This window comes from Aquarana catesbeiana, linkage group LG06, assembly GCF_042186555.1.
Source record: "Aquarana catesbeiana isolate 2022-GZ linkage group LG06, ASM4218655v1, whole genome shotgun sequence".
Lineage (NCBI taxonomy): Eukaryota > Metazoa > Chordata > Amphibia > Anura > Ranidae > Aquarana > Aquarana catesbeiana.
The window spans coordinates 408,748,512-408,979,017 of NC_133329.1; the positions used below are offsets into that span (position 1 = coordinate 408,748,512).

The 230,506-nt window shown below is 45.7% G+C and overlaps 4 protein-coding genes across 4 annotated transcripts in view; 1 reads left to right on the plus strand and 3 right to left on the minus strand.

Annotated features, from left to right (window-relative positions):
* Positions 1-31,123: 31,123 nt before the first annotated feature.
* Positions 31,124-41,809, minus strand: NIFK (nucleolar protein interacting with the FHA domain of MKI67). The gene is made up of 6 exons (XM_073634472.1): positions 41,579-41,809; positions 37,286-37,414; positions 36,990-37,098; positions 35,487-35,698; positions 34,580-34,642; positions 31,124-32,289 (listed from the first exon to the last, which is right to left on the minus strand). Exons 1-6 carry the CDS (start codon positions 41,771-41,773, stop codon positions 31,501-31,503), a joined length of 1,497 nt encoding a protein of 498 aa, XP_073490573.1. The 5' UTR covers positions 41,774-41,809; the 3' UTR covers positions 31,124-31,500.
* A 2,067-nt stretch (positions 41,810-43,876) lies between these two features.
* TSN (translin) lies at positions 43,877-56,860 on the plus strand. Its single transcript, XM_073634473.1, has 6 exons — positions 43,877-44,044; positions 45,152-45,245; positions 45,625-45,721; positions 50,758-50,873; positions 53,429-53,508; positions 55,809-56,860. The coding sequence occupies exons 1-6, from the start codon at positions 43,979-43,981 to the stop codon at positions 56,064-56,066; spliced, it is 711 nt and encodes a 236-aa protein (XP_073490574.1). The 5' UTR covers positions 43,877-43,978; the 3' UTR covers positions 56,067-56,860.
* Positions 56,861-70,734: 13,874 nt separating this feature from the next.
* On the minus strand, positions 70,735-207,973 carry LOC141147268 (uncharacterized). Its single transcript, XM_073634474.1, has 7 exons — positions 205,499-207,973; positions 107,373-109,114; positions 104,111-104,279; positions 99,801-100,005; positions 92,908-93,524; positions 88,921-89,066; positions 70,735-78,674 (listed from the first exon to the last, which is right to left on the minus strand). Exons 2-7 carry the CDS (start codon positions 108,995-108,997, stop codon positions 77,870-77,872), a joined length of 3,567 nt encoding a protein of 1,188 aa, XP_073490575.1. The 5' UTR covers positions 108,998-109,114; positions 205,499-207,973; the 3' UTR covers positions 70,735-77,869.
* A 21,150-nt stretch (positions 207,974-229,123) lies between these two features.
* IQCB1 (IQ motif containing B1) overlaps positions 229,124-230,506 on the minus strand; it is a gene marked incomplete in the record, with an annotated part of 40,351 nt that continues 38,968 nt past the window's right edge. The window contains 1 exon segment of the mRNA XM_073634475.1: positions 229,124-230,506.

The window sequence follows — 230,506 nt, forward strand, 5'->3', positions numbered from 1 at the left end:
AGATTTCTCTCATACTGGTCCTATGGATGAGATTACAAGTAGGCGCCCCGACACTAAGGTCTCATGTGCACTGACATTAAACAAATACCAGTAGCATTGCCACATTAAAATTGTGAGTTTTGTTGTGTTTTGCCATGTTAGCGTTTTTTTAGCAAGAAAACACATCTCTGCTATTTTTAACTCCCACTTTCCCACAATGCATCTCAAAAATGCTCAAACGCTGGATATCCACATTTCTCAGCGTTAGAGCGTTTTTACAGCTGAAAAACTCCTCTTCAAACACAGTAGTTATGAGGGTTTTTTTTTCCCCAGCCTGAAAACACCCCTGCCAAAAAACGCTGATAAAAGCCTGTGTGCATGGACACATAGGATAACATGCTGGGGAATTTACTGGCCGCAGAAAAAAAATGCCCCACGCCAAAAACAGCCGCCGTAAAAAAACGTCCAGTGTGCACGATGCCTAAGTCGAAGGAAAATACAGGGAGATTACAAGATAGGTGCCCCTCACACTGGTTCTATGGAAGAGATTACAGGTAGGTTCACCAGAATGGCTATAGACTGTAAGTAGCCATTTCTTAATCACGCGGTCACGGGGGGATGGGGTGCACAGCAGAGGACCTTTCATTGACGCTCAAAAAATAAATGCATATTATTTTCTTGCAGGTAAAAAATGTGCATTTATTTATTTTTGGAGCTTGTAAAAGCATTGCAAGTCTCCAGCAGATCTGCCGGTATACCTGCTTGCCCGTACATCCCGTCTGGTTAAACAGATACAATCTGACAGGAAGCATGAATTATGAAGTACTCATTGAAAACTACAAGACAGCCGCAAAGGCTGCCAGACCTTGTAGTTTTCTATTCACAGTGTGACGTGGCCCGGAAGGCGGAGCTCCGAGCTGCGCTCGCCCACGTTTTTATTCAAATTGTGATAGCTAGCGGGGAGGTTTGGCAGGGGAGAAGAGCCCTGCTAGCTGTCACAGCAGGGGGTCGGGCAAGTGCAGGGGGCGGTCTGTTCGTAACATGTTACACCCTGAATATGGGTGTAGTATATTACTAAAGGTGAACTTATCCTTTAATGTACCACCATCTCATGCCTACGCCCGGGCGCCGCCCCCTCTCCTGTAGTCACCAAAAAAAAAAAAACAACATTTTTTTAAAACGGCCCCTTTAAAAAAAAAAAAAAAAAGTCCTTTAAGTGCACTATGGGAAGCGCATTGTGAGAACAAAAGTCACTTCCGGCAGGGCTACAAAAAGATGGCCGCCGTGAGGACTAAACCCTTGTGTTCAGTGGAGAGGGGAGGCCCCTCCCCTCTCCACTGAACACAAAGAAAGCCAGGAATGGACAGGCCGCCACTGCCCCCCGACTGGCTGATCCATCATCCACCATTAACAGTAAGTTGTAGTGCCATTATTCCAATTTACAGGAACAAGCTCCAGTAAGGACGGACACCTTTGCAGATCTGACAGTCACAGTTCTGCTATCAGCCGATCACAAATCAGCTGATATCAGAACTGTGACTGTTAGATATGGAAAGGTGGTCGCCTTTACTGGAGCTTGTACTCAGAGTCTGTATGTCACGCTGCTGCTCTTCTCCCCCCTTCAGGCAGACTGCTTCGGCTGTCTCTTCTGCACATGCAGTAACTCATGGCATGGCAGCTGCCAGCTACTGTGTGGGACTCTGTGATAAGAAGATGGGCGAGTTACACAGCAACAGGTTGTTTTAAAATGTGTCAAACTCAAAACGGGCATTCAGGCTGGGAAGAAGTGTACACTGTGTGCTCTGTGTACACTGTGTGCCCTGTGTACGTACTGTGTGCCCTGTGTGCACTGTGTATGTATTGTGTGTTCTGTGTATGTACTGTGTGCTCAGGTATTGGGAGCCGTGACAGCGGAGGATGGGCGGGTAAGGACCTGGAGGGGTTTGCACCCCCCCCCCCAAATATTTTATCACCAGCCGCCACTGCCTACAGATGCCCAGCCTGCTATCCCTAAAGGTGCCCACATCAATATACTGTCCCTGCAGGTGCCCACACCACTGTCCCATCCCAAGAGTACACACCACCATCTCATCCTATTCCTATAGGCGCTCACACCACCATCTCATCCTATTCCTATAGGCGCTCACACCACCATCTCACCCATACAGCAAAGTCATTCAAAGATGGCATAAAGGGGTTGACTCAGAGGACATTGTTCATTGGGCTGCCTCCGGATGATGCTTGGCACGTCACTTTTATGAGGGCTCCTCTCTATATGCAAGTGGCACTCTCTGCACATTGCATCTCCATATATTTATATGGGGATTATTCTTGAAAAATGTTATGCTGCATTTTTCATCTGATCAAAAAAAATGTGATGTTTTACTCCTTTTCCTTTTGTAGAGGGTCTCTGTCTATAGTCAAAGAAATAAGGTCCCGAGGAAGTAAAAAGTGAAACGCGTCGACCTCTGACCTAGTAGCAATAAAGATCCTTATGATATCAAATAAGTGATCAATTGATTAGAGCTCTATTATTCGTGTTGTTTTTATAGAATGTGTAAACATTTTTTCATAATCATTTTTTTGTAATAAAGAGATTTAGTAATATTATAAAGCGATTGTCCTCCTCTACCAGTAAAGTCCGCTCAATCTGTCCAATTTTCTTTAAACAAAATTTCATATGGATGAGGTACTTCCATAAAAAAAAACAACTTCTATATAAATAAAACCGGTTTCTATGCTAGAGCTGCACCAGATTTTGCACTCTCCAGTTTTAGTAACTCAGTCCCCATAGCGTCTTCCCTTTTCTACACAAGGAAGGGAACAAATACCGGTTCTGATGGAAATTTCTGCATATCATAATAATCAATCAGAAGCTCTGGTATTACCTGACAGACTATGCTCCAATTTGTTTAGCGTAACAGAATCCTACATGATAAAACAGTCTTCAAATATGACTGTCCTACTAATTTACCCAGATCAACCGAAACAGTATGACCACCACCCATAACATGACCACCCACCTAATAATGAGTGGGTCACAGTAACAGCCACATGAATGGGAGGAGGCAAGGTTTAGCAGCAGAACATTGCCTCCACCGGCTTGTCTTCTTCCCATACTGCATCCTGGTGCCATCTCTTCCCCAGGTAAGAGACACACCCGACCATCCACATGATGGAAAAGGAAACATTCATCAGACCAGGCCACCTTCTTCCATTGCTCCGTGGTCCATTTCTGAGGGTCATGTGCCTTTTTGTACTCGCTTTTGGCTGTGGACACAGGTCACCATGAGCACCCTGATCGGTCTGCGACTACACAGCCCCCCCATACACAACAAACTGCGATGTTCTGTGTGTTCTGACACCTTTCTAATAGAACCAGCATTCCCTTTTTCTTTTGCAATCTGAGCTCCAGTAGCTCTTCTATTGGATTGGACTACACAGACCAGCCTCCACTCAATGAGCCTTGGCCGTCCATGACCCTCTGTTGCCGGTTTTCCTTCCTTGAACCACTTTTGGTCGGTCCTGACCACTGCAGACCGGGAACATCCCACAAGAGCTGCAGTCTTGGAGTTGCTCTGACCCAGTCATCCAGCCACTACAATTTGGCCGTTGTCAAAGTTCTTCAAATCCTTACGCTTGCACATTTTTTCTGCTTTCAATAGGGTTGCACCGATACCACTCTGAGACCGAGTACAAGTACTGATACTTTTTTCAAGTACTTGCCGATACCGATACTTTTTTTATGTTGTGTGACAGTGCCACTAACATGCAGCACTAATGGGCAGTGATGAGGTGTGGACTGTGTCAGTAGATTGTTTTTTTCCTTCTTATTTTTAATTTTTTTACAACTTTTTTTTTTATTATTTTTACACTTAAATTATTTGTATGTTATTTTTTATAATGCTTTCTTTTTTTTGGGGGGGGGGGGGGGTGGACGGTATCAGTGGGTTTTTTTTAAATTATTATTATTTTTACCTTTATTACAATTCTTTTTTTTTTATTTTTTTCTATTTCATCAGCCCTGTTGGGGGGCTTTGGTGAGAGATCAGGGGTCTAAAAAGACCCCTGACACGTCCCCTTTGAGACAGAGAAAGGGAGTGAGGACACAGATTCCCCACTCCCTTTCTCTGCAGCCTCAGCTGCACTGAAAATGAACGGATAAGACAGCGGCTCCTCTCCATTCATAAACCGAAACATTGTAAACACAGATTACGATAATTCAGTTATGAATGCACAGAGTCAGTGCATTCAGAAGAGGAAGGAGCCGGTAAATGACAGATTTACCATCTCCGCTCTCCTCCTTCTCTCCTTCCTCCGCTCTCCATCCTGACAGGTCTGGGACGAGGGAAGGGGAAGGACGGCACCGGAGAGAGAGGGGGAGGACGGCACCGGAGAGAGAGGGGGAGGACGGCACCGGAGAGAGAGGGGGAGGACGGCACCGGAGAGAGAGGGGGAGGACGGCACCGGAGAGAGAGGGGGAGGACGGCACCGGAGAGAGAGGGGGAGGACGGCACCGGAGAGAGAGGGGGAGGACGGCACCGGAGAGAGAGGGGGAGGACGGCACCGGAGAGAGAGGGGGAGGACGACACCGGAGAGAGAGGGGGAGGACGGCACCGGAGAGAGAGGGGGAGGACGGCACCGGAGAGAGAGGGGGAGGACGACACCGGAGAGGGAGGACGACAACGGAGAGGGAGGACGACAACGGGGAGGGAGGACGACAACGGGGAGGGAGGACGACAACGGAGAGGGAGGACGACAACGGAGAGGGAGGACGACAACGGAGAGGGAGGACGACAACGGAGAGGGAGGACGACAACGGAGAGGGAGGACGACAACGGAGAGGGAGGACGACAACGGAGAGGGAGGACGACAACGGAGAGGGAGGACGACAACGGAGAGGGAGGACGACAACGGAGAGGGAGGACGACAACGGAGAGGGAGGACGACAACGGAGAGGGAGGACGACAACGGAGAGGGAGGACGACAACGGAGAGGGAGGACGACAACGGAGAGGGAGGACGACAACGGAGAGGGAGGACGACAACGGAGAGGGAGGACGACAACGGAGAGGGAGGACGACAACGGAGAGGGAGGACGACAACGGAGAGGGAGGACGACACCGGAGAGGGAGGACGACACCGGAGAGGGAGGACGACACCGGAGAGGGAGGACGACACCGGAGAGGGAGGACGACACCGGAGAGGGAGGACGACACCGGAGAGGGAGGACGACACCGGAGAGGGAGGACGACACCGGAGAGGGAGGACGACACCGGAGAGGGAGGACGACACCGGAGAGGGAGGACGACACCGGAGAGGGAGGACGACACCGGAGAGGGAGGACGACACCGGAGAGGGAGGACGACACCGGAGAGGGAGGACGACACCGGAGAGGGAGAGGGAGGACGACACCGGAGAAGGAGGAGGACACCGGAGAGAGGGTGGAGGAGCCAGGGACCCGGAGAGAGGGAGAAGTACCCGGGGGACACAGGGGGACAGTTGGGGTGATCGGTGAGGCAGTGGGGTCAGTTATAAGCATCAATCTCCCTGTATAGCTTTCAAAAAAGCACCTGACAGCCGCAGGAGGGAGAGGAGAAGCGGCTGTCAGAAAAGCTATACAAGGAGATCGGTGCTTGTAACTGCCCCTATCGATTACCTGTGAGGCTGCCCTTTTCCCCAATGAGCTTGAGGACGCCTGGTCCAATACAACAGGTATCAGATAAAGCATCAGTGCATTTGCACGAGTACCGATGCTCGTGCAAATGCTTGATATCGGCGCAACTCTAGCTTTCAACTCACCAACTTCAGGCACAACACGTTCCTTTGCTGCCCAATATATCCCACCCACTTATAGATGCCTTTGTAATGAGACATAGAATGTTTTGCCCTTTACCAGTCAATGGTCATAATGATACGGCTGATCGGTGTGTGTATCAAAAGAGCAGCATATTCCGCAGTGCTGCCCAGATAGGAAGTAATAAATATATATCTCTGCTCCAGCTACGCCTTCTATTCTATGGTTTCCGAAGACTGCAGCTTTAATGAGAGGAGGTATGACATCATCTCAGCTAATCAATAGGCTTCTTGGCAGACTACAGTAATATTCCTTTTAGTTTATAAAAGACAGAGATAGACCTTCAGGGCTCCTGCTGCAAAAGACTAAGACTCCTTAATTCCCTTCATCATCCTAGCGAGGCCTCTACAGAAGGCCGGGCAGATCCTGTGCCACACTCAGCCTAAGTCCTGTCCAAATATTAACAAAACCAACAAGCAAAAAAATGCAAACTCCCAGCATGGGACAAAACAGAACACATCTACACCACGCTCTCCTCACTGGTCGCACCTTTCTTGTTTTTTTTGCAGAACGACAGGCCAAACCCACTTATAAACAGCGGCCTTAATCCCCAATGATGGAGTCGGCTTTGATCGCAATCTTCCAGCTTTAAGCATTAATGTGCTATTAAAGAACATATAAGTCATGAAAGTGCTCCATAAACAATCCAGGAATTCTCCACATCTATAGTGTCAAGTCATTAATATCTACACATGGCGAGATCACTCCGAAAAACATCTGACAGGTGGGTTCGTTCGGCCGGATTTAATGACCGGTAATAAATGTTTGCTACAAAGTGTCTTCCATTGTGTGTTCTTCTTGTAGAACACTGACAACCTCAGGGATGGGTTCATCCTGACTGTGACAACCCAGAGATAGACAACAAGCTCTAATCTCCACACAATCCAAGGACACCCCATGATGGGTCAGGAGAGGAGAGGCTGGGGCCTCCAATACGATACACACACTGACAGCACCGAGGTGTTACCTGAAAGACATCGGCCTGCAGGATGTGACAGGAATAAGGACATATAGCATGGGACGCCTGAGACCCGGAGCAGTGAGGAGCTCGGCCACATGCTAAACATAGAGATTTCCTCGTGTCCTTGCAGGGCTGTCAGCATTGTTACTATACATAGAGGAGACGCTACTGACCAATACTGCAGAGGACTATACAGAGGTGGCCACAGATAGACGGTGCATGGAGAAGGATGCAGATGGCATGCTGTGCTGACAAAAACATGGCACCATCACCAAATCATCCTGCCCCTAGAGGTGCCCAAACCGGCATCCCGTCCCTTTATGTGAACTACAGGTGCCCCAGGCTGAGCTGCCCTGTCCCCACAATATACAGCACCGTGACCAGCTGCCCTGTTCTGTCCAATCATCTCCATCCAAAGTAGAAGCGCCCAGGCCAAGCCACCCAAGACACCCGTCCAGAGATGATAACCAAGTGGCTTAGTGGTTAGCAATGTTGTCTTGCAGTTCTCTGTCCTGTTTAAGTAACACCGGGGTGCCATCTGTATTTCTGCCCACATAGGCTGGCAAATGACTTAGATGGCGAGCCCTTAGGGCACATCCCTAGAGATGCCCACATCACTATTCCTACATGGGCCCACAGACACATACTGCCCCTGTTAGGTGCCCACACTGCCATCCCCAGAGTACACACCACCATCTTGTCCCATCCCTACAGGTGCCCAGACTGCCAACACGGAGGTGCCCACACCGCCACCCCTAGAGGTGCCCACACTATCATCTCTAACCTCCAATCGCCCACAACACCGTCCCATCCATAGGAGGTGCCCTCGCCATCCTCCCATCCATAGGAGGTACCCTCACCATCCTCAGGAGGTGCCTTCACCACCATACTCCATAGAAGGTGCCCTCGCCATCCTCCCCTCCACAGGAGGTGCCTTCACTATCAGAATCTATAGAAGGCGCCCTCGCCATCCTCCCACCCATAGGATGTGCCCTCGCCATCCTCCCACCCATAGGAGGTGCCCTCGCCATCCTCCCACCCATAGGAGGTGCCCTCGCCATCCTCCCACCCATAGGAGGTGCCCTCGCCATCCTCCCACCCATAGGAGGTGCCCTCGCCATCCTCCCACCCATAGGAGGTGCCCTCGCCATCCTCCCACCCATAGGAGGTGCCCTCGCCATCCTCCCACCCATAGGAGGTGCCCTCGCCATCCTCCCACCCATAGGAGGTGCCCTCGCCATCCTCCCACCCATAGGAGGTGCCCTCGCCATCCTCCCACCCATAGGGGGTGCCCTCGCCATCCTCCCACCCATAGGGGTGCCTTCACTACCAGAATCTATAGAAGGCGCCCTCGCCATCCTCAATCATTGGGGGTGCCCTCGCCATCCTCAATCATAGGGGGTGAACTCGCCATCCTCCCATCCAAAGGGGTGAACTCGCCATCCTCCCATCCATACAGGGGGCCCTCGCCATCCTCCCATCCATACAGGGGGCCCTCGCCATCCTCCCACCCATAGGAGGGTGCCCTCGCCATCCTCCCACCCATAGGAGGGTGCCCTCGCCATCCTCCCACCCATAGGAGGTGCCCTCGCCATCCTCCCACCCATACGAGGTGCCCTCGCCATCCTCCCACCCATACGAGGTGCCCTCGCCATCCTCCCACCCATACGAGGTGCCCTCGCCATCCTCACATCCATAGGGGGTGCCCTCGCCATCCTCCCACCCATAGGAGGTGCCCTCGCCATCCTCCCACCCATACGAGGTGCCCTCGCCATCCTCACATCCATAGGGGGTGCCCTCGCCATCCTCCCATCCATAGGAGGTGCCCTCGCCATCCTCCCACCCATAGGAGGTGCCCTCGCCATCCTCCCACCCATACGAGGTGCCCTCATCATCCTCCCATCCATACGAGGTGCCCTCACCATCCTCCCACCCCCACCCACAGACATAACAGAGGTGTTCTGGATTGTGGCCCCTCAATCCACCACTCACAGTCCTCTATGCAGTCACCCATAGCAACCAGAGCCCAGGATGGGGCTGTCTTGTAGAGTGAGCTGTGATTGGCTGCCCTGGGCCCCCGCCCTCCCATCCTGCAGAGGTCTGTCAGAGGGCTCCGGGGCCTGGTACCAGTCCGGGGGTGAGGCGCCCTGTGCTCGGGGCCTCCCTCATTGTACACACTGCACACTCAATGAGGTGCGGCCTTCTCACACAGGCCCGGCTCTTACCTGTCAGGAGAGTCCGGGGAGGCCGCTGGACTTGTCTATGGCCGCCGGCTATCCCGCCGCTCCTCGCCCCGCCGCATCGCTCCACTCTCTGCTCTGCGCCCGACTCCCCGCCCCGGCCGCTGAAAGGAACCGCCAGTGCGCAGGCGCGGTCCTGACACACCATAGACAGCAGCCCGGGCTAGAGCGGCCGTCACCGCGGCGACCAGCGCCATCTTGTGCGTGACTCCCGCGGCCGCCATGTTTAGTGAGGGCAAACGGGAAGACAATGGTCCTATTGTGTGGGGAATATTTCCAGTGTAATGTATAATGGGTGCACTGTAATCACCACAGGGGTCGTCGTCATTTACTCCTCCACTGGAAATTACACAGTGATAGGAAATTCAATATACATTCCATATTATTTCAATTATATCATTTGTCCCAAAACACAATCTGTGTTTACCCCTTTTATTAAATCCTTTTATATGTCTAAGTGCTGCTGATCTCCTGCAGCCTCGTTGCAACCGCTTCCTGTCTACAATGATTCCAGCAATGGATTTTTGGCCCTTCCCATTGGTTAAGGCCTCGTGCAGGTTTCCGCTCCCTCCTGTAGGTGGCGCTGTTCCTGTGTGTGTGACTTTGATAGGAGAATTGTCCAATCAGGGACTCTGTTAGTCTTTCAGAGTGATCAGCTGTCCGATTGGATGCTGTGATCTCTTGAGTGCTCTGGCAGCCATGTTGGAGTTGGAACTTATAAAATAGGGTGTCCCATGCTATTCGGGGGCGCCTGGAGCCAATGATAGGTCAGGGATAGAGACCCCGCAATCTGCCGTTGCCATCTGTCCAGGATTCACATCATATGTCTGGGGTTCAGTGGGCCAGAACCCCAGATGCATTATTCAGACTGGACTGAGGAATCCTGTATTATGGGGCCTCTGTGGTGGGGGTTCCCCAGTATTATGGGGTCTCTGTGGTGAGGGTTCCCCAGTATTATGGGGGTCTCTGTGGTGTTGGTTCCCCAGTGTTTTGAGGTTTCTGTGGTGGGGGGTTCCCAAGTATTATGGGGTCTCTGTGGTGAGGGCTCCCCAGTTCGAAGTTGGAGTCGGTTCCGGTTCCTGTGATTCCTCCTGATCATATTTTAGGTATGGTTCGCACCAGTCTCACTTCTCCTTTGGGTGACAAAATTCTTGCTGCTCAGGTCCATGCTCCTCCTGAGAAACCTTGTGACTGCTGCTTTGTCTCAGAGAGCCTCCGTACTGCCGTGCTCCAGACTTACCATTCTCCCAAAGCTGCTGGCCACCCTGGGAAGAATCAACTCGTTTGGGCCATTTCCCAACAAATCTGGTGGCCTAGTCTACGTGCTGATGTAACCGCCTTCGTAGCTGCCTATTCCGTTTGTGCTCAGATTAAGACTCCACAACACATTCCAGTGGACCTCCTACAACCTATACCCAATGGAGAGAGGCCCTGGACCCACCTGTCTATGGATTTCATTGTGGAGTTACCCAACTCCCAGGGCAACAGTTATCTGACCGGTTCTCAAAGATGTGTCATTGTATTCCACTAAAGAAGTTGCCCACTTCTAAGGAACTGGCTTCCATTTTGGCTCGGGAGATCTTTCGCTTACATGGGCTACCCAAGCTGATTGTCTCGGACAGGGGTAATCAGTTTGTGTCCCGGTTTTGGCTAGCCTTTTGTGCACAGTTGGGGATTCAGCTTACTTTCTCCTCTGCGTATCACCGGCAGTCTAATGGGGCCACAGAACGAGACAATCAGTCCTTGGAGCAATTCCTATGTTGCTATATTTCTGAACAACTGGTCAGACCTCTTACCATGGGCAGAGTTTGCTCACAACTGTGCCTTGAAATCTACTTCCCGATTGTCCCCGTTTATGGAGAATTATGGTTTCCAACCTTCCAAGTTGCCTGACTCGTTCGTTCTGCAGAGTATTCCTGCTTTAGAGGAGCATCTTCGTGGTCTTCGTTCCACTTGGGCACAAGTCCAGGAGGCTTTGGGACATGCTAATGATAGGTACAGACTCCATGCTGACCGCAGACGCCTGCCTGCGCCTTTCTACCAGGTTGGGGACAGAGTCTGGCTGTCATCTCGCAACCTCCGACTTCGTGTTCCCTCACTGAAGTTCGCACCTCGGTTTATTGGGCCTTTCCGTATTCTTCGCAGGATTAACCCAGTGGCTTACGCATTAGACCTTCCTTCTAATATGTGTATTTTCGAATGTATTTCAAATGTATTTCATGTCTCCTTTGGTTTGCAACTGCTTTACCACCTCGGTGTCACGTACTCACCCTGTACAGGTTGAGAACCATGAGGAGTATGAAGTACAGTCCATTGATGACTCCCGTAGGTTCCGTGGGCGCATACAGTACCTGGTGCATTGGAAAGGGTACGGTCCGGAGGAACGCTCTTGGGTCTTGGATGTACATGCCCTTGCCCTCCTCTGTGATTTCCTTAGACATTTTCCCCTCAAGCCTTGTGGTCTTCCGAGGGGGAGGGGTCAATGAGGAGGGGGTGCTGTCAGGGCTGGGCTCAGCCCTTCCTTCTCTGAGCTGGCCGCTCAGCTGTTGGCTAATTGCCAGCTCCTATCTCTCCACAGTTACTCAGCTGTTGATGATATCCTGCTCGTCAGTCCTGCCTACTTAAGCCGTCCAGCCCAGAGGATCTCTGCCTTCGCCTTGGTCAACATCACAGAGACTATCTCCTGCATTCCTGTTAAAGACTTGCTTGGCTGACATCCCTTCTGGCTCCAGATCCTCCTTGCTGTTTTACTACGCTCATCTCCGGCTCCCTAACGTTTGGCTTGTCTGACTATCCATTCCGGTTACCGAACTTTGGCTATGTTTTGACTATGTTTGCTGTATTTACTTTTATTATTAAACAAGTGTGATTTAAGGCCCCTTTCACACGATCGGACCGTTCAGGTCCGCCTGTCCGTTTTGACGGCGGACCTGAACGGGCACTCCATGTTAGCCTATGGAGCGACGGATGTCAGCGGAGACATGTCCGCTGACATCCGACCCGGTCCGATCCGCTAAAAGCAGACGGATTGCCCTACGTCCAGGTCCGTCGCTATCGGATCGGGTGAGATCTGATGAAAACGGACATGCTGTCTGTTTTCATCCGATCCCTCCATAGGCGGCAGCGGCACCTGACAAGCCCCTCCCCGCTCAGTGAGTAGAAAGGGACCTGTCATCCGCCGGCTTAGCGGAGATCAACGGACTGATCTCCCGCTGAGCCGGCGGACCGAGGCGGGCTCCGTGGAAACGGAGTCCGCCTCGTGTGAAAGGGGTCTAACTGTTCTTCTGTCTTGGTCTGATTTCATGGTTTCTGACACTTTTGATATTTACAAATGCAGCAATTTAGAAATTTGAAAGGTTTAGCACTGGGAAAAACTTTTTGAAAGATAAATAGTGCATTTTATATACAACTATATAGATCAGACCAAAATGAGGGACAAATAAGGAGGAAAGCGGGACAGAGGGACTTTGTTCCAAATCAGGGACGGTCCCTCCAAATCCGGGACAGTTAGGAGCTATGTAATTGTATTGCCTGCCATGTCGGTAAAGATGGTGTCAGCATGGATTGTATAGCGCTTATGGTTTTTCAACCATTTGAGGCTCGAATATTCCCCAATCGGAACTTACCTACCTCTAAGAACTGACAAACTTTGGGATCAGTCAACCCTGGCGGAAAGTCTTGGTTTCCTATTACTGGCATCAAAAGTGATAATGTTAGAGGACTTATCCCCTTAGATTTTAATGAGCGGACTACTTTAAACGTAGTACCTAGGACAGGATGCTCCCTCATGTGACCCGAACACAGACACATCAGTCCATAGGATTGCCTTGAGTGTAATAGAGCAGTGGTCCTCAACCTCAGTCCTCAAGTACCCCCAACAGGCCATGTTCGCAGGTTTTCCTTTATCTTGCACAGGAGCTTTAAATCAGAGCCAATAGCTTGGTATTTTGGACAGCTATTTTATCTAAGAGAAATTCTCAAACATGGCCTGTTGGGGGTACTTGAGGACTGAGGTTGAGAACCACTGGAATAGAGGATATACAGCATCTCACAAAAGTGAGTACACCCCTCACACTTTTGTAAATATTTTATTATATCTTTTTTATGTGACAACACTGAAGAAATGACACTTTGCCACAATGTAAAGTAGTGAGTGTACAGCTTGTATAACAGTGTAAATTTGCTGTCCCTTCAAAATAATTCAACACACAGCCATTAGTGTCTAAACTGCTGGCAACAAAAGTGAGTACACCCCTAAGTGAAAATGCCCAAAGTGTCAATATTTTGTGTGGCCACCATTATTTTCCAGCACTGCCTTAACCCTCTTGGGCATGGAGGTCACCAGAGCTTCACAAGTTGTCACTGGAGTCCTCTTCCCCTCCTCCATGATGACATCACGGAGCTGGTAGATGTTAGAGACCTTGCGCTCTTTCACCTTCCGTTTGAGGATGCCCCACAGATGCTCAATAGGGTTTAGGTCTGGAGACATGCTTGACCAGTCCATCACCTTTACCCTCAGCTTCTTTAGCAAGGCAGTGGTCGTCTTGGAGGTGTGTTTGGGGTCGTTATCATTTTAGAATACTGCCCTACGACCCAGTCTCCGAAGGGAGGGGATCATGCTCTGCTTCAGTATGTCACAGTACATGTTGGCATTCATGGTTCCCTCAATGATCTGTAGCCCCCCAGTGCCGGCAGCACTCATGCAGCCCCAGACCATGACACTCCCACCACCATGCTTGACTGTAGACAGGACACACTTGTCTTTGTATTCCTTACCTAGTTGCCGCTACACACGCTTAACACCATCTGAACCAAATAGGTTTATCTTGGTCTCATCAGACCACAGGACATGGTTCCAGTAATCCATGTCCTTAGTCTGATTGTCTTCAGCAAACTGTTTGCGGACTTTCTTGTTCATCATCTTTAGAAGAGGCTTCCTTCTGGGATGACAGCCATGCAGACCAATTTGATGCAGTGTGTGGCGTATGGTCTGAGCACTGACAGGCTGACCCCCCACACCTACAACCTCTGCAGCAATGCTGGCAGCACTCATACATCTATTTCCCAAGACATGGATATGATGCTGAGCACGTGCACTCAACTTCTTTGGTGGACCATGGCGAGGCCTGTTCTGAGTGGAACCTGTCCTGTTATACCGCTGTATGGTCTTGGCCACCGTGCTGCAGCTCAGTTTCAGGGTCTTGGCAATCTTCTTATAGCCTAGGCCATCTTTATGTAGAGCAACAATTCTTTTTTTCAGATTCTCAGAGAGTTCTTTGCCATGAGGTTCCATGTTGAACTTCCAGTGACCAGTATGAGAGAGTGAGAGCGATAACACCAAATTTAACTGACCTGCTCCCCGTTAACACCTGAAACCTTGTAACACTAACGAGTCACATGACACCAGGGAGGGAAAATAGCTAATTGGGCCCAATTTGGACATTTTCACTTAGGGGTGTACTCACTTTTGTTGCCAGCGGTTTAGACATTAATGGCTATGTGTTGAGTTATTTTGAGGGGACAGCAAATTTACACTGTTATACAAGCTGTACACTCACTACTTTACATTGTAGCAAAGTGTAATTTCTTCAGTGTTGTCACATGAAAAGATAGAAGAAAAGATTTACAAAAATGTGAAGGATGTACTCGCTTTTGTGGGATACTGTATGTTGCTCCAGAGATCCCTCAATGTACATCCATCCTCAATCACACGCCCGCCGGACCAAAAAATAGAAAGAAATAAAAACGCTCCGCCTCCTGAGAGGCTACCCACTGTCTGCCTGCTCTGGGCTTTGACAGTTCTTTTATAGGCAAGGGGCGGGCCCACTCATTTACATCACCCAGTAGCCCCGCCCCCTTCTGGCATCACGTGCCGTCAGAAGGGGGTGGGGCCACTGAGTGACGTAGGCGGTGGCCCCGGCCCTTGCCTATATAAGACCTGTCAAAGCGCAGAGCGGGCATACGGCAGGTAGCCTGTTAGGAGGCGGACTTTTTTTTTTTTTCTTATATTTTTCAGGTCAGGCGTCATAAATGACAATGGATGTACATTGAGGGATACTATTTTTTTTTTAATAAAAAACTTGTCAAAAACTATTTCTTGTGTTTTTATTATTTTTTGACACTTTTTTGGTGAATAGGTAGGGGGCTACCAGATTCCGATAAGCCCCCCGCCCGCAGACCCCAACATCCACAGCCCAGGGTTGTCAGGAAAAGACAGAGCCCACCCCAAATTACCCCCCCCCCCATGTTGAGGGCATGTGGCCTGCTATGGTTCGGGGGGGGGTCGCTCGCTCGCCTTTGACCTGCCAGGCTGCATGCTCGGATAAGGGTCCTATATAGATTTTGAGGGGACCCTACGCTGTTTTAAAAAAATATAAAAAAATTGGCGTGGGCTTCCCCTTAAAGTCCATACCAGACCTGAAGGGCTTAGTATGGACTGGGGGGGGGGGGAAACAGAAACACTACTCCATTTTTTTAAACATTTTTCTATTGCCGGGAAATGCCGGCATTTTTTATCTCTATATTTATAGAGAAGGTAAATTTATTAAATACATTTTTCACTTCTGTGTATACAAAGGAGCATGGGGGAGCTCAAGTCCATAATGGGGGTGGTACTGACACAGCCCCAAATGATCCACAATGGCTCAAAAGGTATATGGTCCAGAAATATTTAGACAGAATAAAGGTGGATAAAGCACCTGGACCAGATAGCATCCACCCACGGATCCTAAAAGAATTAAGCTTCGGCCACCGAAGCGTGCCCACGGGTCCCGCAAACTCGATGTTCGCCGGCAGCCGGCAATTGCGGCGAGGAGAGGCAGAACAGGGAAAACATGTAAACCATGCATTTCCCTGTTCTGCTTAGTGACATGACAAGGATCTACTGCTCCATGTCATCGGGAGCAGTGATCTTTGTTATGTTGTAGTGAGCCCATCCCCCCTACAGTTAGAACACATCCAGGGAACACAATGAACCCCTTGATCGCCCCCTAGTGTTTAACCCCTTCCCTGCCAGTGTCATTTATACAGTAATCAGTGGCTATTTGTAGCTCTAATCACTGTATAAATGTCAATGGTCACAAAATAGTGTCAAAAGTGTTCGATCTGTCCGTCATAATGTTGCAGTCCCGATAAAAAATGCAGATCGCCGCCATTACTAGTAAAAAAAAAAACATAATAATAAAAATGCCATAAATCTATCCTCTATTTTGTAGACACTATAACTTTCGCGCAAACCAATTAATATACACTTATTGGGATTTTTTACCAAAAATATGTAGAAGAATACGTATCGGCCTAAACTGTGGAAGAAATTTGGGGATATTTATTATAGCAAAAAGTGACAAATATTGCTTTTGCAGAGGTGATCAAATACCACCAAAAGAAAGCTCTATCTGTGGGAAAAAAAGGGTGTTAATTTTGTTTGGGTACAACGTCGCACGACCGCGCAATTGTCAGCTAAAGCGATGCAGTGTCATATCGCAAAAAATGCTCTGGTCAGGAAGGGGGTAAATCCTTCCGAGGCTGAAGTGGTTAAGCAACAGATAGCATGGATTTGTGAAAGACAGAAGTTGTCAAACAAATCTGATTTCTTTTTATGAGGAGGTAAGTAAACCCTTGGGCAGAGGGGTTGCTGTGGACGTGGTATACTTGGACTGAGGCGTGGCTGTGGACGTGGTATACTTGGACAGAGGGGTTGCTGTGGACGTGGTATACTTGCATAGAGGGGTGGCTGTGGACGTGGTATATTTGGACAGAGGGGTGGCTGTGAACATGGTATATTTGGACAGAGGGATGGCTGTGAACATGGTATATTTGGACAGAGGGATGGCTGTGGACGTGGTATACTTGGACAGAGGGGTGGCTGTGAACATGGTATATTTGGACAGAGGGGTGGCTGTGGACGTGGTATACTCGGACAGAGGGTGGCTGTGGATGTGGTATACTTGTATTTTGCAAAAGCGTTTGACACATTTCCCCACACACGGCTCATGTGTAAGGTAAAGTCTACAGGCTTGGAAAGATCAATTTGTAAATGGATAGAAAACTGGCTAAAAGACAGAATTCAGAGAGTAGTGGTTAATGATTGTTACTCTGAATGGTCTGAGGTTATCAGTGGTGTACCCCAAGGTTCAGTGTTGGGACCCTGACTTTTTAATATCTTTACAAATGATATTGGGTCTGGGATTAAAAGTACCATTTCAGTCTTTGCAGATGACACCAAACTATGCAGTGGAATAGCGTCCTTACAGGATGTCTCCAACTTACAAGCCGACCTCAATGCTCTGTCTATTTGGGTGACTATGTGGCAAATGAGGTTTAAGGTTGATAAATGTAAAGTTATGCACTTGGGGGCTAAGAATATGCATCATACATACTAGGGGGAGTACAACTGGGGGGATCCATAGTGGAGAAGGATCTGGGGGGATCCATAGTGGAGAAGGATCTGGGGGGATCCATAGTGGAGAAGGATCTGGGGGATCCATAGTGGAGAAGGATCTGGGGGGATCCATAGTGGAGAAGGATCTGGGAGAATCCATAGTGGAGAAGGATCTGGGGGGATCCATAGTGGAGAAGGATCTGGGGGGATCCATAGTGGAGAAGGATCTGGGGGACCCATAGTGGAGAAGGATCTGGGGGACCCATAGTGGAGAAGGATCTGGGGGGATCCATAGTGGAGAAGGATCTGGGGGAATCCATAGTGGAGAATGATCTGGGGGGATCCATAGTGGAGAAGGATCTGGGGGGATCCATAGTGGAGAAGTATCTGGGGGGGATCCATGGTGGAGAAGGATCTGGGGGGATCCATAGTGGAGAAGGATCTGGGGGGATCCATAGTGGAGAAGGATCTGGGGGGATCCATGGTGGAGAAGGATCTGGGGGTTTTGGTAGATCATAAGCTCAATAATAACATGCAATGCCAAGCTGCAGTTTCCAAAGCGAGCAAAGTCCTTTCTTCTATTAGGAGAGGTATGGACTCCAGAGAGAGAACTATCATCTGTACAAATCATTAGTAGGACCTCATCTGGAATATGCAGTTCAGTTTTGGGCTCCGGTTCTCAAAAAGGATATCGGGGAAGTGGAGAAAGTGCAGAGAAGGGCAACCAAACCGATAAGAGGCATGGAGGAGCTCAGCTATGAGGAAAGATTAGAGGAACTGAATTTATTCTCTCTTGAGAAGAGGAGATTAAGGGGGGATATGATCTCCATGTACAAATATATAAGGGGGTCCATATAGTGAACTTGGTGTTGAGTTATGCACTTTAAGGTCATCACAGAGGACAAGGGAGCATGCTTTAGGTCTACAGGAATAGAGATTTCATCTCCAAATACGGAAAGGTTTCTTCAAAGTAAGAGCTGTGAAAATGTGGAAAAAACTCCCTCCAGAGGTGATTCTGGCCAGCTCAGTAGATTGCGTTAAGAAAGGTCTGGATTATTTTCTAAATGTACAGAATATAACTGGGTACTGACATTTATAGGTAAAGTTGATCCAGGGAAAATCCGATTGCCTCTCTGGGATCAGGAAGGAATTTTTTCCCCTGCTGTAGCAAATTGGATCATGCTCTGCTGGGGTTTTTTGCCTTCCTCTGGATCAACTGTGTGTAAGGGATTGGGTATATAGGATTACAGGCGGTCCCCTAGTTACAAACATCCTACTTACAAACGGAGGGAGATAACAGGAAATGAGAGGAAATCTACCCCTTGGAAGGGAAATTCCCTCCCGTAGGACTTATTATGGGAAAAAGGTGTCTCCACCGATGCTTTATCACAAACGCTTGTTTCCACAACCCAAAATTTTCAAAATCCAATTGTCATTGGGACAGAAAGTGAGGTAAAATCTACTGAACAGGGGTACAGACAGCAAAACAAACGTGGGTTGAGACAAAAAATTACCACTGACAGGGGTGCTTACAATGATCAGCTTTTATTTATTTATGTAAATCTTTTATCCCAAAAGGAAAAGAAAACTGCTGTAATGGATTATAAAGTGTAAGCTGGAGTTTGGCTTCATTTTTTTAGTGTTTTTAAATCTGTTAGTCCATCTAACACCCCCCCCCCCACACACACACACACACACTTAAAATGCTGCTTTCCAAAGGCGCACCCTGTGCTCCTCCATCCAGAGTGCAGGTGCAGATACAGGAGGTGTGTTACTGGCCAGATCACCAGGTGAAAACAGGGGCGCGGGGGGGGGGGGGGGGGAACTAATGCAGCCACCACATCTAATGATTGGTAGACTGTAATATGTGAACAGTTTTGCTTTGGGGTTTAATACCCCTTTAAAGTTGAGTACATAACACACAGAGTGCGGGAGTCAGGAGTAAGTAAAAACATGGTGCAGTGTGTAATGTGCAGAGTGTAGGGGCCACAAGAGTGCAGGGGGGGGGGTATAATACACAGCCCACTGTGCAGAACAAATTCTCCTCCCCCGGAAAAATATTATTTATTTATTGGTATGCGTGAAAAAATAACACAACGTGACAGGACAATGTGTGTGGGAACAAATAGAATTTCTTTTTTATAAGCAAAAAATGTCCCATCCCAATAAGAATATACCCCCTACCAAGCAAAATCTTCCCAATTTCCTCCTTTATACTCTGGGTTAGTGTAATTCCGAGAGTGGCCGGCAGGTGTCGCAGTTTATACCTGGCCCAAAATGGATGTAATTCCTTGGAGAAGCCGACAGATGTCGCTGTTTAGACTGCTGTAATTCAGCTAAGCGGCCATCAGGTGTCGCTGTGTAGCCTAGTTTAGAATGGATATAATTACGTAGAATGGCCGGCAGGTGTCGCTGTTTATACTCAGTCAATATAGATATAGATCTCTATTCATCTAATTAGATCCACCTGGCGGCTAGTTAGCAGCATTACATCACTTCTAAATAATTATGGGCCCCTGGTGGCCAATACGCAGAATTACATTCATTCCAGAGCCAGGCTAATCAGCGCCACCTGGCTGCCAGCTCGCAGAATTACACAATACCCAAACTTCGTGTATTATGCGCCACCTGGCGATCGATTAACAAAATTACATCAAGTCCATTCATAGCGCCACCTGTCGTTTATTCAACTGTGTCACACCCTGGACAAACAGTATAAACAGCGCCACCTGGCATCCAAGCCGCAGAATTACATCCATCTGCAAAACATCATTTAGAACTCCCATGCAGCTACATGTGGTGGTCAAATACCGGTAACAAACTTTATATATTATATTATATTATATTATATTATATTATATTATATTATATTATATTATATTATATTATATTATATATTATATTATATTATATTATACCCAAAAGCAAACATTTATTATATTGCAGCTTACCAATTCTTAGATATGACGGCTGCATTTGTTTTCTTTTTTTAGGCTTTCTTTCTTCTTTTTTATCTGGTGATACAGCCAGTAAGTCTTTTTTTTATTCAAGTAGAACAAGCTCATCTGCTGATGTAGCAGTTAGAGGGTTGAAACAAACCATTTACCACAGAGAGGGGTGCTTACAACTATTAGCTTTTATTTATTTATGTAAAACCTTTTATCCCAAAAGGAACAAAACTGTTTGCTGTAACTGATTACAAAGTGTGAGCTGGAGTTTTCCTTTGACTTAATAGTGTAGCTGAATCAGCTTTTTTCTTTTGAAAGCCTATGGCGTGCATAACACACCCAAAAAACTTCACCCGGTGCCAAAAAAATGTGCAGACACATAAAGAGTGAAACACAAAAAAGAGCAGACGGGTACACTAAAGTGCCTTTCCCTGAATCCCCCGGGGTGTTAGGCTCCAGACGGGGACAAGGGTACCTAACAATTGGTCCATTTGGCCGAAAACCAGACGGACCCCGTTCTCTGGAGGGCCTGCCGAAACAGACCCACCCAAGTACTAGGTGAGGCTCCCCCGAAGGGAGACCCCATGGGAGAGGGCGAACCAAGCCAAAAGGCCATGTCCACACCTTCCCAAGACTTTCAGGGCTGGCCCGAGGACCCGCATCCTTACTCATCACACAGTGCAACAAACCATGTACAAACATAGAAATACAAAAAGTGACAAACATAGGCTGAAATAAATAAAATAAAGTGGGGAAGGGATAGTGAAGAGGAGAGTGAAAAAGGTGGCCATTGTGCAAAACAATGACCAGGAATAAAAAATTCCTCTGGTCCCAGCCAAAAAGGCCCGGCCCAAGAGGCAGGTGCAAACAAAGCGTGTTCTATGGTGCAATGACCGTGGTGCCTCAAATCAAAGTGACTCCCACTCACAGTGATTTTTTGGCACCCCTGGACTGCCACTCCAGGGGCACATACTCTATAGGCTTTCAGGACCAACCCTGACCAACAGCCCAGACCGATGCAGCCCCGCCCCAGCCAGGAAGGTATCAGAACATCATGAGAGCCAATTGGCAAAATCTCCCCATGGTTGCCAGTGCTCCCACCTAATTATATTCGTCAGTACCGGCCAATTCCCCTCAATAACACCGAAAAGGGGCAGGCTGCCAACCGACAGCAATAACAACCCAACAAGCGTTCTAATCCCTCTCCGCTCTATCCAAAACTAAAATGGGTTTTGCCTTTAAAGCAGTAAACCTGAAGTAAATCTGGAGTAAACCACACCTTTAAAAAAAAAACGAAAAAAAAAAAAAACCTGCAAGACAATGGCATAATGTGCTAGTATACCTTAGAACGATGCCCTGCAGCGGCACACTGTCACTGCTGACAGGGCTTCCATCTTCACCAGGTCTTCCTTCTGGGTTTGAATGTTCTGGCCGTCTGATAGGCCAAGCCGTAATGACGTCACGGCCGCGGCACAGAGCTCTGAAGGCATGGGTATGCCATCCCTTGGGAGAGCATGTGCCAATGATGTCACCGGCTGCATGCAGTGTGAATATCTCATTATCTCATAAACAGTGCAAGTTTAGGAGATATTCAATGTACCTACAGGTAAGCTTTCTTATAGGTACAAGTAAAAAAAAAAAAGACTTTAGTACCACTTTAATTATACTTTAAGCTCTTTGCGCCCGTGCTATAGTGGAAAGACGGCTACAGGGCGGGGGTTTAATTAATAACGGTCAAAGTGGAGTAGTTATCCCTTCTAATGAACCAAAGGCGCATACTTACCAGCATCTGGTGAGTGGTTAATACAGGTGGTGGTGGTGGAATTGTCACTTTTATTGGTGGAAATGTCACAAGGAGAAGCAGAAGATAAAATCACTTATTTGTAAAGGACAGTTCATAGAGCACTTCTGTCAATATTGGCACATGACATAAATTGAACACCGTAGCACCTTTTAATTATATAAAGATTGAAATTTGTACAAGGTTTGATGATAACTTTGGTGTTTGGCACGTTGCACTTATAGATTGTAGATTTGATATAGCATTGAAGTATAGAAATTTTGGGCACATATAAGTAAATTTGAATTAGTGGTGTATTCAATTTAAAATAGTAAGGTGGTGCAGACGGCAATACATATATATATATATATATATATATATATATATATATATATATATATATATATATATATATATATATATATATATATATATATATATATATATATATATATGTGTGTGTATGTGTTTGTATTTTTTGTTGTTTGCATCACTTATATTGCGTTTTTTGATTGGAGTATTTCATTTTTAATAACAAGGTGGAGCAGAAAACTGTTTTTTTTTTTTTCTGTCTTTTTTTGTTTGTTTAGCAAAAAATAAAAAAATGCCAGTGGTGATTAAATACCACCAAAAGAAAGCTCTATCTGTGTGAAATAAATGATAAAAATGTCATTTGGGTACCGTGCTGCATGACGGCGCAATTGTCATTCAAAGTGCGACAGCGCTGAAAGCTGAAAATTGGCCTGGGCAGGAAGGGGATTTAAGTGCCCCGTAGGCAAGTGGTTAAAGTCACACCAAGTGCCCCCTGGTGGTGTAGTACTTGTCATGCAGTGCACATAAGCTGGCACTTGGTGACCAAACTTAGAAATGACACTCTTCAGGTTCCACACATCTGATGGCCACCATGTGGAAATCCTTTTCATCTGCCCTCAAGTGGAAAAGTTGGAATATCACAATTTTCTCCAGGTTTTACTGAAATAAAAGTGCCCGATATCCATAGACTCTCTGCTTCTGGAGAGGAAAATCTCATTTGAAATGGTGCCGCAGCAAAGAACTGCTAATGTACAGCTGATATTAGTAGCGCATTATCGCAAAAAGTGGGCATGATTAAATTGTGCTGAATATTGGGTGTGTTTAATATATTCTGAGCCTACTCACAGTATACACTACATTCCTTGCACCTACAATATACTTCCTAACCATCTCTGTACTGACATGTTTCACCCCCCTTCATGACCAGGCCATTTCTCAGTTTTCAATGCTGCGATAATTTGACTGACAATTACTCCATCATGCAAAACTGTACCCAAAAATATAGTCAGCCACCATGCAAACAGTTTCTGTTATGTAGACCTGTACATCTAGGGAAGGCACAGCCGTGTGGGATGGTATGGACGCCTGTAGGGACAGGATGGTGGTGTGAGCACCCCTGAGGGTGGCAGTCTGGGTACCTATAGGGACAGAGTGGCAGTGTGGGCTTCTCTGGGGACATCGCTGTGTGTGCGTTCACCATCTAGAACACCGGCCAGCCTGCATAGGGTAGAAATGCCGATGGTGCCCCTGCAAAGCAACAATGCTAACCACTAAGCCACCTTATTATTCGATGACTCATTTTAGCAACCTTTAGTTTTAAAGTGGAACTAAACCCAACAATTTATTGGTTTATTCCCAGCATGCCAGGGTTGCTAACTGTCACATTTGCTTGTGCTCTCAGCCAAACTGTCAAACCATCAAATGACTGGAGTCATAACTGATCACATGTGCAGTACCGTGGCAGTTGCAGATCAAACAGAGGCCAAGACGGCAGCTTCCTTGGCTGAAAAGGATAGGAGGGTTTAGTTCCAAGTAGATATGCAGAGATCTTGGCACCACTATTCATTTATATCTCTAGTACTGACCTAGAAACAATTAATATTACTCCCCATCCCCCGAACTGATCACCACCTAACATGTTGGCCAGTCAACCTACAAGGGAGGGGGAAGTACAAACCCATGCAGAGGGTGTTCCTGCTGCGATTCCAACCCAACACACAGAGATGCAAGGCAACGTTGCCAACCACTAAGCCACCTTATCGTTAGTTCTAGACCAGATGACAGTCAGGGCATCTCTAGTTTGGAGTGAACGTGATGGGTCAGGGTGGCATGGCCTGTGTGCTTCTACTCTGGGATGGACATGACTGGACAAAACAGGGCAGTTGGTGACGGTGCTGTATATTCTGGGGCCAGAGCAGTTGGTTGGTGATAGTGCTGTATATTCTGGGGCCAGGGCAGTTGGTTGGTGATGGTGCTATATATTCTGGGGCCAGGGCAGTTGGTTGGTGATGGTGCTGTATATTCCGGGGCCAGGGCAGTTCGTTGGTGATAGTGCTGTATATTCTGGGGCCAGGGCAGTTGGTTGGTGATGGTGCTGTATATTCTGGGGCCAGGGCAGTTGGTTGGTGATGGTGCTATATATTCTGGGGCCAGGGCAGTTGGTTGGTGATGGTGCTATATATTCCAGGGCCAGGGCAGTTGGTTGGTGATGGTGCTGTATATTCCGGGGCCAGGGCAGTTGGTTGGTGATGGTGCTGTATATTCTGGGGCCAGGGCAGTTGGTTGGTGATGGTGCTGTATATTCTGGGGCCAGGGCTGTTGGCTGGTGATGGTATTCTGGGGACAAGGCAGTTGGTTGGTGACAGTGCTGTATGTTCCGGGAACAGGGCAGTTGCTTGCTGATCGTACTGTATATTCTGGGGACAGGCCAGTTGTTCGCTGATGATGTTGTATATTATAGTGACAGCTCGGCCTGGGCTCCTGTAGTCTGAGGTAGACATGAAGGGATGGGAATGGAGGGCAGTTTGGGTACCTTTAGGACAATTTGGTGATGGTGCCATATTTTGTCAGCACAGGACATAGACTCTGGGCACAGCATGTCCTCTGCATTGTTCACTGTCCATCTGTGGCCACCTCTGTATAGTCCTCTGCAGTATTGGTCAGTAGCGTCTCCTCTATGTATAGTAAGAATGCTGACAGCCCTGCAAGGACACGAGGAAATCTCTATGTTTAGCATGTGGCCGAGCTCCTCACTGCTTCCAGGTCTCAGGCGTCCCATGCTATATGTCCTTATTCCTGTCACATCCTGCAGGCCGATGTCTTTCAGGTAACACCTCGGTGCTGTCAGTGTGTGTATCGTATTGGAGGCCCCAGCCTCCCCTCTCCTGACCCATCATGGGGTGTCCTTGGATTGTGTGGAGATCAGAGCTTGTTGTCTATCTCTGGGTTGTCACAGTCAGGATGAACCCATCCCTGAGGTTGTCAATGTTCTACAAGAAGAACACACAATGGAAGACACTTTGTAACAAAACTTTTTTGGGCACTTTGTAGCAAACATTTATTACCAGTCATAAAATCCGGCCAGACAAACCCACCTGTCAGATGTTTGGGAGTGATCTCGCCGTGTGTAGATATTAATGACTTGTCACTATAGATGTGGAGAATTCCTGAAATGAAAGCCGGATTGTTTATGGAGCACTTTAATGACTTATATGTTCTATAATGGCACATTAATGCTCAAAACTGGAAGGTTGCGATCAAAGCCGACTCCATCATTGGGGATTAAGGCCGCTGTTTATAAGTGGGTTTGGCCGGTCGTTTTGCAAAGAAACTGCGATCAGTGAGGAGAGTGTGGTGTGTTCTGTTTTGTTCAATGCTGGGGTTTTGCATTTTGCTTGTTGATTTGTTAATATTTGGACAGGACTTACTTTGCCTTGCAAAAGTATTCACCCCCCCTGGCATTTTTCGTGTTTTGTTGGCTCACAACCTGGAATTAACATGGATTGTTTGAGGATTTGCATCATTTAATTTACAGAACATGCCCACAACTTTGAAGATTTTTTTTTTTTTATTGTGAAGCAAACAACAAATAGGACAACATAATAGAAAAAGTGCATAACTATTCACCCCCCTAAAGTCAATACTTTGTAGAGCCACCTTTTGCGGCTATCACAGCTCCAAGTCGCCTTGGATAAGTCTCTATGAGGTGCCACATCTTACCACTGGGATTTTTGCCCATTCCTCCTTGCAAAACTGCTCCAGCTCCTTCAAGTTGGATGGTTTGCGCTTGTGAACAGCAATCTAAGTCTGACCACAGATATTCTATTGGATTGAGGTCTGGGCTTTGACTAAGCCATTCCAACACATTCACATATTTCCCCTTAAACCACTCAAGTGTTGCTTTAGCAGTGTGTTTGGGGTCATTGTCCTGCTGGAAGGTGAACCTCCATCCTAGCCTCAAATCACACACAGAGTGGTACAGGTTTTGCTCAAGAATATCCCTGTATTTAGCACCATCCATCTTTCCCTCAACTCTGACAAGTTTACCAGTCCCAACTGCTGAAAAACATCCCCACAGCATGATGCTGCCACCACCATGTTTCACAGTGGGGATGGTGTTCTTTGGGTGATGTGATGTGTTGGGTTTGCTCCAGACATAGCGTTTTCTTTGATGGCCAAAAAGTTCAGTTTTAATCTCATCAGACCAGAGCACCTTCCTCCTTATATTTTGGGAGTCTCCCACATGCCTTTTCGCAAACTCAAAACGTGCCATTTTGTTTTTTGCTGAAAGTAATGACTTTCTTGTGGCCACTCTGCCATAAAGCCCAACTCTATGGAGCGTACGGCTTATTGTCGTCCTATGTGCAGATACTCCAGTCTCTGCTGTGGAACTCTGCAGCTCCTCCAGGGTTACCTTAGGTCTCTGTGCTCCTCTCTGATTAATGCCCTCCTTGCCCGGTCTGTGAGTTTTGGTGTGCGGCCATCACTTGGCAGGTTTGCTGTTGTGCCATGTTCTTTCCATTTGGTTAGGATTGATTTGATGGAGCTCCTAGGGATCATCAAAGATTTGGATATTTTTTATAACCTAACCCTGACTTGTACTTCTCAACAACATTGTCCCTTACTTGTTTGGAGAGTTCCTTGGTCTTTATCCCAGTGTTTGGTTAGTGGTGCCTCTTGCTTAGGTGTTGCAGCCTCTGGGGCCTTTCAAAAAGGTGTGTCTATGTAATGACAGATCATGTCACACTTAGATTGCACAGAGGTGGACATCATTTCACTAATTATGTGACTTCTGAAGGTAATTGGTGTCACCAGAGCTTTTTATGGGCTTCATAACAAAGGGGGTGAATACATACACACATGCCAGTTATTTTTTTTATTTCTGAAAAATAGTTTTATATATACATTTTTCTAGTTTTACTTCACCAACTTAGACTATTGTGTTCTGATCCATCACATATAATTCAGATTAAAAAAAACATTGAACTAAAGGCTGTAATGTAACAAGGTAAAAAGCCACGGGGGTGAATACTTTTGCAAGGCACTGTACACAAACTCTCGGGATGATAGACCACCACATAACAACATTTCATGTATACCAGTTCTTCCCCTCATACCTAGGTGGTCTTGTAGACTGTGGCTGGTCTGGTGACACTGGTCTGGTATGGCGGTATCAGGGACAGTGTTGCCAGCTGCACTGTACTGTGGTGGCCAGGGATCACTGGTGCTGCAGAAAAACACAGTTGGGGAGATTTACTAAAACTGGAGCACCCCGATACCGATGCAGCTAAGCATAGTAATCAATCAGCCTCTAACTTCAGCTTGTTCAATTAAGCTTTGACAATAAAAACTGGAAAGCTGATTGGTTACTATGCAGAGCTGCACCAAATTCTGTGTGCACAGGTTTTAGTAAATATCTCCCCAAGAGTCGCATACAGGTTGTCTCACAGCAAATATCTGCACCACCCCGTCCACCACACTTCTAATATATCCTCTCCCTTACCTTCCAAGAGCATTCCTGTCTTCCCTTTTCTGGTCTCTCCCTATCCTTGCCCCTTACTTTTCCATCTCTCCATATACTTCCCTCTCCCATATCTTTTTTTTTTTCCCCAAACCTTTTCCTGTCTCTCCTAATCTTTTCATTTGTGTTTCAATTTCCTTTCCTGATCCTTTCGTTTCCCTTTCCCATCTCTTCATATCCTCCACTTTCTTGTTCTCTCTCTTCCTATCATTTATTTCCCCTTCCTCTTCATTTTTCAGTCTCTCCCAATCATTTCCTGTCCCTCCATAACAAAAAACAGCAGAAAATATTTAGGCGTCTTGCATTCGGCTGTAAAGTGCTGCCTATGGGCATACGGTGTAAAATACAATTGTTGTTGGGGCATTCGGGAGCCGCAGCTGCAGATTTCTGCCCATAGGACTGCATTACAGAAAACTCTGTGCATCTTTTGATCAATGCGCTCGTGCACGCGCCGGTAATAACGAGCAAACATTTTCTATCATGCAGTCCCATGGGCAAAAATAAGCTGCAGCTCTGGCTACAGGGCACAACAGATGTATTTATACTATAGGGGTTGATTTACTAAAGGCAAAATAGACTGCACTTTGCAAAGTGCAGTTGCTCCAGTGCTTAGTAAACAAGGGGGAGCTCTGCTGACTTCCATCATCCAATCACGTGCAAGCAAAAATGTTTTTTTTTTGTTTTCCCTTGGATGTGATTGGGTATTCTCTGCAAAGTGAAGCTTTACCTTATTTACTAAGCTCTGGAGCAACTGCACTTTGCAAAGTGCACAGTCTATTTGCTTTTATTATTATTATTATACAGGATTTATATAGCGAAAACAGTTTGCGCAGAGCTTTACAACATGAGCGCGGACAGTACAGATACAATACAAGAGGGATCAGAGGGCCCTGCTTCTTAGAGCTTACAATCTATAAAATCTACCCCAATATGTCCTTAAACTGTACTTTGCAGCCGTGTGCAAGAGGCCTAAAACAATAAAAAAGTAAACCCAATCATAAATAGTCTCAAGTAAGCTCAAACTGTGACAAAATAAATAAAATAAAAAATATATATACACACCTCTTCAGATTTTACATCATAAATGATCCATCATGAATGAATCTCTGAAGTGTGCAACCTGATAAGGTACTCCACCACCTACATACAGTATCTCACAAAAGTAAGTACACCCCTCACATTTATGTACACATTTTCTTCTATCTTTTCATGTGACAACACTGAAGAAATGACACTTTGCTACAATGTAAAGTAGTGAGTGTACAGCTTGTATAACAGTGTAAATTTGCTGTCCCCTCAAAATAACTCAACACACAGCCATTAATGTCTAAACCGCTGGCAACAAAAGTCAGTACACCCCTAAGTGAAAATCTCCCAATTGGGCCCAAAGTGTCAATATTTTTGTATGGCCACCATTATTTTCCAGCACTGCCTTAACCCTCTTGGACATGGAGGTCACCAGAGCTTCACAGGTTGTCACTGGAGTCCTCTTCCCCTCCTCCATGATGACATCACAGAGCTGGTGGATGTTAGAGACCTTGCGCTCCTCCACCTTCCGTTTGAGGATGTCCCACAGATGATCAATAGGGTTTAGGTCTGGAGACATGCTTGGCCAGTCCATCACCTTTACCCTCAGCTTCTTTAGCAAGGCAGTGGTGGTCTTGGAGGTGTGTTTGGGGTGGTTATCATGTTGGAATACTGCCCTGCGGCCCAGTCTCTGAAGGGAGGGGATCATGCTCTGCTTCAGTATGTCACAGTACATGTTGGCATTCATGGTTCCCTCAATGATCTGTATCTCCCCAGTGCCGGCAGCACTCATGCAGCCCCAGACCATGACACTCCCACCACCATGCTTGACTGTAGACAAGACACACTTGTCTTTGTCCTCCTCACCTGGTTGCCGCCACAAACGCTTGTCACCATCTGAACCAAATAAGTTTATCTTGGTCTCATCAGACCACAGGACATGGTTCCAGTAATCCATGTCCTTAGTCTACTTGTCTTCAGCTTCTGTGAGATACTGTATATACAGGGAATCAGCCTGAATAGGACACCCCCTTTCCTCCCCCAGGAAAACATAAATAAAATCTATTATGGCTTATTACTGTCTGTCAAAAATACAGCCATTGGGTACACGGGTCCAATATTTCAGAACCCCGGTATCTCTGCTTATACAACACACTTATAGTGTGTATTTCATGTACAGAAGTCCTCTCTTTTCCCACTTATGTTTCACATGTTGGGCTCTACAAATCTCAGCACTAAACCTGTACTGAGAGATACTGTTCTGTAGTCGTGTCTTACGGTGACAACACTTCTCCACCATAGACAAAGTACAGTGAGTGAGCGTTGTCATCCTTCGGCCAAGGAAGTCTTACTGGCTGGATCACAAAGTGAAAAATAAAGGAAAAAAAGAAAAGAAAACAAATGCAGTCACCACATCTAAGGACTGGTAAGCAGCAATATATTACAATTTTCTTCTATGGCTTAGATACTCATACCCCTTACTACTGACTCCTAACGTATAATTAAAGGCAAAACTTGTTTTTACAGTTTTGTATGGAGTGGAGCGGGATTAGAACCCGTCAGTTTATATTGCTTTCTGTGCCCCCGTTAGGGAGATTCCCCCTCTCTATTTGTCCCGTTTACCATTATCAAAGTAAAAGAAAACCCTAAGTTTTGGGTTGTCCCCAGAAAAGTAATAGATGGAAAAATCTTCCAATGGGGACACTAGTTCTGGTGACCTAGGGATGTCCTCTCACTTCCTGTTTGGCTGCGAGACAGGAAGTGAAGGGAAATCTCTGCAACGAGACACAGATGGCGAAAAAAGAAAAATCTGACAGGGGTTATAACCCTTGCTCTAGCCAAAATGATTTTTTTTTTGCCTAGTTCTAGATGATTTATTCATGGGCTTCCTGATCATGTAATCACTGCAAATGGCTGATCATGTAATCTGTAGTCCGGCTGTCCCTGTTTGACCCGGGAGCTGTAGGTGACAGCGCAGTCAGTGTGCCATTGAGCACGGAAATAGGGCCCACCTCTGTGCTGCACATGCATACAGGCAGGACAGAAATGGGTTAAGAGCGCATGCACATGATGGGGGTCACAATAAAGGAATAAAAAAAAAAAAACATTTTCTAAACGAGTCAAAGGATTCTGGTTTATTAAAAATATCTCACATATCTGATTATCTATACACCTTACAGACTCCATGCTAAGCAAAGTCCAGTGTGACAGGTGGAATGACAGAGAGGAGTCTGGGTAATCCGCTGTCTCACAGATATTACAGCTTTTTTTTCTCTTTAGGAAACATTCTTTAGGTCCTGAATGGCAAATGGCGAAGCGACCTATCAGCACTGACAGATGACATGACACTGGTTGCTGTGGTCCTGTACATAGGACTACAAAACAGGAGCAGAGTCCAAAGCAGCCATTAAGTTACCGGAAGCCGATTGGCTCCCCGGGTGCCCCCGAACCGCTCTCCACAATCGTCTCTGCAGTTCTCGCAGTCCTGTTCTCACATCTAATTGGTCTGCAATTTCAGTCTTTTGATCTTCATTCTCTGTTCTGATTTGCTGGGCTTTGGTTTCTTCTTTGACGTCGTTTTCACTTCCGGTAAATTCACAACGATCTCCTCATCGCTGTCTTTGGGAGTTTCTGGAGGGACGGGTTTGCTGAGCTTGGATTTCTTCTTTGCCGATGATTTTGGTAAATTCACGGCGATCTCGTCATCGCCGTTCTTGGGGGTTTTAAGAGGGGTGGACTTGCTGGGCTTTGATTTCCTCTTTGGTGTCGTTTTATCTTGCGGTAAATTCAGGACGATCTCGTCATCATCGCTGTCCTCGATGGTTTCCGGAGGGGAGGACTTGCTGGGCTTTGATATCTTCTTTGCAGACGTTTTCACTTCCGGTAACTTCACAACTTTCTCCTCCTCGCTGTCTTTGGGGGTTTCCGGAGGGGCGGACTGGCTGGGCTTTGATTTCCTCTTTGCTGACGTCTTCACTTCTGGTAACTTTGCGGGAATCTCGTCATCATCCTTCTTGGGGGTTTTAAGAGGGGTGGACTTGGTGGGCTTTGATCTCCTCTTGGGTGGCGTTTTATCTTCTGGTAAGTTGATGACGAGAGCGTCATCATCGCTGTCCTCTGGGGTTTTTGGAGGGGCGGACTTGCTGGTCTTTGACTTCTTCTTTGACGGTGTTTTATCTTCTGGTAAGTTCAGAACGATCTCGTCATCATCGCTCTCCTCGGGGACATCCAGACGGGCGGACCTCCTTCTTTCCAAGATGTTGGGTGTACACACTGGGGTGGGGTCCTGAATACAGAAAGGATTAATGTTTACTTCACCAGGGAAAAAGAAAAATTCAGGAAGTTAAGACAAAATCAACATGCTTGTTCAAGGGTGCCAGAATAAGGAGAACTTATAATAAATATTATTAATTATATAATAAAATAACAATAATAATAACAACAAATAGAATAGTGAATGACAAGCCCTCAAAACTTCCACTCGCCTGCTCACATAAGGCAAAAGGAAATAAGCTGAGGACGAGTGTGGAGCTGCATGGGGGGGGGGGGGGGGGGAGGCAGGGTTGTACGGGAGCCGATTCTGCTCCCAGCCCCCGCCCCAGCCTCTGATGCCCCTGTAAAAAGGCCACACCGCTTCTGCCAGGAAACTGTGGGGAAGGGAGAGGAAGAGGAGAGTCAGCCGGATCACACAGAGGGGACCTCACTAGTGGACATCAGTGCCGCCTCACCAGTGCCCATCAGCGCAGCCTCACCAGTGCTGCCTCACCAGTGCCGCCTCACCAGTGCCCATCAGCGCAGCCTCACCAGTGCTGCCTCACCAGTGCCCATCAGCGCAGCCTCACCAGTGCTGCCTCACCAGTGCCCATCAGCGCCGCCTATCACCGCACGGGGATCACAGGGAGGAATCGGGAAAAGAGCTGGCCGTATTAGACAGAGAGAGGATCTCCCGCCGTGACACAGCTTGAATCTGAAACGCCGGGCGCTGTCAAAGTCCCGCCTCCTGGACCGGCTCCTATGATAGACAGCGCACACTGGTCCAATGCCAGGAAATTGAAAGTAGTGTGACGTCTATCATAGGAGTTGGTCCAGGAGGCGGGACTTTGACAGCGGCCAGTGTTTCAGATCCAACCTGTGTCACAGCGGGAGATCCTCTCTGTGTGATCTGGCCGGCTCTCTTCCCGATTCCTCCCAGTGGAGTGATAGGCCACTGGTGTGCTGCAACAATATTTCTTGAGATAATTTATGAGGGTGTGTTTAGGGGCGGGGCAGAGCAGGGGTTGGGTGAGGCAACTGGTGGCGAGTAACTCTTAAAGCAGAACTCCGGGCAAAAACTTTTTTCCATGTTCTCGTTGCTGATCTCCTAACTTCACCAACTTTGTCAGCCATGTTCTTCTGAGCTCTGTATCTCCTCAGCAATAGCGCGCTGAACTTGCTGAAAAACCGTTATTGCCCAGCGATTTCCTGTTTGTAAGACCGCTGGCTGCTATCCCACCAGTAACCTCGGCCAGCGGTCTGACACGCCCCCTGGAAGTCTTCTGAAAGCGAGCAGGGACTTGTACTTTTGCCTGGCTCGCTGTAGTGGGCGGAGGGTGTCTCACAGCGCCCGGTCTCTGCCGCCCATAGAGGTGGTGTCGTCTTCCCTGCCAGCACCGCCCTCACCTGCCATGACGGGTCTGTATGTGAGCACATGGCTCGTGGTTCAGCCCCGCCTCTCTGCACATTAGAACAGTGCGCTCTGCGATGTCTATCACGATTCCGGTGCAGGGAGGCGGGGCTGAACCACGAGCGATGTTCTTACATACAGACCTGTCAGCCCGAGATGCGCTCTGCCATCCGGAGGATCTGTAACTATCCCCGTTCTGCACTGATGAGAACCGATAAGCTGCACTGGTGACACCGGCACCAATAAGCTGCACTGATAAGGCTACACGTATGGGCACTGATGAGAACCGATAAGCTGCATTGGTGACACCGGCACTGATAAGGCTACACGTATGGGCACTGATGAGGCTGCACCGATAAGCAGTGGACACCATCCACTGCCAAATATCTGTAGGAGAGGATTCCACCATCCCTGCAAATTTTGCAGTCGTTTTTTATGTCTTATTTTCAGCGTGAAGTGTATTATTTGTGACATTACATAGACCAGGGATCCTCAAACTACGGTCCTCCAGCTGTTACGGAACTACACATCCAATGAGGCATTGTTAAACACTGACATTCACAGACATGACTAGGCATGATGGGAATTGTAGTTCCTGAACAACTGGAGGGCCGTAGTTTGAAGACCCCTGACATAGACATTACATCACAGAGACCGGTATTGTGGCGATATTGCAGAGGTGATCAAACACTACCAAAAGAAAGTTCTATTTGTGGGGAAAAAGAAAAAAAAAAAAAAGTATCAATTTTGTTTGGGTACAACGTCGCACGACCGCGCAATTGTCAATTAAAGCGACGCAGTGCTGTATCGTAAAAAAAATGGCCCGGTCATTGAAGGGGGCAAATCCTTCCAGGGCTGAAGTGGTTAACATCTGACTCAATTCATGTTTCAGCCTCTCCATGTTCTCCCTCACCTCACTGTTGACTGTATCATCGGCGTCCTCGGAGGGCGTCTTGTTTTTCTTCATCTCAGCGGCCTGGAGAATAGGAGGGAAAAAACTTTGTTATCCAAAACTTGGCTGGACAGAGAAGGATCTGATGAGCCAATTATCTACAGATCCTAATATCTGAACGCTGCTATATACCCGCATGGTGCCCCTCATAATCAATACAGGGTCAGCCAAAGGGAACCTGTCATTATATCTCACTTTATTAGGATTAAAGCGGGGGTTCACCGACACCGCCAAAAAAAAAAAAAAAATATTAAAAAGCCAGCAGCTACAAATACTGCAGCTGCTGACTTTTAATACATGGCCACTTACCTGTCCCAGGGTCCAGCGATGTCGGCAGGGGACGCCGAGAACCCGCTTGGTTCTCGGCAGCTGCCGCCGCCATCCTAGGTGAGGGAATCAGGAAGTGAAGCGTTGCGGCTTCACTTCCCGGTTCCCTACTGCGCATGCGCGAGTTGCGCTGCGTGTCCCTAGTGGTCCCCGCTCTCTCCTGGGAGCTGTGTGTTCCCAGCAGACAGCGTGGTGGGGACGGGAAGAGGCGTAGACTCCCATGGGAGTCTATGCCAGAAGTGGGTGCAAATACCTGTCTTAGACAGGTATCTGCACCCCCCTCCCCCCTGAAAGGTGCCAAATGTGACACCGGAGGGGGGGGAGGGTTCCGAAAAGCGGAAGTTCCATTTTTGTGTGGAACTCCGCTTTAATAGGTGAATGTATCAGAATAGAAATTCAAGTGATATCATTGCTGACATATACATGCAGGGCCCAGGGCGGTCATCCTTACCCCCCCCCCCATTTCTGCGCTCAGCTGCTCAGCCGGCAAAGTCATCATAAAGTGGAACTCCGACACTCCCCAAGATCCTGGAACACTTACAAATCCCGGGAAGTCATAGTCTATTCCTTTCTCTGCCAGCCGCTTCCTCAGTTTCCTCTCCTTTTCCAGCATGCCTTTTATCATCTTCCGCTGCTGCTTCTCGGTGCGTTCCATGTTGTAGCGTCCCACCGCCGGCAGACACGGTTTCTTGAACTTGGAGTTGCATCCAATAAAGAGTTTTGGGTGAACTTTGTCCAGGGGTATAAATTCACCTGCCAAGAGAAAGGGGGAGGAGGGGCTTATTTACTAATAGTGGAGGGTAATATCACACCCAGCACCCCCAAATCATTACAGCAAAAGACAAACTGAATAGATACTCCCTACCCCGCGCCTTCCCCTCCTCCAACGCATCCCTACTGTCTACCCGTGTCCCCATCCCATTTGTTATGGTAGAACTACACTTGGAAACACCTCCCTCTATGTCACACTATTTTCTTTTAATGTTTCTCAATTGTCTCTCCAGGAACAGACTGGGACAAAAAAAATAAAAGTCACGGGGGCGATTAGTGACGGAATATTCACAAAGTCGGTCCTCCGCATTGTAATGTAAAGGGTCACTGTGATCTCTTTATATTACAGTGCCCCTTGCAGTCATGAACCCCCCTCTCTCTCCGATCACAGTGCCCCCCCCCCCCCTGTACTCTCTGCCTCCCCTGCACAGCCCTACCTTCGACAAGGCAGGATTCAGCCTCCCCCGGCTACCCGGTTATGCCAACAATGTCATCCTATCAGCACGGCAGGAGGAGCTGATAGATCTCCAGCTCCTCCCACCCCCCGCTCTGCCAATAGGATGATATCGTTGCCGGGAGAGGCGACACGTGCACGGCTGAGCAGCAGGAGGTGAGCGGCAACTGCGGTCTGTGTTAGCCCTGTCTGGACCACAATCGCCGCTTACCTCTTGCTGTGCGGCCCCCCGGATATCAACAGGCCACGGACCAGGACCAGTCAGAGGCCCAAGGGTTGGGGAATCCTGCATTAGCCAGTCCGGGCTTACATCTCTCCATGTTACCGCTTATCCCAATCCCGAATGAGCGGGGCCGGGCAAGTTGAGTGGGTGTGGCTGGTGATCAGGACACGGGTTCTAGCTGACACAGATACAGGGTGATGCTTGTACTGGCGGGCAATCGGCACACCGGTTCCCGGGTCAACTCCGCCACTTGCGGGCCGAACTTCTGAGGGACCTCCCTCCCCCTTTCCCCCCCAGAAAGGTGCCAAATGTGTCAAAGGAAAGGGGGGGAGGGGGAGTAAACAAGTGGAAATCTGCTTTAAAGAAAGGTTATTAGTATGGAGGGGGAAGGTATTTTCCTGCACATCTGATGAGGACCGCATGCATTGGAACCATTGAATCTATTGTGGTATAGTAGAACACTCCCCCCTCCCGGCTGTCCTCCAATCCGCACCACTTTCTTGCTGGCTGCCCCTCCCCCGCACACCTCTTAGCGCTTGTGCCGCTCTGTGCGGGAAACATTCAGATTCTGACACACAGAGGAGCCGCGGACTTACATTTCAGGAGCCGCTCACAGAAGAGATAATTGTTCATGGTATCCGCCACAATCTTGGCCACCTCCTCACATTCAAACTCGATGTAGGCGTATCCTTTATGGTTCCCGGTCTGCCAATCACAATGACACACGTTACCCCCCCAAAAAATGTCATTTTATAATATTATAGTTCTACATTTATTAAAGTGTCCCCACAAATGCTTTAATAAGATTGTCGGTGGGACATTCTTCTACAAGGCGCCAGTCTTTCGGGGGATGGCAGTAACAGATAAACACGCTCTATGCCGAGTATCTCACCTTCTTACTCCTGGAGAGGCGGAGCCGAGTGACCGTCCCGAACTGGCTGAAATATTCCTTCAGCTGCGGCTCAAACAGCAGGCGGGGAATGTGTCCGATGTAGATAATGCCGGGGGTGAGCGCCTCAGTCTGGGGGGGAGAAAAATAAATGTCATCATCACATAGAGGGCCACAAACCCAACACAGCCCAGCGCCAGGAGAGCCCAGACAAGGAGCGTCTGTAGGACAAAAAACCCCGCCCACATTCACCACGACCCCCTGAAATTCCCAGGTGTGTCAGCTGACCCCAACCCATCCTAAATGGTCATGTGACCTGTCCAGCCATCTCTGTGGCTGAGCCTGGAATTTAAATTTTTTTTTTTTAACCCCTTTAATACCAGGCACTTAGACACCTTCCTGCCAATTTTCAGCTTTCAGCGCTGTCACAATTCGAATTACGCGGTCATACATCACTGTACCCAAACAAATTTGTTATCATTTTGTTCCCACAAATAGAGCTTTCTTTTGGTGGTATTTGATCACCTCTGTGGTTTTTATTTTTTGCGCAACAAATAAAAAAAGACCGAAAGTTTTGAAAAAGAAAAGTTTTTCTTTGTTTCTGTTAAAATTTTTTGTAAATAAGTACATTTTCTTCTTCAATGACGGGCACTGATAGGCAGCACTGATGGGTACTTATGAGTGGCACTGATAGGTGGCACCGATGGGCACTGATGGGTGGCATTTCTGGGCATCACTTATATACAATGGTGCCAGTCAGTGCGGCACTGATTGGCACAGATCAGGCATATTTGCACATGTGGATGGCCATGGGGTACATACCTGGCCATCCACATGTTGCCCCCTTCCGTGGTGGTCCTGGCGGCTTTCCTGGTGGTCTAGTGCGGGCATCCGAGGGGGGGCTGTTCCTACTAAACAATCAGCGCAGACCCCCCCCCCCCCCCCCGTCAGGAGAGCCGCCGATCGGCTCTCCTCTACTCGCATCTGTCAGACACGAGTGAGAAAAGCCAACCAACGGCTTTTCCTGTTGACATCGTGATCAGCCGTGATTGGACACGGCTGATCGCGTGGTAAAGAGCCTCCCCCCACCGCAGACTGACACACCGCTCCACCGATGCGCGTCCCCACGGGCGCGCGGTGGCTGTTATCCTGCAGGACGTCATATAATACGAATAATGGCATCAATCAGCAACTTATATAGGAGGGACTGAGATACTGCGGCAGACAGACACTAACTGACACTTTGTGGGAACCAGTGACACTAATACAATGATCGGTGCTAAAAAATATGCACTGTCACTGTACTAATGACACTGGCTGGGAAGAGGTTATCAAAGGGTTAACTGTGTGCCTAACCAGTGTTTGTGTGTACCGCATGGTGCTTTTACTAAGGGAAGCAATGGATTCTATTCCCTGCTTTGCAGGGAAACAAAATCCATGACGTCCTCACTGACAGGACATGCCTTGTATACAATGTCCTGTGCGTCTTCCTGATGATTGGCGGGGTGCCGGCGGTCATCCATTGGCTGGCGCCCGCTGATCGGCATCTGCCGTGTCTAATCAGCACAGCCGGGACGCCGTCGGCACGTGCGCTCCCTACCCGGGAGCGCCAGATCACGTACCTACTACACGATCCAGTGCAGCAGAGGTGCCATACATGTAAGTAATACGGTTGTCAAGCAGTAAAAAAGGGCGAAGGTCCATCTATATGACATACACACTGATCAACCATAAAATTATAACCACCCACCTAATACTGAGCAGGTCCCCCTTTTACCACCAAAACAGCCCTGACCCTCAAGGCATGGACTCCACCAGACCCCCCCAATGTATGCGGTAGTGTCCGGCACCAAGCTCTCAGTAGCAGATCCTTTAAGTCCTGTAAGTTGTGAGTCCTCCGTGGATCGGACTTGTATTTCCAGCACATTCTACAGACGCTCATTTGGAATGAGATCTGGAGGTCAACTCAACACCTTTGTGTCCCACAAACCATTCTTCAACCATGTTTGCAGTGTTGGGGGGGCATTATTCTGCTGAAAGAGGTCAACACCATCAGGGAATAAACCTTTTATCCCATGAAGGGGTGGACTTGGTCACAGACAATGTTTAGGTAGGTGGTACGTGTCCAGTAACATCCACATGAATGGGAGGAGGCAAGGTTTCCCAGCAGAGCATTGCCCAAACCATGAGATTGCCTCCACCGGCTTGTCTTCTTCCCATACTACATCCTGGTGCCAATCTCTTCCCCAGGTGACCCACCCGACCATCCACATCATGGAAAGAAAACGTCATTCATCAGACCAGGCCACCTTCTTCCATTGCTCCGTGGTCCAGTTCTCACACTCATTGAGGACACTTTTGGCTGTGGACACGGGTCAGCATGGACATCCCGACCGGTCTGCAGCTACACAACCCCCATACAGTGCCTTCAAAAAGTATTCATACCCTTTAAATTCCCACATTTTGTCATGTTACAACCAAAAACATAAATGTATTTTATTGGGATTTTATGTGATAGACCAACACAAAGTGGCTCATAATTGTGAAGTGGAAGGAAAATGATAAATGATACAAATAAATATGTGAAAAGTGTGGGGGGGGGGGGGGGTACATTTGTATGGCGCCCCCCGGAGTCAATACTTTGTAGAACCCCCTTTCTCTACAAGTCTTTTTGGGATGTCTCTACCAGCTTTGCACATCTAGAGAGGACATTTCTGCCCATTCTTCTTTGTAAAATATCTCAAGCTCTGTCAGATTGGATGGAGAACGTCTGTGAACAGCAATTTTCAAGTCTTGCCACAGATTCTCAATGGATTTAGGTCTGGACTGTGACTGGGCCATTCTAATACATGAATATGCTTTGATCTAAACCATTCCATTGTAGCTCTGGCTGGATGTTTCGGGTCGTTGTCCTGCTGGAAGGTGAACCTCCTCCCCAGTCTCAAGTCTTTTGCAGGTTTCCTTCTAAGATTGTCCTGTATTTGGCTCCATCCATCTTCCCATCAACTCTGACCAGCTTCCCTGTCCCTGCTGAAGAAAAGCATCCCACAACATGATGCTGCCACCACCATGTTTCACGGTGGGGATGGTGAGTTCAGGGTGATGTGCAGTGTTAGTTTTCCCCACACGTAGCGTTTTACTTTTAGGCCAAAAGGTTGAATTTCGATCTCATCTGACCAGATCACTTTCTTCCACATGTTTGCTGTGTCCTCCACATGGCTTCTCACAAACTACAAACAGGACTTCTTATGACTTTCTTTCACCAATGTCTTTCTTCTTGTCACTCTTCCATAAAGGGCAGATTTGTGGAGAACACGACTAATAGTTGTCCTGTGGACAGATTCTCCCACCTGAGCTGTGGATCTCTGCAGCTCCTCCAGAGTTACCATGGACCTCTTGGCTCTTCTCTGATGAATGCTCTCCTTGCCCGGCCGGTCAGTTTAGGTGGACGGCCATGTCTTGGTAGGTTTGCAGTTGTGCCATACTCTTTCCATTTTCCGATGATGGATTGAACAGAGCTCCGTGAGATGTTCAAAGCTTGGGAGATTTTTTTTTATAACCTAACCCTGCTTTATACTTCTCCACAACTTTATCCCTGACCTGTCTGGTGTGTTCCTTGGCCTTCATGATGCTGTTTGTTCACTAAGGTTCTCTAACAAACCTCTGAGGGCTCTGATGGGGACACAAATATGCAGGCGGGGTGGGCTCTAATGAGGACATAGAAATGAATGTGTGTGTGTGTGTGTGTGGGGGGGGGGGGGTCTGCGGGAGACTCTAAAGGGGACACAGATTTGATTCTCCAGCTTTTTAGGTGCCAGCAAAAAAAAATACAGGAGCTCCATCCAATCCCCACTGTCAGCAGTCAAATTATTTTCTATTCTACTGCGGATTTATTTATAAATTAATTTTCCGGCCTGGGGAAACGTATAAAATATACGATGTGGGCCTTGAACTAAAAAGTTTGGAGACCCCGAGTCTATCACACAAAGTACATCCACATTCTTGGCTGTAAAATGACAAAATGTGAAGCATTTCAAGGGGTATGAATACTTTTTCAAGGCACTGTAGTCAAAATAACTGCATCAACTTCAGGGACAACATGTTCACTCGCTGCCTAATATATCCCACATTGTGATGTCATTGTACGGAGATGATGATTATTATTATTAGTCAGTGGTCATAATGTTATGGTCGATCAATAAGATATCAATATAGAGATCTGTATATATTATATATATATACACGTGTAGTTCCCCCTCCCCCCCCCTATACACGGACCGATCCCTCCCCGGGTACCTGTCGGTTCTTCTTCCGGATATTCCTCACTCTCTCCTGGAACTCTCCCTGTAATTTGGGGTTCAGGGACAGGAGGGGCCCCACCGATTCCTTCTCCTCCGACATCTTCACCACCCAACACGTGTGATCACCCGGAACTGTCCGCACAGCGACCCCTGCCGGCACCAACGAGACAGGACATCCGAGACAGGACATCCGCCTCACACACGAAACACCAGCGTATCATCAGCGACACCTGCCGGCCACTCCGAGGAATTACATGCCCATAGACTAGTCTACATGAAGAGTGACACCTGCCGGCCACTCCGAGGAATTACATCTCCCATAGACTCTACATGAAGAGCGACACCTGCCGGACACTCCGAGGAATTACATCCCCCATAGACTCTATACGAAGAGCGACACCTGCCGGCCACTCCGAGGAATTACATCTCCCATAGACTCTATATGAAGATTGCCACCTGCCGGCCACGTCGAAGAATTACATCCCCCATAGACTCTATATGATGAGCGACACCTACCGGGCACTCTGAGGATCTACATCCCCCATAGACTCTACATGAAGATCGCCACCTGCCGGCCACTCCGAGGAATTACATCTCCCACAGACTCTATATGAAGAGCGACACCTGCCGGCCACTCCGAGAAATTACATCCCCCATAGACTCTATATGAAGAGCGACACCCGCCGGCCACGTCGAGGAATTACATCCTCCATAGACTCTATATGAAGAGCGACACCTGCCGGCCACTCCGAGGAATTACATCTCCCATAGACTCTATATGAAGATTGCCACCTGCCGGCCGCTCCTAGGAATTACATCTCCCATAGTTTATATATGAAGTTCGACACCTGCCGGCCACTCCGAGGAATTACATCCCCCATAGACTCTATATGAAGAGCGACGCCTGCCGGCCACTCTAAGGAATTACACCCCCCATAGACTCTATATGAAGAGCGACACCTGCCGACCACTCCGAGGAATTACATCTCTCATAGACTCTATATAAAGAGCGACACCTGCCGGCCACTCCGAGGAATTACATTCCCCATAGACTCTATATGAAGATTGCCACCTACCGGCCACTCCGAGGAATTACATCCCCCATAGACTCTACATGAAGAGCGACACCTGCCGGTCACTCCGAGGAATTACATCTCCCATAGACTCTATATGAAGATCGCCACCTGCCGGCCACTCCGAGGAATTACATCCCCCATAGACTCTACATGAAGAGCGACACCTGCCGGTCACTCCGAGGAATTACATCCATTCTAGTTTACATGAGTGGAGTTTTAAAACAGGAATAAATATCATTACTGATAATAAAACAGACTTCAAATACTACTATATACTATATTATTTGGTATTATTATATTATTTTTATTTGTTATTATTTTATTATATATTTGTTATTAACAATTATTTTTACGATTACTACGATTACCATTGTACTATTATTGTTTAGAATTTAATGAAGCTGAAGTTGTCTTCTTATTCGGCCAGCTTCTTATTCAGGTTGGATCTTTATTCACAAAGGGGACTATTTACTAAACAATCATCTGCAAAGTTTATAATAAAATCGTGACCTATTACAACAATTCTGTCTCCCCCTGACATGTATGTAAAGGGGTCATTCTGAATAAATAACTTTCTTTATATGAGAACCATCTTGGCTCACCCAGATGTGATTTGGCCCAAGTGATCTAAATCATAAAATATGGCACCCTGACAGCCATACATTTCACTGGGAAATTCAGAATCTATTCCTATATGAAAAGCATCTTGGCTCACCCAGATTCCACTTGTTTTACACTCATTGGGCATTGGGCTATGCATTCGGTGCCATATTTCATGGTTTATATAACTTGGCTCGGGCCAAATTGAACTTTTCTAAATTGTAGGATGCCCAATGTGTATAAAACAAGTGGAATTTGGGTGAGCCAAGATGGTTTTCATATAGGAATAGCTTGGCGTCTTATTCAAAATTTCCCATTGAGATGCATGGCTGTCATGGTGCCACGTTTTGGTGCCATATTTTAATATTTGTATCACTTGACTCGGGCCAAATTGAACTTAACCTAATAGAAGCATGCCAAGTTATATGAAAACAAGTCACATCTGGGTGAGCCAAGATGGTTCTCATATAGAAAAAGTTATTTATTCAGAATTACCCCTTTATATACATGGCAGGGGGAGACAGAATTGTTGTTAAAGGTCACGATTTTATTATTATTATTATTACAAATGTTGTGTATTATCCCTTCCGGCCCGGGCTGATGACGTCACCGGAAGTGCCGCTCTGTCTCTCCCGCTCTCGCTGGTAGAGGCCGATCAGCCAACTCCCCGCCCCTACGAGTGACGTCACCCCCTGAGTCTCCGGTGAAGCGTCTGCACGATGTCGGTAATAGAGATGTTCACCCAACTACAGTGCGGCCTGAGCGCCGACCAGGACATCCGGGAGGTGAGAGGAGGAGGAGGGGGTACCATGGGGGGAGATATCGGTTTGTTCCCCCATCCGATGTATAAAAGCTGTGTGTTCTCTGCTGGACATGTGGGAGGAGGAGAGGGTACCATGGGGGGGGGTTGAAGGGGGGTATGGGTTGGTTATCAGGGGGGTTGGAGGAGGGATGGGGTAGGTTATGGTAGGGTTATTGGGGGGGGTAGGAGAGGGGATGGGGTAAGTAATGGGGGGGGGGGGTTGGAGGGGGGATGGGGTAGGTTATCGGGGGGTTAGAGGGGGGATGGGGTAGGTTATTGGGTGTTGGAGGGGGGGATGGGGTAGGTTATCGGGGGGTTGGAGGCGGATGGGGTAGGTTATTTGAGGTGGGGGAGATATCGGTGTGTTCCCCCATCTGATGTATAAAGCTGTGTGTTGTTCTCTGCAGGACATCCGGGAGGAGGAGGGGGTACCATGGAGGGATATGGGGGGGTAGGTTATCGGGGGGTTGGAGGGGGGGATGGGGTAGGTTGTTGGAGGGGGGGGTAGGTTATCGGGGGGATGGGGTAGGTTGTTGGAGGGGGGGTGGGGTAGGTTATCGGGGGGGTTGGAGGGGGGATGGGGTAGGTTGTTGGAGGGGGGGGATGGGGTAGGTTATCGGGGGTTGGAGGGGGGATGGGGTAGGTTATCAGGGGGTTGGAGGGGGGATGGGGTAGGTTATCAGGGGGTTGGAGGGGGGTGGATGGGGTAGGTTATCAGGGGGTTGGAGGGGGGTGGATGGGGTAGGTTATCAAGGGTTTGGAGGGGGGGATAGGTAGGTTATCGGGGGGGTTGGAGGGGGGGATTGGGTAGGTTGTTGGAGGGGGGGATGGGGTAGGTTATCGGGGGGGTTGGAGGGGGGGATAGGTAGGTTATCGGGGGGGTTGGAGGGGGGGATTGGGTAGGTTGTTGGAGGGGGGGATGGGGTAGGTTATCGGGGGGGTTGGAGGGGGATGGGGTAGGTTGTTGGAGGGGGGGTAGGTTATCGGGGGGGTTGGAGGGGGATGGGGTAGGTTATTTGAGGTGGGGGAGATATCGGTGTGTTCCCCCATCCGATGTATAAAGCTGTGTTGTTGTTGTTGTTCTCTGCAGGAGATCCGGAAGGTGGTGCAGACTTTGGAGCAGACGGCTCGGGAGATTCTCATCCTTCTTCAGGGCGTCCACCAGGAGGCGGGATTCAATAACAGTGAGTGCGCCACTCTGTCTGCTGACTCCGCCCCTCCCCCTCAGTCATCAGAATCCTCCGATAGTGAAGGCAGCCTATCCAACATTGTGTGTCCAGGATGGTTTTGTATTTGTGTGTTTCCCCTCCCCCCACATTGTCGTTCCGATCCTCCCCTCCCCCCTGGTAATTTTATTTTCCTCTCTGGTTACAATTGGACGGATCAGTTCCGGGGGGGGGGGGGGGGGGGGGGGGGGGGCGGAGATGAAATCACCGGAAGATACAAAACTGCAAAAAATAAATCCGCTCGGCCATCTCTGCAGAAAGCAGGAACATTTTGGGCGGAGTCACTGTCATAATTAACGCCCCTCCCCCCTCACCTCTGTGTTTTTTCTTTCCTCAGTTCCTGCGAAGAGCTCGAAAGCTCGAGAACATTTCGGCACCGTCCGGACACAGCTCAAAGAACTGGCCACTAAGTTCCCCTCCGAACAGTATTACCGGTAAGGGCCGATGCAGACAATTCACGTTGGGACATCTCCCACTCTGTATGTTCCGGGGGTCAGTGCTCGGAAGTTTTTTGGGGGGGAGGGTTCTGGCTCTGTTCCAGTGACGACCAAGCAGCTATTTCCCCTCACTTTGAAGTGATTTTCTCTCACTTCCTGTTGTGTCACTGGGACAGGAAGTGCTGTGCTTTGGAAGAAGCGTTGCCGGCACTGCCTACAGGTGGCGCTGCTTCACCTCTGAATACATGAAGAGCTGAACTGACTTAAGGTCCACATTGGGACGTGAATGGTAAGCCCGATGGGACAGACATCCGTTCACATGATCAGTAAATGGCTTGGGCTTCAAGTAGCCACCTGTCTACCAAGGTACGTTTATAAACATCATGGTAGGCAAGTGGTTAACCCCTTCCTGCCTGACCTATTGTAAAGTGATGGCCCGGCGGGTGCCCTGCTATTCTGGAAGGATGTCATATTATGTCCTCCCCAGGATCACGCCTACCGCTCCCCCCCCCCCCCCCCGGGGGCCGTACCCTGGTGGAGACAGTGGATGACAGATCACTGTACTGGCCTGCTTGTCGGTACCATGTGATTGCTGTGACCAATAACAGCAGATCACATGACAACTGTACACAATGAATGGCTTTGATTCATGCCTTTGTGTACTATTGTGTTTGATCACTGTGGTCACATGGTACAGACGGAGCCAATCGCAGCTCATCTGTAGCCAAACACCGCTAATCACAACAATACACACTGACTTTCAAAAGAGCCAACTTCCCTAAACTACAAACCTTGCTAAAAGGCATAAATTGGGATAAAATATTAGGAACAAAGAATACAGAGGAGAGATGGGTTTGCTTTAAGAGCATATTAAATAAGGGCATTAGCCAATGTATCCCATTGGGTAATAAATTTAAAAGAGCGAACAAACATCCTGGATGGCTTAACTCCAATGTAAAAATGCATATAAAAGCAAAGGAGAAGGCCTTCAAAAAATACAAGGTTGAGGGATCATCCACAGCATTCAGACTTTATAAAGAATGCAACAAGAAATGTAAGGGTGCAATTAGGACGGCTAAGATAGAACATGAAAGACACATAGCGGAGGAGAGCAAAAAAAATCCCAAGAAATTCTTTAAGTATGTAAACAGTAAAAAAGGGAGGACAGACCATATTGGCCCCATAAAGAATGAGGAAGGACATCTGGTTACAAAGGATGGGGAGATGGCAAAGGTATTGAATTTATTCTTCTCCTCGGTGTTCACGAGTGAATCGGGGGGCTTCAGTAACCAAAACTGCAGTGTTTATCCTCATGACACAACACAGGAAGCACCTACATGGTTAACAGAGGACGGAATTAAAATTAGACTTGAGAAACTTAACATTAATAAATCACCGGGACCAGATGGCTTGCATCCGAGGGTACTTAGGGAACTCAGTCAGGTGATTGCCAGACCGTTGTTCCTAATTTTTACAGACAGTCTATTGACTGGAATGGTACCAGCTGATTGGAGAAAAGCCAATGTAGGACCAATATTTAAAAAGGGCCAAAAAAACATCCCTGGGAATTACAGACCAGTTAGCCTAACATCAATAGTATGTAAGCTCTTGGAGGGGATGATAAGGGACTATATACAAGATTTTAGTAATAAGAATGATATCATTAGCAGTAATCAGCATGGATTCATGAAGAATCGTTCTTGCCAAACCAATCTATTAACCTTCTATGAGGAGGTGAGTTGCCATCTAGATAAAGGAAGGCCCGTAGACGTGGTGTATCTGGATTTTGCAAAAGCATTTGACACAGTTCCCCATAAACGTTTACTGTACAAAAATAAGGTGCGTTGGCATGGACCATAGGGTGAGTACATGGATTGAAAACTGGCTACAAGGGCGAGTTCAGAGGGTGGTGATAAATGGGGAGTACTCGGAATGGTCAGGGGTGGGTAGTGGGGTCCCCCAGGGTTCTGTGCTGGGACCAATCCTATTTAATTTGTTCATAAACGATCTGGAGGATGGGATAAATAGTTCAATCTCTGTATTTGCAGACGATACTAAGCTAAGCAGGGCAATAACTTCTCCGCAGGATGTGGAAATCTTGCAAAAAGATCTGAACAAATTAATGGGGTGGGCGACTACATGGCAAATGAGGTTCAATGTAGAAAAATGTAAAATAATGCATTTGGGTGGCAAAAATATGAATGCAATCTATAGACTGGGGGGAGAACCTCTGGGGGAATCTAGGATGGAAAAGGACCTGGGGGTCCTAGTAGATGATAGGCTCAGCAATGGCATGCAATGCCAAGCTGCTGCTAATAAGGCAAACAGAATATTGGCATTAAAAGGGGGATCAACTCCAGAGATAAAATGATAATTCTCCCGCTCTACAAGACTCTGGTCCGGCCGCACCTGGAGTATGCTGTCCAGTTCTGGGCACCAGTCCTCAGGAAGGATGTACTGGAAATGGAGCGAGTACAAAGAAGGGCAACAAAGCTAATAAAGGGTCTGGAGGATCTTAGTTATGAGGAAAGGTTGCGAGCACTGAACTTATTCTCTCTGGAGAAGAGACGCTTGAGAGGGGATATGATTTCAATTTACAAATACCGTACTGGTGACCCCACAATAGGGATAAAACTTTTTCGCAGAAGAGAGTTTAATAAGACTCGTGGCCACTCATTACAATTGGAAGAAAAGAGGTTTAACCTTAAACTACGTAGAGGGTTCTTTACTGTAAGAGCGGTAAGGATGTGGAATTCCCTTCCACAGGCGGTGGTCTCAGCGGGGAGCATTGATAGCTTCAAGAAACTATTAGATAATCACCTGAATGACCGCAACATACAGGGATATGTAATGTAATACTGACATATAATCACACACATAGGTTGGACTTGATGGACTTGTGTCTTTTTTCAACCTCACCTACTATGTAACTATGACTTAATCAATTTAATTCAGTAAAAAATGGTTGTTTATACAAATGATATGTGATAATGTGTAAAATAATAATCCTGACCACCTGTGTAGTGTTATTTTGGTAACCCTGTATTGCTCTGGTCACAGTATTGTGTAAAAAGAAAAAAAAAAGTAATAAAAAAGAGAAATAATTAAAAAAAAAAAAAAAATCTTTTTTTTTTTTTTTTTTTTTTAATTTTATTTATTTTTACATACTGTCACCAGTCAGTGTTCCTGATCACCGCCACACCAGTTATGAGGATGCTGTACTGCTCTGGTGACAATATGTAAAAAAATAAAGACTTGTGAAAAAAATATTTGTTAATTTCTTCATTTTGTACAAAAATTGTGACAAAAAAATTACGTCAAAAATCTCGCCATGGTGGCCTCTTACTAAATACCTCGGACTGACTTTCCAAAAAGGGGGTCATTTGGGTGGTATTTGTACTGTCCTGCCATTTTTGGGCCTCAAGAAATGAGGTTTGGCCGTCAGTACATCAGGATTGATCGATTTTCATATATATATATATATATCTATATATATATATATATATATATAGAGTATAATATAAACTGATTTGGATTATTTTCACCAAAGAAATGTAGCAGAATACATTGTGACCTAAATTTTATTAGGAAGATTATTTGCAAAGTGTTTTTAACAGAAACAAAGAAAAAACACTTTTTTTTTCCCTCAAAATCAAAATTTTCGGTCCTTTTTATTTTTGTTTTTTGTTGAAAAAAAAAAAACAGTGGTGATTAAATAGCACCAAAAGAAAGCTCTATTTGTGTGATAAAAAAGGATAATAAATGTCATTTGGGTACAGTGTTGATTGACCGCTCAATTGTCATTCAAAGTGTGACCGCTCTGAAAGCTGAAAATTTAGCCTGGGCAGGAAGGGGGTGAAAGTGTCCGGTATTGAAGGGGTTAAATCAAGGTCATGGCTGCAGCTTGGTACCGGCTTCTGATGAAAGTTGATCGGGCCTCTTTAGATCACTTTTATGGGGCTCTCAAAGTGCAGCCCCCTCACAAGCGGCATCCGGTGCTTTCTGGGCTCTCCCATTCAATAGACAGTGGGGGGGTGGGCGCTGATTGGACAGGGGGGGGAGCCAATCAGCAGGTCCAGCGGACCTGTTTTCTGCCGGCCACCCACGATCGTTCCCGAGCGAGGCAGAACACATGTAAACAAGGCAGATCGCCGTTCTGACGGGAAAAGATAGAGATCTTGTGTTTCTGCTAAGCAGGAACTCTGATCTCTGTGTTCACCCAGTCAGTCCATCCCCCACACACCGTTAGAAAGCACCCCCTAGGGACACATTTAACCATTTAATTGCCCCTGGTGTTAACCCCTTCTCTGCCAGTGTCATTAGTACAGTAACAGTGTATATTTTTAGCACTGATCACTGTAATAATGTCACTGGTCCCCAAAAAAGTGTCACGTAGTGTCAGATTTGTCAGCCGCAATGTCGCAGTCCCGCTAATAATCGCTGATCGACACCATTACTAGAAAAGTATAAAAATATCCCATAGTATATACATTTTTTTTTTTTTTTTTTTTTTCAAAATTGTCGCTCTTCTTTTGTTTATAGCGCAAAAAATTAAAAACCGCAGAGGTGATCAAATACCACCAAAAGAAAGCTCTATTTGTGGGGGGGGAAAAAGGACGTCAATTTTGTTTGAGTACAACGTCGCACGACCGCGCAATTGTCAGTATGCGTAAGTGACGCATTGCCGTATCGCAAAAAAATGGCCTGGTCAGGAATGGGGGTAAATCCTTCCGAGGCTGAAGTGGTTAACATGCGCAAAAAATAGAAAAAAAATTGTCCCGATTAGACGAGGGGTTGAAGGCCGACAGAAAGGGGTGGATTCCGTTTGCATTCAAAGCAGGAAGATTCATTCAAGAGAAATTGGTTAAAATGAAAATTATGTGACAGTTTATATATGAGTAGCTTGCGTTGAATTCTATCTATACCAGTAAATGGTGAGTGTTTTTTTTTTTTTTTCTCCCCAGTGTAGGTTAGTGGGATTAGTGATGTCGGTTTCGTGGTGGTGACGCGGCTTTTTCTTTGTCTTTCCGCAGGTTTCATGATCAGTGGCGGTTTGTCCTGCAGCGTCTCGTGTTCCAGGCCGCGTTCCTGGTCTACCTGGAGAGCGAGCAGCTGGTGACCCGGGAGGCCGTGTGTGAGATACTGGGAAGTAAGTCCCTGCCGTCACACCCTGCGATAGAGCGCTCACCCTCTTTACTCCTCAGTACTTACCTTCCATCAACCTCTCCAGAGCCGCGCTATAACATACAGACTGCTGCGTGCAACACTGCCTGTTAGCTATGCAATGCTTAAAAGGGTACCTTCCCCATTCTTGGCAAAAAATATGGCAACCAAAAAAAAAATAATCTCGCATACACAGCCGTGGCCAAAAGTTTTGAGAATGTGAAAATTTATATTTGTAACAAAGTCGGCTGCTTCAGTGTTTTTAGATATTTCTGTCAGATGTTACTATGGGATACGGAAGTATAATTACAAGCATTTCATAAGTGTCAGAGGCTTTTATTGATAATGACAAGTTTATGCAAAGAGTCAATATTTGCAGTGCTAATCCTTCTTTTTCAAGACCTCCGCAATTTCCCCCCCCCGGCAAGCTGTCACTCAACTTCTGGGCCACATCCTGAGTGATGACCCCCCCCCCCCCCCCCCCCATTGTTGCATAATCAATGCTTGGAGTTTGTCAGGATTTGTAAGGGTTTTTTTGGTTCACCTGCCTCTTGAGGATTGACCACCACCTTAATCGGTCTGGGGAGTTTCCTGGCCTTGGACCCAAAATTTGGATGTTTTGTTCCCCGAGCCACTTAGTTATCATTTTTGCCTTATGGCAAGGTGCTCCATCATGCTGGAGAAGGCTTTGTTCCTCACCAAACTGTTCTTGGATGGTTGGGAGGAGTTTCTCTCGGAGGATGTTTTTGTACCATTCTTTATTCATGGCTGTGTTCTTAGGCAAAATTATAAGTGAGCAACCCCAACCATGAATGGTTCCAGGATGCTTTACTGTTGGCATGACACAGGACTGATGGTAGCCCTCACCTTTTCTTCTCCAGACAAGGTTTTTTCCGGATGCCCCAAACAATCGGAAAGAGGATTCATCAGAGAAAAGCGGAAGTTCCATTTTTGTGTGGAACTCCGCTTTAAGTTCATCTTCATGGCAAAGAGGGACTTTACAATGAATTGCAATTCATCTGATCACTCTTCATAACATTCTGGAATATATGCAAATTGCCATCATAAAAACTGGCAGGCTTTGTGAAAATTTTATATTTGTGTCATTCTTAAAACTTTTGGCTGTAAATTTGCTAAACAAGTCATCTTGTAATTGATTGTTCAAAAATGACCTTTCCTTTTCAATCTGCAGCCGCGGTAATTTTCTGTAAAATGCAATATGGCAGCCTGGAGGCGCTCTGTACACAGATGGTATACAGAACGCCCCCCCCCAGAAATGTCCTGCTTGGCTTCCTCCTGGGACGACAGCCATGCAGACCAATTTGATGCAGTGTGCGGCGTATGGTCTGAGCACTGACAGGCTGACCCACCCCTACAACCTCTGCAGCAATGCTGGCACCACTCATATGTCTATTTCCTAAAGACAACCTCTGGATATGACGCTGAGCACGTGACCTCAACTTCTTTGGTGGACCATGGCGAGGCCTGTTCTGAGTGGAACCTGTCCTGTTATACCGCTGTATGGTCTTGGCCACCGTGCTGCAGCTCAGTTTCAGGGTCTTGGCAATCTTCTTATAGCCTAGACCATCTTTATGTAGAGCAACAATTCTTTTTTTCAGATCCTCAGAGAGTTCTTTGCCATGAGGTGCCATGTTGTACTTCCAGTGACCAGTATGAGAGAGTGAGAGTGATAACACCAAATTTAACACACCTGCTCCCCATTCACACCTGAGACCTTGTAACACTAACCAGTCACATGACACCAGGAAGGGAAAATGGCTAATTTGACCCAATTTGGACATTTTTACTTAGGGGGTGTACTGACTTTTGTTGCCAGCGGTTTAGACATTAATGGCGTGTGTTGAGTTATTTTGAGGGGACAGCAAATTTACACTGTTATACAAGCTGTACACTCACTACTTTACATTGTAGACAAGTGTCATTTCTTCAGTGTTGTCACATGAAAAGATAGAATAAAATATTGACAAAAATGTGACTGAGGGGTGTACTCACTTTTGTGAGATACAGTGTGTGTGTGTGTGTGTATGTGTGTGTGTGTATATATATATATGTTTACATTTTTTGTAATGGGAATAAAAGTGATACAAAAATAAAGAAAGGGACAGTGTAAAAATAAAAAGTAAGGAAAAAAAAGAGGGCACCGTAGCGCGGCGGGAGGGGGGCTCGCCTGCCCCCGATAAAGTGATCTCACGGCGAATCCGCTGCAGAGACCACTTTTATCGGAAAGCGGACCGCCGGCCGAAAAACAATATTCCTCTTCAAAGTTAGGACGTATATCGGTGTGTGGCTGTCCATAAGTGGTTAAGACTAGTAAGGTTTAAGCTGGAATTCTGCTTTTAAAGAGTTGCCCGTGTTGGCTTTTACAACCACCAATTCATCAGATTCTCCAATCTGGTGATTACAGATAATCTCAGGACTGAGCTTCAAATAACAGCAATCTAATAATGACATAGTTGTCTTCATTACAGGGAGACCACATGTAGCATTGCATCCTCTAATGATCTTCTTCTCTTGTTCTAGTTGAGTGTGGGCGGGAGAAAGGTTTCCATCTGGATATTGAAGATTACCTGTCCGGTGTACTGAACCTGGCCAGTGAGCTGGTAAGTATATGAGGCACAGCTGCCATATAGAATCTACAGGGTGTTCTCCATAAGATCTGAAAGGGGGGAGGGGCGGGGGGAGAATTCTGTGTGGTTGGGCTGGTAGTTCTCCAAGGCTGCAGGCTGTGGTGAGGGTGAGGGTGGGAGTGGATGGGATTGTTCTGTGTGTATTGTGAGGAGCGCGGGGGGGGGGGGGGGGGGGGTGTGTATTCTAGAGCTGATCTCTAGCCCCCCCCCAACTGATCACTAGCATTAGAAAGCCCCCTGTGGTACTATGGAACAACTGGTTGTAGAGATGGGTGGGCAGCTTAGGCATTGAATGGGGAGTAAAATGGGTTTCCTGTAGGAAACCCACTTGCGCCCCCCTCCGACTTCTTTAGTTCCCACCATAGTTTGCTACGTTTGCCTGGGGAGCAGAGGCCGCGTACATTATAAGAGATTACCTTAAGTGTAGTCATGGGGATCTGGAGGACGGGTGGTTTGCCAAATGTGCCAGCTCGCCCGATGCAGACGGTGTAATTGCCCGTTTTATTTATCTAAAGCTGCAGCGATGCCCATTCCAGTCCCGAGACTTCATTTCTTTTTCCAGGAGGTGGGGTCCTTCTTTGTGTGCCTGCTCTTTGGCCAAAGATGATGTGACGAACTAGGAGCACAGAGAAGGGCGCACAGAGGCAGATCACATGGAACCCAATGTGCGGACTTTTTTTTTTTTTTTTTTTTTGGGAGACTTGGGGGTACAGGAAGGGTGGTGTTGGGCCACGGCACAGTTCACGGAGTAGCAGTGGGCACAATAAGATAAGCCGGTCAGAGTAGCCGTGGGGACAACGCGACTGAATAGTTCAGGGAGCAGCAAGGGAAAATGACCCTCTGAGGGGAACAGTCCACATGGGCAATTATAAGACAGGAAAAGGGGAAGTGATCCTCTGGGCAGTAGACTGACACAGCAAGGTTGGCTAAGGATTGAGAAAACTCAAATAGGTGGACTTTGGCCACATAATGCCCAAAAAACCTTGGTTAAAAAGTTATATATTTTATTACAAAGCAATTTAAAAAACATAGAAAACACACAAGCAACACCCTATATGGACACGGTCAACAAATACTCAATAATGCAAGTACAAAGGTTGGATCTTATCTATAAAGGTGAGTACTCATAGATTGTAACTATCTAATAGAAAACAAGTTTTATCCAACCACGCCTTTACACTTGCTAGTCGACGTGTTTCGCTAAATGGTAGCTTCCTCAGGACTATACTGGGTAGGTGCTGATATGGTTAAAAACAAGACAAAAAATGTGTATATATATTCCATTTACTTAATGGAATACTAATATATTAGTATTTCATTAAATAAAAGTAGAGACAGCAAGGTTTAAGCGTCCATGGGAAGAAAATCCGGCACAGCAACGGGGGAAACAGTCTACAGAGCATTAATGGGCACGGAAAGGGGCAGGGATCCTCTGGGTGGAAATAGGGGCACAGCAAAGGGAAGAAAGACAGGAAGGTTCAGGTGCTGGATGGTGGGTTCTGAAGGGTCTATGGAGGCGGGTCTCTGGGCAGGCATCCACTGGGTCTGGGGCGAGAGGGAGAGAAGCACTGGGCACCCTGGCCATGGATCAGGAGCATTAGAAAACAGAGGGTGCCGGCAGAGAGGAGGCAAGGCAATGAGAAGCAGAGGCAGCTCCTGGAGGGGCGACCTCAGTCTGGGGATCCTCACAGGCACATGGAGCATACAGAGGGCCATCAGGAGGAAAATATGTACTGTTTTCCCCAGCCCAGGTAGTTGTACCCAAGCCGGGGAACAAACTCGTGACCCAGAAAATCTGATACTTTAGCAATAGTTTATCAATAATAAAAATGGATTTCTACTGCTACACTTAAATGGTGCTGCTCCTCTCTCTATTCGCTTGGCATCAGATTGCCCAGGTAACAGGCACCACCCTCTCTAAAGAGACCGCGCCAGGCGCGTGGCTGGGGGAAAATTCTTTGTTCTCCAGCGGGGCACAGGAAGAACGTGCTGTGCCTGCTTGACTCTGCCGCCTGGAGGGGAGGAGGTCTGCGGCTGGTGTGAAGAAATCAATACACAAGCTGACAACCTGGCGCCTCCCACACAGAAGGTGTGGAGGGACGGGAACTGTATGCGAGGGGCCAGGTGTCGGCTGCATGGCTCCTCAAATGTATGTGGAAGTGGGGGATGTGGAGGGGGGAAGCCATGACAGATGTGCTTTTAATATTACATTTTTGGTCCTGGTCCATGAGTTGTTTCTGACATTAGACTCTCTCTCTTATGTTCATTCCTAGTCCAGGTTGGCGGTGAACAGCGTCACAGCCGGCGACTACGCCAGACCGCTCCGCATCGCCACCTTCATCAACGAGCTGGACTTCGGCTTCCGGCTGCTGAACCTGAAAAACGACTCACTGAGGAAGCGCTACGACGGCCTGAAATACGACGTGAAGAAAATTGAAGAAGTCGTGTACGATTTGTCTATCAGGGGACTCAACAAAACGCAGACAATCTCAGAGAAACCATTGAGCACCACATTGTCTGGTGAAGTCTGACTGTTGTGCGCACTCTGGGGCTGGCTGTTTTCCCGCCCAGGCTGGAGCCAAAACATCACTCGTTCCCGTTCTGGGGATCAAGTCCAGTTTCTTATCTTTTTGTTTTTCTATTTTTCTCATGAAGAATCAGTCCGAAGCTTCTCGCGCTACTGCTGGGTGTCTGTGGATGCATTTCTCATTGAGTCATCATTGTTCTAATTTGTGATCTGCTTTGCTTTGGCTTGATGAGCCTTTAAGGAGGTAGATGATTTATGGGGGAGGGGGGAGGGGCATGATAACTAAACTATATTTTGTTAAAGAGGACCTTCCATCTCTGTGGCAAGGTTTGCTTTTTCACGGTGCTCCCCCTCTCTTAAAACGATGCATAAATGTACCTGTGGGGAGGAAAATAGATGATATACTTGCCTTTCCCCCCTGATATTCATGGTACCGGGGGAGTGACATCATCCTCCTTACATCCTGAGAATGCTAAAGAGCCCAAATCTTGCAAGAATACACTTCAGCAGAGTGCAGGATCATCTTCAGGCTGGTCGGCATTCCCTGAGAGCTGGTCTGGAGGAGGTTGACGGCTCACCTGTGGGCCGCGGGGAGGAAGTTACGTATATTATCTATCCCTCCCCCGCTATAGGCACTTGTATAAGTGGACTTTGGCGCTGAGGTGACTAGTTCACTTTTAAACATTCCCTGTAATAAAAAAAAAAAAAAAAAACAATAAAAAGTTTTATGCGTTATGCGTTTTGCCTGATGGCATCTTATGTTTACTGTTAATAAAGTCATTATGGGGTTTGCAGGTCTTTGTTGTTGTATCTCACTTTTTTCTGCTCTTCTGTGATTGTCGCTTTTTTATTTAAAAACACATGTCTAACACACTCTAGTGCAGCGTAATCCTTTTTACATTCGCTTTTTTATTTAGCTGGTCAGTCTGTACAGTCTGGATTTTTTAACATATAAGGAAGATCTGGACCTGGCAGTTTGCTGATGCTGCTTGTTGTGCAACTGTCTTCACTAAAATTATATTGGTAAGGAAGGGGGGGGGGGGGGGGTGTTTATCGTTATTCGTTGGCCATGTGCAGTCCTAAGAAATTAAACGGAACTTCAGTTCGCCTCCCAGGTGACTTCAACCTCCACCTTCCCCCCCATGGTGCCGCCATAACGGTGCGTGCGCAGTTGAGTCGACGTGCTCTCCCCAACCTTGGGATCCTGGGAGAGCCCACCGGAAACAAATGTACACATGCAGGTGATTTGCCGGGAGACCACGTTCACGTGCAGATGATCAAGGAACCGGCGCATGCACAGTTTCTTGGGGCCTGAAGCCTTGTGGCACATCTGTGTGAGGGGCAGGGTGTTACGCTCTACCCATAACACTGGCTTCTGTGTTCTTTACCTATAGCAGCACCCTTTCCCATAAGGCAAGCAGGCCTACTGTTTACTCTGTTGCCTCCAGGACTTGTACACAATTCACTAGCCTGGCTACCACAGCAAACGGGCACAAAAAGAGGAAAGGAGGGCGCACCAACCTTGTGCATTACCAATGGTAAAAACATTTTACCAAAAAACTGTAACAGCAGTAGTCATACTCACAAACGAGCGTATACAGAAAAGCTTGTCAGTCCGCCAGCAAATTGAACTGCATCTCTGGACACCTGAAACCCGGACCGGATATTGAATCGATTCACTGCTTTGGCTCTGAGGAAGAGGGTCCGCCCTTGGAATTCGTTAGCAGTTTGCAATGCTATCTGGCCCCTCCAGTATTCAGTCCAGGTTGCAGTTCTATTTGCTGTCGGACTGACAAGCTTTTTTTGTATACGCTTGTTTGTGAGTATGACTACTGCTGTTACAGTTTTTTGATAACATTTTTTTTACCATTGGTAATGCACAAGGTCGGTGCGCCCTCCTTTCCTCTTTTTATGTTTCAGTTCTGAGGAGGGCAGCAGGACCGCAGTCATTGTTTTATCCAGAGGGTTGGCTGCACCACTTACATATAACCTAAGCCCCCAAGCGCAGGAGATTGTTTACTTGCAGTTGACAGACAGGCAAAGTGGTTCAATGACAGTCCAGATACAAGGCAGGCAACTGGGGTACAAGTCATAAACTGGGGAATCCAAACAGAGAGCTTGGAACACATGTCACAAACACAATATCACAAGCATGAGACTGCAGGCGTGGCTGGCTTAACCTCTTGACATCCGACTTTCGGGGGTTATATCTGAATGATGCCTGAGGCTATAGACATCATTCAGATACCGGCATTTTCAGCCGGCGATTCCGTACACCATAAGAACGATCATAGCGGCTGTTTCACCGCTTGATCGTTCTTACGGGCGGCGAGAGGGGACCCTCCCCCCTCCCTCCGGTGCTTCTACCGACTCACCTCAGCGATCGGTGAGTCGGAGAGCGGATCCGCCGGCGCCGTATGTAGATCATAGAGATTTCAGGCAGACCAGATGGTCGCCGGAGGCCGGGCGCGATGTTATGACGTCACGCCCGGCCTCTGCATTAAAGAAAACGGCGCCGATTCGGCTGGGAAGCGGTGATCGTTTTTTTTTTTTGTTTTGTTTTTTTTTTTTTTTTTGTTTTTTTTTTTTTTTTGTTTTTTTTTTTTTTTTAGGCTTCCCAGCCTAGAGGTGAGATGTGGGGTCTTATTGACCCCACATCTCACTGTAAAGAAGACCGATCATGTCATATTCCTATTACAAGGGATGTTTACATTCCTTGTAATAGGAATAAAAGTGATCAAAAAAAATAATTTTTTAAAAATTTTTAAGTAAAATTAACAATAAAAAAAAAAAATTTTAAAGCGCCCCTGTCCCCGTGAGCTCGCACGCAGAAGCGAACGCATATGTAAGTCCCGCCCACATATGAAAACGGTGTTCAAACCACACATGTGAGGTATCGCCGCGAACGTTAGAGCGAGAGCAATAATTTTGTCCCTAGACCTCCTCTGTAACTCAAAACATGTAACCAGTAAAAAATTTTAAAGCGTCGCCTATGGGGATTTTTAAGTACCAAAGTTTGGCGCCATTCCACGAGTGTGTGCAATTTTGAAGCGTGACATGTTAGGTATCTATTTACTCAGCGTAACTTCATCTTTCACAAAATGCAAAGAAATTTGGCTAACTTTGCTGTTTTTTTTTTTTTTAAAGCATGAAACTGTTTTTTAAAAAAAAAAAACGCGTTTGAAAAATTGCTGCTCAAATACCGTGCAAGATAAAAAGTTGCAATGACCGCCATTGTATTCTCTAGGGTCTCTGCTAAAAAAAACATATATAATGTTTGGGGGTTCTATGTAATTTTATAGCAAAGAAATGATGATTTTTGACATGTAGGAGCGAAGTGTCAGAATTGGCCTGGATGCGAAGTGGTTAAATCAGGTTACGTCTCCACCCGAAGACTGACCGCATCAATCAGGTGGACAAACAGGCAGGGAGAATGTATCGCAGCCAAAACCAGAATGCTGGAATGAGACCACCAGCTATCAAGGATCAGGAACGCTACGCACTCCTAAGACAGGGAGAACCAAAGATAATTCTCGCCTACTCAATGCGACCCGTAAAAACCTTAATGGAGTGCCACTTTTAAGTGCTGAGGAGAGTTGCCCAGGTGATCCACCGAAAGGGGTGCTGGAGCCTAAATTCTCATATTGGTGTTCCATGTAGACTCGCCGCACACCGACAGCTCAATGTACATCAAATAGTGACGAGCGGTCACAACCTCAGTTCCTCCTGATATGACTCCCACTGATGTGTTTCGCCCCACCCCCAGGGAATAAGCCCCAGGGGTGGAGTGAAATACGTCAGTAGGTGGGTGGTCTCAGGAGGAGCTGAGACTCAGGCTGCTCTTCACTATATGATATACATTGAGCTGTCGGTGTGCAGCGTCTCTACATGGGATAATTCGTGCCTGGCTGGATGAGCGCGGCGTTGCTGCCTTTGGTATAAAGGCTGTTGAGTGAGCGATCGATCAGCCAGCAAGAGAGCTACCCGTGCAAATGGATTAGTATTTTTTTTTTGTCCCCTTACATAGAAATCCCATTGCTGCCCAATTGGCGTTGTGGACAGTTGTGACATGAACAGGCCTTAGTGGTGGTGGGTTAAACTTGGAAAAAAAGTACACTTGTCCTGTTTTGCCATAAATCAGGGCTCTTCAAGCTACGGCCCTCCAGCTGTTGCGGAACTACAAGTCCTATGAGGCATTGTAAAACTCTGACATTCACAGATATGACTAGGCATGATGGGAATTGTAGTTCCTGAACAACTGGAGGGCCATAGTTTGAAGACCCCTGCCATAAATGATCAGTTTGCCTGAGCCTACGTGTTTATGATAGGGATCAGGGGAGGAGGAAGAAGACTCTTGTAGATGCCTTCAGGACTTGTCTGAGGAAACCAAAGCAGCTGGATAGGAAATTTTTTTTTTTTTTTCTTGCCTGACTCCTGTTTTCCCCTGCGAGCTCCCTAGCTGGTATTGTCCATAATGCCAGTAGAAATGACCCCTCTTCTACTGGGCCTTTAATAAAAGTGAAGCCTAGGAGACGTTCCTGGTTGTCACGCTGATCACATGGTTAAGAGCCCATCCTACCGGCTCCTGATCTTTGCTATGTGGCTGGGAGCTCTCAGTGACCATCCAGTCACAGTGCTGGGGGTGTGCACTTGAGCGTGTTCCCAGCACAAAACAGGTACGCCTATAGGTGGCAGCACTGAATATTGCCTACCTCCCATGCTGCTAACAGGAGGTTAAGATCATCTGTTGTGGCCAAAAATCATCCCACGTCGAAGGTTGTCTTTAGACACCATAATATTGTACAATATGGCCGCTCGCCCATAACCAGAAGGGCCGGGTATTTCACTCCTGAGCAGCATTGAAGGGGGAAGTGTGAGCAAAGTAGTTTGCTGCTGGGGAGGCTGAGGTGACCATTTGTACTTTGCATGGATACAGGAAAAGGTCCCTCTAAACCAGGGGTCTCCAAACTTTCTAAACAAAGGTTCCTTCAGACTTTGAGGGGGCCGGACATCAAAGGGAGTAAACAATGCCCACAAATTGGTATTGGTGGGAGAAATGGTGCCCCATCGGTGTCAGTTGGGAGAAATAGTGCCCCAGCATTGGTGTCAGTGAGAGAACAAGTGCCCCATCATTGGTGTCAGTGGAAGGAATAGTGCATCATCATTGTTGTGTCAGTGGGAGAAATGGCGTCTTGTCGCTGGAGTCAGTGGGAGGAAAAGTGCCCCATTGTTGGTATCAGGGGCAGGAATAGTGCCCCAATACTGGTGTCAGTGGAAGGACTAGTGCCCCATCATTGGTGTCAGTGGGAGAAATAGTGCCCCATCATTGGTGTCAGTGGGAGAAATAATGCCCCATCATTGGTGTCAGTGGGAGAAATAGGGCCCTGTCTCTAGTGTCAGTGGGAGAAATAGTGCCCCATAATTGGTGTCACTGGGAGGAATAATGCCCCATCATTTGTATCATTGGGAGAAATGGTGCCCCATCATTGGTGTAAGTTGGGAGGAATGGTGCCCCATCGTTGGTGTCAGCGGGAGGAATTATGCCCCAGTTTTGGTGTCAGAGGAAGGAATAGAGCCCGAGCCGCAGTTTGGGACCACTGCTCAAAACCAGCAGCCAGTCTCCAGCATGTGGTCGGCGTTCTTCTTCATTATGTTTACTGTCTGTTCTTGTTTTATTTAACCGTTTTCATAATACTAGAACACCCCCGAGCTGAGGGTGGGGGAGAATGTGGCATCATGGGGGGTGGCTTGAGGGTGGGGTGAGGGGGAGTGGCATCCTGGGGGATGGCTGGAGGGACCCGTTTCACCATGCTACATGGGTGTAAGGTAACATGGTGTTAAAGATGTGATCTGCTTTGAAGAAAAATAATTAAAGGGCCGAGGCAGAGCTTGACCTTGAAGTGACGACTTCTCCAGGAATAGCACAGCAAGGATTAATGATATGGATTCTCTATCTCCATCGGGGAGATGTAAATTCCTGGAAGTTATTCCCGTAGGCGATGGGGGTGGAAATACATGTGGTTAAGTTATGATTTTGTGAACCATACAGAAACGCGATGGATCCGTACGAATTCTCGTACGACAGAACACAACTTCGGGAGTGATGTCATGTGTTGTATTGTAAGACCTCTTTCACACTGAGGCAGGTTTCTGGCGTTTAGAAATAGCTTCTGAAAACCGCCTCCCATTCATTTCCATGGGTGCTTTCACACCCGGGCGGGTGCACTTGCGAGGTGTTAGAAAAAGTCCTGCAAGCAGCAACTTTGGGACGGGTTTGGAGCGCTGTAAAAAGCACTCCAAAAACACCCCTGCCCATTTAAATGAATAGGCAGCGCTTCCGAAGCGCCTTAAAAGTGTTTCAAAAGCGCCGCAAAACGGGTGGTTTTTGGATTTTTTTTTTTTAAGGTCATGTTGTCACGTCACTTTTAAAAATAAACCGCCACCCGGTCTTACCGATCCGGCTTTTCTATCGCAAAACTCACAGGGACTTCTGAGGGCCTCTCAGCTCTTGCGACCGTCCGGTTGGATATCTTCAGAGACTTTGTTCTCTGGACGAGCCCCTCTTATACTGGATCACTGGAGGACTTTTCAATTATTGCACGTCCTAAGATCGTTGCCTAGCACGGCTCTCTTTACCTGTAAGCTCCACTCTTTCGAGGAGCTTTGTTGGGGAGAGGGCCTGATCCGGAATTCCTTTTCAACGTCATATAAATCCTTGTTGGATCTCTGTGCCACAGAAGACCCTCCGTCCTTGGCAAAATGGGAGAGAGACTTGCAAGTTACCTTTTACTGAACCCCAAAAGGAGAAAATACTTTTTTTTTTTGTGCAGAAATCCTCCCTATGCATGAGGGGAACCAGGAAACCACGTACAAAATTTTGATGCGTTGGTCTAGAGCCCCATCAGTTCTGGCAAAAATATTCCCTCTTCAGACGGATCGTTCCTGGCATTGTGGCCTCCATGCGGGTACCCTTCTACATATTTTTTGGGAGTGTCCTAACCTTGCCACTATTCTGGCAACCAGTGCTTAAGCTCATACGTAAGTTCACAGACATTTCATTACAAGATAACCCAGCTGCGATCCTGCTTAACCTTACCCCCATTGTCAAGGAAACGTTACCACAAATCCCTTCTCAAACACCCCCTAAAGCTGCACAGGCTTGCATTCCGCCTCTGTGGAAGCCACAGTCTGCCCCAACGGTGGCCCAGTGGTTCACAAGAGTGAAGGGCAAAGAGCAGATGGAAGATCTGACCCCGGCTTTGCGGGATAAGTCAGAGGAACTCAAGTCCAGAGGGATTCACTGGGACCTCTTCCGCTTCTCAGATGAATTCCTTCAATATACCTAATTAAGATTCTTCGTCGGTGGTTGCCTTCTCCTGGGAGGTGACCCCTCCATCCCCCTTCCCCCCCTTTTTTTTTCTTCCTCCCTTCTTACCTCTCCCTCACCCTTTCTTCTGCTTCTTTTCTAATTCTTTTAAAACAAATAGCGTATATACTTGAGTATAGGCCGACCCGAATATAAGCCGAGGCACCTAATTTTACCACAAAAAACTGGGAAAACCTATTGACTCGAGTATAAGCCTAGGGTGGGAAATGTAGTAGCTACTGGGTAAACAATGCCCATCTGCAGCCTCACTGTGCCAACCTGTATCATCAGTGCCCATCTGCAGCCTCATTGTGCCCATTTGCAGCCTCATTGTGCCCATCTGCAGCCTCACTGTGCCCATCTGCAGCCTCATTGTGCCCATTTGCAGTTGTACCTTTGATAACTAAAACAGCGGGTGTCTCCCTCACTGGAGACCCTCACTCGAGTATAAGACAAGGGGGGGGGGTTTCAGCCTAAAAAATGTGCTGAAAAACTCGGCTTATACTCGAATATATACGGTAGATGAAAATGTATTTCTTATTGCCTTCAATATTGGTTTCGACCTTTCATAATATAGTACGAAGTATTGGTTGTACCTCACAAGCTTGACATTGATTGTTCTGAGAAGTTGCCTTTTTATTGTACCTGTGACACATCTTTAAATTGAAAAAAAAAAAAAACTCCCCGCTAGCACCCGAAAAGTGCTGCAAAAATGACCTGCTCTTTAGTGTGAAAGGGGTCTTATGTAACTCCTTACCCTTAAAAATAAATGAATTAACCCCTAACTATAACCTTTAACCTCTTGCAAAAAAGAAAAAAACAAGTAAAAAAATGAATAATAAATATTGGATTTAAAGCTGAAAAACTTGGCAACAAATGATGAAACGGATGATATTTTTCTCTATTGGCTAATTAAAAAAAAAAACACAACAGTTCACAAACACTTTTAAAAACGCTGTACAAAAACACTCAAAAAACGTGCATAGAAACGCCTGAAAAAACACCCAAAGAAACTCTCAAAAACGTGACACTCAGGAGTGAATGCCGCCTAAATGATCCAAGTATTGAAATCAACAACGATTACATCCTCTGTGATTGCAAATAGCCATGTGCACTGCTGAAAAATTCATTCGTTTTCGTTTTTTTTTTTTTCTTTTTCGTTTTTCGGGTCATTCGTTATGACTGCAATTCAAATATTCGTTAATTGGGAAAACTCGGAAATTTGAAAATTCAAAAGAAAATCCTGAGAATTCAAAAGAATAACTAAGTAACAAATAATAACTAATTATTAAATGATAGGTATTGGAATTTCCTTTCAAATTTGGCTGTTAGTGAACGTAACGAATACGAATTTATCCGAAGTTATGAATTATCTGTAATAACGAATGCCGTATCTAACCAAATGGAACTTAACAAATTAAAAATAAATAATAATAAAAAAGTTTTTATTATTGGTATATATTATTATTAATTTGTTATGTTCCATTCGTTTAGATACGGCATTCGTTATTTCGGATAATTCGTAACTTCTGATAAATTTGTATTCGTTACGTTTAGTAACAGACAAATTTTAAAGGAAATTCCAATACCTATCATTTAATAATTAGTTATTATTAGATATTATTTCAGATTTTTGAATTTACAAATATTCTGAAAAATTTGTTAAACGGGTTTTTGTTAATTCGGATAATTCCGAATTAATTAATTTGTCAAATATAGTTAGAAAAACGGATTTGAAACAAATTGCACGTGTCTAATTGCAAACATTGTTTAATTAAATTCTTTGATCATTGAGGCTGGGATCACACACTGGACAGCAGCTTTCCGTTCCTGGCTTGTGGTAGGTGGCAGTGTGGTATGCAATTCAGCGCATTTCACATCCTTTTTTTCCCTATATTTGTACAAACTTTATTTAAAGTACAGCAGTACAGTGCCATGCGATTTTGTAAAGTGTGCTGTGATAAAATGCAGCATGTCTGTTTTGTTAGTTTTGCATGCACTACTTTTGATGTGGGCCGGTGTGATTTCAGACCATTCAACTGAATGCTCTTAAATTGCACTGCACCAGAATCGCATGCAAATCGCAAAGCGTGTTCCAATGCGATTCATGGTGTGAACCAGCCCCAGATCTGCGCTTCCCTGTTTTTCTCTTAGATCCAGTGCATTCCCTTGTGCACGGTGCAATGGGGGACCGCTGCAGAAGACTTTGCTTCACTTCTTAGGCTTGGGACTATATTCAGATACTTATCAATCATCAATTGCTCAATTTCTTTTTGTCACCCTGCTGGTGGTCTTGTTTTTATCTGACATGTAGAGTGGACAGTATAACTTTTTTGATTGTTGTTTACCTGCTGATCGCCCTGCGTACACAAGGTGGCCCCATCTACTCACCAACCCACCCACTCTGTTTACCTGCTGATCGCCCTGTGTACACAAGGTGGCTCCACCCACTCACCAACCCACCCACTCTGTTTACCTACTGATGGCCCTGTGTACACAAGGTGGCTCCACCCACTCACCAATGCACCCATGCTGTTTACCTGCTGATCGCCCTGTGTACACAAGGTGGCTCCACCCACTCACCAACCCACCCATGCTGTTTACCTACTGATGGCCCTGTGTACACAAGGTGGCCCCATCCACTCACCAACCCACCCACTCTGTTTACCTACTGATGGCCCTGTGTACACAAGGTGGCTCCACCCACTCACCAATGCACCCATGCTGTTTACCTGCTGATCGCCCTGTGTACACAAGGTGGCTCCACCCACTCACCAATGCACCCATGCTGTTTACCTGCTGATCGCCCTGTGTACACAAGGTGGCTCCACCCACTCAGCAACCCACCCATTCTGTTTACATGCTGATCGTCCTGTGTACACAAGGTGGCTCCACCCACTCACCAACCCACCCATGCTGTTTACCTACTGATGGCCCTGTGTACACAAGGTGGCTCCACCCACTCACCAACGCACCCATGCTGTTTACCTACTGATCGACCTGTGTACACAAGATGGCTCCGTCCACTCACCAACCCAACCATGCTGTTTACCTGCTGATCACTCTGTGTACACAAGGTGGTCCCACCCACTCACCAACCCACCTATTCTGTTTACCTGCTGATCGCCCTGTATATACTTTCTGCTATAAAACATACCCAATAAAAACATTGAAAAAAAATCAAAAATGTCTTCATAAATTTAGGCCAATATGTATTCTGCTACATATTTTTGGTAAAAAAAAATCGCAAAAAGCCTATATTGATTGATTTGTGCAAAAGTTATAGCGTCTACAAACTATGGGATATTTTTATTTATTTATTTACTAGTAATGGCGACAATTAGGGACTTATAGCGGGACTGCGATATTGCGGCGGACATTATGACATTAACTGACACTTTGTGGGAACCAGTGACACCAATACAGTGATCAGTGCTAAAATATATGCACTGTCACTGTACTAATGACATCTAGGGCAATCGAAGGGTTAAATGAGTGCCTAGCCAGTGTTTTACTACAGGATCAATGCCTTCCCTACTATCAGAATGGTGATTTGCCTTGTTTACATAGGCAAACCACTGATCTGTGTCTCTGCAGGATGATCGGTGGGTGCTGGCGGACGTCATGTCTGCGGTACCCGCTGATCGGCTCCCGCTGTGTATAATCGTGTATATACGTCATCCTGCGCACAGCTGCCACCCCGTAACAGTAAAACTGCTATAGGGCAGTCAGATAGGTTGGCTAACCTATTCACTCCCTTACTCACTCATTAAAGTGGATTTCTGCCTCGCCCCCCACGGAAAAATTAAAAGTCAGCAGCTACACATACTGTACACATACCGTAGCTGCTGACTTTTAATATAAGGACACTTACCTGTCCTGGAATCCAGCGATGTCGGCACCGCAGCCGATGTTTTCATCGGCTCTCGGGCATTGCCGCCGCCATTTGTAGTATGGGAACTCGACAGTGAAGCCTTTCGGCTTCACAGCCGCTTTCCTACTGTTCATGCGTGAAGCGCGCTGTGCTTTCTGAATGGCCCGGCGGCGGGGGAGGAGGAGGGGGGCCGGACTTCTGACGTACCTCTGCGCGGCTAGGTCCCACAAAACTGGGGACAGGGTACCTTTCAAAAACAGGTATCCACCCCCCCCCCCCGAAATGTACCAAATATGGCACCAGAGACAGATAAGCGGAGCTTCCACTTTTGGGTGGAACTCCCCTTTAAGTGATGGTTCACACTGATGCGAATCTGAAGCAATTTAGATGCGTTTCCAAAAAAGCCTAGATTTGCATGTCATCTGAAAATAACATTGGGTTCAACGATGGTCGTTCTACATCTATGCATCTATGCGTTGTGATTGTAATGCGGCTTAAAAAAAGGGTCCTGTGCGTATTTACTGCAGTGTGTATTTCATCTCTATAGACATCAATGGAAACCGCAGAGAAATTGCATTGTGTACAGACAGAGATATATAATGGGGTAGTGGCGCTCCCTATATGTAGTTATATTGGGCATGAGCAGGTGTATTATGGGGGGCAAAGGGAGAGATGGGGAGCCGACCTGCTAACCCAACAGTGGGGATGCCCCACTTCGATACAGATTGTATGTGTAGATATATACTACTACACATATAATCCCCCTCCTATAATGATTACCAATATTAAAAATACCTGTTTATAAAAAAAACCTGAAAAATGTGTAGTGTAAGTAGTAAGGTCCCAACTTAATTAGACTCTGTATGTGTTAGAGTATGCCATAGGTAATCTACGCATAAGATGTGCCATAAAATACCTCTCAAAAGTGTTGAATAACCAGTGTAAAATAAAGTGCAATACCCAAAATAACTATGGTGATAATCCTAGTGGTATACCTCCATATACTAGAGATAAACCAATAAGCTACAGCCAACAATAATGATATTAATAATGCCCATAAGTGTACATAGATCAACATTTATAGCTAACTTAAATAAGCCGATTGATAGACCATACTCTGCGGCCAAGTTAGAATTCCATAGGCATTATAAGCAAACAAAAATCATATAATGTTCATATAGCAGTCCATAAATTGTGCGTAAAATTTTCTTCAAAAATTGTGAAAAGGAATTTTTCAAAGAGATGACTTGAGTGCTCTCAGTATTCTTGGTGACTCTGTGCTCCCCCACACGGGTCCCCACTCACCAGATCCAGTCACCCCAAAGGGGCAATGTGCATGTAGGTGTAGCCTCTGCGGTCTCCTCACCAACGTGATCGATAAAGCTCCAGGGGTGGTCCTCAGCTTTCATGAAAATTATTTTAGCCTGATCATGGTAGGTCCCTCATATGGGAAAAGAAGGAATAGTAGGCTCCCATAGTGTAGTATGTTGAATTTATTAAAACGTTAAAAAAACTTTATGATTAAAAACAAAAACCAAACCAGCAAGTCCAGCAGCAAGATAACTACAAGTGTGTACTCCAATCCTGAGTGTAGCTGGATGGAGTAAGATGGAGATCGAGCATATAAGACAACCGGCAATCTATAACGCTGGATGGAGACAGTACCGAATGTCTGCGCTCCACCTGCGTTCCACCAGTCCGTAATCTGGAAATGACGTAGCGTGCGTGGTGCCGTCGTACGCGTTTTATCATAGACGTCCTCAGCGTGGAGCGTCACTGTCGCTGAGGACGTCTATGACGAAACGCGTACGACGGCGCCACGCACGCTACGTCATTTCCTGGAGTAGTTGCAGGTGGAGCGCAGGTGGGACGCAGCGCGGTGCTGCTGTCTCCAATGCTAGTCACCAGCGTTCGCTGCACTACTAGGCTTTACTACTACCTCTAGCCGGCTCTTATTATACAAGTGTGTGGTGATACAAATCAGCCTTCCAGGCCTTTTTGGATTTTTTAAACTTGTTCATATTCTTTTTAATTTTTGTATTCAGTAACTGTCTATATATTAATTTTAAATAAAAGCATTAATTTACTACACTATGGAAGCCCACATTTCTCTCCTTCTATGAGGAACCTACTACAGACACACCTAAAGTACCTGAAGAAAGGAGGGATATCCTAGGCCTCAGAATAACTATGGTGGTGGAGTGACCGCAGTGGTTATAACTACAAGCGCTTTACCCCTGTGGGGGTGAGTGGATTCGGTGAGTAGGGACCCAGGAGGGGGAGCACAAAGTCACGAGAGAATTCGTTGAAAACACCTAAAGTCACCATTTTGTGTGTTACTCACGTTGAGTGAAGATATTATTTTATTATATGGACTAATATTTTGCACATTTATTTATGAACACCTTTTTTTTTCATATAATATTTTTTCAAGCTCCTTTGAAAACACATAAGTCACCATGTGTGTGTCATCCATTTGTGAATGAAATTAGATTATATGGACTATTATTTGTATAATAGTATATTTACTTTTAAGCACTTTTGTATACACTATCTACATTTGTGGAACCACGGTATTGGAGTGGGTCTGCCTATAGGTACCCCACTCACAGCAGACAATTATGTATATGAATGCCTTCTATTTTTATTTTTTATTTGTTTTATCTTAATTTCTTGGTTAAATTTTTGATTTCTTGATTAGGTTACACCTGATCCCCTGAGTGGTATATTGCTTTTAAGCACTGTTTATGCACCAGTAGGTTATTTGGTCATTATATCTGTTTGTGGTGTGATGCACACACATATTATCATTTAGCCACTATTTTCAGGTATACCATACTTTAATAGGAACATACCAATAATTGGCCACTACACACATCTAGGGAGCGCCACCATCCCCTCTTACTACATTCACACCTTTATAGACCCCTTAGGGGCACTATATTCGGGGGTCTGCATACCTAGTGGGTATCCTAAGCGCAGTCACCCATTACTTATTTTTTTCACATTCACCTAATCGCCCACTCCCTCATTCACTAACCTACTCACTGTCTCACTTATTCATCCACTCTCTCATGCATTCATTTTCTCACTCGTTCACCCACTCTCTCATTCATTCACTCACTCACATGCTCACCCACCCAATCTCTCATTCACCCAAACCACTTGCTCATTTATTTATTCATTCACTCATTCAGTCTCGCCCTCACCAACTCATTTACTCCTTCGTATTTACTCCCCCATTCATTTACTCCCTTATTCACCCACCCACTCACTCCCACTCCTTCATTCACTAACCTACTCACTCTTTCATTCATTCACTCTCTCTTATTCACCCACTCTCTCATGCATTAGTTTTCTCACTCATTCACTCACTCATTCATTCACTCTTTCTCTCATGCTCCATTAAAAAGACAATCCTGTGCAATACAATTGTTGCGTATCTTTTATTCAGTGTGATTCCAGCGCTGAGTCTTCAGTTTTGCGTTTACATAATAAGGATATTACTGACCAGCGAGAAGATCGTCAGTGTGAAACCTGAAGAAGGGTCGTTTGGAACGGCAACATCCGGAGCGGAAGGTCTCGGAGCGTCCGGTGACAATGGAATAGTACGCTGGTTTCAGGTCTGAAGAGGTGACTTACCAGCTGTGGTGTAAAGCAGTAAAAGTGAGGTAGGCAAACCTGTGACAGTTCCTATTTCTAACAGAGGGCCCAGCCCAGACTCCTGGGACTTGTAGTTCATCAGTAGCAGAGCTCGGACCCCGATGTGGGGAATCTGTAATGCAATGACCAGCCATGGAGAGGATTTTTACATTAAGGGTGGCGTAATCACAGACTTATGATACTCAATAAAACTTGTGTAAATTATGTTCGGAAATGTGATGTTCCTGGAAGTTTTTACCATTGGAATGTTTGCAGATGGTGGGAGGTCTTCTCCTCAAGTTTTCTTTCTGCCATTCATTAAAATATACATCCTCCACATGGGTAATGTTCCTGTTATTATTATTTTTTTTTTTTTATGGCAGTTTTCATTTTCTGGCAGAAAAAGGCAAAGAAACAATTGGAGAAAGTTTTCAGTTTTTAAGCAACTACAAAAACATTTGTTGGAAACCCACCAGAATGGCCACCCAAAGACATAAGACGATGGTCAGAGGAAACCCCTCGGAATCATTGCTTGTATGAAAGTTTCTTTTGACAAACTACCCAAAAATCTGATCGGAAACTGCTGGAAGTTTTCTTCTATCTTCATACGTCCATTTTTATATCTCAAGATAACTGAATTACCATACATCACCCTCTTGCACTCCCTGTACCTGGAAGCATTGTTGTCATCTTGCTTTCTGTGAACACTTTTTCCAATAATAAAAAAAAAAATAAAAAATTGCAACTGTATATAAATAAATCTCTTGAAAAGTTTTCCCGAGTCTGGTGAGCATGTACATGTATGGCAGCCTACAACTTGTTTAAATCTTGTGTTTAAACGAAAAGGTGGTGGCATCTGTTCATCATTAAAAGCATAGACCACCTTAATATAACTAAAGGCAAAACCTTTTTTTTTTTTTTTTTGAATAGTTTTGGACAGAGTGGAGAGGGATTAGAGCCCCTGTCAGTTTTTATTGCGGTCTGTGCCCCCCCCCATTAAGGAGATTCACCAGCTCTGTTTGTCCTGTTTACCATTAACATTGAAAGTGAAAGTAAAAAGAAAACCCCAGTTTTTGGGTTGTCCCCAGAAAGTAATAGATGGGAAATCTTCCAAATACATTGGTCATTATCTGAGATATCCACACTTTGTATACAATTATTTATATATTATACTTTTAAAATTTGATATGCTAAATGCAGTTTCTCTGCAGCAAACCAATCCCCTGAAGAAGACCCCAACTGCATGGGTCGAAACGCGTCAGACCATTGTTATACACTAGACATTCTGTTATGTAATATTTTGTATAATTTTGTATTTGCACCTTTTGCACTTGGAATAGTTTTACTCTCCCCACCAGAGCTCATAATTTTAAACACCATGAGAATTTTGTATGCCATTTTTTTCAATAAAAAATGCATTTTTTCTAAATCTATTTACTCCTTATAATCTATTCATTTAGCTGCTGAAAATCCCCTCTGGGGGAATTTTTCCCGCATAGATGGGAAATCTTCCAATGGGGACACTAGTTCTGGTGAGCTGGAGGGTCCCCCAAAAATTCCTTTAATTTGCAGGGATTTCCTCTCACTTCCTGTTTGGCTATTGGACAGGAAGTGAAGACTCCGCAATGGGACAGAGATGGCGAAAAAAATAAAAAATCTGACGGGGGTTATAATCCTCCCTTGCTCTATCCGAAATGAAAAAAAAAAAAGTTTTGCCCGTAGTTCTATTTTAATAAAGGGGAACCAAACTCTCCCAACATTAACTATTTTTTAATCCTTATGCTGCTAGCATTAGTAAATAGATAGGAAGTTATGTTTATATTTACTTGTTCTAAAACTTTTTTTTTTTTTTTTACATTTCATCACTAGCTTCCTGGTTTCTGGCCTAGACCAAAATCATGTCATACTACATCACAGGAGTCTTCATGGGCATTTTTGTTTCTTTCATCTGGAAGAGGGGGAGGGGCTTTCTCAGCTAAGCACACCCTCCTGCCTGTATGCCTGAAGCAAAGGAAGATGAATCCCAGGAAGTAAATGCTGCAGGAATCATCGGCCCTTACTCAAGATGGCTGCGGCTAGAAATGTGAGGGGGCGGAGGGGATCTGCCTTTGTAAACAAGGCGATTCCCCGTTCTGCCAGATGACATGACCGAGATTTACTGTTCCCAGTGATCTCTGTCATGTCTAAGTAATCCCATCCCCCCCTACAGTTAGAACACACCCAGGGAACACAGTTAACCCCTTGATCGCCCCCTAGTGTTAACCCCCTTCCCTGCCAGTGTCATTTATACATTGATCAGTGCATTTTTAAAGCACTGATTACTGTAATAATGTCACTGGTCCCCAAAAAGTGTAATTTGGGGTCAGATTCGTCCCCCGCAATGTCGCAGTCCCGCTAAAAATCACAGATCGCCGCCATTACCAGTACAAAAAATAAAAATAAAAGTCCATAAATTTATCCCGTAGTTTGTAGACGCAATAACTTATGCGCAAACCAATCAATATACGCTTATTGTGATTTTTTTTTTTTTTACCAAAAATATGTAGAAGAATATATATTGGCCTAAATTTATGAAGAAATTCATTTTTTTACATTTTTTTTGGATATGAATTATAGCAAAAAGTTAAAAAATTTTTATTTTTCAAAATTTTTGTTTTTTTTGTTTATAGCGCAAAAAATAAAACCCACAGAGGTGATCAAATACCACCAAAAGAAAGCTCTATTTGTGGGAAAAAAAGGACATCAATTTTGTTTGGGTACAGCGTCACAATTGTCAGTTAAAGCGATGCAGTGCCGTATCGCAAAAAATGGCCTGGTCATTAAGGGGGCAAATCCTTCTGGGCTGAAGTGGTTAAAAGCAGGGCTGCTGTTAGAAATCACGGAGCCCCATACAGCCTACGTGACAGGTCCCTCCCCCCCAGCTGAAAGTGAATGAGGACAATAGATTTATTAGTCCCTTTTTCTACAGCCTCAGCTGCACAGATGAATGATTCAGAGATGCTCTGAGGTTTTCTGCTCTCATTCACAAACGGAATCATAGTGAACACAGTTTACTATGCTTCAGTAATGAATGGACACAGGAGTGATTGGTACCGATCGCTTACTGTATTCATTCAGAAGAGGAAAGGGCCAGTAAATGCCATATTTACTGGCCTCTTCGCCTGCTTTCCATCCTGAAACATGCCTCTGTGTGTCCGCAGCAGCTGCCGGCGGGAGAGGAGGGAAGCCGGCAGCACTGCAGGGGAAAGGGACACACAAGGGGGCCCAGGCAGCAGATAGAAGGGATGCATGTGCTAGAACCAATCCCCCTGCAGTGCAGAAGAGGGTCGGTTTCTGTAATAAGACAGTACAGTCAGCCCTCCTGCTCAGTAGGTGCTCCCCTTTTGAACTGATAGGGCCCAGGCCCACTACAGGAGGGCCAACTGTATTGCCTTTTTGGCAGCCCTGGTTAAAAGCAAATGCAATTTTGAAGTACTTTTAATCAACATTTGTATTAATAAGAATTTTCATACAATTTTTTGTTTAAAATTTTACTAGTGTATGGCCAGCTTTATGAGGCTGGAGGAAGTAAGTGATGTTGCTTCAAGTGCAATCTGCTCCCTGCTGGTGGAAGATGGGTCTTGTAGTCTTTCCATGCACAGATTCCCATGAATGGATGACATGGCTGTGTGGGTGGAGCCACCCAAACCTGCACTGAATTCAAATAACAACCTGGAGCAAGAATTCAGGTAAGTGGGTGGGAGGCTGGAGAATGCAACAATGTTTCAGGTTGCACCTTAAATATGGGACTAACGTAAAACGTAGTATCAAAGGTGGACTATGCTTCAATCCTTGTTACTCCATAATTAAAGGAAAATATGGTGGAAATTCCACTGAAATGCCACTTCTACTTTAGCCACCTTTTAGAATAAGGTTGTTAAGGCCGCCCAAAGACAACACTCACCAGACTTCACGATTTTTCATACCAACAATCAATTGCATATAACACAATTGACCCTCTATAGCAGGGGTCTCCAAACTTTCTAAACAAAGGGCCAGGTTACTGTCATTCAGACTTTAGGGGAGCTAGACTGTGCTCAGTGGGAGTAAACAATGTTCCAATGTCTTTGGTGTCAGTGGAAAGAATCGTGCCAAATTGTTGGTGTCAGTGGAAGGAAATATGTCCAATTGTTGGTGTCATTGGAAGGAAATATGTCCAATTGTTGGTGTCAGTGGAAGGAAATATGTCCAATTGTTGGTGTCAGTGGAAGGAAATATGTCCAATTGTTGGTGTCATTGGAAGGAAATATGTCCAATTGTTGGTGTCAGTGGAAGGAAATATGTCCCATTGTTGGTGTCAGTGGGAGGAAATATGTCCAATTGTTGGTGTCAGTGGAAGGAAATATGTCCAATTGTTGGTGTCAGTGGAAGAAAATATATGTCCAATTGTTGGTGTCAGTGGAAGGAAATATGTCCCATTGTTCGTTTCAGTGGGAAGAATAGTGTCCTATTGGTGTCAGTGGCAGGAATTTTCCCCTATTGTTGGTGTCCATGGCAGGAATAATGCCTCAAGGGCCGGATAAAAGCAAGCAAAGGGCCGCATGAGGCCCCTGCTCTATAATAATAATACGATGGCAAACTACGAATATGGCAGTGCCAGATAACAATGCTTCCGTGTACTAAAAAAGTGCATGTGTATTTTATACAATTAAAGCTGAACTCCGACCGGAGATTTACACAACTCCATCACACAACACAGCTAGACGGATCACACTTGGGGAATACATTGTTGGTCTCTCTCCACCCTCATTAATAAATATAAAGTATGGCGCAATATTGAGCCTGAAGGTATAAGACAGGACTGGCGGGTGAGGGGCTTGAATGAAAAAATAAATGGGATTATATATTCATGATTACAGAGCTGTATTCATTTGTAACTTTTATATCAGCCTGGAGTTCAACTTTAAGTGTGAAAATACCAACAGAAAACAATTACAGCTCTGGAGATTTTTCTGGCAGCGTTGGTCTCGATCGCTTTATTGGAAATGACCTGAACCCTCAGGTTTCCACTGACCCCCATTATGTGCCTGTGGGTAGCCTCATGTTTCCAGCACCCAGTGACTGAAAAATGTGACTCGGCGCCTCCCTTGTGTCATGCCGGAGTCCTCGGCTCAGGTTTGGTCCGGCATTAGGAAACACTGAAATTACTCTTTATACTCAGAAACCAACCAGGTTCTCCGTCCTCTCCTCAGAGTTCTGTTGCAAACTTAACACTGTAATCTGTATGGGTCAATTTAATAGCTTAGTCATGTTAAGTGTAGGTAGGTAATGCCCACATGTGATGCTGAGCCTCCATGACTGAAAGGCGGCCCAGGGACAGGCAAGCTAGGGAGGAAAGTCTTAGATGATGCTGGAGGTCCTCCAGCCAGGAAATGAGGCGGGCTTTGACTTACTGCAGCTTCTAATGCACATTGTGAGACACTCACAGTGTGCAGTGAAACCAGAGTAAGCCATTTCAGTCCACGAAAGGAGCCGGTACAACTGTGGATGACTGAAGGGGAGGCCGGAGGTCAGATTTATTCACTACTGCATGCTACGTGTGTAGCTTATACCACGGGGAGCCATTTGTTGTATATGACTGGCTGCTGCTTTATGTGAATAATCACATTTTGACTTCAGGAGCCCAGCCTCTGATTCAGTCTGGAGGAGCTCAGCCTCTGATTCAGTTATGAGGAGCCCAGCCTCTGATTCAGTTTGGAGGAGCCCAGCCTCTGATTTAGTTTGGAGGAGCCCAGCTTCCGATTCAGTCTGGAGGAGCCCAGCCACTGATTCAGTTTGGAAGAGCCCAGCCACTGATTCAGTTTAAAGGAGCCCAGCTTCAGATTCAGTCTTGAGGAGCCCAGCCTCTGATTCAGTCTGGAGGAGCCCAGCCTCTGATTCAGTCTGGAGGAGCCCAGCCTCTGATTCAGTCTGGAGGAGCCCAGCCACTGATTCAGTTTGGAGGAGCCGAGCCACTGATTCAGTTTAAAGGAGCCCAGCTTCAGATTCAGTCTGGAGGAGCCCAGCCTCTGATTCAGTCTGGAGGAGCCCAGCCTCTGATTCAGTCTGGAGGAGCCCAGCCACTGATTCAGTCTGGTGGAGCCCAGCCACTGATTCAGTCTGGAGGTGTCCAGGCTCTGATTCAACCTGGAGGAGCCCGGCCTCTGATTCAGTCTGGAAGAGCCCAGCCTCTGATTCAGTCTGGAGGAGCCCAGCCACTGATTCAATCTGGAGGAGCCCAGCCACTGATTCAGTCTGGAGGTGTCCTGGCTCTGATTCAGCCTGGAGGAGCCCGGCCTCTGATTCAGTCTGGAGGAGCCCAGCCTCTGATTCAGTCTGGAGGAGCCCAGCCTCTGATTCAGTCTGGAGGAGCTGAGCCTCTGATTTGGTCTAGAGAAGCTCAGCCTCTGATTCAGTCTGGGGGATCCCAGTCACTGATTCAGTCTAAAGGAGCCCAGCCTCTGTTTTAGCATGGAGAAGCCAAGCCTCTGTTTTAGCATGGAAGAGCCAAGCCTCTGTTATAGCGTGGAAGAGCCAAGCCTCTGTTTTAGCATGGAGGAGCCAAGCCTCTGTTTTATCATGGAGAAGCCAAGCCTCTGTTTTAGCGTGGAGGAGCCCAGCTTTTGACTCAGTCTGGAGGAGCCCAGCTTTTGACTCAGTCTGGAGGAGCCAAGCCTCTGAATCTAGCCGGAGGAGACCAGTTGTCAGATTGGTTTACCATAACACATTGTTTTAGGATTGGCTGAGAAGAGGACGGACAACCTGAATGTTCTGGAATGTTAACAGCTGAGATCTGCATATATAGAACCTGTGCTTAAATAACAACCCCTTATTTGACCCAAGACAGACATGGTCCAGTGTTGTCTACACTTGTGCAGATGGGTGGGATAGGAGCACCACCCCAATGTCAGTTTGAGGATCGGTTTTGCACTGTGCTTATCATTATATTTGGGAGAGCGTTGCGGCGTCTTTGCCATGACCCAAGTTCCTGGGAAAAGCTTTTAATCTGCCGGAACCAGTGTTGAGTTCGGGAGCTGTCACTGTCCCGAAACACATAACCTTCTTTCCTGATTTCCAAGAGTTCAAATATTTCCTCACAGTCTGGCTCAACGGATGCCACACATTGTCCCAACCTCAGCGGGTCCCTGAGGACTGCAAACTTCCCATTACTTTTGTCCTTTATAAGAACCAAAACAGCGTCTTTGACAGTTTTCTCCAAAGAGGTACCTTCCAACCCGGAGTCAGAGGTCCTCTTTGCATTGACCATCAGCAGTGCATGCACGTTCTGGAACTTCAGAGATTTGCAACCTTTCTTGACCCACTGCCCGTCTGTTGGCTGTGCCAACTGTAAAGGTCCCTCCTTTATAAAGCGGGTCTCCTCTCTTGGCCAACCGACCAGCTTGATGGCCATCTCCCTCATCTCGATGTTGGTCACCTCTCGGTTCTTCCTGCTCTCCCTCCGGAAGGATCGCAGGGTCCACGTGTTGCTCTCCTGTTTGGTTTTCATATTGATGTGTTCTAAGTGCGATTCGATTCGGCTTTTGGCCTCCCACAGGCTGCTGTGGTCCGGGTGGAAATCGGTGGTACTTTTTAGGATCCGGCTCAGAAGGAGGGGGTACTTGGTGACCCTTTGCAGTGGAGCCATTAGGAATGAGCGCAAGTTCATGCGACGAAGAGCGGTGTTGTCATTCTGAGACACGTCTAGGAATATCCTAGAAGAAATAACGCAAAGGTAATTATCACTGCAAAAAACTTTTTATAAACAAGCCATATTACATATTTATGTCCTGTATTTGTGAGTATTAACATACATGCAGCACACAGGACCATGAACATCAATCGATGTCCCTGAAGAAGCTAATAATCAAATGTCCCAACCATGCTCACTCTGGGGCCAGTTTGTTTGGATCTCATTCAACCAGTATGCTAACTACTGCAGCATATAAGTCAGTTTCATTGCAACCCTTACTTTAATTTTCTAAGATACTTTCCTTGATTTTGGGGTATTGAAAAATTTGAGCTTCTCTAGACTGAGTCAGAGGCTGGGCTGCTCTAGACTGAATCAGAGGCTGGGCTCCTCCAGACTGAGTCAGAGGCTGGGCTCCTCCAGACCAAATCAGAGGCTGGGCTCCTCCAGACTGAATCAGTGGCTGGGCTCCTCCAGACTTAATCAGAGGCTGGACTTTTCCAGACTGAATCAGAGGCTAGACTTTTCCAGACTGAATCAGAGGCTGGACTTTTCCAGACTGAATCAGTGGCTGGACTTTTCCAGACTGAATCAGTGGCTGGACTTTTCCAGACTGAATCAGAGACCGGGCTCCTCCAGGCCGAATCAGAGCCTGGACACTTCCAGACTGAATCAGAGGCTGGGCTCCTCCAGACTAAATCAGAGGCTGGGCTCCTCCAGACTGAATCGGAGACTGGGCTCCTCCAGACTGAATCAGAGACTGGGCTCCTCCAGACTGAATCAGAGGCTGGGCTCCTCCAGACTGAATCAGAGGATGAGCTCCTCCAGGCTGAATCAAAAGCTGCGCTCCTCAGAAATTAATCAGAGGCTGGGCTCCTCAGAACTGAATCAGAGCCTGGGCTACTCTTGTCTGAATCAGAAGCTGGGCTCCTCCAGACTAAGTAAGAGGCTGTGCTCCTTCAGACTGAATCAGAGGCTGGGCTCCTTCAGACTGAATCAGAGGCTGGGCTCCTTCAGACTGAATCAGAGGCTGGGCTCCTTCAGACTGAATCAGAGGCTGGGCTCCTTCAGACTGAATCAGAGGCTGGGCTCCTTCAGACTGAATCAGAGGCTGGGCTCCTCCAGACTAAATCAGAGGCTAAGCTCCTCCAGACTGAATCAGAGGCTGGGCTCCTTCAGACTGAATCAGAGGCTGGGCTCCTCCAGACTAAATCAGAGGCTAAGCTCCTCCAGACTGAATCAGAGGCTGGGCTCCTCCAGACTGAATCAGAGGCTGAGCTTCTCCAGACTGAGTCAGAGTCCTCTCCTCAGTTTGTTTGGATCTTATTCAACCAGTATGCTAACTACTGCAGCATCTTGTTCAGTTCCATTGCAACCATTACTTTCATTTTCTATAACATTTGCCTTGGCCTCTGCCTTTTTTCTGCATATTTGTAGATTATAGGAGCATCCGAAAAAAACACAACCTGCTAGACACCACCATACCTCCCAACTTTAGAAATTCAGAAGGAGAGACATGTAAGGGAAATGTGGTCCTGCGGCACACTATAATTGCTGCTGTGAAAAGTGGTATGGCCTAAATTATGCTGAATTTGGGTGAGCCTACTTGATTATACACCACACACATAATGTATGCCACAGTCCTGGTACTCACAAAATACTTTTTAAAGAATAAGTAAACCCTCCCACTCTGATGCTGCTTTTCATTTAGTCCATTATAATAAGTAATGGTCAAACTATAGACACTGTAATCCAGCCCAAATCGCATATTACTTACTTTTTAAAGAAACTTTAAAAAACTTGTTTCCAGGGGTTAGGCAGCACCATCTTAAGTATTGTTTTCTGAGTCCACAGTAGAGCATTTCCGCCCTTACATTGAGCACTTCCTGTACTGTTAACCAAGCCTCCTTCTCAATCCAATGTTTCTATGGCAACCCTGCTTCACTGCTCATAGTGTTTCATAGTATTTACTTGTGCCTATTATCTATTGTTTGCCTGTGTCAGTCTTATCAGCTTCAGCTGATAAGGCTGCAGTAATGCTGTTCAAGTTTACACTCCATGTGATGTCACATGGTCACATGGGGTGTAGTAGGAAGCTCTGAGTGATTATGCAGTCTTGTGGGATATCAGTGTTGTGCTGTAGGAAGATCTGATAATAGACAGACAAGCACACAGAGTGTGCCATAAATCAGAGGAGATCTGAGCATGCTCAGTGAAGTCATTCTAAAGAACAAAAAGAATTACAACAATACTAAGCAAGTAAGGAGATATCTACAAGCAGTGTTCATTAGGGTTTTTATGCTGATTTACATGGGACAAAGTTGTCAGGGAGAGTTTACAACCACTTTAGTTACAGTGGCACAAATACAGACACACATAAACCTCAGCACAAAAGAATATTTTTGTAAATTGAAGTGCAAATTGTGTAATTTGTGCTCACCCATATATTTACTGCAAATTATAATCAACAAAGTCTGCTGATTAAAATATCACATTAGTGTCACTTTTATGTAACGTAGTGGATTGATAAAGCTGAAAGCGAATGTCTGCATTTAACTTTAGGACAGTTTTATTTCCCTTTCAATGCTACATTGTGATGCAAGCAGTAGAAAAAAAAAAACAGTTTGCATAAATTGTTAGTAGAACATTAAGATAAGATTATCTTGGGTTGGTGAAGGCATAAATTACCACGACAGCTAATTTTTTAAAGGGTTGCAATCTCTAAAATGTTAATGATATTGTGTTCACTTGTGTGATATAGTAAATTTTTTTACATGGATTTTACACACTTTTCATTGGGGGAGGGGGGGGGGGGGGGTGGCTGGATATGGTCAGTGGAAACCAGATCTAGACCTCCCATTTGCATGCAGCAGCCAGCCAGTAATAGGTCACTATAGCAGTGATCTATTGCTGTAGGGAGACAGAGCTGGAACAGTTCTGTCTGACCTCTACACATTTACACATAATTCAGAAACGGGGCATTACACGTCAGAAGAAAAGGAATTGAATGCCACCCCCGGCATGCCTGTCAGGGATTGCTAACCCCTAATTTATGTACTCTATAATACTTGATGCAGATGTTTTGATGTATGTGTGGACCTGCATGTCTTGAACCTTTAAAACTAGAAAAAAAAAAATTGAGAAAAAACTGTATCAAGTACGCATTTGTGTTATAGTTTAGTACATAGGATGCACTTCCAAACGTTGCTTAGGAAAAACCTCTTCTGCAGTACCACTAATGGCCAAGAGGTGGAGACAAATCCACATTTATTTATTTTTTTACCCCCATTGCACTGCGGAAATTTGTACATCTGCCCCCGCTGAGTATTAGGATTGTTTTTCATGTAGGTTTACCACTAAAAATATTTATTTAAAAAAAATTCATTTTTTACTTAGGTAAATGTGAAATGTCACATACAAACCTTTCTTAGAGTCAAACTCTAGACAAACAGCTTAAAGAGGAGGGCCAGTCAAAAAAAAAAATTAAAAGTCAGCAGCTACAAATACTGCAGCTGCTGACTTTTAATCGGACACTTACCTGTCCCGGGGTCCAGCAATGCGGGGGATAGAAGCCCCGCTCGTCTCCCCCTCCGTTCAGCGGCGCCGGTATTGCAACTGTGGGCGCCAGGCTGTGGCTTCACAGCCTGGCACCCACCGAGCACCGTGATTGGTCGCTCAGTCACCTGGGACCTGTAATGGGTCCCAGATGATTGACAGGAGGGAGGGAGCAGAGCTGAGCCCTTCCTGTGCCGAGGGGGAAGTGATGTCACCAGCCCAGGCACTGTAAGAGGCAGACTACGAGGGACCCCCTAGCAACAGGCATTTAGAGGTAAGTAAAAAAAAAAAAAAAATATCCAAATTTTTTTTTGTATTTTTTTTTAGGATTTTTCATGTATTTTTTTTTTTTTTTGAGTGGAACCCCACTTTAATTGATGACATACTATAGATATATAGAAGCTCTTGTACCTGTATTTCTGTCCATACAGTCTTGCAATTCTGCTGACCTGACTTTTCTCTGCTGCAGTTAGGCAATACAGCTTGGCCAATGTAAACAGACAGATCTCCGTACTGACAGGGGAGAAGAGAGAGAGATCTGCTGTTCTTAGTGATTAGGAACAGCAGATCTCTCTCCTCCTCCAGTCAGTCCCCTCCCCCCACAGTTAGAAGCACCTCCCAGGGAATACATTTAACCCCTTGATCACCCCCTAGTGTTAAACCCTTCCCTGCCAGGGACATTTACACAGTAATCGGTGCATTTTTATAGCACTGATCGCTGCATAAATGTCACTGGTCCCAAAAAAGTGTCAAAAGTGTCCGATCTGTCCGCCGCAATGTCACAGTCCCGATAAAAATAGCTGATCGCCGGCATTATTAGTAAAAAAAAAAAAAAATAATAAAAACGCCATAAATCTATTTTGTAGACGTGATAATGTTTTCGCAAACCAATCAATATACGCTTATCAAATATGTAGAAGAATACATATTGGCCTAAATTGATAAAGAAATTTTTTTTTTTTTAATTTTTTTGGGGATATTTATTATAGCAAAAAGTAAAAAAATATTGTTTTTTTTTTTTTCAAAATTATCGCTGTTTTTTTGTTTATAGCGCAAAAAAATAAAAACCGCAGAGGTGATCAAATACCACCAAAAGAAAGCTCTATTTGTGGGGAAAAAAAAGGACGTCAATTTTGTTTGGGTACAGCGTCGCAGGACCGCGCAGTTGTCAGTTAAAGCGACGCAGTGCCGTATCGCAAAAAATGGTCTCGTCATTAAGGGGGAAAAATCTTCCGGTCTGTAAGTAGTTAAAAAAAAAAAAATGAGGGACTATTTTGCAGGTTTTCAGACAGAACTGTAATATACCTATATGACATAATCTCTTCCCTGTCCTGATCTTGTCCACCTCTCTCTACAACAGTTCACTCTCATCATCACTGGATGCACTTGCTCCTCTAACCACAATGCAGAATCAGGCCCCGACCGTTACAAGCCTGGCAAACTGACAACACTAGAAATGTCAAGAGACATTGCCGTGCTCTTGAACGACTGTGGCGTAAAACCAAAAGCCTGCAGGACTTTACCCTATATAAATCTGCCCTTCTAAAATACAATTCCTGCCTCCATGCTGCCAAACAAGTCTACTTTGTCTCTCTTATTAATACTTTGTCATCCAGTCCCCGTCGGCTCTTCTCAACCTTTAACTCTCTGCTTCGTCCCCCACCCCCCTCTACCCACTAACTCACTTACTGCCCAAGAGTTTGCCAATCACTTTAAAGACAAGATTGATGCAATTTGTGAGGACAGCTCCACTGTGCGTACGTCTTCCCCACCCAACATACTTGCCTAACAGCACATTCAACGCTCTCCTCTTTTGAATTGGCTACTACTGAAGAGGTTATAAAACTTTTCTCAGATGCCCACCTAACCAATTGTCTCCTTGGATCCTGTTCCCTCACAACTACTACGGTCACACTTTTCTTCTATCCTATTGCTCCCTCACTCACATCTTCAATCTCTCCCTCGCTACCTTTCCCTCCCCTCTAAAACATGCACAGATCACTCCCATACTTAAAAAGCCCTCACTGGACCCCACCAACCTGAACAACTTAAGACCCATCTCATTGTTCCCATTCACGTCTAAACTTCTAGAACGCTTAGTCTACAACCGTCTTAGCTCCTACCTCAGTGAAAATAACCTTCTTGACCCCTTACAGTCTGGCTTTCGCTTACACTCCACGGAAACTGCCTTACTAAAACTCACCAACGATTTACTAACTGCTAAAACTAACGGCCACTACTCCATACTCCTACTACTTGACCTCTCTGCGGCCTTTGATACTGTTGACCACCCGCTCCTTCTCAACTACATTCCCTTGGCCTCCAAGATTCTGCTCTATCCTGGTTCTCTGCCTATTTATCACAGTGCTCCTTCAGTGTCACCTACAACTCTGTCTCCTCCTCTCCATTGCCCCTTTCTGTGAGGGGCCCCCAAGGCTCTGTTCTTGGACCCCTTCTCTTCTCTATCTACACCTCCTCCCTCGGTCACTTAATAACTGCCCACGGCTTCCAATACCACTTATACGCTGTCTACTCTTCACCTCACTCCTTCAGTCTCCTCTCACATTACTAACTTACTAACTGACATATCAGCATGGATGTCCCACCACTTCCTTAAACTAAATCTCTCTAAAACGGAGCTATTAATATTCTCCCCCGCCCGTGCCCCCCTCCATGACTTTTCCATCAAAATCAACAATGCAAGCATCAGTCCCTCCCCTCACGCCAGGGTACTCGGTGTAATCCCAGACTCTGACTTGTCCTTTCAGCCTCAAATCCAATCGTTGTCAAAAGATTGTAGACCTCAACTCCGTAACATCTCTAAAATTCGCCCCTTTTTAACAAATGAAATCACCAAGCTCCTCATTCACTCCCTTGTTATCTCTCGCCTTGACTATTGCAACTCCCTTCTCACTGGCCTACCTCTCCATAGGCTCCTCCCCTCTTCAGTCTATCATTAATGCTGCTGCCAGGCTTATCCACCTTACCCACCGTTCAGCGTCTGCCAACCCTCTCCTCCAATCCCTACCCTGGCTCCCAATCGTACAGCGAATTAAATTCAAAATACTAACCACAACATACAAAGCCATTCACAACTCTGCCCCGAGCTACATCACCGATCTTGTTAAATATCACCCAAACCGTCCTCTCCGCTCCTCCCAAGACCTCCTCCTCTCAAGCACCCTCGTCTCCTCCTCCCATGCTCATCTCCAGGATTTCTCCAGAGCCTCTCCCATCCTCTGGAACTCGCTACCTCAACCTGTCCGGCTAACCCATACTCTTGCTACCTTCAGGCGATCCCTGAAAACAAATCTCTTCAGGGAAGCCTATCACTCCTCCAACTAATCTTCTTCCACTTCCATCAGCTCATTCCCCACAGTTACAACCTTTTGTACCACCTGCCCCATCCTATTAGATTGTAAGCTCTTCTGAGCAGGGCCCTTAGAACACATCAATTTGAAAACCAAACAGGAGGGCAACACGTGGACCCTGCGATCTTTCTGGAGGGAAACATCGACATCGAGTGGAAGGAGATGGCCATCAAGCTGGTCGGTTGGCCAAGAGAGGAGACCCGCTTTATAAAGGAGGGACCTTTACAGTTGGCACAGCCGACGGACGGGCAGTGGGTCAAGAAAGGTTGCAAATCTCTGACGTTCCAGAATGTGCACAGACTGCTGATGGTCAATGCAAGGAGGACCTCTGACTCCGGGTTGGAAGGTACCTCTTTGGAGAAAACTGTCAAAGACGCTTGTATTTTATTGTATTATAACTGTATTGTCTCCCTTTTTATATTGTAAAGCGCTGTAAACTGTTGGCACTATATAAATCCTGTATAATACCGTAATAATATGTATGACAGACTCCTTGTCATAGGCAAGCTCCCTGCGCCTGCTGTCACCTATGCTGGCCATACAAAAACAACGTCTTCCTTCAAAAAAAAATTAATTTTAAGAACGTTCGTTCGACTTTCTAATCGTTAGTGGGGGTCAAATGGACATTCGTTTTCCACCACAGTGACGGGAAAATTCTAAGGAGCAGAATAGAAAACTTCTCGGTCAAAGGAATTTTCAGACAGTGTATGTGGTTTTCGTTCAACAATTACATTCATTTTAATACTGAATGTTAAAAGCAAGTGAAAATTTTAAACGACATTCTTTCATTCAGCCAATGTACAAAGATTTTTCGTATGAATATTCTCGTCTGAAAATAGATACGTGTATGGTCAGCATAAGGCTCCGTTCACACCTATGCAGTTTGCTTTTGATCCGTTTCTGCAGTGCTTTTTGCTGTGCGTTTTTTTCACATGCGACTTTGTTGCGATTTGCATTTTTTTATGTTTCTTTTTTTTGACCAAATTGTTGTTGGGCAGATTAGAAAACGCAAATTGTGGCAAAAAATAACTACATGCTTTTCTGCAGCTTCTCTATTGAAGTCTATTGAACCAAAAAAAGCACCTTTTTACGTTGAAAAAAGTCCTTGACCCTTTCCAAATACACAGAGGCTGAAAAAAAGCCTAGATATGAACGTGTCCCATAGGAAACCATGGTAAATGAATTGTAGTGCGTTTCTGCAAAAAAGCACCAAAAAACGCATAGGTGTGAACCAGGCCTAAGACGTTTAGTAGCAGCAGCATGCTTTTTTTTTTTTTGTATCACCTGTCATCATGGGGTTACAAAAAACTAAAATTAGCCCTTTATAGTACAAAAAAAAAAGCAGATAATCGCTACTATAAGAGGTTAATTTACTGTATACTGTGAAACAGTGAAAGTAATAATATATTACTTATATCATACTGTATATATAATAATAAATACACCCAGAAGTAGGATATACGGGCATTTTAACTGGGAGTCAGACATGAAGCTATATGAAGGGTGGGAGGGAGATAAATATTAATATATATCAATATATATTAAAATTAATATATATAGATAAATATTTTATAGTAAAGTAGTACTAAAAGTTGAGACAATTTTTTTCATGGATATAATCATTTTAAATATAATGCACAATACTGGTAAAAGTTTATTTTAAATGTAATTGTAATGCCTTCTATTACCTCCAGTCTATCAGCCTCCACCTTCTCTGGGTTCAGATGCTGATCTTCCTGCACAGAGCCTTTAAAGTGATTTTTTTTTTTTTTAACCACTTACAGACCAGAAAATTTTCCCCCTTAATGACCATTCCATTTTTTTTGCGATACGGCACTGCGTTGCTTTAACTGACCGTGATCGTGCAATGCTGTACCCAAACAAAATTGACGTCCTTTTTTTCCCACAAATAGAGCTTTCTTTTGGTGGTATTTGACCACCTCTGCGGGTTTTATTTTTTGTGCTATAAATAAAAAAAGAGCAACAATTTTGAAAATAAATAAATTTTTTTTACTTTTTGCTATAATAAATATCCCCCCCCTAAAAAAAATGTTTTCATCAGTTTAGGCCAATATGTATTCTTCCACATATTTTTGGTAAAAAAAAAAAAAAATAAAAAATTGCAATAAGCCTATATTGATTGTTTTGCGCAAAATGTATAGCGTCTACAAAATAGGGGATAGATTTATGGCATTTTTATTATTTATTTTTTACTAGTAATAGCGGCAATCTGTGATTTTTAGCGGGGACTGCGACATTGCGGCGGACAGATCGGACACTTTTGACACTTTTTTGGGACCATTGACATTTATACAGCCATCAGTACTATAAAAATGCACTAATTACTGTGTAAATGTCACTGGCAGGGAAGTGGTTAACACTAGGAGGCGATCAAGAGGTTAAATGTGTTCCCTGGGAGGTGTTTCTAACTGTGGGGGATGGGACTGACTGGAGGAGGAGAGAGATTGCTGTTCCTGATCACTAGGAACAGCAGATCTCTCTCTCTCCTCCTTTGTCAGAATGGGGTTCTGTTTTCTTTACATTGACACATCCCCATTCTGGCTCTCTTTCCCGCAATTGCGGGTGGCCGGTGGACATCGCGGCTGCAGGCCACGCGCATCAGGTCCCCTTCGCTGTGCAGTGGGCGCACGCGCCTGCTATGGCTCTTAAAGGAGCCGACGTACAGCTACGGCGATTCGCGGGAAGATCCTGCAGTATAATGGCGGCGGCTGGTCGGCAGGTGGTTAAACAACAAACATGTCATACTTACCTGCTCTGTGTAATGGTTTTGCACAGAGCAGCCCTGACTCTCCTCTTCTAGGGTCCCCCACTGACGCTTTTGGCTCCTCCTGCCTTCAGAGTTCCCCAATAGCAAGCTGGAAAGTACAGTATAGAGTACCCCTAGAGCAAGGTAAAAAAAACCTCTGCCTTTAGAACCACTCACTTCCTGCCCAGGACTACATGTCCCATGAGGCATTGCTCCTCACACATTCACATATACAAGTTCTCAGGCACTTACTGACATGTATGGATGGTGTACTGAGCTGTATGTGTGCTGCACTGTATTTCCTGATGTGTAAACAAATAATGCATTCTTTATGCAGGCTGACCAACTAATCGATTATGAAAATAGTTGACAACTATTTTCATAATTGATTGTCGATTAATCGATTAGTTGTTTTTTGGCTCTAGTCAACAATTCAAGTGTCATAGATACATGATCAATGTGTAAAATAATGATTTTCCAGGAACAGTTGAAAATCTTTATAAAGTGATAAACTTCACAAAAAATTCTGTGTGGAATAGATGTGATGATCAGTGAAGGGATTTCCAGCATTGTCTCACCTTAAGAGCTCCTTCTCCTTCTCCAGGGCGTTGAGCGTAGCCACTGATGTCGGCTGCTGGAGGCAGTAGGTCTGGAAGGCCGGCAGCATGTTGACAAAGTCCAAGAAGATCTCCCCGATGCAGATTGTCATCAGGTCATCGTCACCCTGTGGTGGGGAGAACACAACACAAGGCTTACTTAATGAGCGAACAAATACGTTTTATCACTGTACAAAGAACTAGCATTAGCATTTATGTGCAGAGCTCAAATGATGATACTTTTATTTATTGAAGGCATTTATATAACACCAACAGGGCTCCTGTTAGAAACCACAGGGCCTCATACAGCCAACCTAATATGATTCAGTTATGTTTGAACACAGTGAGTGATCAGTACCAATCACTCATTAAGTTAATTCATGAAAGGAAGTGGCTGGTAAATGTGACATATCCTGAAGGATCCTATCATGTGCTTGTAGCTGTCGGTGGGATAGAGGGGAGGAAAGCCAGCAGCACTGTGGGGGCAAACGGGGCACACAGGGGGGCTGAGCAGCAGGGGCAACATATGGTGCACAGGGAGGGTGATCGGTTCAGTGGAGGGTAGCCTCTCTGCAGCAGCTGAAAACCGGCGGGAGGGAGAGTAGAAGAAGCCAGCTTTCAGCTGCTGCAGAGGGAACCATACAGGGGTTCAGCTCCAGTAATTGTGCACCCCCCCCCCCCCCGCAGCACCGATCACCCTTCCTGCCCAGATCCGATTCACTCTCCTGCCTGGGCCCTCCTGCTGGCCCAGGCTCCATACAGGACTGTTGGTACCCCCTTATCCATGGCCCTGAGCACCACCAATTTATGTAGTGCTTTACATGCTGTACATTCATATCAGTCCCTGCTGACAAGGTCCCTATGTCATATACACTGTACAGGACACCAGGAATGGGTCCTGGATGGGAGGTATATTTCCTCACTATTTGGGCTGTGGTCCCTTTAAGGGGGATGATGTGAACACATTTTAATACTCAGGGGTTCTCATCCATGCAGGTTGAAGGGTTCCGGGGGAATGTCCGGTTGGAGAGTATTGTCTTGCAATGGCGTCCCTAAGGGGGGGCCAGAGGGGGCCCTGACCACCCCAACATTATGCTGTGCCCCACCATGTGCCCCCCCCAAAAAAAAAAAATTTTTTTTTTTTTTACAAAAAATCAATGTCTAAGAGGGAGAGAGTCCCCAGTCAGCTCCTGCGGGTGGTTCCTCCCCCCTCCCCTGCTCACTGACACTGCATAATGCGAGTGCTCACACAAGCACGGCCTCCCGATCTGCTCCTTCACCTGCATCCTCATTGGCAGGGAGAAGAGCGAGTTGCAGGAAGGACTCCACCAGGACTCTCAGTTACTGAAAAAACAGACTGATTTCTCCCGTCCTTAGGACAGGAGAACCAGCCTGTAAATTCCAGATGCCAGACCAGCGCTGTCAATAGCAGGGGCAGGACAGCAAGAGGAGGCTGGGGAACCCCACAGTGGCAGAACCCCAGTGCCCGGAGGCAAGACAACCTTTGCAACCCTGATAGTTCTCCCACTGCTTTGGATCCTTATATTTTCTTGGTATGCTGGTGACATATATCTCTTGTTTTCTGCCACCCTGGGGGGCCCCAATACAGTAGGAAGGGAGCTCACTGCAGAACATGTGAAAGGGCTCGTTGTGGGGTCGTAGTAAAGGGCCCCAGTATATATATATTTATATATATATGCATTTTATAGTTGCCCCCCTACTTTTGTCCCTGTCCCCCCATGTGCCCCCCCTAAATTTGAAAGCTGGAGACGCCACTGTTGTCTTGCAGTACTCTCTGAATTGGTAAGTCCTCATTTGAGACATGGAATTCAGAGGCTCTGAGAGCTTTTGGATGGAAAAGAGCTTCCAAAACCTGATTACAAGTACTTTGGTCCCAAAAGAGTTAAAGTGATTGTAAAGGAAAATTTTAAGATAGCAAAAAAAAAAAAAAAATGTTATACTTACCTGCTCTGTGTAAAAGTTTTGCACACAGCAGTCCCGATCCTCCTCTTCTCGGGTCCCCTCACCGGTGCTCTGGGCCCCTCCCCTTTGCAGAGTGCCGCCATAGAAATTCTGCATTCTTGCTATGGGGGCACTCATGTGTGCATGCTTCTGAGCCAGCTCTCTGTGTCCATAAGATACAGAGAGCATGGCTCAGCACTACCCCCTGATCCCACCTCACTGGCTGTGATTGACAGCAGCAGGAGCCAGTTGCTCCTGTTGCTTCTGCTCCTGCTCCAGCTCCTGCTGTTGCATCTCAAATAAATCAGGAGAGACAGACCCGGGAGAGCCTCGGGTCTCATGCACATCGCTGGATTGGGATTGAGCTTAGGTAAGTATTAGGGGAGCTGAGGGGGCAGCTGAACACTGAAGGTTTTTTACCTTCATGCATAAAATGCACCTTCAGCCTTTACAACCACTTTAACCCATCTGTAGGACAGCCCAGAAAAAGGAACAGGAAACAGTCAGCAGGTTTTGGTAAGGTAGAACATTTCACAGCTATGAGAAAGTGTGACTGTCTGGCAACTGAGACATCGTTTTTCTGAGCTCCTGCGGCCTTTGCAATACGCCAAAAAGAGTGGGAACCCTGAACCCTCGTGTGGGACTGGTATAACTGGAGGTGAGCCATTGGGCTATTTTTTTACTACTCCAGAAGTATGGACTGTTTTGTGTTTGTTTTACTGAAGAAAACTACTTTCTTTGCTGGTTTTGAGAGTACAATAAAGACTGTTTGCTTTTGCAAGCAGCTGGCTGGTTGCATGGCTCCCCATATTACAACACATTCCAGCATGCCTTTAGAATGTTGGAGGAATCTGGAGTACCCGAAGGAAACGCAAGTAACAAACGCAAGTAGCAAGGAAACGCAAGTAACAAAGAGAACATGCAAACCCCAGGCAGATAACTGCCTAGCTGGGATTTGGAATGAGGACTCCTGTGCTGCAAGGTAGAAGTGCCACTTTCACCCTCTTAAAACTGAACTCTAGGCAAATACAGTATCTCACAAAAGTGAGTACACCCCTCAGATTTTTGTAAATATTTTATTCTATCTTTTCATGTGACAACACTGAAGAAATGACACTTTGCTACAATGTAGTGAGTGTACAGCTACAAGCAATGAATGTACGTCTCATCTCTCGCCTGACAGGTAGGACAAAGGGAGAGTGAGGAGTAACGAGCAGTAACAACTTTGATAATTTCACCCCACTCTGTACATCCTCACACACTGCTATAGTTCAATCCACTGCAGCAGCTGACAAGGGTGACAACGTTACAGTGATTTGGCCACCATTTAAAAAGTGTTGTCACCCTGCTTAAGGAAATGCACAGCCAAGGTAGGATCAGCAGGTATTTTCTATGTGTTATGTGGGGTTTTAGAAAAAACAAAATTCAGTGTTCTTGTCATGGCCTAAGTGACATAATTTTTGCTGTCTGCTCACAGCACTACCTTAATGTGCCCAAAAATCCCAACTAATCCACAGCCAGCTCCACCCAACCAAAGGGTGCTGGCTCCAAGATAGTACCAGACCTGTTAACATCAAAGGTAGAGAAACAAGAATGGACCCACTCAACTTTAAAAATTCCAGGGAACATTTGTGGGTATCGCTCCATACAGAGAAAATCCACCTGTTACGCATTTCACTCCAAAAGGAACTTGCTCACTTAGTAACTCTTTCATGTCTCTGTGTCCTGAGCTTTTACCTGGTCAAACGCTTGGTTGATCTCTTCTTGGAGGACCTCAAGGAACTTCTCATTGAGATGAATGAATTCTTGTAAGTTGCTGAACTTGACGGCTAGCTCTAATGCGTTTTACTCTATGATTAAGCTCCTGCTGGAGTGAAACGCGTAAGTGGAGCAGGTAGATTTTCTCTATATCAGGTGACACCAATAAATGGACTCTGAAGTTGAGCAGCTCCATTCTTGTTTCTCTGCCTTTAATTTGACCAACTTTTTGTGTCCCTGAGCTTTTACCTGGTCAAACGCTTGGTCAATCTCTTCTTGGAGGACCTCGAGGAACTTCTCATTGAGGTCGATGAGTTCCTGTATGTTGCTGAACACGATAACCAGCTGCTCCTGAGTCAGTAATCCCGCCGTCTGCATTGGGAGGTAGAATTCCTCTTTAATGATCCTCAGATCCTCCCTGTAACTTGTCTCCGTGTTGACGAATTCTAGGACGGCTTCCTTGCGCTCCATGCGGCGGGTGAGGCATTTCATGCACAGGGTCTCTCTCCTCTTGCCCCGGCTCTCAGTGTCCATGGCGAAATTGCTCTCCCCGCAGTCTATGCAAGGCCGGTGGGCCTCCCAGGCCTCCAAAGAAGCGCTGCATTCCGCCACTCTGGCTCTCCACCTCCGAGATAAGGCATCCCCAATGCCGCTGTCCGCCCGCTCCACCTCCCCAGGCTTGGCCGGCCTGGTGCTCCCTTCGCACTCATCTCTCTCGTCGCTGACTCCTACGATGCCGCTGTCCGTGCTCAAGCTGCTGATGTTGCTCCAGCGATGGCGCGACCGATAGGACCGTCTTGATGAATGGTTCCCCTCTTTGCCAGTGCTGCAGGAAGTGGTGGTGTTGGCTTTCATCAACATCGGCCCTGCACCATAGAGAACATAGAGGTTAGCAACTTGAGCGTTGTCATCTAAAGCCAAAACTGTCTTTTTTTTAAATTTTGTATAGACTAGCCTAGGAGTGACCCTTCCACTGTCGCTGACATAAGTCTTACAGTGCATCCAGAAAGTATTCACAGTGCTTCAATTTTTCCACATTTTGTTATGTCACAGTCATACTCCAAAATGGATTAAATTAATTATTTTCCTCAAAATTCTACAAACAATCCCCCATAATGACAACGTGAAAAAAGTTTGTTTGAAAGCTTCTCAAATTTATTAAAAATAAAAAAGGAAAAAATCCCATGTACATAAGTATCACAGCCTTTGCCATGACACTCAAAATTGAGCTCAGGTGCATTCTGTTTCCACTGATCATCCTTGAGATGTTTCCACAAATTGATTGGAGTCCACTTGTGGTAAATTCAGTTGAGTAGACATGATTTGGAAAGGTACACACATGTCTATATAAGGACCCACAGTTAACAGTGCATGTCAGAGCACAAACCAAGCCATGAAGTCCAAGGAATTGTCTGTAGACCTCTGAGACAGGATAGTTTGGAGGCACAGATCTGGGGAAGGGTACAGAAAAATTTCTGCAGTATTGAAGGTCCCAATGAGCACAGTGGCCTCCATCATCTGTAAATGGAAGAAGATTGGAACCATTAGAGCTCTTCCTATAGCGGGCCGTCCGGCCAAACTGAGCGATCCGGGGAGAAGGGCCTTAGTCAGGGAGGTGACCAAGAATCTGATGGTCACTTTGACAGCGCTGCAACATTTCTCTGTGGAGAGAGCACTCCACCAATCAGGCCTGTATGGTAGAGTGGCCAGACGGAAGCTACTCCTCAGTAAAAGGCACATGACAGCCCACCAGGAGTTTGGCAAAAGGCACCTGAAGGACTCTCAGACCATGAGAAACAAAACTCTCTGGTCTGATGAAACAAAGAATGAACTCTTTGGCCTAAATGGCAAGCATCATGTCTGGAGGAAGCCAGGCACCGCTCATCATCTGGCCAATACCATCCCTACAGTGAAGCATGGTGGTGGCAGCATCATGCAGTGGGGATGTTTTTCAGTGGTAGGAACTGGGAGACTGGTCGGGATCGAGGGAAAGATGCATGCAGCAATGTACAGGTCATCCTTGATGAAAACCTGCTCCAGAGCGCTCTGGACCTCAGACAGAGGCGAAGGTTCAACAATGACCCTAAGCACACAGCCAAGATAACAAAGGAGTGGCTATTGGACAACTCTGTGAATGTCCTTGAGTGGCCCAGCCAGAGTCCAGACTTGAACCCTATTGAACATCTCTGGAGAGATCTGAAAATGGCTGTGCACCGACGCTCCCCATACAACCTGATGGAGCTTGAGAGGTCCTGCAAAGAAGAATGGGAGAAACTGCCCAAAAATAGGTGTGCCAAGCTTGTAGCATCATACTCAGAAAGACTTGAGGCTGTAATTGGTGCCAAAGGAGCTTCACCGGAAGTATTGAGCAAAGGCTGTGATACTTATGTACATGAGAATTTTTTTGTTTTTTATTTTTAATAAATTTGCAAAGATTTCAAACAAACTTCTCTCACGTTGTCATTATGGGGGATTGTTTGTAGAATTTTGAGAAAAATAATGAATTTAATCTATTTTGGAATGAGGCTGTAACATAACAAAATGTGGAAAAAGTGAAGCGCTGTACTTTCCGGATGCACTGTATGTTGGCAGGAGCACTCCCGGCTGCTATACTATTTGGCTCACATTTGTTAAGCCGATTGTCTGGTTTCTGGTGGAAGTAAATTTTATTTCGGTTTCGGATGTATTTGTTAATTCAAGAATTCATTTCAGAAGCATTCGTTAATAGAACCAATTACACCTGTGCAGTTTGTTTCGTTCCGAATTCGTTTTTTAACGAATTTTGACAAATTTGTTAATTCAGAAATATCCGAATTAACGAAAACCTGTTTAACAAATTTTTCTGAATATTTGTAAATTTGAATATTCGAAAATTCGTAAATTTTTAAATTCGAAAATCCGAAAACCTGGAAAATTCAAAAATCCTGAAATAATAACTAACTAATAAAATTATAGGTATTGCAATTTCCTTTCAAATTTGGCTGTTAGTAAACTTAACGAATACGAATCTACCTAAAGTTACAAATTATCAGAAATAACAAATGCCGTATCTAAACGAATGGAACGTAACGCATTAATAATAATAAATAACAATAATAATGATAAAAACTTTTTATTATTATTTATTATTAATTTGTTCCGTTCCATTTGTTTACATTCTTATAACAAAAAGGGGGTTATTGCCAACTGATTGGGAAAGAGCTAGTTCAGGTCCACATCCCTAATACAACATGTAAAAACTAAGTTCCTCAAAAAGTGGGACTTTAATGGACCAGAAATGCTCAAGGAGTAGTACATTTTGGAAAAATACAAATTTATTACAACATGTCAGCAAAATGTATACAGTTGACACATATGTAAGTGATAAGAATACACATGAAAAACAAACAATACAAAAAAAGAGAAGGAAAGCCCTGATCAACTGTCGGAAAGACAGAAAAAATCCAACGCGTTACGACAAATGAGGTAGAGGTCTTCTTCAGGGTAAGTGGGCTGACATTTTCCAGATCAATACATACAATCTATGATATTAATAGATACATTATGAACTTTGACATGCATTTGTCATTTTGTAACATAACTTATAACCTAAAAGTTAAAACAAAAGAACAAAGTGTGCATGCAGGTATCCATACTGACCCCACGTGTCTTATGTGTCAATCAGAATAGATTCCAAGCTCAACAGATAAAAGGAGACTAGAACTCCAGTAAAATGCCATGTAGCCAAAGCAGGAGGGAAAACCGAGCCGTGGCCCCATAAAAGATCCCCCCTGTGTTTGCCTGAACCTGCCTCCCAAAAGGGGGCCCGAGCAGCGTCAAAGGAAGATCAAACAAAAATCTAGGTATATGCAGAAACAAAAAGAAAAGAAAAAGACCAATAATGAATAGATTATACTATAAAAAAATCCTACTGTAAAACAAAAAATTGATACACCAAAACAATGGACGCTCAGTAGTGTCGTCCAAACAGGTGATAATGATAACCATACCTATCATTTAGAGGTTTGTAAGGTGAATCTATCACCATGGAAGTTGGTCAATAGCGCAAAGATAGATCCCACTGTCCTTCTACAGTGGCCTTGTCATGACCTTGCAGTAATACATTCATGACCTGTCTGTCTCTTACCTGGTCTGTGTATCGGCCTTGAGGCTTGTACTTTCACACCTGCATGCTTAAGTAATCTTCCCTCAGTGTGGCTCCACCCTAGCCTCAACAGGAACCACTATTTAACACCGTATTCTCCAAGCCTGCCTTGCCGTGCAATATTGTGTGTTTGGCTTCCTGTTTGCCGTGTGCTCTAAGTTTGTCTCTGTCTCTGTTACTGATCTTGGCGTGTTCCCGCCTATCCCTGTCTGCTTGTGACCCTGACCTTTGGCGCGTTCTCGACTATCCCTGTTTGCCTGTGACCCTGACTTTTGGCGTGTTCTCTGTTATCCTTGTCTGCTAGTCGCCAAGACATTTGGCTACCTCCTTACTATTCCTTGCTGTCCTGGGCTGCTGTTTCCTCTCTATCCTCCTGTAGCCTACCGTGAGCGTGAGCTGGGAGACCCTGGGGGACGCGACCTGGAGCCAGTTGCAGCCCAGTCCATCCTCACCACTAGAGGCTCTGGTGAACACCTACTGGCTCTTAGACTCTGCGCCCCGGGGAATCTATGCTCTAACTCACTGTGGGATCCGTGTTGGTGCTCCAGGGGACCTGCCTTCCTGAACCACCCCGAGTTCCATCTGCAGCAGTCAGCCTTAGGGTCCACTATCATAGCGGTGCACTCCTGACCCCAACGGGGTGCATCTGTCACCTGGATACAGGTGACCTGAAAGGCCTTCTACAGTGGGATCTGTCTTTGCGGTATGGACCAACTTCCATGGTGATAGATTCATCTTACAAACCTCTAAATGATAGGTATGATTATTATTATCAACTGTTTGGATGACACTACTGAGCGTCCATTGTTCTGGTGTATTTATTTTTTATTTTATAGTACGATTTTTTATAGTATAATCTATTCATTATTGGTCTATTTCTTTTTGTTTCTGCATATACTTAGATTTTTGCTGGATCTTCCTTTGATGCTCCTCAGGCCCCTTTTTGGGAGGTAGGTTAAGGCGAACATGGGGGGGGGATCTTTTATGGGGTCACGGCTCAGTTTTCCCTCCTGCTTTGGCTACATGGCATTTCACTGGCGTTCTAGTCTTCTTTTATCTGTTGAGCTGGGAATCTATTCTAATGGACACATAAGGCACGTGAGGTCAGTATGGATACCTGCATGCACATTTTGTTCTTTTGTTATAACTTTTATGTTATAAGTTATGTTACATTATGAACTTTGACATGCATTTGTAATTTTTTATCTATTGATATTATAGATTGTATGTATTGATCTGGAAAATGTCAGCCCACTTACCCTGAAGAAGACCTCTACCTCATTCGTCGAAACACGTTGGATTTCTTCTGTCTTTCCGACAGTTGCTCTGGGCTTTCCTTCTCCTTTTTTGTATTGTTTGTTTTTCATGTTTATTCTTATCACTATCATGTGTGTCAACTGTATAAATTCTGCTGACATGTTGTAATAAATTTGTATTTTTACAAAATTCCCTACTCCTTGAGCATTTCTGGTTCTTTAAAGTCCCACTTTTTGAGGAACTTAGTTTTTACATTTGTTTAGATTCGGCATTCGTTATTTCGGATAATTTGTAACTTCGGATAAATTGGTATTCGTTACGTTCACTAACAACCAAATTTGAAAGGAAATTGCAATACCTATAATTTAATAGTTAGTTGTTATTATTAGTTAGTTAGCTATTATTTAGAATTTTTGGATTTTCAGTCTTTCGAGTTTTTGTATTTTCTTTCTTATTTTCGGATTTACGAATTTACAAAATTACGAATTTACAAAATTACGAATTTACAAAATCACGAATTTTCGAATTGCGATCATAATGAATGTCCTGAAAAATGAAAAAAAAAAAACAAACAAAAACAAAACGAAACGAAAACGAACACATTTTTCGGCAGTGCACATGTCTAGAACCGATTCGTTTTTGGAATACGTTTGGTATCTTCGGCATTCATTTAGTTTCATTCGGGTACATTAAGAAGAGACGGTTATAAAAAAGTGGGCAGCCACCGCGTGCCTAACAACCATGACTCATCTTCTGCCAGCGGGATTCCCTGCTGTCAGCAGAATGTAAACAAAACAAATGCCAGTTACATTAAAAAAAAAAACAGCGTGGGGTCCCCCCAATCCATACCAGGCCCTTACGTCTGGTATGGATTTTAATGGGAACAATGGACATAGTAACAAATGTGAACAAATCCAAAAAAGTTATAATGAAATTTTCAGATTTATTTCAATTTAAATTCATTTAATTAATTTGGATTCTTTGAGAATTGCTGGTTGTTAAGAAGCGGGCGGCCACCTCGTCCTTAACAACCATGACTCATCTCCTGTCAGCGGGATTCTAGTATGGAGTTTAAGAGGAACCCCGTGCCAAAATTAAAAAAAAAATGGCTTGGGGGTCTTTCCCCCAAAAAATTTATACCAGACGTAGAATAGGAAAGAGCTGCAAACCCCCCACAACCACGCGCTTTGCATGTGGTTGCTGTGCGTTTGTTGGCAACAATGAGGTATAAAACAGGCAATGAGGAAAAGTCACATCGCCTCCTCACTGCCTGTTAATCACTGCTGAAAAGCAATCTGAACTCAGATTGCTCTTCAGAGGAGTGGTGGATTTAGCTGCACATCTGAAGAGATGACTCTCCCAGTTTCTCTTGTGTCTCCGGGACAGGAAGTGAAGGGAAATCTCCCCAATAGGACAGCAAAAAAAACAAAACTAAAAAAAATCTGTCAAGGGTTCTAACCCTTTCCTATTCTACCCAAAACTAAAAAAATATATATTTTTTTATTTTAGTGGTCACTAGAGTGGAGAAGGGTTAGTGATGATTTAAATGTCCCGCCCAAAGCAATAAATTGTCCATTGTTGGTGGATGTTCTCTGTGACATATTATACAGTATAATACATTGCCAGCTTTCCATTAACCCTTCCATGGGCTCAGGGTAGGTGACCCCTCTGGTGGGTGGGGGTTGAGTGGGGGGTGGGGTTCAGCATTAATGTATGTAAAGTATAATAGCTCAGCGGGTACCGTTCTCTTTCTCCTGCCTCTGCCGGTGTGCGTGCTGCCGGGCCGCCGCTGCGATCTTCAGCTCCAGCTGTTTCCTCTTCACTGCGTCCGTGGGCATGGGGTCACTGAAGTGTGGGCGCAGGCGGCAGCCACGCTGGCTTTTCCCTGAGTCACCGGCTTCATGAGTCATGTCTGAGCTCGACCTCCGACACCCGGGACTGCAGAGCTGAATGACAAAGATAATGAGAGATAATGAGTGACACCGCCAGTCCATCTATTTATCATACCTGCTAGATTTGTTCCATAGATATGTTATGATGCAAATCCTGAAAATAAATGTAGTGATAATTCTCCCCTTGCTTTGTTTTTGAATCTTCCTATAATCCGGGGTGGGGGGGGCTGCTCCCCCCCCCCCATAGCAGTGTCATCTGCCCCCTACACTCTCCCCCCCACCCCACACTGTAGTATCCTCTGATTCTTTGTGCCCACCCAGCAGTGTCCTGTACCCCCCCAAAAGCAGTGTACTGTGCCCCCCAGCAGTTTCCTTCACATCACCCCCCCCCCCCACTGTAGTGTCTTCTGCCCCCAATAACAGTGTCCTGTGCTCCCCCTCAAAGCAGTGTCCTCTGCCGCCCCCCTTCACATCACCTCCCTCACACTGTAGTATCCTCTGCCCCCCCCTACGGTAGTGTCCTGTGCCCCCCTCCAAAGCAGTGTCCTCTGTCCCCCTCACATCACCCTACCCCCACTGTAGTGTCCTCTGCCTCCCCCCCAAAGCAATGTCCTGTGCCCCTATCACATTACCCTACCCCCAATGTAGTGTCCTCTGACTCCCCCCCATAGCAATGTCCTGTGCCCCTATCACATTACCCTACCCCCAATTTAGTGTCCTCTGCCCCCCCCCCCCCCATAGCAGTGTCCATTGCCCCTCTCACATCACCCTACCCCCACTGTAGTGTCCTCTGCCCCCCCCATAGCAATGTCCTGTGCCCCCCTCACATCACCCTATCCCCACTGTAGTGTCCTCTGCCCCCCCCCCATAGCAGTGTCCATTGCCCCTTTCACATCACCCTACCCCCACTGTAGTGTCCTCTGCCTCCCCCCCCCATAGCAGTGTCCTGTGCCCCTCTCACATCACTCTATCCCCACTGTAGTGTCCTCTGCCCCCCCCTATAGCAGTGTCCTGTGTGCCCCCCCCCAAAGTAGTGTCCTCTGTCCCCTTCACATCACCTTCCTCCACTGTAGTGTTCTCTGCCCCCCCTCCCCATAGCAGTGTCCTGTGCCCCCCCCATAGCAGTGCCTTGTGCCCCCCCCCCCCCCAAAGCAGTGTCCTCTGTCCCCTTCATATCACCTTCCTCCACTGTAGTGTTCTCTGCCCCTCCCCCATAGCAGTGTCCTGTGCCCCTCAAAGCAGTGTCCTCTGTACCCTTTCACTTCACCCCTCCCCCACTGTAGTGTCCTCTGTCCCCCCTCTCCCCCCAGAGCAGTGTCCTGTGTCCCCCTAAAGCAGTGTCCTCTGCCCCTTCAGATCACCCCCCACTGTAGTGTCCTCTGCCCCTCCCCCCCATAGCAGTGTCCTGTGCCCCCCCAAGCAGTGTCCTCTGTCCCCTTCACATCACCTTCCTCCACTGTAGTGTTCGCTGCCCCCCCCCCATAGCAGTGTCCTGTGCCCCCCCCCCCCCAAAGTAGTGTCCTCTGTCCCCTTCACATCACCTTCCTCCACTGTAGTGTTCGCTGCCCCCCCCCCCCATAGCAGTGTCCTGTGCCCCCCCCCCCCCCCCCAAAGTAGTGTCCTCTGTCCCCTTCACATCACCTTCCCCTACTGTAGTGTTCTCTGCCCCTCCTCCATGGTAGTGTCCTGTGCCCCTCAAAGCAGTGTCCTCTGTCCCCTTCACTTCACCCCCCCCCCCCCCACTGCAATGTCCTCCCCCCCAAATAGCAGTGTCCTGTGTCCCCCCAAAGCAGTGTCCTCTGCCCCCCTTCACTGTAGTATCCTCTGCCCCTCCCCATAGCAGTGTCCTGTGCCCCCCCCAAAAGCAGTGTCCTCTGTCCCCTCACCCCCCCCCCCCACTGTAGTGTCCTCTGCCCCTCCCACCCATATCAGTGTCCTCTGCCCTCCCAAAGCAGTGTCCTTTTCCCCCCTTTACATCACATGCACCCCCCCACTATATTGTCCATAGTCGCGATCTACATGTCGGCTGCACACAGTTGCGATCGGTGCCTTGCCAACCCCCCGCCATAATGTATTTTATACACTTAATAGCTCAGTTCACACTCATTCATTTATTCTTAATCCTTAACAGCACCTCAATGCACCTTGCTAAAGTGAGTCCAGAATCTGGGGCCATAACGATTGGTAACAAAAGCACAGCGTGTAGGACAACCCATTGAAATAATTGAGCTGCCATAAGCACACTGCACCTGAGCGGGCATAAACGCGGGCATGCTGCCCCCACCTGCACAGAAGAAGGCAGTATAGCATGTATTGCTCCAAAGCAGCTTTCTCCTATTGCTCACGGCAGGCTGAAACTTGTGGTGCCTCATCTAGGACTGGAGCTTGACTCCATGCAGCTCATCTAATCCTCTCTCTGAGCCAATACAGACTCAGTGAAGGATGTCACAGGGGAGCGGAGCCATCCATTCACAGGGAGATTGTTGGTTGTTCCAGTCTGTGGGGATGGATGTACAGATGATGCGGCCCCTCCTCCGCATCGATGAAAAGAGCGATCTATTTTCTGCATCCGGCTACAGACTAGACTTCATAGAGCGGATACAGACCAGAACCGCTAATGATCGGGTGTAAAATGACAATATTACCTGCAGGAAACCTCACCCTGATCGAGACAATAAAGCTTCAAATTTCTAAAGAAAAAGGAGGCCGTGTGCTTCCTCCACCCGACATTGAAAAGTCAGCCGACCTCACATCAGATATACAGTGGGGGGAAATAATGATTTGATCCCCTGCAGATTGTGTAAATTTGCCCACTTACAAAGAAATTAAGGGTCTATAATTGTTTATCATAGGTGTATTTTATATGATAGAGACAGAATATCAACCAAAAATCCAGAAAAAAACCACATGATACAAATGTTATAAATTAAGTTGCAGTTCAGTGAGTAAAAATAAGTATTTGATCCCCAAGCAAAACATGACTTAGTAGTTGGTGGAGAAACCCTTGTTGGCAATCACAGAGGTCAGACGTTTCTTGTAGTTGGTGACCAGGTTTGCACACATCTCAGGAGGGATTTTGGTCCACTCTTCTTTACAGATCTTCTCTAAATCCTTAAGGTTTCTTGGATGTCTCTTGGAAACTCGAAGTTTCAGCTCCCTCCATTTCTCTATAGGATTAAGGTTTGGAGACTGGCTAGGCCACTCCATGACCTTAAAGTGCTTCTTCTTGAACCACTCATACGTGCTTAGGCGGTATGTTTGGGGTCATTGTCATGCTGGAAGACCCATCCATGACCCATCTTCAGTGTTCTGGCTGAGGGAAGAAGATTCTCATCCAAGATCTTACAATACATGGCCCCGTCCATTGGCCCCTCAATGCGGCAAAGTCAGTCTGTACCTTTATCAGAGAAACAGCCCCAAAGCATCATGTTTCCACCTCCGTGTGACTGTAGGGATGGTGTTCTTAGGGTCATTGTCAGCATTTTTCTTCCTCCAAACACGGCACAAGAAGGCACATGTCTGAAGTTTGCCAATGAACAATACTATCAGTGCTAGGACAAGGTCATCTAGAGCCCATGCCCATGCCCCCCCTTTCCCTCAAGATGTATGAGCATTATATGTTAGCGAACCCCCCCCCCCCCCCAAAAAAAAAAACGCTTACTCACTATAAATTTCCCCTCCTCCCAGCGCAAATCCCCCCTGCTGAAACCGCCCCTCCCAGCCCAAATCTTTGCCCCACCATCCCCTCCACCACAAATTCCCTCCACCCAAAAAATTGGATTTTTGGTTGATATCCTGTCTCTATCATATAAAATACACCTATGATAAAAATGATAGACCCTTCATTTCTTTGTAAGTGGGCAAAACTTACACAATCTGCAGGGGAGCAAATCATTATTTTCCCCCCACTGTATACTGAATATTGCATGCTCAGTAATGTGTCAATGTAACACTTGCAGGTATGTATCACCTCTCACATAGATCACAGGACTCCCCCTGACAATGCCTTCTTCTGCTTTTCTCTTACAGAAGGACGGCACAATCTTTGTTAAAGCATCAGCCAGGGTCACCATCTGCTTCCTGGACTGAGATGCCGGCTCAGAGATGACACCATCATGTAAATTCCCTACTAATGCAGCCGTCATTGCTATCCACTTACACTCGGTTTGAGGTCAGAGGGCACCTCGGTGCTTAGTGCGTTCTGGAAGCTTGGCGTTGCCATTGAGACGGCGGGTGATTGACAGCTCCGTCCCTCTGACGCGCTGCTATCAGTTTTCGGGACGTCACATGATCCACTGGCTGGAGGCTCACCGCTGTCAGTGCTACAACTGTGAGGAGAGAAGAGGGTCAACCAACATCCATCATCAGCAATTCTCACTGCCTACAGCTCCAAAATATAACATCTATACATGTCATGTACAGAACTCAGCACAGGGATGGTGGGAACCCTCTCATAATGGGCACAGCGGGTGTACAGACCCAGGAACTCGGCACAGGGATGGTGGGATCCCCTCATAATGGGCACAGTGGGTGTACAGACCCCGAAACTCAGCACAGGGATGGTGGGAACCCCTCATAATGGGCACAGCGGGTGTACAGACCCGGGAACTCAGCACAGGGATGGTGGGAACCCTCTCATAATGGGCACAGTGGGTGTACAAACCCGGGAACTTGGCACAGGGATGGTGGGAACCCTCTCATAATGGGCACAGCGGGTGTACAGACCCGGGAACTTGGCACAGGGGTGGTGGGAACTCCTCATAATGGGCACAGCAGGTGTACAGACCCGGGAACTTGGCACAGGGGTGGTGGGAACTCCTCATAATGGGCACAGCAGGTGTACAGACCCGGGAACTCAGCACAGGGATGGTGGGAACCCCTCATAATGGGCACAGCAGGTGTACAGACCCGGAAACTCAGCACAGGGATGATGGGAACCCCTCATAATGGGCACAGCGGGTGTACAGACCCGGAAACTCAGCACAGGGATGATGGGAACCCCTCATAATGGGCACAGCGGGTGTACAGACCCGGGAACTTGGCACGGGGATGGTGGGAACTCCTCATAATGGGCGCAGCGTGTACAGACCCGGGAACTTGGCACAGGGGTGGTGGGAACTCCTCATAATGGGCACAGCAGGTGTGCAGACCCGGAAACTCAGCACAGGGATGGTGGGAACCCTCTCATAATGGGCACAGCGGGTGTACAGACCCGGGAACTTGGCACAGGGATGGTGGGAACCCTCTCATAATGGGCACAGCGGGTGTACAGACCCGGGAACTTGGCACAGGGGTGGTGGGAACTCCTCATAATGGGCACAGCAGGTGTACAGTCCCGGGAACTCGGCACAGGGGTGGTGGGAACTCCTCATAATGGGCACAGCAGGTGTACAGACCTGGGAACTCAGCACAGGGATGGTGGGAACCCCTCATAATGGGCACAGCGGGTGTACAGACCCGGAAACTCAGCACAGGGATGATGGGAACCCCTTATAATGGGCGCAGCGTGTACAGACCCGGGAACTTGGCACAGGGGTGGTGGGAACTCCTCATAATGGGCACAGCAGGTGTACAGACCCGGGAACTTGGCACAGGGATGGTGGGAACTCCTCATAATGGGCGCAGCGTGTACAGACCCGGGAACTTGGCACAGGGATGGTGGGAACTCCTCATAATGGGCGCAGCGTGTACAGACCCGGAAACTCAGCACAGGGATGGTGGGAACCCTTCATAATGGGCACAGCAGGTGTACAGACCCAGAAACTCTGCACAGGGTAGGTGGGAACTCCTCATAATGGGCACAGCAGGTGTACAGACCTGGGAACTCAGCACAGGGATGGTGGGAACCCCTCATAATGGGCACCCTTTAAAGCTTGCACCACTGTAACCAAGTGCACTGTATGTGTGAATAATTCCTTAAAGTATAACTACATGCTCTTTTAGTTTTGGGTAGGGTAGAGAGGGATTAGAAATTAATAGTTTTAATTGAAAAAAGAAGGGGGGGGGAGTTGTGCGCTTATTCAATATAATGTGCCGTTAATATAAAACCCAAAAATAAAATAAAATAAAGTGCAAAAAAAGTCAAACCAAATGGTAGGAATCAGTTTATATAGAGATAAACAAAGCATCAGTCCAAAATCGATTGTAAAATTTATAGATTGGCCGCTCACCTCCAACACTGGCCAAAAGGTCAAACAAGGCTCATCAGATAGCGAATGGGGAATCCTGCTGGTGGATCTGCGGGGATATTCAGGTCCTAAGCGAAGACGAAATGCTGCATGGAATCTTAGCACCAACACATCCTGCGCTCACTACTGGGTAGTTCTATATATAGAGAAAAGCTCGCTCCGAAAAACTACTACTTCTTGTGTAGATGGCACTGCTGTTATCACAATAGATCAATTTAATGGATTGGGATACAGTTGGGACCATTTCATGCCCCATAGTACCATAACGGAGGGAGACAACAGGAAGTGAGAGGAGATCTACCCCTAGGAAGGGAAATTCACTCCCGTAAGAGTTATCTTAATACATTTTACAATCGATGTTGGACTGATGCTTTGTTTTCCTTCACTCAAGCTACCGTTCTATGAGACAGTTATCTCTATATAAACTGATTCCTACCATTTGGTTTTACTTGGACTTTTTTTGCATTTTATTTTAGTTTATTTTATTTATGGGTTTTATGTTAACGGCACATTATGTTGAATAAGCGCACCACTCCCCTCTTCTTTTTTCATTTGTTTCTGCAGTGATTTTGAGTACACAACTAAGTGGTTGCAGCTGTTCACATGCATTATATTTTTGTGTTTTTTTTTTTGTTTACTCTGATTTTCTATTTCACTATATTCATTGGAGTTTGATGTTCTAGTTTCACTTTAAACTACACATAGTAGCGTGCAAGTTTCATCCCTATAACGAATAGTTTTAATTGCTGTCTGTGCCCCTGTTAGGGAGACTCACCCTCTATATCTGTCCTGGTGAATAAAAATGAAACAAAATAGCAACTTTTGGGTTGTCACCAGGAATAGTGGAGAAATCTTCCAATTGGGTAACTAGTCCTGGGGAGAACCAGTGATTCCCTCACTTTGGAATAATTTCCTTTGACTTCAGGTTTTGGATATGGGACAGGAAGTGAAGGGAAATCTCCCCAATGGGTTTTAACATTCCCTTACTCTATCCAAAATGAAAAAAAAAAAGTTTTACATTTAATTCTACTTTAATGATGTGATTATGAATTTAGTGTTGTTTTTATACCTTCCTGGAGTTTCGCTTAAAAAACAAAACAAAAAAATACTATATATATATATATATATATATATATATATATACATATATATATATCAACACGAAATAAAGTAGATGTTAAAATGTACAAAAAAGAAAAAAAAAAACAATACATTGTTTATGAATGAATTTACCTTTTCTTGATAAGGTCCAGAGCGGACCCTATGAGGCCATCCTTCATCTTCTGCAGCTTGGCACTGTAGCCGGACAAGTCAGTTGCCTCTAGAAGCAAAGACGGACAGCAAGAAGAGTGGGCTTCAGAAGCATGACCATGCTCGGCCACACCAGGGAATCCACCCAATCTACGTGCATCATCATGGGGTTCACACACAAGCTGGTCTTTCTCACTATGCATGGTTAGAGCCTGTAATGGGAAACTCGGAACAGGACTGGAACAAATGGGAGTGGTGAAAGCAGGCCGATATGAAGAGCAAGCTCTGTTGTCTAATGGGCTATACTCTACAGGGAGTGGAGCTGTGCCATCAGCATTGCCATTGCTCAAACACATCCTGGGTCGGGAGTCCGATGTCTCGCTGATTTCGATGGCCGGGGATGTAGATGTATCCTCCATAGTCATTGTCTCTTGGTCTGGCCTGCGGCTGGAGGTGTCTGTCTTAACTGTCCAGTGAGAGTTTTCATCCTTATAGTCTTGCTCTGGCTTATTTTTGGCCAAGGATTCAGCAATTTCCAAACCCTCGTTCCCCTTTGTTGTTGAGTTTTTCTCCTTGTTGCGCATTCTCTTGAACTCTTCGAATGTTGGGATGTACAATTTGCCCTTAGTGCCTGGCCTTTTAGCAGGGTCTGTTTCCCAACCTTTCCCAGGACACAGTCTCCGCTCACTGAATGACTCGGCAGTCTTTGACTTGACCAAACCACCAGCATCAGCCTCTCCTTGATACAGCGTCAGGTTTGGGGAACTGTTTTGCCTTCGTAGTTGTAGCCGTCTCCTGGCCTCCTGCTTTATTTGCTCTGGAGTAGTCCTGTGGGCTAAAAAGCTTGTGCAATGCCTGACCACTGCATTTGTGCTATTCGAAAGTGCAGAAGGTGTGCAGCAGGCCAACATATGCTTACAGTGGTGGCATGGTCTTTCCCCCGGGGTTCTGGCCACACAGTCGGCTATCAGAGTCTGTGGGCGAATAGGCCTAGCGGGCTCCACGGTCTTGGAGCTGTGAGTTCTGAGCTTTTCTTTCAGTTCCCGTTTGGCATCACTGTAGGAGACCTTGTCGTCCACTGTAGGGAAAAGCCAATGATGAAGTTTGGCAAGTGGGGGCATCGGCAGGTCCCGGTGAAAGGCTACCTTGTCGGTCACACCGTGGACAGGCAAGTTCTCCACCAACCCTTCCGACAGGTTGCGAGTGCTTCTACAGTGCAGAATAAATTCACTATCCAAGTTTCTGTAGTGTGCAAACACGCTAGACTCTGCCCAATGTAGGTTCTCCAAGCTCCGATACAGCCTGGGTTCAGCCATAGCACCAGGTGCTGTGTTGCCTACTTGCCATGCCCGAAGAGGGTGGCAATCTCCGCCCACGAAATGGCACCCTACACTCTTTAACGGATGCATGCTGCTCAGCAAGGGCTCCTCTAAGCCATGGTTTGTGCTCAGCGGGTAGCTGTAGGGGCTCAGGGTGGTTCTGGAATGTTCATGCAGATCATCGGCAGGGATGTATGTCATAGCAGATGAACATGGGAAGTTTGCACACGGATGTTGGAGGAGATAGAGGGGCCCGGGAATGCAGCCGTGATGATGCGGAGTGTCCATAGCATGGGGAGCAGGCCGCTTTGCTGAGAGTACTCACATGCTAGCAGTGGGGCTGAGCACTCTTTGTGGAAGCCGGAGTGGGGACATGGCTGGGGTAATCCGCTCAGTCGAGGCGCCCTTCCAGAAAATAGAAAAAAAAAAACACCATCAGTAATTATATAAACCAACTGGACTCAACTTCTGCATAACAGATAAATCACAAAACGTCATTAGGATAGGATAAAAAGTTTGATTCTACCTTTAAACCATTACAGAGTAGTATACAACACAACTTCAGTGGCTTTCAGTTTGCAAGGCTAACATACAGTTTGTATCTGTTTGTAGCCATCCAATGCCGCTTACCGCGATAGCCAGCTATAAATGAGGGTGGTGGCAAGTTTTTTTTAGATCACCTTGGTGTGTGTATTGGTCCAGCAACGCACCAGCACCTTTGCAGCCATTGTGCTAATTGCTGGGTGTCTGGTGTGCTCCTGTACCTTTAAGAAGGGATGGGCTGCCCTTCAGTCCACCTGCTCTCATTTATCCATCAGAATGCATGTGCCTCCACTGTGGGGACACTCATATTTTAGTGTTAGGACCACAGATATCAGCGTGCCGTGACAAGGCTCTGTGGCTTATGCATGCAGTTGCAAATGCGTGTGGACTAAACCCCTGTTTTTAACGCATACTGTTAGACAGGTTAATTTGGTTGTCTGCGAGCTGGTGGTTAGTAGGCTTGGAATTTTTTCCTGGACATTCCCCAGGCCTTGTTTGTAATATACAGTACATCTTCACAGCAGCTAAGAGGCCCATTACTAGAGCATGAAAGATCCCAACCTTGTCTTTTCAGGAGTTCAAGCATGGAGTGTCACATACTACGTTTCTTGAAAAACTTACAGCAATATAAGAAGATACACTATATGGCCAAATGGTTGACCATCACACCTATAAGAGCTTGTTAGACATTCCACTCCAAAACCATGGCCATTAACATAGAGTTGTCCCCCATTTTGTGGCTATAATATCTTCCACTCTTCTGGAGTTTAGATCCTGATGTTGGATAAAAAGATATGTCTCACATGTTGGGTCTAGCGTTGGGCACCAAAAAAAGACCTGGCTCACAATCGGTGTTCCAATTCATCCCAAAGGTGTTCAGCAAGGTTGAGGTCAGGGCTCTGTGCAGGACACTCCAGTTCCTCCATGACCTCAAACCTACTGAGCACCTTTGAGATGAGAAGACCTCTTCCCAAAGGTGTTTGGTAGGGTTAAGGGCAGGTGTTGATGTTGGTTGAGAAGACCTTATACCAAAGGTCTTCCAAAGGTAGGGTTGACGTCCAAAGGTGTTCAGTAGGGTTGAGGTCAAGGCTCTGTGCAGGACACTTGAGTTCCTCCACATCTGACTAGTCACACTATGTCTTTAGGGAGCTGGCTTTGTACACAGAGACACAGTCATGCTGGAACAGAAATGTGTCTGCACCAAACTGTTACCACAAGTATGGAAGGGCACAGTTGTCTACAATGTCTTTGCATGGTGGAGCATTACCAGGGCCCTTCACTGGAGACACTTGAACTCAGTCATTACTTTATGTTCACATTCTTTATGGCCATAGGCGTGCACAGCCTACTGCATTAGGGTGTGCACCCCTAAAGCTCAAACACACACATGCCTTTCTCTGCAGCCTCAGCTGCACGGAACAGTGAATGAATGGGAAGTGCTCTGTGCTGAGAGGCTTCCTGTTCATTCACAACCTGAAGCATAGTAAACACAGTGTACTGTGTTTATTTAGAAAAGGAGGTGCTTGTAAATTACATATTGATTACCCCCCACCCCCACCCGCTATACATCCTGAAACATCCCCTGCAGCAGCCAGGGAGGGAGGAGGAGGCGGGAAGGAGGAGGAGGGTAGCTAGCAGCACAGCAGGGTGGGGGGCGGGCAGTAGGGGGAACCAGCACCGCACATAGTGATTAGGGCACACCTGGCACATCCTCTGCACACACCTATATTTATGGCAATATAGTACAGGTGTGATGGCCAGTTGCCACTGTCTTCCCTGCTACATGTTCATTGCCGAACGTAGATGTTTCTGCAGAAATCTTTGATGTTTTTTTGATAATCAGTGAAATGATTTTAATACATTTGCAGAGTAAGAAAACATCTTCTCTGATATATTCTCATACTTGATAAGGAAATGTGACTGCTGAGATAAATTTATCTCCAAAGAGGTTTTTTCTAAGTGACATGGCCCACTTTAATCTGCGCAGTGATAATTAGCTGAAGACGTGAGCCGATTATCTGCAGAGGTAATGAGCTCACGATTTCTCTGCTCTCCGACTGCTAAACGCTAAACTTTTCTCTAAAACAGACAACTTCATCCAAAGTAAATCCAAACCCCTGAATGAACGACGTTTAGTTTTCTGCAAAAAATTCAAAGAATATGATAACAAGACAAGTATGGCAAAAAATAAAAATAAATAGAAAAAAAAGTAAACACAAAAAGCCCCATTGTCGTGAAGGAGGGGTCCCTCAAGCCACGCATCGCTAAAAATCCACTAATGGAAAAGTGTGAGGCAGTCTCAACTTAGGCTCCAGCCAGGAGACGTCCCCGATACGTCTCACTCCACCCTAAAGCTTAATCATGAGCGAAACGCGTTGGGGCGTGGCCTGGCCAGAGCCAAAGCTGAGACTGCCACACACTTCTCCATTACTGGATTTGCAGTGAGGTGCGGTTTGAGGGGCCTCTCCTTCACTACATGCTGATGTTTGGAGCTGAGACGAGCTCGGTTCCCGGCCGGCACTCTTAGCAGTTGGCGACTGATTGTGATCCTCTAGGAGGAGCCTGAGTTGCACCCAGATTTGTACATATAAAAAAAATACATTGTCTTATATTGTGAAGGTGGATGGGGTGCAGAGAGGTAAAGTGAATCAGGGGAGTGAAGGTACGTTTTATTGTCTCCTTTGCAATGGACTCCAATGCATTTTGCTCCCAATTTTTGTGAAAACTTCAGGGAAATGAACATTTTCTAATGATGGACCATCGTGGTCTGGAGAGGTGACCTAGTTGTATATTTTTGGTTGGCTCTAAATAAAAGAAAAAAAAAAAAAAAGAAGAAAAAAAAATCCCAATCCCATCTGCAGGACCTACTGAGGTAGAGGGGGAGGTAATTCGGTATAACAAGCGACAGCATTGGAAGAAGCTTCAAACAAGCGTTTAAAATGCGTTCATCACCGCTCAAGCATAAAAAGCGAGCAGAGAAATGTTAATGCGTGAATCTATAAATCTGATAATCTGGAGGCTAATCAACTCGATGTAAATGGGGGTTCCTCATATTATAATCTTCTCTCTTCTTGAACTTTATCAGTTTATCGGTATATACTGCAGATCACTAAGTGACATTGCTGTGAATACATTTGCATTTAATAATCAAGAAAATAAAATGTTATTTGGAATTTTATTTCTATTATATTAACCACTTCCATACCGGGCACTTTCACCACCTTCCTGCCCAGGCCAATTTTCAGCTTTCAGTGCTCTCACACTTTGAATGACAATTGCGCGGTCATGCAACACTGTACCCATAGGACATTTTTGTCATTTTTTTGAGACAGATGGAGCTTTCTTTTGGTGGTATTTAATCACTACTGGGTTTTTTTTTTTGCTAAACAAATGAAAAAAGACCAGAAACTGAAAAAACGATTTTCTTCGTTTGTTATAAAATTTTGCAAAAGTAACTTTTCTTCTTCACTGATGTGCGTTGATGAGGCTGCACTGATGGGCACTGACGAGCACTTATAAGCTGCACTGATGAGGCTGCACTGATGGGCACTCATGAGGCGGCACTGATGAGGCAGCACTGATGGGCGCTGATGAGGCGGCACTGATGAGCACTGATGAGGCTGCACTGATGGGCACAGATGAGGTGGCACTGATGGGCACTGATGAGGCTGCACTGCTGGGCACTAATGAGGTGGCACTGATGAGGCAGCACTGATGGGCGCTGATGGGCACTAATGAGGCTGCACTGATGGGCACTGATGAGGTGGCACTGATGAGGCTGCACTGATGGGCAATGATAGGGCTATACTGATGGGCACTGATAGGGCTGCACTGATGGGCACTCATGAGGCGGCACTGATGAGGCTGCACTGATGGGCACTGATGAGGTGGCATTGATGGGCACTGAAGAGGCTGCACTGCTGGGCACTGGTGAGGTGGCACTGATGGGCGCTGATGGGGCGGCACTGATGGGCACTGATGAGGTGGCACTGATGAGGCTGCACTGATGGGCAATGATAGGGCTGCACTAATGGGCACTGATAGGGCTGCACTGATGGGCACCGATGATGCTGCTTTGATGGGAAATGATGAGGCTGCATTGATGGGCACTGATGAGGCTGCACTGATGGGTAACGATGAGGCGGCACTGATGGGTGCTGATGAGCTGCACTGATGGGCACTGATTAGGCAGCACTGATGGGCACTGATGAGGCAGCACTGATGGGTGCTGATGAGGCTGCACTGATGGGCACTGATTAGGCGGCACTGATGAGGCTGCACTGATGGGCGCTGATGAGGCTGCACTGATGGGCGCTGATGAGGCTGCACTGATGGGCGCTGATGAGGCTGCACTGATGGGCACTGATGAGGCTGCACTGATGAGGAGGCACTGATATGCTGATTGCCACTGGTGGGGCTGCACTGGTAATCAGCAATAACTGGCATTTGTTTACATGTGATGAGCTGTGATTGGACACAGCTGATCACATGGTAAAGGGCTGCTGTGATTGGCCCTTTATCTCAATCTGTGATCAGCTGTGTCCGAAAGACACAGAGTTCACAGAGCGTGCCTAATGCACGTCCTGAGGGTGCACAGGGGGCGGGGTTATAGGAGGAAGTCAATAGATGCCCTCCCAGAACTGGACAACCACGCTGTAGCCATATTTGTGCTATAGGGTGGTTGGTAAGTGGTTAAGTTATATTATATTTATATCAGTCGAATGCAATGTTTAGGTTTAAATCTTGTTGCCAATAATAAGACTGGTTTCAATCAATAATGCTGATAGTGTATAGCTGCGCTCAGTACATGTATAAACAACAATATATATATACAACAATTGTTGTTTATACGTGTACTGAGCGCAGCTATCCACTATCAGCATTATTTACTTTCACTTTTAGGCTTCATGTACACGGGACGTTTTTACAACCTCTCCTGAACGATTTAACTTGACAGATAGTAACCCATGTTTAAAACATTCGTTATAGTGAAACACGGTAGCTGCAGCTGATTTATACACTTATCACTGTTTATTGGTTGAGCCGGTGACTATTATACTACTACTGGTTTCAATCAATGGCTCTTGATTTATCTGTGTAGAAATACAAAACTTTAGCTATTGAGCTCTGTAAATATCAGACTTTTAACAAGGTAAGTCTATGAAAAAATGTCAGTCTACATAATAGTTATATGCAATATTTCATGTTTACCTGCTAATTTTTTTTTATAAATAATAATTGAAAAAAATCTAACTAAAAAATGCAAACCAATCATTTGCTCTTTTATCAATATGGTCGATAATTTTTTTTTTTTTTTTTGTCAGATAAATCAGCAAATTCCGCTCTCATTGTTTCTTAAGCAGTCTATGACAATATTTGTTTGAGTTGATTGAGTCAAAAGGATCAACAAAGCGTCTACCACAAGCCGGTCATTATTCAGCATCGGAGTGGGAAATGAAATGGGGGGGGGGGGGGGGTCAGTGTTTTCGGAGAGGCTGGGATCATGCTGGGATGATGAGGTCCAGCACAATGGCCGACCAACCCTCCTCCTCCTCCGATCCGTTCTCCTCCGCTCTGACCGCCTTTCACTTGTCCCAAGGTAGAACCATCATCTATTATTCACAAAGAGCCGGAGGTATCATCATCCCCATCGCTGCCATTACCTCCCCGCTGCGCACAATGACACCCCGGCTATATTTCTGGCTTTACAAGTATCCAAAACACAGCAGGCCAACCATTGTTTTTTATAATAATCAACTTTACCAAACCAACACTCACCCTTCTTGTCATACAGATGGTGCTAATAACTTAAGGTTGCAGCCTCTTATCTTATGACTTGCTACAAATTTACAATGTACAGTCTGATCCCTGGGGGAGGGGAGACTGGGGAAATGCTTCCTCCTCTTTCTACAAAATTACAATGTACAGTCTGATCCCTGGGGGAGGGGAGACTGGGGAAATGCTTCCTCCTTCTTCTACAAAGTTACAATGTACAGTCTGATCACTGGGGGGGGGGGGGGGGGGGACTGAGGAAATAAGCAAAGGAAGATGCGCCTTCTAAGTGCAGACAGTGTAGAATTTAATAGTTCAAAGAATAAAAACACTCACATTGGAGGTAAGTATGTGTCAGCATGTGGAAGTAGTTCTGCAGCGGTGTGTCTTTTAGCACGCTGGTCCGGCTGGCGGTGCCACTCGCTTCCCTGTAGGAGTCATCCACTGGCTCTGTGTGTAAGTGGCGTGTGACGTCACCTGGAAGTGATGCAACGTGTTTCTGAGCATGCGCACTGTCGGGAAGGATAGGCGTGCTCCTTTCTCAAACTGAAGACTGCAGGGGCATGGTTGCCTTATATAGAGCACCATCTAGAGCACTACAAGGCAACCATGCCCCTGCAGTCTTCAGCTTGAGAAAGGAGCGTGCCTGTCCTTCCCATCGACAGTGTGCACACTCGGAAACGCGTTTCATCACTTCCGGTGACGTCACACGCCGCTGCGGTCCATGAGCTTTCCAGCCCTTCTCCCTGGACCTACCACTACACACAAAGCCGGTGGATGACTCCTACAGGGAAATGAGTGGCACCGCCTGCTGGACCAGAGTGCTAAAAGACACAACGCTGCAGGACTACTTTCCACATGCTGACACATACTTACCTCCAATGTGAATGTGTTTATTCTTTTACTATTAAATTCTACACTGTCTGCACTTCGAAGGCGCATCTTCCTTTGCTTTTTTTCTACATGTTTTGTAGTGTGCTTCCGCTTCCTTCAAGAGGCCTGCCCTGAGCTGTGGACTGTCCTCACATTCTGCTGGATATCATCATCCAACCTACCCAGTTCTTCAACTATCCCTTCCCTGCCCCACGCCAGTGTATCCCTACACAGACTTATGGTTTCTGGCATTTTTGATTGCAGTTGACGCCATTACTATTCCCTCCTGAGACTGAGAAAAAATGCTTCCTTCTGCATGCAGCAGACTGATGACTGTAAGGGAACATCCCACCCTTCCATCAGTATATGGCTTCCTAAGCTCTGGAACAGGAGACCAGTGGATCTGGCTAAGTTACCCCAAGAACTAGGCAGTTCCAGTTTTGGAGTAAACCAGAATAAGAACTGTTTATTTGAACAAATATACAGGCTTTTATACACTTGAGAAGGATATTACTCCCTTCTGATCAGATTACCCTAGCGATACAAGCTGCACACAGGAATATAATTACAACAACAGACATCTACTATAAACATGACGTTAATTAAGCCCCCTGGATGACTCAGAAGTCAGACCTTTCAGGTCAGACTTGCTGTCTCCTAGCTCACAAACTATAATACACATTATCATAAGTATAAACACAGAACACCTTCAGACAATAGCAGAGTTAATTAGCACAAACAACAATGGGTGAAAGACCCTTAGGTGGCACACTAGACGTACTTACAGTAAACACATTATGGCAGGGAGCCCCCGATAGGTGGCTTGCTGATGACATCAACATCATGGCCTCCTTAATAATGTCCTTTTGCATTACATAACCCAGAACATCTTCCCAAATGCTTGTAGCTCCCTCAAATGCCAGGGCCCATAGTCGGTAGGCAAGAGGCTAGACTTCAGTAACCTCCAAAAGCCTCTGTCCCGGGTGAGTCTATCACAATGACAAAGCCATTGCACTGGAGTTCAAGGACAGCTTTTAATGATCCTGCTGTGACATGTCAGGAATTTTCTTTCCAGAATTGTAAAATGATTTTAATTTAAATAAACAACCTCCCAGCTGTGGATTATATACCCTCTGGTACTAAAAGGCAAAACAGAGAATCAGGAAAACACCACTAGATGGAGCCGAAGGTAATGGTAAGAAAATACTTTTTTTCTATCATTCTCAGCTCCACCTAGTGGCCATAATGCTTTATTTTTCCAAAACACTTTTTTATTCTGAATAAATAACTTTTGACCCGAAGAGAAAATAGCCAAGTAACATTTAATTTTTGCAACTGAACAAATGTACATCATTCAATTCACAAATAGCTCTATGAAATTTTATGAATAAACCCCTATGGGTACATTTAGGCAGTGAAGAGCATTTGGTTCCCAGTGGAGGGTCTGGTCTTTAATCAAAATTTGATTTACTATAGAGTTCTCCTGTTCAATCTAGAAATCCTGTGTTTTCTCTCCCTCATACGAGCCACCTAACCTGCATCCTCCAGATGAGCTCCACTGCTGTAAGCTGGTTGTGTGCAGAAGGCAGGTTCTCTTTTCCCGTCCTCGTTATTTTGCTCTCTGAATTCATGTTCCGTCTTTGTTTTCAGTTTTGCAGTAAAAAATCCGTGAAAAGAAATCAGCATAAATGGCAGGACATTTCTACATCGCTGCACATGTGAATGCAAATGGGAGCCGCTTCATCTGCATCCCTGGAGGTCACAGAAACATTAATTTCCATAATAAATCTGTTTATAGGCGTACAGAGGAATATAAAGTGTACAATGATAAATTGTCCGAGTGGCACAGCAACTGAATATAATACATCCACTGATTTTCTTCACATTACAACCACAATACAAGGACCTTTTATCCCGTTGCTTATACTGGCCATACTGTAGACAAAGCATAAATTCCAACTATGGGGCCACTGTAAAAGCCGCTTCTTCCACACACAACTGGTCAAATCGTCTTTATGGAGCTGGATATCTCATTCCAAAAGCCATGGTTATTATAGAGTTGCCCCCCCATGGCCATTAATATAAAGCCTCCTTAGTAGCTATAACATCCTTCACTCTTCTTGGAAGACGTTCCACAAGATTTTGGAGGGTGTCTGTGATAATTTGTCCCATTTGCAAGGTCAGGTGCTGATGTTGGACCTGACTCACAATTTTTCTTCTAATTAATCCCAAAGGCGTTCAGTAGAGTTGAGGTCAGGGCTCAAGTTCCTCCACACCAAACTGGTCAAACCATGTCTTTATGAAGATTTTGGTTGAGAAGACCTGGCTCATTCCAATTTATACCCCCAAAATTGACAGCAATACAACAAGATACACTATATGAGTAAATGGTTGACCATCACACCTATAGGAGCTTGTTAGACATTCCACTCCAAAACCACAGACATTATCATGGAGTTGCCCCCTGCCCCCATGGTCATAATTTAGAGTTGTCCCACATTTTGTGGCTATAACATCTTCCACTCTTCTGGAGGTCAGGTCCTGATGTTGGATGAGAAGATCTGGCTCACATGTTTGGCACCAAAAAAAGACCTGACTCACAACCGGAGTTCCAATTCATCCCAAAGGTGTTCAGTAGGGTTGAAGTCAGGCCTCTGTGCAGGTCTCCTAAGTTCCTTCACACCAAATTGGTCAAACTGTGTCTTTATGGAGCTGGACATCTAATCCCAAAAAAAACATGACCATTATTATGGAGTTGCCCCTTTATGTGACTATAATGACCTCCACTCTTCTGGGAAGGCTTTCCACAAGATCTTGGAGGGTGTTTATGGGAATTTGTGCTCATTGGTGAGGTCAGGTACTGATGTTGGATGAGAAGACCTGGCTCACAACCAGTGTTTCAACTCATCCCAAAGTTGCTCAGTAGGGTTGAGGTCAGAGCTCTGCGCATGACACTCGAGTTCCTCCACACCAGACTGGTCAGACCATGGCTTTATGAACTTGGCTTTGAGTCCCCTACCCACCCCATGTCTATAGCAGCTTCCTCAGGTGCTAATGATGGATGAGAAGACCTGGCTCACAATCCCAGTTCATCTCAAGGGGGTTCAGTAGGGTCGAGGTCAGTGCTCTGTGCAAAACACTCAAGTTTCTCCACACCAACCCACTCTCACAATCCCAGTTCATCCTAAAAGGGTTCAGTAGGATACTCAAGTTCTTCCACGCCAAACCATGTCTTTATGGAGCTGGCTTTGAACCCCCACCACCACCCATGTCTAGAACAACCTCCTCGGGTACTGATGTTGCATGAGAAGACCTGGCTCATAGTCCAAAATTAATCTCAAAGATGTTCAGTGGGGTGGAAGTCTGGGCTCTGTGCAGGACACTCGAGTTCCTCCACACCAGACTGGTCAAACCATGTCTTTAAGAAGCTCCCTGCCAAATGTCTATTACAGTTTCCTCAGGTACTAATGATGAATAAGAAGACCTGGCTCACAATCCCAGTTCATCTCAGGGGTTCAGTAGTATACTCAAGTTCTTCCACGCCAAATTGGTCAAAACCATGTCTTTATGAAGTTGGCTTTGATCCCCCCCACCCATTGTCTATAACTGCTTCCTCAGGCGCTGATGTTGGATGAGAAGACCCCGCTCACAATGTGCATTCCAATAAATCCCAATAATGTTCAGTGGGGTTGAGGTCAGGACCCTCGAGTTCCTCCACACCAAACTGGTCAAACCATGTCTTTATGCAGGTAGTTGTGTTCTCCTGACCATCACACTTCTATAAGCTTTTACATCGTCCTATTCCAAAACCGTTACACCTTTCTAACCACACAATCAGCTTTCCAATTCACCCCAAAGGTGTTCAGTAGGGATGAGATACAGGACACTGGAGTTCCTTCACACTGAACTTGTCAAAGCATGTCTTTATGGAGCTGGCTTTGTACACAGGGGCACAGTCATGCTGGAACAGAAAAGGGTTGTCACCAAACCACGTCTTTGTGGATCTGGACATCTCATTCCAAAAACCATGAACATTATTATGGAGTTGCTCCCTTTGCAACTATAACATCCTCTACTCTTCTAGGATGGCTTTCCACAAGAATTTAGAGGTTATCTGTAGGTTTCCATTTGTGAGATCAGGTACTGATGTTGGATGAGAAGACCTGGCTCACCATTGGAATTAAATTTCATCCTAAAGGTATTTAGTAGGTTTGAGGTCAATGTGCTGAGCAAGACACCGGAGTTCCTCTACACCAAACTGGTCGAAGCATGTCTTTATGGAGCTGTTCAATAGGGTTGAGGTCAGGGCTCCGCAAAGACCACTCAAGTTCCTCCACACACAACTGGTTAAACCATGTCTTTATGGAGCTGGCTTTGTACATAGGGGCACAGTCATGCTGGACAAGAAAAGGGTCTTCACCAAACTGTTACCCCAAGGTTGGAAGAGCACAATTATCTAAAACAGTGGTCTCCAAACTGTGACCCGGGGGCTAGATGCGGCCCTTTGCTTGCTTTTATCTGGCCCTTGGGGCACTACAGTATTTCATCCACTGATACCAACAATAGGGCTGGCGCCAATGAAGGAGTTCAATTTCTTCCAATGACACCAATGATGGGGCACAATTCCTCCCACTGACACCAATGATGGGTCACAATTCCTCTCACTGATACCAATGATGGGGCATTATTACTTCCACTGACACCAATGATGGGGCACAATTCCTCTCACTGACACCAATGATGGGACACAGTTCCTCCCAATGACACCAATAATGGGGCACAATTCCTCTCAATGACATCAATGATGGGGCACAATTCCTCCCACTGACACCAATGATGGGCCACAATTCCTCTCACTGATACCAATGATGGGCCACAATTCCTCCCACTGACACAAATGATGGGGCACAATTCCTCCCAATGACGGGGCACAATGCACAAACACGAACGATGAGGCACAATTACTCCCACTGAAACAAACGATAGGGCATTATTTTTTCCCCGCTGACGTTGGGACATTTTCCACTCCCACTGGCTACAATCCTAAAGTCTGAAGGGCAGTAAACTGGCCCTTTGTTTAGATAGTTTGGAGACCCCTGATCTAAAATGTCTTTGTATCATGGAGTGTTACCAGAACCCTTCACTGGAGACACCTGAACCTCATCATCTGGAATGGGGTTCATATACTTTTGGTCATACAGTTTATCCCCCAATGCTACACAGGGGACCTTGAATCACTGACATTGGCCCTGGATACCAGCACACACTCTCTGCTTGCTGCAGCTTATCTCTGCCTGCTTCCTCTGCCACCAGTAATAGTTAATCCATTTTGCGGAGATTCTTATGCCGAGTACACGCGCTTGGAATTTCCAACAACAAATGTTTGCTGGTAGCTTGTTGTCGTAAATTCCAACCATGTGTAGGCTCCAACGGACATTTTTTGTCGGAATTTCCGACAACAAAAATTTGAGAGCTGGTACTCAAATTTTCCGACAACAAAATCCGTCTTCGGAAATTCCGATTGTGTGTACACAATTCCGACGCACAAAATTCCACGCATGCTCGGAATCAAGCAGAAGAGCCGCACTGGCTATTGAACTTAATTTTTCTCGGCTCGTCGTACGTGTTGTACGTCACCACGTTCTTGACGTTCAGAATTTCCGACAACATTTGTGTGACCGTGTGTATGCAAGACAAGTTTGAGCCAACATCCGTCGGGAAAAAAACCCAGGATTTTGTTGTTGGAATGTCCGATCGTGTGTACGCGGCATTAGAGTGAAATTAAACAGACAGCGGTGAGACACATTACTGAGCTAATGGCACAATCCATAAACAACACAATCGGCTACTCGCTATAAACTGCCCTGTGGGAGCGATGGTAATGAAATCTGAGATATATGAAATGCAGTTACAGCGGAAATCTTCTGCCACTTCACACCCACCGCCTGCCCGCCACTGGCCCACGTGCAGATGGCAGGTGCATGCAGCTGCGCTCCCACATTGATCCCACATTGCTGCAGCTTGATGCGCGGTCACAGCGGCAGGCCTGAACACAGTGAATTGTGGGAGCTCTGAAATCATCTGTGCCGTATAACAAATAAATAAATAGTGCAGCGCTCTGTACAATCTGAGTATATAAAGTGAATAAATAAACGAACTGTCAATTAAACTGATGTAGTGATACAACAAAATCACATAAAAATGTCCATCGACAATAATAAGTAATTGATGAAAAAAAATGCAGTGATCAAAAAAATTAAAGGATTGTAAATAATCATATAAAAAATAGCCCACTATGAAAATGAAATCACTGAAGTAGAAGAAAAGACACCCATGTGAGGGCATAAAAGGGTTTTGACTTCACCTTTGATTGTGAGATCCACCACCATATGACAAGATTGGCACGCTTACCAGATAGTGTGGACTCGTATACCGATAAGTATTGAGTCAAACGAGCGTTCGTGAGGTATAACTCAACAATATCCAGCAGGATCAGATGGATGGTTGGAGATCACCTGCTCATAACATGGATGGAGGAGTTTCACTTGAGGCAGACTCCCAAAACTGGCAGACATCAATAGGGAAGGCCGCTCCCAAATATATGTAGAGAGAACAAACGGCCACACATCTGATCCTGCAGGATATTGTTGATTTATACCTCAATATAGCACCCTGGTGTTTAGGGCAGGGTTGGTAGTAAATTTAGTTTGCCAGGCGGTAGTTGCCCTGGTTAATTGTTAGTACATTCACTGATTCCTCTCTAGTTCTGGATTTGCTGCACCTTCTCTCTTCTGTCGCTAGGTGGCGTTATGCTGGTGACATTAGATAGACAGGGGCTTAGCAAGGTCAGGTATGAATGGATGGGGTGTCTCAGCCAATTGGCGGGGGTTTCTTTAGCCCCTTGGCTTACTGGGAGAACCTATTTATTTGGGTGGAGTCAGGTGATCAGGTTCTGTGCCACCTGGACAGCTGTCTGGGTGGACGTGTGTCATGCAGCCCTGAGCTACTAGGCTGGAAGCCAGGGACATCTGACTTCTAGGCTGTCTGAGGGCCTATCCAGAAGCAGGAGAAGCAGCGCAGGGTTGGGACTGCAGGATTGGAGTCCAACCAAGAGTTCAGCCGGACGGGGAACCAGTTGTGGTCAGAGGTAGAGGGGAAACTGTTGCCACTAAGGGACCTTCCACCTTGTTCCCGGAGACAACTGTGACTAAGCTGGAGCCAGCACCAGAGCAGTCTTCTCAACAGCCGGGGACGGTGAAGAAGTGGGAAAACTTCAGCAAGTGCCAAGGGACCCAACGGGACAGCAGAGGTGATGCTTGAGGAGCATCAGTGAGTGCAAAGGCAGGGACCTAGCGGGTCAGCAGGGGTGACGCTTGAGGAGTATCTGTGAGTGCCAAGCCAGGGACCCAGCAGGGAAGCTGGGGGTGATGTATGAGGAAGATACCGAGTTTTGGAAGTGCAAGAGCTCAGGGGATTCAGAGGCGATTGGGTCTGAGAGTCTACTGAGAGACTGGGAGCTCGGTGAGTGAAGACCTACAGTGAGAGACTGTGGAGCACGAGGAGAACTATTTGTGTTACCAATAGTGACTGTTACAAGATTTGTTGCCATAGGAGACAGCAGTCCTACCTACACAGAAGTAGTGTCTGGCTGGAGACCTTCCAGTGTATAGCTGTCTACCTATAGAAGTCTTATGCTGCGTACACATGAGCGGACTGGCCCTAACCCTCTTTCCCACAGTTCTTGTTCAAGAGACAATAAATCCCTTTGCATTCAAAAAGTGTCTGGCGCCCATCATTTCAGCTTGTATAACACCCACCATGCCTGGTAACCCACTCTACAAGGAAGGGTGTCAGCTCTCCCTAACCCTTGAGGTCACCATTAGGCCTCTTGGGCCCCTGGACCTTGCTACATCACGAACGCTCGTTTGACTCAATAATCGGGTGCAAATAGCGTGTGCGTGTTATACGCCAATACTTCAATTTTAGCTGACTCGGAGGGGACAGGGAGGGGGGCGGGATGAGCGCCGTCAGATTACATACAGTGAGAATCTCCTGTTTACTTGGTGGCCTCTGTAATAGGAAGTCCCGTCTCCTGGGCTGCCATTGGACCACTGTTTTGTCTATCATAGGAGATTCTCACTGTATGTAATCTGTCGGCGCTCATCCCGCCCCCCTCCCTGTCCCCTCTACGCTGCAGATGGGCATCGATCAGGCTGCACTGATGGCAATGGTGAGGCTGCTGCATTGAGGAAATGGTGAGGCTGCTGCATTGATGGCAATGGGGAGGCTGCTGCATTGAAGGCAATGGTGAGGCTGCTGCATTGATGGCAATGGTGAGGCTGCTGCATTGATGGCAATGGGGAGGCTGCTGCATTGATGGCAATGGTGAGGCTGCTGCATTAAAGGCAATGGTGAGGCTGCTGCATTGAAGGCAATGGTGAGGCTGCTGCATTGAAGGCAATGGTGAGGATGCTGCATTGAAGGCAATGGTGAGACTGCTGCATTGAAAGCAATGGTGAGGCTTCTGCATTGATGGTAATGGTTAGGTTGCTGCATCGATGGCAATGGTGTGGCTGCTGCATGGAAGGCAGTGGTGAGGCTGCTGCATTGATGGCAATGGTGAGGCTGCTGCATTGAAGGCAGTGGTGAGGCTGCTGCATTGATGGCAATGGTGAGGCTGCTGCATTGATGGCAATGGTGAGGCTGCTGCATTGATGGAACTTGTGAGGCTGCATTGATGGCACTTGTTAGACTGCATTGATGTGGACTGATGAGGCTGCATTGATTTCACTTGTGAGGCTGCAAATGGGCATTGATCAGGCTGCATTGATGGCAATGGTGAGGCTGCAGATGGGCACTGACCTTTATTTTCCTTCAAAGTTCCTTATTTAAAATTTAAGTTTTTTTTCCTGAAATGTCCCTCTTAAAATGAATGTGCGCGTTATACGTTGATAAATACGGTATTTACTATATACTATTTGTTATACGTTTGCACTATATGTTTAATAAGTGTTAGCTGCTATTTTTAGTCTCTGAATGCAGTTCCTATTTTCGATCATCTGTGCCGTACCTGAGGGGCATATCCCATCACTATCGGCTTCTACTTCAAACACCGAGTCACAAAGACAGACTCATTTGGGTTTTTAATTAAAAAGTCCCCAAAGGGTAAAATCATGATGGTGTGTCTGACAATCAGGGAAAAGAAAACGGAGGAGGAAGACAAAGTACGGTAATCAGAGCCGAGTTTATTATGACATAATGCAGTGTGATGGCAGCGTTATTCCTATAGCCAATGGTGTAGCTGCATAGCAGACCGTGACACTGCTATAGGGCCCATCAGAACTGGGGGCCCCCGGTACTGTCCAGTTACATAATAACCTATGCAGGAAGCAATAGCACATTGGGATACATTTAATGTCTATTGGAAAGCTGTTCGAAAGGAAGTTGATTCTTAAGCCCTACAGTTGTCCGCCCCTTGGCCGCCTATTTGATCTGTAAAATAACAGCTGGTTGGGGCCGTTCAGATGCTTCCGCTGCAGCATTTTTATTTCGGGGGGTGCAGTGTCTGATGAGCGGCACTGCTTGTCAAACTTGCCCATTGAGTCCAACGGGGGGCTGCGATGCAGTCGTTTGCTATGCATGGGATTGCTTCACTGTAGTGCAGCATTGAAAGGTTAAATCAGGAGGTGGGGAAGTGATATAACGCCTCCTCACCACCTGTGAAATGTCCAAACATGGATCACTCTTCGGGGGGGCACCATGGGGTTGATTTATTAAAGGCAAATCCACTTTGAACTCCAAGTGCACTGCAAGTGCAGTCGCTTTAGATCTGAGGGGAAGATCTGAAATGAGGGGAAGCTCTGCTGATTTTATCATTCAATCGTGTACATGTATTCTAAATTTTTTTTTTTCCCCTTCCATGTCCCCCTCAGATCTATAGCGACTGCACTTCCAAGTGCACTTGTAGTGCAAAGTGGATTTGCCTAGCTGTTGAATGAGCTGTTTTTGTTGAATGCATAATGGGGTTGATTTATTACAGGTACACCTCACTTAATGACCAGGTTCTGTTCCAACGACCAGGTCATTAACCACTTGCCGACAGGCTCAAGCCGATATACGTCGGCAAAGTGGCACATTCCTGCGAATCGCCATAGCAGGCACTTGCACGCACGCGCCCGCTGCACGATGGGGGGACCCGATGCACGTGGCCGCCGAGCGCGATCGCTGCCAGCCACCCGCAATTGCGGGCACAAAAGCTAGAATGGAGATTTGTGTGTGTAAACACACAAATCCTCTTTCTGACAGGAGAGAAGAGACAGATCTGCTGTTTGTAGTAATTACAAACAGCGATACGTCTCCTCCCCCAGTCAGTCCCACCCGCCCCCCCACAGTAAGAAACACCTCCCTAGCGAATACATTTAACCCCTTGATCGCCCCCTAGTGTCAACCCCTGTCCTGCCAGTGACATTTACACAGTAATCAGTGGCTATTTTTAGCACTGATCGCTGTATAAATGTCAATGGTCCCAAAAATGTGTCAAAAGTGTCTGATCTGTCCGCCGCAATGTTGCAGTACCGCTAAAAATTGCAGATCCCTGCTATTACTAGTAAAAAAAAAAATTAAATAAATAAAAATGCCATAAATCTATCCCCTATTTTGTAGACACTATGACTTTTGCGCAAACCAATCAATATACGCTTATTGCGTTTTTTTTTTTTTTTTTTTACCAGAAATATGTAGAAGAATACATATCGGCCTAAACTGATGAAGAAATGTGTTTTTTAAAAACATTTTTGGGGATATTTATTATAGCAAAAAGTAAAAAATATAGTTTTTTTTTTTCAAAATTGACGCTCTTTTTTTGTTTATAGCGCAAAAAATAAAAACCGCAGAGGTGATCAAATACCACCAAAAGAAAGCTCTATTTGTGGGGTAAAAAGGATATCAATTTTGTTTGGGTACAGCATTGCGCATTGCATGACGGCGCAATTGTCAGTTAAAGCGACGCAGTGCCGAATCGCAAAAAAAGGCCTGGTCATTGAGCAGCCAAATCCTCCGGGGCTGAAGTGGTTAAACAAATTGGTTGGTAAACGAGGAGCCACAAGTAATCAATATTTTAAGCATTCTTAACTACGTTACTGTATTGTGAAAAAAAGGTCTAAACACAAAACTCCAGCTCAATAACGTTGTTTTAACCACTTCCATACCGCAGGCTGTCATATGACGTCCTGGGATTTCAGTGGTGGTATCTGAATGATGCCTGCGAGCCGGAGAAGGAATCCACCGCCAGCGGAAGTTAGCCATTGAGATTTCCGAGGGGCAGATGGTCCCTGGCAGTCTTTATGACTCTCGGAGGCCTGGGCGGGATGTTATGACGTCACGTCCGGGCCTGGCGGAAGTAATCAATGCCGGGGACTCGGCTGGAAAGCCTGAGATCGTTCATTTTTTATTTTTTTGGATCTCATGCTTTCCAGCCTGGAGGAGAGATGTGGGGTCTTAGAGAACCCCACATCTCTTCATAAAGAGGACCTGTCACTATTCCTATTACAAGGGATGTTTACATTCCTTGTAATAGGAATAAAAGTGATCAAAAAATATATTTTTCAAGGGAAAGTGTAAAAATAAAAAAGTAAAATAAAATAAACAATAAAAAAAAATAAAAATCAAAGCGCCCCTGTCCCCGCGTGTTTGCACGCAGAAGCAAACGCATACATAGGTCGCGTCGGCATATGTAAAGGATGTGCAAACCACACACGTGAAGTGTCTCTAGAAACGTTAGAGCGAGAGCAATAATTCTAGCCCAAGACCTCCTCTGTAACTCTAAACATGTAACCTGAATTTTAAAGTGTCGCCTATGGAGATTTTTAAGTACCGAAGTTTGGCGCCCTTCCACGAGTGTGCGCAATTTTAAAGCGTGACATGTAAGGTATCCATGTACTCGGCGTAACATCATCTGTCACATGATATAAAAAAAGAATGGGCTAACTTTACCGTTTTTTTTTTTTTATTCAGGAAAGTGTTTTTTTTTTTTCCCAAAAAAAAAACGCGTTGGAAAAATTGCTGCGCAAATACCGTGTGACATAAAAAACGGCAATGACCGACATTTTATTCCCTAGGGTGTCTGCTAAAAACAGTATATTTAATGTTTGGTGGTTCTTAGTAATTTTCTAGGAAAAAAAATACAATTTTTACATGTAGGAGAGGAGTGCTGGAATTTGCGCGGTATGAAAGTGGCTAATTTGCATAAGTATAGAACACAAATGAAAATTCTGTACTGTACAGTACAATGATGTACAGCACGTCGTTCGGGTGGGGAGAGCTGATCGTAATTCCGAGTGGTCGTTAAACAGGTAAGTCGTTAAACGAGAAGTATCTGTATTAGGAAATAGGCTATTCACATTGCAAGGATGTTTAAGGTGAAGCTCTGCGGACTTCCATCATCCAATCATGTACAAGCAAACATGTTGTTTTTTTGTTTTGTTTTTTATTTCTTTGCATATGATTGGGCATTCTTTGCCAAACGGGTTTTCACCTCATTCACTAAGCTCTGGAGAAAACTGCCGTGCAAAGTGAACAGCCTATTTTTTTTTAGTAAATCAACTCTAATATCCAGCCTGTATGGAGTTCTAATGCTGCAGTTTATCCCGATGCCAAGACTCCCATATGGGGTTAAATGCAGTCAGCTCATCCAATCAAATACTAATGAGCTTCTCATCTGGCATTACATCATCGCGTTTGTTTTGAACCATTTGAAAAGACTTGGTCAGCGCCATTGCTTGGACACAATAGATTCAATCATTTGTCTAAAAAAAAAAAAAGGTAAATTGTTGTTTTTAAAAAAAAATGTATTTCTTTGTACAATAAAAGGTTACATTTGTAGCTTTTTTAAAATATTGTCATCAAGTTGTTTATTTTTAAGTCTACACTTTAAGTCTACACTTAACTGGGACGGCTTTTTAATGCTAAAAGGTGACGTTTTATAGAAAATGATCCTGTTGCTGTATAATGTAACATATCAGGAATTTATTAATGCCGACTTTTAAAAAAACTGACAGGTCCACTTTAATAAATGCTTTACACTTTTAAACAGAACTTGTATGTATCGGATCTTTTCTTTAAAGTGAGGATGGGGGGGGGGATTCCTACTTCCCAACAAAGACAGTCAAATGAATCCCACTGATCAATCTGTCTGCTGATGAATCCACAAATTCTATCTAGAGATGTCATTTTTACGAAGAATTTCCAATTCACATGTTATTGCGCAGAACAACATTCCCCAACGGAGAAGACATGCCAGTGGGATTAATCCGCCGAAACCAATTTCTCTCAGAAAAATGCAATGAAGAGAAGACAAATATCACCAGATAATAGAGATGACTGAAGTCTGGGTAATACAGGATATTCCATTTGCTCGTGGTTAGCTAATCCAGCGCAAAGTCATCGTACCTCACCTGATCTTAAAGACAAAGGCAGAAAATACCAAATGGTCCATCAAGTCAGCTTGAGTATAGATCTATGTTTGACATTTTCCCTTTCACCATTTTTGTTGCCCATCTCTGAACTCGTTCTATTGTATCAATACCAGGACCTCCTTCCTCCTGCTGGTGACCCCTCTAGTGATATAAAGATCTATATAGAGGAATCAGGACCTCCTTCCTCCTGCTGGTGACCCCTCTAGTGATATAAAGATCTATATAGAGGAATCAGGACCTCCTTCCTCCTGCTGGTGACCCCTCTAGTGATATAAAGATCTATATAGAGGAATCAGGACCTCCTTCCTCCTGCTGGTGACCCCTCTAGTGATATAAAGATCTATATAGAGGATCCAGGACCTCCTTCCTCCTGCTGGTGATCCCTCTAGTGATATAAAGATCTATATAGAGGAATCGGGACCTCCTTCCACCTGCTGGTGACCCCTCTAGTGATATAAAGATCTATATAGAGGAATCAGGGCCTCCTTTTAGTGATATAAGGCTCTATATAGAGGAACCAGGGCCTCCTTCCTCCTGCCAGTGACCCCTCTAGTGATATAAAGATCTATGGAGAGGAATCAGGTCCTCCTTCCTCCTGCCGGTGGTCCCTCTAGTGATATAAAGATCTATATAGAGGAATCAGGACCTCCTTCCTCCTTCTGGTGACCCCTCTAGTGATATAAAGATCTATATAGAGGAATCAGGACCTCCTTCCTCCTGCTGGTGATCCCTCTAATGATATAAAGATCTATATAGAGGAATCAGGACCTCCTTCCTCCTGCTGGTGACCCCTCTAGTGATATAAAGCTCCATATAGAGGAACCAGGACCTCCTTCCTCCTGCCGGTGATCCCTCTAGTGATATAAACATCTATATAGAGGACCCAGGGCTGCCTTCCTCCCGCTGGTGGTCCCTCTAGTGATAACTAGCCCTTTCTTTGCCAGCTTGATTGTCTCTGGCCCCAACCCTTTTATTTATTGGATTTCTGTTCTTTCAATAAACTGCAGCCGTAATTCTCTTCCACAAGCAGTGGTCTCAGCGGGGAGCATAGATCATTTAAAAAAAACTATTAACTAGGCACCTAAATGACCACAACATACAGGGATATACAATGTAATATTGACGTAAAAGCACACACACACAGGTTGGACTTGATGGACTTGTGTCTTTTTTCAGCCTCACCAACTATGTATAGTAACTATGTAACTATGTAACTATGTATCTGTTTAAAAAAAATTGTTGCCACTAGGAGGGGTCTAAATATTTTACTGATTAAAACATTACTTATGAAGGTTTTTATCTTTTCTGCTTATTTAACTTTGCTGTTCCATAGCTGGAGTGTCAGGGGTCCGAGGTTAACTAATATAGCATTGGCTGCCTGTCTACTGCTTGACCTCTGCCTGATTACTGAATCATTCATTAACCTCTTAGCGCCCGGGGCCTCAAGCCCTTCAGGAGGTTTATGAGTGAGGCTTAGGATCATGTGACCACCGTCTTCGGCTGTCACAGTGGTCAAGTGGTCCGAAAACTCCCAATCGCTTCTGTTAGGGGGCGATAAGTGTGCCGGAAGCGGCGGGCCCGTGCTCCCAGCAGAGGAGCATTGGGGGCAATTCATGCAAATATGCGGCCCCTCTGTGCTACGGACAAGGTACAGAGAGTCCGCATATTTGCATACAGCCGGCACCAAGGGGTTAATCCTCAAAATAATTTCTCTGCAGGTGATTGAACTGTGCACAAGAACGTTCGGTTCATTTTGTATATTCAATTCGAATTTTGAAACAATTTAGTGAGGTATTGGATAAAATGTGAGGCATAGGCGTGCGCACAGGGTGTGCCAGGTGTGCCTGGGCACACCCTAATCACCCTGTGCTGGGCAGATTTCCCCTGCTGCTTGGCTGCAGAGAAAGGGACTGGGGAATGTCTGTCCTTAGTCCCTTTCTCTGTCTCAAAAGTAAGACATCAGGGGTAAAAAATAATAACATTTTAAAAAGGAATAATAAAAAAAATCTAAAAAAATAAACTACTGACAACAATCTCTGCCCTTCTGACACCGTCCACTGCTCTACCAACACCAACCTCTGCCCTACTGACACTGTCCATTGCTCTACTGCCCTATTATATACAGTATATGCACACATATGAGCTTTGGGGTGCACACCCTAATGCAATAGGCTGCGCACACCAATGATGTGAGGACACCATAGGTCTGAACGCTGATTGGAATGTGTGATTCCTAAACGCAACGCCATGATCTGTAATGGCTGCTGTGCTGTAGAACACAAAGTAACGAGGTGCTGTCCAAGGTCCTAAAGCAAAGACGGCCTAGCATTGCATTTCATTTCCATGGTGAGCGCAGCACACTCAGTATTGCATCAGTGTAACCCTTCCAGGTATACATTACCTCTCCCAGAGATCACCGTCCTCCCCCTGACAAGGTCTTCATCTGTTTTACTCTCCAGAAGAACAGCACCTTCTCTGTTCAGAAATCATCCAGGGTCACCATCTACTCCCTCCTGAATTAAGATGACACAATCATGTAAATCCTGGTGCCTGTGCACAAACGTCTGACACAGATCAGCCCCCTTCTACAGACACTTACTAACTTACAAAGTTACAATGTACAGTCTGATCACTGGGGGAGGGGAGACTGAGGAAATGCTTCCTCCTCCTTCTACAAAGTTACAATGTACAGTCTGATCACTGGGGCAGGGAAGACTGAGGAAATGCTTCCTCCTCCTTCTACAAAGTTACAATGTACAGTCTGATCACTGGGGCAGGGGAGACTGAGGAAATGCTTTCTCCTACTTCTACAAAGTTACAATGTACAGTCTGATCACTGGGGGAGGGGAGACTGAGGAAATGCTTCCTCCTCCTTCTACAAACTTACAATATACAGTCTGATCACTGGGGCAGGGGAGACTGAGGAAATGCTTCCTCCTCCTTCTACAAAGTTACAATATACAGTCTGATCACTGGAGGGGAGACTAAGGAAATGCTTCCTCCTCCTTCTACAAAGTTACAATGTATAGTCTGATCACTGGGGGAGGGGAGACTAAGGAAATGCTTCCTCCTCCTTCTATAAAGTTACAATGTACAGTCTGATCACTAGGGGAGAGAGGGCTGAGGAATTGCTTCCTCCTGCCTGCCTGCTACAAAGCTACAATGTATGGTACAATGTATATACAATCAATGGTGGAGGGGAGACTGAGGAAAATGCCCCCTCCTGACTGCAGCAGACTGATGACATCATCTCAGCCTAGGCAGTCATTGAACTGGAGCTCTAGAATATATTTTACTTTCAATACATTTTTAATAAACATTTAAACACTGTTGTTTTTCTCTTGTTCTCTTTATTGGGTTGTATATTTATGTTTATGATATTCTTTACATTATTCTTGTATATCTCTGTACAAAACTCAATAAAGTTTTGGTTTCTAATAAAAAAATAAAAATTTGAACACCAGACAGAGAAAAGTACTATTATCATTGCAGCAGCCAGTATTCTGACACAAACTTTGCAAATACATTGAATAATAGGCATCTCTCCACCACAGTTATGGGGAATGAACGCTTAACGTCTAAAGTGACCTCAAGCCATGTCTGGTCTCGGTACAGACGGTACAGAGCAAAAATCGTTACACAATCTGGAGCAAGAATCATCGGGAGAGACCGGCAATTCACTATATCAGATGCACCTAAAACAAAGAAGTGTCATGAACACCAACTGCAACCTTTTTTGAAGATAAGAAGCCCCCCCGCGAGAGGGACCTCAGAAATAGAAGAAAAAGAATATAATGGAGAAACCAGAAGGGGAAATGGAAAAAAAGATGGAAAGAGAAAGAAAGAAAGAAACCCAGAGAGGAGAGAACTAAATTAGGCTTTCCGGGAGAAGGGTCAACCATGCTCAAGGCCCCTACAGTTGCACACGAACATAGCGGCCCAGGGGCTCCAGACCACCTCAAAACACTTAGCAGTATTATTAATTCTACTTACAATTTGCTCATTGAGCATTATCCAAGATACCTTTTGTCTATATAACAAAACACATTCCCACCATATATGATACATAGTGCCAAACGAGTGGCACCCACGAAAAACATAGGGTTGAGGAAGAGGGATAAAGCCTTAATAAAGTCAATACTTTGACATTGGCTTCCACTATATTCAGAATGCCCTTATAGGCCAACTGAAAGGAGGAGTACCAACGATCCAAATCACTTTCGGAGGCTAGACCAGAATCCCATTCCCGCATGTAGGGAAATTTGTCAGAGGAGTCAAGCAGCAGCCTATAGATGATAGATATACCCCTCTTGTGCCCTGCCTCCTGGGTACACCATATCTCCTGGGGAGTCACTGCAGGACCCTTAGTCGCAGGGTTGTTAAATAAATGGTTTAGAGGGTGAAAATGAGAGACTAGCTTGTGGTTGTTTCGCACTCTATCCCAAACAGCCAGAGATTAGATAAAGTGGGTGCCAATATAGGTGCTCTATGCTTCGCCACCTGCCATTTGAGGGATCCCGCTCACCGCCATCCACTCATTTGCTATCCAATCTGGTTTTTCGGTACGTGCATAAACTGCGGATAGCTGAGCTACTTGTGCAGCCTGAAAGTGCCAGGTTAGATGGGGGGGACCAAGACCACCCTTTGTTTTATGCGCAAATAAGACTTGTTTGGAAAGTCTATGACCCTTGCCTCCCCCACACAGAGCACATCAGTTTTGACTGAACCTTTGCTAGACCTGAGTGAGAGATCGCTATGGGTAATGAACGGAAGTAATACCAAAGAGTCATTTTTATGGAATGGATCTTACCCAGCCAGGACAGATCATAACCTGCCCATTTCTGAAGATCCTCCTACAGTTTCTTGTATAAAGGGCAGGGCAGTCATCAGAACTTTTGGGGCCCCTTACACAGCTTTAGGCCTGGCCCCCCCCCCCCCCCGGGTTTGGCCACCAACATTTACCAGGGCCCGCCCACTGGCTGTCCCACCGAATCCGCCCACTTACCATCCCACAAAGGCCTATCAAATGTCATCCTCCTTTGCCTGCAATCCCATCTCCTCCATCCCATGTCCTCCTCCTCTTCCAGTCCCATCTCCTCCATCCCATTCCACCTCCAGTCCCATCTCCTCCATCCAAAGTCCTCCTTCTCCTGCAGTCCCATCACCTCCATCCCATGTACTTCTACTCCAGTTCCATCTCCTCCCTCCTACGTCCTCCTCCTCCTGCAGTCCCATCGACTCCATCCCATGTACTCTTACTCCAGTCCCATCTAATCAATCCCATCTCCTCCTACCACAGGAGGGGGGGGGGAGTGGGACAGGAGCGGAGCAGTGGGACAGGTGGGGGCAGAGTGTTAGGAGGGTGCAGGGAGACAGGAGGGGGGCAGAGAGACAGGAGGGGAAAGTGTCACAAGAGAAGAACAGTGTGATAGGAGGGGGGCAGTATAACAGGAGGGGGGCAGCTGGATGAAAGGGGGCAGCGGGACAGCAGAACTGGAGGGGGAAGTGTCACGGGAGGAAATCAGCGGGACAGGTGGGGGCAGCAGGACAGGAGGGGGAAGTGTCATGGAAGGGGGGGCAGCGTCACAGATGGGGGGCAGCAGGACAAGTGGGGGGCAGTAGAACAGGTGAAGGGACAGCAGAACAGGTGGGGAGCAGCAGGACAGGGGGGGGGCACTAGAACAGGTGAAGGGGCAGCAGGACAGGTGGGGTCAGCGGGAAAGATGGGGGGCAGTAGAACAGGTGAAGGGGCAGCAGGACAGGTGGGGGGGCAGTGTCACAAGTAGGAGGCAGTGTCACACACACCTTGGGAAGCACCAGTCCTCCCAGCTCTCACCTGTCCAGCAGTACCAGGAGGGGTAGCTGAACCTGTGTCCCATCTCCACCAGGCTCTCTGGTGGCAGCTGCAAGAAAGAGCAGGGGCTCCTCCTCCCTGACCTCCTCCTCCATGGGGCCTCCACTGGCTCCAACTGGCCTCCCCCAGCATAGGCGGGCGCACACTGTGGTATCTGACCGAAGCGGAGCCTGTCTGACAGTGGGCTCCAACCTGCACACACGTGGGATCCACCCACCTCTCCACCCTCCTCTACATCCTGGCAGCCAGTCCACTCTGACCGCAGCTGCCATGTGTTAAAGATGGCCCGGGTTGTGACCCGTGGTCCGGGCCCCTTGGACGCCCGGGCTCCTTAATTGTGTACCGGCTGTTCCCCCCTGATAGCGGCCCTGATAAAGGGGGATAATTGACTAAATATATAGAGAAGATAATGAAGGGGTCAATCGAATCCCCAGATAAGGGACACAATCGGGCCTGCATGTAAACAGGAATGCATCCTGTAGTCTAGAAACCAAGGCTGTAGGTAGATTTATGTTCATAGCCACTGACTTGTGTTCATTCACCTGGAGGCCTGAGGCCCACCCAAAGGACTGTAAGAGCTGAATTAAATTAGGGAGGGAAATTAGGGGCGAGACAGTTGTGGGTGTGCGCCTAGCACAATCCACCCCATGGATGTTGGGATTTGAACTGATTGCATTTGCCAATGTCTCAATCGCTATGGCTAAAATAAGGGGAGAAAGGGGACACCCCTGCCTAGTGCCCCTAGCGATTGAGATAGGGTCAGATTGGAATCCCTGGAGCCTCCCCCTAGCCACTGGATTTGAATAAAGCGCTCGTAACAGTGTAAGACAGGAATAGATTTTAATGATAAAAACTGTACATTGTGACCTGTCAGGGATTTATTCATACAGACGTGTTTACTGTCGGAGAAACAAGTATGTACAGAAACATTTATTATTTCTTTCAGACATTCAAACACAAAAATCAGACACAGTAAATAGATTTATTTTCTTCTTTTCTTCTATTCTTTCTGAATATTTATAAGCCATTTTTAAATAATCATGGTGGAAATACATGGAAATATCTCACATATCCCCGGGGCCACCATAACACAAACCAGAAGACGTCTATTAGACTCCTGACGCCGGCGGCCTTCACACCAATCTCCTGCGGATCTCACTTCATAAAATATCAGATGGTCAATAGCGAGTGACACTTGTTCCAGCTCGTTTCACATTAATAATATATTGTGCAGATTTCCGGGAATCACACCATTCCATCTGATTTTCAATACAGAAGAAGAGATGGTGCACTATTCTAAGCTGCAACATTCTAACTCTTTAACCCTTTTCTTCTTTATTCTGGGAGTTCAGAAGGAGTCTGCAAAAAATCTTATTGGTGGTCCGACCGGCAGAGGTGCCCATTGCCATGTGTCTAGGAATAGGTCAGAGTGATCTGGTATAATGAACTGCAGACTGTCGGACGTGATGACACTGCAGTACGAATAAGCACATTAAGTGTGAAATGCGTTAACTGCCTTGTCTTGCCTTGTCCTTGAGCTGTGATGTCTATATGTTTTATATCTGGAGTATAGTCAACCCTCCTTTTATGGTTGGACGTCACTACACTGCACCTAACATCAGTGTCCCACCTCACCTTGAACTGAGGAAGTGGCACTTTAAAAGCCTTGCACAATTTTTGGTGAAATAGAGGAATTCGATGTTCATTAAACCAGATGACTCTGACCTATTCTTAGACGCATGACAACAGGCACCTCTGCTGGTTGGACCACCCATTGGCTATCTTTGCAGACTCCTTTAGAACTCAATAATTTCACATACCTGCCGTGGACCCATCGGGACCTCTGTGGCACTGAGAGCAATCATCTTCGTCCTGCGTGGAGACAGGTTTTTATCCACCCACGTACTTGGAAAGTTGCGTGTTTGCACCTCCTAGGGTGTTGACAGCCTTAACAGTTGTAAGTGTAGCACTACCCCCACAGGGGATGCTGGCAACTGGTTCCCCTATTCCTGCACAGCCAGGCAACAAATATCTCAAACGTAATAATTTACCCCAGAAGACCCTAACCACATGTCCTGAGAGAAAAAAAAAGAGATTGTAAAGGTCAAGAAAGAGAGATAGAAAGAGGAGGGCCTGTAGGCCAGCAAGGTAAGAAAAAGGAGGGGAGACAGAAGGGGAAGAGAAGAGAAGAGAAGAGAAGAGAAGAGAAGAGAAGAGAAGAGAAGAGAAGAGAAGAGAAGAGAAAATTGAGAAGAAGAGAAGATTGAGAAGAAGAAGAGAAGAAAAAGAGAAGAAGAAGAGAAGATTGAGAAGATGAAGAGAAGAAAAAGAGAAGAAGAAGAGAAGATTGAGAAGATGAAGAGAAGAAAAAGAGAAGATGAAGAGAAGATGAAGAAGAAGAAAAGATGAAGAGAAGAAGAACAGAAGAGTAGATGAAGAGAAGATGAAGAGTAGATGAAGAGAAGATGAAGGAGAAGAAAAGAGAAGATGAAGGAGAAGAAAAGAAAAGTAGGAAAGGAGAAGAAGAGAAGAACGAGAAGAAGGAGAAGAGAAAGATTCTCTTTTTTATTCTGCTGCTTAGGACCTCCATGACAAAATCTCTGTCCTGCCCTGTCTAGGCCGCTTCTGTCTATAGATGCTCTCCCTCCTCCTCCCAGGGTGCACTCACCCCCCCCCCCCCCCCCACTACACACAGTCCTGATGGACTAATCTTAGCAGGGGTTCCCTGACACCTGCACATTATTTCAAGGGCTCCTCTAGGATAATTAGATTGGGAAAGACTGCAATAGTGACAATTGAAGAATAAAAGAAGCTATTACAAGTCACACAACAATCCTAATTTAGTATAAAGTGAATTATGCCGGGATGGTATCTCTGATGTTCCATCTCCTCCTGTACACACTCTGTGCTTAAATAAAGACTTCATTGGATGGACCTTCAAGACTGAAAATCTTAGAACTTCACAGGTTCACTATCAGCTCTGCCTGCCCCCCCCCCCAAAAAAAACTTTGTGTTTGTAATACAAAGTGCCTTGAAGTTAAATTATCCATCACATTATCTTCATCAGAGGAACAATGTGCCATAATGAGGGAAATTAAATGTACAATGCTGAGGCCTCTAGATTGAGATCAAGCTACTTAGCAATGCATGAGATGACCCAGAATCCCATTTAACTCTACAATTACTGGATAATTCAGGCACCCCTAGTGCTCCCCGCAGAGAACTATGGGCATTATACACATTGTCGGCAGCGCTCCATGCTTTTCAGTGCAGGCTCCGCAGTATTTCCAATAGAAATGGATGGGGTGATTTCATTTATAAATGGAAATCCTCAATATCACTCATTGAGCTGCTTAGGGTAAATTTGCCCCCCCCCCCCAAAAAAAGTACATTTTTTAATTTATTCTAGCCTAGGTTCACACTGACTGCAGGAATGAAATCATGCGAGTTTAGCTGAACTTGCACAGTTTCATTCCCGAATGTCAGTCCCAATTTCGGGGGCGATTTCAGAGACATCTGTTGCGGGTTTCTGCACAGATGTCAATGGAAATCGCACCCCGAAATCGCTAAAGTAGTACAGAAACTACTTTTGGGAATCGGTGCGGTGCCGCAAGTGCGGCATTGCACCAATTTGGCAAATTGCATCAATGTGAATCCAGACTAAAGGCTGTGTGATATAGGAGGTTGTAGTTTTTAACCACTTCCAGCCCAAGCCAATTCTGGCACTCTCCTACATGTAAAAATCATAATTTTTTTTTCGCTATATATATATATATTTAGCAAAGACCCTAGGGAATAAAATGGCAGTCATTGCAATTTTTTATGTCAAATGGTATTTGCGCAGCAATTTTTTTAAAGTAATTGAAAAAAAAACACTAAAGTTTGCCCAATTTTTTTTTATAATGTGAAAGATGATTTTACACCGAGTAAATAGATACCTACCATGTCATACTTTAAAATTGCGCATGCATGTGTTCGCTTCCTCATGTAAGGACGGAGGCGCTTTGAAATATTTTTTTTTCTTTTTTATTGTTTATTTTATTTTTATTTTTTTTGTTTTTACACTTTCCCTTGATTTTTTTTTTTATCACTTTTATTCCTATTACAAGGAATGTAAACATCCCTTGTAATAGGAATAGGGCATGACAAGTCGGTCCTCTTTACAGAGAGATCTGGGGTCTATAAGTCTCCACATCTCTCCTCTAGGCTGGAAAGCCTGAGATAAAAAAAAAAACGCGATCTTGGGCTTAACAGCTAAAAAAAACGTGACGTCGCTCCCGGCCTTCAAAGGTCATAGAGATGGGCAGGAACCTCTATGGTAAACAGCCACCACTGGTCGATTCATTCTCCAGCTCGCCCGTGCGATTCGCGAGAAGCACTAGAGGGCAGTAGGAGGGGGGGACGTAAAAACAATCAAGCGGCTCAACGTTTTTCCAGGGAACCCAGGACCGCAGTAAGCAGCCAGAACCGATTCCCACAGAGGAGATGGAGAAACATCCCTTTTCTGTTCTGCTCTGCAACGAATGAACCTGGAAGCAACGCAGATTTAGTCACTTTCGGTTTCAGAGCTGTCATTTCCTGGCTGTTACAGCCAAGGAAGCAGATCATCAAGCAAGATCTGTGCTTGGTTAGCTGCTTTGAAGGGCAGGGGAGACATTGTGGTCACTGCCCAAAGCATGTTAGCCCCTTTGTGCATTAAAGTTAGATGGAAGAAAGAAAATTAACCGCTTCCCATCCAGCGACGTACTGGTACATTGCTGGATAGGAAGGGAGATTTTTTTTTCAGCCAGCGATTCCCCTCTAAATAAAAGTAATCCTATGGAACCACTGGATTACTTTTACAGGTGGCGGAAGGGGGTCCCACCCCCACCGCCTTTACCAGGCTCTCCTGAGCATTTGGGGAGCCCAGTAAGGATGCATCTGGTCAGGGGTGGGGCCCGTCCATTGTGGGAGCACGGGTACCGCCCTCCCTTTCAGGACACCGGGAGCATGAATTCCTATGGCGGGGATGGGGGGTGTTTTTTGAAGCATTGATTTAGATGAGGCTCTAATAGGCTTCAAAATTGAACAAGTATCACTAATCCAGCCCTCTATAAATAGAACACTATTACCTTTTGTTCCAGAGTGTGCCATCCTGTATTACCATAATCCCCCCACGTATTTCCATATTACAAAATTTATATAACTCCGAGCGGTATTGTATCACTGGGGTGTTCATTCCATACAAGCATTAAAGGGGCACTCCAGTCAAAAGAGAGTGTAAAACCATGATGTAAATGATCTGATTCCGGGGCAGGTGGCTTCTACACCCCAGAGGATCTTCATGGTCTCTTTGGCTTGTAGACAGGGCCATCTTTATCACAGGTGTAGCACCCTGTAGCTTAGGCAGGGAGCTCCTCACAAATTTACTTGCCAGGCGTAGTTATCCTGGTTGATTGATAGAGATCTATTGAGTTCTCCCTTGGCCTTGCTGCACTTTTCTATTCTACCACTAGGTGGCTGGGTATTTGGTGGTACCAGATATGAGAAGGGCAACACAAGGTCAGATTATGGGTATATGGGGTATCTTAGCCAATGGGCAGGGGTTTTCTTGAATCCCTTGGCCTGCTGGGAGCACCTATATATTTGGGTAGAGTCAGGTGATCTGTGCCACCTGGACGGCTCTCTGGGCGGACGTGTCGTATGCCCCGGGCTGCTAGGCCGGAGATTGGGCCTATCCCGGGTGGAAACGGCTGCCAGGCTGTGTGAGGGCCTATCCAGAAGTAAGAGAGCAGCGTAGGGTTGGGATTGCAGCTTGCAGTCCAACCAGAAGTGACGGTTCTGACGGCCGGAGAACCTGTCATGGTCGGAGGTAGAGGTGAAGCTGTCGCCAGAAAGGTACTGTCCGCCTTATTACCAGGGACCACAGTGCGTAACTGAAGCAAGTACCGAAGCAACATTCTCACCAGACGGGGACGGTGAAGAATCTGGAAACTTCAGGCGGTGATCAAGCCAGGGACCCAACCAGTGGAAGTGACGCTTGCAGAGCAGCCTTGTGTGTCAAGCCAGGGGCCGAGACGGTCAGCAGGGGTGAAGCTTGACGAGTATCTGGAGTGCCAAGCTACGGACCCAGCAGGGAAGTGGGGGTGACGCCTAAGGGAGATACGACCACCGAGATTGGAGGAGCTCAAGGGATTCAGAGCCAGTGAATCAGAGGGTCTAGTGGGAGACCGAAAGCTCAGTGTTGAATAACTACAAGGAGCAGTTGTAGTGAAGCAGAAGGAACTGTTACGTTTGTGTTAGGAACTGTTAAAGACTGTTGCCATAGGAGACAGCATTCCTGCATGTGCATATGCGGCACCTTGCATGGCTGTCCTCCTACTGAAGTCTCAGAGCCGGCCAATTCAATCTACAACTACTTAAGGGTGTCCTGGCCCTAACCCTCTTTCCCCCTCAAAATACAAAAAGGACTGTTAAAAGAAATAAAACCTCGTTTACATCCAAGAAGTGTCTGGCGCCCAATGACTTTCACCATCTTTGCATCCACTATGCCTCACAACCCACCACATATTAAAGGATGTCAGCTATCTTTGGCCTTGGAGGTCCTCATTAGACTAAGAAGGGCTAAAGTCTTTGCTACACAGGACAAAAGGGGGCAGCTAAGCCGGGCCCAGTCATTGTTGTGGGGCAAAGCAACAAATCTCCTCTTTCATCAGGGTTATGTCTGATCTGGTGCAAAATCTCCTTTTGGGTGGGAATTATAACAAATGTGACAATGTAATCATCAGCAATATGCCACAATTGTTATCACTTCAACTCAAAATTAGATTTTGCACCAGATCAGACATAACCCTGATGAAGGGGGGGGGGGTGTTGCTCCCGAAGTACGTTGGTGGCATTCAGATGATGATATTATGAACATTTAAGAGCTCTTCAGCCTTTTTTACTTTTTGGCTTAGCAGTCATATGTATTCTTTGAGCTAATTGCGAGGTATCAGCTTAGTGCTGTCAGCCTGCAGCGGGAAGTGCTGTCACTGGCAGGATCCTCCTCAGTTAAGAAACTTTGCAACAAAATGATTGCTGAACTGTATACACCGGGACTTGATGCCAAACTTCTGAAAAACAGATGTTGGGATTCTCTACACTTTTATTTGTTCTCCAACTGGTCTTGTCTCCATCTGCTCCTGTAGTTTTCTCTGTTGGGTGGAGCCTGGTGGGCCCTTCCCACAGACCTACTCTCCTTCCTGGTGCAGGGAGACTGGTCCTGTCTCTACCCCCTTCTGTAGTTTTCCTATAGTGGGTGGTACCTGCTGGGCCCCTCCCACAACTCTGCTCTCTTGCCTGGTGCAGGGGGACTGGTCTTGTCTCCATCTCCTCCTGTAGTTTTTTGTGTTGGGTGGAGCCTGCTGGGCCCCTCCCACAGACCTGCTCTCCTTCCTTGTGCAGGGGGACTGGTTCTGTCTCCTATAGTGGGTGGCACCTGCTGGGCCCCTCCCACAGCTCTGCTCTCCTGCCTGGTGCAGGGGGACTGGTCTTGTCTCCTTCCCATTCTGTGGTTTTCCTATAGTGGGGGAGACTGCTCCCCCCCCACCACACAGCTCTGCTCTCCTTCTTGGCAGGAAGACTGGTCTTGTCTCAGCCCCCACCGGTCGTTTTCTGTAATGGGTGGAGCCTGCTGGCCCCTCCCACAATGCTTCTCTCTGCAGGGGGACTGGTCTTATCCTCACCCCTTCTGTTGTAGGTGGAGCTTGCTGGGCCCCTCCCACAGACCTGCTCTTCTTTCTGGTACAGAGGGATTGGTCCGGTCTCTGCTCCCTTCTGTAGTTTTCCTATAGTGGGTGGAGCCTTCTGGGACCCTCCCACAGCTCTGCTCTCCTTCTTACATAGTTACATAGTTACATAGTAGGTGAGGTTGAAAAAAGACACAAGTCCATCAAGTCCAACCTATGTGTGTGATTATGTGTCAGTATTACATTACATATCCCTGTATGTTGCGGTCATTCAGGTGATTATCTAATAGTTTCTTGAAGCTATCAACGCTCCCCGCTGAGACCACCGCCTGTGGAAGGGAATTCCACATCCTTGCCGCTCTTACAGTAAAGAACCCTCTACGTAGTTTCAGGTTAAACCTCTTTTCTTCTAATTGTAATGAGTGGCCACGAGTCTTATTAAACTCTCTTCTGCGAAAAAGTTTTCTCCCTATTGTGGGGTCACCAGTACAGTATTTGTAAATTGAAATCATATCCCCTCTCAAGCGTCTCTTCTCCAGAGAGAATAAGTTCAGAGCTCACAACCTTTCCTCATAACTAAGATCCTCCAGACCCTTTATTAGCTTTGTTGCCCTTCTTTGTACTCGCTCCATTTCCAGTACATCCTTCCTGAGGACTGGTGCCCAGAACTGGACAGCATACTCCAGGTGCGGCCGGACCAGAGTCTTGTAGAGCGGGAGAATTATCGTTTTATCTCTGGAGTTGATCCCCCTTTTAATGCCAATATTCTGTTTGCTTTATTAGCAGCAGCTTGGCATTGCATGCCATTGCTGAGCCTATCATCTACTAGGACCCCCAGGTCCTTTTCCATCCTAGAACCTGGGGAGGCGGACTAATCTTGTCTCCGCCCCCTCCTGTAGTTTTCCTATAGTGGGTGGTTCCTGCTGGGCCCCACCCACAGCTCTTCTCCCTGCACAGGCTATATACAGCACAGTGATGATGTCACTCCTGCTTTTACAAGGCAATATCTGGGTTTACAGAAGTATTTGGTTCTCACAAAGTGGATTTATATCCTATGTGGCTATTGAGGATTTTTTTTTTTAATGAAAAAGTTTGTTGTGCCCGGAGTTCAGCTTAAAGTGATGCTTTCCTATTAATGAGCCGTTTCTGTGATCAGCCATTGATCGCTCCTCGCTGTTTACAGACAACAAGGCGGGTTATTAGGCAGAGAAATGGCGGCTGCCAGATGGCGAAGCCCATGACAGGCATGTCCCATCCCCGGCAATGAGTGACACGCTTAATGAGACATTTACCCTCCAACGCCCCGGCAGCCGGCCCTCTCACATATTTTCAAATGAGCTAATCAGCCGATGGTCGGCGGCAGCCGTCCTATAATTGGAGGCTCAGCTTGGCACCGTAAACAAGGGACTCCGCAGTCCGAGGTTCTATCATTAATAGAGAGGGGAAGCCATCTCCCCCCAGACTTCTATGACAAGGACGACCTTTACCAGCCAGCCAGCCGAAACCTGCAAATCAGTTTATTGTCTGCCTGCCGCGCGTTCACTGGTGACAGATTCTCTGTGATGTGTGATTGGTGGGTCACAGCGATATTCTGAATGCCAGAAATGACAATCTGAAAATTCTTTAATGCCATTTGTTTTCAAAGCTGATACATTGATAAGTAATGATCACTATTGCAAAATCAGCGACACATTTCCTTTCTATAGTTACTACAATGGTGAGTTTAAAAAAGGAAACAAACATTTGACATTGTTACTCCTGGAGGTTATGAGAAGTCAGCAGTAAAGAATCCAATATAAAGTTACAATGTATCGAAAAACAAACAAACAGGCAAACAGGCTGGGGGTTTAACCACTCCATTCTTAAAGCGGATTTAAACCCAAAACCAAAAATGTCATACACTGTGTTACCAATAGTATTGGGACTAAGACCCCTTTCACACTTGGGCTGCGGCCGAGTTAGCACTAAAACGCTGCTCGTTTTAGTGGTGCTTTTCGTCCGCTAGCGGGGCACTTATTGGCCGCTAGCAGGGCGCTTTTTGACTGCTAGCGGGGTGCTTTTAACCCCAAAGAAGGGGTTGAAAACTCCCATGTTGCAGCACATCTGAAGCGCTGCCCATTCATTCCAACGGGCAGGGCATTTTGGGAGCGCTAAACACAAGTCACACTGGAATGAATGGAAGGTGGTTTTCAGGCGCTTAGCAGGGACTATATCCAGCACTAAAGTGCCTGAATTCGCCCCAGTGTGAAAGGGGTCTAAGGATGGACTTGGGCGTATTCGCAACCCCCACGTACCCGAGCCCGCCAGGAAGCTGACACTGCGCAGCTCTAATCAAAGGCAGCGAGACATTTCCCGATCCCTGCAGCCTTGGATTGGGAAATGTCCCACTGCCTGTGATTAGTGCTGCGTTGTGTCAGCTTCCTGGCAGGCTCGGGCACGTGGGGTTACGAACATGCCTGAGCACATCCTTAATTGGGACGCCTGAGTCCATCCTTAATTGGGACGCCTGCCTTCACACGCACATGAACTTTACCTACTTGCTTACTGGGCACTTTCACCCCATTCCTGCCCAAGCCAATTTTTACCTTTCAGTGCTGTCACACTTTGAATGACAATTGCACGGTCATGCAACACTGTACCCAAATGACATTTTTATAATTTTTTTCACACAAATAGAGCTTTCTTTTGGTGGTATTTAATCACTGCTGGGTTTTTATTTTTTACAAAAAAAAAAAAGACCGAAAATTTTGAGAAAAAAAAGTTTTTCTTAGTTTCTGTCAGTAAATTTTGTAAATAAGTAATTTTTCTCCTTCACTGATGTGCGCTGATGAGGCGGCACTGGTAGGCTGCACTTATGGGCACTGGTGAGGCGGCACTGAAGGGCACTGATTAGGTGGCACTGATGAGGAAGCACTAATATGCCGCACTGTCGTCCCAGAATGAGAGCTGCACAGTTCCTCCGTCATTTGATTGGGGGCGGGCGGGCAAAAGGTTAATGACATCCCGCTCTTAGTCCATAGGGTTCAGTATTGAGTTGGCCCACCCTTTGCAGCTATAACAGCGTCAACTCTTCTGGGAAGGCTGTCTACAAGGTTTAGGAGTGTGTCTATGGGAATGTTTGACCATTCTTCCAGAAGCACATTTGTGAGGTCAGGCACTGATGTTGGACGAGAAGGCCTGGCTCGCAGTCTCCGCTCTAATTCATCCCAAAGGTGTTCTACCGGGTTGAGGTCAGGACTCTGTGCAGACCAGCCATGTTCCTCCACCCCAAACTCGCTCATCCATGTCTTTATGGAGCTTGCTTTGTGCACTAAAAAAATGATATACTTTCCTATTTACTAACGCTAGCAGTATAAGGGCTGAAAACAGTCAATGTTGAGTAAGAGAATGAAGTTCAACTTTAAAGCACAAAAATACTTTAATTTAATAAACGATCATAATTCTGCTTTGTATCTGCTTTGAATAGTCATTGTCATATTCAGCTTTAATAGATTAAAGCTGAACTCCGGAATCAGTAAATATCATCTGAATCCATTTATCACATGTCTTCAGGAATCTCGGTGATCTTTGTGTATTTCTTCTAGATCTGTGTGTAATCCAGTGTGAGACTTCCTGTAATAAAGACCGCCCACTGCTGCTCTCATCTTATGCAGGGTGACTGGTCTTGTCTCTGCCCCCTCCTGTCGTTTTCTGCAGTGGGTGGAGCCTGATGGCCCCTCCCACAGCTCTGCTCTCTCTCCTTGTGCAGGGGAACTGATATTGTCTCCACCCCCCTCCTGTAGTTCTTTGTAGTGGGTGGAGCCTGCTGGGCCCCTTCTACAGCTCTGCTCTCTGCACAGGCTATGTACAGCACAGTGATGATGTCACTGCAATTTTTACAAGGTAAATACTGGGTTTTCAAAGGCACCTAATGCACCCAAAGTGAAGAATATATTTAAGTGATTTTTTTTTTTTTGCCTGGAGTTCAGCTTTAAATGTATCTTATATGTCATTTACTTTGCACACATAATGGACATGCATGGATTCAGCTGAATGCGGCATTCTGTCTATTGTACATTCTCTGCACTGGGAAGCTTATAGTACCACAGTGTGTATTGATTACGCTCTATATAGATATTTAAGCTGATAACACTGCAGAATTAATTCACAGGAAATTCATGATGGTTTTATGTTCAGTGTGATATAGACGCGGTAAATGAATCCGGAACTTTGTGGAATCTGAACACCCAAGCAATGTGTACAGACATCCGACCCGTTCATATATTTCCCAGAGACATCTCTGTGGGTCCTTTTATAAGTATGCATTGCATCTACCCAAGCAACACATTTAACACTTTCACGCCCATATGCCACACATATGCATCACTGGGCGACCAGGGTACTCTACCACGGTAATACAGGTGATTAGCTAGAGGGATCCAATGCCCAAAGACAGAAGGGTCTACCCCACTGGTACTAAATTACTCTATTCTGGTAATACAGCTGAGCAGCTGGAGGGATTCAGGGTCAGAGTACACAGGGGGCCTCCCTACTGGAACTAGAGTACTCTATTCTGGTAATACAGGTGAACAGCTGGAGGGATCTAAGGTCCAAGGACATAGGGGGCCACCCCACTGGAGCTAGAGTACTCTATTTTGGTAATACAGGTGAACATATGGAGGGATCCAAGGTCCAAGGGCACAGGGGGCCACCCCACTGGAACTAGGGTACTCTACCCTGATAACACAGGTGATCAGGTAGAAGGATCAAGGCCCAAAGACCCAAGGGTCTACCCCACTGAAACTACAGTACTCTATTCTGGTAATACAGGTGAATAGCTGGAGGGATTCAGGGTGTGGGTACACAGGGGGCCTCCCTACTCGAACTACAGTACTCTATTCTGGTAATACAGGTGAACAGATGGAGGAATTCAAGATCCGAGGACACAGGGGGCCAACTCTGATAACACAGGTAATCAGCTGGAGGCATCAAAGGTCGAATGCATCCAGGTGCATTTTTTGTAGCATGAGGAAAGTGCTTTAATGCGCTGCCATTGGCTTTCAATAGGCTTCCCAATGTACAAAAATGTAGAACAAACAGATATGTTCCCACTGGAATTGGATCACACTAGTATGATAATACAGGTGAACAGCTGGTGAGAGCCAAGGTCCGAGGACACAGAGGGCCACCCAACTAGAACTAGTATACTCTATTCTGGTAATACAGGTAAACAGCTGGAGAGATCCAAGACCCAAAGAAACAGGGGTCTACCCCACTAGAACCAGAGTACTCTTTTCTGGTAATACAGGTAAACAGCTGAAGGAATCCAAGGACACAGGGGGCCAACCCACTGGAAGTAGAGTACTCTATTCTGGTAATACAGGTGAACAGGTGGAGGGATCCAAGACCCAAAGAAACAAGTGTCCACTCCACTGGAACCAGAGTACTCTTTTCTGGTAATACAGGTAAACAGCTGGAGGGATCCAAGGTCCGAGGACACAGGGGGGCCACCCCACAGGAACTAGGGTACTCTTCTTTGGTAACACAGGTGAATAGCTGGAGGCATCTAAGGTCAAAGACATCCAAGTGAATTTTCTATAGCATGAGAAAGGTGCATTGTTTAAATGCACTGCCATTGGCTTTCAGTAGGCTTCCCAATGTAAAAAAAAAAATAGAAAAACAGATATGTTGTTTTTGTTTCAAAATACATTGCACATAAAGAAAAAACGGGCAGGTCAGTCCTCAGCTCTCTTCCAAGCGTTCTTCATATTGGCCTCGTATTGTCGCACACAATTGGCCGCATTGTGCCCTCGCCAAGCGTGCAGCCTCCAGGAGCCGCCGATGCCATTCTCTAAATTAACATCTGTGTTGCATATGTAAATTGGAGACCTATAAGTAAACGATTTTATGAATATGCGAGCCTTCCGAAAATGTCAATGTTCCCGGGACGCCGAGCCAGCGACGGACGCAGGGCTTATATAGATACCACAGATGAGGAAATCAGCTATTACACCGATGAGTCCCCGGAGAATAGGATGTTACAGAAATTGCTGTCGAGGATGAATGATGTTTCCTCTAATCTTTTCCCTATTCATAGGCAGCCGAGATGTATCGAATTTAATACCCAACATTTCTCCTTCTTCCTGCACGTGTGTGGAGACTGCACGAGCACGAGACACAGGCGCCCTGAAGCCTCTGTAAGAATAGAAGCTTCACTTTTGCTGTCTCTTGGGGTAGATGACCACAACGGGGTATTTTATACAGGTAGTGTCCACACACAATAAATGACCACAAGAAGCGTTATGGCTTTTCCAACATCAAACGATCAGATATATGAAAAAATACTACATAATGTAAATGCTAGACTCTCCAACACTTACTGCACAGGTCAAGTCACTCTCTAACAGGTAAGTGGACCCCGTGTCCAACTCCACAAAGCAATAGCTTTGTACTGTACATACAAGGCTGCCATCACACAGTCTCTCTCTGCAGCCCAATATAAAACCTCACTAATATTGTTGGCCTGGTTGGTCATAATGACCATAAAGTTAACCATAAATGAAGGACATAGAATTATTGCTCTCACTTCAGCATGCACAGTGAATCCCAATATGTAATTTACATACACATGCGCACTTGCGTTCGTATGTATCTGCAGGGTGGAGAGGGTGCTCTTATTTTTTGTTTTTGTTTATTATATTATATTTTACATTTTAAAAACGTTTACTTTTTTCATTTAACTTTATTGTTAGCCCTTTTGTGATAGCATTGGGCAGGTGACGGTTACTCTTCAATCAAAGTGTATATTACCAGCACACCACCAGATCTTTGAGAAAGTGTCAGAACATTTATTTAGATAAGTAAGTTGCAATGGGGCAGAACCCCTTTGCCAGGCATGTGATAGTCCTGTGCCTGATAAAGGGCATAGGATTTTTACATGCCCTTCGCCAAGACTTTTTCATGGCCCTGGAAGCTCCACTTACCTTTTAAAGGCCCCTTTCACATGGACGTTCTGTTTGTCCGTTTTTCATCCATCTATTGATGGATAAAAAAAAAGGGACATCAATGCATGTCTATGAAAAAATAGATGATCATCCGTTTACATCCGTTTTTCATAGAGATGCATTGATGTCCGTTTTTCATCCATCAAGGGATGGATGAAAAACTGACAAACGAAACGCCCATGTGAAAGGGGCTTAACAGGTAAGGCCCCTTTCACACATACAGACCGTTTGTCTGTTTTCATCTATCTGTTCACGGATGAAAAAAAAACAGACATCAATGCATCTTTATGAAAAAACGGATGTAAACAGATGATCATCCATTCACATCAGTTTACATCCATATTCGTCAACATCCGTTTTTTTTTAAACGGATCAAAGCCCTATTTTTGTTCCGTTAAAAAAACGGAATGGACAAATAACGGACGTAAACAGACAAACGGTCCGCTTTTGCATTGGTAGTGGATGTAAAAAACCTGATGAAAAACTAATGAAAACTTCATCCGTTCTTTCTTTGAAAAAAAAAACATGACTGAACTGATGAAATGAATGGTCCAGATGTGTGAAAGTGACCTTGTTTCCAGTTCCACCTAACAACAGATTTGTACTTACAAGGCTGCCATTACACAGTCTCTCTCTGCAGGCCAATATGATCTGCTCAGACGGAAGGGAACAGATCCCCTTCGGGGTTTTTTTTTTTGCGGATCGATTGGAGGTAGGCGGGTGTAAACGGATATAAGTCCGTTTGCATCTGCCGCTCCATAGAGGTGAATAGAGGGTCTGATTGGGTTGGACCGATTGTGTGAAAGGAGCCTAATGCCCCGTACACACAGTCGGACTTTGTTCCGACATTGCGACAACAAGATCCTAGGATTTTTTTCCGACGGATGTTGGCTCAAACTTGTCTTGCATACACACAGTCACACAAAGTTGTCGGAAAATCCGATCGTTCTAAACGCGGTGACGTAAAACACGTACGTCAGGACTATAAACGGGGCAGTGGCCAATAGCTTTCATGTCTTTATTTATTCTGAGCATGCGTGGCACTTTGTCCTTTGGATTTGTGTACACACGATCGGAATTTTGTTGTCGGAAAATTTTATATCCTGCTCTCAAACTTTGTGTGTCGGAAAATCTGATGGAAAATGTGTGATGGAGCCCACACACGGTCGGAATTTCCGACAACAAGGTCCTATCACACATTTTCCGTCGGAAAATCCGACTGTGCGTACGGGGCATAAGGCTGCTTTCAAGTTAATGCGCTGGGGTTTACCGCAGCGCTGTGTACCTGTGGCTTTCCTGCGGGTTAGCTGCACTTTGCCATAGGCTTCTATTATATCCTGCATGTGTGGTGCATTTTCTGAAAGCACACCACACCCGCAGGTAATAACAGAAGTCTATGGCTCAGTGCAGGTAACCTGCAGGTGCACTGCGCTGCACCTGCAAATCAGTTTGAAAGCAGCTCAGTAACCACTGAAGAACAGATATGTCCAGATATACACTGTGATTTTAGTAATAAATTTACCATTAATAACAGTCTTCCATTCATGTATCGCTGACTGTTGCTGTCCCAGGCAGACAGAGTGCATTTGGTATCACTCAACCTGTGACAGGAGGCAGCGCTTTACAGGAAGCAGCGACTTATGCCTCCCTGCTCCGCGGCCTCTTGCGTCCCCTACCGCCGCCTTCATTCACAACACTGATGCTCTGAGATTGCCAACCAGCTATCACAGAGCAGGAGGTAGTGGGCCACATCAGAGGGCTTCGCGGGCCACATGTGGCCCCCAGGGCCACTGGTTGGGCACCCCTGGCTTACGACTTGAAGGTTATTGATATCAAGCTTCTATCTGTATATCTGATTGCAGTGCTGCATTCTTTAAAACGTTTCAACAAAAATGTATTAAAAGAGAAAATGTGAAGAGAATTGGATCTGGATATCAACAAGTAGATCTATTGTATGTTGAACATAAGACAAACAGTAGGCCTTGAGATGACAGGAGGATATTGTATTCATTGACATATTTTAAAGACGGTCGTTGTAATGGAACTTAGGACTGAGGCTGAGAACCACTGGGCTAAAATGGAAAATTGAATACTTACCTCTCTGTAATTTTCCTTTCCTGGTGCCTATCTATGGCAGCATACGCATGCATATGCTACCAAGAAGGTACCAGGAAAGTAGCTTTTAGACCAGGGGTCTCAGACTGGCGGCCCTCCAGCTGTTGCGGAACTACAAGTCCCATGAGGCATTGCAAGGCTGATAGTTACAAGCATGACTCCCACAGGCTAAGGCATGATGGGACTTGTAGTTCCGCAACAGCTGGAGGGCCACCGGTTTGAGACCCCTGTTTTAGACAAATCACACCTTTTTTTGTTTTGCCATGCCAATCAGCCTAGTTAAGCTGCAGCTGGGAAATCTGTTGCATGAAAATTGTTTGGGGGGCTGGTTGTGTAAAATGCATTACTTGGATTGAGCATGCATCTGCAAAACAAATTATTAATAAAACATAAAAATTTGCTACAAATTTTATTGGTCAACAAAATCAGGACTTGGAAAACAGCAAGGAGAGCAAAGCAAAAAACACATGTATGTTAATTTCAGACACTAACAGAATATGGTTTTGAGGTGTGACCATTTTGCAGAAGAAATTAGCAGGGGTTAAAATGACTGCGCCCACAAACCGACATTCTCTCTCTCGCGCGCTCTCTCTCTCTCTCTCTAACACAGGAAATGCAAACACACTCTCAAAAAACACACTCTCTGAGCATGCCCAGAAAAATCCAAGTGCTGTTCACACTAAAAAAAAAACAAAGTCCCTGAGCATGTCCAGAACAACCCAAATGCAGCTAGCACAAAATAAGCCACCCCCCTGTCCAAAATTAAGTACATTCTCCAGCATGCAACAAAATTCCAGATGGGACAAACACCCCCCTGGTCCAGGGGGGGCAAACAAAGAGCCTAACATGGGCAAAAGTTAAACAACAAATACCATTGCAGTCTATGGGAACTGACTTGTTAATTTTGCGAGTCCCCACTTGGCTAGGTTATATTCTAGTTATTGGCCTTAAAATGGGGGCCCAGGTCCCACCCTGAGGGACATATATCGATGTCGCCAATTTGGACAACCCCAAAAAACGAAACAAAGGGAAGTGCCTTTAAAAATGCAAAATTGCTTAAAAGCTAGTAACTTGGGGGGCTTACTCTGCCTGTAAAGTGGTGCATCTGTAGCATGTATCCAAAATGCTGCTTCAAAGATGTACGGCTTTAGAGAAAAAAATTACAAATCTACATTGCAGCTGCAAGATTTTAACCCAAAACAAAAAATAGCCTGCTCCCTCAATACATACAAGGCCATTGGGGTCTGTTAAGGCTTAAAATGAGAACCCCCACGTAAAAAATACCACCCCAAACTAAAAAAATATTGTGCCCCTCCCACACACTAACAAACCCCTAGCCAAACACACAGCACGCCAGCCCATGAAAGGGGGGTGGATGCTTGGGGGCAGGAGGGGCTCGGGCACCCCAAAATCAACCACCTTGTTCCCATATTCAGGGGGACAAGGGCCTCTTCCACACAACCCTAGGCTGGTGGCTTTACGGAATGTGGAGACCCCCTTTAAACTAGTGGGTACAAGGTGCCTTATGGTTGGTATTGGTATAAAAGGAAGGTTGGGACTTTAAATGAGGTTCAAGACATGGTGGAGATACGTATAAAAAATCACGTTTATTGACATGGAGAATGTGTAGGTGTACATGCATGGGTCATGGAATAGCACATAATATACATATACAACATGGACATAGGCAGCACATAATTGTATCAACTTGGAAACTCATGACAATATGGCAATACATATATATAACCTGGTACATCAAGGATGCGGAGTAGTGTCAACTTAAGAACACATGACAGTAAAAAGAATTATTGAGCAATTCCCATGAGTCCATATACGTAAAACACGTCTAGATGCGGCACACTGCATAAAAATAGCACAATATGAATACCTGGAAGCACGATTGGTGAGGGGACAGTGGATAAAGTTGGTTGCTAGTAGTAGTGTATGTCGGCATCCTGGATTGCCCGACGTGTTTCGTGTTTGCACACTCATCAGGGGCGGATGCTCCCAAATATATATGAAGAGTGGTATAGGGTAAGGGTGTGTTGGGTGTGAGGCCAAAGCAACCAGAAAGATGTCTGTCCCGGAAGCTGGGGTATAGTGGGGCCGCATGTAGCTGAAATATAATGCATAGAGCTTCCTCAGAATAGATAGATCGCTCTATATCACATGCCATGGTACAAAGGGAGGTAGGTGATGGAGACTGCCATGTAATCTGGTAGCATACATGGAGAGGTGGAGGGTCCTACTGCAGTATGGTGTGTACCTGCTGTGAAATATGGTTGGTATTGGGCTGAGCCCAACATGCCCCAAAGGCAGCCAGCTATGTTGAGTGCATGTGGCCTTGTATGTAAGAGGGGGTTGGGCGATGGCTGTTGTATGCTCTGAAAAAGGATGTGGTTTGGGTTGGTGAAGGAAGCTCACAGCCTTTTGAGAATGGAGTGGAGTGTGGAGTTGCCCTTTAAAAGCAAAAGTTAGCCCATGGAAATCCAAGGGGTTAGAGGGGGGAGACAAGAACATTGTAGAATGGAGTGTGGAGTTCCCCTTTAAAAGCAAAAGCTCCCCCCGGACTTTCGGACAGGCTGTCCCAGATCTACATAACTCACAGGGCATATCTTACCCCTGTTCGAGTGGCCAGATACAAACATAACCAGTCTACCCTATGTCTGATGTGCAGACAGGAGACGGACAGGTTTTTCCACCTACTCTGGACCTGTCTGAGAGTCCAGGGGTTCTGTCAACAAATCGTAAGCTTTCTGCATGACACCATGGGCTCTCCCATAGCACTTGACCCAAAACAATGTCTACTAGGGATATTTCCTGATACTATAGACAAATTCCCTTAGGATATTTCTTCACAAAACCTTGTTTCTAGCTAGGAAAATAATTGGCCAGGAAGTGGATGAGATCATCCCCCCCTGGTTTTTCAGAATGGAAGGTGGAAGTAAATGTAGCCTTACCTTATAAAAAATGCATATACATCAATAGAGGCTGCCCAGCCAAATATAGTCAAATCTGGGACTGCTGGCTACAGGAATCAGAGACTTGCAGATAAACTTGGTATATACAACTTGGACCTGATCTAGGACACAAACGCTCAGACACACAGTTGGTTTTCTACCCTTTATTTTGAAGTATTTCCTGTATGTATCTACATAGATATTTACTAGCATATTCTAATATACAACATTCGCTGTACCTGTATTGAACATACCATTTGATTGATGAAAATTACCCTGTGACTTATGTATATAAGTTTTATGTTGAATATGTATGCATCCTTCTTTACTCAATAAAAACCTTTGCTCAACTAAAAAAAAAAAAAAAAAAAAAAAAAAAAAAGCAAAAGCTAGCCCAAAGAAATCTAATGCATATGCATTAGAGGGGGTTAAATGCTCTTTTAGGAGGAGATGGAGGAGCGAGAGGCTTTTTACATAATTTCAACAAGGTGTATGTCACATGTTGGCAACGTAACAAGCTAACATGACCTGTCTGCAAATCTCCTTAAAAAAAATACATAAAGGTGAACCAGCGTAAAAAAAAAAAAATGTCAAGTTTAGAGTTCAACCCACGCAATTGCATTTACATTGCTTAACATTTACTAAGATTTTGGCCACGCAGTGAACAAACGCATTTGAAGGAGTGCAAGAGCCGCTTGTGTATGCCCTCTACTTACATTGATCTCACGCAGTTCTAAACGTACTTGCGGGCACAGCAGGCTTTCTCTGAAAAGGTTACTTTCTTATTCTATTTTGGGCATATTTGTTACTTGGGAAGTTGTTACTAAACGTCCTCACATCACCTCATAATATTGGCACCTCCATCTTCTGTTAATATTGAACTGAAGATGGCGAGCGCCATGTCCATAGCGGCGCACAGATGGCATTCTCCCGTGCGCCGAGATCGCTATAGTAAATGGGGGATCCATGCTCTGTTCCCGGCGCACCGTTTTGTAAATATGAAAATGTGTGTTGCGCCCCGCGGCACGCCTGTAATGATGACGCACGGCTTTTGGAAATCAGCCCCATTGTTTTTTTTTTCAAAATTGTCGCTCTTCTTTTGTTTATAGTGCAAAAAATAAAAACCGCAGAGGTGATCAAATACCACCAAAAGAAGAAAGCTCTATTTGTGGGAAGAAAACTACATCAACTTTGGGTACAGCGTCGCACGACCGCGCAATTGTCAGTTAAAGCGAAGCAGTCCCGTATCGCAAAAAATGGCCTGGTCATTGAGCAGCCAAATCTTCCGGGGCTGAAGTGGTTAATATTGTTTTTGTGATCATGCTGTTGAGTACTAATACCTCTAAAGTCCCATTTCATATATAAGTATGTTGTTTGTTGCAGGCTAATATTGCATTTTCTTCTCCAAGAATTGAGAGCTTTGTCTTTGAAGGCGATTACTTTCTCCATAAAGGATAACCACATCAGTAACATAATTAGGCCAGCTTTTCAGGAAACCCAGCAGTGCAAATCACACCCCTTTCAACTGAACTGGTTCTCCCCGGTGCTTCAACACACATAATAGAGTAATCTAGGAGAAACCTCATCCTCTTACAGCTGCATCCCAGTGGTTCTCACGTTGTGTACAGCAGGGGCATTCTATTAAAATTCACAAAGGTCTGGTCAGTAAAATTTTCTTTCCGAATCACAGCCCCCCTTTACATTACAGCCCCCTTTTCACGTTAGTGTCCTCAGTCCCTCACTTCATACCACAGTTCCCCCTTTACATCACAGCCCCCTCTTTACATCACAGCCCCCTCTTTACATCACAGCCCCCTCTTTACATCACAACCCCCTCTTTACATCACAGCCCCCTCTTTCCATCACAGCCCCCTCTTTACATCACAACCCCCTCTTTACATCACAACCCCCTCTTTACATCACAACCCCTCTTTACATCACAGCCTCCTCTTTACATCACAACCCCCTCTTTACATCACAGCCCCCTCTTTACATCACAGCCCCCTCTTTACATCACAGGCTCCTCTTTACATCACAGCCCCCTCTTTACATCACAGCCCCCTCTTTACATCACAGGCTCCTCCTTACATCACAACCCCCTCTTTACATCACAGCCCCTCTTTCCATCACAGCCCCCTCTTTCCATCACAGCCCCTCTTTACATCACAGCCTCCTCTTTCCATCACAGCCCCCTCTTTACATCACAACCCCCTCTTTACATCACAGCCTCCTCTTTCCATCACAGCCCCCTCTTTACATCACAGCCTCCTCTTTCCATCACAGCCCCCTCTTTACATCACAACCCCCTCTTTCCCTCACAGCCCCCTCTTTACATCACAACCCCTCTTTACATCACAGCCTCCTCTTTCCATCACAGCCTCCTCTTTACATCACAGCCCCCTCTTTCCCTCACAGCCCCCTCTTTACATCACAACCCCTCTTTACAACACAGCCCCCTCTTTACATCACAGCCCCCTCTTTACATCACAGCCCCCTATTTACATCACAGCCCCTCTTTACATCACAGCCCCCTCTTTACATCACAGCCCCCTATTTACATCACAACCCCCTCTTTACATCACAGCCCCTATTTGCATCACAGCCTCCTCTTTACATCACAGCCCCTCTTTACATCACAGCCTCCTCTTTACATCACAGCCCCTCTTTACATCACAGGCTCCTCTTTACATCACAGCCCCTCTTTATATCACAGCCTCCTCTTTACATCACAGCCCCCTATTTACATCACAGCCCCCTATTTACATCACAGCCCCCTATATACATCACAGCCCCCTCTTTACATCATGGCCCCCTCTTTACATCACAACCCCCTCTTTACATCACAGCCCCCTATTTACATCACAGCCCCCTCTTTACATCACAACCCCCTCTTTACATCACAACCCCCTCTTTACATCACAGCCTCCTCTTTCCATCACAGCCCCCTATTTACATCACAGCCCCCTATTTACATCACAGCCCCCTCTTTACATCACAGCCCCCTATTTACATCACAGCCCCTATATACATCACAGCCCCTATATACATCACAGCCCCCTCTTTACATCACAGCCCCCTCTTTACATCACAGCCCCCTATTTACATCACAGCCCCCTCTTTACATCACAGCCCCCTATTTACATCACAGCCCCTATATACATCACAGCCCCTATATACATCACAGCCCCCTCTTTACATCACAGCCCCCTCTTTACATCACAGCCCCCTCTTTACATCACAGCCCCCTATTTACATCACAGCCCACCTTCACATTAGTGTCCTCAATCCCAAGCTTCACATCACAGACCCCCCCCATAACATCACAGCCCTTCCTGGGCTCAAAGGATGTGGGATGAATGACGCTGCCCATCAGACTAAGGACATCTAGTGGCAGAAAACAAATGTACTGCAGAGGAAATCTCTGGATTTATTGGTAAATTTTGCAGCAAAATCTGGATTTGTTATTATTATCTTTTACCAGGCAATTCAATTTTTATTTTATTTTGGGCAAGTGTTCTGCTTTAATGCAGTGTGAGAATTTAGAACCTGTGTGATTCTATATTTTACAATCACAATAATAATGGACATTCCACATTCGTACATACAGGCCGGTGTGAGTCACAGGGAACGTTCATTTACAACATTTTATGTCTCATCTTCTGTATCTGTGCAAGGAGCACTTTTCATCTCATATCCATTTAATATTCATTATAAATTGAGCAGAGTTGGCATTCTCCTTATTGTAGGATGTGCGCCATCGGCGAGATCTGTCCTCTGCGGTCAGGGCAATCAAATTAATCTCCTCTTCAGATTATTCTGCTGGTGATGATATAACAAACACAAGTGTGTACGTATTCCCCGAGCACAGAACCGCCGCGCGTCATTATAACAAGAAGCAGAAAATTAGGCACCGATCGCTGTAACTAATAATAGAATTATGCGGAAAGAGAAAGCATACTTTCCTCCTTCTAGGTGATTTTAAAGATATGTGTCAATAATTAGCTGTTATCCTTAATACATAAAAAGCAGAGTTGTATTAATTTTTCTAAATATAACTAGTTGGGTACCAACCTGTACATACCCCTTCATTACCAGACTATTTTTCAGTGCTGTGATAATTTGACTAACAATTACTCTACTATGCAACAATGTAACCAAATGCATTTCGTATCATCTTTTTAAAGTGGTTGGTTGGTATATAAAGAAAAAAAGACCAAAAATTTGAGATAAAAAACCTGATTATCTGCTTATTAGATTTCTTTCTTCTTTTCTTCTGCTAAACATACACGTTCTCTGTAAGTGAATGTCAATGATAATTTAGATGTATACTCACTCATATGAATTTGTATCAATGTTTTACTAATTGAAGCTGTTTTTTTCAGAAGTGGTATTATTCCCTGAAGAAGATTCATAACAATATTTTTGAAACACTTTGGATATCCCCCTCTGCAGTATTCCTTGTCCAAATCCATGATTCAAGGGAACAGCAAGTAGATGGGGATTACCACTTCATGGCCAAACAGCCAAATGTGCAATGTTTACAAACATCATTTATGCAATATGCAATGTTGATAGTACTATTCTTACAATGTTTTGTATTATTAATATGAAACTTTTTAAAACATTTTTTCTACAATAAATTACATTTTCTATATGTGAAGTTTTCTATATATATATATATTATTTTTCAATTGCCCATAAAATCCCATTTTTCGAGGTTTATTCTATGTATTACCAAGGGATGGTGGCAATTTACATGTGTGGTCTGGTAAATCACTTAATTATCATTAGATTTCTTTAAGCAAAATTAACGGCTCCAGAATGACCCCCACCCCCACCCCTCTTCCACACCGCTATTTTTAAAAATCCAACGCAGGTGCAGATGCGCCACTGGTCTCCTTCACCCACTGTGACATAACAATCTCTGAAGGCAGCGGGGCCCAGCATAGGCCAGAAACCTAGAAATGCTGTTTTTCAGCACAAAAAATATTAAAAAAATCCATAGGAAAAAAATTAGAAAGTATTTAGTTAGCATTTGTGTAAGAGGGAGGAGGCAGAATAAAAAAATGGATGCTTGGGTTTAGTTTCACTGTAATGTCCTAAAATGTCAAAACAGTACAAACACCCCAAAAATTACCCCCCTTTTTGGGAGGTGGACACCCCCATAGACCATAACCACAGATAACATCCTGCCCCCCACCAAGTGAAACAATAACAATCACTTTTGTATACAAAATAAACAATCAGCCAAAAGATACGGTATACATGATCAAAAATGTATACAAATATAAATGCTAATGCACTCAAAACCTCCAACAAACGCCAAAAACCATTAAAGCAAGCCGGCATCACAAGACCATGTCGTCCGGGCTCCGCCTCAGCCCGTTTGTGTTTTCTGCAGCACTGTTTAAAAAAAGATGGTGCAGAAAATTGAATCCACTTAATTGTTTTATTTTTTCGGTGCTGCGGAATTAAGGTGGATAAAGACCACCTTGTGACAGTTTATTGTGTGGGTGTGTGTGTGGGTGTGCATATATATATATACACATATATATATTTGTGTTCTTATTATATTTATTATTTTATACATATTATATACTGTATAAATGCATGAGCATGCATGCCTAATACCAGTCTTGGCACCATATGGCCTTTTTAAGGAACAGAGCTGAGCCAGGAGGTTGCTGGATAGTTTTCAGCTGTTGACCTGCAACTTGAACCCTGAACCTGCACCTGAGAAGTGAACCCTTGGACTTGTCTCTGCTCTGCCTGCCTGCTACCGTATTAACATCTGCTAGTGCCTAATTATGGCTTGCCTCTGCTAATTCCCAGGGTGACCATGGCTAGTTCCTGGCCACAACTTGTTTCTGCTAATCCCTGACTTGACCTTGCCTAGTTCCTGGCCATGGCTTGTGTCTTGTTTCCTGGTTTGACCTTTGCTAATTCCTGACCACAGATTGTTTCTGCCAATTACTGGTTTAATCTCAGCTATTTCAGCTTTTTCCTGACCACGGTTTGTCTCTGCTGATTCCTTGTTTAACCACAGATAATTCCTGACCACAGTTTATCTCTGCTGATTCGTGGTTCCACCCCAGCTAGTTCCTAACCATGGCTTGCTCTGCTGATTTCTGGCTTGATCTCACCTAGTTTCTACCATCAGTTTTTCTCTACTGATTGGCTGATTTGACCTCAGATAACTCCTGACCATGGCATTGGCTTGTCTCCACTGATTCAAGATTCCACTTCGGCTAGTTCTTGACTATGTCTTGCCTCTGCTGATTCCCGGCTTTTCACTGCTGATTCCCAGTTTGACCTCAGCTAGTTGTTTACTATGTCTTGTCTCTGCTGATTCCCAGTTTGACCTCAGCTAGTTGTTTCCTATGTCTTGTCTCTGCTGATTCCCAGTTTGACCTCAGCTAGTTGTTTCCTATGTCTTGTCTCTGCTGATTCCCAGTTTGACCTCAGATAGTTCCTGACCATGGCTTGTCTCTGCTCATTCATGGCTCCTTCTCAGGACAGTCTGCTGACCAAAAAAGTCAGCAGACTGTCTGAGTTATTGTGGCCTCATTTAATGATAATTTTTTCTCCTAAAAAAGTTCAATTCACAAAGATAAAGGTCACAAAGATGTCTAATTCCTGACCACAGTTTGTCTCTACTGATTCCTGGGCTTGTCTCCACTAATTCAAGATTCCACCTCAGCTAGTTCCTGACCATGTCTTGTCACTGCTGATTCCTGGTTTGACCTCAGCTAGTTCCTGACCATGTCTTGTCACTGCTGATTCCTGGTTTGACCTCAGACCTCAGATAGTTCCTGACCATATCTTGTCTCTGCTGATTCCTGGCTTGACCTCAGATAAGTCTTGACCATGGCTTGTCTCCGCTGATTCAAGGTTCCAGTTAGTTCCTGATCACGGCTGGTCACTGCTGATTACTGTCTTGACTTTGGCAAGTTTTTGACCACAGCTTGTCATCACAGCCTCAGCCAGGTACATGGTAATGACAAAGGAATCCTACAGAATGGTGGCTTATCTAAGGAGGTATGGGTCAGTGATAGAGAGTAAACCAAGTACCCAACTGGAAGGACAGCCTAGTTTTTAGCATAAAGGGGAGACATTTTGCCATCCTTGGTTGGGGTATTTTTGGCTGTGGATCCTATTTGTCTTCTCAGCAGTTTTCAAAAAGATCCAGAGTATTAGGCGCCTTCTGAGAAATTCTAAGCTCTAGATCATGACTTGGGAACATGCATGAATTATGACAATTGTCAGGAAGAAGGTTAAAGAGTCATTCTTCATCTCTCTCAGATACTGTATATTCAATAATAACCTGACAAATACATTATCATCCACCTGGCTGCCTCCCTTCCTTGAGCACAGACTGGTAAAGGTCTCAGACACTCGCTCTGCGTCATCCGCGAAGTGGCCGATGACAAAAGAGCAAAAAAGATAGGAAGATGCCATGCACGGGCGTGGCTCCACGGCAAATGGAGTCGTGAGGGTGCTTTGTCTGCGACAGGTCAGCCGGAGCGGGTTAAATGCTGGTTTTCCTTTCACGTAATGTTTTGAACAGAACACCTGAATCTTCACAATTGTGTCTGTAGGAAGGAAGACCAAATCTCACTAAAGATCGTCTCGTCTGAAAGTTTAAAGGATAAAAAAAGTGACAGAAGGGTACTTTGTGTCTTTGTGACCAAAAGAGTCAGCAGACTGAGTTATTGTGGCCTCATTTAATGACAATTTTCTCCTAAAAATGTTAAATTCACAAAGATAAATGTCACAAAGACGTCTAATTCTTTTACCCAGTGCGGAATGAGTATGGAACAGTGTTTATTTTGGCGTCAAATTTTGATTTAGTTTTAGTCATAGTCTTTTGAAAGTTGAATTGAATTGAAAATCATGGTATTTATGGTAACAAATGGAACGGAACAAATTAATAATAAATAATAATAATAAAAGGTTTTTATTATTATTGTCATTTATTATTATTAATTTGTTACGTTCCATTCGTTTAGATACGGCTTTCATTATTTTGGATAAATTCGTATTGGTTATGTTCACTAACAGCCAACTTGAAAGGAAATTCCAATACTTATAATAGTTAACAATAGTTAAGTTATTATTAGTTAGTTACTTCAGATTTTTGAATTTTTGGGTTTACAAATTTCCGATATTTTTTCGAATTTCCGATTTTTTTTCGAATTTCCAAATTTCAGATCTTTTTAGAACTTCCAATTTTTTTTTAGTTTTTTTTTTAGGTATTCCAATACCTATAATTTATTAGCTAGTAATAGTTAAGTTATTATTAGTTAGTTATTTCAGATTTTCGAATTTTCGGGTTTTCGAAATTCCCAAATTAATTTTTCTATTTTATTTTATTTTTTTACGAATTCTGACTTTTTTTCGTATGTACGAATTTCACGAATATTTTGAAAAGTTCGTTAACCACTTGCTGCCCGCCCACCGTCATATGATGGCGGGACGGTGCAGCTGTTATCCTGGGCTGCCGTCATATGACGGCGCTGCCTTACAGGATCCCTAGGGGGCGCGTGCGCCCGCCACGTCACTCGGGTCCCGGTGCGCATGCCCTGCGGCCGCGATGTCCACGGGCACCCGCGATTGCCCGGTAACCGAGCAGGACCGTGGATCTGAACACCGTGGATGTAAACACACAGATCCACGTCCTGTCAGATGGGAGGAGACCGATGGTGTGTTCCTTGTACAGAGGAACACCGATCGGTCTCCTCCCCTTGTGAATCCTCTCCCCCCCACAGTTAGAATCACTCTTTAGGAACACATTTAACCCTACAGCGCCCCCTCCTGGTTAACCCCTTCACTGCCAGTCACATTTATACAGTAATCAATGCATTTTTATAGCACGGATCGCTGTATAAATGTGAATGGTCCCAAAAATGTGTCAAAATTGTCCGATGTGTCCGCCGCAATATCACAGTCACGATAAAAATCGCAGATCGCCGCCATTACTAGTAAAAAAAAATAAATAAATAAAAATGCTATAAATCTATCCCCTTATTTTGTAGACGCTATAACTTTTGCGCAAACCAGTAAATATACGCTGATTGCGATATTTTTTACCAAAAATATGTAGAAGAATATGTATCGGCCTAAACTGAGGAAAAAATTTGTTTAAAAAAAATGGATATTTATTATAGCAAAAAGTAAAAAATATAGTGTTTTTTTCAAACTTGTCGCTCTTGTTTTGTTTATAGTGCAAGAAATAAAAACTGCAGGGGTGATCAAATACCACCAAAAGAAAGCTCTATTAGTGGGGAAAAAATGATAAAAATTTCATTTGGGTACAGTGTTGCATGACTGCGCAATTGTTATTCAAAGTGTGACAGAGCTGAAAGCTGAAAATTGGCTTGGGCAGGAAGGGGGTGAAAATGCCCAGTATGGAAGTGGTTAAACGGGTTTTCGTTATATTTACGAATTAACAAATTTTTCGAAATTCGTTAAAAAAACTAATTTGGAATGAAACGAATTGCACATGTCTATTTGTTTGGCACTCTGTCTGCCATTACTGACTCCTTCTGAAAATACTAGATCCTTGGCTGTCATTACTGCATTACTTTGCTGCTGATGGCGGCACATTTAACAACTGGCTGCTCTATAAGCCCTGATGAAGTGGGACTTTCTGGTCCCCCGAAATGTGTTGGATGTCTTTTTTTTTGCTATCTTGCTGTCACTAATTCAATTATTCAAAGACATTGGGCTCTCAAGATGTTTATTTGGCATTCTTTATGAATTGTTTATGGATTTCTGTGCCCTCCCCCCCCCCCCATTTTTCAAGGGGGTCCCTATTTTGTGGAGAGCTGCTAAACCCCAGCCATCGGGCTCAAGTAATGACTTTTTTTCCTCTTTTGAAGACTTGTGACCTCCATTTGTACCTTCTAATGAGGTCTTCCATTATATACTCTCCTTTTCAAAATGCTATCTTCCTGGCTGTCATTCTGATGCTTTTGGCTTTAATACGGAGAGTCATTGGTCAGAACATATAAAGAGATCAGGTTGTTCCTTGATCCTCCAGCTGCTTGATCCCGGAACAAAGTGTCAGTCAGTCCCGCTACATTGTATATCCCATTACGGATTTAACGTAGTGTACAAAATCCCGGCCTCGTCAGACTCCTAATCGCCGCCCGCCACTCGCCGCCGTCACTTATAAAACGTCTCTTTCCGCAGACTGGAGCATTCATCTTTCCGTCTCTAATTTCTATGTGGAGATCTCGGTTTTGTTTGAGGCCCCCGGAGCCGCCAGCTCTAATTAAAAACCCCGTTACGCCTAATAAAATTAATTAGGAGATCGGAGAAAAGCGGACTTCTGAAATGACTTTGATGCTTCATTTTACTGCAGAAAGAATTAGGCGCCTTCATATGTGAACTTCCGAGAATATTATCACTTTTTAAGAGGACCTGTCAGAGAATTATGGGGAGCTGTTGACTTGTTTTTTAACCGCTTGCTAAACGTAATACATGTATGTAAGTTGCGGTTTGCAAGTGGTTTACCGGGATGATGGCTGAAGATATCAGTCATAATCCCGGAACCATTTTTTGCAGCCAGCGGCCGGCTTTCTCATGAGCCGCTGGAAGGGTTTCCGGGACGTCCCCACCCTTCCCGCCACGGTGCGGCTGGTTGCTCCCATAGGCTCTATGGCCTTCGAAGACCGGAGCGATGTCATGATGTCATTTCCGATCTACAGGAGGCTGGAAGTAAATTTTTTTTATTTTTTTTTTTTTTAAGCAAATGATCAAAAATGTGTGTGTGTGTTTTTTTTAATTTTATTTTTTTTATTTGATCTTTTGCATTTAAAAGGTCTTTTTGACCCCATATCTCTCCATAAAGAGGACCTGTCATCCCTTATTCCTTTTACAAGGGATGTTTACATTCCTTGTAATAGGAATAAAAGTAATTAAAAAAAAATGTTTTTTTTTGATCTACAGTAGGCTGGAAGTATATTTTTTTTATTCAAATGATCGAAAATGTGTGTTTTTTTATTTTTATGTTTTATTTGATCTTTTGCTTTTAAAGGTCCTTTAGACCCTAGATCTCTCCATAAAGAGGACCTACCATCCCTTATTTAGTGATGTTTACATTCCTTGTAATAATAAAAGTCATAAAATTTTTTTTTTTTTTTTTGATCTACAGTAGGCTGGAAGTAAATTATTATTTTTTTAAGCAAATGATCAAAAATTTGTGTTTTTTTTTTAAATTTTTTATTTGATCTTTTGCTTTTAAAGGTCTTTTTGACCCCAGATCTCTCCATAAAGAAGATCTGCCATCCCGTATTTAGTGATGTTTACATTCCTTGTAATAGGAATAAAAGTAATTAAAAAAAAATGTTTTTTTTTGATCTACAGTAGGCTGGAAGTATATTTTTTTTATTCAAATGATCAAAAATGTGTGTTTTTTTATTTTTATGTTTTATTTGATCTTTTGCTTTTAAAGGTCCTTTAGACCCCAGATCTCTCCATAAAGAGGACCTACCATCCCTTATTTAGTGATGTTTACATTCCTTGTAATAATAAAAGTAATAAAAATTTTTTTTTTTTTTTTTTTGATCTACAGTAGGCTGGAAGTAAATTATTATTTTTTTAAGCAAATGATCAAAAATTTGTGTTTTTTTTTTTAATTTTTTATTTGATCTTTTGCTTTTAAAGGTCTTTTTGACCCCAGATCTCTCCATAAAGAAGATCTGCCATCCCGTATTTAGTGATGTTTACATTCCTTGTAATAGGAATAAAAGAAAAAAAAAACTTAACACAGTGTAAAAATAAAAAGTAAAATAAATAAGAAATATATATATTTTTTAAACTGCCTCCATCCCTCCATGCTCACGCACAGAAGCGCATGCATAGGTATTCGTGCCACACATGTGAGGTAGCTCCGCAAACATTAGAGCGAGAGCAATAATTCTAGTGCTAGACCTCCTCTGTAACTCTTAACTGATAACCTGTAAAGGCGTTTAAAGCGTTGCCTATGGAGATCTTTAAGCACTATAGTCGGTCACCATTCCACGAGTGTGTGCAATTTTAAAGCGTGACATGTTAGGTATCTAATTACTCGGCATAACATCATCTTTCACATTATACAAAAAAAATTGGGGTAATCGAAAAAACTTCTGCACAAATACTGTGTGACATAAAAAAATTGCAACGATCGCCATTTTGTTCCCAAGGGTCTCTGCAAAAAAAAATAAATAAAATGTTTGGGGGGGGGGTTATAAGTAATTTTCTAGCCAAAAATATTGATTTAAATCTGTAAACAAAAAGTGCCAGAAAAAGCCTGGACGGAAAGAGGTTAAAGGCAAGACATACAAACATGGCTGCTGACCACAGTGCATATTTGTAGTCCAGTAGGATAGTTACAAATATAGATTCTCCGATTTTTAGACCCCTTTCACACTGGGGCGTTTTTTTTAGGAACTTTAGTGCTAGAAATAGCTTCTGCTAAGCGCCTGAAAACCGCCTCCCATTCACTGCAGTGTGACTTTTCACACCCAGGCGGTGCGCTTGCGGGACATTACCAAAAGTCCTGCAAGCAGCATCTTTGGGGCGGGTGGGGATCGCTGTATTTAGCGCTCCAAAAATGCCCTGCCCATCAGAATGAATGCGCCTTAAAAGCACTTTGAAAGCACCGCAAAACTGGAGTTTTTAACCCTTTTTTTTTGGGGGGGCAAAAAGCGCCGCTAAAATGAGCGGCGCTTTATCGCTAATGGCGGGCGCTGTCAGTGTGAAGCCTACTAGCATCCAATCACATGCATGCAGGGCTGCTGTTAGGAACCACAAGGCCCCATACAGCCAACCTGACAACCCCCTAAATAAACACAGTTTACTATCCTTCAGTTATGAATGAACACAGTGAGGGATTGTTCCTGATCACTCATTGTCTTTATTTAGGAAAGGAAGGGGCTGGTAAATATGACATATTTACTGGACCCTCCCCCCACTCTCCATCCTGAAGGATTCTATTGTGTGCTTGTAGATTCCGGTGGGAAGGAGAGGAGGGAAGCCGGAAAACACTGTGGAGGTAGAGGGGGCACACAGGGGGGCCTGGCCAGCAGGGGGAAACGTATTGTGCAAAGGAAGGGTGATGGGTTGGGCAGGGGGGCAATTACTGGAATTGATCCCCTGTATGGCTCTCTCTGCAGCAGCTACAATCCGGCAGGAGGGAGAGGAGAAGAAGCCGGCTTCAGAGAGAGGTGCAGAGAGAGCCATATATCAGTTCCATTTTACCAGTTGCCATATATCATTTCAGGTGTGCGAAGGAGCAATAGTGCCCCCTGGGGGGTTGGAGGTGGAGGTAATAGTGCCCAGCGGGGGTTGGGGTTGCCCAGTGAGAGGTGGGGGCAGACAATAGTGCCCAGCAGGGGCTGGGAGGAAGAATAGTACCCAGAGTGGTGTGAGGAAGAACAATATGAGTTTTTTTTTTGGGGGGGGGGTTGTGGAGGCCCAGTGAGGTGTGAGTACAAACAATAGTGTCTAGCAGGTGTTGGGGGTAACGATAGTGTCCAGAAAAGTGTGGGAAGGAGCAATAGTGCCCATTGGGGGTTGGAGGTGGAGGTAATAGTGCCCAGCGGGGGTTAGGGAGTGCCCAGTGAGAGGTGGGGGCAAACAATATAGTGCCCAGTAGGGGCTGGGAGGAACAATAGTACTTGGAGTGGCATGGGGAAGAACAATTGTGCACAGTGGAGGAGGGAATTAGGGGGAATGTGGGGGTTTGGGGGGGTTGCAGGGACGAAGGGAACATTAATGCATAGAAAGGGGTGGGGAACAACAATAGTGCCCAGAGGTGGGTGGGGGAGTACAATACTGCCCAATGGAAGGGGGACACTAGTGCCCGGTGGGTGGGGAGCAAAATACTGCCCAATGGAGGAGGATCACTGGTTCCCAGTGGTTGGTGGGGGAGTACAATATTCCCCAATAGAAGGGGGACACTAGTGTCCAGTGGTTGGTGGGGGAGTACAATACTGTCCAATGGAGGAGGGACACTATTGACCAGTGGTTGGTGGGGGGGTACAATACTCCCCAATAAAAGGGAGACACTAGTGCCCAGTGGTGGGTGGGGGAGTACAATATTCCCCAATAGAAGGGAGACACTAGTGTCCAGTGGTGGGTGGGGGAGTACAATACTGCTCAATGGAGGAGGGACACTATTGCCCAGTGGGGGGGGGGAGTACAATACTACCCAATGGAGGAGGATCACTGGTTCCCAGTGGTTGGTGGGGGGGTACAATACTCCCCAATAGAAGGGAGACACTAGTGTCCAGTGGTTGGTGGGGGAGTACAATACTGTCCAATAAAAGGGAGACACTAGTGCCCAGTGGTGGGTGGGGGAGTACAATATGGCCCAATACAGGGGGGGACACGAGTGCCCGGGGGGGGGGGGGGGTGTTCACTGCACAGAGCTGTGTTTTCCATTACCAGAAATCCTGGAATATTTGGGAATTTAACTTTGAAAGGATAAACATTTTAGGAGTTTGTATTGATGGGCTTTTATTCCCCTTAATCAGGCTTTGCTTTCCCTTACAAGTCGATGGCAATACAAAATCCTCTTGCAAATCAAAAGCAAGACAGAGACGGCTCAAACTAAATACAAATTGTCAGCCCGATATCTGGGATGTGATAATGAATTTCATTCAATGCCTGAATAAAGGAAGTGTGCTCAGTGTAATCTGTAGGCAGCGGGCCCCAGCCTCTCTCTTTCCATTAGCGGCACATCGCAGAGGCACAGCGGAATGACCCAGCCGCCCATCGACGAGCTGTATGTGTGTGAGAGACAATTAGCAGTACCAGGCCTGTGCCTCCGGCGGTGCTGCTGCAGTGACACTGAGCTCACCTTGAAGATCGCAGGGCTCATTAAAGGGACAGTTTTACATTTAACTTCAAAGCTCCCAAACTTTAATAAAAGGGAATCAACAGATCAATAAATGTATATTTGTAGAGAGTTTATCCTCAATATGTGCGACCATAGAATATGATCAGCACTATCTAATCTGGAATTGGACTGAGCCAAACATCCCAGCACCAGAAATTTTTACATATGCTGGGCATACACGCTGCAATCACGCTGACCTAAGCAAGCATGGCGTTTGTGTGCCCCGCCCCCTGCACGTGTGTAGATGTGCTGCTGGGCTTGCAGAGCCTTGTGACACCTTTGCACACGTATAGGTCTCCCCACACATTTATGCAATTATGGAAGCCCTAAACCTTTGCCATCATTGCTCATGCATGGGAAATGTCCTGTGCGTGCACAGATGTGCCAGGACCAGTAAGTCACATCTGTGCATCATAATGGCAGCTCCAGGGGAGTGGAAGGATAGGGGGTCTGAAATTCCTCTTTAATCATTTGTCTACCGGGGCGACTTTTTACATTTTTGGCACCCATGATGTAATCTGCATTTTTTGCAGAAAATTAATATGGCTGCAAACAAGCACAATATCAGTGGCGGTCGCTCCATAAGGGCGCAGGGATGCCACCCCTAATCTCCATGCAGGGTGCCAGATGCATTGGATTTCAATGAGGTTTTTTTTTTAGGGTCCCGGGGAGACCAGATATAGTGACTGCAGAGTCCTGGGGAGATCAGATACAGTGACTGCAGGCACCTGGGGAGAGCAGATATAGAGAATGCAGAGTCCTGGGAGAACAGATATAGTGACTGCAGGGTCCTGGGGAGAGCAGATATAGTGACTACAGGGTCCTGGAGAGAGCAGATATAGTGACTGCAGAGTCCTGGGGAGACCAGATATAGTGACTGCAGAGTCCTGTGGAGATCAGATATAGTGACTGCAGGGTCCTGGAGAGAGCAGATATAGAGAATGCAGAGTCCTGGGAGAGCAGATATAGTGACTGCAGGGTCCTAAGGGAGAGCAGATATAGTGACTGCAGGGTCCTAAGGGAGACCAGATATAGTGACTGCAGAGTCCTAAGGGAGACCAGATATAGTGACTGCAGAGTCCTGGGGAGACCATATATAGTGACTGCAGAGTCCTGGGGAGACCAGATATAGTGACTGCAGAGTCCTGTGGAGATCAGATATAGTGACTGCAGGGTCCTAAGGGAGAGCAGATATAGTGACTGTTGAGTCCTGGGGAGACCAGACATGGTGACTGCAGAGTCCTGGGGAGATCAGATATAGTGAATGCAGGGTCCTGGGGAGAGCAGATATAGTGAATGCAGGGTCCTGGGGAGAGCAGATATAGTGACTGCAGAGTCCTGGGGAGAGCAGATATAGTGACTGCAGAGTCCTGGGGAGACCAGATATAGTGAATGCAGGGTCCTGGGTTTAGTAACACTTTAAGGGTGGGGGGAAGCTAATTTAGGAAAGATTATCTTCTGCTTTAAAGTCAAGATTGTACAATCCTTATGTTTCATGCACACAGGTGGTTTGGCCCCTACAAAGTGAAAAACAAACAGGTGTTTGTGGGCGTCTAGGAAGCACAGGTGCCGCAAACCGCTATTGCTCCAGCAGCCTGCCAAAATGAATGACCAGCTGAAATATGCAGCACCTGGGATCCTGTTCTGAGCGGTAATTATGTACAGGGACGTATGTCCCAAATGCAGAAAGTTGGAGGCAAACAATGCAGGAGACTGCACATTGCAGCTATGGTATGATGCACTGACTGCGGCTGCAATGCTCTGCAGGCCTGAATGCAAACATTTAATAAATGCACATTTTGTATTTTTTTTTTATCTAATACATTATTGTAAAAGGTGGACTGTGCCTTTAAAATAAAAGAAACGACAGATTAACAACCACAAACAGTCAGAGAGTTTTCATTAACGTCCGCTTGCGTCTGCTCTTTCATCTCTCACTCCTTCCCTCTTGGCGTGACTCACCGACGCCTGTTCTACACGCGGTGACACATACCGGGGATATTAATATCATAGTCTGTCACCGCGCCTCTGATGAAGAGCTGCTAACACTCAGGATTCTATTCAACCTGATTGTTTAAAAGCCACATCAAAGAGAAAGAAAGGCCGTACCTAGCCATGTGGGTGGAGGAGCTCCAGTGATCTGATTGGTCAAGGACTGGAGACAATGGCGGGTTACCGCTGATTTTCAGGCAATTTGGTTGAATCAGTCTTAATGGGCTCATTGACAAAGGAGTTCCAGAAAAAAAAAAAATCAAATTTAAAGAGGCTCTGGGAATTTTCAAAACTTGTATGTGAAGTCGGAGGGAGGAAAACTTCAAACAAGGTCAATAGCTCTGGTGTGCCGACTCTCACACAGCGAGGCTTTCCCCAATGGGCACCCAACAATCAAACCATAGAAATATAGGAAGGAACGCCACACTGAAAAAGGGATGAGAGTCCAAGAAAATTCTCATCGTTGGTAAATAAATCATATAAAAACAGCCCAACGCGTTTCAGGGCCAAACTGCTCCCTCTTCATCAGGTCTCAACACAAGATCAATAGTTCTGGTGTACCGGCTCTTACATGGCAAGGCTTTCCCCAATGGGCATCCAACAGTAGTGCAAACCATAGAAATACAGGAAGGAGTGCCAGACTGAAAAAGGGATGAGAGTCCAAGAACATTTTCATTGTTGGTAAATAAATCATATAAAAACAGTCAACGCGTTTCAGGGCCAAACCGCTCCCACACCATCAGGGCTAAACATAAGTTCAATGGCTATGGTGCAGTGCTGGGACAAGGTCATCTAGAGCCATGCCAAACTGCGGCAATGCCCCCCCCCTTTCAAAGATACATGAGTCAGCAAAAATCCCCCAAGTGCTCAAAATTGAGCATGAATTATGCCTCCTCCCAGTAGAAATGCCCCCTCCCAGTACAAATCTTTGCTCCCCCCTAGATCCCTAAATCCCCACAGCACAAATACCCCCTCCTAGTACAAATCCTCTACCCCTAAAATGTCCCCTCCAAGTATACATCCCCCCCCCCACTCCAAATCCTCCCTACTAGAACAAATACCCCCCATCCCCCCTCCTAGGACAAATGCTTCCCCACGAAAAAAAAACTCCCCTCCTAGCACATTTCTACCCCCCACCTCTACCATATCACCTCTTCTAACAAAAAAATCCCCCCTCCTAGCACAAATCCTCTTGCACCTTTCCAACACAGATCCATCTAAATCACCATTCCTAGCACAACCCCCAAATTTCCCCTCCTAAAACAATTCTTACCCCCTGCCACCCTCTAAATTCCCCCTTCCAACACAAATCCCCTCCCCCCTATCTCCTCATGGCGCCCTCCAACCTCACATGATACCACAGTGCCCAGGGCAGCTGCCCCTCCCGCCCTCCCATTGTCCCGGCCCTGCTATGGCAAGGCTCCCCCCCAATGAGTAAACAACAGTAGCTCAAATCATACAAAATCTAGAAGAAGTGGCAGACCAAAAAATGGTATAAAAACAGGCAATGCGTTTTGGGGCTAAACCACTCCCCATTCATCAGGGCTCAACAAGATAAACAATGGATTGCCGCTCACAAGCTGTTACATTGTTATTCCACAAGAAGAGTTTCATTCTGGAGCTAATATAGATTTGTGTGGTCACGGTTTGCTCCTGTGTTGAACCCTGATGAAGGGGGGTGGTTCAGCCCTTGAAACGCGTTGTCTGTTTATTTGACTTCTTTACCAACAGTTAACATTTTCTTGGACTCTTTCATCTGTTTTTAGTCGTCTTCCCTTCTGTAGTTCTATCATCAGAGTACCTAAAAAGCGCATCTCACCCAGGAGCAAAAATACCCCCCTTCCAGTAAAAACATCCACCCCCCCTCCCTCTGTAAGGACTTGTTCACATTTGCTTTCACTGCTCTGAGGAGCGATCCACGTTTGGATCGCTCTTTAGAGAGTATTTGACAGGGGGTGAGGAGGAGATACAACAACACAACACTCCTGCTTTAACCCCTCGATCGCAACAATAGCACGCCCCCAATTGCACGCAACTATGCAGCCCTATTCACTTAAATGAAGGCTCTACACCCACCAAAAGCAACCAAGGGGTGTCATTCCTGGCACCTCTGGTCAGTGAAGCATGTGTACACCCCCAGTCACTAAAGGCAGTAGCGTTCGGGGGGCGGGTGTGTGTGGTCAAAGCATGGCTCAACAGTCATGTTTTACTGCCCCTGACTGTTAATGTAAACTAGCTTCTTAAAATTCCTCAGCTGTAGCGGCACTCATCCTTCAACCCTCAACCATCATCCTTCAACCCTCAACCCTTATCCTCATGCTTCAACCCTCAACCCTCATCCTTCAACCCTCAACCCTCATCCTCCTCCTTCAACCCTCAACCCTCATCCTCCTCCTTCAACCCTCAACCCTTATCCTCATGCTTCAACCCTCAACCCTCATCCTTCAACCCTCATCCTCATCCTTCAACCCTCAACCCTCATCCTCCTCCTTCAACCCTCAACCCTTATCCTCATGCTTCAACTCTCAACCCTCATCCTTCAACCCTCAACCCTCATCCTTCAACCCTCAACCCTCATCCTTCAACCCTCAACCCTCATCCTCCTCCTTCAACCCTCAACCCTCTTCCTCATCCTCATCCTTCAACCCTCATCCTTCAACCCTCAACCCTCATCCTTCAACCCTCATCCTCATCCTTCAACCCTCAACCCTCATCCTCCTCCTTCAACCCTCAACCCTCTTCCTCATCCTCATCCTTCAACCCTCATCCTTCAACCCTCAAATCTCATCCTTCAACCCTCAGCTGTGAAATATGAAGAAGCCTAGGACTTTCCTCAGCTCTAAATTCACATTTCCATTCCTCTGAGGATTGAAAGGCAGCAAGGGGAGTCAGGAAGGACCATAAGGAAGGCTGAATGCCGAAGAATTGATGCTTTTGAACGAAGGTGTTGGTAAGGTTGCCACCTTTTCTTCAAGCCATACCTGAACACTTTAGCAGCGCACTGCATTTTTTTTTTTTGTAGTATACACTATGCATATATTTTGTGATGAAATCACAACGCACAGACACGCACCACACCCCAAGAACAAACCCGTGGAGGCACATATGTGAACCCGGATTCAGGAGTTGTACCTTTTGACAGCCTGGGCTCCGTGGGTTGAATGATGCTGGGTGTCATTCAGCAGTGTACCCAAAGTTATTTTTTTATAATTTTTTCATACAAATAGAGCTTTCTATTAAAGCTCTATTGGTTGAAGCCCAAAAACCACTTCACTACTGGACACCTTTCACTGGACTCTAATCTAATGGGGGTCTGTAAAGGGGGAGTTGCTGATATAAGGTGACTGATATAACCACTTGCCGTCTAGCCGCTGTCATTATGTTGCGGCAGGTTGGCACGATCCCGCAAGCCGTTGTAGCTATATGTCCTAATAGCTAGGAACCATGATCTGTCATTTCCTCTAGGTCGGCCGGTACAGTTAGAAACAAACACTAGGGAGCACACTTTACCCCTTGATCGCCCCCCAGTGTTAACCCCTTCCATGCCAGTGACATCTTTACAGTAATCAGTGCAATTTTATAGCACTGATCGCTGTATAAATGGCAATGGTCCCAAAAATCTGTCAAAAGTGTCCGATGTGTCCGCCATAATGTCGCAGTCCCGATAAAAATCGCAGATCGCCGCCATTACTGGTAAAAAAAAAATAATAAAAATGAAATAAATCTATCCCCTATTTTGTAGATGCTATAACTTTTGTGCAAACCAATCAATATACGCTGATCAGTGCCCTTTCTTACAGAGTGACCCCCATTAGATTAGAGTCTCTTAATATTAGAAGTAACCCCCTCCTTAGAGACCACATTAGCTCTCAGTCCCTTAATATCAGTCCCCCCCCATAGAGACCTCCATTAGAGTGAGACAAAAAAAACCCTTACCTTCCTGGAGCCGCTGCAAGGATGTGTGGGTGAACCGGCCGGAGTTAGGGGGGTGGAGGCTGTAAAATCCCATGCTTTCACCTGCAAAAGCGTCCAGGTTGCTAGGACACCAGTGGTCCTAGCAACCAATGTCTGAAAACTGCAAAGATGTCCAATTACTGTCTGGCCGCTCTGGCAGCGCCGACGGCTGGAGAGGGGGGCTTGGTGCTGGGGGGAGAGAGCGCATGGTGAGCTGCAGGCTGCAGCATTCAGGTTTTATTAGCCTAGCACTGCATTAACAGGGGCGAGGGGGACCGGACTGGGAACCGACTCACCACTGTCACCATTTACCAATGGCAGTAAAGCTACCAAAAATCATTAGCCCTGTTGGAGCCGGGGAAGGAGGGGGGGGCATGCTGCTGGTGGAGGAGAGCGCATTCAGGGCAGGCTGCATTGGCACACTGATGGGGGGGGGGGGGGGGGTGGATGGAGGGGAACGCTCACCACTGAAGCCACAGGATGGGGGGGAGGGAGTTGCGCTGCTGGCAAGACTCAGGTGAGAGCGCAGTCAGCTACAGGGGGGGGGGTGCTGGCGGGCGGGAGGTATGAACCCCCACTTCCCACACTGGCTGGAGCCTATGCTGCTGTATCCGGATTTCAGGAGGAGAGAAACTCGGACACAGCTGTCAAAACCCAGACTGTCTGGGTCACTCCCATACAGGTGTCAACCCTAGGTGTTTGAGAAGACTCTTGAAAGTCCCTTGGATGGCAAGAAGATCAAACCAGTCAATCCTGAAGGAAATCAACCCTGAATATTCACTGGAAGGACAGATCCTGAAGCTGAAACTCAAATACTTTGGCCACCTAATGCGAAAAGAGGACTCCTTGGAAAAGACACTGATGCTGGGAAACATGGAAGGGAAAAAAAGAGAAAAAGGACAACAGAAAACAAGATGGATAGATAGCATAATCGAAACAATGAACATGAAATAAGCAAGCTCCGGGAAGCAGTGGAGGACAGAAAAGCCTGGCGCGCCATGGTCCATGAGGTCACGAAGAGTTGGACGCAACTAAACGTCTGAACAGCCACAAGGGGTGTCGGGAGCTAGCGGCATGGCAGGGTCGGTCGTGGTTTACCCATCACATGTATGAGGTCAGAAGAGCAGAGATTTTCACTCCATACAAAATTAAATAATCATTTTGGATGGAATTGGGCATTCTTCCCTAACTAAACCTACACTGGCTCCATTCTCCACAATGTGTCTTAAATGTTGAGGATGATTTCACACACACGTCTTCCATCCGGAAGAATAGTGCAACACATGTATACAACCTGCATTATTAAGAGATAATAATGTGTGAATGGGCTCCAGGCAAAAACAATGCGGAAAGCGCAGCAATCCATCGTAACCAATTGGAATGGCAGAAAGTAATAAGTGATGATGTCCTCACTGTGTATCTTTCACCGGTTCTCTATACAATTCTATGTACAATGACATGTCCTGCTAATTGTCCATTATTTAGGTCGCAGTTGCCTGGGGCTTCCTCCACCCACCACAAATCACCCACATCCAGCTCCTAATGAGACTTCACTCAGGGAAACCCAACCTACAGAACCTCATAACTGGAGACGGGCGGCTGTGTGATGGGCACCGTGCCTGGATCAGGACAGTCATTGCTTCTATGTGCCGTCTGTTTCATTGGCCCAGCACTCCCACTATGTAATGCTGTGCTTAGATCTTCTCTTTTATTGCTATTAGAAATGGAACCAGAGCCTTCAGAAACTTTGACAAAATTATCGTTTTCAATGAACATGGAATTATAAAGTCCGACATGTACATAAACTTCTAATTCTATTCAGGTTCCTCGGGGGAGGAGCTGGAGGGCAGAGGAGGAGAGGAGGGAGGGCAGCTGGCTGTGAAGAGAAGGGACAACAGGACAGGAAAGGAGAATACAGGAAAAAGGGAGGAGAGAGAAGAGAAGAAGAATAGGAGAAGAGTAGAGGAGAAGAAAAGACATGAGAAGAAGAAATGGAGAGGAGAAGAGAAGAGAAGAGGAGAAGAAGAGAAGGAGAGGAGAGGAGAAGAAGAAAAGGAGAGGAGAAGGAGAAAATGAGAGGAGAGGAGAGGAGAGAGGAGAAGTAGAAAAGGAGAGAAGAAGAAGAAAAGGAGAGGGGAAAAAGAAAAAGAGAGGAGGAACAGAAAAACAGAGGAGGAGAGAAAAAAAGGAGAGGAAAAGAAGAAAAGGAGAGGAGAAAAAGAGAGGAGAAGAAAAGGAGAGTAGAAGAGAAGAAGAAAAGGAGAGGAGATGAAGAGAAGAGAAGAAGCAAAGTAGAAGAGAGGAGAAGAAGAAAAGGAGAGGAGAGGAGAAGAAGAAAAGGAGAGCAGAGGAGAAGGAGAAAAGGAGAGGAGAGGAGAAGGAGAAAAGGAGAGGAGAGGAGAAGAAGAAAAGGAGAGGAGAGAGGAGAAGGAGAAAAGGAGAGGAGAGGAGAAGAAGAAAAGGAGAGGAGAGAGGAGAAGGAGAAAAGGAGAGGAGAAGGAGAAAAGGAGAGGAGAGAGGAGAAGGAGAAAAGGAGAGGAGAAGAAAAGGAGAGGGGAAAAAGAAAAAAAGAGAGGAGGAGCAGAAAAACAGAGGAGGAGAGAAGAAAAGGAGAGGAAAAGAAGAAAAGGAGAGGAGAAAAAGAGAGAAGAAGAAAAGGAGAGGAGAAGAGAAGAAGAAAAGGAGAGGAGATGAAGAGAAGAGAAGAAGCAAAGTAGAAGAGAGGAGAAGAAGAAAGGAGAGGAGAGGAGAAGAAGAAAAGGAGAGCAGAGGAGAAAAAGAAAAGGAGAGGAGAGAGGAGAAGGAGAAAAAGAGAGGAGAGGAGAAGAAGAAAAGGAAAGGAGAGAGGAAAAGGAGAAAAGGAGAGGGGGAAAAAAATGGAGAGGGGAAAAATAAAAAGGAGGGGAGGAGAAGAAAAAGAGAGGAGAAAAGAAGAAAAGGAAAAGAAGAAGAGGAGAGGGGAGGAGAGGAGAAAAAGAGAGGAGGAGAAGAAAAGGAGAGGAGAGGAGAAGAAGAAAAGTAGAGGAGAAGAAGAAAAGGAGAGGAGAAAGAGAAAAGGAGAGGAGAAAGAGAAAAGGAGAGGAGAAAGAGAAAAGGAGAGGAGAAGAAGAAACGGAGAGGGGAAGAGAGGGGAAAAATAAAAAGAGAAGGGGGGGAAGAAAAAGAGAGGAGAAAAGAAGAGGAAAAGAAGAAAAGGAGAGGGGAGGAGAGGAGAAAAAGAGGAGGAGAAGAAAAGGAGGGGAAGAGAAGAAGAAAAGGAGAGGAGTAGAAAAAAGTCAGAGGAAGAAGAGGAGAGGAGAGAAGAAGAAGAAAAGGAAAGGAGAAGTATAGAGGAGGAGAGGAGAGAAAATAGAAAATTAGGAGAAGGAGAATAGAAGAGGAAAATGAGAAGAGGATGAGGAAGAAAAGAGGACAGAATAAGGCAGTCAAAAGCTAATTTTTTTTGTTGTTAAACCAGCAAGTTGAATGATGATAAGGAAAGGCAGAGGTTTGGAGGGGAAAGGAAAGGAGTGGGAGAAGAGAGGAATCAGGTGATAGCAGCTAACAGTAGGTACTTCATGTACAGTATTTATGAGGCACCTCAGAAAACCTTCAGAAAAATGCTAATTGCCTGGCTGTTATGCCCCTTGGAACCCCCAAAATACATTGTTTTTACATTAACAACCGGAATGTCCACAATACGCTGGCGCTGTCTTTTTTCTACAAGATAAGCTCAGCCTTTCATAATTTTCATTGCTTTTAGTCAGGTCAGACCCGACCTATAGACTTGCACTGCAAGAGAAGAGAGGGTCAGGTGAAATCCAGTGTTTGGATATTTCTCGCCATAAAAAGGAGTCTGCAAATAGAAGATCTGCAGGGTGGGAGAGGGACATCATCTGTGTAACCTAGAAGACAAGGCAGAGGAGGATGAATCACAATAAGGAATATTGAAGAGATTTCCCTCATAATATCACGCTAGTTTCCTGATTTCACTTGAATAGAGTGAATGATCAGCAGATTGCACAGCTAAAGCCTGCAGCACCCAGTGACCAGCAGCAATGCACATCTAAAGGGATGCTGGGGTTGTGTTCTTTTCTATATCTCTCAGGAACAGCAGTACAGAGACTGAGACAGTCTTAAAAAAATCACACCCACATGTGACAGAAATGACTGAGGGCAGAGAAAGCTAAAAGCTGTGAGAGGCGGGCCAAGGACAGTACAAATCACAAGGAGAGGAGAGATTGATGGTGATTGAAGGCATTTAGACAGGAAATGATCAAGAATGCCGCTGCAATGTCAAAGGGCTATAATGTAGAGGTGCGGGTTTTTCAAGGAATTGAGAATAAGGCTCTGTGCACACCAGAGAGGGACACTACCACGTTTTTGCAGCGGCACCCAGAGCTGCTATTAGAAATCACGGGGCCCCATACAGCCATTTTGACAGCATCCCCCCCCCCATAAACACAGTTTACTATGCTTCGGTTATAATTGAACACAGTGAGTTATTGGTACCGATCACTCATTGTGTTCCTTCAGGAAAGGAAGGGGCTGATATATATGACATATTTACCGGACCCTACCCCCAACTCTCTATCCTGAAGGATCCTATTAGACATGTGCAATTCGTTTCATTCCAAATGAGTTTTTTTAACTAATTTCAGGAAATAGAAAATATCCGAATTAACGAAAACCCGTTTAACAAATTTTTCCAAATATTTGTAAATTCGAAAAATTCGAAAATCTGAATTAATAATATTAAATTACAGGTATTGGAATTTCCTTTTAAATTTGTCTGTTATTGAATACGAATTTATACGAAGTTACGAATTATCCGAAATAACGAATGCTGTATCTAAACGAATGGAACGTAACAAATTAATAATAATAAATAATAATAATAAAAACTTATCGTTATTATTTATTATTAATTCGTTTTGTTCCAGTTTTTTAGATGCGGCATTCATTATTATGGATAATTTGTAACTTCGGATAAATTCGTATGCGTTATGTTCACTAACAGCCAAATTTGAAAGGAAATTCCAATACCCACAATTTAATAGTTAATTATTAGTTAGTATTTAGAATTTCCAGAGTTTCGTTCTTTCGAATTTTCAGATTTTCGAATTTACGAATTTTCGGATTTTCAAATTTACGAATTTTCGAGTTTACGAATTGCGATCATAACTAATGACCCGAAAAAACCCCAAAATGAATAAAACGAAAACTAACACATTTTTCGTCAGTGCACATGTCTAGATCCTATTGTCTGCTTACAGCTGCTGGCAGGAAGGAGAGGAGGGTAGCTGGTAGCACTGCTGGGGTAGGGATGGGGCACACGGGGGGGGGGGGCTGGGCAAAAGGGGAAAATGTATGGTGATGTTGATCGGTGCAGCGGGGGGGGGCAATTACTAGAACTGATTCTCTGCAGCAGAGGAGGGAAGCATTGCTGGGATGGGGTGGGGAGGGGGCATTGGGGGTCTGGACAGCAGGGGGAAACATATGGTGCACAGGGATGTGATCGATTCAGGAGGAGGGGGGCAATTACTTTCCCCTGTATGTCTTTCTCTGTGGCAGCTGAAAGCCGGCAGGAGGGAGAGGAGAAGAAGCCAGCTTTCAGCTGCTGCAGAGAGGGCCATACAGTCGATCAGTTCTAGTTATCCCCCCTCCACCGCCTTTCCGATCACCGTCCCTGCCCACATCCAATTCACCCTGCTGCCCGGGCCCCCTGCTGTCCTGGGTCCCATACAGGAGGACCGGTGGTACCCCCTTTATCCACAGCCCTGGCGGCACCATTCATTTGTGAATGGACCTCCCTCCGCTCCAAAAAAACGCACCAAAGAAGCTCACATACTACATTTTGGCACTGAGCCAGCCGCATTTGCGTGTTTCGTCATGTGACAAAATTGCACTGCGTTTGGGGTACTATTAAGAAATAATGGCACTGCAAGCGTGTCATGCGTTTTGTTCGACATTCTGGAATTGTGAGCAGAATTGGTTGATTGGTTACAAGGGGGGGGGGGGGACAGGGAAATCTACCCCCCTGAGCTGACTTCTTCCTACCTATAGTCGCCCGGCTGTCCTGTCTCAGGTGCCAGCCTCAAAGTGCCTTGTGCCACGGGGACATGACTGCCTCCTGGGGGGGGATGTTGGATATTTGTTCTTCACTAACAATTGACTTCCTCCACGGATGACGAGGAATTTCCTCCAACGTCATCCGCCCGCTACATCCCCTCACCTCTCACTGCCATTAAAGAATGGAATTCTTGATGGAAATGCCACTGTGAGCTGGCAGGAGGCGCTGACGCAAACCGCCACGTCCGTACCTGCCCGGGTCAGCGTTCAGATCGAGGCGCAGCTTTGTGCTATTAGCTCGTTAATCGGAGTCCTAATTAACAACATTGCGGCACCAGGCAAACAAAGACTACGGGGGATGGGGGGGGGGGGGGGTGCACGTGACGTATCGACATCACCAGGCCAAAGAAATAAGAGATTGTGTGTGGTGGAACGGGAGATCACGCAGCGCGCGGGCAGATGTTCCTGTGATGGAGAAGACATTAAACCTCTTATATCGTCTTCTTTCAATAAACCAAAGCAAATTTATAGCGACTCCTCAATCTGCTCACCGAAGATTAGACATCCAGATTGGATTTTTAATTTTTTAATTTTTTATTTTTTTCAATTCATTTATTATTTTAGACTTCTCAATCTGCTTACAGAGCCGAAGATTAGATGTGCAGATTGGATTTCTTATTAAAATTTTTTTAATTGATTTATTATTTCAGATTTCTCAATCTCCTCGGAGAGCCGAAGATTAGATGTCTGACTTGCATTGTTTATTTATTTATTTATTTTTATTTTTTTAAATTTATTTATTTCAGATTTCTCAAGCTCCTCAGAGATCCAAAGATTAGACGTTCGGCTTGCAGTTTATTTATTTATTTATTATTATTTTTTTAATTAATTAATTTATTTCAGATTTCTCAATCTCCTCATAGAGCCGAAGGTTAGACGTCCGGCTTGCATTGTTTTTTTATTTATTTTTATTTTATTTATTTTTTTAATTTGTTTATTATTACAGAGTTCTCAATCTCCTCGTAGAGCCGAAGATTAGACGTCCAGCTTGCATTGCTTATTTATTTATTTTAATTTTATTTATTTATTAATTAATTAATTTATTATTATTTCAGATTTCTCAATCTGCTCAGACAGCTGAAGATTATACGTCCGGCTTGCATTGTTTATTTATTTTATTTTTAAATTATTTATTTATTTTTAAATGTATTTATTATTTCAGATTTCTCAATCTCCTCAGAGAGCTGAAGGTTAGATGTCTGGCTTGCATTGTTTATTTATTTTTATTTTATTTAATTTTTTACATTTATTTATTATTACAGAGTTCTCAATCTCCTCGTAGAGCCGAAGATTAGACGTCCGGCTTGCATTGCTTATTTATTTATTTTTATTTTATTTATTTATTAATTTATTTATTATTATTTCAAATTTCTCAATCTGCTCAGAGAGCCGAAGATTAGACGCCTGGCTTGCTTTGTTTGTTTATTTATTTTTATTTTTAAAATTAATTTATTTATTTTCTAGACGCATTGTTTTGTACGCTCGGCACCCATGGCACCAATCTGACAGCGCACAGCGTTCCATCAAAAAATATTTCAGAAGTAAACCCAATCACTAAAATCTCCCATAAGCTTTACCATTTTAACCTCTTGACGCAGAGAGGCCGCATATTTGCGTACCGAAATGTAAAGAAAAAAACGGCGCCAAGAGCGCGCGCCCCGGCACAATTACCATTACGGAAAGCTCTCCGATCGCTACTTGCAATCGTGAGATTTCCGTTCATGTGACCACTGTGACAGCCAATCAAGGTGGTCACATGATCATAGACTCCGCCTCCCGCCTGGGTGGCACCGGTGTTGAGGGGGTTAGTGAAATTACAAAAGTTATTTTTGATCTTTTTAAATCTTCAGCTTTCATCAAAGCACAAAAACATTTGTTTTAATAAATTCTACAAGACACTGACAATATACAGAAGAGAGAGAGAGAGCAGAGCTGTGGGAGCGGCCTAGCAGGCTCCACCCACTACAGAAAACTAGAGGGGGGGGCGGAGACAAGACCAGTCGCCCTGCACAAGGAGAGAGAGAGCAGAGCTGTGGGAGGGACACAGCAGGCTCCACCCACTACAGAAAACTAGAGGGGGGGGCGGAGACAAGACCAGTCACTCTGCACAAGGAGAGAGGGCAGCAGTGGGCGGTCTTTATTACAGGAAGTCTCACACTGGATTACTGCACAGATCTGGAAGAAATACCAAGACATGTGCCTCTTATATTCAGACAATGTTTACTTATCCTGGAGTTCAGGCTTAAAATAATCCTTGGTGATCCTGCCATGATCCTGCCTTTTTCAGCCACTTGCTGTTTTAGGGTGACAACGCTCTGTCCCTGCCCCTAAATTGTGCTCCTGTGTTGTCACCCTGCCACACAGGCTTCTGATGAAGACTATAAGTGGTCATTTTCACCCTCAGGAATCCCGCCCTGAGAAATGCCAGGCAGCCACCACTGGAGTGCGTGTAGACAGGAAGTGGCTGTCAAGAGGCTACAGGAATGCGGCAGCAAAGAAAAAAAATAAATAACAGCAGCTTAGTGGTTATCACCTCTACTGAGCAGCACTGGAGTCATCAGTTCAAATCCCAACCACAACACTACCTGCATGGAGTTTGCATGTTCTCAATGTACTTGCATGGGATTCCTCCCACACTCCAAAGACATAACTGGCTTCTATCTAAATTGGCCCCCCCAGTATGAATGAGAGTTCTGGGTCTTAGATTGTCAGCTCCTTGGGTGCCGGGACTGATGTGACTGTATAATATATGTAAATTGTCCGCACTATATAAATACCTGCAATTCATAAAATACATTTTATTTTACAAGATGGTTACTATTTATAATGCACATTGTCATAGTATATCATAAATGAAAGACTCGAAATAAAAGACAGATATTTTTAGTAGAAGAGTATCCTCTCACCTTGTGACTTGCTACAAACTTGCTACAAAATGTACAGTCTGATCACTGGGGGAGGGGAGACTGAGGAAATTCTTCCTCCTGCCTGCAGCAGACTAGTGACATCATCTCAGCCTAGGAAGATTACAATGTACAGTCTGATCACTGGGGGGAGGGGAGACTGAGTAAATGCCCCCTCCTCCTTCTACAAGGTTACAATGTACAGTCTGATCACTGGGGGAGGGGAGACTGAGGAAATGCCTCCTCCTCCTACAAAGTTACAATGTACAGTCTGATCACTGTGGGAGGGGAGGAAATGCCTTTTCCTGCCTGCAGCAGACTGATGACATCATCTCAGCCTTGGCAAAGTCTCTGTCACTGAGTTCACAGATGACCTTTTCATTATAAAGAGGAGGAACTTTTTTTTTTATTGATCCTGTTGCTGTATATTGTGACATTGGGGGATTTATTCATGCAGAATTGTAAAGTTAATGTCAGGTCCACTTTAAGATCCACTAATCAGGCGAAGCGCGTCCTCTGGGTCAGCGCGTTGATGCGGAGCGCCGGGGGTTCCGGGCCGGGCACGTGACTGAGAATCAGCGGAGATGAAAGTCAAGGACAATTATCGGCACGCAGCTGGTGGCTGTGAGATTGCAGATACGGCCTGGGTGACGGAGGGATTTACTCCCCGTCCTTCTCCTCTTCTAGGTCACAGGACGCTCTTTGTGGCTGCAGTCATTAATCTGCTTCTTCTTGAGCTGAGGCGCAAGGCATAGAGAACTGGGGCCCCCCCCACAGGGAACTGGGGACCCCCCCCACAGAGAACTGGGGACCCCCGCACAGGGAACTGGGGACCCCCCCACAGAGAACTGGGGACCCTCCACAGAAAACTGGGGACCCCCCACAGGGAACTGGGGACCCTCCACAGAGAACTGGGGGCCCCCCCACAGAGAACTGGGGACCCCCCCACAGGGAACTGGGGACCCTCCACAGAGAACTGGGGACCCCCCCACAGAAGACTGGGGACCCGACCACAGTGAACCCCCCCACAGAGAACTGGGGGACCCCCGCACAGAGAACTGGGGACCCCCCCCACAGGGAACTGGGGACCCTCCACAGAGAACTGGGGACCACCCCACAGGGAACTTCCCACAGAGAACTGGGGGCCCCCCCCACAGGGAACTGGGGACCCTCCACAGAGAACTGGGGACCCCCCACAGGGAACTGGGGACCCTCCACAGAGAACTGGGGGCCCCCCCACAGGGAACTGGGGACCCCCCAAAGGGAACTGGGGAAACCCCCACAGGGAACTGGGAACTTCCCACAGAGAACGCCGGGCCCCCCACAGGGAACTGGGGACCCCCCACAAAGAACTGGGGGACTCCCCTGCAAAGAACTGGGGGACCCCTCACAAAGAACTGGGGCCCCTCCACAGGGAACTGGGGACCCCCCCTCAGAAAACTGGGGACCCCACCACAGGGAACTGGCCCCTCCCCCCACACTTAGAACTGGGGACCCCCCCACAGTAAATATCTTCTATACGGCACACGTTTAGGAGATATTAATAGTACCTTATTATAGGCTATAGGTCTATCACATAAAATCCCAATAAAATGCATTTACGTTTTTGGTTGTAACATGACGAAATGTGGGAAATTTCAAGGGGTATGAATACTTTTTCAAGGCGCTGTATACGTACAAAGTATAGAGGGAGGTTTACTTCCTCTTTAAAGCTTTGGGTTTGAAAAAACAAACACGTTATACTTACCTGCTCTGTGTTAGGTCGCCTTTCACACTTCTACGACTTGTCCTGCGACTTGGGACTGCAAAGTCACATAACAAGTCGTTCCCCATGATTTCCAATGACAACCATTCATATTAGTAAGACCTCAAAGTACTCCCTGCACTACTCTGGTCCGACTTTGATGCATTCCCTGAAATCGCGTCAAAATCACAGCCGTGAAATCGCGACAAAATCGTGCCGACTTTGCAGTGGCGGTAGTGTGAAAGGGGGAAAGGGGTCTAAAGCTTTTGCATTGAGCAGCCCAGATCCTTCTCTTCTCGGGTCCCCCACTGGTGCTCCTGGCTCCTCCCCCTTGACCAATGCCCCCCGCTGTATGCATCTATAAGACACATAGAGCTGCGGCTTGGCCCCGCCCCTCACTTTTTTCCTCATTGGCTCACTGGCTGTGATTGGTAGCAATGTCTCCAGCTGCTGTGTCTCAGCCAATGAGGAGAAAGAGAGACCTGGGACAGCCAGAGATCCCGTGCACATTGCTGGCTCAGGTGAGTATTGAGGGGGGGGGGGGGGTCTGTCGGTAGAGCAGTTTTTTTTTTACCTTCACGCATAGAATGAACCTTCAGCCTTTTCAGCCACTTTAACTCTTCAATAAGACGCAGAAGTTGAATCCAACGCAAATTTTCCTTCAGCTAATTGCAGCACAGAGGGTGTTTTTCCAGTCTTTTGAAGTGTAAGAAGACAATGGCCTTTCCTGAGCCCCGTCTCTGCAATAAACACTGACTGAGGGCACATGGAAGAAGTGTGGAGGGTCTCTCTGGATTGAACTAACTAGCCCTAAACAGGACGGGAGGACAGAGGACGATACAAAAAAAAAAAATCACATATTAAACAAGCTGCAGTGGCCCAAAACCGCCACTAGATGTCAGCATACTACGAAAATATGATAACCTTGTGCGGATTAACTGCTTAAGGACCAGCCGCTGTCATTATACTGCGGCAGGTTGGCTCTCCTGTGCAAATCGCCATAGGTGTACGTCGGCGGCTTTAAGTGCAACAGCGGGCGCTCCCCCGTGGTGCGACGCCGGAGGCGATGCTCGTGGCCGGTGGCTGCGATGTCCGCTGGCCACCAGCGACGCTGCTCCTGGAGACAGAACAGGGATCCGTCAATGTACACAGACAGATTCCCATTCTGACAGGGGAGGAGAGACAGATCTTCTGTTCATAGTGATTAGGAACAGCGATCTCTCTCCTCCTCCAGTCAGTCCCCTCCCCCCCACAGTTAGAAACACCAGGCAACATTTAACCCCTTGATCGCCCCCCTAGTGTTAACCCCTTCCCTGCCAGTGACATTCATACAGTAATCAGTGGCTATTTTAACTTTTATCGCTGTATAAATGTCGCTGGTCCCAAAAAAGTGTCAAAAGTGTCCGATCTGTCCGCCGCAATGCAACAGCCCCGCTAAAAATCGCAGATCACCGCCATTACTAGTTAAAAAAAATAAATATGCCATAAACCTATCTCCGATTTTGTAGACGCTATAACTTTTGCGCAAACCAATCAATATACGCTTATTGCGATTTTTTTTTTTTTTTAATCAAAAATATGTAGAAGAATACATATCGGCCTAAACTGATGAAGAAATTATTTTTTTTTAATTTTTGGGGATATTTATTAAAGCAAAAAGTAAAAAATATTGTTTTGTTTGGGTACAGCGTCGCACGACCGCGCAATTGTCAGTTAAAGGGACGCAGTGCCGAATAGCAAAAAATGGGCCGGTCACTAAGGGGGGAAAATCCTTCCAGTCCTTAAGTGGTCAATACAGGACATAAAAAAATACACGAAAGTTGGGTAAAACTGTGAACCTCAGCGCCCAGCTGCTGCCCATCCACAGCGGTCTGAGGTTACGTACTGACCTGACTGAGCCAGCAGGAGCGGCTCCCTATCATGTGACTTCTGTGACAGCCAATCACAGCAAAACACATGATGGGAAAAGTTGCGCTGCTCCAGGCGTTAAAGCCCACTTAAAGGGCCAGCGGGAGGTGACATGAAAGGGTTAATAACAGGGGCTCTAACACCTCCCATGAATGTACTCTGACATCAAAGACAGAGAGGGGACAAGGTGGGGGGGGGGGGCAGGTAGAGTCACCGTATGGAAAACATTTCCCGCCACCCGTGTGCTGGACTCTCCGGGGACACAGCGCGCTTTTCCTCCCTTTAGCCAAATAAAAGCCTGATTTGGGGAATGACGTTACCCCCCATTGTCAGCAAAGCGTGCGGATAATCTGTGACCACATGGCACAGCGAGGGACACATGGGGGGGGGGGGGGGGCAGTTCCCCTGGGAGGGGGGCTCAATGACAGTGATGAAAAACAATCAGGCCCCCTTTGTTGCCGGAGACGACAGCTTGATCTACACAAACACAAAATGATATCTAGAAAACCTGCCCCGCTGGAAACAAAGCCAATTTCTTCCCAGACGCGCTCATTTCCCTTATTAGAGGATGTCAGAGTGATGTGTATACGGGGAGCACAGAGATATCCCAAAAATCGGGAAAATCATTTCAAATTAGACATGTGCAATTCGTTTCGTTTACGAATTTCGACAAATTCCTTCATTCGGAAATATTCGGCTTAACAAAAACCAGTTTAACAGATTTTTTCAAAAAATTCGGAAATTTGAAGATTTGAAAATTCAAAAATTCGAACATTCGTAAATATGAAAATCCAAAAATTGAAAATTTGAAGATTCGGAAATTTGGAAATCCAAAAACCCGAAAATTCCAAAATCGTAAATAATAACTAATAGTAACTGTTACTAACTATTAAATGACAGGTATTGGAATTTCCTTTTAAATTTGTCTGTTAGAGCCCTTTCACACTGGGGCGGTGCGGGCGGTAAAACGGAGCCGCTTTACCATCGTTTTAGGAGCGGTATTCGGCCGCCAGCGGGGGGTAAAAACCGAAAAAGGGTTAAAAACCACCGCAAAGCGCCTCTGCAGAGTCGCTTTGCCGGCATTAATGCCACAGTGCCCCATTGCTTTCAATGGGCAGGAGCGGTGGAAGATCAGTAAACACACCGCTCCTTCACCGCTCCAAAGATGCGGCTAGCAGGACTTTTTTTTTCCGTCCTCTCAGCGCACCGCTCCAGTGTGAAAGCCCTCGGGGCACAGCAGCGGCTGTTTCAGGTAGGTTTGAAGGCGTTATTTTTGGCGCAATAGCGCCTTCAAACCGCATCAGTATGAAAGGGGTCTTAGTGAACGTAACAAATACGAACTGTACCCAAAATGCAATTTGTGTATTTTTTCCGCACAAATAGAGCTTTCTTTTGGTGGTATTTGATCACCTTTGTGGTTTTTATTTTTTTTGCGCTTTAAAACAAATCAAGACCAACAATTGTGGGGAAAAAAACAATATTTTTTACTTTCTGCTATGAACATCCAATAAAAAAAACGTAAAAAAAAACATCAAATTTCTTCATCAATTTAGGCCAATATGTATTTTGCTACATGTTTTTGGTAAAAAAAAAAAAAAAAAAATCCAAATAAGTGTATATTGATTGGTTTGCGCAAAAGTTATTCCGTCTACAATCTATGGGATATTTTTATGGAAATTGTATTTATTTTCTTCCTTTTACTAGTAATGACGGCGATCAGCGACTTATAGCGGGACTGCGACATTGCGGCGGACAAATCGGACAACTAACTGACACTTTTGACATTTTTTGGGGGATCAGCGACACCAATATAGTGATCAGTGCTAAATAATATGCACTGTCACTGTACTAATGACACTGGCAGGGAAGGGGTTAACACCAGGGGTGATCAAAGGGGTTAAATGTGTCCCTAGGGGGTGCTTTCTAACGGTGGCGCTAGGAATCCACATATAAAGTTTAGCGGAGATCGCTCCGGGCTTTTTTTCACATTGGAGCTTAACTGGGCCATGAAAATTACCTTCTCGACCAGCGGCGCACCAAGGAAACTTTTCAGTTTAATCGATCGTTCCCAAAGGCAGACAGAACGGTGGTCTGCCTATGCAAACAAGGAAGATCACCGTCCTGCCTTGTTTGCACAGGCAGACCGCCGTTCTGCCTGCCTTTGGGAACGATCGCCGGTGTCCCGGCAGACATCGGGTCCGCCAGACCCACTGATTGGCTCCCGCTGTGTCCAATCACAGCGGGAGCGGGTCGCAAACTTCAAACTGCAACTGTATATGCGATTCATCATTATATTACTCTTTCATCTGTCTCCATTTCCCAAATAAAAACTTTAAACAGAAAAGTTTCCTTTGGCGCGCTGATGGTCGAGAAGGTAATTTTCACGGCCCAGTTAAGCTCCAATGTGAAAAAAGCCCGGAGCGATCTCCGCTAAACCTTCCACGCGGATTCCTACAATCCTGAGACATAGGCAGCGCCACCGGACACCACCCTCCACTTCACCGCACAGCGCCGTACCGGAGAGGACGCTACAATCCTACCGACGGCCAAATAAAGAGCCCCGATTTCTAGTGTCAGGATTACTTTTGACTTTGTACCGCATTCCACAAATGCCCCAGTGAATAGTCAACGATCCTTAAAAAAGGACTTATTAAAGGGTCATTAGAGAGAGGGCGATACGTCTCTTTAGTTTTCGGGAGCTGTGAATGGTGACATCGTCACCGGGGAGCAAATATCGGCTTTTATCAAGAAGTGGTGGATATGAGGACCCCTTGTAAACAGAACATCCAGTCCGTGTGCCTCCGATCCCCGTGTTTTAGCGCCCCCGGAAGGTACAGGATGCCTCCCATTAAAATGCCACGTAGAGAGATGTCCCGCCCCCCCCTGCAAGCGGTATTAAAACCAAAAGCAAAGATTTATTATATTGCAGCTTACCAAGTCTGAGATGTGACGGCTGCATTTGTTTTCTTTGTCACAGACAGCAGAAACAGGACAGGTTATAGTCAGAGACTATGAGAATAATACAGAGACTGCAGACATAGTACAGGAGATGATCAGAGACTGCAGACATAGTACAGGAGATGATCAGAGATTGCAGACATAGTACAGGAGATGATCAGAGACTGCAGACATAGTACAGGAGATGATCAGAGACTGCAGACATAATACAGGAGATGATCAGAGACTGCAGACATAGTACAGGAGATGATCAGAGACTGCAGACATAGTACAGGAGATGATCAGAGACTGCAGACATAATACAGGAGATGATCAGAGACTGCAGACATAGTACAGGAGATGATCAGAGACTGCAGACATACTACAGGAGATGATCAGAGACTGCAGACATAGTACAGGAGATGATCAGAGACTGCAGACATAGTACAGGAGATGATCAGAGACTGCAGACATAATACAGGAGATGATCAGAGACTGCAGACATAATACAGGAGATGATCAGAGACTGCAGACATACTACAGGAGATGATCAGAGACTGCAGACATAGTACAGGAGATGATCAGAGACTGCAGACATAATACAGGAGATGGTCAGAGACTGCAGACATAGTACAGGAGATGGTCAGAGACTGCAGACATAGTACAGGAGATGGTCAGAGACTGCAGACATAGTACAGGAGATGGTCAGAGACTGCAGACATAATACAGGAGATGGTCAGAGACTGCAGACATAGTACAGGAGATGGTCAGAGACTGCAGACATAGTACAGGAGATGATCAAAGACTGCAGACATAGTACAGGAGATGATCAGAGACTGCAGACATAGTACAGGAGATGGTCACAGACTGCAGACATAGTACAGGAGATGGTCAGAGACTGCAGACATAGTACAGGAGATGGTCAGAGACTGCAGACATAGTACAGGAGATGGTCAGAGACTGCAGACATAGTACAGGAGATGGTCAGAGACTGCAGACATAGTACAGGAGATGGTCAGAGACTGCAGACATAATACAGGAGATGGTCAGAGACTGCAGACATAGTACAGGAGATGACCAGAGACTGCAGACATAGTACAGGAGATGGTCAGAGACTGCAGACATAGTACAGGAGATGGTCAGAGACTGCAGACATAGTACAGGAGATGGTCAGAGACTGCAGACATAGTACAGGAGATGATCAGAGACTGCAGACATAATACAGGAGATGATCAGAGACTGCAGACATAGTACAGGAGATGATCAGAGACTGCAGACATACTACAGGAGATGATCAGAGACTGCAGACATAATACAGGAGATGATCAGAGACTGCAGACATACTACAGGAGATGATCAGAGACTGCAGACATAGTACAGGAGAGGATCAGAAACTGCAGACATAATACAGGAGATGGTCAGAGACTGCAGACATAGTACAGGAGATGGTCAGAGACTGCAGACATAGTACAGGAGATGACCAGAGACTGCAGACATAGTACAGGAGATGGTCAGAGACTGCAGACATAGTACAGGAGATGGTCGGAGACTGCAGACATAATACAGGAAACGATCAGAGACTGCAGATATGGTACAAGAGATGGTCAGAGACTGCAGACATAGTACAGGAGATGGTCAGAGACTGCAGACATAGTACAGGAGATGATCAAAGACTGCAGACATAGTACAGGAGATGATCAGAGACTGCAGACATAGTACAGGAGATGGTCAGAGACTGCAGACATAGTACAGGAGATGGTCAGAGACTTCAGACATAGTACAGGAGATGATCAGAGACTGCAGACATAGTACAGGAGATGGTCAGAGACTGCAGACATAATACAGGAGATGGTCAGAGACTGCAGACATAGTACAGGAGATGACCAGAGACTGCAGACATAGTACAGGAGATGGTCAGAGACTGCAGACATAGTACAGGAGATGGTCAGAGACTGCAGACATAGTACAGGAGATGATCAGAGACTGCAGACATAGTACAGGAGATGGTCAGAGACTGCAGACATGATACAGGAGATGATCGGAGACTGCAGGCATAGTACAGGAGATGATCAGAGACTGCAGACATAGTACAGGAGATGGTCAGAGACTGCAGACATAGTACAGGAGATGATCAGAGACTGCAGACATAGTACAGGAGATGATCAGAGACTGCAGACATAGTACAGGAGATGAGATGAGATCAGAGACTGAGGACTGTTTGGCTATCACATTGCTCACTCAGTAAAACCCATCCCTGTTCCTTCTGAAAGGAGAAAAAGTCTGCGTGTGAAAAAAAAGAAAAAGAAACAAAGATAAAATAGTAAGATCAGGGCTTAAAACGAGGTTAGTGTCAAGGTCGGTGTCAGGGTCAAGGTTAGCGGGTCAAAGGTCAGGGTCGAGGTCAGTAGGAGGAATTTTTTAAAACCAAAGCTGACAGAATCTGGAGCTGCAGTACATGGCTGGGCTGCCTGAACCCGGAAGAAGCAGCTGGCTGTAGAGTACCAAGATGGCCACACAGAGCTCCGACACCTAAACAGCAAATTGCTGTGGAACAGCACTGGACCCGCCAGGCAAGTGAGTATAAAGGACCCTCATTTGAGGATATATAAAAAAAACCTTATTTTTATTTTTTTTATAAATTATCACATGATCTCTGTTTTCAGCTGCATAGAGCTTGGGGTGGAGAAACATCAGTAAACCGATCATCCGAGTAATTGGCTGTGCAGGAGGCATGTCAGGAGGAGGCAGAGGAACAGCAGTACATTGATCTTCCCAGTGAATGGCTGTGCAGTGGGGGAGTGCCAGCACAAGCCTTGGCCATTGGAGGACAGACAGACTGTGCTCCCAGCAAATCACAGAATATAATTTGTAATTAACTTAACTTATTTTAATAATAATAATTATTATTATTATTTATGAATTCATTGTTTTTCTACCCTAAAATTTTCAGATAAAATTTACTCAACCTTTTTTTTATTAACTCATTGATTGCCTTCCCTTCCCTTTTTTTTTTTTTGTTTAGTTTTTGTACCACCAAAATAATGAGTATGGTGGATGCATTTCGGCACCCTCACCTTGGATGGCAGAACACCTTGTCCCGGCACCGCACCAACCAATCAGAACCTCTCTTTAGCTCCTATGACAACCCTCTGAAAGGTGAGTGCAGAGCGGCGGTGTGAAGAGTCGCGCTTCTCTGGCGCAGAGTGGCGGTGTGAAGAGCCGCGGTTCTCTGACGCAGAGCGGCGGTGTAAAGATTCGCGCTTCTCTGGCGCAGAGCGGAGGTGTGAAGAGCCGCGGTTCTCTGACGCAGAGCGGCGGTGTAAAGATTCGCGCTTCTATGGCGTATAGCAGCGGTGTGAAGATTCGTGGTTCTCTGGCGCAGAGCAGCGGTGTACAGATTCGCGGTTCTCTGGCGCAGAGCAGCGGTGTGAAGAGTCGCGGTTCTCTGGCGTGGAGTGGCGGTGTGAAGATTCACGGTTCTCTGGCGCAGAGCAGCAGTGTGAAGAGTCGCGGTTCTCTGGTGCAGAGCAGCGGTGTAAAGATTCGCGGTTCTCTGGCGTATAGCGGCGGTGTGAAGATTCGCGGTTCTCTGGCGCAGAGCAGCGGTGTAAAGATTCGCGGTTCTCTGGCGTATAGCGGCGGTGTGAAGATTCGCGGTTCTCTGGCGCAGAGCAGCGGTGTACAGATTCGCGGTTCTCTGGCGCAGAGCAGCGGTGTGAAGAGTCGCGGTTCTCTGGCGTGGAGCGGCGGTGTGAAGATTCACGGTTCTCTGGCGCAGAGCAGCAGTGTGAAGAGTCGCGGTTCTCTGGTGCAGAGCAGCGGTGTAAAGATTCACGGTTCTCTGGCGTATAGCGGCGGTGTGAAGATTCGCGGTTCTCTGGCGCAGAGCAGCGGTGTAAAGATTCGCGGTTCTCTGGCGTATAGCGGCGGTGTGAAGATTCGCGGTTCTCTGGCGCAGAGCAGCGGTGTGAAGAGTCGCGGTTCTCTGGCGTGGAGCTGCGGTGTGAAGATTCACGGTTCTCTGGCGCAGAGCAGCGGTGTGAAGAGTCGCGGTTCTCTGGCGTGGAGCGGCGGTGTGAAGATTCACGGTTCTCTGGCGCAGAGCAGCGGTGTGAAGAGTCGCGGTTCTCTGGCGTGGAGCGGCAGTGTGAAGATTCACGGTTCTCTGGCGCAGAGCAGCGGTGTGAAGATTCACGGTTCTCTGGCGCAGAGCAGCGGTGTGAAGAGTCGCGGTTCTCTGGCGTGGAGCGGCGGTGTGAAGATTCACGGTTCTCTGGCGCAGAGCAGCGGTGTGAAGAGTCGCGGTTCTCTGGCGTGGAGCGGCAGTGTGAAGATTCACGGTTCTCTGGCGCAGAGCAGCGGTGTGAAGAGTCGCGGTTCTCTGGCGTATAGCGGCGGTGTGAAGATTCGCGGTTCTCTGGCGCAGAACGGCGGAGTAAAGATTCGCGGTTCTCTGGCGCAGAGCCACGGTGTGAAGAGTCGCGGTTCTCTGGCGTGGAGCGGCGGTGTAAAGTTTTGCGGTTCTCTGGCGCAGAGCAGCGGTTTGAAGAGTTGCGGTTCTCTGGAGTATAGCGGCAGTGTGAAGATTTGCGGTTCTCTGGCGCAGAGCAGCGGTGTGAAGAGTCGCGGTTCTCTGGCGTGGAGCGGCAGTGTGAAGATTCACGGTTCTCTGGCGCAGAGCAGCGGTGTGAAGATTCACGGTTCTCTGGCGCAGAGCAGCGGTGTGAAGAGTCGCGGTTCTCTGGCGTGGAGCGGCGGTGTGAAGATTCACGGTTCTCTGGCGCAGAGCAGCGGTGTGAAGAGTCGCGGTTCTCTGGCGTGGAGCGGCAGTGTGAAGATTCACGGTTCTCTGGCGCAGAGCAGCGGTGTGAAGAGTCGCGGTTCTCTGGCGTATAGCGGCGGTGTGAAGATTCGCGGTTCTCTGGCGCAGAACGGCGGAGTAAAGATTCGCGGTTCTCTGGCGCAGAGCCACGGTGTGAAGAGTCGCGGTTCTCTGGCGTGGAGCGGCGGTGTAAAGTTTTGCGGTTCTCTGGCGCAGAGCAGCGGTTTGAAGAGTTGCGGTTCTCTGGAGTATAGCGGCAGTGTGAAGATTTGCGGTTCTCTGGCGCAGAGCAGCGGTGTGAAGATTTGCGGTTCTCTGGCGTATAGCGGCGGTGTGAAGAGTTGCGGTTCTCTGGCGTATAGCGGCGGTGTGAAGATTTGCGGTTCTCTGGCGTATAGCGGCGGTGTGAAGAGTCGCGGTTCTCTGGCGTATAGCGGCGGTGTGAAGATTCGCGGTTCTCTGGTGTATAGCGGCGGTGTGAAGAGTCGCGGTTCTCTGGCGTATAGCGGCGGTGTGAAGATTCGCGGTTCTCTGGTGTATAGCGGCGGTGTGAAGAGTCGCGGTTCTCTGGCGTATAGCGGCGGTGTGAAGATTCGCGGTTCTCTGGTGTATAGCGGCGGTGTGAAGATTCGCGGTTCTCTGGCGCAGAACGGCGGAGTAAAGATTCGCGGTTCTCTGGCGCAGAGCCACGGTGTGAAGAATCGCGGTTCTCTCCCGGAGATGGATGGGATAAGTAGAGTGCGGAGGAAGGTGAGAAATCAAAGCCTGACAAGGTAATATTGGTGCCGTACCCGTCGGAGGCGGATCTGTCAGATCTTTCTGCTCATTTCATTCTCCGGAGTCACAGAGCGGCAGCAGATAATATCAGGATCGGCTTCCTCCGTACTCCACGATTGTCCTTCACCTTCCGGACGGATCTGTCACTAGGAAGGCCCAAATATCCCGGGAAAATGGCGGCACCAATTTATAACAAAGTGATTGGAAAACAGAGCGGCTCGAATTGTACAAATATTACTAGAGATATTATTATTAAAGTGTATTTCTTTATGTTGTCCGTGTCCCCCTGCCAGGTATTTATTACTTCTCACAGAGATCACAGGACTCCCCCCGATAATGCCTTCGGGCCACACCCACATTTGAATCGCACAGGACTGCGATTGTGCGATTCAAACCGCATGCAGAACGCACTACATTTGCACTTACAAGATCGATCAGTGTACTGCTGTTCCTATGCCTCCTGCTGTCACGCCCCGCCCCCCCCCCCCCCCTGCAAAGCCATTCACTAAGTAGATCAGTGCACTGCTGTTCCTGTGCCTCTTGCTGAAACAAACCTTGCACAGCCATTCACTGGGAAGATCAGTGTACTGCTGTTCCTATGCCTCCTGCTGACATGCTCCCCCCCCACAGCTATTAACTGGGAAGATCAATGTACTGCTGTTTCTACACCTCTTGCTCTCTAAGCCATTTCTGCAGCTGAGAACAGAGGTCATGTGATCACTTATAAAAAAAATAAAACAACAAGAATTAAAATGTATTTTTAATGTTTTTGAATATTTATACACAAATGTTTTGCTTTTCATTTGAATTTTGTTGTTTTGGATGGTGAGGATTCACATATATTTTAACAAAACACGTGTGACGTTTGTTTTGCATCAACATGTGTTAAACGCACAACGCACGCGGCTCCAGCTTTAGTGAATTACAAGTAAGAAAAAAAAAAAAGAAAGGTACTCTTTATGTATCGATTGCAGCCAATAGTAAAGGCTCCCGCTTTGCTTGCTGCCTCGGAGCCACGGGAAAACAAACACACTGCGGTGTTGCACCCCGTCACTGAAACGCGTTGGTCATTTATTTTAAATACCAACCCAATGCATTCAAACAATTCCACCACCGAGGCGTTGCAGCGCACAATCTGCGTTGTGGTGCGTCACCAAAAATAGTTCATGTCTGCGTTTTTGGATGTTTTGCGGCTTGTTGGGCGCCTTCACAGATTACACATAAATGAAAAGATGCGCATAAGCGTGCCCGCACCGCAGCCTCTTGAAGTCTCCCCTGTGGCCAATAGGAAGCTCTCAGGGTTTTCTTGCTGCTAAGGAGCATAAGGAACGCCGCGTCGGTTAACCCTTTCCTGGAGGGGGAGGGGGGGTTCCTATGTCTGCAGACAGGAGGTGTCCTGCGGTGGTGGAGGGTCGGTCCGCTCCCCTTCTCCTGCAGCTCTGGATACTGTAGCAGCTGCCTTGTGTATACTATAACAATGCGCATTGTTTTCCTGTAACACGAGGCCGCCAGAGAACGACGTGCTCCCATATCAATGTCTCCCAGACAATGCCCGCAGCAGACGCTTAAAGGGCCAGCCGCAGCTTTCCAGCCGCCCCGCTGCCCCCACAGTGCTGAGACAAGGTCATATAGAGCCCGGGGCGAGCAATGCCCCCCCCCCCCCCAAGATGTACGAGCATTACATGTCAGAAAAAGACCCCCCCCATAAAAACACTGAGCACTAATCTGCATGTATACTGATTTTCACATCCCCCCCCCCAGTACACATCTTCTATCTCCAACTTCAAAGCCCCCCTCCCAACACAAATCCTCTCCCCCCATACCCCTTCTCAACACAAATCCCCCTAAATTATCACTCTTGGCACCCCCCCCCCCCCCAAATTCCCCCTCCGAGAACAACACTGACCCCCTGCCACCCCAAATTACACCTTCCAGCACAAATCTCCCCTCCCCCAATCTCCTTGTGCTGCCCCCCCCCCCCCACCTCACATGATACCACAGTGCCAGGGGCAGCCGCCCCTCCTGTAGTCCACAAAGATAGCTGGGCACAATGTAACACTCATTCACTGTACTGTATCTATGGAGGAGCAGTGCTGTAACACCACCCCTCCACCTCATGTCCACATTGTGAGGGAGGTGTTCTGTAGTCTGCATAGATAGCTGGGTACAATGTAACACTCATTCACTGTACTGTATCTATGGAGGAGCAGTGCTGTCACCCCAGGGCAGAACTATAGAACACCACCCCTCCACCTCATGTCCACATTGTGAGGGAGGTGTTCTGTAGTCTGCATAGATAGCTGGGTACAATGTAACACTCATTCACTGTACTGTATCTATGGAGGAGCAGTGCTGTCACCCCAGGGCAGAACTATAGAACACCACCCCTCCACCTCATGTCCACAATGTGAGGGAGGTGTTCTGTAGTCTGCATAGATAGCTGGGCACAATGTAACACTCATTCACTGTACTTTATCTATGGAGGAGCAGTGCTGTAACACCACCCCTCCACCTCATGTCCACATTGTGAGGGAGGTGTTCTGTAGTCTGCATAGATAGCTTGGTACAATGTAACACTTACTTACTGTGCTATATCTATGGAGGAGCAGTGTTGTCACCCCAGGGCAGAACTATAGAACATCGCCCCCTCCTCCCCCTCATGCCCATAACCTAATATGCAGTCCCTGGACTGAAACCACAAAACATTTTGTGTGCTTATGACCAGCACCCTAGGGCAGGACTATGGAACACCTCCCCCTCTTCTCATGTCCACAATGTGAGGGAGGAGTTCTGTAGTCCACAGGAGTAGCTGGGAACAATGTCACACTTACTCACTGTACTGTATCTATGGAGGAGCAGTGTTGTCACCCCAGGGCAGAACTATAGAACCCTTCCACCTTTCCTCATGTCCATAACATAAAATTGCAATCTTGGGACTGACACCCTAAAACACTTTGTGTACTTTCGCCCTAGTGCGGAACTATGGAACTCCCCCTCTCCTCATGTCAACGATGTGAGGGAGGTGTTCTGTAGTCCACATGGATAGCTGTGTCCCTGTGGAGGGGGGATTATGCTGTGGGGTTTTTCAGGGGTTGGGCTTGGCCCCTTAGTTCCAGTAAATGGAACATACCAAGACATTTTGGACAATTTCATGCTCCCAACTTTGTGGGAACTGTTTGGGGACGACCCCTTCCTGTTCCAACATGACTGCACACCAGTGCACAAAGCAAGGTCCATAAAGACATGGATGAGCGAGTTTGGGGTGGAGGTGAACTTGACTGGCCTGCACAGAGTCCTGACCTCAACCCGATAGAACACCTTTGGGATGAATTAGAGCGGAGACTACGAGCCAGGCCTTCTCGTCCAACATCAGTGCCTGACCTCACAAATGCTCTTCTGGAAGAATGGTCAAACATTCCCATAGACACCCTCCTAAACCTTGTGGACGGCCTTCCCAGAAGAGTTGAAGCTGTTATAGCTGCAAAGGGCGGAGCCAACTCAATATTGAACCCTACGGACTAAGACTGGGATGTCATTAAAGTTCATGTGTGTGTAAAGGCAGGCGTCCCAAGACTTTTGGCAATACAGTGTGTGTATGAATTGAATATACCATGAAATCATAATAGCAATAATATTGACAGAAGTGTAATTGTAATTCAAGTGTAATAATATTAATAACAACAATAATAATACAATTAATAATAATAAAAACAAATTAATAAAAAAAAAAATAATAACAATATAAAAAAATGGATAATAATGATTCTATTTCAATTTGCTGAAAAATAATGACAAAAGAAAAACAGTTGATATTGATAAAAATGATACAAAGTTTATGGTTATAAAGTGACTTCCAATGGAATATTGCACAATAAAATAAAACTCTATATAACCTATATAAATAATTATAAATATATAATTTACTATAACCTTGTATATTGTACTGTTGCAAAGCGCTGTGCAAACTGTTGGAGTGATATAAATCCTGTATAATAATAATAATAATAATAATAATAATAATAATTTCAGATAAGGAGTTCTGATTTGTTTCTGGCTTTCACATGTTGGGCGCTCGTTACTGAAGATAGTCACAGCCAGGAAATGAGTATTTTCAGAGAAAGGGCCAGCTCACGTACAGTGCCTTGAAAAAGTATTCATACCCCTTGAAATTGTTCACATTTTGTCATGTTACAACCAAAAAAATGTATTTTATTGGGATTTTATGTGATAGACCAACACAAAGTGACTCATAATTGTGAAGTGGAAGGAAAATGATAAATGATACAAATAAATATGTGAAAAGTGTGGGGGGGGGGGGGCATTTGTATGGCGCCCCCCGGAGTCAATACTTTGTAGAACCCCCTTTCTCTACAAGTCTTTTTGGGGATGTCTCTACCAACTTTGCACATCTAGAGAGGACATTTCTGCCCATTCTTCTTCTTTGTAAAATATCTCAAGCTCTGTCAGATTGGATGGAGAGCGTCTGTGAACAGCAATTTTCAAGTCTTTCCACAGATTCTCAATGTGATTTAGGTCTGGACTGTGACTGGGCCATTCTAACACATGAATATGCTTTGATCTAAACCATTCCATTGTAGCTCTGGCTGGATGTTTCGGGTCGTTGTCCTGCTGGAAGGTGAACCTCCGCCCCAGTCTCAAGTCTTTTGCAGACTCCAACAGGTTTTCTTCTTATGCCGCGTACACATGTGCAAACTTTCTGTCAGAGTAGACTCTGACGGTCTTTTTGACGGAGTTCCGCTGAAACTGACTTGCCTACACATGATCACACCAAAGTCCGATCGTTTAGAACGTGATGACGTACGACGGGACTGGAAAAAGGAAGTTCAATAGCCAGCAGCTGCCCTTGCGCCGTTTTTGGTGCGCTGGACTAGCATACAGATGAACAGTTTTGTCAATAGGGATTGAGTCCGTTGGAAAGATTTGAAACATGTTCTATTTCTAAGGTCCGTCAGAATTTTCGAAAGAAAAGGTCTGATGAAGCCCACACACGATCGGAATTACCTTTCGGTCAGTTTAGGTGGACCGCCATGTCTTGGTAGGTTTGCAGTTGTGCCATACTCTTTCCATTTTCCGATGATGGATTGAACAGAGCTCCGTGAGATGATCAAAGCTTGGGAGATTTTATTATAACCTAACCCTGCTTTATACTTCTCCACAACTTTATCCCTGACCTGTCTGGTGTGTTCCTTGGCCTTCATGATGCTGTTTGTTCACTAAGGTTCTCTAACAAACCTCAGAGGGCTTCCCAGAACAGCTGTATTTATACTGAGATTAAATGACACACAGGTGGACTCGATTTACTAATTAGGTGACTTCTGAAGGCAATTGGTTCCACTAGATTTTAATTAGGGGTATCAGAGTAAAGGGGGCTGAATACAAATGCCCCCCCACACTTTTCACATATTTATTTGTATCATTTACCATTTTCCTTCCACTTCACAATTATGTGCCACTTTGTGTTGGTCTATCACATAAAATCCCAATAAAATACATTTACGTTTTTGGTTGTAACATGAGAAAATGTGGGAAATTTCAAGGGGTGTGAATACTTTTTCAAGGCACTGTATTTGTTTTCTCATGACAGGTACACTTTAATCCTCACACTATTCATTGATTACAGGAGATGCTCTCAGAATTATAGGATGTATTTGATACATTGTAACAACAAAGAGATCCGAACAGAACAACCAGAATCCCTTCACAACTATTAAAGAGGTCCCATCCCCCACCATGGAGCCGGACTTATAACGGTGTACAACACAAAGTCACACTTCTCCAAGAAGGAGGAACATATTTTAGCACAAAGCATGCAGGAAAAGGCCACGCCCCCCTGCACAGGTACAAAAATTGCAAAGAATTATGAAGCATGTATGAAAAAGTTCCAAATAAAGAATTAAACAAAAAATAATTATGATGCAAACAATGATTGGTAGAACCCAGGAGGGCTTTCTTTTGTTTATCCCAGCAGACCCCAATACAGGAAGAGAGGAGAAATCTTCCAGGTGGGGACACTTGTTTCAGGGATTTCATCCACTATTGGAGATTTCCTCTTACTTCCTGTTATGTGTCTCTGAAAGGAAGTGAAGGGAAATCTCCCTGCTGGGATGGCAAAACGCTGACAGGGTTTTTAAAATTTTCCACGTTCTATCCAAAAATAAAAAGTAACATTTTCACATTTATTTTTTGAAAAGAAAAATTATTTTTTTTTTAGTTTCGGATAAAGTGAGGGAGTTTTAAATTCTCTGTCAGGCTTTTATTGGGGAGATTTTCCCTCATTTCCTGTCCCCATGACACCGTACAAGAAATGAGGGTGGTGGTAGTCACCGGCAGCGGCGGTGCTCAAAATTATTGGGGGGGGGGCGCAAACAAACTAAAAAATTCTGAAAATAAAACATCAGTTGCAGCTTCACTGTGCCAATCAAATGCAGCCACTGTGCCCATCAAATGCAGCCACTGTGCCCATCAAACGCAGCCACTGTGCTCATCAAATGCAGCCACTGTGCTCATCAAATGCAGCCACTGTGCTCATCAAATGCAGCCACTGTGCCCATCAAATGCAGCCACTGTGCCAATCAAATGCAGCCACTGTGCCCATCAAATGCAGCCACTGTGCCCATCAAATGCAGCCACTGTGCCCATCAAACGCAGCCACTGTGCCCATCAAATGCAGCCACTGTGCTCATCAAATGCAGCCACTGTGCCCATCAAACGCAGCCACTGTGCCAATCAAATGCAGCCACTGTGCCAATCAAATGCAGCCACTGTGCCCATCAAACGCAGCCACTGTGCCCTTCAAACGCAGCCACTGTGCCCTTCAAACGCAGCCACTGTGCCCTTCAAATGCAGCCACTGTGCCAATCAAATGCAGCCACTGTGCCCATCAAACGCAGCCACTGTGCCCATCAAACGCAGCCACTGTGGCCACCAAACCGCAGCCACTGTGCACATCAAATGCCGCCACTGTGCTCATCAAACGCAGTCACTGTGCCTATCAAACCGCAGCCACTGTGCCCATCAAACCGCAGCCACTGTGCCCATCAAATGCAGCCACTGTGCCCATCAAATGCCGCCACTGTGCCCATCAAATGCCGCCACTGTGCCCATCAAACGCAGCCACTGTGCCTACTGTGGAAGGAAAGCTAGAACAGCAATGGACACATTTTCAAAAGTTTTAACCCCTCCCCCGCTCTGCTAACAATGTCGGAAAGTAAAGCTGCATTCACACCTAGCGTTTGCTTGATTACGCGTTTCTTTTTTTTTTTTGCATAGAGCAGCCTATTTTTTTTCAACAGGCTGCCCTACGCACAAAAAAAGGCGACACGGCGGCTCATGTCTTTTTTTTTTGGCGCGTTCATTTTTTATATTTTTTTTATTGCGCATTTTGTCACGTGTTTTTGCATGCGGTAAAACGTGCGTCTGCTTGCCGATTTTAGGGTTCTATATGGATGCCACCGCTGACACGACGCCTGTTTTTCTCCACCCAAAACAGACAAAATCATTTTTGTGACAAATACAGTAAAGTAGCTTGTGTAGCTTTTTGCTGCATTCACTTTTTTGCGCTCTTTTAATGGCGTTTGTTGCGGGCGTCTGCTTGCTGTTGGCAACCTATGGCAGCCCAAATGCGATGCCAAATTTGCTCCACCCAAAACAGTGATAAATGTAGCAAAAATAGCTCATGTAGCTTTTTGCCGCATTAACTTTTTTTGTGCTCTTTTTAGCGTTTTGCGTCTGCTGCTGCATTTGTTGCGCACGTCTGCTTGCTGCGTTTGAGGTGCCGTTGACAATGAATGGCACCCCAAATGCAATGACCGTTTTGTGTGCGATTTTTCATGCGTTTACATAACACGAAGGTGTGACTGGAGCCCAAGTAAAGGGGGAATCACCCCCAACAGTGGAATAGACATTAATAAAAACCTAGCAGGGGCTCCAACCTTTTCCTCCTCCACCTAAAACAGACAAATCATTTCTGAGTTTAAGGCGCCCTAAACGGGCCACAGAATTTCTTGGGGCAAAAATAACGAAAATTCACCCGGGAAGCCGACTCAGCCAGTTATAAACGAAGATGAGCGGAATCCCCCCGAAATGTTCCGTCTATCCAGAAAAACGGGAAAGTTGGCGATTTCTGACCTTTGCAGACCCGGAGCGGCCGCTCGTCCTTTGTCTCCGGGGGTGTCACGGATCGAAGAATCGGCTGGATATAAAGTAACGAACCTTTCCACGTTACAAATGCGGAATCGACATCTCTCAACCCAACGCCGTTAACCCCTCAGTGACCCTGCCGCACGTGTCATACCTGCACACACTTCATACATAACAAAGGTCAGCTCTGGTCGTCTTTGTTAGGTATCCAGTGGCCCCGGGGCCCCCAGCATTGTGTCATTCCAGGCATGCACACAATGCAATGTCACAACATTCCCGGATAATAGAGACGGCAATGACAAGAGAGACTTACCATTGTCAGGGGGGTGTGTGCGTCCTCATTGCGCAGTGTGCGCCCCATCACCTCCCAGTCCAGGCGAGACGCGCTCCGTATTCCAGGATCCCCAAACCATTGTTCTCAGCACCAGTCCCACCTGAGCTCTGTCACCGTCCACAGCCCGACACCCCCCAGTATGATTTATAGTGTGCAAAGTGTGTGTTATCCTGTGTTCTGTACAGTGTGTGTATTATACTGACTAATGACTGGTGGGGATAGCATGCCCCAGAGTGTGCTCAATATTGTGCAGTGTGTTATATTATACAGTATGTAGTATTGTGCAGTGTGTTATATTATACAGTATGTAGTATTGTGCAGTGTGTTATATTATACAGTGGGTCATAATAAGCAGTGTGTGTTATATTGTGCTGTGTTAGGTAATGTGTGTGTGTTATATTATGCAGTGTGTAGGAGTGTGCTGTGTGTGTTGTATTTTAATGTGTGTATTATTGTGACACATGTATGTTAGATTATGCAGTGTGTGTGTTACCTAGTATTGTGCAGTGTGCATGTTATATTATGCTATGTGTTAGATTATACAGTGTGTATGCCACATGTAGTATTGTGCAGTATATGATACATTTTGCTGTGTGTTATATCATGCATCTAATGAAGTGTGTAATGTTGTACAGTGTGTAGTATTATGCAGTGTGCTATATTATGCAGTGTATAGTATTGTGTGGTGTGCTATATTGTATAGTGTATATTATTATGCAGTGTGTAGTATTGTGCAGAGTATGTTATATTTTGCTGTGTGTTATATCATGCATATAATGCAGTGTGTAGTATTGTGTAGTGTGTAGTATTGTATGCTGTGTATTACTGTGTCATGTGTAATATTGTGCAGCATGTAGTATTGTATAGCGTGTATTACTGTGTCATGTGTAATATTGTGCGGAGTGCAGTATTGTGCAATGTGTATTATTTGTATAGTATTGTGCAGTATGTGATATTGTGCGGTGTGTAGTATGTAGTATTGTCTAGTATTGTGCGGTGTGTAATATTGTGTAATATTATGCCTTGTATAGTATTGTGCGGTGTGTAGTATTGTCTAGTGTGTAGTATTATGCGTTGTGTAGTATTATGCGTTGTACAGTATTGTCTGGTGTGTAGTATTGTGCAGTGTGTAGTATGTAGTATTGTGTAGTATTATGCGTCGTGTAGTATTGTGCGGTATGTAGTATTGTGTAGTATTGTGCGGTATGTAGTATTGTGTAGTATTATGCGTTGTGTAGTATTGTGTAGTATGGTGCGGTGTGTGGTATTATGCAGTGTGTAGTATTGTGTAGTAATGTGCGGTGTGTAGTATTATGCGGTGTGTAGTATTGTGTAGTAATGTGCGGTGTGTAGTATTATGCGGTGTGTAGTATTGTGTAGTATTGTGCGGTGTGTAGTATTATGCGGTGTGTAGTATTGTGTAGTATTATGCGGTGTGTAGTATTGTGCAGTGTGTAGTACTGTGTAGTATGGTGCGGTGTGTGGTATTATGCAGTGTGTAGTATTGTGTAGTAATGTGCGGTGTGTAGTATTATGCAGTGTGTAGTATTGTGTAGTAATGTGCGGTGTGTAGTATTATGCGGTGTGTAGTATTGTGTAGTAATGTGCAGTGTGTAGTATTATGCGGTGTGTAGTATTGTGTAGTATTATGCGGTGTGTAGTATTGTGCGGTGTGTAGTACTGTGTAGTATTATGCGGTGTGTAGTATTGTGCGATGTGTGGTATTATGCGTTGTGTAGTATTGTGCGGTGTGTAGTATTGTGCGGTGTGTAGTATTGTGCGTTGTGTAGTATTGTGCGGTGTGTAGTACTGTGTAGTATTGTGCGTTGTGTAGTATTGTGCGGTGTGTAGTACTGTGTAGTATTGTGCGTTTTGTAGTATTGTGCGGTGTGTAGTATTGTGTAGTACCGTGCGTTGTGCCTCTGATGCTAATAAACTCCGGAGTGAGAGAACGGTGAATGAGTGTGTAGTTGGGTGTGCGGTGGGTGTGTGCTGAGCTGTGTGGATGTCATCTAATAGCAGTATAGTGCGATGTGTCTGCCTGCGCTGTGTGTGTAATCCTCTCTCTCTCTCTCTCTATATATATATATAGTACAGCTGTGCTATTATTATTATTATTATAGATGTTCTTCCTGCACTGAGTGTTAGTTGTGTGTGTGACTTGTATTGTGGAGCGTGTCCTGCACCTGTCTGCAGAATTTCAGCATGGTGTGTGTCACCTGGACGCTGTCACCTTGTCCCCCCCTGTGCATTGTGTGTATTACACCTGGGTGGTGCGGTGTGTGTTATTCCGGGGTGGTATGGTATTATACCTGGGTAGTGCGGTGTGAGTGTGGCCGGCTGCTGCTGGCTCTTTGTGTGCCGTCTCTCTCTGCAGAAGCTTGCTTTGCATTGACAATAAGCTGTTGGCTGCGCCCTCCTCTCTCCTCCTCCTTCCTCCTCCTCCTCCTCTCCATGGTGTCCTCTCTCCTCCTCCTCCTCCTCCTCGCTGTCTGTCCCCGGGAATCAGCTCTGCCCTTCTCCTCCCATCTTCCTCTGGGTCCTGATACACTGGCAACTGCTATCGGTTGTCCCCGGTCACCATGGGAACGGAGGGCAGGGAACCAGAGAGGTGCCCCGGGTTGGGTGACGCCGTCAACGTCACGCCCCCTTTGCTGCATGCTCTCCGCAGCCACCTCTGCAGCGCGCCCGCTCCGGGGATCGGAGGACGGTGTCAGTTTCGGGACGTACTGCCTGGACCCCCCCAATGATGATAGATGGAAATGTAACGGTGCAAATAGAAAAAGTATCACAAAGAGAATGAATACGGCTACAATCGTCCGGACTTACCTCTGCGTTCACCTCCTACCAGACACTCCACAGCGGATGACAGGGGGGGGGGGAATCGATCATCATCCCATCCTCACTCTTTCATCGTTTCTTCATCATTCCTTAGTCGCTCCTTCATCGTTCCCCCATCACTCTTTCATCGCTCCTTCATCGTTTTGTCCACCACTTACCAGAGAACATCGAATTTCTTCTTTACAGAATTCTGGAAAAATAAAAGTGACATTGTAGCAATAAATTGATACATTGGGGTTGATTTACTAAAAGCGGAAAGTACTAAATCTGGTCTAGCTGTGCAAAGAAACCAATCAGCTTCTGACTTCAGCTTGTTCAATTTTGACAATAAGTCTCCAGGCACGCGGGACGTTCAAAAAAAGTCTTTCTGGACGTCGGATTGCTGGCAGGAAAACGCCGCTTTAAAAACGCGCTTTTGACAGTGGTTTTTGAGCGTTTTTCAGCGTTTTTGGGCGTTTTTTGTTTATTACACCCAGCGTACATTCAGTTCTGCAATGTAAAAAACGCAGAACGCTGCAGCATTCAGCGTTTTTTTGTGGTCAGAAGAACTGCTCTAGAACGCGATTTTAGGGCGTTCAGACAACAGCCCATAAACTCCCCTGCTGATAAACTTCAATAAAACGTCCATGTGCGCCTGGACACATAGGATAGCATAGAGGTGAGTTTAACCAATCGCAGACCAGCCGCCGCAGCTGTACCGCAGCAGGTTGGCACGGCTGCGCGAACCGCCGTCATTGTACGTCGGCCGCTTTAAGAGCTATTGGAGGTGTGCACACGCGCGCGCCCCCGGCGCGACGCTGGAGCTGATGCACGTGGCCCGCGGACGCAACATCCGCTGGCAACCCGCGATCGCTCCACAGAGAGCCAGAATGAGGATCTGTCAATGTGAACAAACAGATCCCCATTCTGACAGGGGAGGAGAGAGAGATCTGCTGTTCCTAGTGATCAGGAACAGCGATCTCTCTCCTCCTCTAGTCAGTCCCCTCCCTCCACAGTTAGAAACAACCCCCTAGGGAACATTTAACCCCTTGATCGCCCCCTAGTGTTAACCTCTTCCCTGCCAGTGACATTTACACAGTAATCAGTGCATTTTTATAGCTCTGATCTCTGTATAAATGTCACTGGTCCCAAAAAAAGTGTCAAAAGTGTCTGATCCATCCGCCGCAATGTCCCACTAGAAATCGCTGATCACCGCCATTAATAGTAAAAAAAAAAAAAAAAAGGCCATAAATCAATCCCCTATTTTGTAGACGCTAAAACTTGTCAAGGGACCTCTGCGGTCCTAACTCTAAAATTTCCAGAGCCTCCAGAGTAGGCAGGAGGGAGGGGCCAGGAGTGCCAGTAAGGGACCCAAGAAGAGGAGGATTCGAGCTGCTCTGTGCAAAATCATTACACAGAGCACGTAAGTATAGCATGTTTGTTATTTTTAACCGAAAAAAACAAGACTTTACAATCACTTTAAAGCGGTAGTAAACTGATGACCCCCCCACATAAGACAATGGCATAATGTGCTAGTATCGCATACTAGTACATTATGGAATACTTACCTTAGAATAAAGCCCCCGCAGCAGCGCCCGGTCACCACTGAGGGGGCTGACATGTTCGCCCAGAGTTTCTTCCGGGTTCGCGGGCTCAAGTGCTGTGAGTGGCCGGAGCCCCGGAGACGTCACTCCTGAACATGCGCGCGGGAGCCCTCGGTTCCGGCAATAAGCTCTGAAGTTCCGGCACGATATGCTGGACCCTCAGAGCGCATGCGCAGCTGACGTTAGCGGTTGCAAGCAGGGTGAATATCTCCTAATAGGAGATATTCATTGTACCTACAGGTAAGCCTTATTAGAGGCCTTATTATAGGCTTACCTGTAGGTAAAAATAACAAAGCGGGGTCCACAACCACTTTAAGGGGGAATGCTGCGGACTTTGGTGTAAAGGGAGAGTCTCATGTAAGGGGGGGCTCTGCTCACCCGAGCCCCCCCTTACACAAGAGTCCACAGAGTTCTCCCTTACATCAGAGTCCAGAGCAGTGGCGGCTTGTCCATGGGGGGTGCACGGGCGCCACCCCCCCTATTTATGCGTCCGACCCCCTAATCTACATGCGGGGCGCCGAATCATGGATTCCAATGGGGTATTTTATTATTTTTTTTTAAGCACGTGATTAGATCCTGAGGGTCTAATAGGCTTTAAAAAAGGGTGGGCTCGGGACGCAGAGCAGAAGCCCACCCAGTCGTGTGACAGTAGCGAACGAATATTCCCTATTGGCACACTGATTCTACCTCCCAGCCAATCAGAAGCAGGTCCTGTGACCCGTTTCCCGAAAGGAGAAGCTACCCTATTGGCCGAGGTGAAGACGCATGGCGAGGACACCGCCGTGATGCCGAGGAGAAGACGCATGGCGAGGACATCGCCGTGATGCCGAGGAGAAGACACATGGCGAGGACATCGCCGTGATGCCGAGGAGAAGACACATGGCGAGGACACCGCCGTGATGCCGAGGAGAAGACGCATGGCGAGGACATCGCCGTGATGCCGAGGAGAAGACACATGGCGAGGACATCGCCGTGATGCCTAGGAGAAGACGCATGGCGATTGCCGTGATGCCGAGGAGAAGACGCATGGCGAGGACATCGCCGTGATGCCGAGGAGAAGACGCATAGTGAGGACATCGCGTGATGCCGAAGAGAAGACGCATGGCGAGGACATCGCCGTGATGCCGAGGAGAAGACGCATGGGGCGAGGACATCGCCGTGATGCCGAGGAGGAGACGTATGGGGCGAGGACATAGCCGTGATGGGGAGGAGGAGATGCCCAGCAAGGACATCGCCGTGATGCCGAGGAGGAGATGCACGGGGCGAGGACATCGCCGTGATGCTGAGGAGGAAACGCATAGCGAGGACACCTAGTTGGGTGACAATAGCGAAAAAATATTTGCTGCTGTCACACTGATTCTTCCTTCTGGCCAATCAGGAAGGAGGTCCTGAGAAGCCTTTTCCCGATTGGCTGAAAGGAGAAGCTACACCCTATTGGCCGAGGGAGGAGACGCACGGCGAGGACAACCACCGTGATGCCAAGGAGGAGACATGAGAGAAAGCCGGCTGCCCATCGCATGGAGGGAAGCGATGCCCGGGGTAAGTGTTGTGGGTGACCGACCGGGGGGGAGGGGGGTGCGGGTGACACGACCGGGGGTGTCTGTGCACTGTTTGCTGTTTACCACCGACCACCACTGGTCCTGAGTTCCCCTTTACATCAGAGTCTGCAGGGTTCCCCCTTACAGTGCACTGACAATAAAGACTCTGATGTAAAGGGGAACTCTGAGGACACTGATTTATAGGGGAACATTGGGAACTCTGATGTGCGGGGGGGGGGGGGGGACTCTATACACCTACCTTCCATACACTAAGGTAAGGGGAGGGGGGTTACTGATATAAGGGGGGACTTTTATATAAGTGTTCCCCCTTACTTTAGTGTATTGACCCCCCCCCCCCCCCAGACTATGTAGCCTGGCTGGCTGGAAGCTGTCACTGACCTGACCCTGTTCTTCTAGATATGCCATATACCACCGTGCATCACTTTGAAGTACTTCAGACCAGACAGGAAACAGTTAATGAAACTTTAATGAGCATTCAGCAGCACAGTTTAGGTGCTCAATGTACATGAAACTGAGTCCAGCCCTAAATAACGAATTTGGCTGCCCAGGCTCATACCTTGCTCAAAGGAAAGTCCATTTAGCTGTCCATGTCTGGTAGAGTCCTGATTCCAAGGAGAATCCCAGCAGGGTGACCCAGAAGGGAGCCACATGCTCCAGCAGGACTACATGTTGCAGCAGCCCTTCCCCTGAAATCCCATGTGGAAGAGAGAGGGAGCTCTGAGCTCTCCCCTGCTATTTATATGGCTTGCAGCAGGGGGGGCGGGGCTCAGAAAAGCCTGGGAAAAGATTCTAGACACAGTTAACCCCTTCCCATCCAGGGCAGCCTGAACTGTCTGTATAACTACATAGTACAATGTATAAAACATCAGCACAAGCAAGCACCTTCTTACAGGCAGCTGCTGATGACCTTTCTTTTATGGGAGATCTATGATCACAGCACACACATTCATTTTTCTAACATTACCATTAAAAAAACAATATCTAATCCAATATAAGCTTACTTGAGAAATCTCCTTGCATGTTGTGAGTGCTGCCTGTCTGCTAGCGGTCTCTTTCTTGAACTCCCAGCATGCTTTGCAGCTTCTCCACTATGTCTAAGGACTACATATCCCATGGTACTTTGCTGGGTGCTAGCACTGTTTCCTGTACTGACTCCTCCTCCTGAAACCCCTCCCCTCAGAAGGCAGGCTCTGTGAAATGGGTGACAAAGCAGTGCCTACCCACAGGGCATAGTGACTACGTGTCACAGAATTCCGTGTGTGTGTGTGTGTGTGTGTGTGTGTGTGTGTAAATCTTCACTAAGTTTTTAAATTCGAAGATGGTTCAGCTTATCAGGAGGAGGCTAGAAATAATTGGAATACAATGTTGAAATGAAGATAGGATTTTAAATTCTAACCATAGATTCGCTTTAAATTGGCAGCACAGGTTTCCAACCAGCGGGGAATAGACTATGTGCACTGCCAAAAAATGTGTTTGTTTTCCTTTCTTTCGTTTTTTTTTTTTTTTTCCATTTTTTCGGGTCATTCTTTTTGATCGAAATTCGTAAATTTTAAAATGTGAAAATTCGTAAATTTGAAAATTGGAAAATTCGTAAAATTGAAAATTCGTAAATTCGAAAACCCGGAAATTCGAAAATAAGACAGAAAATCCAAAAATTCTAAATAATAATTACCTGACTAATAATAATTATTAAATCATAGGTATTGGAATTTCCTTTCAAATTTGGCTGTTAGTGAACGTAACAAATACAAATTTATTCAAAATTATGAATTATCCGAATTCGGAAATTCAAAATGCGAAAATACGAAATTTCGGAAATTTGAAAATTAAAAAAATTTGAAAATAAGAACAAAAATCCGAAAATTCAAAAACCCAAAAATCTGAAATAATAACTAACTAATAATAACTTAATTATTACGAGCTATTAAACTATAGGTATTGGAATTTCCTTTCAAACTTGGCTGTTGGTGAACGTAACGATATATCCAAAATAACGAATGCCGCATTTAAACGAACGAAACGGAATGAATTACTAATAATAATAATTATAAACAGTTTTTATTATTAGTATTATTATTATTATTGTTATTTATTATTATTAATTTGTTACATTCCATTCGGTTAGATGCGGCATTCGTTATTTTGGATATATCGTAACTTCGTTACGTTCACCAACAGCCAAGTTTGAAAGGAAATTCCAATACCTATAGTTTAATAGCTCGTAATAATTAAGTTATTATTAGTTAGTTATTATTTCAGCTTTTTGGGTTTTTGAATTTTCGGATTTTCGTTCTTATTTTCAAATTTTTTTAATTTTCAAATTTCCGAAATTTCGTATTTTCGCATTTTGAATTTCCGAATCTACGAATTTATGAATATTGGGAAAAATTAGTTAAATGGGTTTTCCTTAATTCGGATATTTCCAAATGAATGAATTTGTCGAAATTCATTAAAAAACTAATTTGGAAGAGAACGAATTGCACATGTCTAGCGGGGAGCACACGGCGCTCAGTCCACTCAGTCTGGGGAACTTCATTCACTTTACTCAATAGAATGCATTAAGGTAGTCAGATTCATCAAGCAGGAAGGGGGTGGGGTGGGGTCTGTTTTATGGACCTTTTATGCTGTTCCGCTGAAAAAACGCATATGTATTTTTTCAATGTAATGCAATGTATTTTTGATGAATTTGGTGTGTTTTCTGGTTGTTTGACTCCAAGCATTCACCTATGAAACATGGCCATGTGACTCTAAAAGCGCACCAAAAACACACCAGGGTGCATTTTTAAAACGTTTTCCAATTATTTCAATAAGAGGTCTGTGTTTGGTGCACTTTTTTAATCAGGGCACTAAAGATGTAGCATGCAGGACGCAGCGCACTGGTGTGAAGAGTTTCAGAGGAGTAAAAGGACAGTCTTTGTATGGTGTTTTTCTTGCACTTCTAGCAGATTAAAAGCACAGCAAAAATGCATCACTGTGAAAGGGCCCTTAAGGGCAGCAGAGCACAAACCACCCCTCCAACGGGTGCAGAGGTCTCCAAACTGCGGCCCGGGGGCCAGATGCAGCCCTTTTCTTGCTTCTATCCGGCCCTTGGGGCAATAATTCATACACTGACACTAACAAGGCCCCAATGACACCAACGACGGGGGCCTGCTTCCTCCCAAAAACACCAACAATGAGGTCCAATTCAGATTCCAACTACACCAATGATGGGGCACATTTGATGAGAAATAATTTCTGCTAATGACATAAAGAATGGGGCACAACTCCTCCCACTGACACCAAAGATGGGACACAACTCCTCCCACTGACACCAAAGATGGGACACAACTCCTCCCACTGACACCAAAGATGGGACACAACTCCTCCCACTGACACAAAAGATGGGGCACAACTCCTCCCACTGACACAAAAGATGGGGCACAACTCCTCCCACTGACACCAAAGATGGGGCACAACTCCTCCCACCGACACCAAAGATGGGACACAACTCCTCCCACCGACACTAAAGATGGGGCACAACTCCTTCCACCGACACTAAAGATGGGGCACAACTCCTCCCACCGACACCAAAGATGGGGCACAACTCCTCCCACTGACACCAAAGATGGGACACAACTCCTCCCACTGACACCAAAGATGGGACACAACTCCTCCCACTGACACCAAAGATGGGACACAACTCCTCCCACTGACACCAAAGATGGGACACAACTCCTCCCACTGACACAAAAGATGGGGCACAACTCCTCCCACCGACACCAAAGATGGGGACACAACTCCTCCCACCGACACTAAAGATGGGGCACAACTCCTCCCACTGACACTAAAGATGGGGCACAACTCCTTCCACTGACACCAAAGATGGGGCACACCTCCTCCCACTGACACCAAAGATGGGGCACAAATCCTCCCACTGGCACCAAAGATGGGGCACAACTCCTCCCACCGACATCAAAGATGGGACAAAACTCCTCCCACTGACACCAAAGATATCGCACAACTCCTCCCATTGACACCAAAGATGGGGCATAACTCCTCCCACTGACACCAAAGATGGGACACAATTCCTCCCACTGACACCAAAGATGGGGCACTATTCCTCCCACTGACACCAAAGATGGGACACAACCCCTCCCACTGACCCCAAAGGTGGGGCATAACTCCTCCCACTGACACCAAAGATGGGGCACAACTCCTCCCACTGACACCAAAGATGGGGCACAACTCCTCCCACTGACCCCAAAGGTGGGGCACAACTCCTCCCACTGACACCAAAGATGGGGCACAACTCCTCCCACTGACACCAAAGATGGGGCAGAACATCTCCCACTGACACCAAAGATGGGACACAACTCCTCCCATTGACCCCAAAGGTGGGGCATAACTCCTCCCACTGACACCAAAGATGGGGCACAACTCCTCCCACTGACACCAAAGATGGGGCACAACTGCTCCCACTGACACCAAAGATGGGGCACAACCCCTCCCACTGACACCAAAGATGGGGCACAACCCCTCCCACTGACACCAAAGATGGGGCACAACTCCTCCCACCGACACCAAAGATGGGGCACAACTCCTCCCACCGACACCAAAGATGGGGCACAACTCCTCCCACCGACACCAAAGATGGGGCACAACTCCTCCCACCGACACCAAAGATGGGGCACAACTCCTCCCACCGACACCAAAGATGGGGCACAACTCCTCCCACTGACACCAAAGATGGGGCACAACTCCTCCCACCGACACCAAAGATGGGACACAACCCCTCCCACTGACACCAAAGATGGGACACAACTCCTCCCGATGACAACCAAAGATGGGGCATAACTCCTCCCACTGACACCAAAGATGGGGCATAACTCCTCCCACTGACACCAAAGATGGGGCACAACTCCTCCCACTGACACCAAAGATGGGGCACAACTCCTCCCACTGACCCCAAAGGTGGGGCACAACTCCTCCCACTGACACCAAAGATGGGGCACAACTCCTCCCACTGACACCAAAGATGGGGCAGAACATCTCCCACTGACACCAAAGATGGGACACAACTCCTCCCATTGACCCCAAAGGTGGGGCATAACTCCTCCCACTGACACCAAAGATGGGGCACAACTCCTCCCACTGACACCAAAGATGGGGCACAACTGCTCCCACTGACACCAAAGATGGGGCACAACCCCTCCCACTGACACCAAAGATGGGGCACAACCCCTCCCACTGACACCAAAGATGGGGCACAACTCCTCCCACCGACACCAAAGATGGGGCACAACTCCTCCCACCGACACCAAAGATGGGGCACAACTCCTCCCACCGACACCAAAGATGGGGCACAACTCCTCCCACCGACACCAAAGATGGGGCACAACTCCTCCCACCGACACCAAAGATGGGGCACAACTCCTCCCACTGACACCAAAGATGGGGCACAACTCCTCCCACCGACACCAAAGATGGGACACAACCCCTCCCACTGACACCAAAGATGGGACACAACTCCTCCCGATGACAACCAAAGATGGGGCATAACTCCTCCCACTGACACCAAAGATGGGGCATAACTCCTCCCACTGACACCAAAGATGGGGCACAACTCCTCCCACTGACACCAAAGATGGGGCATCGTGACTCTGGGACCTTTTTTACTACCACTGGTCACAATCCGCCCCCCCAAGTCTAAAGTACAGTAAACTGGCCCTTTGTTTAGAAAGTTTGGAGACCCCTGCTTTAGTGCATTGTGCTACATGATAAACATGTGTAGAATGAAAAAAATTGTTTTTGTTTTGTTTTGATTCGTTCCTTACATTTGTTTAGTTAAATTAGTTTCATTCGTTTAATTTGTTTCCATTTAGTTTAACTCAAATCAAATTTCTCAGATTCGGATCGATTTGAAAAGTTTTTGAATTCAAATAGTTTTCCAATTTACAAAGAATAAAGAGAATAAAATAGAATAGAAAATGAATAGAATAGAAAAAAAAAACAGAATAGAAAAGAATATAACAGAGAATAAAAGAATATAATATACTAGAGTAAAACAGAATAAAATAGCATAGGAAATAAAAGAACAGAATAGAATAGAAAGAAATAGAATAGAATAAAAATAAGAATTTAATAAAATAGAAAGATTATAATCTTCTTTTGAAATTTGAATAGAAAAGAATAGAATTTAAAAAAAAAAAGAATAGAATGGAATAGAAATAATATACCCATTTTCCAAAATTCAAATAGAATCAATTTAAAATTGAATAGAAAAAAAAAAGAATAGAGTGGAATAGAATAGAAAATAACACAATAGTACAGATTGTAACTTATTCGATTTGAAATCAAATTTCAGAAGATAGTTCTATTATTTCTATGTTATTATATTCTATTTGTTTGCATTATATTTCTATTATATTCTATTCTGTTCTTTCATGTTCTATTCTATTTTGTTCTGTTTTACTCCTATTATATTCTATTCTTTTATTTTCTGTTATATTTTTACCAATCTATTATTTTTTTTCTGTTCTATTCCTTTATTTTCTATTCTGTTTTATTCTCTTTGGAAATTTGAAAACTATTTATGCACTATATTTCTATTATATTCTATTCTTTTATTTTCTATTCAGTTTTTTTTTCTATTATATTCTATTCTTTTATTTTCTGTTCTTTTCTAGTCTATTATTTTCTTTTTCTATTCTATTCCTTTATTTTCTATTCTATTTTATCCTTTTTTGGAAATTTGAAAACTATTCGAATTCAAAAAGTATTCGAAAACGATTTGAATTCGGGTTTCGTCTTTTTTATTTATTTATTTTTTGTTAGTTCGGATTCGTTTAAAATTTGGTACTATTCTAAATTAGGAAATTCGGATACATCCGAGTTTCCAGAAAAGCGAAAATTCGGCTGAATTTTAATTCGGAATGAAACGAATCGCACATGTCTACTACACGATGCGTTTCCCCAGATAGCTGGGAAGCCGTTCAGAATGAATGGGGTCCCAATTCACATTACACGGGTTATTGCAATGTGGGGGTGCGAATGGCCCCTAAATGAAATAAACAAAATACACCCAGAATAAAAAAAAAAACACCCTCCAAATAAAGAAGAGGTGATTCTATTTTTATAATTTTTTTTTTACAGCAATTTTTTTCATGAACAGCTCAGTGAGCGAAACCGAGAATTACTTTTTCAGCAAAACGATGCCAAAATCACTCATCCCCCAATATTAGGACATTTCCCATCTGTTCCATGGCTGGATAGTGGAGATCACACATTTCCACCGTGTTCTACAAATGATGTGCAACCAGAACAAGCAATAAATATATTTTAAAGTTGCACTTAAGCCAGCAAGATGGGGAGGTTGGAGGGGGAGGGGGGAGCCTTGTCATAATGATGTCATAATGTGCGAGCAGCAGGCTTATCTACAAGTCTCTGCCCCCCCCCCCCCCAGGGATGGGAGGTCTAGGCTTGCACTAAAGCAGTTGTTTTTGTTACCTTATAGTGGTTGTAAACCCTTCGCGTATACCGAGTGAAGTGACTGCTATCATTTGAAACAAATCCCCCTACGTAAGTTGTATCTTTCTATCTGCAGTCTTCTCTGCACCTGTTCAAAGTGCAGAATTTATAAAGCTTGTCTGTGTGGTCAGAAGAAAAAAGGGAGCTGAAGTTACACTCTGCACAGCTCGGTGAGGAGAGCTCTGAGAGCTGATTGTAAGGAAGAGACGACCCCCCTCCCCCCCTCTACACACAGAACACAGGAACAGAGCTGAGGCTGTCAATCACAGACTGTGTGCTGGAGCGCCCCCATCGCCTTTTTTTTCTCTCGGTGTCAGGAAAACTTCTCAGAGGGGACTCATGCTGATAGACAGAAAGGGCACTTAAGCCTCGCAAACACACGATCGGATTTTCCGACGGGAATTGTGTGTTGACAGACTGTTGGCCTAAAATCCGACCGTTTGAACGCTCCATCGGAGAATTGTTTTTCGGATTTTTCCGCAGACAAATGTTGGATGGCTGGCTTATAAATTTTCCGCGGACCACGGTCTGTTGTCAGATTTTCCGATCGTCTGTACACAAGTCCGTCAGACAAAAGTCCAAAACACGCATGCTCGGAATCAATGCTCACTAAACACGACATTAGCAGAAGGTGCCCAAAGGGTGGCGCTCAAGAGCTGAAAAGCCACGTTCGTGTTTGTTGGCCGACAATTGTGTGGCTGTTTGTATGCAATACACGTTCCTGGCCAACGCCCTTTGGACAAAAGTCTGACGTTTTGTCTGCGGAAAATCCGATCGTGTGTACGAGGCTTTAGTGCTCTGGACTGAGACAAGTACACACTATAGAGGGATGTGCTTTGTTCATATTTCAGCCACTGTAACCACTTCAGCTCCGGAAGGATTTGCCCCCCCTTAATGACAGACCATTTTTTTTTGTGATGTGGCACTGCGTCGCTTTAACTGACAATTGCGCGGTCGTGCGACACTGTACCCAAACAAAATTCATGTCCTTTTTTTCCCCCCACAAATAGAGCTTCTTTTGGTGGTATTTGATCACCTCTGCTGTTTTTATTTATTTGCGCTATAACCAAAAAAAAAAAAAAAAACACAATTTTGAAAAAAAAAAAAAACAACAATATTTTTTACTTTTTGCTATAATAAATATTGGGGAAAAAAATAAAATTAAAGTGTCTGCATCAGTTTAGGCCAATATGTATTCTTCTACATATTTTTGGTAAAAAATAAAATAATTCGCAATAAGCGTATATTGATTGGTTTGCACAAACGTTATAGCGTCTACAAAATAGAGGAAAGGTTTACGGCATTTTTATTATTATTATTTTTTTTTTTAACCAGCAATGGCGGTGATCAGCGATTTTTAGCGGGACTGCGACATTGCCGCAGACACTTTTTTGGGACCAGTGACATTATTACAAGGATCAGTGCTAAAAATAGCCCCTGATCACCGTATAACTGACCCTGGCAGGGAAGGGGTTAAATGTGTTCCTTAGGGGGGTGTTTCTAACTGTGGGGGGGAGGGGACTGACTGGGAGTAGAGAGAGATCGCTGTTCCTGATCACTAGGAACAGCCAATCTCACTCAACTCTCCTGTCAGAACGGGGATCTGTTTATTTACACTGGCAGATCCCCGTTCTGCTTCTCTGAAGAGCGATCCCGGGTCGCCGCTGGACCTGCGCATCGGCTTCCCCGCTGTGCAGCGGGCGTGCGCGCACGCCCACAGTGACTTGTGCACGAAATGACGTACGGGTACGTCGTTTCGCGCAATAGGGCCGCCCTGCAGCAGTATATATGCGGTGGGAGGTCCTTCCAGCCCAAGGACGTCTTTGAGTGGAGATATCTGAACGATGGGTGCAGCTGCAGGCATCATTCAGATATCATCTTTTTCGGCCGGCGATTCTGTGCACCGTAAGAACAATCATAGCGGCAGTTCAGCCGCTCAATCGTTCTTACAGGCGGCGGGCTCCTCCAGTGCTTCTCCGGGCTCGCCCATACGATTGGCGAGTTGGAGAACAAATCGGTCGCCGCCGGAAGTTGATCAGAGAGATTTCTGGTGACCATATGGTCCCCAGTCAACTCTATGACCCTCGGAGGCCCGGGCGCCACATTATGACATCACATCTGGGCCGGCGGATGTAAACGATGCCGGGGACTCGGCTGGAAAGGCTGAGACAGTTCTTTTTTTTTTTTCGATCTCGGTCTTTCCAGCCTGGAGGAGAGATGTAGGGGTCTTATTGACCCCACATCTCTCCATAAAGAGGACCGGTCACGCACTATTTCTATTACAAGGGATGTTTACATTCCTTGTAATAGGAATAAGTGATCAAAAAAAATAAAATTTAAAGAGAAAGTGTAAAAATAAAAAGGTAAAATGAACAAAAATTTTTTTTTTAAAAGCGCCCCCCCCCCCCCCCCCCCCCGTGCTCGCGCACAGCAGCAATTGCATACGTAAGGCACTCCCACAGATGTAAACGGCGTTCAAATTACACATGTGAGGTATCACTGCGTGCGTTAGAGCGAGAGCAATAATTCTAGCCCAGGACCTACTTTAAAATGGTAACCTGTTAAAAAAAATTTAAAGCGTGGCCTATGGAGATTTTTAAGTATCGTCGTTTGTCGCCAAACCACGAGTGTGCGCAATTTTAAAGCGTGACATGCTAGGCATCTATTTACCCGGCGTAACATCATCTTTTGCATTATACAAAAAAATTGGGCTAACTTTAGTGTTTTGCTTTTTTTTTCATTCTTTTTTTTTCCAAAATAAAAAAAAAGCGTTTGAAAAATTCCTGCGCAAATTCAGTGTGATGTAAAAAGTTGCAATGATCGCCATTTTATTCCCTAGGGTCTATGCTAAAAAATATATATATATTTTTTGGGGGTTTTGGGTAATTTTCTTGCAAAAAAATTATGATTTTTACATGTAGGAGAGGAGTGCCAGAATAGGCCCCCGGTATGGAAGTGGTTAAAGTGGAACTTTAGTCAGAAAATGAAGTCCTGCTATATGACTTCAGGTTGGCCCATTTGCAGGTATAGCTGCGGAAAATATTAAAAATAAGTGTCTATACTATTTAAACTCCAGTAATACACCGTTTCACCCTGTTCTGCACATGCTCAGTTGATCTCTTTTTTTTTTTTTAGGCACAATTTTTTTATTTTGAATAGCATAATAAAGATTTTCCTCCTGCAGCCGCTAACTGCCAGTGGGAGGGAGAGGAGGAGAAGCTGGTATCACTCCGCCTGGGACAGGATCCGGTGGTGAAGAAGAAGCATCGCCTTATGCGGCTCCTGCTCTCTCCAAGGCCGCCTGTTTCCTCTGCTGCCAGCTCAATGCTCTCTGATGCTCTGGGGTGGCGGGTCGGTAGGACCAGATCGCGATCAACGGGTTGCCGACTCTGGGCATGTGGTTTGAGGTTGAGGGCCACATCCAAGGGCTCTGAGGGCCACAGGTTGAGCCCTCCTGGTATAGACTGAAAGTTTCACCTCAGCAAGATTTATGAAAGTCATAGAAGTGATATATGGTTGCTGTGGGTTACGGCAGTCTGTGCAATGCTCTTTAATCCAGAATTTAGTCTGTTGAGAATTGGAATTGTCCCTTACCAAAATGTCATATGACTCACATTTACAAGGACAGGCGTGACATAGCTGGATCCACTAGAAAGAGCAATACAAGGTTGACTTAAAGTGGTTGTAAACCTCAGACATGAAATATGAACAAAGCAAATCCCTCTATAGTGTGTACTTTTCTCAGACCAGAGCACTAAGTGTCACTTTAGCTCACTGCTTCATTCCTCTGCTATCAGCGTGAGTCACTTCTGACAAGTTTTCCTGATACCAAGAGAAAAATGGTGACAAGGGAGGGAGCTTCAGCACACAGCTTGTGATTGACAGCCTCAGCTCTGTTCTTGTGTGCTGTGTGAAGGGGGCGTGTCCCTTTCCTCCAATCAGCTGTCAGACCTCTCCTCACTGAGCTCTGCAGAGTGTGACTTCAGCTCTCCGCCCCCTTTTTTTCTGAACTCTCAAACAAGCTTTGTAATTCTGCACTTTGAAAGGATGTAGAGAAGAGCAGACAGCAGATAAACAGGTACAACTTATGTAGGAGGATTTGTTTCATCTCTGTGTATCACCTAACTGGGGATGTGGAAGAGTTTACAACCATTTGAAAACTAAAGTCCTGCTTTTGAAGCCTGCCAGCAGACAGGCATGAAGAGACATGAAACCTGCCTTCTCACAATTGTCTTGGCTGGAAGTCATTACGACTTTTTTTACACACTCAACCCAAAAAACAAGCTGGTAGTTTAGCATCCATCAATGCTGCCCTTCAATTTTCTGTTTGTATGACTGTGTGGGGGGATATTAGAGTGTAAGCTCCTCTGGTACAGAGACTGATGGCTCTGTGATCTCTGTAAATGTAAGAAACAGGGAGTTTGGGACTTTGATTGAGGCAGTAAACATTGTGAAGGTTATGAATGAAGGTACAAGTTTATTAATCATGATTTCATAATACATCTAAAAGACAGAAACCACATACAAGAAAAACATTGTAGTGAATGTAATTCTCTAAATATTGACATGCACATTAATATGCGTGCATTCAATACAGGCATCAAGGGTACAACAGTGCATACCAACCAAGCGCCACATAGTGGTCTGAATAAAGAGGTTATGACATAAAATGAATAAATACATGTACATGAATCAACTGAGCAGCATAGCAGAGACAAAATAGAAACAATATATAAAACCATTAGAACCACGATGAATACAATTGATGATAGGAGGTGTAAATGTGCATATTTCTGCATCCCTGTTGCCCGACGCGTTTCGTGTATTGGGAACACTCATCAGGGGCAGGTGCTTCTGGGATATCTACAGAATATAAGGAAGTATGATCAATGGGTCTGATTATAATGTAATATATTGGAGGTGGGACAAAAAAGACCCACCCTGCGTACTTACATGGAAATACTGCGATGAGATGTGGTGAGTGTGGAACCAAAGCTACAACTTGCCCATCATGGGAGCTGAGGTGGCCTAGGGCCGCACGCCAACAGGGCGCACATACAAAGCCCCCCCCAAAAAAGTCTGTTAATAGAGACACAGGACACAAGGTACTGAACTTCTTGGTGGGACCAGATGGTGGGCCAGTGAGGACAGCCAAGAAGAATCTAGAAAAATAATAAAGATGGTATCATTATATCATATTGTCTATCCACCAACAAGCAATTGATCCAGGCGGACAGACAATACTAGGAGTAAAGGTGTGTAATAACCTGGAGAAGGCGTCCTTGGGTCCTGGGAAAGATGTAGAGACAAGATGTGACATCCAGAAATATGGCGTCTGGACTGTGTCAGGGGAGGCCATATATAGCTGCCCAAGGCACACGTGCACCATCCGCCACCAGCATCACGCTGGATTTGGCAGACAGGGGGGAGGCGTCCCGACGCAGACGGCGTCCACCGCCTGCGGGGAACGCCCATATTTCCCCGCTGCCAAACCGGAGATGACATAACACACGCTGCACGCGATGACGCCAACCATGACGTCACACGTGCAGCGGGAAGCGTGGCGCCGATGCACTGTGTGCGCCAGGATCTCCCCACGCATATCCGCCCGCCCAAGGGGGCGGAGGGAAAAGCAGTGGGGGGAAAAAGCGCGCAGAGCGCATCGTAGCTCCCATGAATAGACAGACAACGGCCATGGATCACAGCCAGACACAAATCAAACACAGACCCAGGTCATGCTGCAAAAATGCTGAACAGAAACCTGAATACCACATGGTTGTGTTCAGGATTTTGAACCAGACCCAGACATGATGCATGGTCAGTCCGAGATTGGGAAACCTAACACTGGGTGGCAAGGGAACATTGCTCACCCTGTAAGACATGCCTCCATCCCTGTTATTATTTTTCTAGATTCTTCTTGGCTGTCCTCACTGGCCCACCATCTGGTCCCACCAAGAAGTTCAGTACCTTGTGTCCTGTGTCTCTATTAACAGACTTTTTTTGGGGGGGCTTTGTATGTGCGCCCTGTTGGCGTGCGGCCCTAGGCCACCTCAGCTCCCATGATGGGCAAGTTGTAGCTTTGGTTCCACACTCACCACATCTCACCGCAGTATTTCCATGTAAGTACGCAGGGTGGGTCTTTTTTGTCCCACCTCCAATATATTACATTATAATCAGACCCATTGATCATACTTCCTTATATTCTGTAGATATCCCAGAAGCACCTGCCCCTGATGAGTGTTCCCAATACACGAAACGCGTCGGGCAACAGGGATGCAGAAATATGCACATTTACACCTCCTATCATCAATTGTATTCATCGTGGTTCTAATGGTTTTATATATTGTTTCTATTTTGTCTCCGCTATGCTGTTCAGTTGATTCATGTACATGTATTTATTCATTTTATGTCATAACCTCTTTATTCAGACCACTATGTGGCGCTTGGTTGGTATGCACTTTTGTACCCTTGATGCCTGTATTGAATGCACGCATATTAATGTGCATGTCAATATTTAGAGAATTACATTCACTACAATGTTTTTCTTGTATGTGGTTTCTGTCTTTTAGATGTATTATGAAATCATGATTAATAAACTTGTACCTTCATTCATAACCTTCACAATGTTTACTGCCTCAATCAAAGTCCCAAACTCCCTGTTTCTTACATTTGCATTAGGGATGGAGGCACACTGCATATGTGCCTCATTTTAAAGTCCCAAATTCCCCCCTTTCTCCTGTGATCTCTGTACAGCACTGTGGTATATGTCAGAGCTATATAAATGTATAATAATAATAATAATAGTGTGTGACTGTGGGGGAGGGGACATTAGGGAGTAGATTTTGTTAAAAAAAAAAATCATACAACCACACAGCTTTTTAATAAAACATATTTACATAAAAAAAAAAAACTAAACAATAATAATATAATAATAACTAAACAAAAACAAGCGTGCTTACAATAAAGAAAACAGTTTCCTGAAAAGATAACATAGAAAGAAACATATTTTAATGACAACAAAAAAGAGACTACAAACCCCGAACCTCAACTTAAACACAATCCAGGCTAAGAAAATTTTTAAGATTTAACTGCCATCAGGATGCTTTAGATACACGCTTCTTAGCTTGCTCACCCCCCTCCCTACTCGGAGACCCTACACATTTTATTATTCTCTGAGATTCCTCCTCCATAGAAGTCACTGACTTCTCAGCAGATGAACCCTCACCCCCTAACTCAGAAAACACCTCAAACGTATTTGATACCTCAATCGTTACCGATTCTAAACCCCCCCATTAACCCCTCCCCCACATATTTCACCTCAACTTCCACATCTTTCACCCAGACTTCCACATCATTCACCTTGCATTCTGCACCAGCCACTATTATTCCCTTCCCACCACCATCCAATCCGTCACGCACGCGACCCCTAAGTGTCTGCTGACCTCCAGCTGTCACGTTGAGGAAGAGGGGTTGGCCAAACCATACACACTGGTCCAGCACCCTCCACCGCCTTCACTACACTGGAAGAAACAATAGGTGTAGACACAGACTTGACAACCACACTTTTTGACACTGACTGGGGAACCACAGACTGGGGGGACACTGACACCACAGACTGGGAAGACACTGACACCACAGACTGGGGGGACACTGACACCACAGACTGGGGGGACACTGACACCACAGACTGGGGGGACACTGACACCACAGACTGGGGGGACACTGACACCACAGAGGACCTCACAGACACGATTCTGATGGGACAGAGACACTAGGATCCCCTGGTACAACCTCCACCAACCCAGACTCTTCCCTATCCAGATGGAAGAATTCCTCCACCAACTCTGGCTTATTGTGCAAGCCTTAGGGCACTGGCTATAAGGATGACCAACCTCATCACATAGGTTACATTTAATGATGCCCCAGTTCCTGGCACAAAGAAAACTTCTGTTTTGGACAGGAAGAGGAAGAGGAGAATTGTCCCTTGACTCCACATTTATGGCACAGCTTAGATTGACCAGGGTAGAAGATGGTAATCCTATCTCTACCAATAAAGGCAGAGGAGGGCAAATGCTTGACCACATTCTCACACACACTCAACCTCATTGACACCAACCACCCACCCGTCCAGATTCCTCTATCATCCTCAATCTTTTTTAGGGGACACAACATTTCACCAAACCTGCTCAACCAGACCCATAAATCCTCAGAGGGTATACAGACTAATTCCTAGTCAGGATAGTCACATGCTTTATCAAGGGCTGTCGTGAGACAACTTTGGGGACATACCCCTTCAAGTCTGGCTGGCCCCTATATACTGGCTCATACCGCTCCCAAAACAGATCCAGTGACTCTGGACAAACAAATGACAAATCATATTAATAGGAACCAACCGGACTGATAAGAGCAAAAATATCCTCTGCCTTCAATCCCATGGCTAGGATCGTATCTACAACCACCCTCCCGAGAGGTGGAATACCTCCTCCTTCCCATCTGAGCTGTACCACATTCCTGTGTTTAATGGAGGAAGGTGCGTTAGGTGAAAGTCGCACAACTGGCTCCCTGCCAGCAGTAGCAGGATTTTGTCCCACACAGCCTTAGCGTAATTCCTAACTGGGACAGATGACACATTAACTGGCTGCATAGGAACTTCTAAAATCTGGTTTGGTAAATTACCCACCACTTGATCCTCCCTCCTCCCCTCTAGCACAATAGTCCCGCTCACTATATTTCCAGAAGTACCACAGTTACCAGCAGTCTCGTCATCAAGTAAAGTCTTCCGTTTAGAAAAAACACCAGCTGTTTCAGTGTTCATACGGCCCTCCTGCTCTGCAGTTTCAATGTTCATGTGACATTCCTGCTCTGCAGTCTTAGTGTCCATGTGGGACTCCTTCACGCAGCCAGCAGAAACTTCTCTGTCTGGATGCACGCCATCTCCTCCTGCAATCCCTGCCAATTGCAAGGATCCGTTGGCAGGTGCAATCTCTTTCTTTGTAGCAGCAATCTCAGGAACGTCCTCCACACACAGAGAGATTTTCAGCAAGCACTCCTTTACCAAGATCTTCATATGATGAGTCGGTGCCACTCAAGGGAGATTCCATTTCTGTTGTGGCCTGCAGCAATTTCCCATTTTCCTCAACCACTTGCTGAGATGACCCAGGCTGCTGGTGACGGAGGGGACAGACACTGACTCAGGTGCAACAGATCCTGAGACAGGGGTAGTACTGGGGCCATGTGAAGCCACTTCCTTACCCCCATTCATACTGTTGCCGTTGCTGTGGTATCCACCCTCTGGCTGGTACTGACACAGGCATTCTCCATCTGTTGGAATCTCTCCTCATTCTCATACTTCTCCTTGAACACACCTCTGCTTTGCTTTGCTTCAGGGAGGCGACCAACTTCTCCTGCTTTTTCAATGCCTCCTCCAGAGACTTCAGCTTGGAGACTTCCCTCTTACTGTTTCCAGACTTACTATGCAGGGACTTCTTTTTCCCGAAATCTTCTTTCATGACAGCAAGCTTCTGTTCCTCCTCAGTAATGCAGTGAAGTTCACTACTCTATCCTGGAAGACTGGTAAGGACTCCCCTTGCATAGGGACAAGCCCAGGATCCACTGCAGCTTGAGCACATGGTGTAGGCCTGAGTGCATCTGAAGAGCCTCCACCTTCCTCTTCCCCAGCATTGTCCATGCTTGCCTGGGAAAAGCCTGCAGGAGAGGCCCCAGGCTTGCTGCTTCTCCCAGCTGAGACCAAAGCAGAATGAGCCAACAGCACCCTGCAGAACAGCACCACCTGGTGGAGAAGCTCCTCTGGTGCAGAGACTGATGTTACTGGCTCAGTGTTCTCTGTACAGCACTGCGGTATATGTCAGAGCTATATAAATATATAATGATAATAGTGTATCACTTGGGGGGGTCATTAGAATGTTAGCTTCTAAGGATCAAGGATGGGTGTGTTCTCTGTAGTATTTCTATAAATGTATACAATGAAGACTCAGACACACATAGTAGCCGATCCCAGCATTGTGAAATTGCTCTTTTGCATGTAAATGATGTAACAGGTTTAAAATATTTCTAAGAATTCTACTGAAATAAAATTTTAAAATAACATTACAATGTTTAAAATAAAATGTTTATTATTAATGAAAAAAGAAAATAAATTAGAAAAAGAAAAACTAGCAAGGAACACGTAAAGGTACATACAATATCTACATATTAACACGACTGTTGTCACAAGGTGCTGGAATGTCATGGAACAGAACGGTGAGGTCTGTGAGAAGCTAACAGCGCCCCCTGCTGGTTACATACATTTATCTCCATCCATTTCATCTGTTTATTCGTTTTGTGTTTTAAACCTTTTTCTCTCCTCTTTTTCTGTATTTACTCTCATGCACTTGAAGAATTAACTGTGTCCAGCCTTCTCTGCTCTACCAATAAGCAGAGAGTGGGTGGGATTGAGGAAGGAGGGGCATCTGACAATGACACTTCAGTGTGCTCATTGTGATGGGACATCATTGTTGGAACAAATCAGGAGGGTGTGCTTGGTAGATACACATCTCAGGAAGGATATCTGTTCTTTTAGCAGAACTCCAAGTTTAAAGTGGAGCTCCAGCCAAAAGGGGAAGCTCCACTTATTTGCCCCCCCCCCCCGTCACATTTGGCACCCTTCAAGGGGGGAAGCGGGGAGCGGGTACCTGGTTTTGACAGGTACTTGCTCCCACTTCCAGCTGATCTTGCTGTGGTGAAGTCAGCAGAAGTTCGGCCTCCCTCCTCCGCCGCTGGGCCATTCACAGAGCGCAGCGCGCCTCGCGCATGTGCAATAGGGAACCGGCTGCGATGCTGCAAGGGTTCACTTTCGGTTTTCCTTGGTGGAGATGGCAGTGGCAGCACCCAACAACTGACTGAAAAATCGGCTGGTGTGAAAACATACAGTAGCTGGATTTGTGGACAGGTAAGTGTCCTAATATTAAAAGTCAGCAACTGCCAGTATTTGTATACAGTATTTGTAGCTGCTGACTTTTAATTTTTTCTGAAGGAGCCTGGAGCTCCGCTTTAACATAAATGCTTCGCTCATATAGCATATGTAGTCATCTTAGCTGCCATTTAGCCCCTCATTGTGTCAGCACTTTCTTACAGATTAAATCTTCTTTTTAAAGCTGGACCCCCCTTAATGCATTTTGAGGGGAGATCTCCCCCCTTCCTCAGAGCTAATCAAAAGAGGGAGGAGCTCTCCTCTCAAAATGCATCAGATATTTCTGAGGGTCTTCTTGCGGTTGGGACTCGTTTAGTGGACCATGTGGTCCAGGATAGTTGGATATTGATGAGCTTGTCTTTTTTACGCTGCTTTGTGAGTATACATCTATTTTAATAAAAAGCTATTATAGGTAATGCACAAGGCTGATACGCCCTGTTCTTGTGTTGTAGAGTGTCTTCTGGGCTTCCCCAGCCCTTTGGGGGCTGCAAAGGTTTGCCAAGATTTATGCAACTGAAGATCTGTGGCC

Coding starts and splice junctions, on each gene's coding strand:
- TSN (XM_073634473.1), top strand. CDS start 43,979: ATGTCGGTAATAGAGATGTTCACCCAACTACAGTGCGGCCTGAGCGCC. Junction 45,246..45,624: donor GGAGGCGGGATTCAATAACA/GTGAGTGCGCCA, acceptor TTCTTTCCTCAG/TTCCTGCGAAGAGCTCGAAA. Junction 53,509..55,808: donor TGAACCTGGCCAGTGAGCTG/GTAAGTATATGA, acceptor GTTCATTCCTAG/TCCAGGTTGGCGGTGAACAG.
- LOC141147268 (XM_073634474.1), bottom strand. CDS start 108,997: ATGGACACTCCGCATCATCACGGCTGCATTCCCGGGCCCCTCTATCTC. Junction 93,525..99,800: donor GAGGCAGGAGAAAGAGAACG/GTACCCGCTGAG, acceptor TCTATGGTGCAG/GGCCGATGTTGATGAAAGCC. Junction 89,067..92,907: donor TTGACCAAGCGTTTGACCAG/GTAAAAGCTCAG, acceptor TCCCCACCACAG/GGTGACGATGACCTGATGAC.
- NIFK (XM_073634472.1), bottom strand. CDS start 41,773: ATGTCCTGTCTCGGATGTCCTGTCTCGTTGGTGCCGGCAGGGGTCGCT. Junction 35,699..36,989: donor CTGTGAGCGGCTCCTGAAAT/GTAAGTCCGCGG, acceptor TTCTCTTGGCAG/GTGAATTTATACCCCTGGAC. Junction 32,290..34,579: donor ATGATACAGTCAACAGTGAG/GTGAGGGAGAAC, acceptor TTCTGTATTCAG/GACCCCACCCCAGTGTGTAC.